Here is a 247689-nt window from a genome sequence, read left to right as displayed (position 1 = left end):
GTGCCTAAGGCAGCTAGGCACCAAACTTTAAGACACATGAAAGATCTCACCCTAGTTACATAGCTAGGCATAAGACTGAATCCAAGAGACATCAGCACTCAAGAAGTACAGGTGTCCCACGGCAAACCCTAGAGTGTATCATTGAGTTAGAAAACAGCATAATAACCTACTCGGACTCTGTAAAAAGTACCTCAAGAAGTTCCATGCTGTGTGGCTGTTGTCCTGTAATCACAAGACCATATCCTAAGTCCTTAGTTTAAATGCCCATTGAAGTCAATGGAACACTTTAAGAAATGTCCTGTAGAATAGATAGGATTCTATATAAGATATTAGACCTATAGCAAGAATAACCTTTCCATAAATTTTTATGATATCATTCTTAATCAAAAGAATGAGCCTTCAGAGAGAACATGGTTTGTTCTGGAAATTCAAACCTTTTGTCTGCAAGAGGCTCCTAAAGGAGAGACTTCCTCACCATCCAGCTATAGGCCAGCATTCTCTTGCAGCAGTGGTGGGGTACTGAGGGCGCTCTAGCCCAGTGTTTCCCAACCCGTGTTGGGTGTGTTGTCAGGCCTGAACAGTGTGCTGTGGAATTTTTTGGAAAAACTCCATGTGAGCACAAAAACCCTTCCTTTGTATTTTAATTAGTATTTTAATTAGAGCTGGATCACAGTCTGTACTTTTGCTTTTCTGGACGAGGCTCCTTTCAGGTATTATACATGTGTCACATTCCATTCCCTAAAGTGAGGTTCAGAGAGCAAATCTGAGTTCTGCAGAATGGGGACGGGGAAGAGGAAGCTGCATTCTGATTGGTCATCTGTCTCACAGCTCCGCCTCCTCCAGGGCAGAGCAACCAATCAGAGCTCAATCTCCTTCTCCCCCTTCCCTTCTGTGAGCAACAAGTTGGCTCCTCTCTGCTCCAGCTCACCCGCAGCCACTGGCCAGAGCAGGAGGAAGAGCACCTGGAGGTCATCTCTCCCCCTCCCCCCCCCAAGCCTGGAAAGGAGCAGGGACCCTGCTGCAGTATGCCCAGAGTTGGGGAAAACCCCAGGAGAAGCAGAGGTGAGGAAGGGAGTTGGGGGGACAGAATTGGTGTGACACTGGACTGGTGGATGGTGAGGACAGAACTGATGGGGGCTGGGAACAGAACCGATTTGGAGACTAGAGGCACAGATTTGATTTGGAGGTCGGGGGCAGAATTCATTGCTGTGCAGGGGATGGGCAGATGTGAGGGTGAGAACTCCTGCAGCAGGGGGTCAGAATCCTCATACCCAGTACATCTGGGAGCATGGACAGCACTAACCCTCTCTCTCTGGGCAGAGGCACTTCACCAATCAGACAGACTGAAAAAACCCCCCCGATATCTTTGAAAATAACCACATATTTTGGGACCTAAGCTCCTGATCTGTTGGGTCTGACTCATTTGTTGATCTTTTGAGGTTGGCAAGACTGTGTGGGACAATTATATTGCATTTAAAAAAAAAAGAGAGAGAGAGGAAGTTACACACATTTGGGCAGAATATTTTGGGAATGAGAAGAAATGATTTATTAATATTATTCTCAGGTGCATCACTTTCTCCACTGAGCATGCTCTTGTCCAGAATTCTTATATTTAGCTTTAATGTTAGTTTCCACTGTTGAAAATGTTAATTCTGGCACAAAAGACAGATTGCAATCCAATATTCGCCTCCACAGTTGTTGTGATTTTAGCCCTATTAGCCTTATTCTGGAGTGGCTCATGAATATTCATGACCACATTTGGAGACAATATTGTGGCATTCCTTGAAATAATTAAAGGTATCAAGGGTGTACTGTGGCAGAGAAAAGATTGGGAACCACTGCTCTAGCCCCCGGAGTGTGCCCCCACCTTATTCTTAAAGGGGCAGGTCCATTTCTATGGTATGACTTGTATACAATAACAAACCACTCTTCAAAATTATTACTAAATAGAAACAATATGAAGCTACTTCTAAAACTTCTATTCTAGGGACCTCACACTATCCCATGGAATTTCATTGAGAAGTATCTGCTATAGAAAGATTAGTATTCTCTATTAAGTGTGTGTGGGGAGCTAAGTCACAATATTGATGCAAAAATGATTAATAAATGATATATTGTGGTAATTTTAGATAAGTAAAAGCAAAGGTGATTTTTACAAATTTTATAAGAATTACTGTCATACATGTGGAACTTGGAGAACAATACCACCTATGCTAATTTTTTGGTTACTTCTTTTATTAGATGAAATATTCAAGCCAATAAAAAACTTCTAGATTTCTGCTGTCTCCCAATAAGTGACTTGTATAATGCTTCAAAGAGACTTCTATCTCCTCCTTGTCCATAAATCTGCACCAAATTACATCCAGTTTTAATTGCAGACCCTGGAATAGACTTTTATCACTTCTATTTTGTTATATTCTATATAGGTTATTTTATGTGATATGTGACAAAGTTCCTGCTTTACCTTGGTGGGTCTTGCGCTTATTGGCGGATTTGCTCGCCTTGGAGCTTCACGGCAGCCCTCAGCTTGGCCGTTTTTCTGAACCCACAGTCCAGGTCGACTCCTCCTGTGTCTGACCGGGAGTTGGGAGGATTTGAGGGGAACCCAGGCCCGCCCTCTACTCCGGGTTCCAGACCAGGGCCCTGTGGAATGCAGCTGTCTACAGTGCCTCCTGGAACAGCTGTGCGACACCTACAACTCCCTGGGCTACTTCCCCATGGCCTCCTCCCAACACCTTCTTTATCCTCACCACAGGACCTTCCTCCTGGTGTCTGATAATGCTTGTACTCCTCAGTCCTCCAACAGTCCGCGTTCTCACTCTCAGCTCCTGGTGCCTCTTGCTCCCAGCTCCTTACACACCACCACAAACTGAAGTGAGCTCCTTTTTAAAACCCAGGTGCCCTGATTAGCCTGCCTAAATTGATTCTAGCAGCTTCTTGATTGGCTGCAGGTGTTCTAATCTGCCTGTCTTAATTGTCTCCAGAAGGTTCCTGATTGTTCTGGAATTCTGGATTGTTCCCTGTTGGGAAACGGAACGTCCTTTGCTTGCTCCTCAGCTATCTGCTTTCTATTCTTTCCTAAAGCCCCCTGGCCTGGATTTTTCTTACTTTTTGAGCCTGCCTTAGTTTTCCCCTCCGACCGGGCCAGACGCTTTTTGTTTTGGTTTGATTTTTGTTATTTTTTTTCTTCTTGCCGTTTACGTGCTGGTCGGCCTCCAGCTTGCCGCCAGCACCCGCCCTCCCCCTCCCCCACGCCTGCTTTCGCGCACAGCTATTTGCCTCAGCTGAATCCCCCGGAGGAGGGGGGGGGGGAAGATTGCCGATTTTGCTGTCCGGAGGGGGGAGTGGAAACCCCCAGACCCAGCCGTTTTGCTAGCAGCTCGGATCTCACTTCTTACCTTTACAACATTCTCAGCATGCCTGAAGCCTTGGAACACAGCCAACACAGCTGGAGAAGAAGATTTCAGAAGACAGGAGAAATAACACAGGGAAGCTACAAATCATCGTGAAGGGGGCCATAAGACTGAGTAATTTTCTGAATTATACTCTCATGGGGGGGGAGTTTGACTGTGGTTTACTTGCGTTTGTGGCGGCACAGGGGGTGTGGCGCGGAGCCCCCCCCCCAATCCATCGGTGCCCCTAACCCCCCCCCCCACCATTACTGCAACTGTCACGGCCCCCTTGCCGTCCGTCCCTGCTGGCAACCTGCCATCTACCTTCGGATCCAGCTGTTCGCTTTGAACTTTGCCTTTCGGACCGGACATAACAGCCGACCAACCGAGACTCTTTGGACAAACGTGTGTGGGTCCCCTCCCCCCCCGGATTGCTTATCCCACAGCTTGCCCCTATTACCAGACCCCGATTTTGTTTCCCCCCCCCACCCAGTCCAACCCCCTCGGCATTCCCCCCCCCGCCTGCAGCCCAGTGGGGAGGAGCGGTTACTCTGCTTCCCCCTCCCTCCTCCTTCTTTCGGTGTTTCCCCATCTCTCCAAGCTCACAATGGTGGGGAATGAGAAGGGCGAGGCCCCTTTAACAAAATTAGTTGTCCCTCCCCCACCACCTCCCCTGCCAGACCCCCAAGGCCCCCCCCACTATTGTTAAGATACTTGCCACCCCCCCCCCCCCCCCGATGGGGAACCGGCAGCAGGGAGCACCGGGGTGATTACTGCTGCTGCTGTGCCCACCGCCCCCCCCCCAGATTCTAGGGAACCCCCCCAAGCTGGCCGGAAAGGCCAGGGCGGGAAGAAAGGAAAGGGACCCGCTAAAACCACTAGGCCCTCCATGGCAGGGGCTGCCCCCACCGCTGTGGCCTTGTCATCGACCATGGCGCCCCTCCCTGCGTTTCCCTCCACCAGCTCTGCGATTGTCCCTCCCCCGGCCCCCAGGACATATGCCCGGGCGGTGACGGGCTCCCCCCTGCCTGCCACCTCGTCATCTCGCCCCCCCGCCTCCACTACCATCACCAGCGGCCGGGGCCCTTTCCCCGCCTTGACCAGGAGCACGGTGTCCGTTGCCTCCTGGTGCCTGCCTCGCCCCATGTGGAGACATACGTGCAGGTGTTGGCGAAGGTGGTAGGACCCATGGCTATTGTGGCGGCCTCCAAGATGTATGGAAAGGTCATTTTTTTCTTAGCTTTGGAGGCTGCCGCCCAGGAGGTGGTGGAGAGGGGCCTGGCGGTGGGGGGGGGCGTTTGTCCCCCTAGAGCCGCTAGAAGACCTGGGCGTTCGCCTCGTCCTCACCTCCGTTCCTCCCTTCTTACCCAATGTTGCCCTGTTACCCGCTCTCTGCACCCTGGGGAAACTTGTCTCTGTCATCAGCCCTCTCCCGTTGGGCTGCAAGGACCCCACCCTCCGTCACGTCCTTTCATTCCGCCGGCAAGTGCAGCTTCTACCGCCGGCGGGGGCACATGACGGAGAGGCGCTCAAGGGGTCTTTCCTAGTCCCCTACCAGGGAGCCCGCTATCGGGTCTTTTGCTCCACCGGAGAGGCCCGGTGCTACCTCTGCTGCTCAGCGGGGCATGTCCGCAGAGACTGCCCTTTGGCCCGGGGGGGAGGGGCACCCGAGGCCCCCGAGACCCGGCAGGACATCGGCCCCGTCGCTGCCGACGCCCCTGGCTGCCCGGCCCCTGAAACCAACCCTCCTCCTACTCGACCCATCGCTGCTCCCGTCCGGGCCCAAGAGATACCTTCCCTACAATGCCCAGGCGAGCAAGGGAGTCCCACCCTTGCTATTACCAATCCGGCAGAGCCTATGGAGGAGGGTGTGGCACGGATATTACCGGGTACAGAAGAGGGCCCAGCCCAAGGAGAACCCTCCGCCCCTCATGCTGCCTCACCGCTACCCCCCCGAACCCCTGAACCATTGCCTCCGCCCCCCGACACGACCCCTGCGAACCAACCCCCAGACGACGCTATGGAGGGCTGGACCCTAGTCCAGGGGAAGCGAGGCAAGCGGAAGGCTCGAGCTCCGCTGCATCCATCCGACGCAGAAGCCCCCCGGAAGACCAGGAAAGGAGGCACTGATATTGAGCCTCCCGCCATGGCCACGAGTAAGATCCATCCGCTGGTGTCGGGAGAGGAAGGCGGACTGGCATTGGAGGGCAGAATCCCCCCTCTACGGGAGACCCTCCCCTCCGAGACTCCTGAGGACGCCCCTTCTGCCTGGATACCACCCGAACCCCCCGCGGACCCCGAGGCGACCGTTGAAGCGGGCCCTAGAGGAGAGGCCCCTGGGGTGGCAGGAGCTGGCCTCTCCTCCCTGTATGCGGAGATTGAGGCCCTAGATTTGACCCCAGTCACCCAGGGAGAGGATGATCTACTGCCAGCTGGCCTCGAGCTGGGCAACCTTACCCCAGCCCCCCTTTCCCCATGCTCCCTACCCCTAATTGCCTTCCTGGGCGAGCACCCTGCAGAAGGTGGTCCACCACCTGATGCCATGGCCGCCAAGACCACCATGGAGCCAGCGCCTAGCATTGTTGGGAGGCCCCTCCCTTACCCCTTGACTCTGCTCAGGAGGCACTTTCCTTTAGCTGCTTGCCTCCTGAACCCCAGAACCTTACCCCTGCCCCTGCCCCCACCCCTGTCCCTGCCCAAGTCCCCTCCTCCTGCAATGCTAATGCCGCCCCTGGGGTTATTTCCTTTCTGCCTTTTGCAGATGCCCCCCAGGGAGCAGTCTTTGCACTTTCTAGCCGTGACCCATTAGGAGTTGTAATTTTTTCCCTGCCATCCCCCTCCACCCCCAAGGCGTGAAATGAATTTAATAACCCCAGCCTGTCAGATGCCCCGTCGGTGGTCCGCACCCTGTCTACCCGCCTTAGCGGACCATGAGGCTGTATTAAGAGCCCCACCAGGGAATACCCCAGAAATCGTAATCCCACCCCCCCATGAGCTGCGGCATGCACTACGGAAGTTCTTAGAACACACCCATGGCGCCCGCAATAGGGTACAGCTGGCTCTTCAGCTATGGGGGGACTTTGACCAAATCCTCCAGGCCACAAGGGCCCTTATACAGGAGGGCAGGGGGCAAGGAAGGCGCGGTGCTGCGGCCTACGAGCGAGCCCGCGGCTTCCGACACGATCTACTCATCCACGGGATGGGTCACGGGTTGCTGCACAACCCGCCGGGGGCCCTGAAAACCCCCACCACCAAGAAACCCCCACCCCCCCAGCCCTCCGCATGACACCTCTTACTATTGCAACCCTGAATACCAGGGGCTGTAGGATGGCTCTCCGCAGGTCCCAGGTGCTCTCTTACCTTCGGGAAGGGGGGTACTCTGTAGTTTTCCTGCAGGAGACCTATACGGACCAGACCGCCGAGGACAGGTGGCGGCTGGAGTGGGGGGACGGGGTATACTTTAGCCACTCCACGACTTGGCAAGCTGGAGTGGCGACCCTGTTCTCCCCCAACCTACAGCCCGAGGTGCTAGGGGTCACTGAGGCCGTGCCGGGCCACCTGCTGCACCTTTGAGTCCGTATGGAGGGGCTCGTGGTCAATCTTGTTAACATCTATGCCCTGCAAATGAGCTCAAAGCGACCACAATTCTATCAGCGGGGTGTCCGACTTTCTCGGCACCCTAGATTCGCACGAGTGCCTGGTCCTGGGAGGGGACTTTAATACCACCCTCGAGGAACGGGACCGCGCAGGGGCCGAGCTGAGCCCAGCCGCCGCGAACATTCTCCGAGAAATAGTTGAACATCACTCCCTAGTGGATGTCTGGCGTGACTACCACCCAGATGACACTTCCACGTTCACCTTTGTCCGGGTGGAGGCCCATCGGTCACACCACTCTCGGTTGGTCCGTATTTACTTATCCCGTTTCCATCTTTCACAAGCCCACTCCAACATTTGGCTGGCCCCATTTTCCGACCATCATCTAGCCACCATAACGGCCTCCCTCCGTGCCGAGAGGCCAGGGCTGGCCTATTGGCATTTTAACAACAGCCTGTTGGAGGATGAGGGCTTCGTAACGTCCTTCCGGGAGTTTTGGCTGACCTGGCGAGAGCAGTGGCGTGCCTTTCCCTCGGTGCAGCGATGGTGGGATCTAGGGAAGGTGCGCGCCCGGGGCACCAGCCGACGGAGAAATGCAGCGATAGAGCAGTTGGAACGGGAGGTTTTAGAGTTGGAGAGGCGTCTGGCCGCCAGCCCTGAGGACCCGTTCCTCTGAGGAGCATGCCAGGAGAAGCGGGAGGAGCTCCGGGCCCTCGAGGACCATTGGGCCCGAGGTGCCTTCGTTTGATCTCGCATCCGCCCCCTTCGGGAGATGGATCGCGGCTCCCATTTCTTTTACACCCTGGAGAAAATGAGGGGGGCCAAGAAACACACCACCTGCCTTCTAGCAGAAGACGGCACCCCCCTCACGGATCCGGTGGAGATGTGTGGGAGGGCTCGTGACTTCTACACAAGCCTTTTCTCCCTGGATCCGACCGATCCTGGTGCTTGCATGGTGCTCTGGGAGGAACTCCCCATGGTCAGCATGGGTGACAGAGACCGACTAGAGCTGCCTCTCACCCTGGCCGAGTTCTCAGAAGCCTGGGAAGAAAGGTAAGCAGCAGGATACGGACCCTGGACTTCAGGAAAGCAGACTTCAACTCCCTCAGGGAACGGATGGCCAGGATCCCCTGGGGGACTAACATGAAGGGGAAAGGAGTCCAGGAGAGCTGGCTGTATTTCAAGGAATCCCTGTTGAGGTTACAGAGACAAACCATCCCGCTGTGTCGAAAGAATAGTAAATATGGCAGGCGACCAGCTTGGCTTAACGGTGAAATCCTAGCGGATCTTAAACATAAAAAAGAAGCTTACAAGAAGTGGAAGGTTGGACATATGACCAGGGAAGAGTATAAAAATATTGCTCGGGCATGTAGGAATGAAATCAGGAGGGCCAAATCGCACCTGGAGCTGCAGCTAGCAAGAGATGTCAAGAGTAACAAGAAGGGTTTCTTCAGGTATGTTGGCAACAAGAAGAAAGCCAAGGAAAGTGTGGGCCCCTTACTGAATGAAGGAGGAAACCTAGTGACAGAGGATGTGGAAAAAGCTAATGTACTCAATGCTTTTTTTGCCTCTGTCTTCACTAACAAGGTCAGCTCCCAGACTGCTGCGCTGGGCATCACAGCATGGGGAAGAGATGGCCAACCCTCTGTGGAGATAGAGGTGATTAGGGACTATTTAGAAAAGCTGGACGTGCACAAGTCCCTGGGGCCGGACGAGTTGCATCAGAGAGTGCTGAAGGAATTGGCGGCTGTGATTGCAGAGCCATTGGCCATTATCTTTGAAAACTCATGGCAAATGGGGGAAGTCCCAGATGACTGGAAAAAGGCTAATGTAGTGCCAATCTTTAAAAAAGGGAAGAAGGAGGATCCTGGGAACTACAGGCCAGTCAGCCTCACCTCAGTTCCCAGAAAAATCATGGAGCAGGTCCTCAAAGAATCAATCCTGAAGCACTTACATGAGAAGGAAAGTGATCAGGAACAGTCAGCATGGATTCACCAAGGGAAGGTCATGCCTGACTAATCTAATTGCCTTCTATGATGAGATTACTGGTTCTGTGGATGAAGGGAAAGCAGTGGATGTATTGTTTCTTGACTTTAGCAAAGCTTTTGACAAAGTGTCCCACGGTATTCTTGTCAGCAAGTTAAAGAAGTACGGGCTGGATGAATGCACTATAAGGTGGGTAGAAAGTTGGCTAGATTGTCGGGCTCAACGGGTAGTGATCAATGGCTCCATGTCTAGTTGGCAGCCGGTGTCAAGTGGAGTGCCCCAGGGGTCGGTCCTGGGGCCGGTTTTGTTCAATATCTTCATAAATGATCTGGAGGATGGTGTGGATTGCACTCTCAGCAAATTTGCGGATGATACTAAACTGGGAGGAGTGGTAGATACGCTGGAGGGCAGGGATAGGATACAGAGGGACCTAGACAAATTGGAGGATTGGGCCAAAAGAAATCTGATGAGGTTCAATAAGGATAAGTGCAGGGTCCTGCACTTAGGATGGAAGAACCCAATGCACAGCTACAGACTAGGGACCGAATGGCTAGGCAGCAGTTCTGCGGAAAAGGACCTAGGGGTGACAGTGGATGAGAAGCTGGATATGAGTCAGCAGTGTGCCCTTGTTGCCAAGAAGTCCAATGGCATTTTGGGATGTATAAGTAGGGGCATAGTGAGCAGATCGAGGGACGTGATCATCCCCCTCTATTTGACATTGGTGAGGCCTCATCTGGAGTACTGTGTCCAGTTTTGGGCCCCACACTACAAGAAGGATGTGGATAAATTGGAGAGAGTCCAGCAAAGGGCAACAAAAATGATTAGGGGTCTGGAACACATGACTTATGAGGAGAAGCTGAGGGAACTGGGATTGTTTAGTCTGAAGAAGAGAAGAATGAGGGGGGATTTGATAGCTGCTTTCAACTACCTGAGAGGTGGTTCCAGAGAGGATGGTTCTAGACTATTCTCAGTGGTAGAAGAGGACAGGACAAGGAGTAATGGTCTCAAGTTGCAGTGGGGGAGGTTTAGGTTGGATATTAGGAAAAACTTTTTCACTAGGAGGGTGGTGAAACACTGGAATGCGTTGCCTAGGGAGGTGGTGGAATCTCCTTCCTTAGAAGTTTTTAAGGTCAGGCTTGACAAAGCCATGGCTGGGATGATTTAATTGGGGATTGGTCTTGCTTTGAGCAGGGGGTTGGACTAGATGACCTCCTGAGGTCCCTTCCAACCCTGATATTCTATGATTCTGATTCTAAGCCCTCCATCGCATGCCCACCAATAAATCTACGGGCACGGATGGGCTGACTGGAGTTCTACCGCGTGTTCTGGGACATCCTCGGCCCAGACCTAGCCACTGTCTGGGCCGAGTCTTTGCAGGGAGGGGTCCTCCCTCTTTCGTGCAGGCGAGCAGTGCTCGCCCTGTTGCTGAAGAAGGGGGACCTCCGTGATTTACGAAATTGGCATCCCGTCTTGCTCCTTAGCACGGACTACAAAATTGTAGCAAAAGCAATCTCGCTGCAGCTAGGGTCAGTGATGGCGGACGTGATCCACCCAGACCAAACCTACACTGTCCCGGTATGCAGCATTTTTGACAACTTATTTCTAGTCCGAGATCTTTTGGAACTCGGGCGTAGAGACGGTCTGTCGTTCACCCTCCTGTCTCTTGATTAGGAGAAGGCGTTTGATAGAGTGGACCATGGGTACCTCCTGGGCACTCTGCAGGCGTTTGGATTCGGTCCTCCGTTTGTGAGTTTTCTCCGGGTGCTGTACGCCTCTGCGGAGCGTCTGGTTAGGCTCAACTGGACCCTGACCGAACCGGTCAGCTTCAGGCGAGGAGTACAACAGGGGTGCCCCCTCTTTACCATTAGCAGGTTATATTTGTATATTTCTGTTAAGTCTGCAGGTAATACAGTGCTTACCAACACATTTGATAATAGATAGAAGTTGCTTTGCAAAAAAGCTAAGAAACCAAGTCCAAGATTACCGTCTTCTTAAACTGGTATTCTCTCTTTGCCTTAGCATGACTGCAGAGGATTATGGGGAATTTGTTCATGAAACCAGTTCAAAGGCCTTATGAAAATATGGGTTATAGGTCACCTCAGATGTGGGAGACCCAAGTCCCTACTCCAATGACTTATGTATAAAAAAAAAGAAAAGAAAAGAAAAGCTTCAACAGGAGAGATCCAGATCAGCATAGCCCAGTGTACTCATTTGCAATGTGGGAACCTCAAGTTGAAATCCTCTCTCCACATCAGGAGGAAATGAATCTGGGGCTCCCACATCCCAGTTGAGTGCCCTAGCCATCAGGCCAGAAGCTTTATAAGCATAGCAGCAGCACCGGTTCATTTCCACATTTTTGAAACATTTTGATTTTTGCAGTTCAGTCAAAGCTATTCAGCAAACTTGACACAAATTAGTGAATATATAGTTTTGGTTGACTTCTCTTCAGCCCATCTGGTCAGATAAAAGCTACAATTTTCTTCTTAGATTTGCACACAGAAGTGAGTTTCAAACTGAAGATAGTCTGAATGCCTTAGCTTCCAAGAAAATGCAAATAGTGACATGTACATAGCTATCAAAATTTCGCAAGGTTTTTTGTTTTAAGTACAACTTCTTGGAAATAAATTTTTACAGTGTCAGTATTCTACTAAGATTTGACTAGAGCAGTTACACAATTATTCAAAATCTTGAAACTTTCATAACTCCAAATGTAAGTAGTGTGAGGTCAGTTTACTGAAAGAACATTGAAAATTGACTTGTAACAGATGAAGCTGAATAATCAGTCAATCAGGACTGAAACCGGAACCATGCACCTGAAGTATAGGTTGAAGTCAGTTCAGAAATTGGCTGCGCAAACCGAGACCTAACAAAACATCAGCTGTTTGCCAAAGTGGTGAAAGACAGGATTTGGGTAGTACCAGAAACTAATGCTGTGAGTGAGTGCAGTTTAAGTGCTACATCAGTGCTACTCAAAGTGGTGGTCCGCAGACCGCTGCTGGTCTGCACACACATTGGAAAAAAAAAGGTGCCAGTCCCCCAGATCAGATGGTACTAGAACATGGCTTTGATCCACAATGGGATGGTCACAGCTAAACTGGTGTATGATTTCATATGTACACAAGGACAAAAGTGACGACTTACAGGTGTAGCAGGAGAATTCAGTTAAAAAAACAGGGTGAAGATCATTGTATGGAACTTTTTCAAGATTTGTAAGTCATTCCATTTACTCAGGTTTAAAAAGTAATGCTCTAGTGAGTAGTTCTGTACCATGACTGAATTTGTACACATTTAATAAAGTGAGAAACAAGCTTCTGTTCCAAACTCAGTGTTTCCTTTATTAAGGCAACCCTTCATATTTTTGGTGTGAGGCCCTAAAGGCCCCCACAACCTCTCCAATTTTCTAGACCCATGTTTTTTGTGCAGTTGCAACTTCATTTCAACTTCTAGCTCCACTCTCCCTTTCCTCATCTGAGGGGTCATTGAGACACTAACCTTCTGGTCCATCGCCTCTCGAGGGGTTCCCTCTGCCTTCCACTACAGCAGCACTGTCCTGCAAGCAGCTTTTCAGGAGCCTCAAAGGCAAGCTATATCATGCTGCCATAAGCCACTAACCCTTGCTGTGCCGGGGTGTTGGGTTTTGAGTTGGACAGGCACGTAGCGTTACACTCTCCTGCCTCCTTAAAGCTGCAATTCCACATGGAAAAAAACAACACTCAATCAAGAGCATGAGAATTCCCAAGGAGATGAGAACCCTTTACAACCTTCCTGTTCAGGGATAAGACTGGTGAACTCCAGAGGTTCGGGGTCCCAAACAGATAAAAGCAGACAGTCCCTTCTCAAGGGAGTAATTCATACCATTCAGGAGCAGGTGGTGGTAAACAACGACAAGGTTTTGAGTAGAGGCAGGTGAATTTTTTTGAATAGTTTGTCAAAAAGCAGTTTCAGTTGACTTAGCTATACAAATTGGACACTAGTAGTTTAGGTCATTTACAAAACAGTGAGCAGGAGCATCACCACCAGTTCCCTCTCTAGCACCACCATCCTGCTTATCACCCTTAGCCCAGTAGTTAAGGCACACACCTCTGCTGTGGGAGACCCAGGTTTGACTCCTGACCCAAAGCAGACTTTCAAGTCATGAAAAATTTCAACCCGAATGTCTTTTTAAAACTGCCACTGAACTGCAAAAATCAGTTAGTTATTCTCCCAGCTCTCATTTTGAACCCTTTCTCCTTTGCCTTCCTGCCTTAGAGTATTAGAGGTGTAGCTGTGTTAGTCTGTATCCACAAAAAACAACGGGAAGTCCGATGGCACCTTAAAGACTAAGATTTCTCTAGGCATAAGCTTTCATGGGTAAAACCCACACTTCTTATTCACTTACCCCCCATTTTTTACCCACAAAAGCTTATGCCCAAATAAATCTGTTAGTCTTTAAGGTGTCACCGGACTCCTGGTTGCTTTAGAATGTGTGTTTCCTGGGCCTTTGTTCCTCCCAGATTCTCTCTCTGTGCCAGGCTTGCTGCCCTACCCCCACCTTACACAGAAATCCTGTTACTCCTGTGAAGCCCTGCCTCAGACTGCAGGGTAACGGGAATTGTACCCATCAGGGTCCTGCCCATGGATCATCCACTCTACCAGAGAAAGGGGCTTAGTTTGAAAGACAAGGAGTGTCTCTCTCCACCCTTCCACCTCTATAGGCTGTATCCCCATTAGGGGCACTTCATGCAGTCTATGTCCAGAATGGAGGCATGTGAGGATGCCATTCCTCATGCAGCTGCACCATTGTGGGATTACAAGCAGGTAAATGAGAAAACCCCTCGTGTTCAAAATGACTCCTGTTTTACTGAGTAAAGCCCTGAGTGGTACAAGGTCTCCTAAAGTACTTACATGGGTGTGGGGCGGGAGGGGAAGAGCAAGGAGGTGTCCGTTCAGGTTCCCATGGACATTCAACAGGCTATTCCCACCATCAGGGTATTTGTTCCAGTACGCTTCTTGGTTAAGTGGTCCCCAGACCAGGATGAACAGCATAACCTCCCTCTTGTAAATAGCCAGAGTAAGTACCACATACACACTACTTGGTGGCAAGCCAGTGGTTTGTCATCTCACACTATGATCCTTGCTTTGAGTTCCACAGCATTCTGGTTAAATCCCTGCAGTGGTGTATAAAATATTCATTCTGAGGCAATTTTTTCCTGGGACTTGATGTGACCGGTGGCAAGAGCCAGGACTCCTAACTCTGGCTACAAAGAAACTGTGTTTACACCTGCCAATCCTCCTAAACAGATTTCCTATACCTCCAAATTTAGATGTGTAAATTAATCTGGGTATTCATTAGAGAAGTTAGTAGCTGAGAATGCAGAGCTGCCTCAGCCCTCACTACTATGCTTTTTCTTATCTTTTACTTGAACCATCTTGTAAAGAGGCAGAGAGAGCTGACGTCCTCCACTGGCCCAGAAGGCAAATGCTTGAACTTAGACGACCAAGGAACCTCCACTGCAATTGTAGAAGGGACCAGACTTTTTGTAGAAGGGACCCCTTCTTCATTTGATTCTGAACCACCTATAGTTAACAGCCTGGATATCAAAAAAAGAAGTGTAGTTCAGCAGGAGTCCTCTGCTAGCCTAACTGAGGCATTTTGGTACCCTGAAGAACTCAGTTAGGAAACTTCAATCTTTGATCCAGTCGAAAGATTAATTTCTGGTATGAGTGGAACAGCAAGCTCTTCTGAGCAGGCACTGCCTGTATGTTTGTATAAAGCCTAGCACAATGGGGGCTTGGCCTCTAGATGCTACCATAATGCAGAGCTCTGGCAATCTCAGCTATGCTAGAGTTTCTCCTGGACAGTTGTTTGGGGTTCTACAATGAAGCGCCACAGAGGAGAGGGTATCAGCCTTACCATCGTTCTCTAGGCAGGCACCTTGGTCTCCACATCCGAGTATTATCAGATGTCAATTCATCAGAATGACCATATTAGACATTCCTAGGGCTGACTTTTCTAACTACCATTATCTCTGAAAGACAGGTTTTGTAATTAGTACCTCTGTGTATATACAAGAGCCATGCTGCTCTGCTTGGGAGGAAAAAGTTATCCTTTTAGGTCCAGAGATCCTTAGCACTCTTTTGTATGGTTGTGGCATAAACAGGCATTCCTAATACTCTAAAGAAACGCGCACACACACACTCTCATTCTATGAGAAATGCCAGAACCTTATGGCTTTAAAGCTGCTGTAGGCAAGATGTTAAAATCCTGTACCAGTTGGCGTGTTAGTCATTTGGAAAATATTTATGAAGGAGGCAATGCTCCCTCTGCAAGGTCCCTAGTGGTATTGTGGGCAAAAGCGTATTAGCCTCATCTAAGGAAGACTTATAAAATAAACTTAAAAATTCATGCTGGAATAAGACGCGTATTTGAAATATGAAACCTTGGTAAGTTACATTTGGGGACATATGTGGGAGTATGTAAATGCAGAAGTTATGCCAATTTAAAAAAAACCCAAACTATTTAAAAGCCACTTTAGGTAAACTAATCCAACCCCTGTGTAAATACTCTGAGGTTTAAACCCATAAAAGTTTACCTTTAGTTTAACCCATGCAAGAATGTGTGTAGACCAGGCCTATGCCAATGGGATCATGTGAGCCCAAGTTTAGATATTCATCCAAATATGATTAGGGCCAGTGAACTCGTGAAGCACCTTTCTCTGGAAGTAAGTGAACAATTACAACTAGAGCCAAAGCACTGTAACCAGGCTCTGCTGACCGAAAGAGAACAAGTTAAATATTCTGGATTAAAAAGAAATGTGGAAACAAACAAGTCACATATTCCTGGATTAAGAGGCATGTCACTAAATAACGGGTCATTAAAATTAATGGGATATGTATAATTTAACTTTAATGAGGCCAGAATGGAGGGAATAGCACTACACAGTTCGGGGGTGGGAGGGGTTCAACACGGCAGGCTGATGGACCCATGTGTGTTTTCTGGCCTTTGTTTCAGTATCTGGCTGCATAATCCAAGTTTGTCAAAAAAATTTAATGACAAAGGAACCCTGCTCATCCAAATGTTACTCCAAGGGTGAAATTCAACCCATGCACCAGGTCTAGGCATCATTTAAGCCTTATTTTGAGTGGTGCATAGATCTCATGCTCTTCCTCTGCACTGGAGTGAATTGTTGATACATTGGGCTGGCTGAAAATGAAAAGTAGCCAAGAAAAGTTCACATTTGAATAGGAGAGGTTAGGTCTTACTTAAAAAAATAAAATAAAATTCATTACCTAAATATTTTGCTACGGAGATCAAACAGATGCTGTAGTCAGAAGCGAGTGGACTGGCAACGATCGTGGCTTGTCTATACTGTCTGCCGCTTGGACTATGGAGGCATGAGTAGTGGTGCACACCAGACTGCCGTGCTGGAACTCCCCCATGCGGACACCGCGGGCCCGAACTAAATGGTTGCTAGTTCATGTTAACTTAGTCCTCTTCAATTTGCATTTTCCTTCAACCTGATGACTTATGATTCTTTTCCTGCTGCCACTTTGATAGCCTTGAAGGGTGCTACACTTAATAAACCAGAGGAGAGCCTCATATCAAGAAATGAGCCAAAACTGGACTTCAAGACTGGCACTGGTTGCCTGTTTTCGGGATTGAATTTAAGGTGTTAATGTTGGCCTATAAACCCCTCAAAGGCTTGAGACCTTCCTATTTGGAAGACAGCCTCTCATTATGCCACACGGTCACAGTTGTGCACAGAGGAGACACTTCAGCTGTATCCCAAGCACTTTAAAGGAGAGGCGGCTGGTGATAGAGCAATCTCCTTTCAGAGCCCTCTGCTCTGAAACAAGCTTTCACCACTTAGCCTCAAATAGCCCTGAGCTGTTGGCCTTCAGGGCTTGCTGCAAGGTTAGGTGTATCTATTTAAGTGAGTTGCCACATTCGGTGGGGTTCAATCTGTATGGGGAAGGGGAGTATCTTGGTTTGGGTTTTGAAGGAGATACAGTTCTGTTGGGGTAAGATGCTGTTTAATTTTTGGGTTTTATAATTTGTCAGAGTGCGGAGAGCTATCTCCCTTCAGAATCTTTTCTCTTATATTTTGCTTTGTGTGTGTTTCAAGTCACTAGAAACTTGGAGGTAGTCAAAATTAGTTTATAAATCTACAATCCAAAGTTTGAGAGACAGAGGGAACACCACAGACTTACAGGATAAATTCTCCCTATGCAAGTTGCATTGATTTTAGAATGTGATCCTTTATCTCCTGTACAGGGGGCCAATATAAGGTCTACTATCTAAGCCCTTTAAATAGGGCTACATTCATATAAGAGTCCAAGATGAAAGATGTAAAGCTACATGAAGTGTGCTTGAACAAGGTAGTTGAATGAAGTGTCATCCAGACTAGAACAAACTGTTTAGACTCCTAAAGCACACTGAGCACTTGGATGGAGTTGTTTTTTCAGAATGAATATAAACTTGGCACCATTTGCCCTATTTAGGACAACAAAGCCTCAAACCTCACTTTTCAACAGGTTTTGTCTGTTCCTTACAGTTTATCCTTCCCAGGGCAAATTATGCTCTTGGTTAAACCATTATAATTCCACTATTGGAAGTGGGATTAGTGTTTCCCCCAGGAATAGAAATGGGGGCGGGGAGGGGGAAGGTGTTGGAATATTCAGGGGAGGGTGAGGGCTGACAAGGATTAAGACAGTGAGGGCAAAAGGTGGGCTGTATGGCACCATAGTAAAAACTGAAAAATGTTTTATAATCATCACAAAAATTAAAAGTTGGCTACTCAAGCCTACTATGAAGTACTACATCTACATCCTTCTTGGTTTCTTGTAATTTTACTCTCTTTGGTGTTTTCTTTTGTGTCCGTTACTTCCAGTCCTTCATGATATGCTCCTGATCAGGCAGAAGGGGACTTTTCAGCTCACAAAATTCTATTAAATGAGGAAAAAAATGCTCAACTGTAGCTGTTGTGACTGGGAGTAGCAAGAGACGAATTCCTACTTCTTTCATCCCAGGAAACATAGCACGAAGATTGGGTCGAACCACCTGTGACGATTAAGAAGTTGAAGTTAAATCTTCATTCGTTCATCATCTGATATTCCACTCTGTATTCAAAATTCTTTATTCTATCCTGATCACATAGCAGCCCTATTGCTGGTAGTGCCTCACTCCACTCTCTCTTTGTGGAAGCTGCAATTTTTTAAATCCACCCACTATATACACAGTTTGGCTTGAGTCTGTTTTCTTTCAAGAACCATGGCCTTGTTTCTAATCATCTGGAGAAATGCTATTTTCAGACTCAGTGCAAAAATATTACCAGAAATCTTGGCTTCACTGACTTACAGAAACATCCTACTTATATTTGTCCTTTCCACAAAAAGTAATGCAGCTTTGTTCATACCCTTGCTTGAAAAACAAAAATTGTGTGTGAAAGATAGCCAGAAATCAAACATGAATATCAGTTACTAAAGAATGAGAGAAGAGAAATAAATTAGTCGGGGATCGATCCTGCTTTGAGCAGGGGGTTGGACTAGATGACCTCCTGAGGTCCCTTCCAACCCTGATATTCTATGATTCTATACCCATCTCACATATATGGTGATGATACATATATGATAAATTGCAATTAACATGCACGTTTGACTTCCTCACTGCTCATGAATCCAGGACTGCTTATAACAACATTTCAGACAGGTTAACAATTTTCAAACAACAAATAATCTTTCTTCTCTCCCTACAAATGTGGAATTTCCTATCACAATTACACTAATCCAAAGGGCTGATCATGCAATAAGTCCTTTAATCACAGACAAGTTTAATGTCAAATATTTCACAACTCATTATGGCTGGAAATGAGGACATTATACTGTTACAATGCCAGAGAACCTCCACTAAGCAGGGGTGCTGTCACAGATTACAATGGAAGTGGGGGGCAACTTTCAGTGAGAATCCAGCTTTTGTATTTTTTTTAAGAATAAAATCAGTTTATGTGGGGAGCATTTGTGATAATTATTTCCTATTCTCTCTCACATAGGTTCACTACAACAAAATTACCAACCCACGAGAAACAGGCAACTTTTAAAACTAAACAATCTGCATCTGTGCAGACATAGTACCAAATAAAACATAAATTTTCAAACTTGTAAAACAACCAAGTTCAGACCACACAGGAAACAGAATAAAATATTACTGATCCCACATGTCCTGGGGTGTTCAACTCACAGCTGGGCTGGCACCTCTTCCTGATTGCTCTCTCTCTTTCTGGTCTGCAACTCCTCTTGCTCCAGGACCTGCAGCATCCTCTTCATAACTTAGCACGCTGGCTAAATCACTCACTGTTCCCCCTTCCAGGGTTCAGTCCATCATCAACCCTAGACAGTTTTCCCATTGCTACCCCAGTGCCCAGCAGGAGAACCCAGGCCTGCCCTCTACTCCAGGTTCCAGTCCAGGTAGGGTGACCAGATGTCCCAATTTTATAGGGACAGTCCCAATTTGGGGTCTTTTTCTTATATAGGCTCCTATTACCCCCCCATCCCCTGTCCCAATTTTTCACACTTGCTGTCTGGCCACCCTAAGTCCAGGGACCCTGATCTCAGCAGTTCTAGATTTCCTCTCTCTGCCTTCATTACTCGTTCCCTTCTCTCTCTGGTTATACCAACTCCTTCCTCCTAGGGAGTAGCTATCTCCCTGCAGCCCCCAAACACTCCTCCCTCTTCCTAGAGGATGACTACTGCTGCTGCCTGCCTTCCTGCAGCCTCTCCTAGTAGCCCCAGTCTGTAGCCAACTTGCCCCACCTGTTCTTGCACAGGTGAGCCTCCCTGGAGGTAACTGCCTCCGTCCAAAAGCTCCTCTGTTTGCAGCCTAATTAGCTGAGTGGGCCCACCTGGCCCAATTCTCCTCTTGCAAGGCTAGTCCTGTTGGGATCTTACCTCATCACACCACAGTTTTGATGTATCTGTGTTTTAGCCTTTCCATAGGTAGCAGTGCAGTCTTACAGGATGACACATCGCTACTATTTCTCGTAGAGAAAAATCAAATAATTTACCCCCATATATGTAATTCCCATTTATCAGGCCTGAAGGACATTCACTGCAGTCTGTGATGTGGTCCCCAAAAATAATTCCAGGTGATTTCATGGCTTTCCTCATTCCAATTTAAAACATTAATTATGTACAGCACAGTATCAACCTACAGTATCTTCTGATGTGGTCCCATTACATTGTTTATAAATGAAAGTTTTAGTAGCTAGTTAATCATGTTGCAAATTGTTGAAAGGAGAATGAAACAACTCATTTATCTCTGGCATAAGATTAAGGTGGAAGTGCTGGGAAGCAGAGGTATATTTTTACCTGTGGGAGCTGGAGCATTTTTCCATAGGAGACAAGTAAGTTGGAATACTGGAGTTATGTAGGGATAAATCAGGCCCAACATTTAGAAAGCATTCCAGGACAGAGGTGGTGCTGTAATGTATACCCCACCATAGAACTTCTTTCAAATGGCCATTTCCTGAGTGCTTTGGCAGGAAACTCGTTTCTTTTCTCTGACTAGTGGTAGCATACGTAGTAAGTTTGGCCATTGGTTTCCAAGAAATTAGATTTGCATAAGGAAAAGGAATGAAAGAGCAAGAAAGTCCAAGAATGATGGGCACCAGGGCTAGAAAAAAAATCACTTTGTTAATAATGCAATCTGAGCCCCTGCATCTCTGCACCATCAAACAAACAGCCCATTTACTTCCCCAAATCAGCTTCAAAGTCTTTGCCATTGGGCCACCTAATCGATCTGATACTCAGAACAGCACTGAAAAAACTGATGATTAGAAGCAAGTGAAGGAATTAATACAGACAAGAGAGAAAAACATCAGCACCTTTCCTGAAAGCCATTGAGAGCAAAACCTTGCCAGGGATTGCTACCCAGCTATAAACTGCAGAGTTTGTGCGATACTAATTTTTCTCTGAAGTCTACTGGACTGGTTTGGTTTTTATCTTTCTCTCTGTGCATTATGCATACATGTACACAAGTGTAACTGAGAACAACCACACACAAATATATGTATACACAGACATATATACTACCCATTCAGAATATCAAAAGGTGATGGTTTGCAAATGAAGGTGTTATGTCCTTTGTGCTATAATATATAGACACATATACAAAGACTTAATCTGCCTGATATTTCACAACCTCCAGCATTTAGAATTTATTTTTTTAACAAATTGACTTAACATAGGAGATGAAAAATATCCATTAAGACTGTTTTATTTTTTATATTCTGTGCTTTTTAATATTTATGCTTACTACTTGAGACCTGGTGGTAATGAAAACTTAGGCAACTATTTCACTAAAATATAGAAATATGTGAAACAAATGTAATGGAAGGTTATTTCAACCTCTTGTGATAAACAGATATGTTTTAGCTTTGTGACTGTGAAAAACAGGGATTACTTGCCTTCTTAACTGCAGTAGGACCTGATAGGCAGTGACAAGTGCTTCAGTTTTCAGGATGCTTGGAGTAGCCCTAAGTAAATACATATCGTGAGCCTAAAAATAGAAAAATGTTGTATGAAAGCAATTAATTTAGATCAACCACATTCAGTGGAATATATTTACTGTAATATGCAGATAAAAGAATGTGCTTACTGTGGCAAGTTGGGTGAGATATCTTTTACTGGTCCAACTTCTGTTGGTGAGAGAGACAAGCTTTTGAGCTACACAGAGCTCTTCTTCAGGTCTGGGAAAGGTACTAAGAGTGTTACAGTGTATAAGGTGGAATAGATTGTTTAGCATAAGTAGCTAACACATATATTTCAAGGGACCAGTCAAGCTGAAGTGGCCTGTTAACACCCCCTCCAGTCATAGGGAGGAAAGGATAGCTGGGGGTGGGTAGTTAGTGGGATATAGATTGTTGTAATAAGCCATAAATCCAGTGTCTCTAGTCAGTCCATAGAATATAATCCACAAAAGCCAGCATGCTAGGAGACTCCCTGCATAAAGTAGTCAATAGAAGATGCTGATAAAAGGGCTGTGTCATAAGTCCTGCTCCCTTCTGCAGAGCTAGGCACCTATCTGTGCTTGTGATCCATGAACCAAGTGAAGATAAGTGTTCGCTTGCCTGTAGGGCCCGATTCAGTAGATGTGCACAGAGCTGGACACAGTATTCTAGTAGCAATCTTACCAAAGATAAGATCATTTCCTTACATTTGCTTGATATTCCCCTTTTGTATATCCAAGGAGCGCATTAGCCCTTCTTGCCACTGCATTGCACTGAGAGCTCTTGTTGAGGCGGTTCTCCATGATGACTCCTAAGTTCTTTCCTGAGTTATTGTTTTCCAAGACAGAGGCTCCCATCCTGTAGAGTCTAGCCTGCATTGTTCCCCCATGTACTACCTTGCATGTGGCTGTATTAAATTGTATTTTATTGCATTGTGACCATTTAAACAGGTGATTCAGATAATTCTATAACAGTAACCTGTCCTCCTTTTTACTTACTGCCCCACTAATCTTTGTGTCAGCTGCAAATTGTGCCAGCAAAGAATGTATATTATCATCGAGATCACTGATAAAAATATTAAATAACATTGGCTCACAGCTGTGACTAACGTAATGCTGTATTGCATCTATTTATTCTTCCTGGTCTTCTTATAGGCATGGGGCCTGGCCAATTGCTGCCTGACTCCTGCCTGTGTGGGAAGCAGAGAAACAGTATGGCAGGATTAGCATTTGTAAGATGATGGGTTCCCCTTTCTGTGGGAGTCACCAGAATCTGTAAATTGGTAGGTTGCACCCCTGCCTCCACCAGAGCCTTTCTAATCCCTGCAGGAGGAAGTAGTAGGGGACAATTTGAACATAAATCCCAGAGGAGAAGTGTGTAAAGTTTACTGGTCCTCTATCCTGTTTGTGAGAATTCAAGAGTACCTGTGGCTCACAGACTCATAAGTCCAGTGAAGAAAAGAGCAGAAAGTAAGAATTCCATTAATATATAGAAAAACGTTAAGGTCCCATAGGAAGCATGTTAGTTTAAACTGCAGAATTCCAATAAGCTTTATTTCCCTTACAAGTCTCCTCATTAAGGGCAGGAAGGCTTCTGACTGCTGTGCTGATTATTTACCCACTCTCAAGACTGGAGTAAGGGCTTTACCTAGAGCAAAGCTTCCAGGCTGGAGTGAGCATCTGAACTACACTGTGCCCCCGGGTTTCCAATATAGGCCCCCTGAGCTATATTAAACTCCCAACTTGGAATAAGTTCATCAAGGCTGAAGCAAGCCTGAGCTCCCAGAATGGAGGAAACCCCCCTAAGCTGAGCCAAACCTCTACCACTGAGTCAGGTGTGAAGCCCTCACTCCACAAATCAGCAGAAGTGAAGGCTGGCCCTGCGCCCAGAGCCCTGATTGGCTGGGGATGGGCAGGCAGGAGAGGCAGGTCTCTCCCTCCTCCCCTGAGAGCTGGTTGGCCAAAGGAGGAAAACCTGATCCTGCTGCCTACTTTCCTTCCATTTGAGAAGGGACTGCATGGGATGCAAGAGCACAGCCAGCCCAAATGGGTCTCTGGGTTAGGCCCAGAGAGTAGCCGGAGCATGCAACTCCTATGAGCCTGCAACACATGTAAGAACCAGCCACTGTCCAAAACATTGTTTGTGACCAATGGGGGTAGAGTTTCTTTTAGGCATCTGGAATTTATCAAACTCCCATTGACTATACTTTGCCATGATGCTGGCGTTCTGCACATGGCACTGAAGGTGCTGTGAGAGATCTGTGTTGGAGTGATTCCTCACTGAAACCTCCCCCGGCAAAACAATAGGGTGCCCCTACCCACAGGATTTATAGTTCCTTATCCCCACCCCTTAATAGTTACTGGCCAATCAGCCTCCTCCAGTGACTCAAAATGGAGTTTTGTAGCTAACAGCCTGTTCCAGCTCTAAGAATGCTCCACCCATATTTCTTCAAGATAAAAATATTTAAATATTTGTGGTTTCAAAAGAAAGATAGTTGGGAAGAAGAAACCTTTCTTGCAAGTTCACACCCTGCTGTTGATTTCTACTTTTCCACTTCTTTAGACTTAGCAGAGAATGTTCAAGCAAATAACTAGCTACCCATTTAAGTTTTTCATAAACCAGCTCCCTTAGACTCCATGTTGTCTGTGATGGACTGCTCTATTGCAGTTTCACAGGGGTACTTTGGGGGAAGGGTACAGCTTGACCTTCTGAATGTGGATATTCTGATATTACATGTACAAGTAAAGTACTGTTCTTGTGGCAAAATCATGGGGTCTTTATTTTGCCAGTGGATCTCATTTCATACCCCCATTCACTGTGGAGTCCCCAGCACCTAGCTGAGTTATGCTGTGGAAAGGATTTGCCCCAGTGAGCAGAGTTTGGTGGCCTGTCTATAAGGTTACTGTTGTACCTCAGTTACTCGCCTGAAAGGGTAGAATATCCCTTCAACTTGGCCTTAATTTCCTGACATTTCACGTTTCTTTTGAACTGTAAGTGGGGATGCAAGGAATTAAAAATGTTCCTTTGAAGTTCTGTTGGGCATAGAATATCTGCAGAAGCCCACATTTCACATCTGATGGGAAGACTTCAGCCTTGTTAAATTATTGACAGTGGAGAAGGATGTACACTAGTATACTGTGCATTTACAGGAACAGACAGCATGAATCTTAGTGTTTTGGGGGGTGACATTTAAAAGAAAAGTTACTCAAAATTTGTTTTCTAGAAATTGGCTTTAGTAATTTACTTTCTTTTCAAATAAATCTGCTGCTTGGCAAGTGAACTTGAATTCAATCATTCTCTACATCTGTCACTGTTATACTGTTTCTAGTACGGTGACATCTGGAATTAAGAGCAGCTGTATAAGAAATCAAGATGTAACATACAAAAACTGGGTCTGAATGTGATCCAGCTGTTACTTCATGATTTCTAAAACAAGAAAATGATAAGCTATGAAGCGAACACTGAGCAGCAGATTCAGGAAAATAGAATTTAGTTCAGTGAAAACCATTCTGAAATTAAAAAACAGTTCACAAATAATAAGACTGAAAAAAACCCTTCTGTGGCTTGCTTTGTCTCCTTTCTCTTCTTTTAAGTCCAATGTGGAAGTATTTGCATATGCTGTTGATAAAACCTCTGTGGTCCAAATCCTATTCTTGAAGCTATTCATTCATTGTGAATGAATTTACCCCAGTGAAACACAGCAGCATTTGATCCGTTATAAGGGAGAAGGAGAATGCTAAAGCACTACAGATAACAAGAAAAATGAAAAGTGGATTTTCATTTAAAAAATAGTTACCACACAGTAATGTATGAGATGCCAAACTTATTTCCTGTTCCTACTCTCACAGATACCACTGTGGGAGAACTGTCGATTTTTAAACAAAAACGTGAGGGCAATCACTTATCCTCTCAGATGAGATACAGTTTGAAATTTTCTTCAGGCTATTACATTTGCAATACGTTATCGAACTTCCAAGTGTTTTGTGAAAACTTGAAAACACTCTGTGAGGGTGGAATGCATATTTCAATCTGGTTCTGATTTTCCCAGGGCATTTGCTGTAAACTACTAATTAGCAGCATTCTACAGAAAGCTGGAACCCTGGTACTGAATCCTTCAGTCCTGTACCCCAAAGAATCTAAATAAATCCAGTTTCTTTAATCTGTACCTTTCTATGGTCTAGGCCATGCAGTGAGTTCTAGTTTTTCAGCCTCTGTGGAGGACAGCCCCTGGGTGAGACAGTTTGGCATGAGTATTGATCAATCAGGTAGAATTAGCTAACTCTAAATGAGAGAAGAACATCAGAAGAACATATAGTAGACAATGTGTGGGCTCGGTGTAGCAAAAGAAATTAAACAGGGACAAGAGGAACAGATATTGAAAATCTCAAAGTCTAGAAAGCAATATGAAAGGCCGTACTTCCAGAGAGAGTTATCTGAATACTGAATTCAGATTTGTGCTGTTTAAGAGTATGCGGCATCCCAGCTGAGAGTGAAGGCATCAACCCCACTGAATTTATGAAGAAGGTGATTCTGAAAGCGATCTGTCTAAAGCAGGAGATGCTCTCTTGTACAAGAGTATTATTAGCATCATCACTGTTCAGGGTGAAAACACTTAAAAAAGGCGGGGGGGAGAAAGGGGGCGGGAAAGAACAAGGGCTCCAAAACAAAAATATTTTTCTTACTGGATTTCAGCCCCACCAAAAAGGGTTTAAAAGAGAGCTGCTCGCAGTAAAACTGTTATCCAGTGTGCTATGTTTTATCCTGTAAATATGACCAGCAAACCAGCACCGTTTGTTTTGGGATTAAGAATCAGTTGAGGAACATTGACAGGAAATACAGGAGAACAGCGAAAATAATGTAGAGGAAAAAGATTCACACTACCAGTTCTATTCAGACTTTTTCTTCAGCACTTGTTAAAAATAATAGCCTTTTTCTTTCCAGTTCATTGGTGTTGACTGCACCCTGCTTAGTTTATTTGATCATGTAAATATTACCCTCAAAGTGGAATGTATACTTGGGGCGGCTGCGGCTTACAAATCTACAGGGCATCCAGTCAAATGTGCTATGTAAGAAGCTGCCCTCACAGCAAAATCTTTGAGCCAGATTCTCCTCTCATCCAAGTGTAAATGAGAAATAGCTCCACTGAAGCCAGTGTTGTTTCACTTGCAGGAAAGCCGTGTTAGCAACGTCAGAATAGACCCTCTGAGCCAAGCTCTTCCTGTCGCATATGACCTGCATCCATTCAGTGACTTTGTAACAGGGCAAATTTTCATGAAGGGCCTTTTTGGTTTAGGAGATGTTTGTCAGGAAAAGGCCATACATATACCTAATGTCCTGTCATGGGCATGAGATGTAGTATGTCACATAGAAAATGAGAGGGTTACACCTACATCAACAGCACAATAATTGTGCCTCAGTGCTGTATCCAGTGGCACCAATTTAGATTTTTTGGGGGTGGACTAACTTTTCCGATTGGAATTAAAGTATACAACAAAAAACAATTTAGCCAGGCTCTGCTCCTCCTCCCACTCCCCAGCCACAGCATACCTCTGCCATCCCCTGAGGGGACACTGGAAGATCTCCCAAAGGAGGCAGTGACTGATAGAGATGTCCTTGCTGACAATGTCTCGGAGAGAGCAGGTGTAAACCTCAGGGAAGGAAAGGCACTTCATGCACCCACCAAGCTCAGGTGGGGACAGGACATTTTGAGGTCCCTGTCCCCCTGCCCTCCAATGTCACTGCCTGGGCCTGTTGGCAGAACTCATTGGGAGGGGGACAGGGCTCCCTGTAGTATTATCTGCCTAGATGGGAGACATTGCTGCTGTCAGAGATGGGACTGCAGTGCTCCCACCTGCCACGCACTTGCTGTCTGTGTGGACCCTGTTGCTAAGTGCTAAAAGTCCCTGAGTGCACTTTGACGTACTGTTGTTTGAAACACGGAAGTGTTTCAGGCTCCCTCTGTGAGGACATTGGCTATCGGTGTGTGTCACTAGTCTGGGGGGGACGCTGCACTTGCAAGAGGGACCAGTTTCATACAGACAATGGGCCTAAGTGGGACTTTAGTGATGCATAGACCTTTCCCCAAGCCTCTGCGCTGGGGTGTGAATGTCACTGTTATATGACATCTCTTACATGTGCCTTTGTGTCACTTGGGCCTTGTCCTCACGAGAAGAAAGGATGTGTTCTTACCATGTGTTAGCTAAGACATGGTAACTAACAGGAGGTGAAATCTTAGTGAAGCTGAGACAGTTCCTACCTTTCACCTAAGTTAGCAGGTTGAGGTGAAGTCTATGGGAGGACCTAGCGTTTACGTTGATTTAACTCATTTTAAACTATAAACTGCCTTGTTTTCACTGAGATTTCAGAGACAGTTAGGAGACTAAATAGGATTTGGATATTGCAAACCAAAGGGGGTAGGGAAAGCCAAAGTCAAAGGGCCATCGTGCAGAACACCCTAAGGCAGCCCCTTACCCTTTCTACTGAAAGGACTCCAGCCTGAGCACCTCTGCTGACTGCAGTTGTGGCAATATTGCACTAGAAGCGAGGCTACAAGACAGCTTGATTTAAGTGAGCGTGTTGGATGTGAGAGAGGGAGCACCTTTCCCCCAACAGTGTATTCTCAGAGAAGATGGCCATAAAGCTGCTGCAATGTCCTTCCTTCCTGAGCCCCAGCCCCAGGCAGGGCTGTGGAGATTGCACCATATACCTTGTATGCAAGTGTGTAAGTGTATAAAACTCTTGCTGCTGTGCATGCTTCTCCCAGATCCCATGAGACACTATGCCTTCCACAGGTACAATGCTTTTCTCCACACTGCACAGGCACTGAAGGAGTTTCCTCCCTTGCATTTCACTTGCTCTCTGAGCCATAATCTGGGACTTGGTGCCTGTATGTATTCCTGAGTAGATATTTAGCTATTTAACCACTTTGCTCCTCTGCTTAACACAACAGGGGTGGCTTACAGAAAAGTTGGCTTCAGTGGTGCCTGTTGGAGCCAGAAGGAAAGCACAGCTGCACAATAACAGTGGGAGACAGCACCTCAACTGCTGAAAAAATGGTAGATGTAATGATTGGGTTTTGGATCACTTGGTCATTTGGGTTTGGGAATTTAAAATTACTTTTGAGGGGTAGCTACATTTAGCTACTAAAAACTTGCTCTTTGTCTCTGTGTGCAGTGAATTGTACTTTTCCCACTGTATATCACAGCTACATTCATAGAACAAAGGGGAAGTTGATAGTGAAATACATGCACCTAGAAGAACCCACTCAGCAAGCCAAGGAAAAGTCACGTAAAAGCTTGTGAGCAATGGACTCGGCCTGCTTTCCAAAAGCTTCATAATCATTTCACGTAATATTTTTTCTACAGCCGACCATAGTTTACAAGTTTTTGATAGTGTCTAATTGGGCTACATTTATTTTCAAATGGTGATTACTTAAAGAAAAAAAAACATAATCAGAAAACAAAGGCAAGCTTTTAAAATACACTGGATAGTGTCTTTTGATTGACTTGAATAAAAATAGTCTTTTGCTCAGTTTTCTAAGCTTTCACTATTTTTATACTCTGTTGTTATGGGATTTCTTTAGTGATATCCAAGCACTTTTGAAAGACAGAGAATCCTTATGAAAAAGAAAAACAAACAAACTTGTACACCTTTTTAGAGAGCAGAGTGTGTCTGGCCTTGAATTATTTGTCTCCTATGCCTCATGTCTTCCACAATGAAAATCCCTGATCAGGTGGAATAAACAAACCTTCCGACTAAGGAAGGATGAACTGTACTCCCTCCAGAGCCACTGATGCTGTCTCAGGAAGTCTCTCAAGAATAAAGAAAGATGTTCCCCACTATGGCGGCTGAGCATGACACAAAAGTTTAATATATGTTGTGTTTTCAAAGCTCCAGGGCTTATTAGAGCAATATGAATATTGATAAACTTTTTAAAATGTAGATTCTGAATGGTGTTTAGTAATTTGTCTGATCATTCAACTGGCTGCTTGTTTTAGTAGAGTTATCCTGGTGTTTAACAAATTGATGGATCTTTCTGATTTTCTTAGCTGTTGGCAAGGAGAAAAATAGCAGAGATGGGAAAACAAAGCCAATAAAACAAATCTCATGAATGCCAGCTACTCCGTGAACAACCTCTGTTTCAGCTCACTTTCCATCAACTGCTGAGGTAGCAGTCAATGCAAATTCAAGGCAAAGAGGTAGAGAGGGTTATGAGAGTAAATGGACTATATTGATACAGTAGCATTGTTTTTAATAATTTATATAAAAGTGGAGAACTGAACATATCAGATGATACATGATGATGCTATGAACACACCTCATTCATATGGGCATCTTATCTATATCATCACAACATCTAAATAATTATATGGCCAAAAGGACAGGTTGAGACCAACACGTTTGTTTTCTTTGTGAACTGCTTCAAATTTGACTTTGCTTCTTCAGCGATGAGGGGGTGGTATGTTTAGTCACTATGTAATAATTTGACATCTCAGTAACTTCCAGTAAATTTTATCCTAGGTAGTCATTGGGGGAAGAGAAAACTAATCTCTCTCTATTAGAAATAGTATAAAGTATAATTTGCCTATGTAATGATCACATCCATTGCTCAAAACCTTGTTAATTATATTCCTGCTGTAAATGATAGTCAGTGAACAGATGGTGAAAGTGGATCATGACTGTATGATTGAACTTTCTTCAAAGACTTTTGTATAAACACTGTAAATGATTGAATAGCTATGAAATTTTGCACATGAAGACATATGTTTGCAATTACCCTGGTGAACATTTACATAATCACAATGTTTTCTTTTTTCTGAAAGGATGATCTATGTATTGTAAAGTTCTTCCTTTCCTTTGACAATTAAAGTATTTGATTAAGGATAAAAGGAGTACTTGTGGCACCTTAGAGACTAACAAATTTATTTGAGCATAAGCTTTCGTGAGGTACAGCTCACTTCTTCGGATGCATTCAGTGGAAAATACAGTGGGGAGATTTATATACATAGAGAACATGAAACAATGGGTGTTACCATACACACTGTAACCAGAGTGATCACTTAAGGTGAGCTATTACCAGCAGGAGAGCGGGGTGGGGGGTGGGGAAACCTTTTGTAGTGATAATCAAGGTGGGCCATTTCCAGCGATTGACAAGAACGTCTGAGGAACAGTGGGGGGTGAGGGTGGGGATAAACATGGGGAAACAGTTTTACTTTGTGTAATGACCCATCCACTCCCAGTCTCTATTCAATAATTATTCAATATCAAAATATTCAAGCCTAAGTTAATTGTATCCAGTTTGCAAATTAATTCCAATTCAGCAGTCTCTCGTTGGAGTCTGTTTTTGAAGTTTTTTTGTTGTACTATTGCCACTTTTAGGTCAGAAATAGTGACCAGAGAGATTGAAGTGTTCTCCAACTGGTTTTTGAATGTTATAATTCTTGACGTCTGATTTGTGTCCATTTATTCTTTTACGTAGAAACTGTCCAGTTTGACCAATGTACATGGCAGAGGGGCATTGCTGGCACATGATGGCATATATCCCATTGGTAGATGTGCAGGTGAATGAGCCTCTGATAGTGTGGCTGATGTGATTAGGCCCTATGATGGTGTCCCCTGAATAGATATGTGGACACAGTTGGCAATGGGCTTTGTTGCAAGGATAGGTTCCTGGGTTAGTGGTTCTGTTGTGTGGCGTGTGGTTGCTGGTGAGTATTTGCTTCAGGTTGGGGGGCTGTCTGTAAGCAAGGACTGGCCTGTCTCCCAAGATCCTGAGAGTGATGGATCATCCTTCGGGATACGTTGTAGATCCTTGATGATGCGTTGGAGAGGTTTTAGTTGAGGGCTGAAGGTGATGGCTAGTGGTGTTCTATTATTTTCTTTTTTGGGCCTGTCCTGTAGTAGGTGACTTCTGGGTACTCTTCTGGCTCTGTCAATCTGTTTCTTCACTTCAGCAGCTGGGTATTGTAGTTGTAAGAATGCTTGATAGAGATCTTGTAGGTGTTTGTCTCTGTCTGAGGGGTTGGAGCAAATGCAGTTGTATTGTAGAGCTTGGCTGTAGACAATGGATCATGTGGTGTGGTCTGGATGAAAGCTGGAGGCATGTAGGTAGGAATAGCGGTCAGTAGGTTTCTGGTATAGGGTGGTGTTTATGTGACCATTGCTTATTAGCACCGTAGTGTTCAGGAAGTGGATCTCTTGTGTGGACTGGTCCAGGCTAAAGTTGATGGTGGGATAGAAATTGTTGAAATCATGGTGGAATTCCTCAAGGGCTTCTTTTCCATGGGTCCAGACGATGAAGATGTCATCAATGTAGCACAAATAGAGTAGGGGCATTAGGGGATGAGAGCTGAGGAAGCGTTGTTCTAAGTCAGCCATAAAAATGTTGGCATACTGTGGGGCCATGCGGGTACCCATAGCAGTGCTGCTGATTTGAAGATATACATTGTCCCCAAATGTGAAATAGTTATGGACAAAGTTCAGCCACCAGGTTAGCCGTGACATTATCGGGGATAGTGTTCTTGATGGCTTGTAGTCCATTTTTGTGTGGAATGTTGGTGTAGAGGGCTTCTACATCCATAGTGGCCAGGATGGTGTTTTCAGGAAGATCACCGATGGATTGTAGTTTCCTCAGGAAGTCAGTGGTGTCTCGAAGATAGTTGGGAGTGCTGGTAGCGTAGGGCCTGAGGAGGGAGTCTACATAGCCAGACAATCCTGCTGTCAGGGTGCCAATGCCTGAGATGATGGGGCATCCAGGATTTCCAGTTTATGGATCTTGGGTAGCAGATAGAATAGCCCAGGTCGGGGTTCCAGGGGTTTGTCTGTGCGGATTGTTCTTGTGCTTTTTCAGGGAGTTTCTTGAGCAAATGCTGTAGTTTCTTTTGGTAACCCTCAGTGGGATCAGAGGGTAATGGCTTGTAGAAAGTGGTGTTGGAGAGCTGCCTAGCAGCCTCTTGTTCATATTCTGACCTATTCATGATGACGACAGTACCTCCTTTGTCAGCCTTTTTGATTATGATGTCAGAGTTGTTTCTGAGGCTGTGGATGGCATTGTGCTCTGCACGGCTGAGGTTATGGGGCAAGTGATGCTTTTCCACAATTTCAGCCCGTGCACGTCAGCAGAAGCACTCTATGTAGAAGTCCGTCTGTTGTTTTGACCTTCAGGAGGAGTCCACCCAGAGTCCTTCTTTTTGTAGTCTTGGTAGGAAGCTCTCTGTGGGTTAGTATGTTTTCAGAGGTGTGTTGGAAATATTCCTTGAGTCGGAGGCATCGAAAATAGGATTCTAGGTCACCAGAGAACTGTATCATGTTCGTGGGGGTGGAGGGGCAGAAGGAGAGGCCCCGAGATAGGACAGACTCTTCTGCTGGGCTAAGAGTATAGTTGGATAGATTAACAATATTGCTGGGTGGGTTAAGGGAACCACTGTTGTGGCCCCTTGGGGCATGTAGTAGTTTAGATAGTTTAGTGTCCTTTTTCTTTTGTAGAGAAGCAAAGTGTGTGTTGTAAATGGCTTATCTAGTTTTTGTAAAGTCCAGCCACGAGGAAGTTTGTTTGGAAGGTTGGTTTTTTATGAGAGTATCCAGTTTTGAGAGCTCATCCTTAATCTTTCCCTGTTTACTGTAGAGGATGTTGATCAGGTGGTTCCACAGTTTCTTCGAGAGTGTGTGGCACAAGCTGTCAGCATAGTCCGTGTGGTATGTAGATTGTAATGGATTTTTTACCTTCAGTCCGTTTGGTACGATGTCCATCTGTTTGCATTTGGAAAGGAAGATGATGTCTGTCTGTATCTGTATGAGTTTTTTCATGAAGTTGATAGATTTCCACTCCATATGGCTAAATTCAGTGCCTTGCATAATGACAGGTTTCAGAGTAGCAGCCGTGTTAGTCTGTATTCGCAGAAAGAAAAGGAGTACTTGTGGCACCTTAGAGACTAACAAATTTATTTGCTGTCTACATTCTTGGTGTTTACATTTATATTTGTATTGTTTTGACAAATATTCAAAAGTGCCTCACACAGACAAAGTAATACAGAATAAGACTGTGTGCATCACTTCAATCCAGGTTATTTTATCTGTTTTATAGAGTACGATTATAACTGGGTCTATTACGTGAGCTTTTCAAACATGTTCTCAGTATTTGTTTACTTGCTTAGCATTTGTTTAGGCAATAATACCGTATATTTAATCTGGGTCTCTTTGCTAGCTGCACTCAAATGCCCTGATCCTGCACACACTTCAGTATGCATGGAGTTTTATTCATGTGAATGAAGTTACACATGTGCTTCTGTGTTTGCAGGATCAGAGCCAAAATGCCGACCACTTAAATCACAGAGTAGTCTTTGACCTCGAGAGACTATGGGCCATTGTAACAAAAAGGTTGCTTTTCTGTTTTGATTACCTAATTCATCCATTTTTAACATCAACAGGTCTTCAATGAGAAAGTTAATGTAATCTGAGTAAAAAAACTATTGTGATAGTCCAATCCTCCTGTGTTACCTGTATTCTATAATTCAGACAGAAACCTGACTTTCACACTGACTAGGAAACAGTGAAATGTGTCTGGCTCTAAAGAGAAAGTAAGTTGATCTCTGACATCGAAGCTTTCTATAAAGTTAGTATTTTAAAAGAAACTAGTCAAGATGATTATTTCAAGTGAAGTGCCACAAAAGTCTTTTTATGGCTCTTTTTTGCACCCTCTCCAATTTTTCAACATGCTTTTTAAAATGTGGACACCAGAACTGTATGCAGTATTTTAGTATTTTTCTCACCAATGCCATCTACAGAAGTCTTACTCACTACTCTGCTGTTTATTCGTTCAAGGATCATATTAGCCCTTTTTGCCACAGCATTACACTGGCTGCTCATGTTCACTTTTTGTCCACTGTGACCCCTAAATCCTTTTCAGCATCACTGCTTTCCAGGATACAGTCTGTCCCCCTGCATTCTGTAGGTATGGTCTGTATTCTTTATTCCTTGATATGTAACTTTGCATTTGATTGTATAACTACATTTTATTTGACTGGGCCCAGTTTACCAAGTGATCCAGATTGCTCTGTCTGACTGCCCTCTCCTCCTCATTATTTACCATCCCACCAATCTTTGTATCACCCACAAATTTTATCAGCTGCAGTGTGCATTTTATCAGATTAGGATCTACACTTTTCCACTTTCTAAGGATCAGTGAATCCAGAGTTTTGGTTTGGACCCATCTGTAGTGATCACATTGCCAGTAATGACGTGCCTAACCTGGAGATATACTGTGGGCAATGGACTGTCCAATATGTGTGTACAATCTCAAATTGCTGTCTATGCCTCTGTCATCTCTAGTGCTAAGGATCCTTGCTTCCAATAAGTTTGCAGCTGAAAATATTATCAACTAAATACATTTAACTTTCTGGGATGACACAGTTTAGAATGATCCAAATTTTAAAAAATTACTCTGTTGTAGTGATTGTAAGCATTGTGGAATGGATTTATTGTCTTGGCTATGCAGTTTACATTTAACACTTTGAGTAGGAGAATAACCATTAGCAAAGAGTGAATGATGAATAACAATTAACAAATAGTAAATTGTCCCATCAGAATTTTCAGGCAAATAGCTATTTGTGCTTAAATTCAGGAAAATCAAACTCATGATTCACAAACACATTTTCAAAAGTTTAATGAATTTTAGCACAAAAGACTATTAGTCTGAAAATTCATACTGGAAGCATGTACTCATTATTTGCTGTTGGTTAATAATTGTAGGTGGAAACCAAGAAGTGTCGAGTATCCCAACAGATAGGACTTTTGGCAGCTACAGAATACCTTTCTGAATAGAACTGGCCTTCCAGATTCAAATTTTTCTGCTGTCTGTGTGAACCTTATCCAACACCTGCTGATGTTAATCAGATCAGTGGATTTGTGTACCAATCCATTTTCATTACCTCCTTAAAGGAGAAACACTTCTCCATATAGCAAAAGGGATTATAGTTCTCATGTCTACTTGGGCAATGATATGTGCATTTGTGTTATGCTATTTCAATTTGTTCTGTAGATATATACTAGCCATGGCATAAAAAAAAAAAAAGACACACACACACATTCCAGCAGAAGAACCACATATTATAATAGCAAAAACTTCTCTCACATTTTTAGCATTAATTTAGTGCTTGTACAAGGTTTTCTGAAGATGGAAAACTTCTATCCATGGAACAGGAAGAGAAAAGATGACTTCCCGCACACTACCTCCCTGAGATACCTCCTTCTTGTTCTGGAAGGTTTGCCTTAAGGGTTGAGAAGGATCATTCAGTCTCCAAGCTCACTTCATGCCTCTCTGATAAAAGTGTTGTCCTGTTAGTGCCATTTGCACTGGTGATTTTTTGGGAAACTGTGACATACTGGGGCACAGTCCAGACCAGTGGGGGACTGTGTCACCCTGGATCTCTAACCTAGAGTGCCTGTGTCATAAATATAAAGGGAAGGCTAACCACTAACTGGTCACCTAGCCATCCTCCTTAGTCCTTTGTTCTCCAGCTGGTCGCAACTGGCTGGCTTCCTGTAGGGGGTGGACCATCCATGGTTGTTTGTTAGTTGCTAGCTACGAAATGTCTGGGTAATTGGTGTGGCCCTTATCTTCTTGGACGCTCCATGGGCATGGGGCCCCAGGCCCAGGACAGCTAGGCATCAGTCACCCCTGGATCTCTGGGTCTCTGCAAAGAGTAAGCAATCTCCCCCCTCCCCACACACCCCACCTACTTAACTATGCACCACATAAGGGAAACGGAGACACACACAATTTTCATCCAAAATATAAAAAATTCCCACTCTGTCACAGGGGACACTCTAATCCCCTCCACTTTTCTATGGAGAAGACACACTCCTTGCTGAGTTGCTTAATCCCTCAATTTCTACTGAGTTGTGCATGCTCAGCACTCAGCAACTTACAGAGCTGTGTCATGGGCAGGAATGAGAACAGCTGCAACAGCAAGAGAGAGCAGTTGAAGTTGCCTGAAGACACTGGTTTCAGTAGGAGAAACGGTAGTCCTAAAAAGATTTGCAGTGGAGGGATACACAGGTTAACAGATAGATAGCTGGCATGACTGACTGGCCCAATGTGGTTCACAGGGAGGGCTGCTGGCAGCCCCAAAATGCGAGAAAACTGAACCAACTGGACTTAAAACCCATCCCATTTTACCTTCTAGTGAGCAGAGCAGAGAAGGGGACATACTGCATTCAATGTCCCACCACTCCCCACCACCTACTTTGTGCACGCACATACAAACTCTACTAGGGTTAAAAATTAAAAATGGTGTGTATTTATGTATATAGCTACATCTACTTATGTGAAAATGAGAGGGACAGTGCTCCATTCCCTTTTCCACCCTTTCATGCCATACAGTTGAAACCATCCTATTCACCAAGGGCATTAGCAATGACCTGGAGAGCACTAGTTCATTTCCATGAGCCATCACTATTAGAATGTCCTGAAAATGAGGCTGTTTTCCAGACCCTTAAACATTCCCACTTTCCTGCAGGTATAGGACCCAGCATTTCATCTGGTAGTGATGCTTTCAGTTGCATAGTATATTGTTCAAAAGAGACTTGTTTTCCCTTTTGCCATGAATAGCACATCAAATGGCTGCTTAAATAAACTAAGAGCCCAGACTTATGTCCACTGAAGTGAATGAGACTTTTGCCATTCACAGCAATAACCACTCCCCGCTCCCATTCACATGCATTTCCATGAATTAATTTAATTTAAAAAACCTTCCTAGAAGCCAATAAGATTTCACGGTAGCATGTCTGACCTTGCTGATTTCACAGCAGCCTCCATTTATTGAGGTTTAATAACCATGCAAACGATACCATGATAAATGATTGATTGTCTTAGTAATCACTGGCATTTAAGTAACATTCAGTAACTGCTATTACAATTGCAATATATATATAGCTAAATTGAAGTTAACATTAAATAAATAGCGTTTATGCCCTCTGTATATCAATTTACCTGCAAATAGAAGGTGCACTCTCTCCAGCAGACTCAGTCCTGCTCTTAAAGATGATGCAAGTTTACATATCACTCTGATTGGCCATTTGGAGCACATCCTTCCCCCTCTTCTGATGAGGAGGGTTTTGAAGGCAGCAGAACCAGTGTGATTCTAGTGTGTGTGGAGAGGGGATGGAAAATGCAGATACCTCGTACTTGGGATCTGGACCAACTGCATATCATATGGTGCACACAGAACCTTCCTGCCTCCCAGCATGGAGAGATTTTAGGGGTTGGGAGGGGAAAGAGGAGGGCTGGTCTCAAATGAAGCAGATACACTGGACATCGCATTGACATAGTGGATAAACACGGATGCAGCAGGTGCAGGGGTCAGTGTAAAATCTTTGAGGAGCCAGCACCTGTGGGCCAGATCCTCAAATGGTATAAATCAGTGTTGCCAGTTTACACGAGATGAGGATTTGACTCCATTCCTCTTATGTTAAAGCTGCTATGCAGAGCAGTATGCAGTCAGAAGGAATGGTGGAGTATTAAATTGTCTTTGCCCACTGAAGAGAGCTTCATAAGTAATGACACAGTAAGTTAGTGCATGAATTCATGGCTGAAGAAGGCAACATACCCTTTATAGATTTCCTGCATTTTTTCTAAAGCACGTTCCAATGTCCTTCTTACACTTGATATATGGAATTTTTCCCTCCCCCAGAACTGAAGCTTGGAACTTTGCTGCTGACTTTGTCTGTCATCATTATTGGGATCCACAGTTCGGTGACTCAGAACCCAGGTATTTCTGTATCTTTTTTATACACTATAATATTATGAAAAGAAATTTGGTTATCACCCATTTTGCCTTTAAAGATTCATCAGAAGCTTGAGAGTCTAGAGTCAGCACTCGTATGCATTCATGCCTCGATGTGCTGTAGGCAGAAGTTGAGTTTGGACTATGGTTATAGACACTAGATACTACAGTGATGGGCTCTATAGCAAACCCTAAGAAGTGAGGCCAAGTTCAGAAGTGGAGATGCAAGTTAGTTGTTGTTAAGGGTGCAGTTCCAAACTGGGGTTTAGTGGTGAAAAACGTAACAAAGAAGGGCTCAGCCCTGCAGCCCTTCCCCTCATGTGTAGTCCCAGCGAAGACTCGGGGGGATCTGGAACTCCACTACTTGCCTCACAACCTATTCACATCCACCTAGGCAAGGTGAGTGCAAAAAAGCCACCAAGTCAAAATTAATACAATGCAAAGGGACCCTAAAAAGGGTCACACACATGAGCCCAGGGGAATTCACAGTTACGTATCTATTATAGAGTTTTATACTGCCACCCATCACCATAGCATCTGAGACCCAGATTTTCAAAGGTGTTTAGGCGTTACTCTGCTCAGGGTTGCAACACCTAATTGATTTAGGATCCTAAGTCTCAGTTTCAAAACTGACTTAGGCTCTTAGAAGCCAAAATCCTCAATGACTTGGCCAGATTGAGAAGGGTGAGTGTATGTGTGTAAATATATATATGCACATCCTCAGCCAGATAGCATACATTGATGAATGAGCATACGAGGCTTTGATGACTCTATTTATGTTAAAACCAGGATGGTGTGACCGGACAGAGAGCACTTCTGCTCTTCAATCCGTGTGTGTACGTGTGCGTGCACACAATCCAAGGGGATAATTGACTGGTTTCCAGAATATAAACTGAAATCCCTCAATTATTTTGCCTGTATGTTTTGTCTATACTGCTGGAGATTCTGGTGGAGGTACAGTTGCCACATGCACACCCTATTTCTTATTGGATGAGCACACTAATTCATAAGCACAATCAATATGGTCATTTATAGTGATTTGTGTAGGTCCGTAGTCTTCCCAGTGCTTTCTGCAGGTTGGATATTCCATAAGTGCTCTCTCAGGCAACGATTTTGTGCTGGCTCCCAAACCACAACTGAAATCTCCCTGTTATTTCTGTTTGTGGGGATAAAGGATAATCCTGGGGTGGCTAAATCACAGGGAATTAGGAGATCTGAATTTTATTTCCAGCCCAGTGACATGACAAGGCCCCAGAGGGTTCTAGTGCAAGAATAGGTTAGGGGATTCCTAATTCCTTTCCTGATTCTTAAATCCAGTCTCCCCCCGCACCCCCCCCCAACTCCCAGAGGACACTGAAAGCAATCTATTGCCCTAGGCAACACTTCAGTGTGCCAACCCCACACCACTCAAATATGGCCCAGCTGCTCCTCTGTCAGGACTGGTGGATGGCCAGGTCAAATCTGCTGGCCAGAAATCTACTTCCCTAGGCATCTGCCTAGCTTCCCTGTAGCTAGAGTGGCCTCAGCCCACCCTCTCGCCAGCTCCCCCACAGCTCCAATCCAGCTCCAGCCTAGTTTCCCTCCAGCTCCCTCACAGCCCTTCTACAGCCCATCTCATTTGGCCAGTCTCTTTAGCATATCCCATTGTATTTCTAGGGCAAAGTTATTCCATGTTAACGCCTTCTGTGATTGTCCTGTAGCTCTGTGGTTCTCAAACTTTCTTTTTTGTAGACCACTTGAAACTTGCTGAGGGTCTCGGCAGACCACTTAATGATCTTTCCAAATGTTGCTTGAACCGTTAGCTAACTATTGTAAAGCGTTTTTTGGATAAAAGCACTATATAAAAAAACCCTTAATAATAATAAATGTTTTTTTGTTCTACAAATAAAAGCATACAACTCGTATTTTAATATCAGCAGACTTACCTTTCTAATGCAATGGATGTGCCTTCTCTTCCCTGCCGCAGCAGCCCCCAAGGTGGGGCTGGGAAGGACGGGGGTCTCTCTCCCGCCGTGCCAGGCCCCGAGATGGGGAAAGTCGCCTCTTTCTCAGGCCACCACAGACCTGCACGTCCCAAATTTCTCCCACCCCCTCATGTCACCCCACTGCTTCCTCCCACCTACCCCCAATTCCCCACAATGCCACCACCTCACCTTACATGTGTGTCTTCTCCAGCGTCCAGGCACCTAATCAGTGAAGCCACGCCTGCGCGGCTCCACTAGTTAGGTGGATGGCCCTTCATTCTGTCATGCGTGGCAGCCCAGGAGCACACCTTAGAGGGAACTATCTGCGGACTACCTGAATGGAGCTCACAGACCACTGGTCGTCCATGGACCACAGTTTGAGAACCTCTGCTGTAGCAAACAATGGCTGACTTAATACACACTGAGGGTTAGCGCTATACACATAGTTCATAAAATCAATCAGAATTCATAAATTGTTGTAGATATGTTTGTCCCAGGATATTTGAGAACAAGGTGGGTGAGGTAGTATCTTCTATTGGACCAACTTCTGTTGATGAAAGAGGCAACTTTTGAGCTCTTCTGTAAGCTCAAAAGCTTGCCTCTTTTACCAACAGAAGTTGGTCCAGTAAAAGATACTACCTCAGTCACCTTGTCTCTAAGTTGTACATAGACAGATTTCCCCAAACAGTCATATCAATCAATGAGGTTACACGGGTGTAAGTGGGAATAAATCAGGGCCTCTATTTTGACTTTTCAACAAGACCATGATAGGGGTTCTTACTTATTTTGTTACTCAAAAAAACAAACATCTTAAATGTGCATCATTGTAGAACCTTTTTCTGAATTGAAGACTGCAGCTTTACTTCTAAATCCCATTTTAAAAAAATGCTTTCCTAAAAGATGAGAGTGAGACCAGATATCCCTGTGTAGATCTTTAACAACCTCTGACTTTGCCTTCTGTTAGGCTATAGTTTTCAATATTCCATTGACTTCACTGGAGTTGCTCCTGACTTACATTGGTGTACAGATTAGAATTGGGGCCCAATTGTCCCTTCTGAGGAAACAATAAACAACTATTGGCTTCAACGAAAGTCACTCATATTTAGTGGCTGCTAAGGGTCTGGCTTGACACAAGCTGAGGATCTGGCTCATTATATAAAAAAGATTATTGTATTTATTATCTCTAGATACAGTTATTAGGAAAAGAAATACACTCCAAGAAAACTCTTTCTCTCACACATGCACATAATCCTCCTCCCCAAATATGTATTCATTTCTTAGATCAAATTTTTTCACATTATCTGGCCTGCTGAAATCACCAATATGGTATCACAAAAAAAAAATCTAAATAGAGAGTTTCCACCACAATTATTTTAAGTATATTGTACATATTCTCTGACAGTTTGGTCATGTATTTTAATGTGTATTATTCTGCTTGTCCTTTATAAGTTGCCAACATTTTTTGTTTTTAAAGTAAAAGATGTGTCGCAACTGGCTTTCAATCAATCTGTTCTTAAAACTGAATAGCTAATTCACCATGGATATGGCCAAGGAGAAAACAATTAATATTGCATTCTTCTTCCCTTCATTCCCACTGCAATGTGTGAGGTGATTCAGTTGCTGAAATTGTGTTCGTAGGGGATGAGAGTTTTTCAAAAGCAAACTTTGACAACATTTAAACATTCCTGCAAGACACAGTCTCCTCTCTTGCTATGAAAGTAAACTGCATAAGGACTGGCCTGGTGATGTATAGCAGTCAGTCAAAAGTGATATCTTTCCTGAACACAGAAACAAATAAAATTGATATTCTGCAGAAAATAGAGAGTCTTTCTCCCAGGGACAGAAAGGCCAACACTGTGCTACCATTAATGCTACAAGGAAAAGAGTCTTCTCTGAAAGCACTGGAAATAGAAAGACCCAAGGGGTAGAACAAATAGCCATTCTGATCACCCACCGGTCCTCTGAAGACAACCTGCGTGATGTAGCTAGTCTTCTTAGGAGAGCTGGTGTGACTGTGTTCACAATAAGCATTGAAGGTGCTAATAACAACCAGTTAACACAGGTAGCATCCTATCCTCAACAATAGTATGTTACTAATCTACAGGCATTTTCCGGCCTGCTAAATCAAAACAAGATTTTTCAAAAGAAACTCTTGAAGCAAATACAGACCAAACTCTTTGTCCAGATTGGAAGAAGAGAACTTCCAAAACAGGTAAACTTTCCACGGTAACTGCATTTCTATTCTCCTTTAGGGGAAGGGTTTTAATTAGCAGTAGTCTGAATCAGAACTCAGTATCTCAGATCCGGTGAACTTTGAATCCATACTCAGATCCACACTTTACACTTGGCCCTTTCTCTACAATGGACATTGGGGAAGTTCAGCTGTGGAGTGGGACCTGAACCCAGACTTTATTTTTCACATATTACCCACTTCATATTATTTAACTGAGATGATGCAAAAATGTATATCCCCATTCTGCACTGGGATCTGTTAGCGCAGGTCCTTTGTGGAGTCTCGCTGACTTCAGTGGGACCCTGTGTGGATGTAAGAGTCCAAGCTAGGAGATACCAATACAGGATCAGTGCCTACATTATTTGATTTAGTTGGCTTAGTAGGTGGTTTTGAGTTGTTGCATTTTTTTACCTTTTCTTTTGTATAATTATTTGTATATCCCCATAAATGGGCGGTGGATACACAGAATCTATCTGGGAGCAGTTCAATTTATTTTTACATTACTGAAACATTTTACAGTGGCAGCTTCCAAAGCCAAATCGTCCATTTACTGGCGCAGGCCCCAATCCTGCAAACAACTATGGACATGCTTAACTTCAAACATGTGGGCAGTCCCACTGACTAAATCTATAATGAAATGGGAATCTGGATTATAAAACTGGGTGAAACAATACAATAACAGTTTTGGGATGTGAGAGGAGTTAGGCTTTAAATCTTGTTTCATTTAGAATGTACACTTTCTTTAAAAAACAACATGACAGGGAGGTGAGTGGGTCCATTGTTAACTCAATGCTGATGAGTGACGAAGCATCTCTTTTATCACTGTGGCGGCAGTGGCATTAGATCCTCAATGTGGAGTCTTTTGTTTGCAAGACAGCACTGAAAATCTGAGCCATTGGCCATCATCTAATTGACGAGCATGAAAGGTCAGCAGATGGCTTGGGTAAGATGGATGGCATAAGAAGGATTTTTAAAAAATCATGGGGTTTTTTTTCTGCCTCAACCCTCATCTTGAGATGTGGAATTTGAGTGGGAGAATCAAAATTTGTAATTTGTCTCTGTCAAGGTTCCTTCCCCACTCTGAACTCTAGGGTACAGATGTGGGGACCTGCATGAAAACCTCCTAAGCTTATTTTTACTAGCTTAGGTTAAAACTTCCCCAAGGTACAAACTATTTTCCTTTTTCCCTTGGACTTTATTGCTGCCACCACCAAGCCTCTAACAAATATATAACAGGGAAAGAGCCCACTTGGAAATATCTTTCCCCCAAAAATCCCCACAAACCCTCCACCCCTTTTCCTGGGGAAGGCTTGATAAAAATCCTCACCAATTTGCATAAGTGAACACAGACCCAAACCCTTGGATCTTAAGAACAATGAAAAAGCAATCAGGTTCTTAAAAGAAGAATTTTAATTGAAGAAAAAGTAAAAGAATCACCTCTGTAAAATCAGGATGGTAAATACCTTACACGGTAAGTAGATTCAAAACACAGAGAATCCCTCTAGGCAAAACCTTAAGTTACAAAAAGACACAAAAACAGGAATATCCATTCCATTCAGCACAGCTATTTTATCAGCCATTTAAACAAAACAGAATCTAATGCATATCTAGCTAGATTACTTACTAAGTTCTAAGACTCCATTCCTTTTCTGGTCCCATCAGAAGCATCACACAGACAGGCAGAGCCTTTGTTCCCCCCCCCCCATCCAGCTTTGAAAGTATCTTGTCTCCTCATTGGTCATTTTGGTCAGGTGCCAGCGAGGTTATCTTAGCTTCTTAATCCTTTACAGGTGAAAGGGTTTTTCCTCTGGCCAGGAAGGATTTTAAAGGTGTTTACCCTTCCCTTTATATTTATGACATGCCCCCCAAATCACAGATAGGGTGAAACACGGGCTGTGATTTCTTCCTGGAGCTCTAGGAGAAAACAGAGTTAATAAGACACATACACCTCTAAATATATTACCAACTATATAAAGACAAACAATATTTTCCACATCTCAAGGACGATTTTAACCAGTTGATTCTGGGAAACTTTTACGGGAGAGTGCATCAGCCACTTTGTTAGAAGCTCCTGAGATGTGTTGGATGTCGAAATCAAAATCTTGGAAAGCTAAACTCCACCGAATAAGTTTTTTGTTATTTCCTGTGGTGGTATGAAGCAACTGTAGTGCAGCATGGTCGGTTTGCAGGTGGAAACACCGTGCCCAAACATATGGGCATAGCTTTTCCAGAGCATAGACAATGGCGTAACATTCTTTTTCACTGACTGACCAGTTGCTTTCCCTCTCAGACAGCTTCTTGCTGAGAAACACTACAGGGTGGAATTCTTGATCCGGTCCTTCCTGCATTAAAACTGCTCCCACACCATGCTCGGATGCATGTGTGGTTACTAGGAACAGTTTGTCAAAGTCTGGGGCCTTTAGCACAGGGTCAGACATGAGTGTCGCTTTAAACCGGTTAAAGGCCTTCTGACACTCTGGGCAAGTTACGATTTTGCGTGGACTACCATATGCTGTATCTCCCCATCTGATTTGGGAACTAGAACCAATGGAGATGCCCATGCACTGCCAGAGGGGCAGATTACCCCCATCTGTAGCATATCCTGGATCTCCCGTTCTATAGCAGTTTTAGCTTGAGGAGACACCCGATAAGATTGGACTTTAATTGGGTGAGCATTACCTGGGTCAATGGAGTGGTATGCCCGTTCAGTCAGTCCTGGGGTGGCTGAGAACGTCGGCGCGTAGCTAGTGCACCACTCCCTGATCAGCTGTTGCTGCATACGCCCAAGGGTCATGGAGCGGTTCATCTCTTCTACGCCACCAGCACTTTTCCCTTCATAGTAGACAGCTTCAGTCCACTCAGCATCATCTCCTCCCTGGGCTGTAAACTGACAAACCTTTAATTTTCTGGAATAAAAGGGCTTTAGAGAATTAATATGGTACACCTTAGGCTTTCGGTTGGAGGTGGGGAATGCTATGAGAGAATTAACAGCTCCCAGGAGCTCCTGGTCCGTGAATGGCCTTTCCCACGACACTTCCATTTTATGGGCCTGAAGCGCCATGACCTGGTCCCCTACTTTGAAGGAACGCTCTCTGGCATGTTTATCATATCAGGCTTTTTGCTGTTTTTGAGCATCCTGTAGATTTTCTTTAGCAAGGGCTAGAGAGGTTCAGAGGGTGTTTTGTAGGTTGGTGACAAAGTCCAGAATGTTAGTTCCTGGAGAAGGTGTAAATCCCTCCCATTGCTGCTTCACCAACTATAATGGCCCCTTAACCTCGTGGCCATATACAAGTTCAAATGGTGAAAACCCTAAACTGGGATGTGGTACAGCTCTGTAGGCAAAGAGCAACTGCTGCAACACTAGGTCCTAATCATTGGAGTGTTCATTTACGAATTTACGTATCATGGCCCCCAAAGTTCCATTACATTTCTCCACCAGGCCATTTGTTTGATGATGATAAGGAGTGGCAACCAAGTGATTTACCCCATGAGCTTCCCAAGGGCTTTCCATAGTTCTTGCCAGGAAATAAGTTCCTGCATCTGTGAGGATGTCGGAGGGCGAACCTACCCTGGCAAAAATGTCTGCTAGTGCCTGGCATACACTTTTAGCCCTGGTGTTGCTTAGAGCTACTCCTTCCAGCCATCGGGTGGCAAAATCCATGAAAGTCAGGATGTACTACTTTCCTTTGGGTGTCTTGTTTGGAAAAGGACCCAGAATATCCACAGCTACTGGCTGAAATGGAACTTCAATGATAGGGAGTGGCTGGAGAGGGTCTTTAACCTGGTCTTGGGGTTTTCCCACTCTTTGGCATATCTCACAAGACTGGACATAGGTAGAAACATCCTTGCCCATTCCCTCCCAGTGGAATGACCTCCCCAAATGGTCTTTGGTCCCATTCACCCCAGCATGGTCACTAGGATGATCATAGGCTAAGCTCAAGAGCTTGAGCCGGTACTTAGTTGGAACCACCAACTGTCTCTGAGGATGCCAGTCTTCCTGATGTCCACCAGAAAGAGTTTCCTTGTATAAAAGTCCTCTTTCTACAACAAACCTGGATCAATTAGAAGAGATGAGAGGCGGTGGGTTGCTCCAGGCTGCCATCCAAGCTCTCTGGAGGCTTTCATCTGCTTCCTGTTTGGTCTGGAATTGTTTCCTTGATGCTGGAGACATCAGTTCCTCATTGGATTGTGGACCTAGGCTTGGTCCCTCTGGAAGCAATGTAGGGGATGGGGCTGTTTCCGTTGACTGTGAACCGCTCTCCGCTGGTGCACTATATTTGGGTTCAGGCTCTGGCTGAGCCTCCTGTGTAGGGTTATCAGTTGCTGCCGGTTCAGGTTCGGTGGGCCCCTCTCGTGTTGGGGTTGTAAGTACTGGATTCAGTGCAGGCAATGGGTCTGGTGCTAGTTGTTCCTCCGGTTCTGATTCTGGGACTGGCTCTGTCTGGGTCTCTGGGACTGGATCCACTACTGCTGTTGCAGACACTGGCCTGTGGTCCGGGTCCATCACCTCTGACCGGGTTCTGGTAGAAGTTTCCGGAACAGAGCTAGGGGGGACGGCTTGTTTAGCCTGGCTGCGGGTGACCATTCCCACTCTCTTAGCTAGCTTCACATGATTGGCCAAGTCTTCCCCCAACAGCATGGGTATGGGATAATCATCATAGACTGCAAAAGTCCACGTTCCTGACTAGCCCTTGTACTGGACAGGCAACTTGGCTGTAGGCAAATTGAAAGAGTTTGACTTGAAGGGTTGAATCGTCACTTGGACCTCTGGTGTGATTCTGGTGCAATGAACTGTAATCTGTTGGGGTTCTTGGGGCAGTTAGCCTTTCCATGCCCCGGCTCGTTACATTTAAAACATCATCCAGCTGACAGGTCACTGGGGCGAGGTGGGTTGCTGGAGAACAGTGTGGCAGGACGATAAGGAGTCTGGAGGGTTCCTTTGGGGGTAGTTGCGGCCTTTGGATGCCCCCTGTAGTAGGGTGTGGTCTGAGGTTGTCCCTTCTGGTATCCGCTCCAACTGCGACCAGTTTTTTTTCTTTTCTGCCACCTCCACCCATTTGGCTCCAATCTCCCCTGCCTCGATTACAGTTTTGGGCTTCCCATGTAGGATGTATATTTCTATTTCCTCAGGGACACCCTCTAAGAACTGCTCCATTTGCATTAGGAAGGGCAAATCTTCTGGAGATTTAACATTTGCTCCCGATATCCAGGCATCCCAGTGTTTCACAATGTGGTAGGCATGTCAGGTAAATGACACATCTGGTTTCCACCTTAGGGCTCTGAACCGCCGATGGGAATGCTCGGGTGTTAGCCCCATTCTGACTCTTGCCTTGGTTTTAAACAGTTCATACTGGTTCATGTGTTCCTTAGGCATTTCAGCTGCCATCTCAGCTCAGCGTCCACTGAACTGCGGCCTCAGTTCTACCATGTATTGGTCTGTAGAGATGCTGTACCCAAGGCAGTCCCTTTCGAAGTTTTCTAAGAAGGCCTTGGTATCATTGCCTGCCTTGTAGGTGGGGAAATTTCTGGGATGGGAAGTGGTACCTGGAGAAGGATTGCTAGTGTTTGTTGGTATATTCTGCTGAGCCTTTGCCTCCTCCATCTCCAGTGCATGCTTCCTCTCTTTTTCCTTCTCCTCCAGTTCTTTGTCCTTTGCCTCCATAGCTCTCCTGTGGGCAACCTCCATTTCTTTTTCTTTGGCCGCTTGTGCATCCATCACCATCTGTCTGAGTTCTACCCGTCTTTCAGGTTCCCTTTGTCTTTCCTCAGCCTCAAATCTGGCTAATTCCAGCTTCTGTTGAACAGTGCAGTCTGTCATCCTAACCTCTCTGTTTTTAACTAACTTTACACCCGAGAGTTAGAAAGAAAAAAAAAACCTTGGCTTGTAAAATTTTGCTCTGCTGTCCGGATACCTATGTTCTCTGATAGTGATTGTCAGCCGACAGAAAAATCCTTAAAAAAAAACCCTAACACCTTTGTTTCCAGGCAAATAGGCAGAAAACCCCTCTAGTTGTTCTTAGGAAGAAAAAAAAACTTCTTCAGGTCTGTGAAGACTTATGAATTTCCCTGCAGGAGGTTAACCTCCCTGCCTTTAGGTAGAGAAAACTCCAGCTCACAAAAGACAATTCCCTTTTGTTTCTGCTCTGGCCCCCAAGCAGAGACCAAAAAACCCAAAACTCTTAACTGCTTTCAGCTTAAAACCTGCTTTTCAGCAGCCCAAAGGAAAAAAAAAATCCTTTTTGGGGGGAAAGACGTTTCCAAGCAGGCTCTTTCCTGGTTATATATCTGTTAGACACTCGGTGGTGGCAGCAATAACGTTCAAGGGAAAAAGGAAAATAGTCTGTACCTTGGGGAAACTTTAACCTAAGCTGGTAAAAATAAGCTTAGGAGGTTTTCATGCAGATCCCCACATCTGTACCCTAGAGTTCAGAGTGGGGAAGGAACCTTGACATGGTGGCAGCGAGGTTATCCTAGCTTCTTAACCCTTTACAGGTGAAATGGTTTTTCTTCTGGCCAGGAGGGATTTTAAAGGTGTTTACCCTTCCCTTTATATTTATGACAGTCTCAATCCTGCAATGAACTCCATGCAGGCAGACCCCAGTGCCTGCACAAAGCCCAGCTGATTTCTGCTGGGCTCCATGTGAGCATTGGGGTCCAGGTGTGCTGAGATCATTACAAGATTGGGGCCTTAAATACTGGCAGTATGTCACAGGCAAAAAACTCAGAGCAAAGAGACATAATGCACACCTCCCTGTGTCAGCAAAACCAACTGTACTTTACAGGGGATAATCCCCAGTGAAGGCAGCTGGGGTCTCCACTGCCACTCTTCCTCGGGATTCCTGCTGGGGGGCAACTTTTATATCCCACTGGGTGCCATTGGAATGCTGCTTGTGGAAAGCTACTTGAATCGGCACACTCCATGGCTAACATTTTAGTCAACTTGTCCTGTATTTCTCCCAAGCCCTCACAATAGGAGAGATTTGCAAAATCACATTCTCTGGCAGGCTTTTTGCCACTGTGGAACTTCACGATGGCTTATGCCATGGTAATACCTGATTGAATCTGCTCCCCTTTTCGATGGCTGGACAATCGCCTTTAGATGTAAAGTCATATTGTTTGGTACATGACTGAGAAGAAAAAAGGTCGCAAAACTAATACTTTTATGCCTAGTTTTAATCTGTCTCAAAACGAGCTTTTTAAAAAAGTGACATACTGTGGCTATACGTGGCAAAACTGCTTTGTTTTCTTGCAATAAAGAAAACTTCATTCAACTGGCTTTCAGAATATGACCTCATTCTAGATATGTCCAAAACAAATATATCCACTGGCCCAGATTTTCAAAAGTAACTAGTGATCTGGGAAGTCTCAGTTTTTGGATGCCCAGTTTGAGACACCACTGAGAAGCCTGATTTTCAGAGGATGGGTGCTGAATGCTGTCTGAAAATCAGCCCTTTTTATGGTGTCTGGCAACAAGCAAGACACCAAAAATCACTAGTCGCCTTTGAAATTCAGGCTGTCATAAGAACATAAGAATGGCCCTACTGGATCAGACCAAATGTCCATCTAGTATCCTGCCTTCTGACAGTGGCCAGTGCCAGGTGCCCCAGAGGGAATGAACAGAACAGGTAACCATCATTCATATATATACACACACACACAGATATAAATATAGCAAACCAATTATGTCAAATATATAATATGATGAGGCTAATATTCTAGTTTGAATAATTGATAATATATTCATAATATATATATGAATGATGATTAAAGTGATCCATCCCCTGTCACTCATTCCCAGCTTCTGGCAAACAGAGGTTAGGGACACCATTCCTGCCCATCCTGGCTAATAGCCATTGATGGACCTATCCTCCATGAATTTATCTAGCTCTTTTTTGAACTCTGTTATGGTCTTGGCCTTCACAACATCCTCTGGCAAGGAGTTCTACAGGTTGACTGGGCATTGTGTGAAGAAATACTTCCTTTTATTTGTTTTAAACCTGCTGCCTATTAATTTCATTTGGTGACCCCTAGGTCTTGTGTTATAAGAAGTAGTAAACACTTCCCACTGTCATTCACTTCAGTTATTCAAACTAGAATATTAGCCTCATCATATTATATATTTGACATAATTGGTTTGCTAAGCCAACAGGAAACAAAGTTTCTGAGTTCTAAAGGTAAAATCAAAATTTCTCTTACCTTCTTCAGAACAGATCTCTTGAACAACTTCATTTTTTCTGTCTTTCATGTCCATGGTGCAAAGACCACTGGGATCTACCAAAAAGCTGGTGAGTAGAGCTAGTTGAACAATGAATCAGATGATTTGTAAATATTTTTGTTAATAAACAGTGGCAAATTTGCTCCTGTATTGTGCATGGGGACATATTTGTGGTTCACAAGAATTCTGACAACTGCTGGGGAATAAATCGTTGGTAGTACCCCACCACACCCAGGAATGCCTGGACTTGCTTTTTCCGATTCAGCCGGGGCCAATTTTGGATAGCCTCTGGTTTGTTTAGTTGGGGCTTGACCATGCCCCTTCCTACAATGTAGCCAAGGTATTTAGCCCCGGCTAGCCCTATAGCACACTTGGCTGGGTTAGCTGTGAGGCCAGCCCATCTTAGCGTGTCCACAACTGCTTCCACCTTTTCTAAGTGGGTTTCCCAGTCCGGGGGGGGGGGGGGGGGGGTGAATAATCACATCATCCAGGTATACCACTGTATAACTGATGTGGGGCCGTAGGAGCTTGAAACAGACCCTCTGGTGTAGAGAATGCCGTCTTTTCTTTCGCATCTTTGGCAAGGGGAATCTGCCAATATCCCTTTGTTAAATCAAGGGTGGTCAAAAATCAGGTATTGCCCAGGCAGTCAACTAACTCATCGATATGGGGTATGCGGTATGCATCAAATTTGGATATCTCATTCAGCCGGCAAAAGTCATAACAAAACCTAGTGGTGCCATCGGGTTTGGGCACCAACACAATCGGGCTTGACCACTGACTGTGGGACTCTTCGATGACTCCCAGCTCCAACATCCTTTTTACCTTTGCTTTGATCTCCTCCCTTTTTGTTGCTGGAACCCGATAGGGCCTTAAAGTTACTTTTGCCCCAGGGTCTGTGATAATGTGGTGATATGCTTTGGTGATCCGACCTGGTTTGTTTGAAAACACATCCTGGTATCGGTTGATCATCTCAGTTACCTCCTTCTTCTGGTTTGGTGTCCAATCAGTGGATATCCTGATCTGCTCCTGCTGTTATTTCCCTGGATCGGGGTCTCTTGGGCCACTACACACGCCTGTCCTTGGTGCCAAGGCTTTAAGAGGTTAATGTGATAAATTTGTTCTTGTTTCTGGCGTCCTGGCTGCCACACCTTGTAGGTTACTTCCCCCACAGGTTCAACCACCTCATAGGGCCCCTGCCATTGGACCAAAAGCTTGCTTTCTGCTGTGGGTACCAACACCATCACCCGATCCCTTGCTTGGTACTCTCGGACTTTTGCCTGATGATTGTAATGGGTTCGCTGGGCCTCCTGCGTCTTTTCCAAATGTTCCCGTACAATAGGGGTGACCCGGGCTATCCGTTCTTGCATCTGCAACACATGGTCAATTATATTTCTCCCCTCATTGGATTCCTCTTCCCAAATTTCTTTTGTGATATCTAGTATGCCACGGGGCTGACATCCGTATAATAATTCAAAGGGGGGGGGAACCCAGTTGAGGCCTGAGGTACCTCCCAGATTGCAAACATAAGGTAGGGTAATAGGGTGTCACAATCCTTTCCATCCTGATTTACCACTTTCCTTATCATTGCCTTGAGGGTTCAGTTAAACCTTTCCACCATCCCATTGGTCTGCGGATGATAGACTGAAGTTCTCCGGGTATGTATATGGAGCAGCGTACAGAGGTCCTTCATTACCTTCGACATAAATGGGGTATCTTGGTCTGTTAATATCTCCTTTGGTGGCCCCACTTGGCAAAGATCCCCACCAATTCTTTAGCTATTGTTTTAGGGGCCGTGTTCCATAGGAGGACAGCTTCTGGATAGCGAGTAGCATAATCCAGAACTACTAGTATATATTCTCCAGGGGTCCCACCAGGTCTATGGCTATTCGCTCGAATGGGACCTCTATGATGGGAAGGGGTACTAAAGGTGCCCTCAAGTGGGGACGGGGACTGTGCAACTGACACTCCGGGCAGGACGCATAGTACCTCCACACTTCTTCATGTAGTCCAGGCTAGAAGAATCGTTGCAGGACCCATGCCAAGGTCTTCTCTACCCACAAATGCCCCCCAAAAAGATGACTATGGGCCAGACTTAATACAGCATTCTGGTGTTTTTGAGGTACTGGGATCTGCTGTACCTTCTGCCCCTGTACTGGTGCAACCCGGTATAAGAAATTCTTCTTCATTATGAAGTAGGGTCCTAGTCCCTGGGTTTTCCCTTCCACGGGGACCCCATCTATTTTGGTCACCTCTTTCCTAATGTTGTTGTACCTTGGGTCTTCAGCCTGGTCCCGTCCAAAATTTCCTCTCCCAGGGCTAATCTGCCCAAGATCTAGCGGGCCAGTCTTTGTTGCCTCTACTAGTTCAGAGGCGTTAGGGTGTGGGTCAGACTTGGGTGCTTTTCCCTCCTGGGTGGCCTCCTTTTCAGCTGCTCTGGTCCACCTACCTCTGGCTTTGGGCCAGTATTCGGGTTCCCAAGGTGTTAGCTGCCCTTCTTTCCCTTTTTGTCTTTCTACCCTGTCTGGGAGTGGAGAACAAATCTGGTGATATTTCAGAGAAGGTTGGGAGTTGACAGTCTACTGTGGATGCCTCCCTAACTTCAGGGCTTCCCCCTTTCTCCAATTCCCCTACCAGTAGTAAGTCTCCAAACCCTGGGAAGTCCCTCCCTATGAGCACCGGGTATAGGAGTTTAGGGACTACCCCTGCTGCTACCTCAGTAGTGTTCCCCTGAATCTCGATTTTTACTGGGATGGTGGGGTAATAACCAACTGTCCCATGGACGCATGCTATCCCCGTATGCTTAGCCCACAGCAGCTGACTACGCTTCCTGAGCTTCCCCGAGCTTCCCCGAGACAAGCGTGATAGCACTCCCCGAATCAACCAGTGCTGTGGTCTCTACCCCATTTAGCTTCGCTGGTCTGGTGAACATATGTGGGGTTAGTGAGACCCCCACAAGGTGGATTAGGGAGCATGGGTCTGCCCAGTTCCCCAGGTTACACTGCATAGGCTCCTCGGCACTGGGACACTGTGCAGCTATGTGTCCCCACTCCCCGCAGGCGTAACATCTGTATGGAGCCCTAGGCATTCCCCGGTCTCTTGGTTTGGGCAGTCTAACATCACGATCCTCTTCCCTCTCAGTGCTCCGACTCTTGGTGGCTTCTGGTGGGCCTTCAGCCCCTCTCTTTTTCCACCTGGGCTCTCCTGGCAGCCCAGTCACCCAAGCTCTAGGGCTTGGTGCTGCTAGTTTAACCCGGGGTGCTTCTTCCTTAACTGATCGGGTCAGCTCCCTTGCCGTCCTTCGCCTTTCTACCAGTGCGACAACTTCGTTGTAGGTGGAGGGTTCATTCTGGCTTACCCAGGCACGAAGGTCTGGCGGTAGTCCTCTCATGTACCGGTCGATGACCAGAACCTCTAGTATTTCCTCTGGACTCTGGAATTCAGTTCGTAACCACTTTCGTGTGAGATGGATGAGGTCATATAATTGGGACCGTGGGGTTTTGTTTTCCTGGTACCTCCACTTATGATATCGCTGGGCCCGCACTGCAGTTGTTACCCCAGATCTGGTCAGGATCTCTGCTTTCAGCTGGGGGTAGTCTGCCCCAGCCTCTTCAGGCAAATCATAGTCAGCCTTCTGGGCCTCCCCACACAAGAATGGAGCGAGGATGCCAGACCACTGTCCTTGGGGCCAAGCCTCCCGCAGGGCTGTCCTCTCAAAGGCCAAGAGGTATGCCTCTACATCATCCTCCCGTGTCATTTTCTGCAGCCAATTGCTGGCCCGCATGATCTGCATCCCATCATGGCCACGGTTCAGCTCTGTAAGGGCCTTTACCTGGTTTACCAGTTCCTGCAACATAGCCTGGTCTTGAGCAGCCTGGTCCATCAGTAGGCGATTAGTCTCTTGCTGCAGCCACACTCTCTCCTGTTGGGCGGCTGCCTGGACATGAGTAGCCTCCTGCTGGGCAGCCCTGGCTTGTATCAGTGCCCGCACTACCTCCTCCATTGTGGTGAAAAAAAATAAAAATAGACCCTCTCCCCTTTTTTTTTCCTCAAACACCCTCCTTCTTCCACTGCACTGTGTACACCAAATCCCACTTCTGACACCAGTTGTGACAAAGTTCCTCCTCTACCATGGTGGGTCTTGCGCTTATTGGCGGATTTGCTCACCGTGGAGCTTCACAGCAGCCCTCAGTTTGGCCATTTTCATTAGCCCACAGTCCAGGTCAACTCTTCCTGTGTCTGATCAGAAGTTGGGAGATTTGGGGGGAACCCGGGCCCGCTCTCTACTCCGGGTTCCAGCTCAGTTGCCCTGTGGAATGCAGCTGTTTAGAGTGCCTCCTGGAACAGCTGTGCAACAGCTACAACTCCCTGGGCTACTTCCCCATGGCCTCCTCCCAACACCTTCTTTATCCTCCCCATAGGGCCTTCCTCCTGGTGTCTGATAATGCTTGTAGTCCTCAGTCCTCCAACAGTATGCGTTCTCACTCTCAGTGCCTAGTGCCTCTTGCTCCCAGCGCACCACAAACTGAAGTGAGCTCCTTATTAAACCCAGGTGCCCTGATTAGCCTTCCTTAATTGATTCTAACAGCTTCTTGATTGGCTGCAGGTGTTCTAATCAGCCTGTCTTTCTTAATTGTCTCCAGAAGGTTCCTGATTGTTCTGGAACCTTCCCTGTTAAGGAGACGGAATCGTTCTTCACTCGCTCCTGAGCTATCTGCTTTCCTTTCTTTCCTAAAGCCCCCCGGCCCGGATTTTTTGCACTTTTTCTTTTGCTTAGTTCCACCCCCCGCGTTTGGGCCGGACGCTTTGTTTTTTTGGTTTCGTTTTTTCCCGTTTTTTTGAGCTGCGTCAGTGTGCTGGCCGGTTGCCAGCACCCCCCCCCCCCCCGATGCCTGCTTTTGGACTTTGCTCTTTGCTTATTTGAAACCCCCGGAGGAGGGGGGGAGGACTGCCGACCTGCTGTCCAGAGAGGGGAGTGGACCCCCCCCAGATCCAGCTGTTTTGTTTTTTGCCTGGACTTTTTCCGAGAGCCTTGGGACAGAGCCAACAGCTGTAGCAGACGCCAGAGGCCGGAGAATTCGCCCGGGCAGCTATAAATCATCGTGGAGAGAGGCCGTAAGACTGAGGGATTTCTTTTGAATTCTACCCTCGGGGGGGGGGAGTTGACTGCATTTCAGCTGCGTCTGTGGCGGCACAGGGGTGTAGCAGGGAGCTACCCCCAGATCCATCGGTGCCCCCAACCCCCCCACCACTACTACGACTATCACGGCCCCCGCTGCTTCGTCCCTGCTGGCAATCTGCCATCTGCCTTCGGATCCAGCTGTTTGCTTTGGACTTTGCCTTTTGGACCGGCATAATAACCAACCAAGCGAGACTCTTTGGACACTTGTGGTGGGTTGTCCTCCCTCCACCCCCCCCCCCGGATTGTTTACCCCATAGCCTACCCCTACTACCGGACCCCGATTTTTGCCCCCCCTCCCCCTCCCAGTGTCTCCCTGTCTCTCCCTGCTTACAATGGCAGAGAAGGAGGGACGCAAGGCCCCCCCACCGAAATTGGTTGCCCCCTCCCCATCTACCCTCCTGCCCACCCCTCAAGATTTCCCCACCGCCTCCATTGTTAGAACCCCTGCCACCGCCCCCGCTGGGGCATCGGCAGTGGGAGGCACCGGGGCGCTTACTACTGCTGCTTTGGTTCTTGCCCCACCAGATTCTAGGAACCCCCCCCCAGTTAGACGGAAAAATCGAAGCGGGCCAAAAGGGAAGGGCCCCGCTAATGCCGCTGGACCCTCCATGGCAGGGGCCGCCCCCACCACAGTGGCCTCGTCATCGATCGCGGCACCCCTCCCAGCTGTTCCCTCCACCAGCTCTGCGACCATCCCTCCCCCGGCCCCCAGGACGTATGCCCGGGTGGCGACAGGCCCCCCCTCACCTGCCGCCTCCTCATCTCGTCCACCCACTGCCTCCGCTGCCATCACTAGCAATCGGGGCCCTCTTCCCGCCCTGACCAGGAAGCACGGTGTCCGTTGCCTCCTAGTGCCCGCCTCGCCCCACGTGGAGGCGTACGTGCAGGCGTTGGCGAAAGTGGTAGGACCCATGGCCATTGTGGCGGCCTCCAAGATGTATGGGAAGGTCGTTCTTTTTCTGGCCTCGGAGACTGCCGCCCAGGAGGCGGTGGAGAAGGGCCTAGTGGTGGGGGGGGTGTTTCTCCCCCTAGAACCGCTAGAAGATCTGGGCGTTCGCTTCGTCCTCACCTCCGTTCCTCCCTTTTTGCCTAATGTTGCCCTGTTACCTGCTCTCTCCGCCCTGGGGAAGCTTGTTTCTGTTATTAGCCCTCTCCCGTTAGGCTGTAAGGACCCCGCCCTCCGTCACGTCCTTTCGTTCCGCCGGCAAGTGCAGATTTTACTGCCGGCGGGGGTGCGTGACGGAGAGGCGCTCGAGGGGTCCTTCCAAGTTCCCTACCAGGGAGCCCGCTATAGGGTCTTTTATTCCACCGGAGAGGCCCGGTGCTACCTCTGCCGCTCGGCAGGGCATGTCCGCAGGGACTGCCCTTTGGCCCGGGGGAGAGGGGCACCTGAGACCCCCGAGACCCAGCGGGATATCGGCCCCGTTGTTGCCGACACCCCTGGCCACCCGGCACCCGACACCACCCCCCCTCCCACCCGATCCGCCGCTGCCCCCGTCCGGGCCCAAGAGGCACCCCTCCAACAACGCCCGGGCGACCACGGGAGTCCCACTCTTGCCGTAACCACCTCGGCAGAGCCTATGGAGAGGGGTGTGGCAAAGCTTTTACCGGGTGCAGGAGAGGGCTCGCCCCAAGGAGAACCCCCCGCCCCTAATGCTGCCTTACCGCTACCCCCCCAAACCCCTGAACCTCTGCCTCCGCGCCCCGCTCCGTCCCCTGCTACTCAACCCCCGGACGACGCCATGGAGGGCTGGACTGTAGTCCAGGGGAAGCGAGGCAAGCGGAGGGCTCGAGCTCCGCTGCATTCATCTGACGCGGAAGCCCCCCGGAAGACCAGGAAGGGAGGTACCGACCTTGAGCCTCCCGCCTCGGCCACGAGTGAGATCCATTCGCTGGTGTCGGGAGGTGAAGATAGACCAGCATTGGAGGGTGGAATCCCCCCTCCGCGGGGGACCCTCCCCTCCGAAGCCCCGGGGGAAGCCCCTTCTAACCGGATACCACCTGAACTCCCAACGAACCCCGACGTGATCGTCGAGGCGGGCCCTAGCGGAGAGGCCCCTGGGGTGGTGGGAGTTGGCCTCTCCTCTGTGTACGCAGAGATTGAAGCCCTTGATTTGACCCCGGTCACCCAGGGAGGGGATGATTTACTGCCGGCCGGCCTTGATTTGGGCAATCTCACCCCAGGCCCCCTCTCCCCATGTTCTTTCCCCCTGACCGCCTTTCCGGGTGAGCACCCCACGGAAAGTGGTTTACCACCTGAGGCCATGGCTGCCACGACCACCCCGGAGCCAGTACCTAGCATTCCTCGGAGCCCCCTCCCTTGCCCCTTAACCCCCGACCCTGCTCGGGAGGCACCTTCTTTTCGTTGCTCGCCTCCTGAAGCCCAGGGCCTCACCTCTGCCCCTGCCCCCACCCCTATTCCGGTTCAGTATCCCTCCTCCTGCAAGGCTACCGCCGCCCCTGGGGTTATTTCTTTTCCGCCTTTTGCAGATTCCCCCCAGGGAGCAGTCTTTACGTTTTCTAGTTGCGACTCCCCAGGAGTTGCACCTTTCCCCCTGCCATCCCCGTCCACCCCAAGGCATGAGATGGAGTTAATAACCCCAGCCTGTCAGACACCCCGTCGGCGGTCCGCACCCTGCCTACCCGCCTTAGCGGACCACGAGGCTGTATCAAAAGCCCCACCAGGGACTGCTCTGGGAATTGTAACCCTACCCCCCCATGAGCTGCAGCATGCACTACGGGAGTTTTTAAAACAATGCCGTGGTGCCCGCGATAGGGCACAGCTGGCTCTCCAGCAATGGGGGGACTTTGATCGACTCCTTCGGGCCGCGAGAGCCCTTATGAGGGAGGGTAGAAGGCAAGGAAAGGGCGGTGCCGCGGCCTATGAGCGGGCCCGCAGCTTCCGGAAAGATTTACTTACTCACGGGATGGGACACGGGTTGCTACGCGACCCGCCGGGGGCCTTGAGTACCCCCACCAATGAGAACTCCCCACCCCCCCAGCCCTCCGCATGACACCTCTCATTATTGTAACCCTGAACACCAGGGGCTGTAGGATGGCTCTCCGCAGGTCCCAGGTGCTCTCCTACCTCCGGGAGGGGGGGTACTCTGTGGTTTTCCTGCAGGAGACCCACACGGACCCAACCGCCGAGGATAGGTGGCGGCTGGAGTGGGGGGACGGGGTATATTTCAGCCACTGCACGGCTTGGCAAGCTGGAGTGGCAACCCTGTTTTCCCCCACCCTGCGGCCCGAGGTGCTAGGAGTCACTGAGGCCGTGCCGGGCCACTTGTTGCACCTCCGAGTTCGTTTGGAGGGGCTCGTGGTCAATTTTGTTAATATTTATGCCCCGCAAGTGAGTTCACAGCGGCCACAATTTTACCAGCAGGTGTCCGAATTTCTCGACACCCTGGATTCACACGAGTGCCTGATCCTGGGAGGGGACTTTAACACCACCCTCGAGGAACGGGACCGCTCGGGGGCCGAGCCGAGCCCGGCCGCCGCGACCATTCTCCGAGACATAGTCGACTATCACTCCCTAGTGGACGTCTGGCGTGACCATCACCCAGATGATACTTCCACGTTTACCTTCGTTCGGGTGGAGGCCCGTCGGTCACACCGCTCTCGGTTAGACCGTATTTATTTATCCCGTCTCCATCTTTCACAGGCCCACTCCTCCACCATTCGGCCGGCCCCTTTTTCCGACCATCATTTGGTTGCCGTCACGGTCTCCCTCCGTGCAGAGGGACCGGGGCCGGCTTACTGGCATTTTAATAACAGCCTGTTGGAGGACGAGAGCTTTGTGATGTCCTTCCGGGAGTTTTGGCTGGCCTGGCGGGAGCAGTGGCGTGCCTTTCCCTCGGTGCGGCGCTGGTGGGATTTAGGGAAGGTACGCGCCAAGCTCTTCTGCCGCAACTACACTCGGGGCACCAGCCGACGGAGAAATGCGGCGATAGAGCAGTTGGAACGGGAGGTCTTAGAGCTGGAGAGGCGCCTGGCCGCCAGCCCCGGGGACCCGTCCCTCTGCGGAGCGTGCCGGGAGAAGCGGGAGGAACTTCGAACCCTCGAGGACCACCGGGCCCGAGGTGCCTTTGTCCGGTCCCGCATCCGCCTCCTTCGGGAGATGGATCGCGGCTCCCGCTTCTTCTACGCCCTGGAGAAAACGAGGGGGGCCAAAAAACACGTCACCTGCCTTCTAGCGGAAGACGGCACCCCCCTCACGGATCCGGAGGAGATGTGTGGGAGGGCCCGTGACTTCTACGCAAACCTTTTCTCCCCGGATCCGACCGATCCTGGCGCTTGCGGGGTGCTCTGGGAGGAACTCCCCACGGTCAGCGTGGGCGACCGAGACCGGCTAGAGCTGCCTCTCACCCTGGCCGAGTTCTCGGAAGCCCTCCGTCGCATGCCCACCAATAAATCTCCGGGCATGGACGGGCTGACCGTGGAGTTTTACCGCGCGTTCTGGGACATCCTTGGCCCAGACCTAGTCGCTGTCTGGGCTGAGTCCTTGCAGGGCGGGGTCCTCCCTCTCTCGTGCAGACGAGCGGTGCTCGCCTTGCTGCCGAAGAAGGGGGACCTCCGCGACTTACGAAACTGGCGTCCCCTCTCACTCCTCAGCACGGATTACAAAATCGTAGCGAAAGCAATCTCGCTGCGGCTAGGGTCCGTGATGGCGGACGTGATTCACCCAGACCAGACCTATACTGTCCCGGGTCGCAGCATTTTTGACAACCTCTTTTTAGTCCGAGACCTTTTAGAACTCGGGCGGAGAGACGGTCTGTCGTTCGCCCTCCTGTCTCTCGATCAGGAGAAGGCGTTCGATAGGGTAGATCATGGGTACCTCCTGAGCACCCTGCGAGCGTTTGGATTCGGACCTCAGTTTGTGAGTTTTCTCCGGGTGCTGTACGCCTCCGCGGAGTGTCTGGTTAGGCTCAACTGGACCCTGACCGAACCGGTCAGCTTCGGGCGAGGGGTGCGGCAGGGGTGCCCCCTCTCAGGCCAGCTGTACGCTCTGGCGATCGAGCCTTTCCTCTGTCTCCTCCGCAGGAGGTTGACGGGGTTGGTGCTGCGGGAGCCGGAGCTGCGGCTGGTCCTGTCGGCGTACGCCGATGACGTCCTCCTCGTGGTCCAGGACCCGGGCGACTTGGCGCGAGTGGAGGCATGCCAAACCATCTTTTCGGCAGCCTCCTCCGCCCGAGTCAACTGGGTCAAGAGCTCTGGCTTGGCGGTGGGGGGCTGGCGGCAGGTAAGCTCCCTCCCACCCGCGCTTCAGACCATCCGGTGGAGTGCCGGCCCTCTGCTCTATCTCGGCGTTTACCTTTCTGCCACGCACCCTTCTCCGCCGGAGAACTGGCAAAGTTTGGAAGGCGGCGTGATTGAGCGGATCAGGAAATGGACGAGGCTACTCCGATGTCTCTCCCTTCGGGGGAGAGCACTGGTGCTTAACCAACTAGTCCTGTCCACGCTCTGGTACCGGCTCAACACCCTAGCCCCGGCCCCGGGTTTCCTGTCCCACCTCCGGAGATTGATTCTGGAGTTCTTTTGGTCAGGATTGCACTGGGCCCCTGTTGGAGTTCTCCACTTGCCCCTGAAGGAAGGAGGGCAGGGCCTGAAGTGTCTGTACACTCAGGTCCGCGTTTTCCGCCTCCAGGCCCTGCAGAGGCTCCTTTATAGTGCAGGTAGTTCGACGTGGAGCATATTGGCGCATGCCTTTTTACGCCGCTTCCATGGACTCCGATATGACCGACAGCTCTTTTATCTTTGTCCGAGAGGTTTTCCGCGAGACCTCTCCGGGCTGCCGGATTTCTACCAGGACCTCCTCCGGGCCTGGAAACTGTTTTCAACGACCAGGTCCGTGGCGGCCATCGTGGGGGCAGATCTCCTCACGGAGCCCCTGCTACACAACCCCCACCTTTGTGTGCAGGCGGCGGAGTCCCGCACGGTGCGCCAGAGGTTGGTCCTGGCGGGAGTTACGAGGGTCGGGGACCTCCTGGACTACGACCGGGGGGACTGGCTGGATCCCCTGACGCTCGCTCGACGCATGGGGCTCTCCAGCCTTCGCACCCCCCGGCGCGTGCTTCAGGAGGTGGAGGCCGCTCTGACCCCCGCCGCTCGGGCTTATGTTAGCCGAGCCTTGCGCGAGGGCGCACCCCGCCCATCCCTTACCCCAGGCCCGCCGGACCTTTCCATCGGGCCCCTACCCTGCCGATCCCAACACACCCCTCATCCTTTCACTGCAAGCCGGCTGCATGAACTGCAACCGGTCGGTTTTCAAGTTGCATCACGGCAATATTTATATACACTCACGCTCCATACCCTTCATGCCCGCACCCTGGTGTCCCGCCCCGATACAAAGTGGCGAGATCTCTTACCACCTTTGGAGGGTGAGCAACCTCGGTGGGCCAGCCTGTACTCCACCTTGGTCCCGAGGCCCGTCGGGGACATCAGTTGGCGGCTCCTTCACGGGGCTGTGAGCACGGGCGTGTTTTTGACACGTTTTACCTCCCTTCCGGAGACTTGCCCTTTTTGCAACGTGAGGGAAACCCTGGCGCACGTCTATTTAGAGTGTGCCAGATTGCAGCCTCTTTTTCGGCTCCTCACAAATATTCTTTTGCGCTTTTGGCTTCATTTCTCCCCCCACCTCTTTATCTATACACTCCCCATCCGTGGCCCCACCAAGTCGCGGGATCTCCTGGTTAGCCTCCTCCTAGCCTTGGCTAAAACAGCCATTTATAAGACCAGAGAGCGGAGGTTGGCTCATGAGGCGTCCTGCGATTGTGAGGCCGTTTTCCGACTCTCAGTGCATTCACGTATCCGGGCGGAGTTCCTCTGGGCAGCGTCCACCGACTCCCTTGACACCTTTGAGGAGCGGTGGGCGCTGTCCGGGGTTCTCTGCTCGGTGACCCCGTCCGGTTCCCTCCGTCTGACCCTCTGATTGAGGGAAAGAGCGAGAGCCGCCAGTCACAGCCGTTAGTTGCTGTGAATACCATCATTACTGTCCTCTAGGAGGGGTCCTATAACACATGGGTGTACCCCCCTCCCTCCCAACCACCCACCCCGCAGCCGTGCCCATCTTGTCGGGCACTCTCAGGAGAGGGAGGGTCGGTGACCCTGGGCGTGGCACTAGGTAACTCGAGAGGGTGGAAGACCACGAGTGTCGAGGAAGCCCCCCCGCTCTAGGCCACCAGGTAACTCAGGAGGGTGGAAGACCACGAGTGTCGAGGAAGCCCCCCCGCTCTGGGCCTGGGCTAACCTGAACACCTCTCCCTCCTGAAAGCTGTTGTGTTATACCTTCTGATTGCGTTGTTTTGTTGCTAAGTTTTTCTTTATCCTTTTGTACCCTCTGTAATTGTTACAAATAAATTTCTTTTCTGTTTCAATAAAAAAAAAAAAAAAAAAAACCTTCCCTGTTGCCTTACCCAGGGAAAAGGGACCTACTTAACCTGGGGCTAATATATCTGCCTTCTGTTACTCTCCTGTAGCCATCTGGCCCGACCCTGTCACATTACATGAACAAATTTCTGCATGTGGATTGTTCACGAACTGTTCACTGAGACTACTTTTTATTGTTAAACAGGCTGCATGATGGGCCACTTAAATCACATAGTCTACTTCATGCCTGGATAAATGAAAGTATTTAACAGAAGAAAAATGGATGACAAATAGTAAATAACAAGTATCTCATTTCTGGTATCAATTCTCAGGTCAATGGTCATTTGTGTTACCATTCATAAAACTTTGGGGATTCACAAACTTTTTCAAAATTACCCAGCAGTTGTCAGAATTCTTGTGAACCACAAATAATATGTCCCCTTGCACAATACAGGAGCAAATTTGCCATTGTTTATTAACAAAAATATTTGCAAATCACCTGATTCATTATTCAACTAGCTCTACTCACCAGCTTTTTGGTAGATCCCAGTGGTCTTTGCACCATGGACATGATAAACAGAAGTGAGTTCAATGGCTTCTGGGAAGTACACGCTATGAGGCTAGTGTGCCATGAATCAACCATAGCCTTCACAACTGTTTCATCATGTTGGTGGATCCCAGACCATGTGCATCAATTATCTTAACTGAAATCAAAGATAGGTAGTTGTCACAGAATCCTGCTACCTTGCATACCTGTCCACTTTTGTGCCAGTTTTTCCCCTAACCTCTGAAGTGAGAGCCCCTCAGTATTTTAAATAAATTATATATGTTATAACTATAGGATAGACATAGATGATCGATAGCTGCTATTATCAGTAGGTTTTAAACTCCAACCACCCCTTCTGCTCCTGCTGTATGGCCTGACCTTAATTTAGACTTATATGATGTGTTAAGTACATTTAATTTTGTGTTCTTTCTACTGCCAACTCTTCCCAACCCACTACAACCTAGGGGTGTTGCAGGTCCGTGGAGTATTGGGTGCATCAGGTGGTGAGAGATTTGGATTGGATAGAGCCCTGTGACACCTTATATAGTAAGGGGAAAAGAGAGAAGAATCAGAACTCTATTTCTGTATAACACATTAAAAAATGAACCAACAAGACATGTGCCAAACCATCAAAGGAGACTCATGATCTTGTAACTGTAACCCTTGTCCTATACTTGCCCACCCTGCTTCCTTGTGCTTGTTTTGTCCTGTCTTTAGTGAGACTGTAAGGTCTCTTGTTACCTGCATACATTAGGGCACCCCATCTTTTCCCAGTCCGTAGGGGTCCAGGCGTAACCCGGTTAATTTAGGCACCTCCACCTTTTCCCAATTCGTAGCGGTCCAGGCAAAAAGCACCTACTCTTACCCAATCTGTAGGTCTCAGGGCCACCCATACCCAATTCATAGGGCTCAGGGTGTAACTAACCTGGTCAATTTAAGTATCCACACCCTTTCCCAATACGTAGGGCTCTGGGTGTATACTACTTCTGCAGGTTTGCAGGACCTTTTAGTGGTGAAAGAGCCTTACACAGTAATATACTACATAACCTCTATTTATTAACAATCACCAAAAACAGACTGCACATGCTACACATACAGTGCTTACCACTCCCAATAAGACAGATGAACTTTTCTTGATGGCCAATCAGGATCAGATCCATCTTGGGGACTCCAGTTTCTGCACGGTGTCATTGGCAGAGTGTTAAGGTCTGGCAGCTCTGATCTTGGGGCTGTGTCCTGGAGTTAGTTCCCAAAGAACTTCCTTTTTGGACCCCAGTTTATATAGTGAAATTTGAGTTCTTTTTAGCTGAACCTTAACCAATCATTATACTAAATTTTACTAACCAATCCTAACATAGTGTAACAAAATTCTTTAACCAATCCTACCCCACCACCTTAATTAATTTACACCTAGCAAAATTAATTATGTAATGGACAGAAACAATTAAAGAACCAGACAGAGACCATACAGATAAACAATAGGGAAATGAGGATCATAATGATAGAACAATAAAGAAATGAGGATTTCACAACTACAACTATTGATAAATGATTTCTTGACAGAGAGGATGCTATCAAACTAAGTTGTTTTCTTAAAACAATTGTCAAAGTTTGACTCAGACTCACAATTTATCAGACCACTCTGTTTTATTAGCAAAGCTGCTCTGCTAATACATTTAGAAGTGAGCCCCCCGAGTGGGGCTTGTCTCTCTTAATTTATACAGCTTGCTGGAGAACAAGTTACAGAGAAGTTACAGACAAAAGAAGAAAAAGATTTTAGTCACCACCCTTCAAGATCCCTGAGACCAGTCACGTATATTCAATTACCTGCCACCCTTAACAATCTCCTTTAACAGCTTCCAGTTAACTTAACTAATTGCCCTTCACACCTTCCATTCTGATGCCTGCTTCTTAGACGTGCTGGCTCTATCTTAATTGCTTCTCCATTCAAAAGCTAACTGTCCCTAGTTAGCTCCCTCAGATACTTTGTAACATGTTTTGGTATGCCCTCTCATATACAATGTATCCAGCATGTCCCCTTATACAATAAAAAGGAGTACTTGTGGCACCTTAGAGACTAACCAATTTATTTGAGCATGAGCTTTCGTGAGCCACAGCTCATGCTCAAATAAATTGGTTCGTCTCTAAGGTGCCACAAGTACTCCTTTTCTTTTTGCGAATACAGACTAACACGGCTGTTCCTCTGAAACCCTTATACAATGTTATACTTCCACACCATCTTAAAATCTGTTTCTTTATCTGGTGATAGTGGGTGTCATTAGGAGGGGATCTCCTCCTTAACAGCTTGATATTACACTATTTTAATGTAATTTAAATAGAATTTGAGGATGTGACTTCCTGCTACTCAGCTCATGGCTGCTGCTCTTTCAATCTGGCTGCAGATGAAGGCTTTAAGCTTTAGGGCTTACAATATGGCTACAGGCCTTATTCTTACACTTTTGGGTAAGAACGGTCTTTTAGTTGTCTGTAATATGCTTAGCACACTTTGGGTGCTAGGACCCTGATTCTGCACTGTGGAGACAATGGGAGCAGAATTGGGTGCTATCAGTAATGTCATTTTCCTTTTATTCTCAGCAGAATGTGAGTGGTTGGAATAGTAAAAGCTCATTTCATTTCCCGCAAATCTCAGCGCTTCACCTAAGACCCATTTTCTTCTCTGGATCATCAACCTTTTCTCTTAGATTTTAAACTTGGCTTTTTTTCCCTCTTTTTCTGAGCTGTTTGTCTTGATGACCACATCCTCTAGCTCAGGACTCCCCTGAGTTGTTCATTGACAAGATGAATTTCTTGCATATGTCCATAAAAATTTCTAAATGGCAGCACTAAAGCTCTCATTACAGCCTCTGTTATCGACCATGAGAAGTTGGCCTCATAGACTAAAAGCATGTTATTTGGGACTTTAGCAACGCCAGTCTGCAAACTCTCTTGCAAGCTAGAATTTTTAAACACAGAGTGGATCCAAATTAATTGAAGGGAGATTCTAATTTGTATCGAGCTGATGAGCTGACTTTGATTTCATTTTCCGTAAATTCTGTGTTCTTTGAGGTTTTCAGGTTAACTGAGCCAGGCTGTTGCTAAAGATCCAAAGTTTGTGCTAATGTGTGATTTTGGTTGCTAAATCCACTATATAGAGTCACATACAAAGCTATAGAGGAAATAAAACTTCTCAGCACTGCAACAATCAGACATTGATAGCTCTTCTGTCTTTTGTAGGAACTTTGTCAAGGAACAATATCTACTCTCTCCTGTTCTTGTCCTCCAAGTTTATCCTCTCCCCCTTTTTTCTGATCTGTATAATGCTGTATATTGTTCCTTTATGGCATTCAGCTTCTCAGGTGGACTATAAGTATTTCCCAGGAATGTCAGGAGGTTTTATCACTTCTTTCCCTTTCTTTATCACCTCTCCCCTACTGTTTTCTCATTTAGCTTTTTTTATTGAATCTCATTACATCCTCAGGTCCTCTCCAACATAGTGTGGTTGCTTAGGTTTCTCAAATGTGTCTCTAACAGTTACTTCACTATTTTGTATGCATTCTTCTGAACCATTATGAAGCTGAATCATCTCCTATAGCGCATATAAGGAAATTATTTGGTATTCTCCACTCTCGTTGATGAATCCTGATGCAACACAAAACTTCTTTAAATGATCTTTCTGTCTTCCCCACCCCCCCACCGACTGATGTATCACAAAATTAAAACTTTATAGGGTCACAGAATCATAAAATATTAGGGTTGGAAGAGACCTCAGGAGGTCATCTAGTCCAATCCCCTGCTCAAAGCAGGACCAACACCAACTAAATCATCCCAGCCAAGGTTTTGTAAAGCCAGGCCTTAAAAACCTCTAAGGATGGAGATTCCACCACCTCCCTCGGTAACACATTCCAGTGCTTCACCACCCTCCTAGTGAAACAGTGTTTCCTAATATTCAATTCATCCCATCATCCAGGTCATAAATAAAGATGTTGAACAAAACCGGCCCATGACCGACTCCTGGGGCACTCCTCTTGATACCGGCTGCCAACTAGACATCGAGCCGTTGATCACTACCCATTGAGCCCAACAATCTAGCCAGCTTTCTGTCCACCGTATAGTCCATTCATCCAATCCATACTTCTTTAACCTGCTGGCAAGAATACTGTGGGAGACTGTATCAAAAGCTTTGCTAAAGTCAAGATATATCATATCCACTCTAAGAAGTCAAACTACAGGAGAAGGGTAGAGGAAATTGCTACAACAATTATTATATACACTTTGATATTAAGTAAAAAAAAGGCCTGCTATGCCTGACTGCCCGTCAGTGTTTACAAATCCCCATTTGCAAAGAGGAAAGTACTTTTCTGCCTCATTGAAGTGGATAGAATAATTACTTATTCAGAACATGCTTTTAATATTTCCATGTGCTAGTGTCTGTCCTCTGTTGCTCCCAGCACACTGGCAGTCGCACTGTTTTTATTGGGTTCTGTGATTCAGAAAAACCAAAAATAAATAGGGTCAATAAGCTGAAGAGAAACACCAGAACGATATTTGTGAATACAGCTGTATCTGTTCTTCTGTAAATTACAGGGACAAGAAGGATACCAGGGAGATTTTGGACTGAAAAGTATCTGACTTCACATTAATGTTGTTACTTTCAAATGAATGGGCTTGAGTCTCCCACTCTGTTACATGCTCATGTAACTGCAGTTCACAAAATTGCACTAGTGTAGTGTAAATCTGGTTCAATAGCTCTTTAAAGATGGAAACACATTTCCAGGGCAGATTTTGGGCAACAGACCCCTTCCTTATATTGTATGAGAAGAATACAAAGAGCTATTGTAAAAATAGGAATCATCCATCTTTTTGTTCATGTTAGCAGAGCAAAAGGGGAAGCTTTTGAGCATGATACACAGATTGCCTGTCATTCTAAAGGGAGCTGGCATCCTTGCCCTCCCCCATCCTGTCCTCCAACACTGGAGACAGAGGGACTAGAAGTGGAACATGGTTTTGCCAGGGGGAATCGTGTGATGATGGCTGTTGGGGGAAAGAACAGGACATAGAATGGAGGACAAGCCATGGGATACCATACTGAAATTATCTGTGGGGGACTATTCATTAATTGTTAAATCCAACATCTCCGCCAACATACTCACCTTAATGACCTTACCCCTTATCCAGTAACGTAAGGGAGTTTTGAACTTCAAAGTCCATGTTGGCCATGTAAACGCTATCATCATCATCATCAACACCAGGCAGTGTCTTACCCTTCCCCCTATATCCTGATGGCTGGCGCATAGGTGGGCAGAGCCATGACTCCTCCCATTTCCCAGCCTTCTAACCAATGTGCAGCCTCTGCTCCCCCTTGCAGCCCAGTGCCTGGAGCCACAGTCCAAGCAGCATTAACATGGTGTGGCCATGTTAAACTAGTGGCATAATCTAGTCTTGTATTGTTATAATACAGACCTTTAGAGAGAAGAGAATTTATCATGTAAAAAGTCCAAAATACTCAGATTTTTGGAAGTCAGGAAACAAAACTCTGACCGAGTGCTTAACTCTGCAACCACAATAATCTGTTAACATCGTATTTTAGTAGGAAAATATGTAAAACCAGAATCAATCAATAGAAGAACTGTGATTGGTAATTATAATATAAAATATCACAAGTTGTTGTTCCTTTTTGTTTTCTCTGCCGTATTTGATTCTGTTGCCACTTTATATTCAAGTGGGTGAATCAAATTCCAGCCTAAATCTGGGTGTCTTAATCAAGTAAATAGTTGTTTGTCATACAACAGCAATTTTGCCAGAATTACTGTAATACAACATTCTATTCAGTATTCTGTAATTCATAGATTTTTCTGGCATGTAAATGCAAAAATCTAGCCAGGAGAATTCTTTGCTGACTTTTTCAATTTTTTAGCAATACAAATAAAATCATTTTGATGGAAAATGTCCAACTAGCTCTAAAAGTAATGACGATGCTGGTTCAACATTCAAAGAAATGAATGGAGGATTTGAGCTACAAAATTCAGACCAGAAACTGGGGTTAGCCCAGAGCAGAGATAGAGACCAGCTGTAAAATGTGGATTGCTATCTGGGATTTAGTTCTGAACCTGCCCCCTTCAAAGTTCAGAGATATTCAGTAGCTCAATAGGCCACAAACAGTAGATATAAAAATCAAATCTTGTCCCTTAGCTAGAAAGCCACCCAGGGACAGTAAAAGTGTAGGAGTTTCTGCTAGCAGAAAAGAAGTTATAGGGTAAGAAATTTCTCAATTTGCAGCCCAGTGTCTCCCACAACTCTGATGCATATATGAAATAGTGAGCAATCAACAGAAGTAGGGAGGGATAAAGCAGCAGAATGAGATAAGGAAAATTTCCCATCCCAAAACTAACTGCCAAAATGGCAAGCTATTTCTGGATCACTACATACTGCACCTTCCTGCCAACAGGGGCCTCTCTAATCCACCAGGTATTTAATAAATGTGTTAATAGAGGACCCTGTTGCTGCCCTACGGATCTCTTAAATGGAAAAGAGACAAACAAGGAGCCCTATCTTCTTGTTCATTAGTTGTGCTTGATAGATAGATATTTAGTGCTCTATGAACATCAAGATTATGACACCTCTTTTCTGTAGGATGCTGTGGCTTTGGACATAATGACAGGATGATGACCTCCTGTGGGGAATGGAGACATGAGTTCGCCTTTGAGAAGAAAGATTCTGGAGTTAGTAACACCACCTTGTCTTCATGAAACACACAATGAAGTTCTTGCATGGACAAAGCTGCCAACCGTCACACTCATCTAGCAGACGTGATAGCTATCAAGAAACAGGTTTTGATGATATGTAGAATGGGACTGACCGATGTCAGTGCTTCAATGGGGCAGGGTGGTTCAGGGCTTTCAGCCCCAGTGGTAGGTCCCATTGAGAAAAGATTGGTCTGACCACAGGTCTAGCCAGTCTGAGTGCTCTGAGAAATCTAGATACATGAGGATGATCTGCCAAGGAGCCCACAGACTCCGCATGAACCCCTCATATTGCTTCTATTTCCCCTTTATTATTCTTTTTCCATTGGGGAGGGGCTCTTTTCACCTATTTTTGCAGGCTGTGCTGGGTGGTTGCTCTTGAGGCTTTATCTCCCTCTGTGTCCTCCCCATCATGGTTCCCTACATCCAGCCTGGGGGAATGTGGTCTTATTGCCAGAGTCCCTGAACTTGTGCTGGGAAGAAGGAGAAGCTGTGCCAACATGATCTGAAGACAGTGGGATTGCACAATGTATCTTAGGACACTGCTCTTTGGTTTGCTGAACCTCTGTATGGGGGATGGCGTGTGAGGCTGAAAGGACCCAGCTTGACTGCTAGAGCCGAGGATGAATTTGCAGAGCTGATAGTTACAAAAATATTTGAAAACTGAGGAAAATCTGATATGGAAGTCAGTAAGACATACTGAGTATGTGACCCCACAGTATTTTTTGCAAAGTCACTTTTTGCGGTTGAGTTACTGCCTAAGTACAGTTGGTCAAAATTTGGAAGTTCTGTTCCATGGGAAATTTTGACACTAAAAAACTTTTAAAAATAAATAAAATCTTTCTGAATCACAATAAAGTCAAAAAATTGCAATTTCCTGCAAAATGACATTAAAATAATTAATTTCAGGTGAATCAAAATATTTCATTTTGATTTTGACTTTTTTATTTTTGTTTTTTATATTTCACATTTAATTTTACATTAAAATTAAGGTTTAATCATTTAAATTGTACTATAAAATGTATTAGAAATTGAATTACCAATTTTATATTTAAAATGTTTCATTAATGGGTTTGGTAATTGGTATTTTAATTGATATGATATAAAGATTATTTTTAAAATAAAGTACTATTGAAATGAAAAATTGAAATATTCTGTTCCAATAAGGTCAAAACACTACTTTTCATTTTTTTTAACTTAATGAAAATATCATTGAAATCAACATTTCCCACATAATGTTTTGATTAGACTGATGAATATTTTCAGAGAGAAAAACATTCTACCAGAATATAATTTTTGACTACCACTAATTCTGTTCTATGCACTTAATAATAATAAAGTTAGAAACTATATATACATTGTAACTGACCACAGGCTGAATTGCTGGAGGAACAATACATTTTAAATTTCCTAATATTTGCCCCTTATTTTTACTGTGCCACCTTAAAGCTTAATGAACATAGTTTTTGTAGTTAATATTAAACACAGTTCCTGTCTAGTTACCTACTTTGTTCTGTGGTGTTGCATCCAGTTATTTTACATCTCTAGTGTGATAATGGGATAACTTTTCTTGAGCTTAAAATTTCTGGCTTCATTCATGTAATTAGTCATAATCAGCGTCGGTGAGTTATATGGGTCCATAGTGCCCGGGCTCCAGCAATATTCAGGGCCCGGGGGCTCGGCTCCACCAGTGTTCGGGGCTGGGTCTCTCCCCCAGCCTCCACCTGCCTCCCCCACATGCCTCCCCCGAGTGTCCCCCAGCCTGCACCTGCTGCCCTCGCACTCCTCCCCCAGGCCCGGAGCATCCCAGCCTCAAGCAGGCGGCTGCCCCCTGCAGCTCCATGCTGCACTCCGCTCTGCTGGCTCCTGGCGTCAACTGCCACCTCAGGCCTCCCCCCCCCCCCAATCACTAGTGCCAGGGCAGGCTGACCCTGCTCTTCTGCCTCGGACCCTTCCCTTTTCTGGCAGGACCCTCCACCAGCACGGAGGCCCCCCTGCCTGTAGTCACTGCTCCTGCCCCATGCTGGGGAGGCGAGGGGGCTTCCTGGACCTGAGAGGGGCTCTAGGAGTATGTGGAGTGACAGTGGTGCAAGGTGAGTGAGCTGCCAGTGGGGAGAAGGCTGGGGGGAGTCCTCCTCTCTGGCCCCAGCCCCAGGGCAGCCTGCCTGCACCCCAAACTCCTCAGCCCCCCGTGCCCCAACCCGTGCCCTAGCCCTGAGCCCCTCCCACACCACAAACCCCTCCTCCCCAGCCCCAGCCAGAGTCCTCATCCCCCACCCACACCCTAACTCTCTGCCCCAGCCCTGAGCCCCCTCCTGCACCGTGAACCCCTCATCCCCGGCCCCACCCCACAGCCCTCACCCCTGCACCTAAACCCTGTGCCTGAGTCCCTCCCACATCCCAAAACCCTCATCACCAGCCCCATCCCAGAGCCCTCACGTTATTTTAAAAAATATATATCTGCTTACAAGGCAGGTGCATAGGGGCTTGGACCTGTTCTGGGCACCACCAAAAATTATACAAACCTGCCACCCCTGGTCAGAATGACATAGATGGGGCTACTTGCCTGAGTTAAGTAAGCAGGCTGTGATTCCCTTATATCCCTTATATTACATAATGTTCTAAAAATTAACTTTCATTTTAGTTATTCTGTAGTACAGTTTCTGAAGAAATAGTTCTTTTTGGCCTCATTTGCTGGAAAGGAGAAATGTCAGTGGGGATTTCATAGCTTTAACATTCTGACTTTTTATATCTCTATAAAAATAGATCTACAATAACATGATTTCTGTATCCAGTTATGAATTTCTTAGGAAATTATGTAAACTTGTAAACAGAAGGGCTAGAATCCAATTACACAAAGATAATGAAGAAACTCTTAGGAAACAATAGTTTTTGACAAATGCATTCAGAAAAAAACAAGCAATAACTGCAGCATTTGGTTTTAGAGTAAATCAGGAGATAGGCAGTTGAGTGATCGTGGAAGGTTCTACATTAAATATATCCAAATGCAGGTTTCTTCTATATCAGTGTTGGCCTAAAATAAAAATAGACTGTAGGAATAATAATAGTACCCCCAAGTTTTTTTGTAGCACTTAAGGAAGTATGCTTGAAGTTCTAAAGTATGACTCCTTTTCCCTTTCCACCCCTATTACAATTAAAAACTAGTTTGTGTTATTCTGAATTTTTGGAAGCAATGTCTCCAGATTTTTTGGCCAGCAATATTTCTGTCCATTACCTTCAGATCTTTATGTAAATATGTACAACCCTCATATACCACCATTCTCTCTCAGCACCAAATTGCTCCTCACCCAACCCTAATTATCCTCTTAAATTGTTACTGACTCTGGTGACACTCACAGAACAAATTCAGACTTGCTTTACTCTCACTCTGTATCATAAACCTTTTGTGTATCCATAACGTAAACCTTTGTGTTTCTTTTCTACTGTTTCTACAAATAGGAGCTATTTTGTTATGTTGTCAAACAGGTGGAAGGGGTCTCAGGCTAAAAATGTCATCTCTAAATGTAGTGGGCCATATTTATCCAGGACATAACTGAAGTACATGGAGGTATGTCCGGATGAATTTGACCTGCTATATTTTGGTTCTGGCTTGTATTTGTAATACACAGCTTGTAAGACAATTAGATAACAAATGTGTCTGGGACAGAGATTATCAAACCAAATTCAGACTGAGCATGAGACTGTATCAGGTGTAGTGTGTTTTCCTGTGAAAACACTCGAGTGTGTTTCCCCACTAGCAATGAATTATTCCATCCTACTCATGCTATCCCCTGCTATGGCCTCTGCTGCAGCTGTTATAGAAACCTAGTTACAGCGTAAGCCTCTTGTGGCCGTGAGATAGAATCCAGCAGTGTCTCACTTGCAGTCTCTTGAAGAATTTATTCTCCTCTAAAAAATCTTTGTCCAGTTGGACTTAATAAAGATACTGATTAATTCAGCAAATCCCCTATGTAACCCTTCTGTTAGTCGAGTAGCAGCAACAAGGGCTGGGTTCAGTGTCTAGGGGTTCCTTTTCAACAGTACAACACAAACTGGCTTGAGTCCCACCCAATGACCTGGGACAATTACATACCACTCCCTGGGTGCCTCTAAGAGCCAATACTTCCCCTCTCGCAACCACAGAGTCTGAGTGTAGCAGAAAAACTTTTAATAAGAGGAGGGAAATAAAGCAGCATTAATTTCGGGAAACACTGCAAACAGGGTATATAAACATTTAAACAATGAGCAAAGGACCCACCGCCAAGTAAGTTGGGCAGTGTCCTTTTCCCCTCAGGTTCTTAAGTCCAGTAACCCAAAAGCCCCTTTAATGTGCCTGTCCCTTCTCTGCACCCCACTCACAGTTGCTGTCCTTGCACAGTGCAGAACCAGAGTTCAAAGGTGCATCTGCAGAGTTCACCCTGGGTGGAGGGGGAAGGGGATAAGGACAGGCACCTTACTCGTTCTGCTGCGGTACTCATTCGCCGCCACTCTCTGTGGGGCTCTGCTCCTGCACTCTTGGCCAGCTTCCCTGCTGGCCACTCACCATCCCTCTCCGCCAGCTGCCCTGCTGGCTGCTTGCCGCACCTCTCTGCCAGCCACCCTGTTGGCTGTGCCTCTCCACCAGCTGCCCTGCCACCCTGCTGGCCACGCCTCTCCACCAGCCACACTGCTGGCCTCACCAAGATGTCTTCAGGGCTCCCCACTTAACACAGCTCTCAGTGATTTCAGCTGTTAGTGGGGGAGCCTCACTGCTGGTGCACACTGAGCAGTCTCTTACATCAGAGACACTGTACCAAAGCAGATCTAATACTTAGACCTAGGTATCAGTGATTTCAGCTCTGCAGCATGTAAGAAGACTCCCAGTGAGTCTAAATTAGCTCTATTACACAGTGGAGAGAGACAGGGTCAAATGATGTCTGGGGCCCTTGGGAAAGTCCCGCACCACCAGGTACAAGTATATGTCCCGATCCTCTCTCTACTCACCAGGCTTTGGAACCCATGTCCCCTGCCTAATGAGTGCTGTTTAGTTGAGAATCAGTCCCTCAATCAGGAAATGCCAAGTAAAGTTCTGCTACCCTTGATTCACATAGCAAGGATAACAATGCTTTATTACTCCTACCCCAATAACAAGGAGACTGCGGATCCCACACCAGCCAAAAGTAACCATTTGGGCAAGCAATCCCATCATGCTGAGCACCAAGGCCGGGTAGGGTACCCATGCAAACGAGAACTCCTGAAGTCCTTTTCCACAGCTCACCACTAGATGTCAGGGGAGAGCTCATTCAGACTATTCAGCTATTACCAGCAGGACAGTGGGGTGGGAGGAGGTATTGTTTCATGATCTCTGTGTGTATATAAAGTCTGCTGCAGTTTCCACGGTATACATCTGATGAAGTGAGCTGTAGCTCACGAAAGCTCATGCTCAAATAAATTGGTTAGTCTCTAAGGTGCTACAAGTACTCCTTTTCTTTTTGCGAATACAGACTAACACGGCTGTTACTCTGAAATCTATATAGTGGAGTCTGCTGCTTCATGCCAACTGCCATGTCTAATGGTGGACTTTAAACCATCCAGATTTAAACCTTGTCCATCTTGTGACAGACTCATCCCCTGCAGATGGGCAAAGCAGACAGAAGAGACAGCTGAATGAGAGTCACATTCCACATGGATGCTCAGTTTCTTGTTGCTTTTCCTTCAGGAACTGTAAGTGCAGAGACTCATCTCAAGCTGCATCTATGAGACCAGTCTGTGAGGGTCACCTGAGACCTGGAGGAACTGGCACCTGCCAAACTGGAGAGACCCCTCAAGCAGGCATCCCACACGTGGGTCCAGCCACAAGAAGTCAAAAAGGGCACTGAAGACATTGACAGTGGCAGCCCCAGCATCCATAGCCTTGGCACTGGCAACCTCAGCTTTGACCCCAAGAACGAGGGTCTGAAGAGAGAGCACAAGCAAAAACTTGGCTCCAGGCACCACTGCAGATCATATGGTAACGAAGGACCTAAGCACCAGTTTACCAGAGACAAACCCTCCAAATTGTCTGTGTCAACTGCTAGAGATAGAAGTGTAACTGCCAGTGTAGCACAGAGAAAGGGTGGCCAGGTATCAACCTTAACAATGACACTGTCAGCCTTACATGTGCCAATGCAGGCATAGATGTTTGAACCCACCATGGTCCCACGATATATACTGGCTAAAAAAGTCTGTATCCCCACCAGAGACATTCTCCACACCAAGACCGCAGCTGGCACCAGCTCCCTCAGCACTGAGGTCATGCTACCCTAGAGAATCACCATTTGAAGAAATATACTTTTCATTGCCCTCACCAAGACACTTGTTGTCACCAACATCAAGCCAAGATTCATCCACCTGTGGTGGGGAGGGAACACCACTGGAGGCTTCCTGTTCAGGGTCTCATCACAGGCAAGGCTCAAGTGACAGTGGACTGGCCAATACCCATACAACATGTCACTGTTGGCCCTATTGGCCATACTGGGGACCACCATCACACATGCCTCAGTACAAATTCCCCTCCCACTTCTCATGGAAGAGGAAGAAATTTCGCTCCCTAGTAGCATCGCTAGCCAGGCCTCCCATGCCAGACCCAAGATCAGGTCTCTGCAAATATATTGAGGCAACACTGGAGGAACCTCAGCAACCTCCTCGTCTGCTGACAGTCTTCATCTTCATCAGATTAAGCAGTGGCACTGGTACCTGATAACTTAAAAGCATTCCAGGACCTTTTGACCCAGCTCACTGAGACCATGGATATTGGTGAACCAGAAGAAGTCCCATGAGCTCATCAATATCCTGAGCTCATCAACCCTAGATAGGGCTGCCCAAACAGGCAATCTAGGACTGCATCAAAAAGGTTATACTCAAGCCAGTTAAGGGACTTTAGCAAACCACAGCCACTCTTCCTCATCCTCAGCTCTCATCCAAGAGATTTGGAAAGAGGCCCCGTTTGCAAAAATATAATTTTTTTCATATGGGAGAGAGAGTGGCTGCCTTTCTACCAAAACTCCCACAGGATAGTAGAGAGGAACTGAGAGATGTCATAAAGGTGGGCCAGATGGTCAGAAAAACTCCTTTTAAAAGTGGCCATAGATGCACTCGATGTGGTTGCCATGTGGCTGGCCACAGCCATCATCATGAGACAGGCCTTCTGGCTTCAAGCGCTGGAATCCCTAGAAAAGAGCAACACGCTATAGAGGACCTGCCATTGGGAGAGCTTGAGCTCTTCAGCAGCCCAACAGATGAAGCGCTCCTCTCTCAAAGATTCAAAGGTCACACAGCAATCACTGAGGATTTACGCACCATTGCCCTACCCATACAAATACCAGCCTCAACAGAGGAAGAGAACTCCCTTCTAGCACCAGATTCAACAATGGGAGTACTCTCTCAGAAAAAGACCCAGAAAAAGTGACAATCATCCTCCTCTGTTGCAAAAACGGTACCCTCTCAGAGGCAGCAGGTTTGATGGGAACGTTGGGAGCCACACTAGAGCAAACCTAGGGCTTCCCAACATCTTTTGGAAGCTTCAGTGCACTATTTCATTGGGCTTGGTCTTCAATCACAGCCAACAAACGGGCACTGTATAGACCCCAAGGCTACCCCATCCATTTCCGCTCCTTTCCCCGTATCCAGCTCGCCCCTTTCCCATCCCTCTTCATGGACCCTTCTTACAAGAGCTACTGCCAACATAAGTGGCCTCATTGCTTTATCTAGGTGCCATAGAAAATTACTGGAGGAGTACAAGAGAAGAGGCTTCCATTTCCAATATTTCCTTATTCTGAAGAAAAAGGGGGTCTCTCTTCTATCCTAGACCTGAGGAGAGTGAATTACATAGGCTGCCTTAGAATCAGGATGGTAATGCTTGCTCCATCATTCAGGTCCACTGACAGCAATTCCAGACCACAGGGCCAGGGCCATCCCTATGTGGCTGCAGGGCCTGGGATGGAAATGACAAATTCATCACTTCCAGGACCAACTGCGCTGGCCAATCACGCCTCCCAAAATGCAGGGCCCAGAGCGGTCATGTGTGCTTAGGAGTCCTGCGGCCTACCCGGGCAATTTAAAAGAGGTTCAACAGCCTCATTTGACACGCAGACTTGCCTTATTCACTGTCCATCCTGTGTAGTGAATGGTTCTGTGGAAAATATGGCATATGCTGATATAATCAGTAGTTTCACTCAATTCAATAAATTCACTAGAAACAACATATCCAGCATGTACAGAGGCTCATTTTGTAATATAACACCTGTTAAATAGAGTTGATTATATTACAGGGTAAAGTTTCCAAAAGCAAAAACAAAAAAGTTTTATCTCTGATATTTAAATGGTAATGATTTGCAAACTGGTTAAAACTTCCTAAATAAAAAAGAGTGAGTTATTTAAAAAGTATAAAAGTACTACTTTATTTAAAAATAAAGTAGTACTGGACTGAATCCTAGGTTCATTGAAGTCAACCTTTGAAATCAAGTCTCTCATTGACTGCTTTGGGGCCAGGACATACTGGAAGGAACAATGCTGCAAGTGACAGGAAGTCAGGCAGCTTGATCCTTGTGTTTTTTCTGGCTCTGACTATTGTATTTGGCTCTGTAACCCAAATTTACATAAAATCTCTAAAGGTAAAGGAACTCGATTCATCAAAATGTTAGACTACTGAGTATCATTTCCTTTTTGCATCTCTTCTGGTTATTCAGTTTGCCAGATATATTCGCCAGCTTTAATACACACATGTAGATTTCTCTTATAAGAAAAAAAGACAGTTATGCAAGTTAACTTGGCTCTTAGAATCAGCTTCTTAACTCATCACTCCCCACTTCCTTTCTGTTTTACCACATGAAGTTCATGCTTCTTGCCTTCGCTCTTAAGGTATCTCACAGCTCTACCTCTCCCTACCTATCCTGCTCTTTTTCTCTCTTATCTTGTCGTCTCCTGCCTCTCCCACTCTGCCAACAATGCAAACCTCATTGTTCTGTTTGTCAGCTTTTCCACAGCCATCCCTGTACCTTCTTCCATGGCACCACTAGCAAAGTGAACCCCTTCCTGAATTAATTCCTACTGCCACTACTCTCCCCTCCTTCAAATTCTTCTCACAACCTATCCCTGCTATGATGCCTACAAAAAAAATCAGCCAGTGAATGATGGTTTGTGCACCAGTTGCGGATATAGGATTTTATTTAGTTAAAATAAATTAAGAATAAAAAACTAACAAAATACTTGTTATGCAACAGCTCACTTAAATACCTGTGATAGTTACCCTTGTCCGTCTTCTCTTGCTTTTGGTTGTCATACTTGCTGTTACATCTTGTCTCAAACTGTGTGCTCTGTGCCTAGTATAATGGGGTTATTTGGGGCCTGGAGAAAATATTTCAATAGAGATAACAACAAAGAACTCACTACTAATATAGAGATTAGATGGTTGCTTCCAGTGCCAATGAACTTTTAGAGGCCTTAATGCTGTTAGCCAAAAGGAGATGTTTTCACAGTCTCAGATAGCCATGTTGTTCACATTTGAACAGCAAAGTAGGGAGGGTCTTTCTACAAAATAAACTCACTAGTAAATATTTTGCTGTGGAGATAGAACAGCTGCTGTGGTCAGAAACTTAAAAGCCTGGAAGTGATTGTACTCTAAGCGTTAAATTGAGAACTTCTGCCTGTGCAGGGGAGTCAGGGAACACTGTTTCCTTCAACATCATAGCTTATGGGAAGCTTATCCCCCAGTTCCTATTCCTGAAGTTGATACTTCATTGGCTGCCCTAGCAAAAGCTGCTGCATATAAATGAGAAAAGTGTTGTTTCACATCCGGAAAAGAAAGCTCAGTATCAGGTAACAAAAAGCAGAACTACTGGTGCAATGGGTCACTTGTCACTGTAAGTCCATAGCTCTTGAGGCTTCAAAGGCTATTTTAAATTGGTTCTTCTATTGTGCTCACTGCTATAGTGGCTAAGTGCCTTCCAGTAGTGTATAGCACAACTTGACTAACATCTGTGCCATGTTGTTTGTTTTCTCATTCTCTCCTCAGGGGTAGAAGTGTGTGCAGGGAGTGTTTTTTTTTGGTAGGGTTTGGTTTGTTTGTTTTAACATACATGTTGCTATGTGATTGTTAGAGAAGGCAAGGGCAAAGATAAGGGTCTCATGCTTGGAGCAGAAGTGGTGAGACCTGTGAGGTCCTTAGTCCCTGTGATAGTTTATTCCACAGTCTCAGCCCAGCCACTGAGAAAGTTCTGTCTCCTGCATAGATGAGCTTTACCCACAATCCACTTTAGTTATCTAAAGTGGAAGAGAGGTGGTTTTTCAGAATGAAAGTTAAATTTTGTCCTGTTTTATCTGTGTAGTTCAAATTTGTTTGAAATTTGGTGGTTTAGCTAAAGCTAAACCATTATCTGCATAAAAACTAAGAAAACATGGGAAAGTATATACAACATGCACAAACAAGGTAGATGAACAAAATGTCATCCAAAAAACCCTCAAGTCTGTTTAGCCTTATTTATAAAGCAAATTGAGCATTTGTGTTGAGTTGTGCAATTCTTAGCATTAATATAAACATCAAGATATTTTCTTTAGTTCAAGTAATTTTGGGTGGTCTGAGCTATTGGACCAATGGTGGTCACCATTAAACTCATGCATTCCCATTCCAATCAGTACAATTGCATGGGTGTAAATGAGGACAGAATTTTAACTGTGTGTGTTGGCTTTCCAATACTGGAACAGTGGGAGTGAACTTTTCTCCACAATCATGAGGGCTAGAAACTCAGCTTCATTTTTTAAAGTGAGATTCTTGTGCAATCATTTGATTACTTGATTAAAGCAGCTAGGACTTTAAGTCAAACAATAAATATTGTGAGACACACATTAATACAGCATTGCCAACTCTTGTGATTTCACCATCAGTAACATGATTTTTGGCTGTTGCTGGAGCCAGTCTCAATATGATAGGAGAAGGAGCAGCTCTCATGGAGTTTCCAGCTGGCTCAGGGGCAAAATCGCCTCTGATTGGCTGCCCTCCCCCAATCAGGGCTAGCACAGGAGTCTGGCAGAGCTGTCTTCCCTACCCTGGAGAGTAGATAGGAGATTTTTGGGGAGGGAAGCAGAAGAGGGAGCAGCTGATGATATTCTCATTGGGGTGGCCTGGGAGGAGGAGGGAACTGCTGGAGGTGCCCACCCTCCCCCCAGGATTGGGAAGCAGAGACGGGGACTCTGCAGCAGCTGGGGGGACCCTGCAGCAGCAGCACCCTTCTGACTTGGAGAGAGACACGATGAACCAGGTACACTGGGCGGGGCAAGGGGCAGATGTGGAGTTGGGGACCTAAAGTTGATGTAGGGGTTGCGGGGAGTATAATTAGTTGAAGGATGGACAGATGTGGGGCAGGGAACAGAGAAAAAAATCAATGAGAACATTGGTTTTGGGGGAAGAAACTAGAATCTCCACACCATCAGGCAGCAGCCAAAGCTTCGCATCAGAGGCCAAAATCACCTTATGTGCTAAGTTTGGGAGAGTTGGGATCACTAACCGTCTCACACAGTGATTCACAAGTCAAAAGACAGACCAAACAACACAACTTAACCTTTAAAAGAAGTCATGATTTTGGGCCTTGTTTAGAATTGCCAACCCTCCAAGACTATCCTGGAGTCTCCCAGAATTAAAGATTAATCATGTGATGAAACCTCCAGGAATACATCCAGCCAAAACTGGCAACCCTAGCCTTGTTGGAAATAATTTTCCTAATAATTTTATTAAGATTTACCATGACATCAGATTCCACACACGCATTCTTTTGTTAGTCAAAGGCCACATGGTGTTGGTTACATCCAAAATATCAGCTTAAGTATTTACACCCTTATATTCTATATCCGTAGCAACAATACAGTTATAAGCATTGGCCAACATACTTACAACAGGATCGGAAGGTACCTTTCCATCATGGCATGACTCTAGAGCAGGTAAGAAAAGACCTGACAAAGAATGGCTAGGATACCTTCCATTTAACACACTATAACAAACAAGTGATGTCACTGCTGGTTATTGGACCTTATTTAAAGCCAGCTGAATCACTTTAGGGCTGCACTCTGCTCTCTTCAAGGTTTGTTTTTTTTTCCTTATCTCTCTTTGCCATATTTTACCCTAACTACTAGGCTAAGCATTTCTCTATAATAAATTAAACAAACATATAACCACTTATTTATTGCACTTGGTACCCAATTAACCATGTTTTCTTTATTTGTATTACTTCAGCTCAAACCTTAAATAAGCTAATACTGAGTTTCCAAAGAGTCACTATATGTTTAACACAAATAACCCTCCTTTCTCATGATTTTCTTTTTGCTCACATACTTTGGGCCTATTGCTCATGCTAATATTCAAACTCAATTTTAAAACATCGTTCACTCAGGCCTAACATAGGTCTATATTCCTACAGGCCCAGCTGATGCTATTTTGGAGTCTAATTCCTGACTTTTTGACTTCTTTTGCGGTTGGCAATACTGATAACATCATTCAAGTTAGCAACAGTGGATTTCTTCCTTCAGATCAGTGACATTTTGTCCTAACTCAAAATGGCCACCAACTCCAATTGCTATCAGTAGGACTGACTGCCCTCAGCATGGTGGCTGCCACTTCCCTACAGCCTTTACACATCAAAGCGATGCTGCCCCCATTAAAGATGGCCACCATCTCTGATTGTTTCCAAGGGGATTGAAGCCAGGTTTCCCTCAGGGAAGTCATGGTGACTCCTTAGTCACCATGTGAGGACCAGGCAGGGGACAAGAGAACATGAAGGATCTGGGTGAGTGAGTGAGTGTTAGGAAACTGTACAGGAAACTGAGGAGTCTGAGGGAGCAAGAGTAAGGCTAAGGAGATGCAGGAATATGTGGAGACTGAGGGAGTGCAGAGGAGTGTAGAGAGCAGGCAGCAGATTGTAAGTGGGTTCAAGGCAGTGGGGAGGCAGGAGGCAGATTGTGGGGGACCCAGCAGAGGCAGCATGGGGTCAGACTAAGAGGTGCAGAGGTATGTGGGGACAGGAGGAGCCTGAAGTGGGTGCAGGGGAAAGTGGCATGGTGGAGAAGGAGAATATGATGGGTAGGAGACTGAGAGGGGGAAGAGAAGGAATTAGTGGGTGTAGGTGGTGGACAGGAGCCTGGAGGATGCATGAAGGGGGAGTGTGAGTGATGTGGCTGGCTATCCTGTCTAGTTAAGGAGTGAGACTGGCCTCCCAACTGTATCATATTTCATTGTAGTTTTCGCCATGGGGCATTTAAGGCTCATGGTTGTGCTGTTACATGCAGGCTAATGGTGTTCTTCGGTCTGCAGCAGCTGGGGCTGGTACACCAGTCAGCAGAAGCCAGTGAGAGAACAAGAGGAGACACCACCAAGCAGCACACGTCCTTGGATGTGTGTGTGGTGACATCACCACAAAGAGGACACAGGCACGTGCTGGCAGCACCTCTTCTCCTTGGGCGTGTGAGAGGAGCCGCTGCGAGCCATTATCTGCTGCCAACCTGTAGCCGGAGGAACAGCAGAGCTGGGGAGCACTCTGTGGAGCTACCCTCCACAACCACTGTCACTGCCTGATGCAAGCCCACAGGCTGAGAGGAGGAGCGAGGAAGCCTGAAGAGGAACTGAGCTACCACTGACTTTACTGTTGCTGCTGCTCCCTGAAGAATTTGCAGATAGTTTCCTGGCCCTTTTGGGGTCGGATATGGAGAGCAAAAGTAAGGGAGTGGGGGAGAACAGGAGGCAACAACAGGCAGCAAGAGGAACAAAGGGGAAAATGGGACTGGGGAGAGGAGGTAGGAGGGCAAAGGATACTGTTTGTGAGAAGGACATGGGTAGTGCAAAGGGGCTCTTTGGTTGTGAATTGTGCCGTAACTGATGGATTACAATGGTTCTTAAGTATAAAACCTGTTTGGGGGGGGGTGTATTTTCACTGTTTGAGTCCAAATAAGCCAGTTTTGCAATTTAGTTCAGCAATGAGAAAAGATCCCTAAAATCAGGTTTTATGGCTAAAAGCCATTATAATCCTTCACTTGCTGCACAGTGGCTAAAAAAGCCCAGGTGTTCCATACGTTGGTCATTTGACATGTATTTTGATGGCTTGTGCCACATATTGGTGGGTTGAGAGGTTTGTTTGCAGCCCTGGCCCTCGCTTTCTTGCATGACAGGGAAAAGCTCCTCCAGGAGGAGCTCAGAGGTAATAGCAGGGAACAACCTGCGCTCTGAGGCAGCTCCCAAGAGTGGCTGACACAGGGCTGCTTCAGGCTGCACTGCTCCCTGTGGCCTCCAAGCAGCCCTTGAGAGAGATGCACTGGATTTACCTCAGAGCAGCAAACAATACTGTTGGGAGATTAGCAATGAGAACCCTTCCCACACCAACCTCAGTGAACACAGAGAGCAGTCAGCTCTGAAGGACCAAAAGAATTTCTTGACCCAAAATAGTTTCATCAAAAAACAAAACAAAACATTTTTTGTGGGAAAATGTAATTTAAATGACTGTATGGGAAGTTTCTAAACAAAAGCACACTTTCCATGTAATTTTGAATTGAAATTTTTGTTGTATTCAAAGATGTGTTGGTTATTATTTGTGTTTTCCCCTCTTTGCCCCATTTACATTTTTGCCACTGAATGCAACAGAATGAATAATTTCCAGCAAGTGTATTTCCCAATTTTCCCCCTCCATTCTGTAATTCAGTGATTCTCAAACTTTTTTGTACTGGTGACCCCTTTCACATAGCAAGCCTCTGAGTGCGACCCCCACTTATAAATTAAAAACACTTTTTGATATATTTAACACCATTATAAATGCTGGAGGCAAAGCGGAGCTTGGGATGGAGGCTGACAGTTCACGACCCCCCATATAATAACCTCACAACCCCCAGTTTGAGAACCCCTGCTGTAATTTTTCAAAATTTCTCCTAGCTTTGAAAAAGTTAAGAGTGGCAAAAGGAAAAATAAAACACTGTAAATCTGCCCCTCTGCAACATCTCCAAATGTCCTTAAGTTTTAGTGGAAAAAGGAAAAAAAAAAAAAAAGAGAGGGAAAAAATTAATAAAGCAAAACAAACCTGTAGACAACATTCATTCATTTTATTGCATGCAGTGGCAAAAAAGAAGTAGGGCTGGAAAAGTCGGGGGGGGGGGGGAGAAAGAGAGATAAACATTTAAAATTTCCATATAAAAAAGTAAATCAAAACAAAATTTCTGAAGTGAATCAAAACAAAAAAATTCAATTTGAATCTAAACAAAACAAAAATTTTGATCTGAACTATTTTGAAAATTTCTCACAAAAGGTTTAAAATAATAAGTTTGTGTGAATTTTTTTTTTCCACAGGAAGAAAAGGGGTTTCTATCAGTTCTAGCTCAGTCTCCTTCCATCCAAGTGCTGGTTAGCTCTTCACCAGCATCATGTCCCTGCAAAGTGACAATTTCAAGTTATGGCAGCACAATTTGTTATTAACAAATATAAAATAATCAAAAGAAAAATATCCAGAAAGTCCTACAATCCCATGACAGACTGCCTTAGCAGTAGGCTTGGCAGTATTTGATTTTCATTTTTTTTATAATATTGACTTATATCAGTGTTTATTTTTAAGTATTTTTCTTTATTTATTTAAATGTTCACAGTTGCACAAATACAGTAAAAGCTTTGTTATCTGGCATGTTGGGGGAATAGGGGGTGCCAGTTAGTCAAAAATTCCAGTTAACTAAGAGTTATACTTACCAATGGAATACCAATTTTCAAAGAATCAGAATAGAATAAAATGAATCAAGTATAAAATAGTATACAGGGACTCACCAATCCAGTAGTAGTACTGCACTGCAGAGTGGTTGGTTTCTTGAAGCACTTAGGTGTATACAGGTAACCTACTGTATAGAAAACTTTATCTTGTGACACTACATATCGCTATGGGCAGCACATGGCATACACCCAGATCACTAAAAATACACTTAACACTAAAACTATACTGAGCATAATTTAATGTTTCTTTGGTGATTCAGAAGGCACTTCAGGATCTTGCAGTGCCTCAGGATCATCATTATCAACATCAATTTTCATTGTAGATGTAGAAGGTGTAGGAGATTGGGATGAATCTGTAAGGACCCTCTGACACACCCTGGAAACTGCTTTTTTGAATAAATCCCTGATATCAGCTTGCTTACTTGTCTTCTGCCTCTTTTGCATAAAAGTAGAGTGCAGAATGGGCAATTGCATAACCTTTTGGGCAGCATACTAGTCCCAGTTACTAGATTGAAGATTTGTATCAGGCAATATCAGAAATGCCGGTTAATAGAGTTTTCTGGTTGATAAAGTGCCAGTTAACACAGGTTTTACTGTATATGGCTTTTAAGCATTTTTTTCAATGTGTATTGATTTAAGTTTTCACAGTTGCAGAAAATTAGGGGTCAGACAATTATTTAATGACAGTACATGCTGAAAAAATTAAAGCTTTATAACCATTAAAATGCAATTTTTCAACACCATATGTCAAAATATACAAAGTAAATAACCTTAAATCAAACTCTACAAAGTTCTCAAGCAGCATTTTTCTTATTTTGCCTGTCTGTGCATTTTGATTATCAGTGGAAATATTTTTTGTGGGTTGTGTGTGTGTGTGCGCACGTGAGAAACTCAATGTTGAACAACAGTTACCGATTAAAAAAATCTCCTCTTTCCAAGCCTACTTATCAGCTTAGGGCACATTCACTTTCAAATAAATTTTAGTATTGGCTTTTGTTATCCACTGTTGTCAACTAGTGTGTCATTCTCTTCCTCATAGATCTTCTCCTCCTCCTAAATTCCAGCTTAGGTTTGGGGCACCAGAGGTATGTTGTAGCAGGGCAGCGAAGCTTACACTGCTGCTTCCCTTAGTGAATTTGCTCTGTGAATAAATGACTTCAGTCTCCCAGGGCTGCCAATTTCATACCTTTCAATAGCACTCAATTTAAAAATGCCATGTATGGCATGCAACTGTAAAGTATACTGCATTATCTATCTTTTTAAATGGCCATTTCCTCACTCTATATGTGGGAAACTTTCTCTTTAAAATTATTATTACTAGAATATACAATAGATCATGGCTGTCAGAATTTCTGTGGTCCAGCAGGATGCATTGTTGTTTATATATGTTACAAATAAAAGTTGGAAGAAAGCAGGAAAGTGCTTTCCAGCTAATTATCCCTTTGTGAGCAGTCCAAAAAAAATGAGTGAGTCAGCTGGGGCAGAAAATTCACTTGGTTCATCATTAAGCCTGCGTTTCTGCATCTTGGCAGCATTACTCCCTAAAGAGGGATGAGGGTCACCTCATTATCCTGGCAGTAAACAGAATTTGTGATAAGAAGCATGGGAAGGGATAAATATAGATAAATTAAGAAAACATCAGCACCCTTTCTAAAAGCTGCTGAGAAAAAACCCCCAAGGCTGCTACCCAGCCCTCAGCTGCAGAATTTACAGGAATAACTGATGCTCAAAGTGAAAATCAGGTTAGTAAGAAACCCAAGAAAGTGATGAAGCCCTGAGCTTCACCCTCACAGCTGCTGCTGCTGCTGGCAGTGAACTCAGCACTGAAGACCAACCTTCTTCACTGTGTGAGGAGACGGGGAGAGATTATTTCTGGTGGTTTGGAAGCCTTTGAAAGATACATATTTTAATTGTCATCACGGGAGGGCTTTTTTGGCAAACTACTGATAGAGTTGCTTTTAAAAGGGGTTCAATCTTTCCTGAGCCACTTTGGAGGGTCTAAAGTTTTGAGCTGATAAACATCTTCCCTTTATGTGGTAAGTATCACAAGCTGTCTTCTGCATTACCAAGGAAAGCTACAAAATTACATTTCACTCTGTGGCAAGTTTTGCATTTAAATATACTGTTCGTCTGAAATTTTCACTCTGAAGTTTTGGTAATATACAGATTTTTCTCTCAAATCTCTTGAACTTTGATTTGTATATAGATCTATCAGTATAATCTTTTTCTCTCTCCCCCCTTATTTATATCATTATATATAGCCAATGTGTGTACACATATTTAAGTTTAACTTTTTAATTCTGAATTTCCTGAGTATGCAATGCTTGTTTTTAAGATAATTACGATGTTCTTGTAATGTTTTAGACTCTTAAATTACTGATACATTTGCGCAACCCTAATGCCAGATAAAGGTTTTACTTTTTTTTTTTGTCCACAACTATAGTAAAGGGGAAGGATGGTCCAGTGGCTAGGGCACTAGCTTAGGATGTAGGAGACCCTGCTTCAATTCCTTTCTATGGCATGGACCTCCTGTGTGACCTTGGGCAAGTCACTTAGCCCCTCTGTGTCTCATATCCCCATCTGTAAAACTGGGATGATAACACTTTCTTACAGGGGTGTCGTGAGGATATATACATTCAAGATGGTAACGTGCTTTGAGCTTCACAGATAAGAAGTGCTATAAGGCATCCACTTCTTTTTCCATCAGATACCTGACAAGCCATATGTACCCCCTTAGTCATACTCGCACTCTTAACACAAAATCAATCTCTGTGATGGTAAGGTGGAATGATGTTACATGTATACGGACTGTATGAAAGTCAGATGTGCCAGTTTCTTGAGTATGTTGTGTCCTATTGCAATCTTAACTATGACGAAAGTTTCTGCTTGTGTTAATGTATTGTATATAAATCTATACTTATACACGTACTTTTTGTATATTAAAAGATGCTGGTTTGCAAATGAAGGTGTTCCATCCTTTGAAAATCTAATATCCCCAAGATAATTTCATTCTTATTCTGACCTGGATATTTCACAAAACTCCAGCATTTATTTTTTAATATTTTACTTTTACAAATCAACTTAACATACAGATTATGAAGAATTCCCTAGGTTTGTCTTATTTATAATCACTTTTTTTTCTATTTATGCTCTCACTTGAAGATATTGAGGCATGGTAGTAATTTATATTTGAGAAATTATTCCACTAGAACAGTGGTGGGCATCCTGCAGCCCACATGCAGCCCGTCAGGGTAATCCACTGGCGGGCCACGAGACAGTTTCTTTACATTGACCGTCCGCAGGCACGGCTTCCCACAGCTCCCAGTAGCCACGGTTCGCCATTCCAGGGTAATGGGAACTGCGGGCAGCAGTGCCTGCGGATGGTCGATGTAAATAGATTGTCTTGCGGCCCACCAGTGGATTACCCTGATGGGCCACATGAGGGCTGCAGGTTGCCCACCACTGCACTAGAAATATATGCATCTAAAGGAAGGTTTTTTTTAACCTCATCTAGTAAATGGATATTTTAGCCTGATGACTTTAAAGGCAAGGATTATTAGGTTCCTCAAAACTGCAATAAGACTTGAGGAGTGACTAAAAAGTGACAAGTTGTTTCACTTTCCAGACTACCGTACCCCTTTCAGGAGTCTGATTTGTTTTGCATACTCCACGTTTCACTTCACTTTAAAACTACTTGCTTACAAAATCAGACATAAAAATACAAAGGTGCCTTAGCACACTATTACTGAAATTTTAGTTTGTATTGACTTTGCTAGTGTTTATGTAGCCTGTTGTAAAACTAGGCAAATATCTAGACGAGTTGATGTACCCCCTGGAAGACCTCTGTGTACCCCCAGGGGTTGATAACCACTGTGCTTGGTGATCCCAAAATTGCCATGATTACAAAGAGCTAGACTTTGTCCAGAACTGCATAACCACTCAGGGGAACATGATCTCCCTTATGCCTCTGTCTAGATCTGGGCATGGAAGGGGAAAGTGATAATGTGCCTGGCTTGTTCTGCCAGAGTAAGATGTGTGTAGAGAGCAGAAAGAAAAACAGCCATGTTGGTATGCCAGGCCAGGAGTATAATTTACCAGTGAATGTAGCTGAGTAGTAAAAAGCAGAATCCCCAATAATATTGTTCCAGCGTTTTGAAATAGTATTGAATGTTTGCTATAACATTACATTGCCATCAGTTTAGTATAAAATGTAATATTAGAAATTAATGATCAGCCCCCTTTCCTCCACTGCATTTCCCCCCCCCCCCTTCCCACTACCCGCCAGAAGCTTCTCCTTGGGTCTATTGCAAAGAATAGGCTCTGCAGGGACTCACGGAGAGGGAGGTCCCATTCAGAAGAAGGAGGGGCCCATATTAGTGGAGGCATTGCATACTTTTAAAGATAATGCAAGAGTTTCCCAGAGGGCCAATTTCCTTCCATCACCTTCCTTGTCTCCTCCATCCAGAGGCTTTTACTGCTCCAACTCCCCTTCCTGGAAACTTTTTCTAACCCTGCCCTTCCATTGTCTTCCTGTTGAAAAAGCCTGCCATTACATCTGCCCCCAAAACCTAGGTCACCAAAGGCAGGCCCCATGCAAGGTGTACTATGACTATGACACTGCATTGTTTGCACATTCCTAGGAGGAGCAGTTCTGCTCTCCTCCTGTGCAACTGCCTTCCCAGTGGGTATCTGTGATTATAGTAACAGTTGCCTGAAACAGCATTTACTTCCACTTCCTGCTTGAACCCCTGTGGCCCTCATGGGTTTGTTGGTTAGTTGGCATGTTTAGGTTTTGTTTCTTGTAGAGATGGGCATGCCTGGCCAATGACAGCCTGGTTCCTGCAGAAGGAATGTTGCCACGGGGGCTAGAGGGCTGCCAGAGGAGCAGCACCAAGAAAACACCCTTTAGTGGGATGGGAAGCTTACTCTTCCCTGTAGTTCAGCAGACTCTATGGGGCTGAGAGGCAGCACCCTTCCCTTCTTGATGGCGCTACCAATCCCTCCAGCTGAGGGGACAACTCAAAGGTAATCCCCTGAGTTGAAATTTATTGGCCCCCTCTCTCCTGTTACATGAGCATTTCTGGGGAGTGTACACTTCGGCTCTTTGAGTGTAGATTTTCTGATGCGACAGATTGTCAAGGTTCCTTCCCCACTCTGAACTCTAGGGTACAGATGTGGGGACCCGCATGAAAGACCCCCTAAGCTTATTTCTACCAGTTTAGGTTAAAACTTCCCCAAGGCACAAAGTCTTTGCCCTTGGATTAGGAAAATGCTGCCACCACCAAGTGATTTAGACAAAGAACAGGGAAAGGACCACTTGGAGTTCCTATTTCCCCAAAATATCCCCATTTCCTGGTGTAAGCCATTACACCCCATTTCCTGGGGAGGCTTGAGAATAAACAAGATGAGCACAAACCCCTTGGATTTTTAAGACCCAAAAAACCCAATCAGATTCTTAAAAATCAGAACTTTATTAGAAGAACAAAAAAAAAAAAAGATAAGAGAACAACTCTGTAAGATCAGAATGGAAGATAATCTTACAGGCAGTCATTCAAAACAGAGAATCCCTCTAGGCAAAACCTTAAATTACAAAAAGACACAAAAACAGGAATACACATTTCCTCCAGCACAGCGAATTTACAAGCCAAAACAAAGAAAACCTAACGCATTTTCTAGCTAGATTACTTACTAACTTTACAGGAGTTGAAGGGCTTGCATCCTTGATCTGTTCCCTGCAAAGGTATCACACAGACAGACAGAAAAACCTTTTCCCCCCCACTCCATATTTGAAAGTATCTTGTCCCCTCATTGGTCATTTTGGGTCAGGTGCCAGCAAGGTTACCTTAGCTTCTTAACCCTTTACAGGTGAAAGGATTTTGCCTCTGGCCAGGAGGGATTTTATAGCACTATGTACAGAAAGGTGGTTACCCTTCCTCTTATATTTATGACACAGATACAAGTACAGCCCTTGTCCTTACGGCATTATCATTCTGTCGGTTGACTCTCCCTTTTACTTGTGAATTTTGCTTAATTTCTCCTGTTTCTCCTTGTGGAAACCATCAACAACCAGCAGAGTTATGTTGTGGGGTGCGGAGCTTAATGGGGGCATGGAGATCTTGCTGAACCAACTCTACGACTGTCAGAGAGCTCCTTGAACACAGGATATTCTTTAATGGTCATTATAGATGTTTTGCTTAGAGGTGTGGCCACAGGAGCAACTGTTCATTCTGTCATTGCCTCAGCCTGTTGGCCACTTGGCAGGGCTCCTTCTGCTTGTACTGCCCTGCTCCTCATCTTGAGGCTGCCTGCTGGGTCCCATTCTCCACTGGGCCGGAAGGACGAGGATTTGTGTTAAGGCTGTTAAGTGTATGGCAGTTGCAGGTATAGATCAGAGTGGAGTTTTTTGAGTGTGCATACACCCATAATGCAATTTCCCTTTACAGATCAGTTTATTTTATGGACTCAGTTCTGATTTTAAAGATGAAAGGTCACACATCACTGACAGTAGGGTCAGCCTTATGCAGCTTGTCCCGCTCCCTCCACTATCCTCCACCGGAGTGGAGGACCTTGAAGGGTGCAGACTGATGTTAGAGTCCAGTGTTTGTGGAAAGGAGGTGGGGGATGCAGATCGTCCATGCAAGGAATCTGCACCAACTGCATGCCCCAGCACCCCAGGAGCTCCCTGCATCACAAGGCAGAGAGCGTCTTTGCTAGGGATGGTGGTTCCAAAATAAAGCAGATTCATTGGGTAATATTCCCTGTGAGAGTGGCTACAACTGGTATACAAGTGATATAGCTTTTAGTCTGTGGTAGTTGCTGCAAAGTGGTTCATAACCAATCTCTCATATGCTTCCTCTAGAGGGTAGTCCATTTACTCCCAACTGTGCAGTGGATCCAGGATTTGGACTTATGTGCACATTGTCATAGTAAGTGTAGCCACAGCTCTTACAAAGCAGACATTGATTAATAAAGGAATAAGCTATAACCAAAACAAGTTGGCTTCCATCTGTTGTGGGACCAGAGATTGCACCTTTGCTGGGACTTTCAGTATAACACAGACATCTAGTGGCCAAATAACATAAAGAGCTCCAACCTTGTCCCCGTGGGTCCTGCGCTTCCAGGCGGTTTATGCTAGTTTCAGAGACTTACTGCAACCCTCCACATAGCCCTTCTCTCTCTAGGGACAGGGATACAGTTTACTGAGCCCTTTTCATCATAAGCCAGCAAGGAGGTTGGTGAGAGAATTCCCACAGTCTCTGTTGCTCCTACAGCCTTATACCAAAACAGTTTAGCCTCCTGTCCTGATAGGGGCCTGTTTTCCCCTCCCAGGAGATGTTTCTGTAGTGGCAGGTCGTGGGGGGAACCCAGGCCCGCCCTCTACTCCAGGCTCTGGCCCAGGGACCCTAATGATAGTAGCTGTTAGCAACCAATCCTTCACTGCCAGAGTTGCTACATTTCCCTTGGCCACTTCTCCACAGCTCTCCTACTTCTCCCTTATCTTAGAGCTCCCTTACTAAGGACTTGAGGGTGTCTTCATTAACCAGCCATACTTGCTGTCCTCTGCCTGACTGGAGTGAGCCCTTTTATAGTATCAGAGGGGCCTTAATTAGAGTCAGGTGGTCACATTAGCTTAATGGCCTCACCTGACTCTTTGCAGGTTAATTGGAATCAGGTGTTTTTATTAGCTTGGAGCAGCCCCTGCCCTGGTCAGTCAGGGAACAGAAACATATTCATCCAGTAGCCAGTAGACCTGCCTTCTGTTCCTCTGCTGAACCCGACTGGCCTGGAGAGAGGAGGAGACTGCTGCTGGGCCTTGGGCTCTTGCTACTGCTGCTGCCGCCACTGCTCACCTGGCTGGGCTGGACACCGCCCACCCCCCTTCTCTCCTACCTGGTTGCTGGCTAGCGGCTGGACTCCCCCCCGACACACACACACCCTTGGGAGCTGCTTCTACTCCAACTACAGCCCCTTTGGGGGGATGGCTGCTGGCCCGCTCCCCAGAGCGGGAGAGTGAGTGACCCTGCCACAGCTGTTGCTACTGCTGTGGACACCACCACCACCTGTGAGGGGTCCTTTCTGCCTGCCTGGACCACCACCTGGAATTGCTGGAGCTGCGGAGCTTGCTGCTTGGAGCTGCTGGAGCCCCGAGGAGGAGGAGAAGAGGACTATCTACCAGTGGGGGAGCACCTAGAGACTTTGCAGACCACTGTGGAGGGGGTCTTTCAGACTGAATAACTTCTGAACCGTACTCTTGTGGTGGGGGTTTTGACTGTGTTTGTAGGGACACAAGGGGTGTGGTGTGGAGCCTTTCCCCTGATCCGTCTGTGTGAAGGGTAAGGGCCCTGCAAAAAAGGCCAAGCCCTCCATGGCAGGAGCTGCCCCCACTACTGCGGCCCCGCCATCGGCCACGGTGTCCCTCCCTGCTGTTCCCTCCACCAGCTTTGTGGGTTCCCCTCCCCCGACCCCCAGGGCGTACGCCCAGGTGTCGGCAGCCCCCCCACCTGCCGCTACGTCATCTCTCCCACCCACCACCTCTGCTACCATCTATAGTGGCCAGGGCCCCTTCCCGACCTTGACCAGGAAGCACGGCGTCTGTTGCCTCCTGGTGCCTGCCTCGCCCCATGTAGAGACCTATGTGTGGGCGTTGTCAAGGGTGGAGGGGCCCATGGCCATTGTGGTGACCTCCAAAATGTACAGAAAGGTCGTCTTCTTTTTGGCATCGGAGACCGCCACCCAGGAGGTGGTGGAGAAGGGCCTGATGGTGGGGGGGGGGGTGTTCGTCCCCGTAGAGCCACTACAGGACCTGGGCGTCCGTCTGATCCTGACCTCCATCCCTCCCTTCCTTCCCAATACCGCCCTGTTACCCGCCCTCTCTACCCTAGGGAAGCCCATTTCCGTTTGCGGCCCAACGGGAGAGGGCTGACAAGACCCTGCCCACTGTCACGTCCTCTTGTTCTGCTGCCAGGTGCAGCTTCAACTGCCACCGGCAGCGCGTGACGGGGAGGCGCTCAAGGGGTCATTCCTGGTCCCCTATCAGGGGGCCCATTACCAGGTGCATTATTCTACTGGGGAGGCCCGGTGCTACCTCTGCCGGGCGATGGGGCACGTCCGGAGGGACTGCCCCTTGGCCCAGCAAGGAGGGGCATCCGGGAGCCCTGGCAGGGCGCCGGCCCCGTCATCGCCGGTGCCCCTGGCTGCCCAGCGCCTGAAGCCAGCCCTCCTCCTTCCCAGTCCGCCACTGCTCCCACTTGGGCCCAAGGGGCACCTCCCCCACTATGCCTAGATGAGCAGGAGAGCCCCGCCTCCGCTGCATGCAATCTCGTGGGGCCTGTGGAGGAGGGTGCGGCAGGGTTACCGCTGGGCATGCTCCCTCCCATTAACCATTGCTTCTGCTCCCACCTCTGAGGAGCCCCTGGACTCTTCCACCAACCCGGCTGCAGATGGAACCCCGCTGACAGCCACCGAGCCTGCTGAGGCGATGGCCAGTGCCACGCGGCCAGGACCCGAGCCACCAGGGGCACCCCTCGATGCGCTCCTCGTGGTCCAGTACCTGGGCGACTTGGCGCGGGTGGAGGCTTGCAAGGCCATCTATTCGGCAGCCTCTTCCGCCCGGGTCAACTGGGTCAAGCACTCTGGCCTGGTGGTAGGGGACTGGTGGCAGGCGAGCTCCCTCCCACCCGCACTTCAGGCCATCCGGTGGAGCGAGGGTCCGCTGCTCTACCTTGGCGTCTACCTTTCTGCCACACATTCCTCTCCGCTGGAGAACTGGCATGGTTTAGAGGGCAGGGTGATAGGACTACTCCAGTGCTTCTCCCTTTGAGGGAGAGCACTGTTGCTTAATCAACTAGTCATGTCCATACTTTGGTACCAGTTCAACACCCTGGTCCTGGCCCTAGGTTTCCTGGCCAACCTCTGGATATCAATTCTGGAGTTCTTCTGCCCAGGACTGCACTGGGTCTCTGCAGGTGTTCTCCATCTACCCCTGGAGGAGGGAGGGCAGGGCCTGAAGTGTCTCCACACTCAGGTCCATGTCTTCCGCCTCCAAGCACTGCAGAGGCTCCTTTATGGTGCAGGTAGTCCGGCATGGAGCATACTGGTGCATGCCTTCCTCCGCCGCTTCCGAGGGCTCCAATATGACTTGCAGCTCCTTTATCTCCATCCGAGAGGTCTTCCGCAACACACCTCCCAGCTGCTGGTCTTCTACCAGGAACTCCTCCGGACATGGAAACTGTTCTCAGCGACCAGGTCCATGGTGGCCACCGTGGGGGCAGATCTCCTCGTGGAGCCCCTGCTACACAACCCCCAGCTCCGTGTGCAGGTGGCGGAGTCCCCCTTGGTGTGCCAGAGGTTGATCCTGGCAGAAGTCACCAGGGTCAGAGACCTCCTGGACTACGACCGGGGAGACTGGCTGGATCCCCTGATGCTCGCTCAGCTCATGGGGCTCTACAGGCCTTGTACTCCCCGGCGCGTACTTCAGGAGGTGAGGGCTGCTTTGCCGCCCGCTGCTCGGGTTTACCTCAACTGGGTCCTAGGAGAGGGCAGACCCTCCGGAACTTTTCATCGTGCCCCTACCCCATAGAGCCAACCAACTCCACCCCCTCACCCCCTGTCCCTTCACCGTGAGCCAGTGGCATGATTTGCAGTCGGTTTGTTTCCAGACTGTGCCAAGGAAACATCTATACACGCTCGTGCTCCACACCCTTCACATCTCACCCTCGCGCCCCACCCTGACACGAAGTGGCGGGACCTCCTGCCACCTCTAGAGGGTGAGGAACCCTGGTGGGCCAGCCTATATTCCACCCTGGTCCCGAGGCCTGCCGGGGAAATCAGTTGGCGGCTCCTTCACAGGGCCATGAGCATGGGCGTTTGCACAGTTCACCCCTATCCAGACACCTGCCCCTTTTGCGGCATGAGGAAAATCCTGGCGCACATATACTTAGAGTGCACCAGGCTGCAGCCCCTATTCTGGCTCCTCACAAATATTTTGTTAAGATTCTGGTTGCATTTTTCCCCTCACCTCCTTACCTATGCACTCCCTATCCGTGCCCCTCTAAGTCACGGGACCGCCTGGTCAATCTCCTCCTGACCCTGGCTAAAGTGTCCATCTATAAAACCAGGGTGAGGAGGTTGGCCGATGGAGTCTCCCCTGACTGTGGGGCCTATTTCTGACCCTCCGTCCATTCACGTATCCGGGCAGAGTTCCTCCGGGTGGCGTCCACTGACTCCCTTGATGCCTTTGAGGAGCAGTAGGCACTGTCCGGGGTTCTCTGCTCGGTGTCCCCATCTGGTTCCCTTTGTTTGACCCTTTAACCGCACTCCTGTACCTGCTATTTCATTAGTTGTCCCCTGTAATTATTTGGTTTCCAGATCCTATGGACCCCTCTTAGGCTGGGGGGGGGATCCTTTAGCAGTGGGCGGGCAAAGCCCGCCCTCTTTCTAGATCCCAATAAGGCTACTCTGCTGTACCCAACTGGCCTGTGTCTATCACATAACCTATAAGTAAATATCATGACACAGAAGTTAGTACTTCCATAGACAAGTAACTTAGCAACAAGTTTTTACAGACTCACAGGACTCATGCTCTTTCTTTGCTCCGAACGGTCCCTGGGAGGAACCCCCTTCATTGTGACAGTCCTTCTCAGGAGTCCACTCTCTCGGGGCTTAAGCTGTATGCTCCACCGCCTCCTGGAACTGCACCTCTCTGAGCGGTCAGCCTGGGGCCTCCACATCCAGAGGGAATAACGGAACCCTGATCTCTAGACTGCAGTGACTCAGCCAGTGTAAAACAGACGGGTTTATTGAGCGTCTGTAAAAAGCATAAGAGGCTCTCAGGGCTCTTGGGCCTAACATCCCTCAGCAAAGTACGTCTAGGTCTTGTGTCACAATGGAATGCAGAGAGCCATTTCATTGTACAGCTACCACTATAAATCCCTATTCTCATTTAGCTGTTTTTTATTTGTTTAAATATTATGTTTTAATAGCTATACAGAAGGGACACAGGAAAACACCCGTAAAACATGAACTCTTAGGAGTTTCTTTATATTAAACCTGAATTGCAGAGAAATATGTAGTTGGAAGGGACAGTGGTAGCATTTAAGCTGCCTTTCATCATTGCAGAGAGCCTCATGTGCAATAATAGTCATTATTATTTGTAGTGATCTTTAGTAGTATAATGGTATGCAATTACATTGTAAGGCAATATCTAAATCTTGGCAGGCCAACAGGTTCTCTCCAGGGCCAAAGGGCTCTTCAGGGTTTGCTCTCTAGTAAAAGCACAGCAATTACTGATTCCGTATGAGGAGAGATTAATAAGACTGGGACTTTTCAGCTTCGAATGGGGAGATATGACTGAAGTCTATAAAACCATGACTGGTGTAGAGAAAGTAGATAAGGAAGTGTTGTTTACTACGTCTCATAACACAAGAACTAATCACTTCGGGATCACCAAATGAAATTAATAGGCAGCAGATTTAAAACAAATAAAAGGAAGTATTTCTTCACACAACGCACAGTCAACCTGTGGAAGTCCTTGCCAGAGGATGCTGTGAAGGCCAAGACAATAACAGGGTTCAAAAAAGAACTAGATAAATTCATGGAGGATAGGTCCATCAATGGCTATTAGCCAGGATGAGCAGGAATGGTGTCCCTAACCTTTGTTTGCCAGAAGCTGGGAATGAGCAACAGGGGATGGATCACTTGATGATTACCTGTTCTGTTCATTCCCTCTGGGGCACCTGGCACTGGCCACTGTCAGAAGACAGGATGCTGGGCAAGATGGACCTTTGGTCTAACCCAATAGGGCTGTTCTTATGTTCTTATGCTTTATGTTGCATAGGCACCTGATTAAGCGGCTGATTGAAAGTGTACCCCTTTAAATTGAAATGTATCCACACAGCCTAGCTCCAGTGTGTTTAAATGTAAATGAAAAAGATTCTAAATGAAATACACGTGAAGTTCATTTATCCAAATGACTTGGGGGAATGTCTGATACCTTTGGGCATTGGGATTAAGGGAAATGATATTTTTAGCTGTAGTTTCACAGTGAAATTTCATGCAGTCACTGTCCATGATGACAGACTGCATTGAGAGTCGAAGTTCTGTACACAGCTGAAGTGGAAGTGTTTGTTACTCACCCAAATAACTAAAAATCCTGATGATCTGAATCAGCGGTGTGTTGCCCCATGCTCATTTGGGTAATTACGATTTTCAGTTTCCAAGGGTGTGGGGGAGAGAGACAGGGAGTAGTTGCAGGAGACAGGAGCCTACTTAGTACTCCTTGAGTGTGGGGAGCTGGGAGGAAGATGGGGGCAGTAGAGGCCCAGGGAAGCAGCATATGATTCCCCCCAAGAGCCTGTCTTGTCCCTGCCTCCTTCTGCCTGTGCTCAGCTCCTGCTCCCAGCTGGGGGGCTCTGCTGTAAGGTTGGCCCCATGACTCATCGCTGACTCTGTCTCTGGGTCTACCCTGTGGTCCTGGGCGCTCCGAATCCTGTGCTTCCCTGCTCAGCCCTGGCTTCAGTGTGCCTATGCTGAGCCATCTCTGAGTGCCCCCGGTCTCCCCCGCCAGGGCCTGGCACTTGCCGACTCAGAGGATGCTCTGGAGCTGGGGAGGGAAAGGGGCCAGAGTCATGAATGAGGGACTTCTGTTTGGCCCACCAGGCACCAACTGTTCCTTCCTGCTCCCCACTGGTGGCTCTGCTCTAAGGGCAGCTCCACGACCTGGCTTAAGTGCGCCCTGGACTTCCAGCAGCTCTGGCCTTTGCATTCCCCTGCCAGGCGGCCCCTTTCCCTCCCAGGCTGCAGAGTGTCTTCCAAACCAGCAGGTGCTGGGCCCAGGCAGGGCACTTGGAGGCAGGTCAGCATGGGGATGCTGCAGCTGGACTGGGCAGCGGCTGGAGCTGCTGGGAGCCCGCTGTCCAGGGCAGAGCTGGAGCCAGGTAGTCGGGGTGTCCCTACAGTAGAGCTACCAGCAGGGAGCAGGATGGAACAGCTGATGCCCAGTGGGCCAGACGGAAGGCCCTCATGGGCCAGACCTGGGCCCAGGCACGCCACCGATTGAAGAACACTGCAGTATTTCCTAATGACCCTTCTCAAGGGTTAAGGCCCCATTGTACTGTGCACTGTCCCTCCCCCAGACAGGTTGCAATCTAGCAGTTAGAAAGTACGGGACAGGAGAATAAACTGACAAATGGGAGGGGCAGTGAGAGAAGGAAAAACTAACAGTAGAGCCAGGGGCAATGGGAGTTGTGGAGTTGACGCTCGAGGTGGGGGCAGCGAGCGGAACTTCCCTGATTGCCCCTGAGCAGAGCGGCCACGGGGACATGCTGGCCACTTTCAGGAGCTGCGTGGAGCAGGGCAGGCAAGGAGCCTGCCTTAGTCCTGCAGCACCACCGACCAGACTATTACGCCCACCAAAGCTGCCATGGTCCCCTTTCGACTGGGTGTTCTAGTCGAAAACTAGTTGCCTAGCAACCCTAAGCCAGGCACATTTGCATAACTCAGCATGGTCTTAGTAACAGCTGGCTGCCAGCCTAATCAGTCCCAGGTGGCAACGGTTTGTAGGCTTGTATCTTTTAAAAGTAGGTTTCAAGGAGGAATCTCAGTGAGAATAAGGTGATGGCTTGTGAATGTTGTCAGAAGGTTCTTCCCCAGCATGTGGGGTGGCATGGGAAAAAGCAGGAAGGTGCTTCTGTGACAAGCAGATAAATGGATGCTCAAGGGTGTCACTGGCAGAGCGAAGGTGAGGGTCAGGGCCATAATAAGAAACTAGATTTGAAAGGTAAGGTGCCGCTGCTTCAGTGGAGAAGGGGAAGCCAGTGGAGAGGTACAAAGGGGAAATAATGTCATTAAAATCACCTTGGAAACATTTTAAATAGCTATGAAGCGGGAAGGTTGGAGGCATCGGTGCCACACAGCTGAGATTACAATAATTAATGTCTGATTTTATGGTGTAGCAGGGCAGTCACCCCGCTCTGGTTCAGAAAGGGTTAAAAGCCGGCCCTTGGAGAGGGCTGGGGCTGGGAACCAATCAGGAAAAGGCTGGGAGGCAGCCAATCAGGGCCAGCCTGGGCCCTATAAAAGGGCTGCAGCCTTGGAAAGAGATGGACCTGGCAGCTGGATAGAGAAAAAGGTACCTTGGACAGCACAGTGCTGGGAAAGGGCAGGAGGAGGAGCTGGGGGAGCTCCAGCCTGGCAAACCCTCAGGCAGAGGCCTTGATGTCAGGGCCAGAGGTTGTATTAGGGCTATGGGGAGGCATCAGGTCCAACCCCCTGGCCGATGATGAGTGGCCAGTTCAGACTTCAGTTTGCCCCTGAGGGAAGGGGCTAGATGAAGACGGGCAGTGGGTCATTGAGGTGAGGTGGGCTTAGGGGATTGGAGTTCCCTGGGGAGAGGAGGACCCCATGTGTGTGGGCGCTGCTGAGGGAAAGTATCCAGGAGAAGGGGCAGGGAGGGGACACGGTGCCTAAATTACAGTGGTGGAAATTATAATGATAAGACAAAAAGCAACAGGAGGAGGCGCACCGACACTGAGATGAGCTAATTCCCGAGGTAACTAGCAGGAGGTGCCGTGGCGGTGAGTGCACGCCGTGTTACACATGGATAAAGAAGACAGTGTATCCTTTACTGTTTTCCTGTTTCTTTATCTATATTGCTTTCGGTTCTTATAACAGCATATTGGGATTGGACTACATCTTTCCCAACCCTATAAGTTTCCTTATACTAATGCATTATGCAGTTATGTTCCAGGGTCTTTGTGGTATATGGGATTTTTATTTTATTTTTTCCAGAATTAAAGCTTGGAACGTTCATTCATAATATGAAGATGTTGCTGACTTTGTTCCTCTTCCTTATTGGGAGTCAAACTTCAGTAACTCAGACACCTGGTATTTCAGTATCCTTTGTATTCTGTTGTATTATGTGATTTTTTTTTAATACAATATTTAGTCCTCAATTTTCCCAATTGTGAAGCCTGAGACTCTTGTATCAGGATCTCTATATCTTATGAGACTTTGTATAATAGACTGAAACTGTGTTTGGATAATGGAGATGGACATTAGATTTACATATTAGGTTGATCAGTGCTATCATAAACCTTGACAGACTTATATAGATTAGGGCCAAATTCAGAGGTGAAAATGCAGATAGTGTATAAATGAAGCCCACACATGTAATTAAGTTATTTTCAAGGGAGTACCTGGGATTTAATTACTCAGCATGTGCAAAAGGAGGATCCAGGCCTGCACCCTACTCACATGGATTCTGTTGGGGTCACTAGGATTCTACATGTAATGTTCTGCAGAACTGGGTCCTTAGTATAAATCCCAGGCACAGCAAGACCTAAATTGTGGCATTGCATGTAGTGTAAGTTAGGGCAGAATTTGGCCGTGGAGGGGGCCAGATCAATGTGATTGATAGGGTGGGCATGTTGCACAATTTAGGAAAGTTGCTCAGGAGGAAAGTGGGGCTCAATGCTGCAAGGTGATCTTCTGAGAAAAACTGAGGGCTTTCAACTCCTATTGACTTCAGTGGAGGTTAAGGATGATTAGCCACTTGCTGGAGGCAATCAGCACTTGTGACAGGCACGTAACTAAGCACAGAGGAATCAAGGCAAAAAGAAAAAGCAACTTTTGCCACTTTGTGGCATACAACACAATGAGATTCTGAAGAGGGTTGCACACTTAGTCCACAGTTGCCATAGGATTCCATATGGGAGAGAATATACGTTCTCAGGAATGTGACAGATGTCATCTACTGTGGTGTAAGTTAAAGTAGGAGGAAGGGTGCTTTATTTTAACCCTTCTGTTTGTCACTTAAGGCTGTCTGGATCACTGACATACCCTTGAAATCTACTGTATTAAGGTAAACTATGACTGTGCCAGTGAAGAGTATGGGGATGACAGGAAGAGGTGAAATTTTCCCCATCCAAACTGGTGTGACCATGTAAAGCTGCAGCTCCTCTTCTCTCACCCCAATACCTTGACTCCTCCATAAGAGGTGGAGTAGTTGTCTCAGCCCTTCTTAGCTACTAGCACTGGGAATTGGGGCCAAAGGATAAGGTTCTGCCTAAATGTGGATTTTGGGCGCCACCTCCATCCCAGCCCTCTGCAGTAGAGTTAGTATGGAGATTCTTTTTGCGGTGCACAATTCCTTGCAATTCCTGAGCCTAAGTGGTTCAGGGGACTTTTCATGGGTCCTCCACACTAAGGGTGAACTACACTGTGCCATGTGCTGAACTGAATGTTAGCAAAAATAACCCAGAGTGCATTGTTTGTGGCTATGGGGTGGTGACTACAGGCAGATGTGAAAGCAGTTAGCGCTTAGAGATATTTCTCTAACTGGAAACACTAGATAATGTAAAAGCGGCAAAGAGTCCTGTGGCACCTTATAGACTAACAGATGTATTGGACCATAAGCTTTTGTGGGTGAATACCCACTTCGTCAGATCCCATTCAGTAGAAATACCAAAAAAAAATAAAAAAAATTAAATCTCAAAAAGGAAGCAGAATTGCTGAATAGCTACATCTCCTGGGAAGTCCTAGATACCAAACAGATAGTAAATTCCCATCTTTGTAATCTTTCATGATATTAAAATAAGCTTAAAATATGAGAGAGAGAGAGAGAGAGAGAGAGAATTCTTGGGCTTAGAAGGATATTTTTCAGCTTTTGGACATTATGTTTCTGGATATCTTTGGATAAATTCTTCTGTGAAGCATTGCTTTTATCATCTGAGTATTGTAGAGTTAAAGGGTAAGAAGTATGTAATAACATTTAATTTTCTGGGGTTTTTTTGCAGCCCCTACATCTGCAGATATTGTCCTTTTGGTTGACAGCTCTAATAGCCTGGGAAAAAAGGCGTTCCCCTCTATGAAGGCTTTTATTAGCAAAATGATCAGTCATCTAACAGCAACTCCTAACCAATACCGTATTGCACTTGCCCAGTACAGTGATGATTTGCACACTGAATTTCTGTTGGACACCTATAAAGCAAAGAACCCAATGCTGAACCATGTCAAAAAGAACGTTGTATTCAAGGGTGGTTCAGTAAAAACTGGCAATGCCCTTCGAAAAGTTCACAGAACCTATTTCAAAGGACCAGCTAGCGGAAGAGACAAAGAACAAATTTTGGTAGTCTTGACTTCAGGGGCATCAGAGGATGCTGTAGTAGAGCCTGCCAAGATCTTGAAAAGCAATGGGGTAAAAATCATAGCCATGGGGATTCAGGATGTTTCTCCTCAAGAACTGCAGTCAATGGCTACACCTCAATTTTCTTATAAATTTCGCACAGTGAGGGATCTCAGTATGTCTTCTCAAAACATGACCAAGATCATTGAGGATGTTATTCAAACAGATATTAATGGCATAATACCAACAGATATAATTGAGAGTGTTCCTGAGAAAGAAGGTAAGGAATGCAAGGCTATGAAAAAATTGTGATCATATTGGTTGGAAGAAGTAATTCAGTGTTAGAAAGAAAGACACCTTGAACATTTTGGGCTAAATTTTCAAAATATTAAATGACATGCATATTTTAAAATAAGGAAGAGAACAGACATGTACATGACCAGGTACCTGTGTATACAGAGAGGCATGTAACACTGACATTTTGAAAACCAGTGCCTATCTGTTCATGACTTTTTGCATGACTAACTCCGGGCTCCACAAAAGTGAATGGAGAGTGGGTGGAGTGAAGCTGTAACTATTCTTGCAGATTTGGTAATTTTCAAGAGAAAATAGCTCTTGTTGTTGGTTTATGCCCTGAAACAACTAATTAATGGGCATTTTCCTTTGGGCTTCCTCTGACGTGGCTGGTATTGACCACTGCTGGAGACAGGATGCTGGAGTTAGGTAGACTACTAATTTGATCAGTATGGCAATTCCTGTGTTTCTAGATAAATCTGGATGAGGGAAACTATTTTAGAAGACTGTTCCATGGATTGGCCAAGAAGTAGACAATTAATATTGTGTCATTTTCCCCCTCTCTTCCCACTGCAGTTTGTAATTCTGTTGCTGACGTTGTGTTCATAGTAGATGAGGGTGTTTCAAAACCAAAATCTGAAGATATTAAAAATTTCCTGCAAAATACAATCTCCATTCTTGATGTGAAGAAGAACTGTACAAAGATTGGCCTAGTGACATATAGCAGTGAGCCACACCTGTTATCTTTATTGAGCAAAGAAACAAACAAAACTGCTATTCTGCAGAAAATAAAGGGCTTTTCTCCGAGGGAAGGAAAGGCCAACACCGGTGCTGCCATTAATGCTACAAGGAAAAATGTCTTCAGTGTAAAATTTGGAAGCAGAAAGGCCCAAGGAGTAGAGCAAATAGCCATTCTGATCACCCACAGACGCTCTGAAGACAACGTAAGTGAGGCAGCTCGTGATCTTCGGAGAGCTGGTGTGACTGTATTCACCATAGGCATTGAAAATGCTGACGACACCCAGCTAACCCAGATAGCATCATATCCTCAACAGCAATATGTTACTAAGCTGACGGCATTTTCTGACCTGCCAGAACAAGCCGGAACTTTACAAAAGAAACTCTTGAATCAAATTCAGGACAAGCTGTATGTCCAGACTGAAAGAAGAGAACTACTTAAAACAGGTAAACCTTTCCCAGTAATTGTATTTCTATCTTTTCTCTAGGTGGAAGATTTTTAAGTAGAGATGGTCCTGAACCAAAAACTGGATCCAAAACCCCCTGAACTTTTGATCTAGTTCCAAACTTTAGCCTTTGAGGAAGTGCAGTTCTGTAGCTGAAACTGGATCCAAACTGTAGCTCAGACCCATCTTCTTAACATATTGACTGGTTCATGTTGTTTTATTGAATTCATGCAAAGATTCTGCATCACGGTCTCCTAGTGGAGCAATTTATGTCTTGGTGTCAGTGGGACTCTGCATAGGTGTAAAGGAGGGTCCATGCTAACAGAACCCAGTATGGGATTGGTGCCTAAATTATTTTATTTTCATTGGGTTAGCAAGTGTGGTGTGGGTTTTTTTTGTTTTTTTGGTTTTTTTAAGGTAAATAGCTTTTTTTTTTTTTCAGACAGCATCATTAATGTGCATAAATGTTTAGGTTGCATTTCTGGTGTCTGCTGGCATGGTTGTGGACAGTTTTTTATAGTCCAAGCAAACACAGCCTGGACAAGCAAGTTTTTACAGCTCCAGCCCCAGAGTTTTGTCATCACACTGGTTGAAAAACAGAGGCTGTGTGCCTGGCGGGGTTCCCTTCATCCCCTCATCACCCAAGAAGATAATTACAGATGCCTCTGAATGGGGTTAGGGAGCTCACTTGGATAGGCTCCAGGCTCTTGTACCCAGGAAGAATCCAAGCTAAACATCAACCTCCTGACACTCTGGGCAGTGCATGAAGGCTGAAAAGGATTCCTGCCACTCATCCATATCCTACATTGTCAAGTCACATCTAACATGACTACAGTACACTATATCAAAAAACAGGAATAGGGAGGTCCACTCGCCTTTGCACAGAAGCAGTCAGTCTCTGCAGTTGTTGGCCAGAAGAGTGGGTGAACTTGGGACCCTTAAGGTGGACCCTCCTACACAGTCTTCCATAAGGATAAGATTTCTTCGAGGTTACACCCTATATTCATTCCAAATGTTCCCTCTGAATACCATTTAAATCAGGTCATATAGCTAGCTATTTTCCGCCCCAAATATTATGCCACCAGAAAAGACAGGGAGCACCATTCTGGATTGTCTGAGCCTGAGCATTCTACCTGCAGACGACAGAACACTTCAGGGAATCTCCTAATCTAGTTGTCTCCTTTGCTTCCCCTTTCATACGTTTGAGATTTTCTAAATGGATTTCAAGTTGCATCAAGCTGTGAGTTGATGGTGACCCCTCCCACACAAGGTGTACAGGTTACATCAGTGGCTTTGCTTCATGGAGTTCCCCTTCTGGAGATCTGTAGAATGGCAACATGGAGCTCTATGCATACTTTTACTAGGCATTATGCCCTAGAATGAGTTTCGTCAGCAGATGTATCCTTTCAGATTGCAGGATCACGCTGCCAAACACATCAGGGTTCCCTGCACCATTGAGTACTGCTTGTGAGCCACCTTGAATGGAATACGCATAGGGACCGTCATTTGAAGAAGAAATTCTGGTTACTTACCTTACAGTAACTGGCGGTCTTCAAGATTTGTGGTCCCAAGGTTTGTGGTCTCCACTACCCACCCTCCTTCCACTCTGCTTCTGATCCCTTCCTTGGATTATTCATGGTAGAAAATGAACTGGAGAGGTGGTCAGTCCATGTGGTCCCTTATGCCCTCGACTTGGAGCACAAGGAGATGATGGGCACTGATGTGGACCAAGAGACACTGCTGTTGAAAAATCTTCTGGTCTTAGGCACATGGAGTGCATACACACCTCGAGTGGCGTACAGATAGGGATCACATAACCTGAAGAACTCCAGGTATCATAAGATAAATAACCAGCATTTCTAAGCCATTGTTACTTTACATTGAGGTTGCAGCCACGTTGCGCCATGATCACCTCACTCTCTGGCAGATTTTCTGCCGCTGTGGAACTCCACCTGGGTTTGTGTCATTGTATAAATACTGGTTAACTCTGGGCCCTAATTACATGTCTATCTGCTTTGGTGCTTCTCTCAATGCTTCTCTCTTTAAATTTTGTTCTCGCACTAATGCTGTATACAATTTCTTTTTCCATGTAGGATGTATGGACACAGAGGAAGCTGATATTTATGTGCTCATTGATGGCTCAACAAGCATTCATCCTAATGACTTCGGAGACATCAAAAAATTTTTGAAGGAAGTGGTTAAGATGTTTAACATAGGGCCGAATAAAGTTCGCTTTGGAGCTGTGCAGTACTCACATGTCAAAAGACTGGAGTTTGAACTTCATGAATACAGCAAAACAAACGATTTAGAGACTGCCATTGACAACATTAGGCAAATATATGGGAATACCTATATTGGAGAAGCTTTGACTTTCATGCAGCCACTGTTTAAAAACGCAAGGGAGCAGAGAGCCGGCAGGGTGCCTTGTCACCTCATTGTCCTAACCGATGGGGAGTCACATGACAGTGTGAAGGAGCCTGCTGAGAGCCTGAGGAATGAGAAGGTTAATATTTATGCCATTGGTGTAAAAGAAGCAAATGAAGGACAGCTACATGAGATTGCAGGGTCAGAGAGCAGGACTTTCTTTGTGCATGAGTTTGACTCTTTGAAAAACATAAAAAATGAAATTGTTCAAGGGATCTGTTCTGGAGAAGGTAAGGAAAATTTTGATTTTGCCCTTTGAACTCAGAGTGCTAATTGAACACAGCGCTTCTCTTCTATAACAAGCAATTTCAAGTTCAAAACATAAGCATATTAGTCCAGCCTGAATAACTGAAATGTAGAAATATACTTTGGGCACATTTTGAACTGAGATGGCTGTCCGCAAGCCAATTATAAATAATGCAGTTTTCTTTCTTTCTTAAATCCATTATGTGTATGTTCATCATATGCTATAAAAAAGCAAGGGTATTTTTATTTGGTTTCAATCAGAGCATCAAAGCACTCCTTCTCCTTCCTCCTTTTTTCCCTCAGCTTTGTAACAAACAAGATGGCTTTTCAACTGAAGAGGGTAGTCCTACATCAAGTAGTGTGTTTTCCAACTTGTCATGTTGTGTTGCTATTGTCCCAGTGTAAATACCTGTGTCATGAATTGTTCAGGTGCCCACAGAGCACTAACCCTACCATCAGTCTGCAGTCAGGCAAGATGACATTTAAGATCATTGTCTTTGTAAGTCTGTAATGCTCAATAGCCTTCAACCCCACCACCACCACCACACACACAAAGAGTAAGAGGAACACAAATGCAAGCTAAATTCTCTAGCAGTGAGCTATGTCAAGTTGGTGTTTGTGATTAACAGGTACATTATTAGAATGCTAGTGCCATATGCTTATACACAGCTGTAAACACCTGAATCTTTTGTGCCTCTATTGATTTGTGAACCACAGAATCTTTTTCTGTTCGGAAATGGAAGTGGCTCAGGCAACAAACCACAAGCTATAACTCTCCTGTGTGTGTAAATGCATGTACCTAGCAAACCTCTCCTTAGCAACCCTACTAAACTTATAGCAGTGCTGTCCAGTGTCATGCAACTCGGGTGGCACTCACACAAGCAGCAGCCCTGTCACACCTGTGCTCAGCCCATCCGGATCCTCATGCACCCAGTCAGGCTGCAGGGACAGCTCTGCAGTTGATTCTCCTGGAAGCTACTGTGACACTTGGGTGACCTCTCTGCCTCACTTCTAGCTGCTCCTTAGTAGATTCTAATGCATGGCAGCAACCGGAGAAGGGGGCAGTAACAGCATGTGAGAGAGGGCCCCAGGCTCCCCGACCCAGCTATTCTCCAGACAGCACCCACCCATCCATTCACCTACCTCATTATTCCCCCATTTACCCAGCACAGCCAGAAATCTTAGCACCCACCCATCTATCCCAGACCATCCTGCCCCAGTTAAGCCTATTTACTTATTTTTAATGTACAGCCTGGGTTATACTAATATAAATGTTTTCTTCTGTAGCCTGCAGAGAAATGACAGCTGACATCATGTTTCTAGTGGACAGTTCTGGAAGCATAGGACCAGAGAACTTTTTGAAAATGAAAAACTTTATGAGAGAACTGGTGAACAAATCTGACATCAGCGCAGACCGAGTGCAGGTTGGGGCCGTCCAGTTCAGTGGCACAAACAAGGAAGAGTTCCAGCTTGACCGATACTCTTCAAAAAGTGACATTTTCAGTGCTATTGATAGAATGTCTCTTATAGGGGAAAATACACTAACAGGAAGCGCATTGACATTTGTGGCTGATTATTTCAAGCCTGCCAAAGGTGCGCGTCCCGCTGTCAAAAAGATTCTTATCCTCATAACAGATGGGGAAGCGCAGGATGAAGTAAAAAGTCCAGCAAGAGGCCTACGTGATCAAGGTGTTGTTATCTATTCTATTGGGGTGTTTAATGCAAATAAAACTCAGCTGGAAGAGATTAGTGGGAAGCCTGAGCTGGTTTTTTACGTTGAGAAGTTTGATATTCTGAAGCACATAGAAGATGAGATCATCTTTGGAATATGCAGGCCTCATGAGGGTAAGTACTGCTGTTTTCAATAACTCATGTCAGTCTGTGTAGGAATTTTGTTCTGTCCAGATAGTTGAGTATTGTAATAAAGTAAATAAACAGGCATGCTTTCTCCTTGCAATGCCATCTTCTCTTGGAGATGCCTACAGGGATGAGAAGCATGCAAGAAAATGAAGGTAGAATTTGGATCACAGTACCAGGAGGTCTGTCCTACTAGCTTTCAAAGATGCTACATTCTCTCAAACAAATAATATAAATTTCATAATATTTTAAAAGTACATGTATGCTAATGTGTGTAAGAAAAGACTAAGAATCTGATTCTCCCTTATACTAAGGCTTTTTTGTGGTGTTCTGGCAGTGTAAAACATCCTTGGGGACTGATTCTTGTTTACACTAATGGCCTAGTTCTGCCCTCATTTACAAGGGAGCAACTTCTATTGAAGTCACAGAAATTGTACACATGTAAATGAGGGCAGAAATGGGCTCTATAGGTTGTATTTACCTGATAGACACAGACACACACAGAGAGTCTGGCCCCTATCCATGTTGCCAGCAATACAGCACCGGAAACTAGTTTTCTTGGAACCATATTTACAAGTTTCAATGTGGGTTCCAGATGCGGTTCAAACCCAATGTAGCCAAGGCTTTTAAGAAAATGTGTTGATGGAAGCATTTAAATAGGTGCAAAAGAGGCATAAAACAGTGTAAAGATAGATGAAAATGGTAGTGAGTACCACATGCTACTAATTTTGGGGGGGCATTGCACAGCTTGCTGGTGCATAAGAACCTGAAAAATGGAATAGCCCAGGGCCAGGTTATGCCTGGCCCCATACATGGGTGTGCAATGGGGCTGGGGAGAGCACAAGGAATCTCCCTCCTCTTTGCACATTGCATGTTCCATCTCAGGGGCTTACAGGACTGAGATCTGGTTATCTTTTTCACTCACTTATCCAATTGCAAAAAACACATTTTTGCTGTCGCAAAGTGAGAACAGATCAAACCTGCCACTGTGTTATGCCCTGAAAGGTATAAATTCTGTTCCATGTTTAGGAGCTACAATGTCCTCCTTACGAAACTGTTAATCAGGTATTGACTTCCCATCTCCTCGTCATAAATGCTGATCTTTAGTTTAGGAGTAGTTTTAATGGGTTTCACAAAAGTCCCGTTCAGCCCTTTTTGGTCACTGCAACACAGGGCCTTGGGGGCTGTGCAGGGGTGGCAGGGCTTCAGTCTCCAAACTGAACATTTTTCTTACACACAGAAAAAAAATTGCAATAGATCCAAAGCACAAAATAAATTCTGCTATCATTGATGCTGGTGGGTCTCCATGCATTTCAGTGTGGTTGCATAGATGCAAATGGCAGCAGAATTTGGCTCATTTCCATTAGTAAATAGTACATAAAACTGTGTGTGATGACTCTGTAGAACAAGGGTCACAGAAATTTGACTTAACTCCAAAAATGAAAAACTTAAAATATGTTTTTGGGGGGAAAACACAAGCTTTTAGTTGGTGCTTGTATTCTAATAGAATACAGATTCATAGTTTTTTTTTGTTTTTTTTTTAAGGCCGGAAGAGACCATTACGATCATCTAGCTTGATCCCATTCTGTTGTGTTACCATTCATTTCTTCCCCCCGTCTCTCTGGATTTTAGATTAAGTTGAAACTATCAGTTATTTTAGGATTAGTGGTTAGGCTCTTCTGTTGTGCACTGATGGATTTTCCCAAAACATGCCTAACATAGGATGTTCAGTTGTGTTGCTGCCTCCAAAAAGTGATCCAAATTCACAAGCTTTGCTTGAATACAAAGGGACTAATAAGAGAGATTCAGTAAGAGTCCGTATGTACTTATCTGTTTGGGTTTTTTTGTTTTGTCATTTGTTCTTTTACAGAATGCAAAAGGATAGAAAGATTAGATGTTGTGTTTGTGATAGATGGATCTGGGAGCATAAGTCCCTTGCAATACCAAACCATGAAAGACTTCATGATTGCCTTGGTGAAGAAATCTGATGTCGCTCCAGATAGAGTTCAGTTTGGAGCTGTAAAATATTCTGATGAACCGGAAACGTTTTTCTACCTTAATAAGTACACAGCAAAATCCGAGATTGTTGAGGCTATCCAGAATGACTTAACTAAAGGAGGTTCAACGTATACGGCCAAGGCAATTGACTATTCGGAAGCTCTGTTTGCTCAGGAGCACGGCAGCCGCAAAAGCAAGGGAGTTCCACAGATTCTTATAGTGATAACAGACGGTGAGTCGCATGATAAAGCACAGCTTGGTGACACAGCCAAGAGATTAAGAGACAATGGAATTATTATCTATGCTGTTGGGATAGAAGGAGCAAAACCTGATGAGCTTTTGGCCATGGCCGGATCAGAAGACAAATATTACTATGTGGATACATTTGAAGGACTCAAAAACACATCTATAGCAATATCAGAAAAAATATGTGATGATTCAAAACCAGGTAAGTGTTTGTTTTTACTACTCTATACAGTTTAAACTTTCCTTATCAATTTATTTAAAAATTGGCGAAGATGGGGAGACACATCTCTAAAATTTCAAAGCAATGTGTATAGCTTCATTTGTTTATCTAGCTTCCTTATGGTATTCTTTTCTCTTTAGAAAGCCACCCTATAGGGAAAAAGGGAAGTTTCTTAAAGTTTATCCTTACTTGATCCTACAACTGAGGATTTTCATTGGTTAAATAGTTGATGATATTGTTAGTCTGTGCAGGTTCAGAACTTTCATTAAGGGTAAAATTAGGGCACTAACCTTTCACTTTGAAAGGCCTGAGGTCAGGTTTCAGTTTGCTTATCCCCACAACAACTAGTCTAATCAATTACATACATCACAAAAGCACCACATGATTTGGCCTGGTTGATGAGCTCTGCTGAGGAAATAGGCAAGAACAGGCAGATGGGGACAATTGCAAGTGGCAATCAAAATGCAGTGGCAATTATGAGGAAACTTACACCATGCAAACTGCACAGTGGCATCCTCTTGTCCAGTGGTGGGCAACTTGCAGCCTCTCAGGGTAATCCACTGGTGGGCCGTGAGACAGTTTTACATTGACCGTCCGCAGGATGAACCACACCTGGGTTGAATCAGGAGCTGGCAGATTAAAAAAAGCAGGAAGCTTCAGAGGGGTGGGAGAGAAAGTTGTAATTAGGTTTATAGACTGCAGGGAGGGAGCAAGAAGGTTCCTGTAAAGGCACTGGGTCAGTAGGGAAAAAAGCTGAAGTTGGAGGAAGGTCTCTAGGCAGTGAGACCTGGGAGAGACCTTGGACAAGCAGGAGAGAGACTGTAAAGGCCAGCTGCGATGAAGACTGTGTGAGTTTGTGTTTTGTGTGTTAATCTGGAGAGGGACCTTGAACTGCCTGGGGCCTACAGGACCAGTATGTGTCAGAGGACTCAATAAATGGGATGTCTTTGGTGGGATTCTTGGAACCACTTCTGAACTATGAGATCTAAAGGGCCATGGAAGGTGGATAACAGAGTGAGGGTGCTGCAGAATGATCTCTGGCTGTAAGGGATTGCCCAGGGGGCAGTGAGCAGGCCTGTGCTACAGTGACCCTATGGGCTTTTTGCTAACTGTTCACTTATTTTCTGTTCATTATTTGCACTGTTAGTGGGCCAACATAAGTCACATGATGTTTCTGCTCCCCGATTGGATGATTGTAATTTTTTTTTACAGGTGAATAAAGAATAACAAGTAACAATGTATTTCTAGTATAGATTTTCAGATGAGCATTCAAATTAAAATTCATGGCACTCCTGTGACTCCCACAGCTTTCTCACTCGTCTGGCAGCTGTTGGAATATTTGCAAGTGATGAATAACATGATTCCATGGATACCATCAGTGTGAATGTATTTAGTCACAAGAATATTTACAAATTGCTGTTTGTATTATTTGACCGGTGCCCTGGGTCAGAGTGGACTGTAATCAACCTCTCCTCCTGGGGCTACTGGAGTGCTGCTGTCCACCAAACTTCTTTAGATAGTCAGTAGTGTGACAGCTTTACTGCGCCTCAGAGGCAAGCACCATAGGGGCTAGGTCCTGTAGGGCTCCCAGGAAGCACTCGGAGGCACGCCTGTGTGAACGAATAGTTGACTACGGCTGGGAGGAAAGGTCCATGCATACTCTTATTACAACACCTTAGCCTAGATCTACGCTGACAGTGGGGTGCAGAGTACATACACTACATGCCTCTCTACCACAGGTATAAAGAGCACAAGACAGAGAGGCTCTGCTTAGGAAAATAAAGACATGCCAGAATCTTAGGGCATATATCCTATTCTCTCTATGTGCCCAAGTTGTGCCTCCCCTGTCGACACTATTTTTAGCAGTATAGTGTCCCTCTTGCGAGGAAAGGCTCTAGCAAGCATCAGGCAGTGAGGAAAGGCTCTGGCAGCTCCCTGTTGCCTGAGCCTTTTCCCTGAGGTGTAGTTACCCAGTACAGTGTTGATGCAGCCTGCTTTTCACCGTGGTGTGTAGCTACACATATCCTACACACCGCCACCAGTGTAGACAAGGCTTTTGTCAGTTACAACAATGACCATTGTTAACTTGGCCATAAGGGGAAAGTCCAGTAAAGGGTTGGGTCTCCTGAAGCCTAGTAGTTGAGGTTCTTCTAATTCATTCTGTTATCTGAGGACAATAGCAGAACACCTGCTGGAATGTGTAAGGTCTGCAGTTCACTGGCTTGTTTGGGGGGCCCTTCCATGCTAGCATCCAGTTGTTGCACAGACTGCTTTCCCTGTTCCCTACATGCCCTGTTTTTATGTATGCTTGTACACCTGTCCCTTTACAAATACTTCGGAGGGTTTCTGCTTCTGGAACCTCCTCCAAGCTCTCCTGTATTCAGCAGTGTCCTTCTCCTGAATCTCTGCTCCTCCCCACAGGTTCTGTGTGAGCCTGTAACAGTGCACTGTTGCTCCAGTCTCAAAAACCTCACCCCATGGAGCTCTGCTCCCATCAGTGAGGAACAGAAATCCCCATCTCATGCCAGATCCAACCAGGAGATGCCTGGGAATATGGGCTCACAGCCACATCTCCCTGACCACTTAGAAAAACAGCAGGAGGAGCTTTGGAGTGTTCTTAAAGCCCCAGCTCCAGAAACTTTTCTCATTCTGCCAGCAGCAGAGCAGGGAACAGGTGGGAAGTACCTTCACTCACCCCCAATCCATGTCCTCATGTTATCAGAATTTTTGTCCTCTAAAATACAAACTCTGATCTGCCTTTACACTTGCTGATTGCCCAACTGATTTGTTGTTTGTCCTAATCTCCTTCCATCTCTCTTCAACTACCACACTCATCCTGCTGTAGGATGTCAGCCAGCCTCTATCCCTCTTTCCTTCTCTTTTTTTTTTTTTGAGCTTTCCTCCTCCTCTTCCCCTCAGTCTTCCTCTCTACACTCCCTCATGCTCATTCTCTCCCCAAAGTGATCTTTAAAAAAACCCGAATAGGATTCAGAGTATGATTGTGATTATTTCCATGTAATAAAAATACACATAAAGTGAATCAACAAGATGTGTGCAGAACCACTGAAGTAATCACACAGTCTTGTACTTGTAAGCCTTGTCCTGCTCTCACCTTCCCCACTTCCTTTGTGTTTGTCTGCACTTGTTTTGTCTTGTCTCTGTTTAGACTGAAAACTCTTTTGAGGGCAGGGATCCTGTCGTTTATTTATCTGTGAAGAGCCCAGCACATTATGAGCACTATATAAATAATAAGCTAATTTTCCCTTTTTTTTTTTCCATTTCAGAGTGTGAAATTCAAGCAGACCTTGTTTTCTTGATTGATGGTTCCAATAGTATACAACCAAATGACTTCACCAGGATGAAGAATTTCTTGAAAGATATAATAGATCAGATTGATTATGAGCACAATGTTGAAATTGGCATTGCCCAGTACAGTGATGGGTATAAAAGAGAATTCAGCCTGGGTGCTTTTCAGAGCAAATCAGAACTGAACATTCAAATTCAGAACATTAAACAGATGACAGGAACTCGCACTTTAATTGGAGCTGCACTTAGGAAGGTGAAGGAATTCTTTGCACCAGCACGCAGCAGAAGAGTAACAAGAAATGTCCAGCCAGTTTTGCTGGTAGTCACTGACGGGAAGTCGTTTGATGATGTTGCTGAACCAGCAGAATATCTGAGAAGGGAAGGTGTTCATGTATATGCTATAGGAGTTGGGGATATTGATCACTCACAGCTCATGCAAATAGCTGGCGTCTCAGAAAGGAAGTACACTGTTCATGATTTCAAAGAGCTGAAGATTATTAAAAAACGACTAGTTGATGACCTATGTAAACCTGTTGTTCCTACAAGTAAGTATAAATGAATAAGGGGGAAATTCAGATTTCAATCCTGACTTCTTATATCTGTCCCACTTCTAGAGCTATTTTTCTTCAAACTTGTATTATTTTTGACCATCACTGAGGACTAATAAAAGCCAGGATTGAGTTTTCTAGCTACAGCATTTATAAATTACTCTGGCCCAAAATTACTGGTTGGAACATGCAGGGAAAATGCTTTGTTTACATACTCCTGTTTTGCTCCTACTTTCAAAATAAACTAGGGGGTCGCACACTTTATAGCTTCCGTAGGTCAAGCTCCTTGCTTCTCTCCCATCCCCCTTTATTTCAGGGATTCACTGCAACCCGATCCTCCTGGCAGGATCCCGCCCCCCCAGCTTCCTCTTCTCCCCTCACCATTCTTTTTTCTTTGTCTGAGAGATAAGTAATTACAGACTTGGTTGAAGCTGCCTTCTTAGCAGATGCCTCTTCAAAAGTTATTGTATTTCATCCAAACAGACAGAGGAATGCCATCAAGTTGACTGCAGGCTCCTTGCTATGCCCAGCCAATAGAAATCCACCTTTGGGCTGAGTCAAAGCATGCTGGGACAGAGCCATGCTAATAAGTCGTAACAAACTCCCTGGTGGCCAGTCCTCCTTTCTTGTACTAAGCAGATCTTGGCAGAAGGCAGAATCTGGCCAACTAACCTCCACTGCCTTGAAAACAGAGCTTCTGATCCTTTACAATCACTTTCCTTCAGCTTATATGCCTTTATGTCAACGTGTCCCCCCCTCCCCCCCTCCAACCCCTGTGCGTCTTCCCTTTGCTTCTAGGGTATCTGGATCTCCTTGCTACAGCTATTCTGATTTTCAGCCTGCAATTCATTGGCTCAGAGGAGCCTCCTTTTTACTTTCCCATTGAAGAAAGGAGTTTATTTTTCTTTGCCTTGCCTGATATTTTACTCTTCACCTCCTCTTTGGGCTGGCACTTTCTCTGCCCTCACAGCCATTGACCGAGCACTGAGCTGCTCTCTCCTTTTCTTTCACTAGAGCCTGGTCCTAGAGCTTGAGACTAATGAAAACAAATCTCCAGATTGGGAAAGAGTATCACTTGCTTCCTTTTCCCTGTATGCCTTTGCCCTCTTTCTCTGGTGTGGGGGTGCAGCTGCTCTAACCCTGTCATGTAGTAGCATTGGCAGTAGCAAGAACATAGAAAGATGTAATTGGTGGCAAAAGAAATAAGTGATTTGTTCATAAGGTGCAGGCATACCATATTGTATTATTAAAGAATCTAAATTTGAATATTTGATTTTAACCTTTTAGACTGAATCATATATTTTATTTACACATTGCAAATTCTTTACTTTCTTCCTACTTCATAGGTTTAAATTGCTAAAGTGGATGTTTTATACTTATTTCTCCAATTAGTTTCCTAACTGTTGGAATTTGAGGTTTTACACAGACTTTTTTTCAATTGAGAGATTTCACTCTTAAAATACTCATTTATGCAGAAAATAATTCCAGTTCTCCATTAACCCTTACTGTGAGAACAACACAAACTCGACACAAAATAGGTGAGCTATATTTACAACCAACACAATCTTGGATATACTGAACTTCCATAAGTCAAGAAACTGAAATGCTTTGACCAGGCTGTACTCCTCCATCAGCAGTTGCAGTTGGGAGCCCCTAGGACTTGTGGTCTTTATGTGGTCTTGAAAATTTCTTTGATCCTTAAGCTCATATTTAGGTAATTAACTTTAAGATATATTTTTTTAAAAAATTGCCCATTTGTATAAATAAAAGTTCATAATAACTGTTAATGTACTGAAAGTCTAAATAACTTCTTAGTGTTAACACAGAAGCTGTTTTGCTCTGAAGTGATACTGTCACTAAGACATGTTTCATAAAAATACAAGCGCTCATGCATCTATTTAAATTTAAAAGCATAGCCTCATTGTCTATTCATATGAGTAAAGTTAGATACTTCTTAAATGCCTGCACAATCAGGGTTTTAATTTTTAGTACTTTTCTTTTGCCTATAGCAGTTTTGTAAAACTCAAATAAGATACCCCACCACCACTGGCATTTAAAAAAGCAGCACTTACAATCAAGTACATTATAAATTTTATTCTAAAGATGCAATAGCACAAAATTTCAAATTAATTTTATAAAGGCTTAACCTAACTTAAATCAATTTTTTTTAAGTTGTCATTTTAAATCATCTTGATTTAAGGTGTTCCACCCTTTGTGTTAGTATTGACCTACATGTGAGACAGAATTGTCAGTATGACTTCTAGGTGTATTGAACAGACTATTAGTACAGCATCGTTAACTCTTAAAGCATCTTCCAACACAGTGCACTATTAAAAAAAAAAAAAAAGTTTCAGTCTGTTTAACTATTGTTGGGGATGGGGACTAACATGAAATTGGACTAGTTCTGCTCCCATTGAAGTAAACAACAAAATTCACATTGACCTCAATAAGAGTAAAATTTGTTAAATGGTTCAGATGAAAAAATAATTGAACTTAAAAATACTTTTTAAGTTAATTACAATTGCTATGTTTGAAAGTGTCTCCCTTTTCTTTTCAGCAGAAGTACATATATCGAGGCAAGTTCATCCCTGAAATAATTCTGCTGGTGTAAAAGATGAATTCAGGGTGAATTTGGCTCTGATCTGGATTAAAGACATTAAGGACCTCTCTATACATATTCTATCCACCAACTGTTGTCTTGTTTTCCTGTCCGTATCTGACTGAATTCTACAATTACCATGATTCTTTAGCTTAAACTCTGTCCCCCTCTTTTTCTCTATTCCTCCACCTAAATTTGTTTGTGCATTAAATTGTGATATTTTGTTTTCTTCTCCACTATAGCTTGTTTTGTGGATATTGTTATGGGATTTGACATCTCCTCACAAAAGAGAGGTGACCATTTATTCCATGGACAGTACCAGCTGAAAGCATATCTTCCTGACATTCTAAAAGCTCTCACATCCCTAAGCAGTCTGAGTTGCAATGTAGGGACAAAGACACAGAGCAGTGTGGCTGTTTACCTGAACAACACAGTTACACCCGTGTCTTCAAAGTTCCAATTTGACAGTGAGAAAATACTGAACAACCTGAGAAATATCATGATTGACCAACCATCTCATCTCAATGGCAACTTCCTGGAGTCACTCTGGAAAACATTTCCAAGCAAAGCTGATGATCAAAATAGAAAGAAGGTAACCTAGTCCCTTACACCAAGACTTTGGACCAAAAATAAGTTCTTTTGTTTTAATTCTGCTTTTGACTTCCTGTGATTTTCTCTCTCTCTTTAGGTTTTACTTGTGTTTTCAGATGGTTTGGATGAAGATGTAGAAGAACTTGAACAAAAGTCAGAAGAACTCAGAAAAAAAGGTATCTTAAAGCGGACAAATATTTAAATTAAATTACTTTGAGAGGGTCTGTAAGAGTGTTACTCAACCCAAAGCTCTTTAGCTGAAGAAAGGCAGGTGAAAAAGGGACAGAAGAAAAAATAATGCCTTCCCTTTTAGCAGCCAGGATATGGAGATAGGACATAGCACTCTGAATTAGTGGCTCTCTCTAACATTGCTTTTTGTTTGCTTTGTCATGAAGCTTCCATGCATGATGATGTGGTGTGATAACCCACAATCATCAACAAGTGGTACAAGGTCATGAAATAAATATAGGAAAAGCACCAGATTTGCTCAGCACCTTTCACTGGGAACAGATTTTCAAAAGGGCTGAGCATGCAGTGCCTCGGACTGTGGTGCTGATGGCTTGATTCTCGAAAGTGCTCACATGTACCCAATGTGCTGAGCTTTAGTGAAAATCTGGCCTCTTATTTTGGTGTGTATATATGGGAGCTGAAGTGGTGGGTTTTTTTGTTTTTTTGTTTTTTAAATCTAGTCCTAAATGTGGGAGCTGAGCTCTTTTGAAAATTCTGGCCATGATACTAGGATATTTTTCAATCTATTTTATTCCATTTTTGGATTTACCTCAGCTGATGATCTAGCCCAGTGTGTGTTTTTTCTCTTCAGCTTTAAACTCAATTTTAGTACAAGGCAGTATTATTTTGAAAATTAAAAACTTGGTTTCAGGTGAAAGGACAAAATATTCTGGAAATAATTGTGCTGACAGCCACAGTGGTCACATGTTCTTTGATGCTCAAACTTCACACACAGAATTCATTCCATGGTTGCTAGTGATTCCAGATTGCCACTGGCCCATTTATTTTTTATAAATTAATTATGGACTCTTAAAAATAAAATGTGAAGATAAATCATGACTTTCATTCTCTAATCTATAATCTTTGTTTTACCCTTATAATAATAATAATAATAATCTGAATTCATACACGCAAGGATCCTATCAACTAAATAATTGTCTACAATATTCATTTGGATAAATGTTTTGTTTGTTTTTGCTCATTTATGGTCAATGTTTTAAATAGGATTGGATGCACTGATAACTGTTGTTCTGGAAGGAGCCTCTAAATTTGATGAGCTTCAGTACATTGAGTTTGGAAAAGGATTTGAATACATGACTCAATTAACTATTGGCATGAGAAATATTGCCAAAGCAGTGTCCAAGTATGTGGTAAGTCATTCAGAGAAGCTCCAGTGTGTCTAGTTAGAGTTTTGATTAAGGCCCTAGTCATTTTCTTAAAGAACTAAATAAGGCTCACAACTGAATACAATTAGTAATAGTCAGAGGGCAAGATTCTCTGGTATGCTCGGGCTGCTTTGTGCCAACGCTGACAGGCCTAGAGTCAACTTGCTCAGCCAGCTGACTTTTCCCACTGTGTAAGAGAATCTTCTCATGGTACTGGAGCAGCCCACTTAGCTTGGCAGCTGTTGGTGCAAGGAGTGCGGCTGGGGGGGGGAGGAAGGGGAAGAGTAGAGGCTGCTCTAATTTAGCCTGGAACCAGCCCTGGTTGCCAGATAGGATCAGGGTGCTGCAAAGGCCTGCTGCCCGGAGTGCTGCTTAGCCACAGCTGAGAATCTAGCCTGTAGAATGTAAGGCACAATCATGCTCCTCCTGAATTAAATGCAAAACTCTCAATGTCTTAAATGTGCTCAGGATCAAGGACGTATGAATGAAAAATTAAGTTTCACATGTAGTTTCTTCCTCTTTTCTGAGACTAACGTTGCTGAAAGGACGTGCTGCGCTGTTTTTTGCAAGTGCATTGGGGAGGAAGGTGGAATGGGACTCCGAGGGAAACAAGGAAATAAAGTAAGAAAATTTTTGTGACCTTTCATTTGGATTGTAATTATACGGGGGCCAGCCAAGTCCAGGAAAATTCAAGGGTTGGAGCTTTATAGGAAGACTTTTATTGCCTTTGCCTGTATCTATTCTCAGGGCTTGTCTACACTTAAAATCCTGCAGCTGTGCCGCTGTAGTGCTCCAGTATAGACGCTCCCTACTCTGACGAGGGATTGTCCCGTCGGTGTAGGCAGCCTACCTCCCTGAGAGGCAGTAGCTAGGTAGGCCAAACAACATGAGATCTATTTTTAAAAAAATAATTCCAAAGTTGAATTGGCTCCTGGGGGGGGGGGGGGGGAATCTGCAATGAACAAACACAAAATACTCACAGCATAAATAGACCGGATATACTACTGACTGGCAAAACCATGCTGAAAAAATATACTCTAGTACAGGGGTGGGCAAACTATGGCCTGCGGGCTGGATCCAGCCTGCCAGCCATTTTAATCTGGTCTGTGAGCCGCACCATGCGGCTCAGCCCCACTCCAGCCAGGGCGCTGGGGTGGGGGCCACACCATGTGGCTCCCGGAAGCCGCAACATGGCCCCGCTCCGACCCTTACATGCTCCAATGGGAGATGCAGAGATGGTGCCTGCGGCTAGGGCAGCCTGCAGAGCAGCTTGGTCGCACCTCCGCATAGGAGCCGGAAAAGGGACATGCCGCTGCTTCTGGGAGCCACTTGAGCCTCTCATCACACCCCTGCCCCAGCCATGATCCCCTTCTCGCTCTCCAAACCCCTCAGTCCCAGCCCAGAGCACCCTCCTACATCCCGAACCTCTCATCCCCAGCCCCACCCCAGAGCCCGCCCCCAACCACAATTTTGTGAACATTTGTGGCCCGCCATACAATTTCTATTTCCCAATGTGGCCCTTGGGTCAAGTTTGCCCACCCCTGCTCTGGTAAGTCTAGCTGTATAAAATCAACCCAGTTGTAAAGCCTAAAGAAGATAGTGATTTTTCAACTGTTGCTTTATTTGAATTTTTAAAAATTTGTCATTTTAAAAAAAAAAAGTCCAGTTTCCACACTTTGTTAATGTTTAATATTCTTTTAGGTGACTTAGATGCTGCTTTTATTATTCCAAAAACAGTGGTTCTCAAATTTTTTTTTGTGTGGACCACTTGAAAATTGCTGGGGGTCTCAGCGGACCATTTAATGATCTTCCCAAATGTTGTTTGTTAGCTAACTATTGTAAAGCACTTTGGATAAAAGCTCTATATTTAAAAAAATCTTAATTATAGTTTTTTGTTCTACAAATGCACACAACTCATATTTTAATATCAGTAGTCTTACCTTTCTAATGCAATTGATGTGCCCTCTCTCCTTCGCCATGGCAGCCCCCAAGTTGGGGCTGGGAAGGTGGTGGGGTCTTCCCTTGCTGCGACAGCCCCCAAGTTGGGGCTGGGAAGGGGGGGGGTCTTCCCTTGCTGCGACAGCCCCCAAGTTGGGGCTGGGAAGGGGGGGGTCTTCCCTTGCTGCGACAGCCCCTGAGTTGGAGAAAGTCGCCTTTCTCTGGCCACCACAGATCTGCACATCCCAAATTCCCCCTACCCCTCTTCTCACCCTACTGCCTCCTCCCACCTACCTGCTATTCCCCCCTCACCCCCCCCAGGCACCTAATTAGTGGAGCCACACTTGCGCAGTGCCACTAATTAGGTGGGTGGCCCTTCATTCTCTTGTGTGTGGCCGCCCAGGCGCGCACCTTAGAGGGAATTATCCGCAGATCACCTGAATGGAGCTCGCGGACAACTGGTGGTCTGCGGACCACAGTTTGAGAACCTATGTCCTAAAAAGCTGATATTAAGAAATTAAAATGATTTCTCCCTGCAGGTTATCCATTTATCCTGCTTTGCTGAACCCATTTCTCCAGTATTTGGTTTTTGTTTTTTTTTTTTAAAGAGTGCTTTGAAGACACAATCAACAAAGGAATGAAGTTTGCAATGTACAGAATAAAACTGCCTTTTGCAAACTTTTAGCCGTTCCTAAATAAAGTAACCCATCAGGACAATCCTTAATAGTTTCACCTTTTAAAGTAAAGAGAATTTTAGTATTAATCTTCACTTTTACTGTCTGAATTTCAGGGATCTAAAGGTATAGAAGGCAGTCGAGGACACTTAGGAGAAGAGGGAGAGCCGGTAAGTTATAACATTTGACTACATTTTACTAAGAAAAAATACTTCAAAACTAAGTGCCCATAAAGACTTTTTTTGGGGTCCGTATTTTAAAAAAATGTAATAACCTGATGGGGAAGGGGGGATTTCCTAATCTTGATACCAAAGAAATCATTCTGATTAAAATAAAATTGGCATATCTTTTTTAAAAAACTGTCAAGATTCAGCACTTTGTCAATATTTAATACTCTAGAATTGTAGGTAATGTATAGTTCCTTCTCTTTCAAATTTCTAAAAACTTGGGGATCTCTTGGAGAAACTTTTATATAAATTCTTGATTAAAATCCTGTTGGTCTACATGAGAATTCAAGGCTTATATTTTTTCAGAATATTTAGAAATTAAAATAATTCCTCCCTCCCTTGGTTCCTGCCTCAGTGCAGGGGCTGGACTTCATGACTTCTCAAGGTACCTTCCAGACCTATTTTTCAAAGATTCAGTAAGCAAAGGGAAAAGAGAAAAACCTAATTTTCAGCAAGTAAGTAGGCAAGTATTTGCATGTGAACTAAATACTTACATGCAAAGTATGTGTACAAACTGGTGCACATGCATTCATAGAATCATAGAATATCAGGGTTGGAAGGGACCCCAGAAGGTCATCTAGTCCAACCCCCTGCTCGAAGCAGGACCAATTCCCAGTTAAATCATCCCAGCCAGGGCTTTGTCAAGCCTGACCTTAAAAACCTCTAAGGAAGGAGATTCTACCACCTCCCTAGGTAACGCATTCCTTTATAGGTGCCTATTTAGTTAGGAACTTATCTAGCTGTGTGTGAAAATAATATCCCCAATAGTATGCAAAGTAGGTAAGCAAGTGGATGCTGATGCAGTCACTATTGGACCCATAGTATGCAGTTATGTAATCTTTGATGTCTGCAAGCTGCTGAGACAGAGCACATGGCACAAGAAAGACACTAGGAAACATTTTCTTCTAATGGGCACCACTCCATTTCTAATTGGGTTTCATGCCTTCTGTTTTTCTATATACATGGCTTGATTCATTATTGGATTACTCCAGTGTGTAACCCATGGAGTTACATGGGCATAAAACTGAGTAACGTAGTGGTGATTCAGGCCCAATAAAAAGAAACAGTATTTTCAATTTTAACTATTTGTTTCAGATTAAGAAACACAACAGATAAGCACAAATATAATCCGTCCTATTTTCCACTCCCTTAAACCATACCTGTTAATGGTGTGGCTCCTGGGTTACTGCTTGTAGCGGAAAGTGCATGGGTGCACTAAGATGGAAAATACCAGCACAGTGCATGAATGTGGTCTGACAAGTAGAACTGCATGAGAAGTACACCAGAGAAACTATTGTAGCACGTGATAAGAGGCGAGTTAGAATGTATTTAATGTCTAATTTGGGGTCACGATACTATGGAGCAGATTCACCGCCCCACTTGCTTTGCACTGCTCAGGTGGTGCAAAGGGAGTATACTCTGCCCTCTTCTCCCATTCTGGGGGAGTGTGGGAGAGTCCCACGAGGGTGTAGAGCCAGCATGGCTTCCGCACCGCACCACACTTCTGTGTAACTGAGAGCAGAATTTGGCCTTTGGACTGTGCTCACTGAAGAAAAATGATCACTCCATGCTTTTTTGCCCACTGGGCCTAGGTCTTCATTGCAGCAACACCCTCTTCCTCCTCTGGCCCTCTTCCCCTCCCCCGCAAGCAGGAACTCTCTAAGTAGAGTAGTATTAAGAGCAGAATGAAGGAAAGTGCCCCACCGCTATCTATAGTGGAGGTGAGCAACATTAATTGTCAATTTGCTTTTTCAATTCAGTACTTTCTTTTTCATTATGTAAGTGATTATATTACAGTTTCATACCAAGTGTAAATACATGTATATCTATATCAGAAGCTTGTAATGTTTTTCGTAAGCACTCCAGAGAGAAACTACAGCGGTTTTAACTGCACAAGCACTTAGCTCAATCTAAGTCTGCTCAGGCTTCTGAAACATCTAGCTTATGCGGGGCTTTCTCAGAGATTTACCATATTCCTTAACATACATGCTCCCTTTCTAGTATTACATCATCTCATGAATATAGTCGCCCCTGGTCAAACACATGATCACTCTCCTTACAAACTTCATATTTCATTTCCTAGGCAGGATATACTAAGATGTGTTTTTCATTTTCTCTCTTTCAGGGTTCAAGAGGACTGCCTGGACCAATGGGAGAGCAAGGGAATAAGGGATGTGATGGTAGTAAAGGTCCTAAAGTAAGAATCTACTGATAACATTATTTTAACTCCGCAAAATGTCTTTGCATTTATTTTTTGTTTACCTCATTCAAACAAATATTTGTTGTCATTCTTTTCAGGGATACCAAGGAATACCTGGTAAAAAGGTACAGTACTAATGCACTTATTTTCTGAAAAACTTTTGTGTTGATTTGACTACAAATCAGGTGAGATAAAAGTGCATTAAAGGAGGAGGGAGAAGAGAAAAGGTACGCCCTGACCTTCATATAGACACGTTGTCTTAATTCATCTTTCAGTGTAAGTATCCTTAAGTTTGAAGATCTTTGGTATGAGTCTGATGCTGTTTAAAGGCTCGATCCTGTGGTCTTTACCCAGAAGTAGTTTTGTTGACTCCCAAGAGAATAAAATCCAATGCTAAGTGATTCTTGGATTCATCACACTGCAAATTATCTTTGTGTTTAATTCAGGGCTTAGGGATTTGCGTTTGCTTTCTGCAGTAAGATTGTAAAAACTTACTGTGACCCATGGTGCCTAAGGCAGCCCTCACTGGAAATGCCAAGGTCAGGGCAGGCTGCAAAAAGGAGAGCAGGTTCTCCCAAAGACTGGTGGTTAACACTGAAGTAAACTCACCAACCAGTCACAAACTGTGCTTCTGATCCTCCCCCACCGGTTATCAAGAAGCAAAAAAAAAAGAAATCACACAGCCCCCTTTATTGCATTCCAGTTCTCTGGCTCCCAGTCAGCACCTAGGTCCAGTCCAGTGAGTTATTTTAAAACTCTGCTCACCTATACAAAATGTTCCTCTGACCCCAAAGGACCAGCCACGTTACCAGATGAGTATAGGTTTGGATCTTACCCAAAATGGCTGGCAGCATGGTAGTCTTTTTAGTGTGTCAAACTAAAGGTTTATTCTGAAGAAAAAAGAGAGAACAAGAAGAATTGTTGTAAAATGGTGAAGCAATCAAATACATACAGAGACTTCAAAGTCCAAATATCAGGTTCTTAGCAGTATTAGTAAGTTTGCTGCCTCGAAATTCCCTCTGGAACACATCAACAGCTTGGATGGGTCATTCGGTCCTTTGTTCAGAGCCTCAGTTTTAGAAAAGTTACTGCAGAGGCCAGAAGTAGGATTGAAGACAAAATGGAGGAGATGATGATGCAGCCAGCTGCCTTTTAAATTTCTTTTGCCATGTGGCTTGTACTAGTTTTGTTTCAAACACAAGCTGTCCAGCACATGGCATGGAAAAACGTTAGAGTTCTGTCCATAGGCATGCCCTTATATGCCTTGCTGAGTCATAAGGTGTCATCCCTGGTTCCTTTCAGTGGGTTCATTGTATAGTCAAACGGCCATCCAACAGGCTAGGACGTGCTGATGCCAATCTGTCTGGAGGTGGCACCCATAAAAACAGCACAAGTTTGGAAATAGAGATATGCCTTCATATCTATAACTCACGATACAAAGGTGATACAAACATATAAATAAGATTATCGTACTTGGCAAATTGTAACACATTTGCCAAAACTGCACACGTCATATCTAGTCAGATTCCTTGCAATTTAATAATATTGGCGTCAACAATATCAGTGTCCCACATAATCCATACAGCAGCACGCTTACATTGAATTATAGAAATATTCACGTTACTGAAAATATAATTTGATGTGACCATTGCCACATGGTGCCAGCGCCCTGTTAGCAATTATGCAGGGCAACTATGTATTGCGTGTGTTTTAAGACACCAGTTTTACAGTCAAGAAAAAACAAGAGTCGTTAAAAACAAAATACATGTCCCTGTTAAAGCTTCCATGTGACATAAAGGAAAAAAATGTACTGGAATGACATAAAAGTTGGGTATCATTTTGACTTTCAGCTTACTGGTCTTTTTATTGGCAAATACTCTTAACGTTGGTCTCTTCCACCCTCAGTCCTTTTAGTGGTCACTTTAGCTCTGGAAGTCTATCTGGACCCTTAAAGTTGACTAATAGCCTGGAGCATCAAAGGAAAATAAATGTGCAGATGAACTATTTTTGGGCCTTATTCTGATCCTGTTAAAGTCCATGAGAGCCAGGGACTTCAGTGGGTGTACTATTAGGGTTTTAATCCTTTTTAGCCTGTTTTGAGGGTTGGCCATAGTGTCTATTCTACTGTTGTACTTAGGGCAGATGGAAGAAATGAGATAGATTAAGCATTAATTTGTATATTTTAAAATCTGTCAATGACTTTGGCTTCTATGGTCAGCTACAGGAGTTCACATGGACACCATTTTTGCTGGACTGAGAGCACATACTGGTTATTTAGATCAGTAGGTCTTATATAATCCCTATCACTTTTGCTACCTCAGGGAGATGATGGGGACAACGGGATTGATGGAATTACTGGAGAGCAGGTAAGTAGTTTTGCTTCTCATTTTCCATTGACATCAACAAATGTTTTTTAAATGAGAAAACATTACTTTTTCTTTTCATTAAGGGATCACTTGGGTATCCAGGAAAGGCAGGAGAAAAGGGAGACCAAGGCTACATGGTAATGATTTTTATTATCTTATTTGGTCAGGGTTTGAATTTGAGAGCAATCAGATAGGTATCTCATGAGGCTGTCCCAGTGGAGAAAAAAAACTTAACTAAATGCCTGGAGAGGGGAAATGGTTTGATACCACAAATTTACTGATGTATTTCAACTTATTAGAACTGGCATCAGAACACTGTAGTCATAATTCGTGTTGCATTAGAAATGGGGTGATCCGTCTCTAAATAATCTCTAAGGTATTATTTTTTTTGCTTGAAAATGTCCATTGTAAAGTTGTTCCATACAAAGTGTTTGTATTCAGTGTTGTTAGAACAAATGTAGAATTTGAAAATATCATTTCTTGACACAAAAAAACTCCCCTTTAGGGCCAGAATTGATCTATATTTAGTGGCAAAAACTACATTAATGCAGAGTTAAGGTTATTTGGTGGTATGTCGCCCCTTGCAGAGAGCTGTGCTGAGCTGAGCAAAACTCAAATGTCTGAAAAGAAGGAAATGCAGAGTTGAAATGCATGCGCAACCTTATTCAGCAATGTGCCCCTTTAACACACAGAGCTCCATTCTGCCAGCCTGATAGTCCACCTCCTTTTACAACCCATTCACTCTCATTACCTCTGAATTAATGTAGTTTTTTGCAATTTAATTTCCTAGTTTTTTGATCAGGAAAAGAGATTGTTAGTAGTCATTTTGGCAGTTGTACATACCAGGTCCTGCAATCAGCCATCCTCATGTTGTAATGCACTCTTTGCTCTACAACAAACTCCTGCAAGCTCATGATCCAGGTATCGCCCAGAGCCCAGTGTTGGCAACCATGGCAGTGCACGTATATTTCTTTTCCCTCCGTGGTCAAAGTACCTGTGCTGTGAGTTCCAAACCTCTGCACTGTGTGTCTTTTGAAAACACCACAGTATTCTGCCCTAAGATCAGGAAGTGGCCACTGGCACCCCCACTGGCTAGTGAAATACACATTTCCCCCCACCCCCAAACAACCAATCCAAGGTTTGGCTACCACCCATCATCATTACCCAACCTATCTGCAAATGCAACCTCTTCATCTCTCCCTCTCACTCCACCTACATGCAGTCCTCTGCTTCCATTTTCTCCCCATCCAATATAACAAACATTTTGGTTAGACTGACTGCTGATTATTCTGTTTATGTTCACAGTAAGCCTTCCCATAAAATAAAATCATGTATTATAACAGACAACTTGTAGCAAGCAACATGAGGAGTTCTTTCTTTATTGCACAGCTGTACAAATATTGGTGACGGGGTGCTCCCCAGGGCAATGGCATTGGCACATTCCCTCAAACTATCCAGGCAACCATAAAATGGCTGCATAGAAATCCTCTCACAGTTTTTTTCGTTATTGTCTGTAATCCTTCCACGCTGCATGTCTGCGCAAGCAAAGTGAACGTGTTCTTAAATACCATTCACAATTTGGGTCCCCAAAGACTTAGTGGGGGCCATGCACTACCTTGGGTAAAAAATGACCAGTGGAGACTATTTTGACCTGAATCACAACCATAGTTTGATCTCTAGCTCTGCATAAAAATGATCCACCTAGAAACTTTGGAAAAATGGCTGTTTTCTTCAGGGCATATACCTCCAGAACCCCAGACTCAAATGGCCTCAAACGTGGGTCACTCCCACAAGTCATAGCAAATTGCAAGAAAATCCACGCAAACATGCAGACTTTAGAGCTCTGAAAGCCTCAGCCTTTAAACAAGGGTAGCGGGACGATGGCGGGAAAGGGCTCCCCTGCACATCCATCTGCAGCATAGGAGGCACTGAAAGGTGTAAAGTGGCCCAGTCATCTCAGTGTGACGTTCTCGACTAAATGAGAACGCCCCATGGAGGTGAGCACCACCTGAAACAACAGGGGTGTGTGTGTGAGTGGCTCCATTCATCTTAGTGGGTGTTCCTATCCCCCTCCTGAGTGCTTTCTAGCCTGTGATATGCATAAAGTAGACTTGTTTTCAGCTCCCCAATCAAAGGGGCAGGACTTCCCCAGATACTGGTTCATATGGGGTGCAGGAAAGAGGACTCATTCACTTCTAAAAGGGCAGCACCCCCCCCCCCCCCAGAACCTGGCTTTGATGTGGGGGGGAGGTTAGATAGTACAGGGCCCTCAGATCCTGGCACACAATTGGGGGGGGGCAGCAAGAGGGGCTCAGGCACCCCAGAGGGGCATGGCCTCCATATCCCAGATCATAGGAGTGGGACAGGGAGGGGGCTTAGATCTCCCCTTTGGGGGTAAGAGCCCTTCAGATCTGGGCACAAACCTGGGAGGAGAATGTGGGGCTGACAAGTGCCACTGCTCCTATTGTCCCCTAGTTCCCTGCCACTCACCCTCACATCCCTCTTCGTAGTGTCTGATCCCTTCACTCCCCCAAGCCTCCCTCACCTGAGACCCCAGCCTTGCTCCCCTTGCTGCAGCCCCAAACTCCTCATCTCCCTAATCTCCCACTGTTCTGTCCCTTACTTTCCCCCTCACTGCCTAGGAAGCATTCACATGCCTGATTTTTCACCCAAAGACTTTGGGCGGGGGAGTGTGGGGGGATGGTGTGCGCTGGCAGAGCTGGGGCTCCAGGGGTTGGGTGCATTGGGTGAGCTGTGGAGTACACAGGGGTTGGGTGCCCTGGTAAAGCTGGGGCTGAGGGAGAGTTGGGGTGCTCTGGCATAGTTGGGGCGTGCCATGCCTCCCTCACCTGAGTTCCCCAACATTGCCTGCTGCCCTACCATCCACCACTCATTGCAGCCCTAAACCCCTATTCCTCCCCTTCTCCACTCCTAATACACCTCCACACCCAGGACCAGATGACTGGAGGGGAGCTAATGCAACACTGATTTTATTTATTTATTTATTAAAAAATCAATTACGGGCCAGTAAACCTAACTTCAGTACCAGGCAATGGTTGAAACTATAGTAAAGAACAGAATTATCAGGCACCTAGATGAAAGTAATTTGTTGCGGAAGAGTCAATGTGGCTTTTTTTCAGAGTAGCAGCCGTGTTAGTCTGTATCCGCAAAAAGAAAAGGAGTACTTGTGGCACCTTAGAGACTAACCAATTTATTTGAGCATAAGCTTTCATGAGCTACAGCTCCCTTCATCGGATGAAGTAAGCTGTAGCTCACGAAAGCTTATGCTCAAATAAATGTGGCTTTTGTAAAGGGAAATAAAAAATAAGTTTTGAACCAGACAAAACATGTCACAGGGCTGAGAAATAGAACCCTCTGCTGCAACTGTCTCCGCTGCCTACACAGCTGGGCTGCACCTGCTACTACAGAGCGTGCACTGATTAATGTGGTCAGCTTTCTATTTCTCACTATGCAGGATTTGGGCTAATGGAGCTATGTACACTTTTATAAACCAATAGCTGTGCCCCCCACTTCAATCCCTTCTTACGTGGGGTTCTTTACAAGCAGGTCCCTCTGGAATTGACTGTTAGTCTGCTGAAAGCAGTGTCAAGATTTGATCAGTTCAATATAGTTTCACCTGAGGCTGGTTCTGAACATTCACTATGATTAACTGAAGAGGGTACTCTCTGTTTTTAGGGAAACTGATAACATGCAGAGCATATATCTAGAAGTTATTCATTGTAACCGCCTTGCAAAGGGCTGATTTTTACAGTTTTGGTTTTTTTATTTCTTTATTGAGCACCTCGGTGTGTGTGACATTGTGCTAAACATAGGCTTGATAAATCTTCCACTGGCTGGAGTGCCTCTCGCACTTAGACTGAACCAACTAAATCTTTTAACTGAAAAGCAAAAGCATTTGATGATATAAAATGTTGAGGGGCTTGTGTAACTCAGTGAACATAACCTGTTACTTTGCTTTTATAATTATGGGTTAAAAAAAGAAGATTCTGGACTGTGCTTGTTGAGGAACAGATTCTGCTACTCTTAAATTAATTACTTTACTCTGCAAGTGAATCCAGTGGGACTAATTGTGGATTTAGGTACAACTCAAGGTGAATAAAGATGGCAGTATCTGGTCCATGACATATAGATTGAGGAAGGCATTACTTACTCTGAAGGCACTTGCAAAAAATTAGAGTTACTACAAAGGGATCTCACAATACTGGGTGTTTGGGCAACAAAATGGCAGATGAAATTCAGGACTGATATGCAAAGTAATACACACTGGAAAAAATAATTGCAACTACACGTTTACAATGATGGGTTCCAAATTAACTGTTACTACTCAAGAAAGATCTTGGAGCCACCCTAGGTAGTTCTCTGAAAACTTCAGCTCATTATGCAGCAATGGTCAAAAAGGCTAATAATTTTAGGAGCTATCAGGAAAGGTAAAAAAAATAAGTCTGAAAATATCGTAATGCCACTATATAAATCTGTGGTGCACCCCCCTCCCTTGAAACCGGAATCCAGTTCTGGTCACCCCTTTTCAAAAAGGATAAAGTGGAGCTGGAAAAGATTCAGAGAAGGGCAACCAAGATGATTAAGGGTATGGAATGGCCTTCATATGAGGAGAGACTGAAGAGACTAGCGCTGCTCAGCTTAGAAAAGAAACAACTAAGGGGGATGTAATAGAGGTCTATAAAAGCATGAATTGTGTGGAAAACGTGAATAGAGAAGTATTATTTACTCTTTCATACAATATAAAAATCAGGAATCGTAAGATGAAATTAACAGGCAACAGGTTTAATATAAACAAGAGGCAATACTTTTTCTCACAATGCACAATTAACCTGTGAAACTCATTGCTGTGGGAAGTTGTGATGGCCAAAAGTATAACTGGGTTCAAAGAAGAAATGGATAAGTTCATGGAGGATAGGTCAATCAATGGCTATTAGCCAAGATAGTCAGGGATGCAACCCCATGCTCAGGGTGACCCTAAACCTCTGACTAGTGAAAGACTGGGTGGATCACTCCAACTACCTTGTTCTGTACACTCCCCCTGAATCACTGGTCCTAGCCACTGTCAGAGACGGGATATAAGGCTAGATGGACCATTGGTCTGACCATATGGTAGTTCTTATGTTCTTAAATAAACATTAGCAAGTGGTAACTTTTTTTTTTCATTTTGAATAAGAGTTTCAAGCTCTTGATTGAAAAACAAAACCTACATTTCAATTTTATTTTCTCATGCAAACATTAATGCTGGGGAATCTGGCAGCTGAAGATCATCCTGTTTTAGAATGTATTTACTGAACATGGTTAATTACAATTGTAGTAATTGCTTTAAGTTTAATAAATTGCAGTTAGCTTTTTTCCTTTGTGTCAAAAGAAAATTCAGAGAACTTGTTGCTGTTTTGTTTACATATGAGCGGGAACCAACATTAAGAGCCAAGCTCGTCCAAAATTTGGAGGTGTTCCAAATCAAATCCACCTTCTGGAACTGTATTTTGTGAAGGCCTGTGACTTAACAGATTAAACAAAATCCTGGATGCAAACAGCCCTGAACCTGGGGAGTTTCTAATTCTGTATTAAAATGTTGGCGCTTGTTCCTGTCTCTTGTTTTGTTAACATCAGCAGGAAAATGATTGTTTAGATTCTCACTCAGCCATTTTATGATTTCAGGGCAGTCCAGGGTCAAGAGGACTCCCTGGTGAGCGTGGTGAGAGGGGCTTACAAGGAGATCCTGTAAGTTTTTTCCTAGGTGCAAATCTATTCTATGTTATACATCTATGACTCTATGGGGTTCCCCCAGAGCAGTAAGGGAGGGAGGGATTGTGTCACCCTGGGTGCTTCTTTGCTGTGCAGCTTTGGCTCAGAGCCCTGGCACCAGCAGCCTGGTCACAAGACAATGGCCTCACCCTGGCTTCCACCAGCCTGGTTGCTCCTTGCAGTGTGACACCAACAGCCCTTCCAGTCCTGCATCTCCCCAAAACCATCTCTCCTGCAGTGTCCAGACCCTCTCACGGGATCCTCACACAAGTATCAAGTTGGCTGCCTCCAAAGAGCAGAACACATACCAGCCTGGTAGTTTGGCTAAGGGATTTTATCCTTCAGTTTAATACAGAGCGCTGAGATGGTTTTGTAATAAAACAAGAATAAGTTGATTAACAAAGAACAGAGATTTAAATGATAAGTAAGACTAGAGGAGACAAGCTTGGTGACAAGTCAAACAAAACAAAACCTGCTTTCTAATGACTACAACTTAATTTCAGAAAGTTGTAATCATTGTCTAAGCACGTTTCTCCCCTGTAGTCCGTTTCCAGCTACTCTTGCCTCCTGGGCCAAGAGGATCCACTTTTCATGAACTCAAAGGGTGCTGCTCCCCTTTTTTCCCCTATGTGATGGATACCCCAAAGTCTTTAGTAGTTGCTTATGTCCTCAGTTTATCTTTGTTTTCAAAGTCTGGAAGCCCAAATGATCTTCCTGTGATACTTCATGCAAACAATTAGCCCATTGTTCTTAGCCACACCTGTCTTGATTGCAATTGAGCCCAAGAGGAATTGGCTATTCTTCTTTGTCTGGAAAACTGTTTTGCCTTGTTGGTCTGTTGACCGATTCTAAAACATAATATCAGAGAGTATCTATAATTTCACATACAGCTTTATTACTTACATTTCACAGTGATATTAATCATCAGAGTGTTTTCAAATGATATGCTCCAAGACACTTTTTAGATAAATATTATGTGTGAGGTGTAGAGAGTTGGCCAGGCCAGCTGACTTAGTTCTATACCACGGGGCCCCTTGGCATTGGGGTGCTCTTAGGATCACAATATTAAGGATGTGAATCTGATCTCAGAACCTCACTTATGGTGCACTAGAAAATGAATAAACTTGCAGGGAGCATAAGCCTCTGTTCAGATCTGCATGGGGATATGATATTCTTTCAAAGGTATGTTAGGACAGACGTGCATGACTATTGCACTGTAATCCCAACGATGAGGATAATAGATCAGATAAACCTAGCACATCTTAGCCTTTCATGTCTCAAGATGACAAATTTGTCTACATGTGGCTATGCAGATCTGTCAGTTGCCTCAGAGACCTACAAGAAAAATCCAGTATTATGGGACATCCTGTGGATTTATGACACTTTCTGGGGACTTTGTATCCATTCACTAGTAAATGAATTATGCTTATTCCTATGCCAATATGTAATTGTATTGCCTGAGGCAAAGATACCCTGATGATAAGCACTGTATAAAGGCTGATATTAATCTTTGTCAGATATGACATAGGGCTAAATCCTGCAGTCTTTTCCATTCTTCTTTCAGGGCCCAGTGCTGAAAGGTGCTGAGCATCCACTGTGAGATGAAGTGCCATCAATTCCCACTGAAAGTAAATGGGGGTGGGGAGCACTTACCAACACATGGGAGGAATAGTGATATCTTTTTGAATCCAGACCATAGTAGGATTTAGCCTCTGGATGGTGATCTTGTACTGTTGAATGATTACTTATAAAACAGAAGAAAAAAGTACAGCTCAGGATGAGGTTTTTTTGTTTGTTTGTTTTTTAAATAAAACAAAGAATATTCCTCTGTTTAGAACATAATATTTAAAACATTGATGAATGGAAATTACATAATGTGTGAAAAGGGACTGCAGTGTTTTCTTATGTTTATGGTAGCATGTCTCTCAGGGAATTGAAAGCTCTCACCCTGCTTCTTGAGTGGCATACCGAGGGCGTGGCCTGTCACAATCAACAGGCCAGCTTGTGAGAGTCTGACTTCAGTGAAAGGTGTGTCATATGTCATGAAATGCTGCAGCCCTAGCTGCTAATCGTTGTAGTACTTATTGGTCAGGTATAGCATTGCTGGGCTAGGTGTAAATTATGAATGCAACCATCACAAATAGAATATGAGAAATGGAGGGAAAATATTACAAATACATTTGCAAAAAGAAAAGGAGTACTTGTGGCACCTTAGAGACTAACAAATGTATTTGAGCATAAGGTTTTGTGAGCTACAGCTCATTCATTCATTCATATCTTGAATTAGCTCCCCGGACTCTGTGGATTCAGCTGAAGATAATGTATTTCTCATATAATTCCAATCAGTTGTTTGTCATTGTTATTATTAGTTTATAGTAGCACCCACAATTTGCTAAGAACTTCTCAGACATTCTGATAGGAGTGGTCCCTGCTCCAAGAAGCTCACAGTCAAAGGATAGAGGCAGACTGGCAGGCAGAAGTTAGGGGGAATGGGAAAGGAAACAATGAATAGGGATTTCTTTAAATTCAAGTCAGTTAGATGCACTGTAAACAGCTTGGCAAAAATGGAACTTTAAGGGGGAAAGAGGAACAAGGTAGAAGGCTTGCCAGTGATCTCATGGAGGCTGCATAGGGGCTTCATGGAAAAAGGCACTGAGGTGATTGTGTGAGAAGCTGACAGATGAGCAAACAAGGTTGAGAACATTAGTGGGATAGGGGTGGGGGCAGGACACACTGACAAGCTTGAATAAATAAGGAGGCGCAGAATTCTATGATGCCAAAGTGGATGGGGAGCCAGTGAGGGGAGTAACATCAAATCAGTAGGGATGAAGATGCATTCTGTCTGGTGTGACAAGGACCTGACAGAGCAACATGGCTGTGGAAATCACTATAAAAGGACAGATGTTGTAGTTGGTGAGGAGGAGAAAACACCAGGAAAAGGAGGCAGGGCTGCACTGTATTTCCAGTGTGTTCAAAGAGTGCAGTATCACCTGCAAAATTGCTAATACTTGGGTTTTTTCATGGTGGTTAAAGTTTGCCCCGCTGCCAAGACTTAGTGCCATGTACTCCCTTTGAGCTGCAGTGCCCACACAGGACTTCCACTGATTCGAGTGGGAATTCTGTCTAGTACTGAAAATAGAATGACTCTTAATGTCCCTTTTGTCTGCCCACCGTATCATAGATTCTGTGAAGTCTCGCAACACTGATTTCATAAAAACAAAAACTACAAATATTTTATCAATATGGTGTAAAGGCTGATAGGCTATTAATCTTTGTTAGACATAACAAATGGTCAACTCCTGCTCTGTTTTCCCTTTTTTTTTTTTTTCAGGGCCCCCTGCTGAAAGGTGCTGAGCATCTACCGTGAAATATTAAGTGACATCAGCTCCCATGGGAAATAAATGTACTTAACTTTGTGTCTTTGTTTAGGGTAACCCTGGATTGGACAATGACATAGTAGGGTTCAAAGGTTCAAAAGGAGAACAGGGAAGACAGGTAACTAGAAATATGTGACTTTGTTTACAGTACATTGTTTTAAATACTAACCTACAATCCTTTAAAATATAGCTATTTACAGCAAATTAAAATTAATCCATTGATAACCAAGACTGTTAAAAATAGTATGACAATTCTATCGTTCCTAATTTTATACCACAAAATACATCTGAAATCAACAAGGTGACATTCAATAAAGACATGTGCAAAATACCATATTTAGGAAGGAAAAGTCAAATGCACCACTATAAAATAGGAAATAACTGGCTAGGTAATAGTACTGCTGAAAAGGGTCTGGGGTAATAGTGGATCATAAATTGAATATGAATCAACAATGTGATGCAATTGCAAAAAAGGCTAATATTCTGGAAGGAGACTTGTATGTAAGACACCAGATGTAATTGTTCCTTTCTACTCGGCCTTGGTGGGGCCTCAGCTCAAGTACTGTGTCCAGTTCTAGGTACCACAATTTAAGAAAGATGTGAATGAATTGGAGAGAGTCCAGATGAGAGCAACCAAAATGATGAAAGGTTCCGAAAACCTGACCTGCAAGGAAAGGTTAAACAACCTGGGCATATTTAGTCTTGAGAAAAGAAGACTGAGGGAGGGAGGGACCTGATAACTCTTCCTATAGGTTTACTTGTCCTGCCTCAGCACAGGGGGCTGGATTTGATGATCTCCTGAAGTCCCTTCCAGTCCTACATTCTATGGTTCTCTGATTCTATCCTTATGGGTGATTTTGCACTCAGTGGTCCAGCTTCAGAAGTGGTCTTACATTTTTTTAAAGAGATGAAAAATAACTAAGGTGTGGATGTATGATGATTAATCATACCTACTGTCATCTGTCACCACTTATTATTATTATTATTTTTTAAAACATTTATTTTAGTACATTAATGAACTTCCACAGAAAATCTTCCAAAGTGTGTGTGGGGGGGAAGTACTTAGAGCTATTTATGGGCCCAATACTACACAGCGCCTAGCCCCCCTGAACTTCCATTGATTTCACTGTAGAGCAGTTATGGAGCATCAGTACAAGACTTGGATTATCGGCATAGTACGCATGAGATCAATGTTGATACACAACAGAATGGTAACTGTAATGACAAACATGCAGCACTTTCCAGACAAATATAGTTTGAGGGCAACATCAGTGATTATTTTGATGTTACTACTTTATGAAATGTACCGTAACACAATGGCATTTCTTTGATGTTGTTTGATGATGTTGCATAGATTAAGTCGTGCACTTAAAATACTATGTTTCTGTTCTTAATTCTGACAGATGGGTGAGTGGTTACAGATGTTGTGTGCCCAAGTGTTATGAAAAGAATTTTTTCCCATTGGTTTGCATGTCCACTGTTCATGACTAGATGGCTTAATAATCTGGAAAAATATAAAAAGTTTGGAATTTGAGTGACAATTGAGATATAACATGAAATTAAATTTCTCATTTCCAGGGTGAAAGAGGACCAAAGGGCTCACCAGGGTCACCAGGCTCTCAGAGAACCACAGTAAGAACCCATATAGACAAGGAGACTAAATATGCAAAGGAAATACTTTATATTAATCCAAGGTAGAAAGAATGATCTCAGAGTCCATAAATTTAACCTTGATCAATCACTCCGTCAGCCTCCATTCACTGCAGGAAGTTGAGATGAATAAATCTCTGATAGACTGCCCTGAAAAAATTAACACTAGCAGTAGCCTCTGATTCCAGGCAAACTCTTTCCTCTTGAATAGGGCTACCCTACACAACTGACTGACTATCAGAGACAAAATAGCTTCCTCGTTTCTTTCAGATTTGGACCCTACTGCAATACTACCCAGTTTCTGTCCCCCAACTCTTGTTGGTGACTTCGCTTCTCTGCTGCTTTTTTCTCCTTCCAAAGAAAGAGAAATTCTGCAAAGATAGAGTATGCAAATTCTTTTCTTCTGGTGTGGCAATGTAGCAGGGTGACCAGGCTCCTGCCTCTGTCCCAGTCTACAAACTACTCAGAGATCCTTGTGCTGGTCCAACACCTTGTGCAGTTTATTTACAAATGGATTCATAATACATACAGCTCTTGTAACAAGAAGGGGAGCGCAATCTCTCTCTCTGCCTGCTTCCCCCTTTCCACTTCCTTCCTGTGCCTATTTGTGGGCTCTGCCTAAGGGCTTAATTAGCCTTTCTGCCCTTCCCCACCCACAAATTAGGCACAGCTCTGCTTAATCAGCTCCATTCTGCCTTGCTTCATTGGAGCTACTGTGAACAGAGTGCTGACTCAGCCTTTCTTGCCTAGCGCTCTGTCATAGGCAGTTATCAATAAGAACAGACTAATGAGGTGGGAACCTTTCCTACTGCTTGATGGGAAATGTCTTTAAACTCTACAGCCACAACCAATTTTATAAACACATCTGTTTTGCTAGGGCGGACAGGGCATGAATGTTTTAGTCCTCTTGGCACAGCAGGACTGAAGCGTGTGAGCAAAGTGATAGCAAAGTATATCCCGACACATCTATAATAACTTTCCCTTTGCTCTCAATCACTGCTCTAACATGTACAGTAACTTGAGCATGTACTAAAGCATTATGTGAATATCAAATTATCTGAAAAAAATTGACCTAGTTGCTACAACTTCTCTACTGTTTGTCATTTAATTGAGAGATAGAACTGGGGTCTAACAAACATCTATCTTGTTTTGTCAGGGAGCAAAGGGTCGAAGAGGAACACCAGGTCCGCAGGTAGGTTTCATTAATTTCCCATATCTACAGTAGGACTAACGTGGGAGCTTTCCTGCCTTCTAAAATATTTGCAGAGTTGAATATTTATTTTAGATTTGTTATAGCATATAGGATAAAGGACAAATCCTGCTTGTCTTACTTATGCAATTAATCTCAGTGACTTCAGTAGTATTACTTGTGGGTCCTAGTTCAGCAATGCATATGCTGCACAAGTCCCATTGAAGAACTAGTCCCATTCATGAGAACTAGTAGCTGAAAGCCCATGCTGTTGCCTCGGTGTAATCCATAAAGTCGTGTTTTTGTTTTTTTTTAAAAAAGGCCAAAAATGGCTGAATTTATAAATTGAATGGTTTTAGAGTAGCAGCTGTGTTAGTCTGTATGCATCTGATGAAGTGGGCTGTAGCCCACAAAAGCTTACGCTCAAATAAATTTTAGTCTCTAAGGTGCCACAAGTACTCCTGTTCTTTTTATAAATTGAATGATAGGCTGCCAATCCCAGTGATGATTGAACCTCGTGCTAGTATAAACAAAAGGAGCTTTCAGCCATGCCTGTAGTTGTTTTCATCTCTTCACACTGAGTATACAGGCATTCTAGGCTTCAGAGTAACACATGAGTGACAATCGTGGAATGTCATTGTACTGAGTAAGCATGTGCTGAGACTTTGCTGAATAGACTTGGACTACTGAATCTGGGCTTGAGTGTATGAGATGAGCAGGATCGGGCCCTCATACTATAACCAGCACCATAAAAATCCAAATTGTACAAAATATGGCACTGTAGAGCATTAATAGTGAAAGATTATGGATGCATAATAATTTATTTGAAGGACATTGTCAAGTCAAACTTGAATCTAAATGAGATCTTGTGACAAGAAGTTTTTACAAAACCTGAGAGCAAAAAAAAAAGTTTCTGTAACGTTCCAGTGCAACAAAAATAATCATTTCCCTGCAGTGTTTTCAGTTCAAACAGCACTGAGACACTAAAAGTGAAACTGAGATTTTTGTTGTCAAAGACAGAGAAATGAAAAACTGAAAATAAACCAGAATAAATATTTTCAGTTTTAATCATCTGAGATATTAGAAGTGTGTTTTGTTTCGAGACGATTTTTAACCTGGTAACACTCCTTTACAAAATACTTTTTGCTCTTTAAACAAAATAAAGATACATTATGTTGCACAGTACATAGTACTGGATTGCATTGTATAGGCACTGCCCCATGTTAGGTGTAGTATGGGATGGAATCCAGAAGACATGCACATTCTGCTTGCCTCTTTGAGGTCTATAGGGGTGCTAGTCTTACAAAGTTCTTGGGCTGAGGTGAGTGCAGAGTTGTAATTGTGATGTGCCCCTAAAGAGGGGTAAAACATGGGCAGGAGGCTCCTTGCACTCTCCCTCAATTATGCACAATTGTATGGAAAAATATTGTCCAACTGCTAAACTGGAAAAACATGTCTCAAAAACCACGTTTCAGGCATTTTGTCTTATAACAGCTGCCTTGGTTATAAGCTCAGCCTGCTTTGTGGCAATAAATAAGCTTCACTTAATTTCTGGATTTTAAAAACAATTTTTTAAATCCATGCGTTGCAATGACCAGCTTTATTAAAAATATGGTAGGTTATGCTGATAGTCTGTGAAGCCACTATGCTAAGAAATGTAATTTGATCTAAATGCTGACTCTTTAGAGAAACGTCTCTTAATGAAAAGAAAAGAGGTGTTCAAATGCCAAATAAATGGTATTAGAAATTGAAAATATCATACTGTTCTCCTGGCAGATCAGTCGCTGTTATGATCACTTGAGAAAATTGTTACAATACTGTCTCTTAATACAGGGGGAGGAAGGAGCTCCTGGCTCACAGGGCTTTCCAGGAAAACCAGGATTTCAAGGATCCCAGGTGAATATTAACATTCATCTAGGTCAGGGGTTCTCAAACTTCATTGCACCGTGACCCCCTTCTGACAACAAAAATTAGTACACGACCCTAGGAGTGGGGACTGAAGCCTGAGCCCACACGAGCCCCACTGCTCAGGGCATGGGGGCCAATGCCAAAGCCTGGTGGGGCCAAAACTGAAGCCCAAGGGCTTCTGCCCTAGGCGGGAGGCCTGTAACCTGAGCCCCACCAGCCAGGATTGAAGCCCTCAGGCTTTGGCTTTGACCCCGGGTGGTGGGATTTGGGCTTTGGCCCTGGACGATGGGGCTTGAGCTTTGGCCCCAGGCCCCAGCAAGTCTAATTCCAGCCCTGCTGACCCCATTAAAACAGGGTCGCAACCCACTTTGAGGTCCCGACCCACAGTTTGAGAACCGCTAATCTAGGTATTTTCGGGGAGAAGGAGGACTTGAAATACAAAGGAGAAATGAAATAGTCTATGTCCAAAAATCATAGGGTCCAGTGTCCATACTCACACAAAGCTTAGTCCTGCCTTGAGTGCAGGGGACTGGGCTAGATGACCTCTTAAGGTCCCTTCCAGTTCTATGATTCTATAAAGCTAACATGTGAGTGAATATATTGTTGGTGGCTAGCAACTAGCAGCATTAGTTTGAGTTGGGCATAGCATAGTAAGGCAGGCACAGTGCAAACTTCCCTACACAGCTCTGGCTTTCCTGGCTTGCAATATCTCTGATGTTCCAGTACTGCCCTTCTGTTGAGCAAATAATGCCTCCTATCTAGATCTGGACTTCTGACCACAGTTTTCTGTGGCCCAGATTGGAAGCCTCTTCCTCATGTTGATGAGTAATCCAGTGAAATAGCTTGTGTAACCATAGGCGCTGACTCCGTGGGTGCTCCAGGGCTGGAGCACCCCGGAGAAAAATTGGTTGGTGCTCTGCACCCACCAGCAGCTCCCTGCCCCACCCCCTCGACTCTAGCTCACCTCCCCTTCCGTCTCCTACGCGAATGACGCCACGTGCTCACTTTTTCCCCCCAGCTCCCAGCACTTGCGCCATGAAACAGCTGTTTCACACAGCGAGCGCTGGGAGAGAGGGGAAATGCGGCGTGCTTGGGGAAGAAACCAGGGCGGGGATTTGGGGAAGGGGTCCAATAGGGGCAAGGAGGGGGCGGAGTTGGGGCGGGGACTTCGGGGAAGGGGTTGGAATGGGGGTGGAGTTGGGGCGGGGCCAGGGAGGGGGGGGCGAGAGCACCCACCGGCACCGGGGAACGTTGGTACCTATGTCTGTAACCAATGTGAGTAAGGGATTCACAATCTGGCCCTGTGTGATTTTAGACGTATGTTAGATCCCTGCATTGTAAATATGGATATAGATTCACTCTTGCAGGTACAAAGGCTGCAAATTGAAGAAACTGTATTGGGGATTTCCTTGAAGCTAACACCTGGGGAGGCAGCTGCACCAGAGTGCCATCCCATGGGTGCAAATCCGCATCCTTCTCAGCAAGTCTATCTCATCCCCTCCAAATTGCCCCATCTTCTGACTGCCAGATGCTGGGACTGGACATCAGGGGATGGATCACTTGATAATTGCCTTGTTCTGTTCATTCCCTTCGGGGCATCTGGTATTGGCCACTGTCAGAAGACCGAATAGTGGGCTGGATAGACCATTGGTCTGACCCAGCATGGCCGTTTTCTTATGTTCTTGCATGCACCTGGACCTCTTCAGCAGAAAGGGACTTAGGGGCAGCTGAACTCCTGTTCTTGGCTGACTGTCTGCTATGGGAACCCAGTGTCTGTAGCTGTGTGCTAGAACTCACTGATTATTTTTTCTTTACATTTTTAATGCATTGTATTTTTCTTTGGCGGGGGGACCTTTGCTGACATTTTAGTGGGGAGCTGTTGGGAGTTGGTGTAATTCTCCTCCCCTCCCCCCCCCCGGGAGGATGGAGAATGCTTGTGTGGGTAAGAGCAGAATAATGGATCTTATCAAAAGTCAGCTGTGAGTTTAGGAGAAACCCTACTACCGCAGCCCCACAGGCGCAGAGGACCCCTTGGCAGCAGATCCTGGGCAATTCCACTGTGAAGGATCGCATGATATGGGGGCTGTTCCACAGCTCCAGAAAGACGCCCAGAGCACAGCAGGTCATTGCCATGGGGTAGGAGCTAGCTGGGAGCATGACCAGGGGATCCACAGTAATGCAGGTGATCCCAGGTCGTTCCTCCTCCTCACAGAGGGACGTTTATAAACTATTCCATCTTTAGCAGCCTCCCTTGAGGGTATCTTGCCAGTCTATCTGGACAGGATTCCTCCCATCCTTCCCCCTACAGATCTCCCTAGTCCTTCCCAGCTTCTCCCCACCCCCACCTGCTCCCCCCCACACACCTATTCAGCTGGAGAGTAGCTGTGCCCCTGAATCTTTGTTTCCCCATATGTAAAATGGGGAGAATATCTATCACACAGTGATGATATAAGGATGAATCAGGTGTTTTAAGAGCACTTTCAAGACATAAAGCCTATATAACGGGCTAAGTGGTGTTATTTCATAAGACAGGGTATTTAATATTTCTGTTTGTAATATATGCATTTGTGTGTTAACTGGATTTTCTGTCCTATAACATACCTTCTAGGGACAAAGAGGAATTGTAGGTGTGAATGGAGAGAAAGGAAGTGAAGGAAGTAAAGGTCTTCAGGTAAAAATACTGTGTGAAGTTCACTCAGTGTTCTACTCACTGTGTGTGTAACCAGTGGGAGACTTCCATTTTTACTGCTGTTTTACTGCATTCTTTGTTTCAAAATTCCTGTGCAGTGTATCATGATATTCTGTCAGAGAGAAATGTATTCGTAAGGGGCTAAAGGAATTTTAAACATCTCAGAGCAATGATAAACTGTTTTATATTATAAGAAAAAAATCTGCAATAGCTATATAGCAATTCATTTCTATTCTATCATGACCCACCAGTTTATTTAAGGGTACAGGAGAATGTATGTGTGTGTGTGTGTGTGTGTGTGTGTGTGTGTGTGTGCATAAATATTGCAAAACATAGATTTAAAATGTTTTTAAGGTTGTAAAATGAACTACTCAAGAGTTAGAAAATAACAGAACTTTCGTTTTATGATAGTGTTTAATTAAATGACATACAACTATGAGACTTAGGAAGCTGTAACTGGTACCTTGACAGTCACAGAAACTGGACCATTGAGTCTGAACCATGGTACAGCCACTGAATCTGGACCTATCCACTAGACAATTTAACGAGAAAGCTATCCAAATCTTCTTCCTGTTCTCCATTTGGCAGACGGGGCAATTATCAGTTTGATTTTTCTAGGCTGGGTTTTTCAAATGTTGAGGCAGGGGGAAATTCCCATTGAAATCAATGGGATGAGAGGTAGGCCAGTGTGGAGTACTTTTGAAATCTCACCTAACGTTTATATTTGCTTCGTTGCCATACTTTCCTTTCTCTTGGCAGTACTGTCTAAAATAAATGTCTGATGATTCCATTGCTGCTTTGCTTTTTTGTATTTGGCAGTTTGCATCTTAACTGAGCAGCTATTATTTACCTGTTTCCAAAGTATTTACCGTCAATTTACCACGCAGAGAGGCTAGATTCCTAATTTCTTCCAGGATTTTCTTTATTTCTGACAAGTTGTCACCTTTATTGTGACTGGAGTCTCTGGAAAACCATTGCACTCAAACAGCTAGACACATCAAGTTTCAATAATGGAAGAAACTGTATTAGGGAGTTCCCTGAAGCTAACAATGGGTCTTCTCCAGATTCTCTCTTGTAAACTTCCTTAAAGCCATATATGTCATTTGGGTATATTTGTGTTCGAAAGATGTGGCCACTGTGACAAAATAAAAAATTGTGACAAAATTCTGCTTCTGTTTTCAATGGGACAAAATTCTGCTTATGTCCCATTGAAATCAATATGATCCATACAAACCTGCTACAAAGCAGTGGAGATTGCATCCACTAAAGGCAGAATTAGGTCTTTCTGGTTTATATATGACTAATATAGAGACTGTGTGGATGAGAAGCCAGTAGTAACTTTGTCTGGATTTTTTTTTAAATGAATGAAGAATAGGTTTTAAGTCGACAGTATAATCACTTTATAGACACATCTCTATTTGTCTGGAATTGAGCAAACAATGTTTGATGGATACTGAAAAAATGTTCTGTACCAGTCAAACTAGTGAATGGCCTTCATCTTATACAAATTTGCTGCCATCCTGGTAGGAAAATAAATGTTTGGTCTAGACTTGAAGCAATGAATCTAAGCGTTATTTGTGTTGACTGCTTTTGCTGCCTGCCAGATGTCTGCAGGAAAAGCACACGTGGCACAGCTGAGACTAGATTCTTGTCATTCTACATGAAGTGCTAATGAAGCAAAGTGATTTGTTTGGGGTTGTTTTTTTTTTCCCCCAAATTCTCACTAGGTATCATATGTTCATTTAATTTCAGGGTAAATGGGGAGCTGCGGGTCCAAAAGGGAGTCCTGGCAGTCCTGGAATGAGAGGAAATAAAGTAGGTTTCATTCCTTTAACTACTTTTGTTGTTGTTTTAAAGTTAATTTGTTTGTTCCCACCTGAAGATCTTGCCTTTGAGCCTGCTCCTGAAACAATCATTCAGGCAAAAGTCAATGGAAGTAGGGTTGTGGTTTTTTGTTTGTTTGTGTTTGAATAAGGACTACAGGTCTTTGACCTCAGTGGCAGCTCTATGCACAGTTCAAGGGCAGTGCATAATCATAAGTAAGGCTAGATTTCAGTCACAGGTATTTTTAGTAAAAGTCATAGACAGGTCACGGGTCACGAATTTTTGTTTACTGCCCGTGACCTGTCTGACTTTTACTATATACTCCTAACTAAAACTTGGTCTGGGGGGGCCACAGGTGCTCTGGGGGGTGAGCTCAGGGGGGGCACAGATGCTGGGGCAGGGGGTGGCCCAGCTACCCCATTGGTGCTGAGGGGGACACGGGCCGTGACGGTGGCACATGGCCCGGGACCTTCACTGGTGTTTTGTGGGAGAGGGTTGGCCAGGCTTCAGGCTCCCTACCCGGCTCTGACCGGCATGTCCCTGCAGCTCCAAGGGGGAGGGGCATCCAGGTGGGCTCCGTGCGCTGCTCCCACCACAAGCGCTGGCTCCACAGCTCCCATTGGCTGGGAACCGCAGCCAATGGGAGCTGCTGGGGCAGTGCCTGTGGGCACGGGCAGTGTGCGGAGCCCCCTGGTCCCTCTGCCTAGAAGTTGCAGGGACATGCCAGTGCGAGCCAGGGAGCCCCCTGCCCCCACACTGAGGTAAGCGCCGCCCCGCACCGCAAACCTCTGCCCCAGCTCTGAGCCCCTTCCCACAAGCCAAGATGCTGCTGCTGGCTCAGGGGCTGCCTGGCTTGGGTAGCCCCTGAGCCAGCCACACGGTCTACTGCAGAAATCACAGTGGTCACGGAAAGTCGTGGTATCTGTGACTTCCATGACAGACATGCAGCCTTAATCATAAGTAATTTAAGTGAGATTTACTGTTTATATTTATTAAACCTTTTGATTGTAGCTTCTCCAGTATTCTTAAAATCAGTTGGCTAGAAAGATTAATCAGGCTCTGTGGGTTTAAAAGATGTTACTTACAAGTCTGAGATCGCATTAATTGCATTTAACAGGGAGAATATGGTGATCCTGGAGAGAGAGGACAGAGAGGGCCGCCAGGTCAACGGGGAATGCAGGTTTGTGTTTTATTCTCTCCATGTGCCGTGTGTGGCCAAAATCTAGTCCTTCATTTATAAATTGCCAATCCTGTCACTTCTCTCTGTCCTCCTGACATTTGGGTTGCTACACAAACACTTAGAATTAATATAGACATTAATAGCCGGAGTAAAGCACAGACAGGAAAAGCAGATGATTTAATAATAATTGTCTATTCACAGGGAGAAGATGGTGCTACGGGATATGGTGGACCAGGAAAGAAAGGAGAGAAGGTAAACATGAAAAAGGAAAAATAAATGGAAACTCTTAACTTGTTTTTACATTATTTTAGTGAGAGTGAAAACTGCAGGGGAAAAAAGTCCTTTCATTATCATCTCTGACTGTAAACCCTGCAAGCTGATCGAGACAGGCAGACTCCTGCACCTATTGACTTCGCAGAGGGGCTGCATAAAGATCCACCAGATGGATCACATTGCAAGATTAGGGCCGTAAGTTGTAATGTCATTGTGGGAGGGGGGATTGTTGTTTTTATTTGTCCATCAATTGCCCTGTGTACCTGTGGCAACATATAAACATTAGAAAATAAGTTATAAACTCTCTTAAATTAGAGTAAAAGATAAAAATATAACAGTAGTAATAACCCTAATTATTTACTGGAGCATTATTTTAATGTTGTTGTGTTGTTGTAACAATATTTTAATGCTGTCCACACTCAGGAAGATATTGTTCCTGCCCTGAAGGGCTTCCAGTCTAAAAAGACAAGCAACACATGAAGAGTGCAGGAGAAGGATAGAATCAGATTTATATACCCTTCTGTAGACACATTTTATATAGTTTAGATGCATTTTACGGTTAAATAAGTTCACATTTACATTTACTATCATTATTTAGAAAACCTCTTTTGAAATGAGAGAAAAAATTCTGCCGCACTAAAACTAATCAGAGAATAGTTCTAATTTACTCCAAAAAATGCTTCCAGTATTGATTCCCCTCTACTTTGAACTGTGAGGTCTAATATTTTGATATATCAAATCTTTCTGTCAGTCACAGGTGCCTGACAGCTTAGCCAGTGCCTGTTCACTGTACAGTTCCTGTCTGTATTTAGGAAAGACTAGTAAAGCTATCCTGGAGTATTTCATCTTTACATAGTCACTTCCTTTTAATTTATCAATGCAATTAGGAGCACATGAATAGCCCAGTAAAGTACAGTGCTGCTTTATTTAAATTTTAAATGATATATGTCTGAGTATAATAAGGGAGAACAGAACGCTTTTCAAAAACTTTTTGTCTTTGTCCTGGGTAACTACTGCCAGACTCCCTGAACTTCTTCATCCATTTCTGTTAACCCTATTAATGCAAACCTCACCTTTTTAAACTCCTTCTGGCAAGCCCATCCCACTTTAGTAACATGCTGTCACACCCCTACTGTACCTCTTGCTTCCCCCCCGCCTGCCCCAATACTTCATATGTTCTAAGGACTTAATCCAGAAAGGTGCTTCCATTGGGAATTTAGGGTAACAAGCACATTGCAGGATTGGGCTCTAAACTTCCTGGTCTGCAGATGTATTTTGGGTGCAATCCAACCCCCATTAAAATCAATGGCAGTCTTTTCATTGACTCTAACAGGAGTTGGATCTGGCCCTTTATGCATCAGTTGTATCATTCAGCTTAAACTATAAGATTCTTGCATCGGGCTGTGCCGTCTTCTGCATTTTGTACAATCCATGTTAGCACCTCAAAAAATAATAGATAGCAATAATAATACTGTTTTCCAGCACATTGCTAGTTTCACTGTTTATTATTGAGTTGTGTCTGATTCTGAAAAGTCAAATATAGAAAAAACTGAGTAGAAATATCAATGTGGTGATAATTTTACCTTATTTACTGTAAATAACAGGGACAAGAAGGATTCACCGGAGATATTGGACTGAAGGTATTGTGCTTCACCTTTATGTTGTAGCTTTCTGATCAGCAGACTTGAGTCTCCGTTCCATTACACTACTTTTGCACCAACACAACTCTGCTGCAGTTAACAGTTATGTTGGCATAAACTCAAGATAAGAGTGGAGACTTTAAGGATGGAAATAAGTTTCAGTGGTAGAATAAAAAAAAACATTCTTGATGTTTCATGGGAAGAAAGTCCTGATTTATATGTCAACATCTGAAATTCCTTATGATACTAAAGGACTAAAAAAAAAATTCTTGTCTGATCACCTTATTGCCTGGAAATTTTTAACAGTTTTTTAATTTATCACTTTTTAATTATTGTGTGTCATTTCTGAGGTTGTTGGTGGAGTCAAATCTTACGTTTAGAGATATGCTGAAACAGCCTCTAAATATAGGAATAGCTATGTGTTGTGCCTGCCAGTTTAGGAGTATGTGTCCCACTTCTTCCTGTCAGTAACGTGGAGCAGGTAGCCGATAGTGTCAGCAGTTACAAAGCACAGTTATCCAAACAAAGTGCCAGGAAAAAATCCCCAGATAACATCTTGCACAGCCTTAGATGCACTTTTGCGTTTTGTCTTGTAGTGTTGTGTATGAATCTGTGTGTGATATACATAGTCTACTGAAGCTATGTGTATGAAAAATACACTATTAACTAGACTTTTGTGCTGTGCATTACATATGAAGTGTGACATCAATGTGTTGCGTAAGTGATGGTGAAAATATGCTGGTGTGTACGTATAGACCAACTAAATTCATTGCCTCATCTCCTGAATTACACACAAATTACAGGTTGAAAAAATAATGTATAGTAGTACACGACTGATTATATTATCAAAATTACCCATTTTGGGGAGAAATTACCCATTTTGACACATTAACAGGCTCCAGTTTTTTTTAAATGTCAGCCCTAAAAGCAAGTCTGACATGCTCATCCTTAACTATTAGCAATGCTTTACAACTGTAAAACCAAACACCCAAAAGTCATGTACTGCTGACGCAGCTTCTTTGAGGGAGAATATATAAAACCAGGCCTACAGTTTCCCCATGTACTCTTTCTAACTAGTCACTTTAAGGTAAAAAGACAAGTTGTTTCTTCCATTCTTTTGTTTTCACTGCAGAATGTGTTTCTGTTGATATTTTATTTGCTCTAGAGTTGAATCAGGGTGAGGAAAGACTCTATGCCACCTTCGTACTCTTCTGATCAGTTGTACCTGAAAGTAACTAGGAGCAGGCTAAGAGCTACTCTAAAATCTCAATCCTGCTCCCGTTGACTTCAGTGGTGCCAGATTGTTTCCTCCTCTGCTGCACTTACAGGAATAATCTCCTCAGACAGAGATCACCAGAACATGACCATAATCCACTTTACATCTAGCTCTCCCCTGACAAACACTCTATCCTGAGGGAAGTAGCTGATACATTGCCAGTTACTTCCACTTTATACCACCAGGGGATTCTCCTGCACTAGGGTTATCGTCCACCAGCCCTATTAGGTTTCAGAGTAGCAGCCGTGTTAGTCTGTATCCGCAAAAAGAACAGGAGTACTTGTGGCACCTTAGAGACTAACCAATTTATTTGAGCATAAGCTTTTGTGAGCTACAGCTCACTTCATCGGATGCATGCAGTGGAAAATACAGTAGGAAGGTAGATAGATATACACACAGAGAGAACATGAAACAGTGGGTGCTATCATACACACTATAACGAGAGTGATCAGTTAAGGTGAGCTATTACCAGCAGGAGAGAGGGAAAAAAAACCTTTTGTAGATAATCAAGATGGGCCATTTCCAGTTTGGCCAATGTACGTGACAGAGGGGCATTGCTAGCGCATGATCACATTGGTACATGTGCAGGTGAAAGAGCCTCTGATCGTGTGGCTGATGTTATTAGGTCCTATGATGGTGTCCCCTGAATAGATATGTGGATGCAGTTGGCAACGGGCTTTGTTGCAAGGACAGGTTCCTGGGTTAGTGTTTTTGTTGTGTGCCGTGTGGTTGCTGGTGAGTATTTGCTTCCGGTTGGGGGGCTGTCTGTAAGCAAGGACTGGCCTGTCTCCCAAGATTTGTGAGAGTGATGGATCATCCTTCAGGATAGGTTGTAGATCCCTGATGATGTGCTGAAGAGGTTTTAGTTGGGGGCTGAAAGTGACTGCTAGTGGCGTTCTACCAATGTGATATATGCCATCATGTGCCAACAGTGCCCCTCTGCCATGTACATTGGCCAAACCAGACAGTCTCTACGTAAAAGAATAAATGGACACAAATCAGATGTCAAGAATTATAACATTCAAAAACCAGTTGGAGAATACTTCAATCTCCCTGGTCACTCGATTACAGACCTAAAAGTCGCAATATTACAACAACAAAAAATCAAAAAAACACTCCAACGACAGACTGCTGAATTGGAATTAATTTGCAAACTGGACACTATTAAATTAGGCTTGAATAAAGACTGGGAGTGGATGTGTTATTGCACAAAGTGAAACTATTTCCCCATGTTTATTTTCCCCCCCTACTGTTCCTCACACGTTCTTGTCAACTGCTAGAAATGGCCCACCGTGATTATCACTACAAAAGGTGGTTTTTTTTTCCTCTTCCCCCACCCCCTCCTGCTGGTCACCTTAACTGATCACTCTCGTTATAGTGTGTATGATAAAACCCATTGTTTCATGTTCTCTGTGTGTGTGTATATATGTATATAATCTTCCTACTGTATTTTCCACTGCATGCATCCGATGAAGTGGGTTTTAGCCCACGAAAGCTTATGCTCAAATAAATTTGTTAGTCTCTAAGGTGCCACAAGTACTCCTATTCTTTTTGCAGCCCTATTAGGATAGCTCTCCAGCTAGTAGGCTCTCTTTTGAGCTGCTCAAAGTAGCCAGGAGAGGGCTGAGTGCCTGGTGCTGGGAGTCTAAATATAGTAAGGAGATACTTGGTCTACACCAATAATCTTGCACAACTGGGAATTAACACAGTAAAATATTCAGCATGGTATGTTGTACTTTTTAAACTTTCTCACAGGTAGATGCCAACCTGGCACAAAGAGCATTTTGATATCTTCTTTTTAGTTTTAGCAGTGCAAAATAGAGTTTCAGGGGAAGTACCAATGAAAAATAATGTTAAAAAAGATAAAGTTCTTACATCTCCTCTATGACTCTTATACAGTAAAAATATGCAATATGGATCAGTTGCTTCATTTAATTAAAACTTAACTAAAATAAAGATGGTATTGGGCCAACATCCAATTAAGTTATAGAAGGGCCTGAGCTGAAAAATTCAAAACAGGATCTCAGGTTTTGGTTCAGCCCATAGTAGAGATACAGACCAGCTGTGAAATTTTGGATCCTTATCTGGGTTTGGATTGTGAACTTGTCTCCTCAAAGTTCAGACACGTTTCAGATTCAGACTTTTAGTTTGGGTCAATCTCTAAAAATCAATATATTTCCAAAGCAAATAAGTTAGAGGCAAATCACCCCTTGCTTTTCTGCCGGCACAGAGGCTTTGACCACAACCAGACCAATAAGGTTTCACTGCACAGGGGCTATGATAGGATATGGGGAATGTGTGCAGAGGTCTGCATCCCAATACTGAGAAGTCCCTAATAAGTTCTTAAGCAGCATTTTTCTTTCTTTGCCTATCTGTACATTTCTGTTATTGTTGATGGAAATATTCTTTAAATCAGTTTATGTATGTACAGAGAAATTGACATTTACATATAAAAATCTAATCCTTCCAAGTTATGGAGCTGGTATTTGGGGTGGAAGGTAGGGCAGGGGTTGGGTGTGGAGGGTCAGTGTTTAGGACCATTATATGTTAACAAAAATAATCAGCGGTAGAGTGTTAGCATACTAAATAGACTAGCACTTCACATGGAAAGAATAAGAACTTAAATATTCCCCACTGACTCAGCAAAATGTGCATTTTCTGAAAAAAGAAAAGGAGTACTTGTGGCACCTTAGAGACTAACCAATTTATTTGAGCATGAGCTTTCGTGAGCTACAGCTCACTTCATCGGATGCATACCGTGGAAACTGCAGCAGACTTTATATACACACAGAGATCATAAAACAATACCTCCTCCCATCCCACTGTCCTGCTGGTAATAGCTTATTTAAAGTGATCATCAAGTTGGGCCATTTCCAGCACAAATCCAGGTTTTCTCACCCTCCACCCCCCCCACACACAAACTCACTCTCCTGCTGGTAATAGCCCATCCAAAGTGACAACTCTCTACACAATGTGCATGATAATCAAGGTGGGCCATTTCCTGCACAAATCCAGGTTCTCTCACCCCCCTCCAAAAAACACACACACAAACTCACTCTCCTGCTGGTAATAGCTCATCCAAAGTGACCACTCTCCCTACAATGTGCATGGTAATCAAAGTGGGCCATGTCCAGCACAAATCCAGGCTTTCTCACCCCACCCCACCCCCCTTTTTTTTTTTTCTTTTTTTTCCCAGGGACGGACACACACACACACACACACACACACACAAACTCACTCTCCTGCTGGCAATAGCTCATCCAAACTGACCACTCTCCAAGTTTAAATCCAAGTTTAACCAGAACGTCTGGGGGGGGGGGGTAGGAAAAAACAAGGGGAAATAGGCTACCTTGCATAATGACTTAGCCACTCCCAGTCTCTATTTAAGCCTAAATTAATAGTATCCAATTTGCAAATGAATTCCAATTCAGCAGTTTCTCGCTGGAGTCTGGATTTGAAGTTTTTTTGTTTTAAGATAGCGACCTTCATGTCTGTGATTGCGTGACCAGAGAGATTGAAGTGTTCTCCGACTGGTTTATGAATGTTCTAATTCTTGACATCTGATTTGTGTCCATTTATTCTTTTACGTAGAGACTGTCCAGTTTGACCAATGTACATGGCAGAGGGGCATTGCTGGCACATGATGGCATATATCACATTTGGGGGATGGGGGTGAGACACCACACACAACACTACTTGTATATATTTTTGTATATACCTATTTCATATCAGTCTTTGTGCTCTTAAAAGCGAGATGTATGAATGGAAGAATAAACAGCAAGAACCATTTCTTGAGTTATTCACATTTTTGTTTTACTGAATAGCCATTTTCAGTTTTGCTGTATCCAATTAATTAGGGTGAAATTGGAGAAAAGGGAGTTCCAGGAGAACTTGGACCAAAAGGAATCAGAGGAAAAATGGCAAGTACCCTTTTATGAATATTGATTTGTCTTGAGATTGGCTTGTTGTGAATGCAGAAATCACATGTCATTTTACCTACCCAGCTGACAGAAATCTGTTTTAAATGGATATCTTTTAACCTGCTGAATGTATGTATATCACATCTATTGTAAGCACAATAGTCCAGATCCCGCACTCTGTTGCAGTTGCTTTGTACACCACTAGCACGTCTAAAACTGGTGTAGCCAGCTATGGAAGATCAACCTAGTGCAAGAGGTGGCCTCCAGTGGCCTATAGCTGGATACCATGTCTGTCTCTTCAGACCAGTGCAATGGGCCACTACCTTGAATGGTCCCTTACAATATATGCTAACTACTTATGCTGAACAATCTGTTCCACCTTGCCTTTTGCTGTGACACTGGGAGTACCTTTCCCAGACCTGAAGAAGAGCTCTGTGTGGCTTGAAAGCTTGTCTCTCTCCAAGAGAAGTTGGTTCAATAAAAGATATTACCTCGCCCACCTTGTCTGTCTTTGGACCTAGAACTAGACAAGTTCATAGAGGATAGGTCCATCAATGGCTATTAGCGAGGATGGGCAGGAATGGTGTCCCTAGCCCCTATTTGCCAAAAACTGGGAATGGGTGACAGGATGAATCACTTGATGATTACCTGTTCTGTTCATTCCCTCTGGGACACCTGGCATTGGCCACTGCCAGAAGACCCAGTACTGGCTAGATGGACCACTGGACTGACCCAGTGTGGCCATTCTTTTGTTCTTATGACCAATGGCAACCTGAATAATTTACACTGGAAGACTGGTGTAGCACAGAGCAGGCTCCAAATCAGGGAAACACAACGTCTAATTCTTTTATAGAAATCCTGTAGAGGGCTGATGTTATGGGGAAGGTGGCGGAGTGGGCTGGGGCATATTTTGTTGCTGTTTTTACTGGATGAGACATTAACATTTCTTATTATATTATGCTCCTTATGAATAGTAAGTTTAATTTTTTCAGAGTTGCTAGAGCTCATAAAAGTGATTTTTATATTTTAAATTGTAATTATAAATGAGTTACTTCAGAGTTACTAGTTTGAAAGAGTCTGATAGACGGCCAAGTCTTCTTCATTTAATAGGCCAACATAAACAAAACACTTCTTTTGCGGTAATTGTTTCCTGTTTAACTCTTTTTAGCTCCTCTGACAAAGGAAGGGCAAAGTCATAGTAGTAGTTTGTATTATAAGTTAGCCATGCAAACTACTCACCTTTTTCAACTCTTGTTTTTGTAGTTATCACACTCTGACCTGTTTCTCCCACCCCCACTTCAGCCTGATCTTGCTCCCTCTGAAATCAGAGACTTTTGCCTTTAACTTCAATGGGAGCCGAATTTTTTTTTTTTTTGGTACATGTAAAATGTTATTGATTAGATATTATACGTGGTATGGTGCCCATTATCCATTAATTTCTAACACAGGGTAAAATTTTAAAAGCATCTGAGTGATTTAGGAACCTCAGGCCCATGGAAAGTCAGTGAAACCTTTATACTCCCGAAGAACTTAGAGCCTTATGAAAATTTTTCCAACAGACATTAATGAACCAGGAGAGGCAGCATGCCATTGGGGTTATAAATGTATACGTTGTGCTAAGGTAGTTTAATTGGTAGCACCCTCACGTCTGGGCCAGAAGAAGCTTTTCTGAGGTAGTCAGGTCCCTTGCCAAGGGCCAGGTCCTTGGTCATGCTAAGGTCACTGTCCACTGCTGGAGCTGTGCAATATGACCTTAAAATGGTGTTCAAATGGTGTGCCAGCATGGGAGGAGAACCTTGGACCAGCATAGCTGGCTTTACTTCCGCTGCACTCGCCCCCCTGGTGCAGAGGTTGTGTCAGGGATGGCTGAAATTGGTTAGGGGTGCATAACTAGGGATCGAAGGAGTGGGACACTTATGTAGCACCTCCTATCCAAAAATATCAAAGCACTTTACCAATCTGAATGAATTTAGCCTCAGTGACTTTGTGAGGTGTAGGCAGGCAGGCAAGTGGTGTTGTTCCCATTTTACCATGAGGAAACTGAGTCACAGAGAAGTTAAGTGACTTTCCCAAGGTTACACACAGAGTCCATAGTAGAGGTGGGAGCAGAATCCCCATCTCCTGAGTCACTGTACAGTAAACGTTGCTAGCATTCAGCTGAACCACCCAAAGAAAAGTAATAGTATGCTGCCGTCCTATTTTTCTTCTTTTAAGGATTGTTATATGTGAAAATATACAGGGCCTGATTCTCTTCTCACCAAGCTATAAATCAGGTTTTATTCTATATCCATGGAATAGAGTATATCCATGGAATAGAATGGAGTTAAACTCATGTAAAACTGGCATTAATAAAATGGAGATCTGGGCCCTAGAGTAGAGAAGTAAGCAATAGTATCGTAACTGCTGTATATACCATTTGTAGATTGTCTGTCTGTCTAATTTATGCCAATGTTTCCAGGGTGTTGCAGGTTATCCTGGTGAGAAGGGAATTCCAGGAGACAGGGGACCTCTGGGACCCAGGGTATGAATTGACCACATTAAGTGCATGTAATTTTATTTGCATGAAAAGGTACTCCCTTTAAATTTGAAGGTGAGGATAGGTGATTTTTTCTCCCTGTCTCAGGCTACAGTATGCGTTCAATAGTCTAAATCATTAATACACTCACATTTTGGGGTGCTGGAGGTAGGTATCTTGTAAGCTGCTTGGTTATGTCACTTTGAAAATGCTAATTCTGTATTTTCACCAGCAATATGACAATAAGTTTGTGTGTTTGTTTGTATATCAAATTATGTTACAATACTTTGAACTAAAATTCTAGGGTCAGATTTTCAAAAAAGAGACCCAAAGTCTATGCATGTAATTGTGTGTCTAAATTTTCACTCTACTACAACTGAGAGCACAAATCAGGTATTTGCATGTGCAAATGATTATTTAGATGCCCAAATCTAATTTTGCATGCAAATCTAGACAAGTATTTAAATGCCTAATTGAACTTAAAATGTAGTTGCAACCTTTTTTTCATTTGGACCTTGGGCCTCTCCTGAAAACTGGCAATTAAAGAACAACACGTGTGTTGCAATATTTTTTTAAAATTAGGAACATATATCTGGTTTTTGGAATCTTTTCTAGCCATGTCTGAAGTTTTCAGAGAGTTTTTTGTAATCACAGGCTGGAATTAAAAGATCCCAATAAAAGTGAGCTGAGATTTCACTCATCTCAGAAATTGAACCTGGACTCCACTCAAATCTAATTTTTGTTAGTAATCATTACTGCTGCTTATACCCAAGTAATGTCACACAAAGATATATTGGACTGATGCTTAAGGGCAACAACGTTACACCTGATTTTCAAAGGTGCTGAACACTTGGATTCCCATATATATTAACTATTTATTCATTCTTCTCTCTCTCCCCAAACCCAATTAAAATAAAATTAACTCGTTCTGTTTCTGTTTGGGTATCATGATCCCACCATTCTGGAACTTAAATTGCCAGCATACCACAATACATATTAAATGAATAGAGAGAAAATATACAGTACAGTCAAGTTCTGGTATGATTGTCCTGTTGTACAAGACATTTTCGCAGTTGAATTATTTTAATTATCCAGGCAGTTGAAAGCTTTAAATTATCTAGTAATCTACAATCTTGTTCTTATAGGGCGCTAAAGGAACAATGGGACTGCACCCTTTTCCCGTATGTATCTCTGGCATGTTCTACATTCAGTATACATTAAGAAATAAAGCACTTCATCAGCTAAGAATTCCTTTCTTTCTCTTCGTTTTGTTTGTGTTCTGCAGCCATGTGAACTCATTGACTACGTGCGCAGACACAGCCGTAAGTACTGTATCTTGCTTTATAAAATTGCCTCACCCAAAGGGTCAGCACTAGAAGTGATATTTTAGGGAAAGAAAATAAAGTTCTACCGACCACTTATTTTTCAATTTACACACAACGGCCATTTACGTGCAAAAGAGAGTAACTGCTTGACAAGTAAACAACCTTCATTTCAGAGAGTATTTTTAGCTCACAGTAGATCCTTTTTATGAGGCTGTTTTAGCTATGTTTGTACCGTGTACTAAGTGAATTGGAAAACATCTATTGATTCTAGTAATCAGTCGGTAACTCTGCATGAACATTTCTAACATGCTTCTCTGATTTCCTTTGAAAGTTCAAAAATTACGAAACAAACAAAAAACCCTCTTTTGAAATATAAGACTTTGTTTTAAATGGCAGTAGCTGTTAGAGGGATCTGTGTTCCCTTTGTTGTGTATAAAATAGCCTTCATGGAAATTAGGTGCTTGGGGCACTTGGAAAGGGCTAGTGTCTGTAGGAATAATGAAGGTGCCCCGAGTGCCCTGAAAGGAAGATAAGTAAGTGATTTACATAAAATAATGTAATTTAATCTTAAATACAGATTATGGACCCTTACTCATGTGACTAATCTTGATCTTCAGTGAAAGTTCAGCTGAGCTGAGCTAGGCTAAGCAAAGAATATTTGGGAACACATTAGAATGTTTCAGTCAAGTGTCTTGAACGTGGAATTTGCCGAAACAAAGTCAGGAGTTTGGATCATTTGCCGAGTTACATCTATTTCTCTAAACGCTGTTAGAAACCAGGGACCGTAGAAATCTACAATAAGAACATGCAATGCAAATTCAGGGACAGAAGCTGAACTCCCTGTGCACCTAACAACTTCCACTGAAACCAGTGAGTGTTTTGCATGCACAGGGAATGCTGTGAAATTATAGATGTGCAATCCATGACTGTACACATTTTCTTTTTTTAAAGAGATTTTAGGATTGTTTTAAAAACATGCTATATAATTTTTTCCCTTTTTTGTTTAGCTTGTTGGCGGGGTGAGTACTGTTTGTTTATTATTACATTATTTTAACTAAAATCTTAATGTATCAATGTGTCTGGGAAGGTGGTTTAGGTAAAGACCTCACTTTTGATCTGGAGTACCAGTTTTGGTCTGGACTTTCACTTCTTTAAGCTCCCCACCTGCTGATAGATCAGCCACTGTTTGTCTCTGGCTAACTAAGCGGAACAATTGTAGTTCTGCAATTCTGTAAAGAGAGCATGCCTCTCATTCCCTGCCCATCATATCACTACTTCTTAATTTGTCAGACTTTTCTTCCAATAGGCATACCCTTTCTGCTTTATTTCCTCATTGATAGCTTGTCTCTGAGCATGCTGTACTGATGCAGATTTTAAAATATTCACCCTGCTTTACCTCTGTTTTTGAGAACTTCAGTTCAGCTAGTGCTGGCTGTGTGAATCCCCATTACCTAATATTGTATCAGCAGAGTTCAGTGACTAGATAAGACAACATAAACTAGAGTTCAGTTGATCCCTGTCTATCTTGATATCTTGCTTTCCAGCTACAGCTAGAAAAAAACAACAAAATAACACTTAGCTCCTGGCCCTGTGTCCTTCTGAGTTATTCTAGTTCCTTTGTTACCTGATTTTGAGAGGTTCTGAACATCTGCATTTCCATTCAATGCAGTGGGAGATGTGGATGATCTGAAATTTAGGCCATTATTGTAAAGATACTTATGGTGCATCTCTCTGGATTACTTGCCTTTTAACCACTAAAACTGCAAATTATGTCACTTACCCTGCAGCCCTCACATGAGTAACTTTATAGTCAATTGGATAGCTCACATGACATAAGGTTTTACTTCTATGGCTCTTTGAGGTTTACTCACGTTTGTGGGAATTGTAGGATGATTTTGCCTTAAAACTTCATTCGTCTTCCTCGATATCTGATGAAGTACCTAGCATCTGAGGCAACTTTGCAAATAAATATACTTTTCAGAGGAAATCCCTTGGGAAAACCTACCCCATTGTTTTCTTCTCCTCTCACTCCCAGAAGTTCTCATTGGCCTTCTCAGAGTGCTACTTTTATACTCACAATTTTCAAGGCCCTGAATTGAGTCCTCCACTGTGGGATGAAGAGGATTGGACATGTGATCAGAAAGGGGCCATCAGTGCTTCTCTTTAACTGGTCAGAGTGATTGTTGTGTGTTGTGATTGCTGCTTCCACAGCAGGAATGAGAAACCAGTATTCTTCCTTTAATCAAGAATTTCTTCACATTGAGTGTCACCCTTGACAACAATTCACACTTATGAGTTTGCTGTCCTCACAGTCTGCATATATTTGCAGTTTCAGATGTACTGAAGTTGGTAAGATCATGCACTGAACTAAAAAGAAGGATATATTTTTAGTTCCACAAATCTTTTAAGTTTACGGTCCAGTCAATCACTGATTCCCATTGTATGAATATTTTCAGCTTATATTCTCGTGGCGTTTTCTTGTATGTTTCTGATTTGCTTCTTGGTGTATTAGCATCCTCAATCCTTTGCATCATTTGTCTTCGATAGTGGTAAAGCCTCCATATAGCTAATATCCTGGAATTTTACTTTTACCAGTTCCAAAGCAGTATATAGTCCTCTTTTGTATTTTTTATTTCTCTTATATCTTTGTCTTGTTGCTTTTCCTGTGTTGTTCTTGCTCCTTTTTTTTTTGTTTTTCTGGTCTCTCTTAAGGAGGCAGACAGGGTCCACTCTCTAAACATTCCAGTGTTGCCTCACTTCTTCAAACTGGTGATGAATTTTGTTCTCTGACTCTGACATATCCAGGGTACAATCCAGACTAACGAATAGCTGTGTCACCATGCCCTCTAACCTGGGATGCCCTTTACAATGTTTGACTGCTCACAAACAGCCTCCAGCATGGAAGCTTGGGGCGTTTGTTCCTCTTTTTTATAGTTTTCAGAGTAGCAGCCATGTTAGTCTGTATTCACAAAAAGAAAAGGAGTACTTGTGGCACCTTAGAGGCTAACAAATTTATTTGAGCATAAGCTTTCGTGACATCCGATGAAGTGAGCTGTAGCTCACGAAAGCTTATGCTCAAATAAATTTGTTAGTCTCTAAGGTGCCACAAGTACTCCTTTTCTTTTTTATAGTGTTAATCTCATTCTTGAATACATTTCCAACTGAGATTCAGGAGACAGAGTCTATGGAGAAGGACGTTCCCTGCTGTGTTTTCCTCACCTTTCTGATCGCTCAATGACTCTGACTGCTTAAACGCAAATGAAGCAGAGCACATATTCCTTTGTTTGAGACAGACCTGTATGCCAACCTCAGTTTGGAAAGTGTTAATAACGCCATACAGTGGAATCTTATATCTTCATATACAATGTTGCCACACATATTTTATCAGGATAATAATGACCAGCGAATTGTGAGTTTTCAAATGATACCTCACAAGGCATACTTCATACAAAGATAATTACAATACAGTATAGGGTGTGGACAAAGGACTATATTCTGTCACATTCCCCTTCTCCAGCCCTCCATATGTGTTCTTATCTTCACCCCCTTCCACTCCTCCTTGCTGCTTTACATCCCACTCCCCAAAAAAATCCAACCTTATCAAACCATAGTTTCTCTGTCAGTGTTCTGATCTTGATTTGCTTTTCTGCTTTTGCCTTCCCTCAAGATCTGTTTCAGTTCCATGACTTTATGGCCTAACCTCCGAGTCTCTGACACACTCCATTCCTGATCCACACCCCATTAAAGAGCTAGCTTGGTTTCTACAGTTAATTGACTCACCATTTCAGCCAAGTTACCTCATCACTCATTGGTGATAGATTAATCATAGAAATGTAGTGCTGGAGGGGATCTTGAAAGGTCATCTAGTCCAGCCTCCTGCACTGAGGCAAGACCATCCCTGACAGGTGTTTGTCTAATCTGTTCTGAAAATCCTTCAATGATGGAGATTCCACAACCTCAACAATCCTTATACTGTAGTTAGAAAGTTTTTTCTAATACCTAACCTAAATCTCCCTTACTGCAGATTAAGCCTATTATTTATTGTCCTACCTTCAGTGGACATGGAGAATAATCGATCACCATCCTCTTTATAACAACCCTTAATATATTTTAAGACTTTTACCAGGTCCCCCATCAGCCTTCTTTTCTCAAGACGAAACCTGTCCAGTTTTTAACCTTTCCTCATAGGTCAGCTTTTCTAAATCTTTTATCAGTTTTGTTGCTCTTCTCTGGACACACACTCTAATTTGTCCACATCTTTCTTAAAGCATGGTGCCTAGAACTGGATGCAGTACTCCTGCTGAGGCTTCACCAGTGTCAAGTAGAGCAGGACAATTACCTTGTGTGCCTTACATATGACACTCCTGTTAATATATCCCAGAATATTAGCCTTTTTTGCAACTGCATCACATTGTTAACTCATTCAATTTGTGATCCAATATCACCCCCATATCCCTTTCAGTAGTACCACGACCTAGCCAGCTATTTCTCATTTTGTAACTGTGCATTTTATTTATCCTAAGTGTAGTACTTTGCACATGTCTTTATTGTATTTCATCTTGTTGATTTTAGACCAATTCTCCAATTTATCATGGTCATTTTGAATTCTAATCCTGTCCTCCAAAGTGCTTTCAACCCCTCCCAGCTTGGTGTCATCTGCAAATTTTATAAGTATAACCTAAGCTTCACTACATTGTCCAAGTCATTTAATGAAAACGTTGAATAGTGCTGGATCTATGTCAGACCTCTGCATGACTCCACTAGATAAGTCTCCCCACTTTGACAGTGGACCATAGACTCTATTCAGAGAATAGTTATCAATCAACTAGTTGTGTACCCACTTTTTAATAATTTATTTAAACCATATTTCCCTAGCTTGCTTATGAGACTGTCATGTGGGACTGTGTCAAAAGCCCTACTAAAATCAAGATATATCTTGTCTACTGCTTTCCACCTATCCACTAGGCCAGTAACCCTGTCAAAGAAGAAAATTGTTTTTTAGGTATGATTTGTTCTTGACATGTCTACGTTGGCTATGATTTATAATCCTGTTATCCTCTAGGTGCTTACAAATTAATTGTTTAATAATTTGTTCCAGTATCTTTCCAGATATTGAAATTTAGGTCTTTAATTCCCTGGATCCTCTTTGTTCCGCTTTTTAAAGATAAGTGCTATGTTTGCCCTTCTCTAGCCCTCTGGGACCTCGCCCAACTTCCATGAGTTCTAAAAGATAATCACTAATGGTTCCAAGATTCCTTCAGCCTAGTTCCTTAAGTACAATAGGGTGAATTTCATCAGGCCCTGCTGACTAGAATACATATTCCTTATCTAAATATTCTTTAACTTGTTCTTCCCCTATTTTGGCTTGTGTTCCTTCCCCTTTGTTGTTAATATTAATTGTGTTAAGCAGCTGGTCACAGTTTACCTTTTTAGAGAAGACTGAAGCAAAACAGGCATTAAACATCTCAGCCTTCTTGATGCCATCCAGTTATTAGCTCTTTTTCATAGCTAAGTAAAGGACCTATACTTTCCTTCATCTTTCTCTTCTCCTAATGTATTGTTAGAACCTCTTGTTGTTGCCTTTTTATGTCCCTTGTACATTTTGTGCCTTAGCCTTTCTGATTTTGTCCCTACTTGCTTGCGCTATTCTTTTGTATTAATCCTTAGTAATTTGTCCATGTGTCCACTCTTTGTAGGATTCCTTTTTGATTGTCAGACTATTAAAGAGCTCCTCATGGAGCCATATTGTCCTCTTATTATTCTTCCTATCTTTCCTTTGCATGAGGATAGTTTGCTGTTGCTCAATGCCGTCTCTTTGAGAAACTTCTGTTTCACAGCTCTCCTGTGAACTCCTTTAGCCCTTAAATTTTCTTCCCACGGGACCTTACCTACCAATTCTTTTCATTTGTTAGTCATTTTGGTGTTTCTCTTTTCTCTGAGTTTTCTCTTATGTTATAACAACCTTTGGGTACCATCATGGTCCTCTTTATGGCCCATACCATGAGCTTAGATTACCATTTCCTTTCTGTTCACTAGCTTTATTTTCAGCTGTCTTTCCGAACATCATGTGCTTCTACTACCATTTGGAGCCACTAAACTGTGGCACTGAAATGTATTTAATCATAGATGCAACCCATGCTTTTCCAAGACTTAGTGTTGCATTTAAGTAAAGTACAATAGACATGGTAGGACCCATTGTGCCTGATGAGCATGGAGCTGGGGGCAGTACAGAACCACGTTACCACCGGGAGTGCTCCAGGAGTGATTGTGCCTCAGGAAAGGCAATCCCTTCTGGACCTTCCAGACAGGAAGGGAAGTGCTCCATAATCCCCCCTCTGCACTCCGCCAGTTTCGCTAACCTGTATGTGGTATGGGAGGGGGCAAGACTATGACTTTGGATTCTCCCTGCCCCTCCCTTCCTCCCTGTTCGAAGGAGTACAGGGATTGCAATTGTGTCCAGCACACGCACTCCTCAGTCTCATTGCATTCCTGAACTGTGCCCCAGCACGACTTGCCCTTGTATCATTTTCTGTGGAGTGAGTCCCTAGATGGCATGCAACATATCAGGCTATCTAGGGAAAGTAAAATGAAATAGTTATTAATCACTTTAAAATAGCTTGCATTTTTTATCTTGTGTGATTTGTATAACAACTGTTTTTTATCTTCTAGAAAAACCGGAATGCCCAGTATATCCAACGGAACTAGTGTTTGCTTTGGAAATATCCCAGGACGTCACATCCCAGTTATTTGAAAGAATGAGAGAGATTGTAATATCAGTAGTGAATGCCACCAAAATTAGAGACAGCAACTGCCCAGTGGGAGCTAGAGTTGCTGTTGTGTCCTACAATTCCAATACTCGTTATCTAATCCGCTTCTCTGAGTTCTACAACAAGAATCAGCTCCTCAACAAACTTAATAATGTGGCTTATGAGAGATCCTCAGGTGAACGGGATATTGCCGGAGCGATGAGATTCGTTGCCAAGAATGTTTTCAAACGAACTCGCCAAGGTCCTAATGTGAGAAAAGTAGCAGTGTTTTTTAGCAATGGGCCATCTGCAGATGAATTTTCTATTAACACAGCAGTTCTGGAGTATGTTGCATTTGATATTGTTCCAGTAGTTCTCGCTTTTAATGATGTTCCCCTCCTCAGTCGTGCTTTTGCGGTAAGAACTCCACAAACGTTTTCTTTTTGATGTTCAGTAACTAGACTTTGTATTTCACCGCCTTCAAAACATAGTGGGTCACATTCGTCCTTTGGTGTAACTCCATTATCTTCAGTGGAGTTACACCAAGGACAGATCTTGCTCATTGTATTGGTTATTTGTGATCATATATTGGGTCAAATCCTGCAGCACTTACATGAATAGTCCTTATTAATGCTAGTGATCCCATTCAAGTCAGTAGAACTACTTCTATAAGGACTATGCATTTTGTAAAAATTGTAGGACTTGGTGTTTAATCAGAGTATTTAATAAATTCAAGAAAACCTGGCCTGATTCTCCACTGCCTTACACCTGACATTGTCTGTCATTTTACCCCTGTGCAAAGTGAGTGCAGAATGGCAGCAAAACGGTACCTAACCAGAATAGTGGTGTGTTCCACCCACTCTGCTTGGGGGGTAAATGACGACTACACAAGGGGCAAGGCAGTGGAGAATCAGACCCAGTGTGCTTGAAAGCTGTAAAGTTCACTACCGAAGCAATGTGTTTGTGGAACTATTAGCATTTGTGACAAGGAAATCTTTCAAATAACAGTGGTAGAGAGAGCAGGGCATCTTATGAAGAAAAACACTTTAATTCTTAATTATGCGGTGGCTTGCAGAGGTATCACTGGTTACATAATCTAACGATAACAGGGTTGCATACTTGTAGCTGAGGGAATAATTCAGCCTGCAGAATCCGTATTAGCATTGATGGTGTGTGAAATGGAAAGAACCCAAGTTGACTGTCAACAGCTTAGCTGAGTTGGTGGGGGGTCAGACAGAAAAAATATCTTCTTGCAAACTGTGCAGATTTGGTATGGAAATCACTGAGGCACACTGAATATGGAGACCCACACTTCAGTCATTGTCTTAGGGTAGCAGAGCAATTTCAGCTCTGGATTTAGCAGCAGGAACAGATCAAAGAGCAGATCTGTGCAATGTGGCTAAGTTTGCATAGCTGTAGGAAATATAAGTTTGGATTTCTATATATTTTTTTTCCTTATTTTAACAGTCAGTACAACTTTAATGTTTCTCTAACACAGTTTGGGGCATCTAATGTTACATATAGTTCCTGTTCAGCTAACTTGTTCTGTGATGACATTTCCTGTTACCACAGTACCATTATAGGAGAACGCTGTCTTGGGCCAAATGCTGATCACATGAGCAAGATGAGCAGGACTCGAGCACTTACAGCACTCATTACTCGGTGTCTAAAAGTGTGTTCAGAGAACGTACTGCAGCACAACTAAGCACAGAAGAGAGAGTTCTTTTTGCAGCATTTTTTGCTGGAAAGGAGAAAAATCAGTTGGAATTTTACAGCTTCAACATTCTGTGCTTTGATGTTGTAAAAATTGCTTTACGATAAAGCATGTCATGGATTTCCTTGGAAACCCTGTAATCTCTTTCAAGGAGAAAGACTAGAAGCTAAACCAATATATAGTTGAAGACACCATTAAGAGAAATCAGTTTAACAAAGGGATGTGGAGTAGGACGGCCCCTACACAAGGAGCCCTTCTGCAGCAGGGTGCTGTATCTACCTCAGTTTCCCCTTGGAATCCACCTGTGGATAGGAACATTGTCTCTCTCAGCAGAAAATTCAAACCCTTTATATTAGTAAAAGGGTCACAGTCCACAGATGACTCTTAGTAAAACAGTTCTTCTCAAACCCCCAAAGTTAAACATGGTTACAACGCAGCAGCTCATCAATCCCGTGCAAAGGTCACCCGAGAGTCACTAATCACTCTGTCCCGGTTGCTTTAGCCCCTGTTCTAGGGCCCCACTCTCCAGGGCATCTACCTGGGTGTTCCAAGACCTACAACTCTTCTCCCATATCCCCAAGAGAGGTCTCCTGGGACAGAACTCTCCACAGTGTTCCTCTGAGCCAGGCTTCCCTCCCTAAGAGTCCTACCCCTGCTCAGGGAATATCCCTCCAGAACAACCCCCTTGTTTTGGGCTCTGGTTCCTGCAGCCCTCCACTCAGGCTTGCTGCAAGGGGGCTTCCCCTAGTGTTCTACTCTCACAGGCCTCTCTGCCTGTGACCCCTATCCCAGGTTCCCCCTCCAGCATCAATCCTTCTTGCTTTGGGCTCAGCTTCTCCCAAACGGCCAGGTTTTTCCCCTTCTTCATAGGGGCTTCTGCATGAGCTCTCTTTTAGCTCCTCAGGGTTCCCCAGCTCTGGCCAGGTCCCACCACTGACCTCTTGCTCTTTCCAGTGGCTCTCTGTACAGCTCTCCATTGCTGCTGTTTCTCCCTGTCTCTCTCCTCTTCTCCTTGGACAGCTCACAACTGCCCTTCTCTGTCCTTTTCAGACATTGCTCTTGAGCAGCTCTGACTCACTGGGTCTCTCTCTCCCCTCTAAGGCCAAACTGAGGTGCCCTCTTTTAAGCCTAATTGGGGGTCAACTGACCAGTCATAGGTGTACTGGCCTCTTCTCTCTTAAAGGGCCAGTGTCAACCTGTGACAGTATTTTTTTTTAAAGGCTACAGGTTTGGGCTTTACAGTAATTTAAAGGCCTGTTTAAAGGGTGAGAGATGGAAGCATGGAGTAAGAAATCTAGAAATAGGTAGTTGAGGGATACATGGCATGTTTCTTAAATATATCAGACCCAATAGTCTGCCAAATCATTGTTGGCTAAGAATAAAAATTCCTAAGCAAGCCCAGAAGGTGGGCATAGAATTTTTCTGCATCATTCACTTCTGCCCCTTTTCCCCTCTCCCTTTACATAATAACTCATAGCTTGTGTTACATTACATCAGTGGAAAGAGAACCATTTCAGAATAGAATAAGATGCCTGGTATCACTGATTCCCAGTTTCAGCAAACGGTCCTTTTAGCCCCTACATTGAAGTCAATGGGAATTCTGTACAAGGAGACACTGAAGGACAGGGGTCATCACTTTGTAAGGAGTAGCTAGTGTTTGGAAACACTCAATGTAGCATTTTTGTTTTGAGAATTATTCTCAATCCATACTTCTGCTTGGAAAACTAGAGTATGCAGTGCCTTATTTTTGGACACTCATCTAAAGTCACACCAGTTTTCTACTGAATTAGCTGTGTGTCAGATGAAACACTCCAAATCACACAAGTTGGCTGACTCTGAGATTTGGAACACTCCAGCTCCTATAGAGGGCAAAACTTTAGTGTGGAGGTGCCAAGCTGGATCCCAGTGCAAAGACCGACAGAACCCAAGTTCATCACTGAAGGGTAGTTGGGAAATTGAAGGTTTCTCTAGAGGTTTTCAGGGTCACTGAAGTTTGTCATGCTGGAGAATATACAAAATTGCTGTTGGTTATAGGTGGCTTAGGGGTTGAATGCCTGACACCTAGGAATGAATGTAATTCTCTATGAATGCCTGATGTGAACACAGTTGTACAGCATTCAAATAAACTGTTTTAAGGTAAAACTCACCACTTGCCTTCTGCACTAAATCCTTTTATTATTGTTCTGTCTAGATGGATGATACTGGATTCTTCCAGGTAATAAATATTAATCAAGAGAACAGCTATGAGCCATTGTTGGAAACATTTCAGCGCTGCACTCTTTGTTATGGTAAGATCCAGGGTGGATAAAAATCAATGTTTTAAAAAAGATAAAATAAAATAAAATCTGATTTTTTTTTTATTTAAATCTGATTTTTTTCTTATAAAATGCTTAAGGAAAAAAACCTATATAAAGATAGTTTTAATTAAGATACATTATAGCTCAAAGATACCTCCTCATGGAATAAGGATTATAAATTCTAATTCTATAGTATGAGACAATATATTCATGTAAAGTCTAAGGAAAGTTTTTTAAATGAGTTCCAATAGTCCATGGATTAGGGACCCAATCTTATGGGATTCCAGGGGCTTCTGTATAGATTATTTAGGTTAATCTTTCTATCTACCCAATGGGACTCAGTGCTCAGTCTGGAAGATACCATCAGAGATGCTTAGTTTTGCAGTTCTCAAACTGTGGCTTTGTGTCTCCAGAGATAACATGCTTGTTAACAGCAAAAATGTTTTTAGATAAATTATATAGAGGGGTGAGAAATAACAAACCTCAACCCTATTGTCCCTGTGCAAATTTATGTACACAGAGTCAATCCTTTACCTCTCTCTAAAAGTGCAAAGTTTCAAATACTTCAATGAATAGAAGACTGTTGGGGGCGGAATAGATCTGGACAAGGAGTGAAAGTGAAACTGTTTGAGCAGCATATTCCAGAAGTCTTGAGGTCTTTCTGAGTGTAGTCTTCATTGATTTGAGGTCTACCATACCATTCTGTCACTAGAAGGGAAAACCTGTAATGGCAGCAGGCCATAAAAGAGACCCAGTTTGGGAATATTTTAAAGAAGTTCCTCTACCTGTGGGTAAGACAGGCATGCGTGCAAAATGCAAACAGTGCAACAAAGAAATGCAAGGCCTGGTTGCCTGAATGAAACAACATCATGAGAAGCATTCCTTCTCAGGAGGAAGCAGAGTTGAAGGTGATGAAAGGAACATGTCTGAACATGCAGAATCTTCAGGTTGGTAAACATTTTTTTTTTTTTTAAATTTCGTACTCCTTTCTTAAGGGCTGCCTGTCTTCCTTCTGGACTATTCTTGAATTTTCATGTTTGAGCAAAAAATATAGTTGTTACTCTATGATACTATCATTTTAGATGCAGTTGTGTTAAAAAATAAATAGCTGAAATAGGCGATCTTCCTTTTACAATTTCACCTTTAAAGTAGTACTGAGTGTCAGTGAATGCAATGAGTAATACTAAATGAGTGGTATGGTGGTAATAATTAAATAACTGCACTGACTTATTTTGTTTAGGAGAATCCATCCTCAACCTACAGGATTCTGAAGACTATCCACCTTCTAGATCACCATCATTTTCTATAGTTTCAGAGTTATCTGCCAATGACAGTGTTTCAGTCACATCATGTATGTCACATAGCCACAGTAGATCACCTGTAGCAAAAAAAGAAAAAATCTCCGTCATCCAGAAACAACCATAGATAAGTTTGTGATAAGAACCAGCAGATTACAAAAAGAGGTAACTGATGAAAAAATTGCTTGGTTTGTTTATGCAACAAATTCTCCTTTCCGTATGATTGAGAACCCACACTTCATTAACATGGTTCAGTCATTAAGACCAGGATACAGTCCACCCAACAGAGCAGAGGTCGCAGGCAAATTGCTGGATAAAGTGTATGAAAGAGAAATTGAGCAGTGTGCAAAAGGTCTAGCACAGGGGTCTCAAACTCCCGGCCCACGGGCCATCTGCGGCCCGAGAACCTCCCCAATGTGTCCTGCAGGGCTCCAGCAATTTTCGGGCCAGGTCTCTCCCTTGGCCCCGTTGCCACCCCCCACCCGCGCATCACCTGAGGCCCTGCCCACCACCGGCAGCACAGCGGAGCTCAGCGGCTTCCTGTGCGCTCGCTCCAGTGACTGCGGGTCCCTCCCTGGGGCAGGGCTGTGCCTCTGCGCGCTGCCCCCGCCCTGAGCGCCCCTGCAGACAGTGGGAAGCTGTGGGGGTGGTGCCTGGGGGAGCCCCAGGTAAGTGCTGCACCTCCCTCCCAGAGCCTGCATCCCCTTCCCACACACCCCCTGCCGCCCCCAAACTCCCTCCAAGAGCCTGCAGCCCTTCCCCCTCCTCCTGCACCAGCACCCAAACTCCATCCCCGAGTCTGCACCCCAGACCCTCTCTCCTGCCCAAACTCCCTCCCAGAGCCTGCACACCAATCCCCTACCCCAGACCACCTCCCACACCCAAACTCCCTCCCAGAGCCTTAGGCGGGTAGGGGGGGCGGAGTTAGGGGGGCAGAGTTTGAGAGGCGGGTTCTGGGAGGCATGAGTGACATTATTGGCCCGCTGGGAGAACTGAGGACTGGCACTGGCCCTAAGGTAAGTTGGGTTTGAGACCCCTGGTCTAGAGGGTGACATTGTTAACCTGAGTCTTGATGGGTGGAGCAATGTCCACAATCATCCTGTTGTATATGCTTGTGTGACAACAGAAGAAGGGAATGTCTTCCTTACAGAAATAATTGATGCATCAGGAAATGCACACACAGCAGAATACTTACAAGACGTAGCAGTAAAAGCTATAACAAACTGTGTGTGGGGGGGAATTCAAATGTCTTGTACGCAGCTTGGTCACAGGCAATGCTGCAAATGTATCCAAGATGAGAAGAAATTTAGAAGACAGTGAAGAGAGTCCCAAGCTAATAACATATGGTTGCAGTGCTCATTTGATGCACCTTCTAGCTAAAGACTTCAGTGTTCCAAAAATAAAGGCTAATGTTGAAATTGCAAAATTCTTCTGTAACAACCACTTTGCAGCAGCTGCTCTGAAAAAAGGTGGAAGGAGCCAAGCTAACCCTCCCACAAGACGTGCAATGGAACTCAGTAGTGGACTGTTTTGAGCACTATATCAAGCACTGGCCGAATCTGATGACCATTTGTGAACAAAATCGTGAAAAAATAGATGGCACTGTCAGAGCCAAAGTTCTCAACATTGGGCTTAAGAGAAATGTTGAACAGATGCTGAGTAGCCTGAAGCCTATTTCTGGAGCCTTGAACAAAATGCAGGGAAATAGCAGCTTTATTGCTGACGCTGTTGAAATTTGGAAGGAACCGAGTGAGATCTTAAAAAGAGAAAAATGCAATGACAGAGTTAAATTACAAGCATTAAAAAAACGAATGGAACAAGCACTATCTCCAGCTCATTTTCTTGCAAATATTCTCAATACTCGGTAGCAGGGTCAAACCTTAACTGCTGAAGAAGATGAGCTGGCTCTGACATGGACATCATCATCCCTCCATAATGCCAACTATAATAAACCTCAGAGCTGAGGGTGAACCATTCAAGAAATCTGTTTGCTGATGATGTTTTAAAGAAAGTCACACCAGTGAACTGGTGGAAGTCACTTAAGCACTTGGATACAGAGACTGTTGAAGTGATAATCTCACTTTTAACAGCAGTCACTTCTTCTGCCCGTGTAGAAAGAATATTGTCTTCCTCTGGACTAATTCATTCCTAATTGAGAAATCATTTGGGACCTGGAAAAGCAGGCAAGCTTGTTTTTCTTTTCCAGATTATGAACAAACTGGAAAACGAAGGTGAAGATGACTGAGTTAGCTGCAGAAGCCAACATTTTAAGTTTCTCATGTTGACCTTGCTGACATAGTCTATTTAATTTTTGCTTTTTGTTTTTTAAATATTTCATTTAACTATTTTAGTTAAAAACAATTTTTTAACAAAAACAAACCTGATGTTTTAAAAACTTGAATGTTTAACTAAATTCAAAAATTCATATGCTTGTTTTGTTAAAATATTGTGTGCTGTTGAAGAAAAAATCCAGTTATTTTAGTTAAATAAAACAATTTAAATATCTGTCTGGTGAGGTTCTCCTCCTAATACAGCATGGCAAGAAAATCCTCCAAATATTAATGATTAACCTGTTGAATTGGAGATAGTTCACCTTCCAATGACTTCATAAATATCTGCTTCAATTACCTTTGGTAAATGAAATAACCAAACAATCATTCATTTTCTGATACAGCTGTAAAACTAATCTGAAAAGTTTTCAAAATAAATCACTTTAAAAATGTAACGTGTATACCTTCTAAAAATGAAACCTACATCCATCTCTGAGTTGTGAAGAATATGTATTAAGGTTATAACAACCAACAAGAATGCACTTTTATGTAGAAATCCATAATTAAATCGAGTCTGCCTGACTAGTGATTTAAATCAATTTAATTTAAATCAAATCCACCCTGGTAAGATCCATATGTATTAGAGAACAAACACTATTATTTAGTGCTGCCTCGCAAAAAGCCTGAGAGAGACTGGCAAAAGCATTTAGGCAAAGACATTGGTGTTTCAAATAACCACAGCTGAATTTTCTGGCTCTCTTTCTTCTTCACAAGTTAATCCCTAAAAGGGGGGAACTTTTCAAGGAGTAGCATGTTGATCATGATTTACAAGCAACTGCTTACCTCAACTATCTGTGTTGCCAAGTTTTTCTTAGGAGGAAATATACTCAAATACCTAAAAATTAGGGCTGTCGATTAATGGCACTTAACTCACGCAATTAACTCAAAAAATAATTGTGATTTAATCACAGTTTTAATCACACTGTTAAACAATAGAATACCAATTGAAATTTATTAAATATTTTGGATGTTTTTCAACATTTTCAAATATTTTATTTCAGTTTACAACACAGAAGGCAAAGGGTATAGTGTTCACTTTATATTATTATTACAAATATTTGCACTGTAAAAATGATAAAAGAAATAGTAATTTTCAGTTAACCTCATACAAGTACTATAGTGCAATCTCTATAGTGAAAGTGCAACTTACAAATGTAGATTTTTTTGTTATATAACTGCACTAAAAAACAAAACAATGTAATAAAACTTTAGAGCCTACAAGTCCATTCAGTCCTACTTCTTGTTCAGCCAATCACCAAGACAAACAAATTTGTTTACTTTTACGGGACATAATGCTTCCTGCTTTTTATTTACAATGTCACCTGAAAATGAGAACAGGTGTTCTCATGGCACTGTTCAAGATATTTATGTGCCAGATATGCTAACCATTCATATGTACCTTCATGCTTTCGCCACCATTCCAGAGGACCTGTTTCAATGGCAATGATGCTTGTTAAAAAAATAATGCATTAAATTTGTGACTGAACTCCTTGAGGGAGAATTGTATGTCTCCTGCTCTGTTTTACCTGCATTCTGCCATATATTTCATATTATAGCAGTCTCAGATGATGACCCAGCACACATTCATTTTAAGAACACTTTCACTGCAGATTTCACAAAACGCAAAGAAAGTACCTATGTGAGATTTCTAAAGATAGCTAAAGCACTTGACCCAAGGTTTAAGAATCTGAAGTACCTTCCAAAATCTGAGAGGAACAAGGTATGGAGCATGTTTTCAGAAGTCTTAAAAGAGCAACACTCTGATGCGGAAACTACAGAACCCAAACCACCAAAAAAGAAAATCAATCTTTTGTTGGTGGCATCGGACTCAGATGATGAAAATGAACGTGCGTCAGTCCACACTGCTTTGGATTGTTATTGAGCAGAACTGTTCATTAGCATGGAAGCATGTATTCTGGAATGGTGGGCGAAGTATGAAGGGACATATGAATCTTTACCACCTCTGGCACATAAATACCTTGCGACACTGGCTACAACAGTGCCATGAGAACACCTATTCTCACTTCCAGGTGACATTGTAAACAAGAAGCAGTTTAGGTTGGACATTAGGAAAAACTTCCTAGCTGTCAGAGTTGTTAAGCACTGGAATAAATTGCCTAGGGAGGTTGTGGAATCTCCATCATTGGGGATTTTTAAGAGCAGGTTGGACAAACACCTGTCAGGGATGGTCTACTGGTCCTGCCTTGAGTGTAGGGGACTGAACTAGATGACCTCTCGAGGTCCCTTGCAGTTTGATGATTCTATGATTATCTCCTGAAAATGTAAACAGACTTGTTTGTCTGAGCAATTGGCTGAAGAAGTAGGACTGAGTGGACTTGTAGGCTCTAAAGTTTTACATTGTTTTGTTTTTGAGTGCAGTTATTTTTTGTACATAATTCTACATTTGTAAGTTTAACTTTCATGATCGAGATTGCACTACAATACTTGTATTAGATGAATTGAAAAATACTTTTTTTACAGTGCAAATATTTTTAATAAAAAATAAATATAAAGTGAGCACTGTACACTTTGTAATCTGTGTTGTAATTGAAATCAATATATTTGAAAATGTAGAAAACATCCAAAAATATTTAAATAAATGGTATTCTATTCTTAACAGAGCAATTAATCACATGATTAATTTTTTTAATCGCTTGACTGCCCTAATAAAAATGTTTAAATCCTTCAAATGCTTCATCTGTTGTATTGCTAAACTGCAAAATTACTTTCAGTTTAATAACCTAGTAAATATTTCTGTCCATGTAAGAAGTTCTTCTGCTATTTGGAATCCAGGGTCAATGTCTAGTTTGGTAAATAAAAATAAAATGTAGTTGATTTTAATTTTCCTGTCAACTCGGGTCCGTTAATTTAATTGAAACAAGCAATGTTTCCAGCTTCCAGAGGAAGCATCCAGGCTGGGCAGCTCTTCCAGTGCCCCAGACTGTGTAGTACAACTTCCTCTAGGTCAGAGGTTCCAAAGTTGTGCCCACAGAACTTCAAGGGAAGGGGCCTGCATTGAATTGAAAAGCCTGCGAGCTATGCTGAAAGGCTGAGCAGCACTTTTAAAAATTACCCTTAATGAGAGTGCATGAGCAACTAAGGAAGGTTGCAGCATTTGCTAAAATTCTAATAAAGTTGCCATGTGCTTGGATCCTCACAGGGGGCAATGCATATCCTCCCAGAGGAAGCTCAGGGTGGTTTTGTACTCAGGAGCTAGAGTACTGCATTGCTGGAGGCCACTTACACCCTTGATCGACTGAGCTCCCTAGCCAGAAGGGCAAGTGTCCAAATTGTACCATCCCTTGGAATCAGGCAGCCTGTCCAGTCAGGCATGGATAGGAAGTGGGCCCATGGCCCTGATTCCTCCTTACCCCTCTCACCACTTTTGGGCTGATTTGCAACTTTGGGGATGCAGGGAGAGAGCAATCCCTGCATTCCCTGAATGCAGCGATCATGATGGGCCCTGGCCCTTGCATAGGATGTTCCCTGTGCCTTCCACAATCTGTGCATTCACATTAGGGCTAAGGACAATCTGGTCCTAGAATGGTCCTTGGAAAAAGTAAAGTGCATGAAATAGCAGAGCATACACACACGACTCAGTGTGACTCAAGCAACACCCCTGCCCTTCATACATAGTATGGTATTTTATAATGCTTTTCTATAATGAATAAAGACGTTGTAGGAGGTGTGTTACAGCAGTTTTCAATGTGCATGTCTTGTCAGTGGAATGACTTACTATTCCATTGGAAAGAAGACAGATTAAGGAGCACGCAGATTTCTTAGTGGTTTGGAATTTGGTATATAATTCTGGAAGAGCACCTTTAAGCCTTTAGGGGTGGTGTGCAGCATCCAGCATGATTGAAATGTGGAAATCTACATAGAACATTGCACCCAGAGTGCTGATTGAAGCACCCAGAGTGCTCATTGGAACACTCAGGGTACGTCTTCACTACCCGCCCATCCAGCAGGTAGTGATCGATCTATGGGGATCGATTTATCACGTCTCGTCTAGACGCGATAAATCGATCCCTGAATCGACGCCTGTACTCCACCTTGGCAGGAGGAGTAAGCAGAGTCTACGGGGGAGCCACTGTGGTCAACTTGCTGCCGTGAGGACGGCCAGGTAAGTCGAACTAAGGTACTTCAACTTCAGCTAGGCGAATAACGTAGCTGAAGTTGTGTATCTTAGTTCGAACACCCCCCACCTAGTGTAGCCCAGGCCTTAGAGTGGTATTCTTTCAACAAAGAAATTTCTCCTTTTAGTTATTTCTCATTCAATGCCAGTAAATATACATGTTTTCCCAAATAAGAATTCAGTGATAATTGCTAATAGAATACCAATATATATTTGGTCATTGTAACATCTGAACAGTTCCTTACATATTTCTCAGTACTGTGATAAATGTTTTTAGAATATTGTGTTTTAGGGCTATTTATATGTATTGCAAAGTTGCTTCTGGCTCTAAATTTGCATCAAAGTAAATAATGCCACAAATGTCACCAGTCTCCTAAAACAAGTGAATGGGAGGGAATTTTAATGTAATAAGTAGGGCTGTCAAGCGATTAAAAAAATTATTCATGATTAATCGCACCGTTGAACAATAGAATACCATTTACTTAAATATTTTTGGATGTTTTCTACATTTTCAAATATATCAATTTCAATTACAACACAGAATACAAAGCTCACTTTATATTAATTTTTTGATTACAAGTATTTGTACTGTAAAAAAGCCCAAAAGAAATAGTATTTTTCAATTCACAAGTACTGTAGTGCAATCTCTTTATCATGAAAGTTGAACTTACAAATGTAGAATTATGTAAAAAAATAACTGCATTCAAAAATAAAATAATGAAAATTTTAGAACCTGCAAGTCCACTCAGTCCTACTTCTTGTTCAGCCAGTTACTCAGACAAACAAGTTTGTTTACATTTGCAGGAGATAATGCTGCCCGCTTCTTGTTTACAATGTCACCTGAAAATGAGAACAAGCGTTATCGTGGCACTGTTGTAGCTGGTGTTGCAAGATATTTACATGCCAGATGCACTAACGATTCATATATCCCTTCATTCTTCAAACACCATTCCAGGGGACATGCGTCCATGCTGATGATGGGTTCTGCTTGATAACAATCCAAAGCAGTGCAGACCGACACGTGTTCATTTTCATTATCTGAGTCAGATGCCACCAGCAGAAGGCTGATTTTCTTTTTTGATGGTTCAAGTTCTGTAGCTTCCGCATCGGTGTGTTGCTCTTTTAAGACACATGAAAGCATGCTCCATACCTTGTTCCTCTCAGGTTTTGGAAGGCACTTCAGATTCTTAAACCCTGAGTCGAATGCTGTAGCTATCTTTAGTAATCTCACATTAGTACCTTCTTTGTGTTTTGTGAAATCTGCAGTGAAAGTGTTCTTAAAATGAACAACATGTGCTGGGTCATCATCCGAGACTGCTATAATATGAAATATATGGCAGAATGCAGGTAAAACAGAGCAGGAGACATGCAGTTCAGTCACAAATTTAATTAATGCATTGTTTGTTTTTTTAATGAGCGTCATCAGCATGGAAGCATGTCCTCTGGAATGGTGGCCAAAGCATGAAGGGACATACGAATGTTTAGCATATCTGGCAGGTAAATACCTTGCCGTGCCAGGTACAAACATACCATGCAAATGCCTGTTCTCACTTTCTGGTGACATTATAAATAAGAAGAGGGAATCATTCTTTCATGTAAATAAGCGATTGGCTGAACAAGAAGTAGGACTGTGTGGACTTGTAGGCTCTGAAGTTTTACATTGTTTTTGAGTGCAGTTATGTAACAAAAAAAATCTACATTAACAACAAAGAGATTATACTACAGTACTTGAATGAGGTAAACTGAAAAATACTATTTCATTTATCATTTTTACAGTGCAAATCTTTGTAATCAAAAATAATATACACTGATTTCAATTATAACACAATACAATATCTATGAAAATGTAGAAAAACATCCAACATATTTAATAAATTTCAACTGATATTCTACTGTTTAACAGTGTGATTAAAACTGCGATTAATCGTGATTAATTTCTTTAATCGCAATTAATTTTTTTTGTTAATCGCATGAGTTTACTGTGATTACTTGACAGCCCTAGTAATAAGGCTGAATCTTGTGTGGAGAAGATTATTTCAAAGGATCCATCCCTTAGCTTTCTGATTTTAATTATACATAACTTTCACAAAGGTAGAAGACTGTTGTTAATACTTTAAGCTTAGGCTCTTTAATCCTCTCCAGAACTGAGAGCTCAGACGCCGTTTCTCTTGTCACACTTTCAGTTTCTTAAAAAGATAAGTACAAACTAATTTTTTGTTTATTTTCAGACAAATGTAAACCAGATGAGCTTTGTGAACGCCGCAGATACCGATCACCACCGGCATATGTGGATGCTGCTTTCATTTTGGATAGCTCACAGAAAATGAGTGGTGCCGAATTTGAGAACGTGAAAAACTTCTTGAGCAGAGTACTTGATAACTTTAACATTTCCTCTGAGCCAGAGACTTCTTCCACAGGTGATAGGGTGGCTGTGGTGAGCCATGCTCCTCCAGGTTTCAAACCCCGCCCAGGGAGGAGCCCTGTAAAGAAAGAGTTTGACTTTGTTGCCTACAGCAGTAGACCGTTAATGAAAAGACATATCCGACAATCTGTTCAACAGTTGAATGGAGCAGCTGCTCTTGGCCATGCCATACAGTGGACAATTGATAATGTTTTCTTAACTGCACCCCACTCCAGACAACACAAGGCTATCATTGTTATATCTGCTGGAGAAACAAGTCAGTGGGATAAAGAAATATTAAAGAAGGCATCTCTGAGAGCCAAGTGCCAAGGATATGCTCTGTTTGTAATTTCATTAGGACATGTATATAACGACAAAGAATTGGAAGAGCTGGCTAGTATTCCCCTGGAACATCATTTGGTTCAGCTGGGCAGAGTTCACAAGCCTGAACTTGAATATGTAGTGAGGTTTATGAAACCGTTTGTGCATCTCCTCAGGCGTAAGTTATTATGTTAATGCTGTTTCATTGTTCTTCAGTGAATGTCCAACAACTCATGAAAAAGGTTAGGTTGATAACCTTGGACATTAGTCTTCCATAGATTCACAAATGTGTTTAGCATGGAGACTTCAATGGAAGTTTCCCATTCCAAAGTCCCTCAGTTCTGTCCTCAGTGGATCAACTTGAATACTTAAGGGGTGAAAGAGTGGTTCAATTCCATGCTTGTTCATTCCTAGGGCTGTCTAATAAGACTATCAACACTGGTGATCTCAATAGGTTTTATGATGGGGAAATCTCTCTACTAGGAATTGAACTAAGGCCACCAACCTTATTTCACATAGACCACCTAACAACTGTCAGATGGCAGTGACTTTAGGTCACTTCTAGCTTCTGCCACAGTTTGGACCAGTGATCTAGGCTGAGGGCTTGATATCCTATTATCGGTTCCCTGGGCCTTCCATTTATTCAATAAACAGGAAAAAACGCTGACCTAGTAGTAGATCAACACAGTGATATGTCAGAAGGTTGGTTGTGTTCTTGGATCACTTGACTAAACATCAGAAGAACCTGCAGATGGGGGATGTATGTAGTACAATCTATGCTGCTTACACATCACAGCAGCCCTTGTAGACTCATTGATGGAATGATACTGGAGGAGAATTCAAAGCATAATTGGACAATTATCCTGAAGTCCTTACCTTAACATAGACAAATTTTGAATTATTTTTAGATCCCTAGGCAAAAGTAAGCCTTTGAGAAAGACTGAATTGCAAGGGTGAGAGAACAAATATACTATAAACTAATCATAGCTTGTAATAGCATTATGGTGTGAATGTGTCTAAACAATGGTGCCTATGAATAAAGAAACAGAAGGTATTTAAACTGAGTTTGCCAATAGGCCTGTTCTCATTCTCGTATTGAACCAGTGAACTATAAGAAATGTTGTAATTAATGTATCAAGATTACTTTTAAAGGTTAAGCATACTAGAGAGTTGCACACTTGTTACTTCTGTAGGCCAAGCACATTACCCACACCAGGAGCATCTTGCATTCCTCCACCCTTCACACAGGATCCCTGTGTACCACCATCCTATTTCAGAAACTCCCTGCAATCCCCCTCCTTCATACCAGGAGCTCTCATGTCAGGGGCTGCATGTGCCCCCATGCCACAGTTCTGATTCTCTCTCTCTCTCTCTCGTCAGTATTTTAAAACTGAATTGGGAGGATGGGCAGACCTGAGATGGGGGTGGGTGTTATGATAGAAAGCGTTAATGGCAGCCATCAAGTAGTTCTTTGATTTGTAGACAATTACAGAGATGCTTGAAGCTTCTAGGTCTACAATCAGATGCCAGGGGCTATGTGTCATTCCCCCCCCCTTCTGATTTTCACCAAAATCAATAGAATTCTTCCCACTGATGCCTAGATAAATCCATGGAGGATAGGTCCATCAATGGCTATTAGCCAGGATGGATAGGGATGGTGTCCCTAGGCTCTGCTTGCCAGAGGCTGGGAGTGGGTGGCAGGGAATGGATCACTTGGTGATCGTCTGCTCTGTTCATTCCCTCTGGGGCACCTGGCATTGGCCACTGTCAGAAGACAGGATATTGGGCTAGATGGACCTTTTGTCTGACCCACTATGGCCGTTCTTACGTCTCGACCATTCCCTGAGATTTTGGAATCGCTTGGCTGTGACATCCAAAAGTTATTGTGTTACATCAAACAGAAATACCATCAAGCTGAGAATAAGCCCTTGCAAGCTCTGACAGTAATTTGTCTTACTGCTTTCAGTATTTAGTACAACCGTGCTGGGTGAATGAAGATACGTGGGGGCAGAAGAGGAAAAATTGAGTGAAAACTGTTTCAAATTGCATTGAGTTGGTACATTTTGTTACTATGTCTTGTTTTCTTGACAGGTGCAATCAACAAATATCCACCAGTACAGCTCAGGAGAAGTTGTACCAGAGCTGCCTCTCAGAAACCAGAATATGCACGAAGGGGCCAAGAACATGTGTGAGTCCAGACACTTATTTTATGATGACTTGTTATATATGGGCAAATTGATGAGAGCACCTAGTTCTCCTGGGTAGGGATTCCTACCAAAGGTCCTGAACCTGCAAACGCTCACAGATGTGCTTCACTTTATGCATGTGAGTAGTTGTGCTGGGCAGTAATTTCATGTTCTGCCATCAAAATTATCAGTCATTTAAAAAAAAATTGAAAACTACAGAATTGTAACAAAGATTTTAAAACTTATCATTAAAACGAGATACAAAATTCTCCTCCTGCCTGATTGCTGTTTGTCTTGCAGAGCTCATTTGTGCAAAGCACCATCTGCCCCAACACCAATGGTTGGTTGATTTGGGGATACATATGGTTTCAGCTCTTAGGGCTTGTCCACCTGAACATTTAGTTTGCAGCAGGCTGTGGTGTAAATCTGACTTTCACTAGCCTGCTGCAGCACACTAACAGTTCCTTAGTGTGCTTTCAGCTACTCTCTAAGTGCACTTGTGCATAGCAGCAGGGTCTACACAGATACCTACTGCAGGACAGGATAGATTCATACCCCAGCTTGCTACAAATCGTGAAGACGAGCCCTTATTGAAATCTGAATACCTCTGTTCCTGGGAGGTTGAGTTAAGACTGGAACATAAGGAAAAGGGCAGACATTGAAATAGAGGAAGTTAGCAAATACCAGCTATTTTTGAGTCCTCCTGCCAGGGCAAAATGTTTCCTGTTCTTTTATTCCCAGTGCTATCATAGATGACAGTTGGTCAGGAGGTGATGCCATAGCTGATGCTGAATACGCTGTTTCTGGGCATGCAACACTAATGTTCCAGGATGACAAAAGTGATGGTTCTCTAAACACCAACAGTTTTGCCAGCAGTACACATCAGTCCGTGGTAACTACAGACATAATGGAGAATGCTGCCAAAACAAACGGAAGGAAAGATAACGTGAGTTATGTCTGAGGTAAGGAAAGGAAGGGGGATGTCTGCATAAACCTCACGGAGCAGGATGGACAGTTTAACCTTTGGAACCCTATGGATGACTTCGCACCTCCTTAGACAATTCAGCTGAGGGAAAGGAGCCAAATATACCAGCTCTTCTCTGTCGCCTCCTCCTCTTCCTGCCATCAAACTAACCTCTTTTCTGCCCTCTGTAGACTCACTGAGTCCGCACCAGCATGACAGGAAGAGGACCCCTACACAAGCAGGCAGAATTTCCTGTTGCCACTCGCTTTCTCCGTCAGGTAGCCTCAAAGCACAGAGCTGTTTCATGGCTTCAGGCCCATTCTAAGCTAACTTCAGCTACACATGATCCTCTTAGTCGCCCTCCTGTGGCTCTTTCCCAACATGAGCCTCTTATGTGGCTCACCCATGGCCTCCAATTACCCCAAGCCCCGATATTCTCACTGAAACAAGCACCCTCCGTAAAATCTTAAGACCTGGTCCATCTGAACTGTTTTGATTAATATTAATCACGATCGTGTTCAAATAATACAAAGCAAGAATTCCTAGGCTCCTGTATTATAAACCCAACGAGGATTTTGGTTGGATCTGCAGCCACTACAGAGTTTATCGGTCATCAGCACATTCTGTTCTCAGAATGCTGTGAAGAGAGCTGCATATAAAGGCTCATGGATAAATATTATGGCAGTTAGAAGAAGTGGAAATAAAAATATTCTTGTAAAATATCTAGCAAATTGAAAAGCAAATGGCTAGCATTCACTACTGCTTTCAAGCTCCCTTAACTACAGTGCTTAGCACTTACACAGCACGTTTCATCTGCGGGTCTAAAATGCTCTACAGGAGCAAAGACTGTGATCTCCTATTAATGGATGGGGAAACAGAAGCCCACAGAGGTTAAGGCTCACATTTTCTAAGTTGGCTGCCTGAAGTTAAGCACCTAAATAAGTGACCTAATTTTCAGAGGTACTACACATCCACCGCTCTGAGTGATGTGTTTCTGAAATATTTTTGTTTCCTTTATGGCCCTTGCATAGCTTTTGAAAATAGCTGTAGAGATTTCCCTGGAATGCAGTGTCAGGTACAGTTGTGATGGGGATTGAATGGATGCACATTTGCAACTGCGTCTCTACTATGCAGCACACGTGCATCAGCTTTCTCTGCTCTTATTAGTTTTAGATGCTCTTTTGCTGTGTAGCGCTTATTCACATCCTCAGACATCTCCCCTATCCCCATGATGGATCTAGTCCATTGGTTTTGTTCTCAGAGGTGGAAAGCCTACCCATAATTCCACACTTCTGGCAACTGCAGAAGCAGCATATGTCGTTTGGGGGGATTGGGCTCAGTCTGAGGGAGAGTGAGGGCACTAACAGAGCCACTGCATTGGGCCATCTTGCCGCTCCTCCTGGCTGAGGCAAGACTGGCTCCGTCAGCTGGCTCGAGATTTGTTCCCATCCTGGCCTTCTGGAGAGGCACCACAGCACGTGCTCAGGCTGTGGCAAGAGGCCAAGAGTTGGCCATCAGTCCCTGGTTTGAAAAGATACACTCTACCTTAATACAATGCTTAGGGGGGGAAAAGAAAAGCAATGGTATTGAAAACAAGTCTTTTTTCAGTCCTCTGTATGGACAGTCTCATCCTAAAGAAAGGGCACTTTGGGTTTTTGTTTTATAGATGGCTGGAACCAAAGCGTTTTAAACAATGAAATGGTTAAATATGGCACTGGGCTGAAGAAACTAACTGCTGCATGGTTCTGACCTGTAAAAATTCCCATCTCTGCCTCCTACAATGGTTTATTGGTGGAAATCATGGAAGAAATGTGGACATGATCTGTCAGATACAGAATCATTTTATTCCTTGAAAAATGGACAAGAGTATGTTAAACTTGAATATATCTATCCATATGCACGTAGGGTCTGCTCCTGTATAGTACTGAATGTGCTCAACTCCCAATCACTTGAGTGGAAGGTGAGGGCACTTGAAAATTAACAGGGTCAGGCCCTTGAGGAACTGTCTAGTCTCCAGGTCAGTTGTGCTTTGTTGGAGTTGGCTGGCAAGAATTGAGGTATGAACGTGTGTAACACTCTCCTCTTTCAATGCAGTGCAAATTCTTCTCAGTGAAACTTTATTTTCCATACTCCTTTTACAGGTGCAAGTTGCATTTTGTAAAGATAGGAAGGCGGCTTATTAGTCACTGCTGTGCTTTTCCAGGTAGAGTAACTGTGCAATTGGTGACTGAATTACTTCCTTTAGACCAAGGGGCACTCTAAAAGAACAGTGTCTCTTTAACATGGAGCATCTAGTCTGCCTTAAAACAAAACAAAAAAAAACCAAGGTCATAAGCATAGGGCTTGTAAAAAAATACTTCCCCATGTAAGTTTTTTCCATCAGAAAATTTCAATTCCATGGAATGTCTCTATTCCATCATAAGTTTTGATGGAAACCAAGCAGAGTGGCTGCTGATGGTCCTTTTACAGGTGTTAAGTTGCTAAATGAAATTTAGTTTCATATGCCACAATATACCAAGTTTCAGACTGATGTGATGTCAAATAGTCACCAAAAACATTGCAACATCCAGGTTTGTTGTACATTTACAAAGCTTCATTTCAGTGTTAGTACACAGACATCTAAAAATAGACAGCATACATATACAGTAGCTCATTGCATTTTAACTGGGACGTTAAGTACTTTAAGCAGGTAGTGAGCCCATCAAACTATCCTCCCCATATTACTGAAGCGTTGCTAGTTACTCTTGGAGTAAACTCTTGAACCTAGAATTATGTTGTGCCAATTGTGGAAGAGAAGAGATATTGGTTAAATGTATTTTTTTCTGTGTATCTTATTCCAAAAAGGAAAATTTTAAAATTTAAACAAAACTACTCAAATCCCTGGGGATATACGCTACTGGCTTTAGTGGGATCAGGCTTTGAATATCCGTGCACTCCAAGGAATAAAAGTCCCATTTCTCAAACTCTTATGACCAGGCATAGGTGACTCTTCACAGTAATAAGCATGCCTGATAGTCATTGTTCAAAGCTACAGATCCCAAATTCTTTGCAATTTAGACCAGTTTTTGGTCCAGAGATTAGCATAAAAAATATTTTACATTCTTCTGACTTAAGACTACACCTGAGAATTACCTTTTTTAGGAAAAAGAGGTACTGCTGAGTGAGTGAGTGTGCAAAAAACAGTACTTTGACATTAGGAATTGAAGAGAGATTTGCTGAAACTGTCACTGTTGTCTGGCAACACAAATCTGTTAGTGGTGAGCCAAAATTCAGATCCTCATGTCCCTCCAACTAGCACAGCTGAAGTCAACAAGACTTCTCATAAGAGTATGAAACACATAATTTGGGGCTACAGTACAAAATACTATGCATTATTTCTAAGAGTCACATGCACATATTGCATTGTATACAGAGTTCAGATCTGGTTAGTGGTTTCACCCTTCTAGTTTTAAAGTTGCCATGCTTGCCTCGGGTTTTTTTTTTTTTGTTTGTTTTTTCAAAAAATATATCCGTTACCTCTAATTGGTGAAAGACATTTAAAAACTGTATGGGGACAGTTTGTAAAATGTACCTTCTGTCACTATGGTGGGCTTTAATACTGAGCTTTAATGCATGTTATGCAACATGTCATGGTACCAATTAAACTATCTACCTGAAACTTCAGATGGTGTCTTGTTTCATGTGATCATAATAGCTAAAAATAATACTCAGTGCTATTCCCATCAAGCCTTCTGTGTTAAGAATAAGACACGATGCAGTGATCATGATGGGAGATTCTTGTATGTAAGTAATGACTTGTAAAGGAACAAGAGACTAAATTGCTTGCTCATGATGTACCTAAAAACTTCCTGCTGCCTGGATATAACAATCGTATCTGTTTTGTGCAAGAAAAAGTGTATAATGGAATAAGAAAACATTATGCATCACTCATTCTGTGGCTTATGCATTCATTTACAGCGGGGGGGAAGGTAGCAAGAAGTGCTTAAATATTTTTTTCCCTGCACAATACCATTGGGCTTTCAGTCCTCTTTTATATAACATGCTCAAATAAATGACATTTGCCTGCAAGCAGAAGCCTGGCAGGTTTCAAGGTTCAACACACCATAGACGTAAAGGGACACTAGATATTGCAGACAAACTACTGTACAAGTAAGCTCAAATGGAGTTTATTCTCTAACTGTATATTTATCAGAGTATACATGGACATTAGTGCAACAAATTCTTTCACTCTTCTTCCAGATCCAACGTAAAAAAAGTCAGACTTCATAAATACTGTTTATGTAGGAGTCAGCAGCTTTCATTATGTTTATAATCTGCAACATGAGATTTCATAAACTATTTTCTCATAGTTCCTGAAGAATAGTATGGTTACCACAAGGCTAAATACAATTTCTTCATAAACAGCTTCTGCTTGTTACTTTCAGAAAGTGCTGCAGAAACCAAGCAGCTGTAATATGATAACTCAAAGGGCCTTTAAACAAGCTTTAATAACCATAGTGATTGATGTATGGTCACCTTCGTATTCTTCAAAATCAGTATAGTACTATTCTTTGTTACAAATATTTACATACTATATACTAGTGCAACTTTTACTTCCATACTTTAACAATTCCATCTCTTGATGCAGTTACTATAAACCCTTGAGTAGTCTGGAAAGTAGCAATATCTGTGATGATATCATGGTGTCCAACTGGTAGAGACTCTGGTCCGCGACGAGGGGTCTCATCTGTGGGGCCCATCTTCTGCTTGTTTTGAATTTCCTGTTTGAGAGTAGAAGTATTAAAATAAAACAAGTATGCAAAATTACATACATTTAAAAGATGATGTTTCATACTCTGGCAAAGTAGAAAGACTATTAAAAAAATCAACATAAGTTGTCTTTTGCCAGAAGTTCTCCTCCTATTACTGAAGAGGGTGGGGGTAAGAGCCCTCTTCATTCACCATCTAGCTTCTTGATTCTGCACTGAAGTCATAATTCTGTACTAGTGATTAGGGAAACACTGGTGTGCCAAACTCATTACAACTTCAGTAAAGGAAAAGCTAAAAAGAGAAAATGTATGCTTAGTCGTCCTCATGGAAAAATCCTAGTTCAGATCTGTTCATTTAAACATTCTAGATGTAGCAGGGATATCATTTATGTTTAACTTTATAGAAAGGATATATTCAAAATCTACAGATTTTTATAGTAATCTCTAGAGAATTCAACCAGTTTTGTCCTAATTGTATAGGACTTTTCCATAAGGGAAAATTCTCTCAAAATTGGCATACAGAGATGAAATTCTATTTAAAAAAAAAAAAACCCTTGGCAACTGATTTTACATATTAAGGAAATATGTAAAAATGCCTCCTTAGAAGAAGATTCTAAAATAGCATTTATTCAATTAAATAATCAATACAAAACATTACAATGCCACATTTAAATTAGTAAAGCTGCAAGTACCAAAGGTCACTTTGAGGGACACAATCGCAGCAGAATTCTGAAATGAAAACATTCTTGTACTTTTCTGATATGGTTTAAGTTGTGCTCCATTTATTTGTTCCTTATGGCATAATTAAAGTGTACTTACAGCATTGCATAAATAACTAATACAGTACTCAACTTCTAACTGCAGGACAAATTCCACACTAACTGGGTAACAGCCGGCAGTGGAAATGCCTCAGTGACGGGCAAGCCAAAATATTAAATTGTTAAATCACTGAGTTTCAGGATCACAAAAGTCATCCCAAGATATCAGGCTTCCCCCACTGAATACTATCTGGTGGTATTGTTTGTCAAAAGCAAGTTCTGCCTCTAAAATGTAACTCACTGACTGAAATCCTCGATCCAGAGAAGAGGTAAAGCACAGGTGCTAGCAATGAGAGCATCCCTACCATCATACTGGTGTAACTTGAACTCTGGCCTGGACAGGCAATAAAAACAAAAACCAAACAGGATACCTGAACCACCTCTGTGCCTTCAATTATCTTCCTGTAGTAGGATACAGATGGGCAAGTAGCACTTCCTGCAACAATGTACGATCTCTCAGGATAAGCCATTTCCCAAAACCTAAGAGAGGAAAAAACAAAAAAAAACAAAACACACAACCCAAAAAACAAACAAACATACATGATAAATGCTTAATGCTGCTTAAACCTCACTACGATTGTGTAAGAGCCTTCTTGCCCTTAAGGTAAAATTCAGTTAGCCCAGACTTTACAGAAACATTGAATGGAAGATTTCAGAGTAGCAGCCGTGTTAGTCTGTATCCGTAAAAAGAGAAGGAGGACTTGTGGCACCTTTAGTCTAAGGTGCCACAAGTCCTCCTTTTCTTTTTATTGAAGGGAAGAGTTATAGGTTATAAATATGGAAAATCAAAGTTAATATCACATTTACTCACAAGGCATCACTAACTGCTGCTTCCAGCATAGCATATCAAGCACTTTACAAAAGGTGGGTATTATTTCAGTTTTGCAGACGGGAAAAGTGAGATGCGGGAAGTTAAAAGCCCTGGCCTGATATAACAGGCAGCAGCAATGAGGAATAGAACAGAGAGCACAGCTCTCTTGACTGTGGAAAAAGCGAACATTCAATTTCACAAACTTCTAAGCTTGCACTGTGAGGGGGTGGGTTAGTAAAGATGTGATGGGTTTTAAAAAATCTAAAAAGAGATTCCTCAGACTATTTTTACCTTATTTTCATGTCTGAACCTGCAGTCAGTAAGATGGGATTTCCATCTGCAGGACTACAGTATATTCCATGAACACTGTGAGGCGAAGGCTAATGGGGGAAAATGCAAACATGTTACTATCTCCAAAAACATTTTTGTACTAAATTACTAATTTATGTTGTCATGCTTCACAAAACAAGACCGGCATCAAATCATAGAATATCAGGGTTGGCAGGGACCTCAGGAGGCCATCTAGTCCAACCCCGTGCTCAAAGCAGGACCAATCCCCAACTAAATCATCCCAGCCAGGGCTTTGTCAAGCCTGACCTTAAAAACTTCTAAGGAAGGAGATTCCACCACCTCCCTAGGTAATGCATTCCAGTGTTTCACCACCCTCCTAGTGAAAAAGTTTTTCCTAATATCCAACCTAAACTTCCCCCACTGCAACTTGAGACCATTACTTCTTGTTCTGTCATCTGCTATCACTGAGAACAGTCTAGATCCATCCTTTTTGGAACCCACTTTCAGGTAGTTGAAAGCAGCTATCAAATCCCCCCTCATTCTTCTCCTCTGCAGATTAAACAACCCCAGTTCCCTCAGCCTCTCCTCATAAGTCATGTGTTCCAGCCCCCTAATCATTTTTGTTGCCCTCCGCTGGACGCTTTCCAATTTTTCCACATCCTTCTTGTAGTGTGGGGCCCAAAACTGGACACAGTACTCCAGATGAGACCTCACCAATGTCGAATAGAGGGGAACGATCACGTCCCTCGATCTGCTGGCAATGCCCCTACTTATACAGCCCAAAATGCCATTGGCCTTCTTGGCAACAAGGGCACACTGTTGACTCATATCCAGCTTCTCGTCCTCTGTAACCCCTAGGTCCTTTTCTGCAGAACTGCTGCTTAGGCATCTTGTACAATAGTGACTCAATTACAGACAGGCAACTTATTTGTAAAAAGTTGCCTTTTGTTTCATGACAAACATGAAGTGTGGTGTTTTGGTGTCTTGGTAAATGGTCAGATCTTAAATATATAGAGGTAAACATCATTTCTTTTTTTTGTTCCTGTTCACAAAGCAACGCAAGAGAAACTAACTCTTCCTACACTTCAAATGAGAGATGACAAAAAATTCTCTGACATTTCCATAGAGATGTTCTCAGCTGAGTAAAATTAGGGTAATTATCTCTTACAGAATTGGGTAAAATGAGTAAGTTGAAAAGCACATTGATACACATAAAGTCTTGATGTCCTGGCAGTTCCAAGATTATAGGAACCAGCATAACAGGTTGCCAGTTAACTGAATCACAAAAATCTCAGTTATGAAAAGCTATCATTACACAGGAGACACAAGGTGGATGAGGTAATATCTTTTATTGGACCACCTTGTCGCTTGAATTATCCTGGGATCAACATGGCTACAACCACCCTGCGAACTATTTAAGATCCCAACAGTGAAGGGAACCTAGGGCTTTTATTTAGGAGAGAGAGAGGTCATTTAACCAAGTACAGCATATACTGCAATCTGAATGTTTAACATTTATTAAAAAGGGGGGGTTAGTGATATTTTTTTGCTTGAAGGTTTTTATTTTATTTTATTTGGTTTTGCACTCACTGCTAGATATGGAGGTGCCTCTGACTTATGAGCAACAGTGAAAAAAGCATGTGCGTATTGCTCCGTATGAAGGTATATTTTCTCTATTTAATGCTAACTGCTAAACACAGTGGTGCGTTTACTCTCTAAAGGGAAAGTGCAACAGAACAGAGGTACTGTGATCACAGGAACAACATTTAAAAGTCATTATGTTATGAACAGACCCAAACACAATACTATGAATTTGCCATTTTGGGAAAGATCTTTACAGTTAACATCACAGCACAGATGGTTGCTTAGTTTGTTTTGTGAGAAAAATAGGGTGACCAAACATACCAGTCAGTGAGTTAAATATCATTAACTCCTCTACAGTAGATGAAGCTGCAAGGGGAATAGACAACATACCCTACCCCAAACTACCTGGTCCAATTCCCTGGTGCCAAGGTCACTTTGCAAACACACTACACAAAGGGGTCCAACCCCAGCTATTGAATCTAAGAAGTTTAATAAGGAAGAAATATCTAAACCCTTAACTAAAAAATCCAGACAATTGACATCAATTAATTCTCTGGAGCCCACAGTTGCCTTATATTGTATCTTTCATTTCTGCAGGATCCTAGACTTCTTTGGAAAGTCGATTTCATTTGGACAGCAAAACATGATTAAGTTGCCCAAGGTGAGCACATGCTGAGAAACTACAGAAACAAAAGGCAGGAATCAAACACACAGGCAAAAATACTGAAGTGCTGTTTGGAGGCTGAGGAAATTCTAAAGAAAACTATAAAGCACAGTAATGGGAAAGGAAAAAGGAAGTCAGACCTGTAATTCTGAAAGAGGAGGTGCACTGCTGGCCCACAAAGTGAAGCGCCTGTCGCCGGTTTCCATATCCCACATGGAGACTTCATTATTGCCTTGAACAGCTACAGGAAAGACATTGCCAACACAGTTACAACTAAACCAGGTGGCTTGACTTTCTATTGACAGAGGCTAAGTGTACAACACATTTGGCTTGTTCTCCTTGGGGAACATGTCAGCCTCACTCCATTAGTAGGTTCTGAACGTATTTTGTTGCTTTCATCTCTACAGTGGCAGCTGCACTACGGTTAAAAAGGACCCTAAACCTCACTTTAAGGTAGTTTTGATAGTTTTGTTTTAAAAACTCTCTGTTACAGGTGAGTCGCATCATACGCGCATTTAACTTATGCAAATTCAACTATTCGACAAAAAACAGAACAAAAACAAACAAACAAGGTACCTGTAAATAGTGCGGGCGATTCCGCCCACCATTCCACTCAATGAGCGTGAGTGAGCGCGAGATGGGAGACGTGACTCTGCTGTTCCCTCAGTCGGTCTCAGTTCCTGCGTGCCTCTCATAGTGTGAGCATCTCGCCGTGCTGAGTGTGATTCTAGCGTTTAAAGACACGTATTTTTCGTACAAGATGGCCCCAAAACGCAAGCCAACTACTTCATCTGGTGCTCAACTGAAGAAACAGAGATCTGTTCCAACGCTGGAGGAAAAAGTGGCTGTGTTGGACTTATTGAGAGACGGTATGTCGGTCTCCAACGTGGTGCATAAATATGGCCGCAACGAATCTAGCATCTGTGCCATCAAGATTCGAGAGAGAGAAATTCGTCAAGCTGTGGCATCAAGTGCTCCAATAACTGCTAAGGTGACGAGCCAGGTGCGTGATAAAACTTTAGTGAAGACTGAAAAGGCATTAAACTTATGGCTGGAAGACACGAACCATAAACGTTTGCCTATAGATGGCAACACGTTGCAAGAAAAGGCTCTTAGCCTCTATGCGCTGTTCAAACCTCCCGCCGAAGAGGGACAGCCTTCTGATGAGAAGGAATTCAAAGCCAGCCAAGGTTTGCTTAACAGTTTTAGGAACCGCTTCAACCTCAAAAACATGCAGACTACTGGTGAAGCTGCATCTGCCAATGAAGAGGCAGCAAGAGCCTACCCCGAACAATTAAAGAAAATCATAGAAGAAAAGGGCTATCTTCCGGAACAAGTTTTTAATGCTGATAAGACTGGGCTCTTCTGGAAAAAAAAATGACCAACCGCACTTACAATTCGAAATCAGAAAGACAAGCCCCTGGCTTTAAAGCAGCTAAAGACCATGTGACTGTGTTGTTTTGTGGCAATGCGGCTGAGCATTTAATAAAGCCGGGTTTGCTCTGCAAATCCCCAAGCCCTAAAAGGCAAGAACAAAAATCTCCTGCCTGTGTTCTGGCAATCAAATAAAAAGGCTTGGGTGATGGCAGCATTATTTCTGGACTGGTTCCACAAGTGTTTCATTCCGGAGGTCAAATGGTACCTCGAAGAGAAAGGACTTGACTTTAAAAAGTGTTGTTGATTGTAGACAATGCTCCTGGCCACCCTGAGGCACTCCGGTTCGCACACAATGACGCTGAAGTCATCTTTCTCTCCCACAATACCACCTCCATCCTCCAACCTCTCGACCAAGGCATGATTCGCTGTTTCAAGGCCACATACACAAGGCTTACATTCTCACGGATACGTAGTGCTATGGATGCTGATCCCAATCTTAATATGATGGAGTGTTGGAAGTCCTTCAACATTGCTGATTGCATCACTTATATTAAACAGGCAATGGATGCAATCAAGCCTGAAACAGTCAATGCATGTAGGAGAAACCTATGGAAAGAATGTGTGAATGATTTTAAGGGTTTCCTGACCATTGACAAAGAAGTAAAACGCATTGTTCAGGTGGCCAGGCAAGTGGGTGGTGATGGCTTCGTCGACATCCTTGAGGAAGAAACCGAAGAATTAACTGAGAGCCATAGAGAAACATTGACTAACGAAGAGTTAGAGGCACTGATACAATCGTCTGCAAAAGACGACGACGACGACCAGGAAGAGCCAGCAAGTTGGAATCTTCATAAATTTGCTGAAGTGTTCCAAGCAACGAAACACTTGAATGATTTAATTTCTGAATACGATCCCTCTATGGAACAAAGCCTCAAAAATCACACATAGTATTACGGACGAGTTGAGACCGTATCAAGAAATGTTTGAGCAGCTCAAGAGACAACAGTGACAGTTGCCGATCACCATGTTTTTCAAGGAAAACAACCAGCAGCAGATGAGCCTACACAATCAACTTCTCGAGCTGAACCAGAGCCAACCACTTCGTCTACGACTCGCTCTCCATCACCCAAGCTCACAGTCACCTCCGTCTCCTGGATCAACACCAAGCCCTGACGACCCCCTGTAATTACCCCCGTAATTAAAAATACAGTACTGTAAATTTATATTTTGCATATGTACTCTTTATTATATACTGTACACATACATATTACTGTACAGGGTTGTACAGTATACTGTACTTTATGGGCAATTTAAGGGATTTTCAAGGGAAATTTTGACTATACGCGATTTTCGCTTTACGTGCTGACTTTAGAACCTAACCCCCGCATAAGATGCGACTCCACTGTTTTCCAATATCCTCTTGAAAACATATAATTGTATCACTTACTTCCTGGGAACTTCTGCCCCCAGCTTGTGAATGGTAAATGGTGGTTTGCCTGTATAGGTATAAGAGGCAGTTCAGCACTCTGGCTAGGAAACTCAGAGCACATCCTTCCCTTCCACGTGTTAGAAGAATTTCTAAGTCTATAGAAATTCTTGTAGACTATTATGGTCCTGATCCAGCAAAGCACTCATGATGTACTTTACTATAAGCATGTAAATACTTCTGTTTAAATTCAAGGGATCTACTCCCATACTTAAAGGCAAGCACATAAGTGAATCCTTTGCTGGATCAGAGTCCAACCGGACAAACTTAGCTATTTATGTACCTCACCAGCAGGGGAGGACTTGCACTGTTTGTGCAGGTTTCATACAAGTGAAAGGCTTTTCAAAGAGATGTTTAGAATCTGGATGTCATCACCCATTAAAATAAAACAGGTGACATTTAAGGAGTAAGTTTACTTAAACTCTGAACCCCAAATTTAAAAATATTTTAATTTGCACTGGGTGAAAGAAACTTTAAATTTTATTCTTACTATACTGCAACTTTGTATGCTCTGTTACTGCACAATATTTTAAGCATAAGAAAAATATCTCATTACAGGAATGGGCTGCTGCACCATTACTTAATAAAATATTTGCAGTATTATGGCAGAGTACTACAATTCTGTGTATATAAGAAAAAAACAACTGCAAGTGTTTGTGGTAAGAATCTTGGGAGATTTTCAAAGGCACAAATGAGTTGAGTTCAATGGGATTTGGACACTGAACTATCCTTCATACTGCTGAAAATCTTCCCTAATCTGGGAGAACTCCTGACCCCAACGAAGCCAACAACAAAACTCCCACTAACTTTACTGGGGTCAGGATTTCACCTCCTGTCTTTTAAGCAAATTCCCCCTAAGCAGCAATATGTGGCAAGCAGTGTGCTGGGCTCGTAACCTCTTGAGAGTTGGAATATCCAGGAACACAAACTCTAGAGATTATAGTTTTCATCTGGGGATAACACTGTACCCCCTTTTTTTTTTAAAAAAAAGTCATTATAAGGCACAGAGGCAGAATCCAACTGTGACCCTCACCTGCTGAGCAGAAGCAAGTCTGCAGAATCAAGTATTCAGTGCACCAGAAAGCGAAGAACAAGCCTTAATCACGATCCTCAACAATAAAGTGGTAAGAAAGATATCTGTTTTACCTGCAATTACCCATGACTGAGACAGTGGATGCATCAGCAGGCGTCTGATACGAGCCCTGGAAGGATGGCAATGGCTGGAGATGGGTAACTGGAACCTCATGTCCCAGCATGCCATGGTACCATTGCTTGTACCTGGTGAGAGATTTATTTGTTGTCAAAGGGACTGTTGCACCAGTTGTTTATCTATATCCTTTCTTTCTGTTCCAAAGGTAAAGGGACTGCACTCTTGATTAGGTATACAATAGAATACCGACTGCAAAAAAATCTGCTCTTTAAAAGTTCTCTTTCCCCTTTTGGAGGCAAGAGTATCTGGAGCCATTATAAAACATGCACTCTATAAGGGACAGCTTTAATTACATAGTTATTTTAGAGGAACTTCACTAAGTCTAACCAATAAAATGAGAATGAATAATAATTAAGCTTACCAATACATAGCCAGCACTGGTGTATGTCCACAGCAAATGAGGTTATGAGACCTAGCCTCAAATCATGTTTTAATGTCCAAGCATTACTAGTGGATCGCAGGTCCCATCCAACTAGGGAACCATTCACAGTGGCATAAGCCAGCACTGACTGTGCTCCCGAATTGAAGTGATGCATATCTACCACACATCCATCATCCTTCTGGTCTAGCAACCTGGATAAATAAAGCAAATCAGAAACAAGACAGATATTATCCCTTTAAATGTTTCTTTAACACTCCCCCAGACTGAAGATGCTTTACTGCCATTCTCATCCACACTGCCGCCTGACCTTTCTGCAATGAACATCTTCCCTATTTCTCCAGCAAATTCACTTCTCCTGCAAGGCCTACATATCTTAATCAGCCCAGTAAAATGTGGTCAGCTCATCTTTAAAATCCACAACTACAGCACTGACTTCTTGGTCTCCCAACATGTCTGATATTTGTCCAGATTGTGAGGGCAGGAACTGTACATTTCTTTGTTTCTTGTAGAGTGTTATTACAGTGCTGACAGCATACCCGATAGTCATCTAAAGCGTATGCAAATAAGCAACTATTTCATACAGAGATGCAATATACACAAGGATGAAAATTAATCTCTAGTTTATAAAAAATGGAACATTGACCACATTTGGGTTATTTATTACATTAATCCCAATTCAGAGGTTGACATTTGAGACACAACCTTGAGTTTACGGATCAGACAAAAAACTGCATTCAAACAGTGAATTTTTAACCTGGATTGCTAGAATTTAGGAGATACAACCTAATGTGGAACTTATAGTCACACCTCATCTAAGTATCAGAAGTAACAGAATCATAAACAATACAAAGCAATACTAAATATTTAAGACAATAAAATCTTTCATATGGCAGAGATGACCAAAGACCAAAATCACCTCCCACAGTTTACACACCCATCTATTCATCCCTTAAAAAAACCTGGAAGAATCACCTGTATGTCTGCAGCAAAATCACATGGCATATATTTGTAAACATGATGTAAAAAACTTTAAAAGCTTTATAAATAGCAATATTTTCCATTTATTTAATGCCTTCCATGAAGACCTCAAACAACTTTATGAGAAAAGTAGATGTCATTCCCATTTTGCACAGAGGAATAGGAAATAGGAATAGAAAGTTTGGTGAATAATTCAAGATCAAAAGCATGTCAGTGACAGTGCTGGGTATATAACCCATATCTCCCAATTTTCTCCTATGCTAGACCCATAGAACTGTGCAGCCTTTCAAGCATTCTTTACCCAAGAGGGAGGGAATTACTGTTAAGTGCATGCTAGTACCTTATAGTACATGAATTGTCCAGTATGAAATAGACACTGTTGACATGTACCTGCTTTGTATTGGATGAATTTTAGGAGATTTCGGAAGCTTTGATGCTTCAATCCCAAGAAGCTGGATCCCACCATTATCTGAAGCTACAGCCAGGTAGTGTGAGCCTTGGCAAAAAGTGAGTGTCTTGACACTTCCTCCAATCCGAGAATATGTCAAAATTGATCTAAAAAGGGGGAGGGGAAGAGACAGGAAACAGTTTCAAGTAGTGGCCCAGTGTCTTAGCAGGCTCAAAAAAACAATTTAATCTCTCCCACCACCTTAAAACAACAACTCTGCATTAAGACAATATTAAGGTTGCACAGTTAAGTGCTCCAAAGTCACGAAATGTCAAAGTCTAAGTTGCCCACGTAACCTTAATTCTCCCCCTTTGTGATATGTATTATGATACTCTTCAATTTCATGACCATTCTGTGCTACGGATACAGAATAATAAAACCCCTACAATCTTACATACATATATGTAGCTTTTTTACAATATCTTAATCTGTCTATGAACATACATACTCTAATTTCATTATCATAATGGCCCTGTGCGTCTTTACTGACTTCATTTCTTTTTAATGTATTAACAGGACTTCTCTTCTCTGTAAGGTATGCATTTCAATAAATTATGTACCATGCATTTTCTCTTCAACCAACAGTACAAACTTCCTGAAGTGCATTTCAGGGAATGAGGCAGTTAACTACGAAGCTCATTTAGCTGCAAACGTAGGTGATCTTAAGGTATCAGTACCAGTATATATTTCACCTGTACATCAAAAGGATTTGCAATTGCTTTGCCTATGTAATATTCCCCTTGTAGTTTCAATTAGATAGAAGAGAACAAAGATTCCTAGAAAATGAAGCATAAAATGTTATAGTTGCACACTTACGTGTTCCATTTGAACATTTAAGATCTTCAGTATACTGTAGGAGTGGTTCAAGCTTAACTCTGAGAGTGTATTTAAATATTTTTGGTTTAAAAAAACAACAACAAACAAACAAACAAAAAACCTACATATTCCAAGAAATTTTAAGTTACCTGGTCGTAGTGGTTTTTCCTTCCATTTTTTGGCTGTTCCAGATTTTCACCGTGCCATCATTAGAGCATGTGGCAAAAATGGAATGTTCATCCGAGACTCGAATACGGTTCACTGCAGACTTGTGTTCATGAAGGTGAGCAACTAACAGCCCTTTAGGACGCCACCCTATGGAAACAGCAATAGGAAATCAACCCCCAAAACCGACCACAAAGGAAATATGAAAATTCCCATCCAAGTGATAAATTGTGATAGCTTGCAGGCACATTCAACACTAAAAAGATAGTAGGCAGACTGCACATCAGCACACCAGATTTAGGCACTGTTTATTGGTGCCAAAGAGAATGTTTTTAGGAGACCCAAAAGCAAGAGCAGTATTATTTTATTTATTTATTTTACACACATTCAAATATATAGTCATTGGGACTGGTCTGTGATGCTGGACCCAAAGGATCCTAGTGTGGGATTCCATACAATAGAAGCACATAGATGGGATTTAAAATATTTTGTGGGTCAACAACCTCTTTTCTCAAACCACTGCCTCCCTCCCCATTTAATTCATGAGAGCTATGTTTAAAACCGATGAATGACTATGGGCTTTCAGACCTTGAAGATCTAAACTGATGTTACTCCACTGGCATTTAGAACAGCAGCAATGTGGAGTGCTATTCTCACATTGTCATTACTTGGCACAGTGGAATAGAGGAAATGGCAGCAACTTCTGACAACAATGCTCTTAAGCTGTTCTGCTGAGAGCCTGCTCCAATAAAGCAAAGTGAAATACTCCCAAGCCCACTGGGGAGGGGATGCTTTGCAAGGAAGCAAAGAGACAAAAGACAGCTGCTTACAGGCAACTCTAAAATTGATAGTGGGGCTGCTGCCAGCAGGAAGCTTGAAGAAGGAATAACTCACTGTTAGCACCAGTAGCTTAAAGCACATTAAAGGGACTAACCCAACCCTGTTTCTATCAGAGGTTAATGCATCCTTCCTGCCTCTGATCTTAGAAACAGCAGGACCCTGCCCTCTTGCTTCCAGTCATGTGTGGGCTGGATTCCTGCTGCCTGGACTCAGCAGGATGGAGGGTTGATAGAATCACACACAGCCCGCCCCTTATCATTGCTAGAACCTAGCAGGAGGGATTTAACTGGAATCCTTATCAGCAACAGCATCTCTGTATGAGTAGTTATTGCTATTTCCTCTTGCCTACCTACCATTATTAGCCCTTCCCAAATGTGGCTGGCAATCAGGAAGCGAGAGCAGGTTCCATAAAACTGAGAAGTACTGTAGATCTAAAAACTAAACTGGGACTTTTTAAAAACAAAACACAGATTCAGAGTTATTACTAATAGGTTTTAGCAATATGCCAAATTACAGGGGAAGGGTATATTAAAGTAACCCAGATTCTAAAATAAAGCAAATCTACCAGAGTTTGGAGGACTGGAAGGGGAGTATTTTCTTTCAGAGATGTGACCTATGCATTTAATAACGTTACACAGAGGCAGTCAAAGCTTAAGAATATTGTAAAGTTATTGACCCACAACTGTTACACAAATCCTCTGTTCTCCTGTTGGCAGCGAGGAGTTGATTTGCATAACGATATTATTCCTCAATAACTATAGAGTATGCAAATTACAATACTGCAATTGGCAACTGTCCTCAGAATGCCATAAAAGAGATTGGGCCATGTTGCACATCCTATTAATTTAGCCTGAGCAACCTGAACTTCTGGGACTATCTGACTTAAGAGCATTTGATCTTGCAGCCTTCATGTTGTATTAACACTAGGTTTTCTGCACTATTTAGGTATTTGATAAAACGCATGACAACTCTTCTAAAGCCATCTGAAACCCAGTAAAATCCTTCAAAAAACAGGGGGGAGGGGGGCGATATCAGAGCTTCAATTCAAGCACTCTTTTCCTGAATGAATGCAATTTATCATGTAAATATTAATTTCTTCTCCAAAACGGCTAACCAAAAGTATCTGGATCAACCTCTTACATACTTTTGTTGTGAATCTTTCCTTGAAACAAACAACGTTGTTTGGTGCGCTTGATCACTCTGAGGGTATGTCTACACTACAAAATTAGGTCGAATTTATAGAAGTCGGTTTTTTAGAAATCGGTTTTATATATTCGAGCGTGTGTGTCCCCACAGAAAATGCTCTAAGTGCATTAAGTGCATTAACTCAGCGGAGTGCTTCCACAGTACCGAGGCTAGAGTCGACTTCCGGAGCGTTGCACTATGGGTAGCTATCCCACAGTTCCCGCAGTCTCCGCTGCCCATTGGAATTCTGGGTTGAGATCCCAATGCCTGATGGGGCTAAAACATTGTCGCGGGTGGTTCTGAGTACATATCGTCAGGCCCACGTTCCCTCCCTCCCTCCGTGAAAGCAAGGGCAGACAATCGTTTCGCGCCTTTTTTCCTGGGTTACCCGTGCAGACGCCATACCACAGCAAGCATGGAGCCCGCTCAGCTCAGTGTCACCGTATGTCTCCTGGGTGCTGGCAGATGCGGTACTGCATTGCTACACAGCAGCAGCAACCCATTGCCTTCTGGCAGCAGACGGTACAGTACGACTGGTAGCCGTCATCATCATGTCCGAGGTGCTCCTGGTCGCCTGTGTGAGGTCGATCAGGAGCGCCTGGGCAGACATGGGCGCAGGGACTAAATTTGGAGTGACTTGATCAGGTCATTCTCTTTAGTCCTGCAGTCAGTCCTATTGAACCATCTTATGGTGAGCAGGCAGGTGATACGGATTGCTAGCAGTCCTATTGCATCATCTTCTGCCGGGCAGGCAAGAGATGAGGATGGCTAGCAGTCCTATTGTACCATTTCTGCCGAGCAGCAATGAGATGTGGATGGCATGCAGTCCTTCTGCACCGTCTGCTGCTAGCCAAAGATGTAAAAGATAGATGGAGTGGATCAAAACAAGAAATAGACCAGATTTGTTTTGTACTCATTTGTAACCCCCCCACCCCCGCCCCCCGTCTAGGGGACTCATTCCTCTAGGTCACACTGCAGTCACTCACAGAGAAGGTGCAGCAAGGTAAATCTAGCCATGTATCAATCAGAGGCCAGACCAACCTGCTTGTTCCAATAAGAACAATAACTTAGGTGCACCATTTCTTATTGGAACCCTCTGTGAAGTCCTGCCTGAAATACTCCTTGATGTAAAGCCACCCCCTTTGTTGATTTTAACTCCCTGTAAGCCAACCCTGTAAGCCGTGTCGTCAGTCGCCCCTCCCTGTGTCAGAGCAACGGCAAACAATCGTGCATCTAAGTTGAGAGTGCTGTCCAGAGCAGTCACAATGGAGCACTCTGGGATAGCTCCCGGAGGCCAATACCGTCGAATTGTGTCCACAGTACCCCAAGTTTGACCCAGCAAGGCCGATTTAAGCGCTAATCCACTTGTCAGGGGTGGAGTAAGGAAATTGATTTTAAGAGCCCTTTAAGTCGAAATAAAGGGCTTCATCGTGTGGACGGGTGCAGGTTTACATCGATTTAATGCTGCTAAATTTGACCTGAAGTCCTAGTGTAGACCAGGGCTGAGAGGAACAGCTCAGCTGTGTCCTGGGATGCATTATGCATTTCCCAGGTCGCACAATTCTCTTCAAATGAAAAATGTATGGCTGCGCAGACAATATTTCTCTCAAAGGAGAAATCAATATATATCAGTCAAGATCACCAAGATTTAAATATAATTTGGCGGCTCATACCTTGGTAAAATACCATTGCAGTTACCATTTTATATAGCAATATAAGAACAGTGGACAGACGTTAAATCTTTTACTTACAAGGCACAAGAGGAAAAAAATCAAAATACCCCTATCCAAACTTGAGTATAATATTTAAATTGGTGTAAAATTTTAGCTCTATTGTTTAGGTTTCTGAAGGTTTAACACATAAAAGCTTTCCAAAAGTAGAGTGAAATTGTTAAAATTACCTAATCAACACCCTGGACAACTGTACCTTTCTATACATTTATATACTGCCTAGAACAATGGAGCCCTAGTCTGGATTGAGGCCTTTGGTCACTAACACCACACAAATAAATAAAATGTTATCGCTAATATGGCAATGGACATATCCAAATGATGCTAAAATAGTAGAGTCATTAGGGAGACTAACAGAGTCAGGAAGGCCACTTATTTTATAAATTCAGTCAACTGGCCAAGGTTTCTCCAGCAGAGAGATTACCACTGTAACCATGCTTTGAAAAAAAATCATGTTTTGTCCTGTGAACCTCACCACAGCACAGGGTCTAACCTGAGACAAAACTAAAATTTTAGTAATTCCAAGACGGTGTTGAACTGTAGATTTAGAAATTAAAATCACTGTTTATCTCCTTATGCAACAGGATGTCCTTTAAAAATAAAAATCACATACCGCAATAAAATTAACTGCATCCTCGGTACAGATAGCTTAGCATTTTGAGTGAGGCTAACCCTGTCTCCATGTTAAAGGTGAACTGAAAAGCTTGCTGATCAGAGTTCAATCTCTTTCCCGGCAAAAGTTACTGACAAATCAACTACACTGATGGACAACTGCATTCTCTGTACTGCCTGAAGTATTAGCAAGGTCATCTGTGATTACAAGAGAACAACTGAAGACTAAGTCTTGGCAGGTAGATGAAGAAACTGATTTTAAATTACCATTTATAATTTGCATGTCTACAGGTTCAGTAACATGGAATATAAAAATGGTTTCCCTTTTTAAAATTTTTAAAAATAAGGCTTTTTAGGTGACCTTTAGGGAAAAGGTTCTGTTTTGACAGTGGAAATATTAGAAGGAACCAGTCCAGATCAGCTTCTTAAAACTGCAACATTTCCTAACCCGGTAATTTCCTGTGTTCCTAGCATTTCAAAATTTTCCCTTATTATGAATCTAATTTGATCCAAGAGATTTTATCTGTGGTCTAATGACACCTTGGTCCTGATCTTTACCTGTAGGAGGTGGTTTGCTCTCCCATTCAGCATTTTCCATCATCTGTTTGGCCATTCTTTCTGCATTGCACTGTTCTCGCTTCTGTTGGACTAACTGCTGAAGTTCAGTTTTGCAAGTAGTGATGCGTAATTGGTACGTGGAAGGTGAAGCTGTACTGCTTAAAACCTGTATGGTTGGTTTCCTGGTTTGGACAACTGTTCCATCAGTTGCCTGTATGCCATAAACAATTTAAAAAAATGTTCACAGCTAAATCAGTCATGTGATTAGCATGTCACACTGACGAGAGCATGGAAGAATCATTTAGCCTTTAATTTGTTAGTGATGAGTAAAGACACACATTCAAAATTAAGAATTCAATACTTGTACAAGTGAGCAACCTGAACGCAGACACACAATTCGCCACAAGCCAAACTGCAACCACATTAAATGAAAGGGTTCCAAAGCCACCATAGAGAGTGGAGTCAATGTCCTGATTGCATAACAACTTTAAATACAAATTACTATTCAAAACACAGTACACAATTGTCTATTCACTGTACACATTTTCGTGAAGAAAATATTTACTAATATTTCTTCAAGCAACTGTTGTAGGAGCAGTTACTGCAAATATACCTGTAGTTAGTACTGCCAACAAAGTGACAAATTAGCTAACAATTATTTGTTTACATAAAACCAAAAATGTTGACAAACTCCCATCAGAGTTCCAGAATTAATGTCACAGCTAGTTAGTAAGGCCCTAATCCTGCAAGGTGATCCATCCAGGCCGCCCCTAACACCCATACCAATTTTGGAAATTCTACAAACACATGCTCCAGAATACAAATCAATCTAATGAGGGATGGGAAAAATTTTCCCTATGAACAAGTTATTCCATCCATGTTTACAGCAGGATTTCTTGCACCTTCCTCTGCATCTGGTACTGACCACTACTGGATACAGTATTCTGTACTGTAGACAGACCGCTGCTACGATCTGGTATGGTAACTGCTGCGTTCCACTGAAGTCACAGACAAAAACGGGTTCACCCAAAGGGAGATTACAGGGCCTAAATTCTTGAATTCTCAAAGAGCTTCCAAGACCTTTATTGCCAGCATAACTTACTTAATGCATTGGTTAGTCTTCCCCCAGCACATCCCTTAGAGAAAGATATATATTCACTTGTAGGATCATGCTGTTCATAGAACTAACCCTTATTTTCCCCATTTTTTTGAACTTTAAGCCCCAATATTCTGTTGAACAAAAGAGCCAAAAGAACAAAGAAACACTACATAAAATGGCTAAAAAAAAAATCCCTTTTTACCCTGGTTTCAGTGAGTAGATATTAGTGTTTGCTGCTATTTAAATATTCAGATTAGATAAAAAAAATGCAAAAAAGTGAGGTCTTCAGAAATACCTGTGGAGAGGATGACAAATTGGCACAGATGCCAGCAGTGGACTCGGAACGAAGAGGTTTTCCAGTCTGAGCTGCTTCTTGATCAGTACTTTGCCCTTTAGGTATTGGCTGGGAGATGTTAGAAGGTTCCAAAGACCCAAACATACTTTTCCATTCTTCATTTACATTTGCTTCTTGTTTTACATTTTTTCTAGCTATAAGGAACAGATCAAAAGAGAAAGGATTAACATAAGATTTAATTCATTACAACAATCATTCAAATTGGTCATGACATTAGCACTAAGTGTAACCCAATAAATGCCATAATAAATCTGCATGTATTACATTTATCAAAGAAAAAATGCATTACCGGGTTATTTAAATCAGCTGGTAGGGATGTTAGAAGAAAGAAACAGTTTTAGACGCCTAATAATTGGAAAATTCCAATTTAGCATTAGAAGAGCTTTATTAAATAAACATAATATTCTATTTACATATTCTTAATCCTAAAGCTGCCCCATTCAGATAACTCATACAAATCACAGGGAATTTTTTTTAACGTAGAAGGGATGTGGATCAAGCCATAAATAATGATGTTCTTCCTATGAAAGTTAATCCAGTATTGGCAGAGGAGAGAGACTAGTTCAGTGATTCTTAACCTGAGGTACGTGTATGCCTGGGGGTACACAGGAGTCTTCCAGGGAGTACATCATCTAGTTTTACAAGAAGCTACATAAAAAGCACCAGCGAAGTCAGTACAAACTAAAATTTCATACAATGACTTGTTTATACTGCTCTATATACTCTAAACTGAAATTTAAATACATTATTTATAATTATATGGTAAAAATGAGAAAATAAGCAATTTTTCAATAATAGTGTGCTGTGATACTTTTGTAATCTTATGTCTGATTTTGTAAGCAAGTACTGTAATTTTTAAGTGAGGGAGTATGCAAGACAGATCAGACTCCTGAAAGGGGTTCAGTAGTCTGGAAAGGTTGAGAGCCACTGGACTAGTTTATCATATGACACTAGGCAGATTACTGCTGGCATCAAATACTATCACTTTTCCAGCAAGGTAGCAACCACCTTCTGATGGCTCAAGAATGCCTATTGTAATTAAGAAATTTACTTTGAAAATTCCTTTTTGGGTCACTTAAAACTAAAAAAAGTAGAAACATGGGGCAAATTAAACCAATGCATAAAGACTAAAGGCAAGATGCCTAATATTAATCAGTTTAAGGGAGAGAATTTATTAAAAGCATTCACTCCGCATATTAACTTGTAAACCCTCTCTACGACTGACTTCCCAGTATCCAAAATTTGTGCTTATGCTCCCCCCCACCCAAATTTATGAGTATATTATACATTTTTTATAATATACCACAGGGAGTTGACAGGCATTGTGCTTTTAAATGTGAAAGTCAGAAATCTTGAGATTCCCAAGGTGCAATAAAAATGCAGGCATGTGTGAGAGAGAGGGGAGCTGAAGTGTTTGCTGCAGGGCAAGTTGGAGCAGTGAGCTTGGGGGATTTGTAGCAAGCAGAGTTCCAGGTGAAAAACAGACACAAGTAAGAGGAGTGGCGGAAAGCCTGCAGCATCAGGGAGGAGTTGCCCACAGATGGGGGCATGATAGAGTCAGAAGAATGGGAAAGAAATGGAAGCAATTGAAGGCAGCAAGGTATTGGGGTAGGTGTTTGGATGGGGGAGATGAACAGTGTTGATGCAGAGAGTGATTGATGAGACATACCAAAAAACACTCCTAGAAACAACTCCTTGCCCCAGAGTTCCACCCTTTAAAATACCTCAGAGAAGTGGCCAAGATATTCAGAGTGAAAAAAACAGGTCATCCCACTAAGGGGGAACAGGGGGAAGAAAAGTGGTGAAAACAAGGTCATCTGAGACACTGAAAACCTCACCATTTATTTTTAATACAAACACTACTTATAGTCCATCTCACTTCACACAATCTTTGCTCATTGCTGCCCCAAACAGAGTTCTACAGAGTTAAGTCCAGTTCGTTAGAAGTGAAAGACTCCACAGCCTATTACTAATCCAGTGGAGCCTGCCAGTTCCCCAGTTTCTGATATTTCAAGTGACACTCTTGTTTAGTGAAGTTGTGCTTTCTTTATTACTTCTATCACTACGAGTCCAGTGTTATTGCCAAAAACTGTTAAAGCTGAAATACTCAGAATGTTTACTGAATATGTTCAAGAATCAACTGTACGACCCTCCTGAAAATAAAACAAAGAGAGAGAAAACGTGAGATATACCAACCACGTTTGTCATCAGGCTCCTGCTTTGTTTTAACAAGATCAACTTGTCTTCCAGTTATTCCCAGCGCTGCCAAGTCAATAACCCCTTTTTGAGTGCTGTCATGCAGGTGGCTCTGGTCCACTATATTGGCCTTGGCTTTATTGGATTTTAACATAAAGTCTTTTAGTGCTAACAGTTTGTCTTCTTCCTCCTCAGTCATACCCTACAACAGAACATATGGAGACAATTTTAAACAGAACTTTCATCAAGATATGTAGATACAGAAGTGGGATACATTATCGGTCCTTAATGAAGGGAGTGAGCTCAAGAACTCAAGACAGACTTCTATCATTTCAAACACATTTTGGGGAATTTGCTACATTGTAAGGACAGTATTTTGCGTCCCACTACCACCACAAGTTTGGGAGTTAGGGAGAAGGGATAGAAAACTGCTAAAGGACGAAACTACTAACTGATATATCTGGCTTGTTTGCCTAGCACCAGGGATTTGAAATCAGTGCACACTAGGAAAGAACTGACATAGGCTGACTCTTCTTTACAGTTTCCATCTCTGCAGATGGGAGGTTCTCAAGGCCAGCCATTTCCATAAGGAGGATTACAGTGCTCCATCATTAGCAAGTCTCCCCCCAGTTATCTGCCTGGAGACACAAGAAAGGGAATGGGCTGTATCCCACAGCTCAGCTGCTTTAGCGGCTGGGAGGAAAGGGTTTTAAAAAGGGACTTTATGCTCCTCCTCCATTCAGTACTGTAGAGCCAGCCTACTTTATCCCATGTCTTCTCTCTGGTCAGGTGGAGCAGCACATCTCTGGGGCCTTGGAGTGATTATGTCCTCTTTGTAAAGCGCTTTCCCTCCTCCTTTTACACATGCAAGCCTCTAAACACCATGGCTCCCTCTTACTCTAGCCTGGTTGTCTCTCTATGGCAGACCTTTTTTAAATGCCTCATTACCTTCTCAAGGCCCTCATTCTGCAAACTCATGTACTGAAATCAATGGGACTGTTTGAGTAGTTTTTTGTAAGATCAGAACTTTGGATTGTGAGCTCCTTGGGACAGGGACTGTATCTACCTGTGTGTTTGTACAAAACTTATCACACCAGGGCCTCACGCCTAACTGGCATGTACTACTGCAGTACAAATAAAGAATAATAATTACTTGGGAAAGTAGCTTCTTTAGCAGCTGTGCTATGGCTGGGTCCTCAGGGGGAGGACAATCAGGGAGAGCACCATTCCTTTTCTTCTGACGCATATGAAGATGTCTGAAAAGGCTTGCGATGTCCTTTGATCTTAAAGCATAATCAAATATGGAACGGCTTACTGGTTCTTTAAGAACACTCAACAGGACTATTTCTTTATCTATCTGCAATTCAGAAAAAGGGAACAATCAACAAGGAAGGTATCATATCTGTAGAAATACAAGACTAGTCCAATAGCTTTTGGCTATCAGCTCACCTTTTCAATAGTTCACCCTGTTAAAGGTCCAATAACAGATATTTGGGCCACTTAGAGGAAAGAGAAGCATCATTCCCTAAAAATGCTAACAATCCTTCAGAGGAAGAGATTTGTTTTATTTTTAAGAACATGTTTTCAGTTCTTCCTGATGGGCTTACTTTCAAACTAGTACTGTAAAAATTTTACCCTAGTATTTCCTAATCATTACATACACCCGTACTAAGCAAGAGAAGTTAAATCTCAATCCTGCTCAGAGGCGATGCACTGGGGGTGGGGGGAATGCGAGGTCACATAAATTGGAATACTTTTTCCTCAAAATCCAGAAAAGAATCTATCACAGGATGCAAGATGCGATAATGTCTGTCTGGTTTTAAGAAAAACTACTTTTAAAAAGAAATAAGTGTTTTTATATATTTAAATCTTACTTAATATCATAAATTTTTGTAGTTACCCTTCATGAGTCGTAGATGTCTATTACATTATAATACATAGAAATCATTTTATGCTGTAACAGGAAGTGAAAGATTATAAATCAGAGTACTTCTCATTTGAAGATGTACACAATATAAAAACTTCTTTAAAAAGGCATTGCTTAAAATAATATTTTAGCAATGAGTTTCTTTACAGTGTTAACACCACCATAGTTTATTAAAACAAAGCATGTTAAGAATTAAATGTACTTTCAGAATATATGTTGTGATTACATTTGGATTTCTCTTTGCTCCGACAATTGGGGCACACATTCAAAAAGAAACCTACAGTATTGTGCAAAAAGGCGTGCCACTGCACACCATTTGCGCAGAAAATAATTGCAAACAGGATGATCTGCAATTGCTTTGTCCTGCAAGGTGCTGACTACACTGGCCCTGATCTAGCACAGCACTTAAGCATGTGAGTAGTCCCACTGAACTCAGAAGTGCATTGATGACTAGCTAGCTGAAGTCAACAGGACTACTACTGTACTTAAAGTTAAGCATGTACTTTAGTGCTTTTCTGGATCAGGGCCAGAATGCTCAGCGTCTTACCGGACTGAGACCCAAGTGCGCGTAGCTATATGCACACAACAGACCTTGCTTGCACTTTTGCACATGAATCATTGGTCTCAAAAAAATTACCATAGCAGTTTTTATGGCCAGTTTATGATCACTTTCAGGTTCCTATGAACGAGCACAATGCTACAGTATCTTGGTTGCAAACACTGCAGGGAAATGCTTTGTTCAAAAATTATTCTATCGATTTTAGCTGCTGTAAAAACTTCTATTATTCGGATGAAATTTGAAGTGGTGTTGCCCTTTAAAAAAAAGAAGTTTCATGTATACTGCATTGCCAGTCTATCAACAGCTGCTACAAGAGGTCAGAAAAACTGAACTGCTCCTAACTGAGCATCTGATTAGTTTCCTAATCTGAAAATTGAATTGAAGCTTTTAAAATTTTTAAACCAGACATTATTGCAAAAATGATCTAAATTTATGAAGATACAGTACGTAGTCATGTCAGTATGCGAACGATTACCTGTATTATCGGCTGAGTGATAAAAGGATGGAGATAAGGCATTAGCTTGCAGTAGACATCAGCAATATTTAAGTGTTGTGCTACCACAGTGATAAATCCTACTGCACCATAACGTATCCAAAGGTTTGGATGACATAGGAAAGGCGCTGGAAAAAAAATTAATGTTAAAACGTATCATTTCAAATCTGTTGTTCCAATTGAGGAGACAGGACTGTCCTGTATTTGCCAGTCAAGGGATCCTCATTTTCCCTCCCCAAGTTCAGTCTCTGCTCCTCCAAAGTACCAGAGATTTCACAGATGGGGCCTGAAGTCAATGAGCTTCAGAACAGGCACTTGGGGCCAAATCCTCAAAGGTATTTAGGCACCTAACTGATTTCAACTGGAAGAGCACTGGTGACAGACTCGAGAAGGGAGCCAGCTCCAGAATAATTGAGGGGAAATAAATGAAAAAAATTGGGGGAAATTCTGCATGCACTCTTAAAAATAAGATGGGGGAACATCATCACAATCATTTGGGAAGTATGAGCCTGTGAGTTGTGTAACCTAGTCCCCCGGATAATGGCAGGGCAGACAGTCATCGCTAAAGTTTCCCCAAATATTTCAGTTACAGCCTTAAACATTTCTAATGATTGTGCAAATCTAACAATTCTAAATTTCAAATTATTCTATAACCTTCTTTGGCAGTTTATTCTCTTGTATAATCCAGTTTTTACTAAATATTTCACATAAAGTGTTCTTTGCCGTAACCAGCACATGTTATTTCTTATTTAATCATCTCACATTTCTGAAACTGACAGGTAAAGTTTCAGGCTGGTAAATTTATGTAAGCAGAAAGTGAGCCTTGACCTTAATTTTGGCAGCGCTTCTACTGGAAGTATTGATTAAAAACAGAAAGTCCTAATCCAAGTGAATCTGAATTTTAATAGAAATTTTACGCCCCAATATCCACTTCAGATTATTTGTTATATCAAAATAGTTATTTTACAATTCTAAGCAACATGTTATTGCATTAGCAACAGCTTAGTAAAAGTTAGGAAAATAATTCCCACCAGAACCTAAAGAAATTTGAAGTAGGGTCATATAATGGATAACTAAGGTAACAGTTGCATCCGATGAAGTGAGCTGTAGCTCATGAAAGCTTATGCTCAAATAAATTTGTTAGTCTCTAAGGTGCCACAAGTACTCCTTTTCTTTCTGAGAATACAGACTAACACGGCTGCTACTCTGAAACCTAAGATAACAGTGAAACTTTACAGAATAAAGATTTTCCATAGAAAAACCAAGATATTTTCAGCAGTTTTTTAACTTACCTATATCACAAGCAAATTCATAGATGTGTGGTTTCTGCAACAGCCCTAACTGGCACATACAGGTAAGGGCATTGAGAGCCTTAAAAATGACAAATTCTTCAGCATCACTGAGACCTTGCTGGAGTAGAGGTTTTAAAATTGATGAGCTTTGCCAGCCAACGTAAGCAGCAACACCTAAAACCCATAAAGAAAAAAAGTGTTATTGTAATCGGCAAGGTAACACCCCCAAAAAGCTAAGACAGCAGGGTAACAAACACTATATATAAAAGCAGTCCACATCTTCCTGAAAGTGATTACATCATTTGGAGGAGGGGGGAGAAGGGGTGGGGGAGACCACCACAGATTCAAACACAAAACTGATAAGCCAATAGCCCATGCTATATTTGCAAAAGGCAAAGGCAAAACTCACAATAACTTCAATGGTGCATCATCAGGGCCATACTGAACCTCCACAAATGAAGAAAGCTGAAATGATTCATACTTCAGGCTACTCTCCTCCATCAGTGTTTGCAGTTGGAAGCCCAAGAGACTTGTGCCCTTAAAATTATTTAGGCTCTTAAACACATACCTAGGCACCTAACTTCAGTTACTATTTTTGAACATTGGGCCTGTGTGTATAACAAAGTTGGCAATAACTTTGTTAATGTATGGAAAGACTAAATAACTGTTAATAAAGAACCAATTTTGTTTTGAAATGAGAGATTTTATGCCACTCAGAAAAGTTTAATAAAAATATAATTTTAGCCCCCTGGTGCTGCAAACGCTTATGCACATGCTTAAATTTAAGCACATGAATAATCCAATTGAAGTGAATGGAATTATTCATGCAAATAAAGTTCTGTATCTGCTTTGGGGGAGGGAGCTAACAGTTTTGTGTAATTCAAATACAATACTTTTTAAAAAGAAAAAAAACAGCATTTACAGTTAAATTCATTATAAATTTGAATCTAAAGTTGCAACTGCACAAATTTTCAAATTAGTTTTACAGAGCCTCAACTTCACCTAAATCAATTTTTTTTAATCAAGAGATTTAAAAGGTCTTGATTTAACTCACTCCATCCTGCTACCAAGAAGGGGAGGAGGGGAAAAAAAAAAAAGACATGCATGAGCATTAAATTGCTTGCCTCTATGTCAGAGTTACTAAACTCTCCACAAACGAAGCCCTCTTCTATGACTGTAAAAATTTCTAAGAACCTGCAGCAGTGTATTCAATTAATTGATTACATCTAAGCATGTTTCAGCCAAGAAACCGAGTACCTACCAACTATGCTGTCAAAGAAAGCTCCCCGAAGATGCCAGTCATTCTTATCATTCAGGAAAGTGATCATATGAGATAGGAGGACATCATTGGCTTTTTGACGTCCAAAGAAGACACAGAGACGTGTTATTCCATTTTCCATTAGTGTCTGTTTCACAATGTTTTCTGGGTCACTCAGCAGAGTAACAACTTTCTGCTGGACCATTTCATGCAAAGCCTGAAGCTCTGCAAGACAGACACAATAGAAAATTGAGTCAACATAAAACAAAACATATGCATTTGTCAGCCACCATTAAATGAATTAAAATAATATGCAATTCTGAAGTACAGCAGACTCAGTAAGCCAGTAATACAACAGAATGACTAGGATTCCGACGCCATGCTTACAAATGGATTCATACTCAGGCTCTGAATTGATAGAACTGGGGAAGCCATAGAAGCGTATATCACTGATATGAATAAAAACATACCCCAAACAGTCTAGTCTGTGCTTCTGTCATAAATATAAAGGGAAGGGTAAACCCCTTTGAAATCCCTCCTGGCCAGGGGAAAGCTCCTCTCACCTGTAAAGGGTTAAGAAGCTAAAGGTAACCTCACTGGCACCTGACCAAAATGACCAATGAGGAGACAAGATACTTTCAAAAGCTGGGAGGAGGGAGAGAAACAAAGGGTCTGTGTGTCTGTCTATATGCTGGTTTCTGCTGGGGACAGACCAGGAATGGAGTCTTAGAACTTTTAGTAAGTAATCTAGCTAGGTATGTGTTAGATTATGATTTCTTTAAATGGCTGAGAAAAGAATTGTGCTGAATAGAATAACTATTTCTGTCTTTGTATCTTTTTTGTAACTTAAGGTTTTGCCTAGAGGGGTTCTCTATGTTTTGAATCTAATTACCCTGTAAGATATCTACCATACTGATTTTACAGGGGGGATTTCTTTATTTCTATTTACTTCTATTTTTATTAAAAGTCTTCTTGTAAGAAAACTGAATGCTTTTTCATTGTTCTCAGATCCAAGGGTTTGGGTCTGTGGTCACCTATGCAAATCGGTGAGGCTTTTTATCCAACATTTCCCTGGAAAGGGGGGGTGCAAGTGTTGGGAGGATTGTTCATTGTTCTTAAGATCCAAGGGTCTGGGTCTGTAGTCACCGAGGCAAATTGGTGAGGCTTTTTACCAAACCTTGTCCAGGAAGTGGGGTGCAAGGTTTTGGGAAGTATTTTGGGGGGAAAGACGCGTCCAAACAGCTCTTCCCCAGTAACCAGTATTAGTTTGGTGGTGGTAGCGGCCAATCGAAGGACAACAGGTGGAATATTTTGTACCTTGGGGAAGTTTTGACCTAAGCTGGTAAAGATAAGCTTAGGAGGTTTTTCATGCAGGTCCCCACATCTGTACCCTAGAGTTCAGAGTGGGGGAGGAACCTTGACAGCTTCCATTGAGGTGACCCACTCATCGCACTTATAGCTGAAGTAAGGATGCAGAGAAGCATTAAAATGAGTCAATTAGAATATGTCTACACAGACCAAAAAAAACCCGCAGCTGGCCTGTGCCAGCCGACTCAGGCTCGCGGGGTCTCGGGTTGCGGGCTGTTTCATTGCTCTGTGTTTTTCCAGACTCAAGCTGAAGCCCAGGCTCTAGGACTATGACAGGTGGAAGAGTCTCAGAGCTTGGGCTCCAGGCCAAGCCCAGAAGTCTACACAGCAATTGAAACAGCCCTGCGAGCCCGAGTCGGCTGGCATGGGCCAGCCATGGGTTTTTCTTTGCTGTGTGGACATACCCTTAGACATAATGGTTCAACAGTGAACAAAAAATGCTTTGTGGCAACAGAGTAATTGAAAATTCACTTGCTCGTTAGTAGCTTCATTTCCTAAACTGATGGCAGAGTTGAGGTTGTATTTTAAAAAAATCTAGACAGATTATCCCTATTAGGAATATAGAGATAAATAATCAGCATCGAAAAAAATCAGAGATTTCCAGTTTCATTAAATAAGTGAGCAATTATCCCCAAGCTACTAAGTGTGCTCCAAAATGGTAAACCACGATAAACATTCATTGCCAAGTCACGTGCTTGGATATTTCTAGTCCATGGTTTAAATAAAAGTGTAATTTTACAAAGAATTTCTTAACTATTAGATGGAACTTGTTAGTACAGGGCCAAGCCCCAAGAGATAACGAGTAAGGCCTGGTCTACACTGGGGGGGGATCGATCTAAGATACGCAACTTCAGCTAGGAGAATAGCATAGCTGAAGTCGACCTATCTTAGATCAAATTAGAATCACTTACTTCGCATCCTCGCGGTGCGGGATCGACGGTCACCGCTCCCCCGTCGACTCCGCTTCCGCCTCTCGCTCTGGTGGAGTTCAGGAGTCGACAGCAGAGCGATTACACTAGATGCGATAAATCGATCCCCGATAGAGCGATCACTACCCACCGGGCCTTAGACTATGATTTGGTTGCAGAAGTCACGGAATCCATTACTTCCAGTGACCTACGTGACTTCAGCCTGTGGTGGTCAGGAGCTGCAGGGTCCCCCACCACCCCGGGTGAACACTGCAACTCGGGAGGCGGCAGGTCTGTATAATTTTTAGTGGTGCCCAGAACGAGTCCAAGTCCTGCTCCCCCCCACACCTGCCTTGTAAGCTGATATATATATTTTTAAATAATGTAAAAATGTGAGGGCTCTGGGGTGGGATGAGGGGTTTGGAAGGGGCTCGGGCAGAGGGGTGGGGTGAGGGGTTTGGGCTGCAGGGTGGGGCCAGGGATGAGAGGTTCAGGGTGCAGGAGGGGGCTCAGGGCTGGGGCTGCGTGCTCTGGAGTGGGGTGAGGCCAGGAATGAGAAGTTTGGGGTGCAGGCAGGCTGCCGCTGGCTGGGGCCAGAGAGGAGGACTCCTGCAGCCCTCTCCCCCCGGGAGCACACTCACCTTGCACCACTGTCACTCCACGTGCTCCTAGGGCCCCTCTCAGGTCCAGGAAGCCTCCTCGCCTCCCCTGTGGTGGGTGCGGCGGCGCGGCTGCCATCACGTGTGTGCGTCTTCCTACTGCTGCCCCTCACTGTAGCCTCACTGGGGAATGGGGCTGCCTCTTGCCCAGCGTGGGGCAGGGGCGGTGACTGTGGGCAGGGGGGCCACCTGAGCTGGTGCAGGGTCCCGCCGGAAAAGGGAAGGGTCCGAGGCGGAAGGGCAGGGTCAGGGTCAGCCTGCCCCAGCACTAGTGGTTGGGGGGGCGCTAGGACCCAGCAGCAGCAGTTGATGCCAGGAGCCAGCAGGGGGCACCCGCCTGCTGCCCAGGGCGCAGGGACGGACGCTCGGGGGAGGCGTGCGGGGGCGGCACGCAGGGCCGGGGGAGAGAGCTGGCCTCAAAAATTGGTTGAGTGGGCCCCGGTGCCCTGAATATTGCTGGAGCACGGGCCCATACAACTTGCCACCCCTGCCTGCAGCTCCTGGATGCCGGGGAACCCCCTCAGCTCCTGGCTGACATGGGAGGCGGGGGCACCCCACAGCTCCCAGCCCCACAGGCTGTGGGGGACCCCCAGAGCTGCAGGAGGCAGGGGTATCCTGCAGCCCCCAGCTGCTGCAGGCAGCTCCTAGCCCCTGCACAACTGCCCTGCTTGTGGCGGTGTGGGGACCCCACAGATCTCCATTTCGTCACTGATATTTTTTTACTAAAAGTCATGGCTTCTGTGAATTTTTGTTTTTTGCCCGTGACCTGTCTGAGTTTTACTAAAAATATCTGTGACAAAATCTTGGCCTTAATAATGAGCACCCAGAATTGAAATCAACAGAAAATGTAAGAACTCAGCACATCAGGCTTTGACCCATAAGTAAGCAACCCATGCATAAGTTACATTACCTGTGTCATAGTTTTCACTGGGATGCGACACTTCATCCATTTCTTCACTGGTCGGCTCATTTTCCATGTTCAGATTTTTCAGCTGTACTAATTCCAGAAATCTCAGAGCCGTTTCTGCTAACAGTGCTATGTTTTCTGTAATGATAAACATTTACCGCCATAACTTTTTTTCATTTTAAACTGTGTAAACCTGGTGCTTGCGGATGGAAAGAATTATTACTACTGACAAGAACCAGACTGTGAGCAAACGCAGTACTACATGCTCGGTCAACACCAGTGCTCTCAAACGTTTTTACTGGTGACCCCTTCCACATAGCAAGCCTCTTGTGTGCGACCCCCCCTTTTAAATTAAAAGCTTTTTTACATATTTAACACCATTATAAATGCTGGAGGCAAAGTGGGGTTTGGGGTGGAGGCTGACAGCTCACAACTCCCCATTTAATAACCTCGTGACCCTCTGAGGGGTCCCGACCCCCAGTTTGAGAACCCCTGGGCAACACAAGGTGACCTGGCACATTCCTGCAATTATGGCTCCAGTAAAACTGTCAGGTGGTACTTTGGTGATCTGAGAAGTTGGAGAAGAAGTGGAGAAGTTAAAATGAAACCAGGTTCATTGATAACATAAGCGGAACTATTTTTACAGAAGCAACAAGCTAATGGACTAGCCCAACAGGTCACCTAACCTCAGGCTCATGATTTATAACCTGATAGAATTAAATGCCATTAAATTCAAATTAACCAACAGGATAGTAAGAGCTTGCATCACAACAAATTTGTTCAGAACATGAATGTTTGTGGTTACCCCAGGGCAAAACACAAACCTTTGTAGAACGTCTAGACTAGCATTTACTATCAGGTTGGTTAACTCAAGTTAATTGACAATCAGTTAACTCACCTTTAAAAACAAGACCAACAAAGCCTGGGTGTAGCGGAAGAGTGAAACAGGCCCTGCTCACCCACCCAGATTCAGCCTGACTGTAGGGGTAACTACTGAGAACTTCCCCTGTTACCATTCCTGCCTCTCTGGGGAAAGAGGAGCTCCCTGTTGCTGCCTCTAGTGCTTCCAAAGGTCGTTGTTGCCACTCTGGGGTTGGGGGGGGGGGGGCCTTGCCTCTCCTGCTACAGGGAGCCCTGTGCCGTAGTGCTCCTAGGGCCTCAGTCCAGCTCTTTCAAAGGAATACTGACTTTACCAATATGCAACATTCTACAAGCTGCTTTATTAGAAAACATTATATGGTTTTGCATGTACAACTGAAATAAAAGTAGTTTCTACCAAAACATTACTTCATCTGCAGTAGTGAGCACTGATAATGCTGCTGACAAACTTTTACACTTAAAAGCATGAAACTCCCACTAAAATCAATAGCAGCTTCATTTATAAACATAAGAACGGCCCTACTGGATCAGACCAAAGATCCATCTTGCCCAGGATCCTGTCTTTTGGCAGTGGCCAATGCCAGGTGCCCCAGAAGAAATTAACAGAACAGGTAATCATCAAGTGATCCATCCCATCACCCATTCCCAGCTTCTGGCAAACAGAAGTTAGGGACACCATCTCTGCCCATCCTAATAGCCATTGATGGACCTATCCTCCATGAATTTATCTAGTTCTTTTTTGAACCCTGTTATAGTCTTGGCCTTCACAACATCCTCTAGCACAGTTCCACAGGTTGACTTTGCGTTGTGTGAAGAAATACTTCCTTTTGTTTGTTTTAAACTTGCTGCCTATTAATTTAATTTGGTGACTCCTAGTTCTTGTGTTAAGAGAAGGAGTAAATAACACTTCCTTATTTACTTTCTCCACACCAGTCATTATTTTATAGATTGCTATCATATCCCCCCTTAGTTGTCTCATTTACAAGCTGAAAAGTCCCAATCTTATTAATCTCTCCTCACGTGGAAGCTGTTCTATACCCCTAATCATTTTGTTGCCCTTTTCTGAACCTTTTCGAATTCCAACATAATCTTTTTTGAGATGGGGCAACCACATCTGCACGCAGTATTCAAGATGTGGGCGTACTATGGATTTGTATAGATGCAATATGATATTTTCTGTCTTATTGTCTACCCCTTTCTTAATAATTCCCAACATTAGCTTTTTTGACCGTCTCTGCACATTGAGTGGATGTTTTCAGAGAACTATCCATAATGATGCCAAGATCTCTCGCCTGAGCAGTAACAGCTAATTTAGATCCCATCATTTTATATGTACAGTTGGGATTAGTTTTCAATGTGCATTACTTTGCATTTATCAACACTGAACAGCCATTTTGTTGCCTAGTCACCCAGTTTTCTGAGATCCCTTTGTAGCTCTTCACAGTCTGTTTTGGACTTAACTATCTAGAGTAGTTCTGTATCATCTGCAAATTTTGCCACCTCACTGTTTATCCCCTTTTCCAGATCATTTATGAATATATTGAAAAGTACTGGTCCCATTACAGACCCCTGGGGGACACCACTATTTACCACTCTCCATTCTGAAAACTGACCATTTATTCCTACCCTTTGTTTCCTATCTTTTAACCAGTTATCAATCCATGAGAGGACCTTCCCTTTTATCCCATGACAGCTTATTGCTTAAGAGCCTTTGGTGAAGGACCTTGTCAAAGGCTCTCTCAAAATCTAAGTATACTATATCCACTGGATCCCCCTTGTCCATGTTTGTTGATCCCCCTCAAAGAATTTTAGTAGTTTGGTAAGGCATGATTTCCCTTTAAGAAAACTATGGTGACTCTTCCCCAATAAATTATGTTCATCTATGTGTCTGACAATTCTGTTCTTTACTAGAGTTTCAAACAGCTTGCCTGGTACTGAAGTCAGGCTTACTGGCCTGTAATTACCAGGCTCACCTCTGGAGCCCTTTTTAAAAATTGGCATCACAATAGCTATCCTCCAGGCATTTGATACAGAAGCTGATTTAAATGATAGGTTACAAACCACAGTTAGTAGTTCTGAAGGAACTCAAATGTGAAATTGCAGAACTCTTGGGTGAATACCATCTGGTCCTGGTGACTTATTACTGTTTAATTTATCAATTTGTTCCAAAACCTCCTCTAATGAATGTGGGCCAGTTCCTCAGATTTGTCACCTAAAAAGAACAGCTCAGGTTTGAGAATCTCCCTCACATCAGCCATGAAGACTGAAGCAAAGAATTCATTTAGTTTCTCCACAATGGCCTTCTCATCCTTGAATACTCCTTTAGTATCGCCATCATCCAGTGGCCCCACTGGTTGTTTAGCAGGCTTCCTGCTTCTGATACACTTAAAGAATTTTTTGCTATTATTTTTTGAGTCTTTGGCTAGTTGTTCTTCAAATTCTTTTTTGGCCTTCCTAATTATATTTTTACACTTCACTAGCCAGAGTTTATACTCCTTTCTATTTTCCTCACTAGGATTTAACTTATTTTTTAAAGGATGCCTTTTTGCCTCTCACTGCTTTTTTTACTTTGTTGGTTAGCCACAGTGGCACTTTTTTGGTTCTCTTACTATGTTTTTTAATTTGGGGGTATACATTTAAAGTTGAGCCTCTATTATGGTATCTTTTAAAAGTTTCCATGCAGCTTGCAGGGATTTCAATTTTGGCACTGTACTTTTTTGTGTACTCATTTTTGTGTAGCTCCCCTTTCTGAAATTAAATGCTACCGCGTTAGGATGCTGTGGTGTTTTCCCCGCCACAGGGATGTTAAATTTAATTATATTATGGTCACTATTACCAAGCAGTTCAGATATAGTCAAGTCTTGGACCAGATCCTGTGCTCCACTTAGGACTAAATCAAGAATTGCCTCCCCTCTTGTGGGTTCCAGGACTAGCTGCTCCATGAAGCAGTCATTTAAGGTGTCAAGAAACTTTATCTCTGCATCCCGTCCTGAGGTGACATGTACCCAGTCAATATGGAGTTAATAATAATGGAGGATTTCAACTGAGTTTTTTAAATTTATAGCCTCTGTAATCTCCCTGAGCATTTCACATGACAGCATGTGGCCTAAAGCTTTCAAGACAATGAAAAATATATGAGTGAGGATCAAGAAAAACTGAAGGTGTTTCCCTCTTACCAGCATATGCCAGTCTGACAATAGTGGCTTCATCTTGGGCTAAATGTGCTATGCCTGGCAAAATATATTCTGGGTAAATATTGATATCATTGCGTGGCACCTCCTTGACAAGAGCAAGAACTTTAGTCAGCGTCCTCACAGCTTCTGCCCTCACCCTGGGCACAGAGTCATTGCTGAAATGTAATAGATAAGGCATAATACGATCCAGCAGAATCTCCACACTTAATCTTGGTGCTAAATGCAGAATCAGTTCCAAAGCAGCCAGTTTGGAATCACAGTATTTGAGAGTCTGTAAACAGGACGTTATCACAGACACTAGAACAACTAGCCCATTCTCTTTTGTCTCTCCCTCTGCTTTCTCTGTTCGGTCATGTCCACAGAGATTGTGAATAATGTTGTCCAGATCTTTACGTATGACAAGTATACGCTCATCTGCTGATAGGAATGTTTCCTTGGCAAACTGTGCCATGTAAGGCTGGAGAAAGGTGTAAAATATTTCAGGAAATGCATTGTTACGTTGTTGTTTTAAGTAATCGTCTGCTCCTAAACGTTTATCTGGCTCACAGTGGATCATCTGAGTGACCTGCAGGGAGGCAGGGGTGGAGGGGAGTGGGAGAAAAGATTATAAGGTTTAGAAATGAATGACAAGTTATCCCCAAAGCAGTCAAAACCAAAAGCAGAATAAATAAGATGGCTCTACAGAATGCAGTGTTATTTACCAGTTCTCTGATACTGCGATCTTCAATTTTGTTCAGGACTTGGTCAGGGGAGAAAAGACCATTTCTATAGGCCAAAAGCTGAGATAAGTCAAACAGTGGTACACCTTCTGTGAAGAGCTCTGCTATTACACAGCCTGGAAAATATCAAATATGGTGTCTGAGCATTACAAAATAGCTACTGCTCCTTTGCTGTCAATGCAAAAACAAAAATAAGTTTTACACAATTCAACTGAATACAAAAATCTAAAGGGATAAAAGGTTGTGTCCAAAGAGCTATTTTAAGTTTAATTTCTCTGTATCAAGAAAAACCCCAAAATTGCTTTCAAACTTGATCCCTACATTCTAAGTCTTAGAAGTATATTTCAACAGCCACAGGGTGGTAGCATTAGGCAACATAAGGCACTTGCATTTTTCAGCTGGCAGGTGCTTGAAGCAAAACCAGAAAAGGAAACCACATCACTGTCATGTGGCAGAGTAACTAAGTAACCAACCAACCAAGAAAGCACAGAGTAACCAGCCCTCCTCAGGAAGTGACTGAAGGACCTTTGCTTCTGTGATGATGCTCAGTGATGGTGTTTGTCAACTACGGGTATGTCTACACTGCAATTAGACACCAGTGGCTGGCCTGTGCCAGCAGACTTGGGCTCACCAGGCTCGGGCTGTTTAATTGTGGTGTAGACGTCCAGGCTCAGGCTGGGGCCAGGCTCTAAGATCCTCTGAGACAGGTGGCTCTCCCAGCTCGAGCTGCAGCCAGAGCTGGAATGCCTACACCAGTGTTAAATAATCCCGCAGCCTGAACCCTGTGAGCCCAAATCAGCTGGCACAGGCCAGACACTGGTGCCTAATTGCAAGGTAGACCTACAGCTTTACTTGTTTTAGATATTTTGAGCAGTAACATTAAGATTGGGGCAGAAACCACCCAGAATTGCCAAATAAACACAATTATTAGGTCACGTTGAGTACACAGAACTACAAAAGTATTCTTTTCCAAGACTTGAATACCAATCCTGAAATCTGATCCACTTGGGCAGAATCCCACTAGAGCAGAGGTAGGCAAATTACAGCCCAGGGGCCACATCCAGCCCATGGGACTCTCCTGCCTGGCCCCTGAGCTCCTGGCCCGGAAGGCTAGCCCCCCGGCCCCTCCCCTGCTGTTCCCTCTCCCCCACTGCGCAGCCGGCGCAATGCTCTGGGCAGCAGGGCTGCAAGCCAAAAAGTTTGCTCGTCCCTACACTAGAGTCAATAAGGCTTGGCAGATGTCTGCCCATGTGGATCACACTGCAGGATTAGGGCCACAGATTTTAAATTCAGATCCCTAGTTACGCAAAAAAAGAAAAATGAACAGAGACCAAACCTTTCCAGGTGGCCTCTCTAGACCATAGTTGAAGCACATTAGCATGGCAGTTTGCAGTTCCACAGATACATCACCATGGTATCAGAGTGCCTTTGTAAGGTTTTATATCACACAAAAATATATAGATTTTGTACAGTACTTATCCTGTGAATAGAAGGCTCTGGGGTCAACACTAAGAAGTTGGGGTGGGGGGGTTTGTTTCCCCCCAAATCTCCCTAAGTTCTTTAAGCTTCTTATTATAAAAAAAATCTCTACCCAGTTGATGCAAAACTATAAATCATGTATAGTTCTCGGATAATCACCCCAAATACCTGCAGAAAAGATATCCATTGCACGTTTCAATTCTCCTCTGGTTCGCTGATTGCTGTTTGCCAAGTCTACCAGTGGCATTGAAGGATCTTTCATATTCTCCAACTCTGTAGAAAACATACTGCCATCAACAAAGCGCTCAGGGGCAATATAACAAGTCCTTCTACGCGATGTGTCAAAGAAATAATTGAAGTCAGCAGGATTGTCCTCAGGAAGATAAGTTGGTTTAAAACTGGCAAAGTCAGTTAGAAGCACCCAGTTCCAGCTAGTCACCATAATGTTTTCAGTTTTGATGTCCCCATGACGGACTCCAGACTTGTGTGCTTGGTCCACAGCAGTCAAGATCTGGAAGGCTATCCACCTCTTTTCAATGTTATTTAGGAATGGCCTAGTACTAATTCGATCATAAAGGTTGTCCCGCACATACTGTCGGAAGAGCATAGCTGCTTTTTCAGACAAAGTGGCCTTCTGAAAGGGAAGACAGTTCTGGGCAGAGTGTAGCCTTATTTTTAACTCCTCTAGCTCTTGTTTGTAGCTAGTTAGTGGTAAAGTTGGATCCTGAATTGCAAACACCTTCACAACCACCAGGCCTTCCCTGTGCTTGGCCCGAGCAACTTTAAAAAATCGAGTACTCCCCAGACTTTTGTCATATTCAAAGTCATGGATGTCTGAGAAATAGCTGTCAACAGACAGGATCTGAGACGGGGCAATGCCGGCCAGCTGATTCCCCATGATGGCACCTCTTGTTGTAGAAGTCAGCACTTCACAACTGCACCTAGAAAACAATTAAAATACTATCTCATATTTTTATAGTGTCCTTCATCTCAAAGTATCCAAATATTATATACAAAAAGATAGAGACATGCAGAAATCATTTCAAATGACACACAAATGCAGCCATTTCTGCTCTGGAGTGGAATGTGGCAACTACTTAATAACTCCTAGGACTGAAAGCTCTTCCTTGCTTTTTTATTAATAGTTCATACTCCTGCAGTACTGTACTTGTTTAAAAATATGTTTTCTTTATGAGTTTCTCATGATTTCTGAGAAACACTTAATACAACAGCTCCAACCTCATTGCTCCCATCGATGAGCTCAGAATTTGGCCTTTCCTTGTGCAATGAAACCACAGTTTGGTTGACAGCTATGCAGGACCAAGTTCTGCCCTGGCATAAGCAAGTTGCATCTCCCACTGAAGTAAAAAAACACTTATTCCAGGAGCAAATTTGGTCCAGACTCTCCAGGAACAGTACTGGCAACTGCACTGATGTGTCTGGAAAGCCCTAGGGTCTCAAGGGATCAGCATTCCTACCCACATCCTACTGCTACTCCCTCAGTCAGTGAATTAGAGATTAATCTACAAAAGGAAACTTCAGCATTTGGGACATTTGCAACAAGCCAGGCACAAAGAATGAGAGAACAAAGGGAGCCCACTGAAACATTCATGGCCAATCCTGCCTGAAGAAGCAGGGCTGGAATGTGTGGCAGACTAGGACTAGTCTACACTGGCAATGTTAAAGCACTGCCACAGCAGCGCTTTAAAATGGCTTGTATAGTCGCGGCAGAGCGCTGGGAGAGAGCTCTCCCAGTGCTCTAAAAAAAACCCACCTCCACAAGGGGCATGGCTCCCAGTGCCGGTGCACTGTCTACACTGGCACTTTACAACGCTGCAACTTCCGCGCTCAGAGGTGTGAAAAAAACCCAAGGTTTAGTGGGCCTATTAGATTTGATTTCCAGAGTCCCCTCCCGCCCCTCACCCTGTGCTCATATCAGGCATGACCTGCACTCCTCTCCCATGCGACACCTGCCACACACCCCACCCAACTTTCACCTGATCCCCTCCCCAATACTCTCTTTGGGCAGCGACCCTCTCTCTCCCCCCCACATCTCAGCCAGCGCCTACCTGACCCCGCTCTGGCAGCATCCCCACCCAGCTCCCACCTAACCCCCTCCCCAATGCCACCCCCTGTGGCAACATCCCCACAAAGCTCCTCATCACCCTGCTCTCATCTGATCTCCCTGCCCCCCCCCCCCCCCCCGTGGCAGCATCCCCACCCACACTGTTGCCTTCATTGCTGCTGCTCCCCCCGCCCGACACACATCCCCCCCCCCGCGGTACCTGGAGCAGAAACCCGCGGAAACACCAAGCGACCCCTCCCCGTCACTCACCCGGGGGCCGCCCCCCGCCGGGCCTGCGGGGACCCGGGAGCCCCCGGCTGCGGGGTGGAAGGGGCCGGGGCGCCTCTGAGGAAACTCTCTGCTCCGCGGAACCGGCAACCATGACACGGGGCGGCGCTGTGAGCTCACATCCGGCTGGGCTGGGCCCCGTCACCGCCCCTCGGGCCTGCGGGGGCTCCGGCTACAGGGACCGCGTCAGGCTGCAGCCCCCAGCCAGAGCCCCGCCCCCGGCCAGCCTGAGCAAACACCGCCCCCCCCCCCCGGCTTAGGTGGCGGGATTCGCCCCTTCCCCGACCCCCTGGGAAAGCCGGGGGGCGTTGGCAGCTCGCCCGCCCTGGACCCGGCCCCGCTGTGGCGGTGGTTCTGAAAGCCCCTGCTCCTGGAGTCCTGTGATGAGGGGAGGCTCTCCGCTTTCATTGCAAAAAGGGGTCTGGCCCTGGGGCGGCTGAGACAAGCTGGGGCAGGTGACCCTTGAAGGCTCAAAAGGGAGACACCAAGTTACTTGTTTCACTTATAGCTTGTTTCTTGTTTTAAATCTCATTATTTTGGAGCCTAAAGTAAGTGTGAAGAGCGGGGAGATAAGGTCATGCTAAAGTGTATGATACTGTTCGGCCCCTAGGTTTCACATACTGTACCTGATTTCAGCTCGCCTCAGCCCATAGCTGCCAGAGCAGTAAAACAGTGAACTCATCTGGTGTCCAGCTCTCTGTGAGAGAAAAGCCCTGTAGGTTTCAGAGTGGCAGCCCTGTTCGTCTGTCTCAGCAAAAACAAGGAGGAGTCCTTGTGGTACCTTAGAGACTAACTATAGCTGGTACAGGAGCTTGGCTTGCTAGTAGCAACCCCATCACCAACACCTGCCATGTGGAAGTGTATGACCCGGAGCATGACTAGTGATTTTTGAACAGCTGGGGTTGGCAACGTTGCTGTACTCAGTGACTGTAAAGCACCCTTCAAAGTCCTTGTCCCTCTTTCTCCCAGGGGGAGAGGCTGGATCAGAGAGATTACAACGCACCTAACAACGTTCTTCCGCCAGCCTTGGGAGAGACGGTAACACACTAACAATACCTCTCCCTGGTCCCCAGCAAGAGAGGATGAAAAGATTGTAACAGTGAGCAAAATGTCGCTTCTCCCTAGGGAGGGGGGATTCTGTAACACTCCTTTGCTCCTTTTTTTTCCTGTCAGAGTGCCCCTTCTGCTTCTGCCAGTCTTTGCAATGAGGAGCAAAAAGCAGCAGCGACTGGTCTCCACAGCACCATTTACAAGTAAGGGCTGGTCAAAATGTCTTGAATGCAAAGCTTCTTCAGCAAAAAAAAAAAAGGCCTTTTTATTTTCTTTTTCAAAATAGAAATATTTTGGGAAAGCATGTCAATATTTTGAAATGTTTGTTTTATCAAAAAATCAGTTTTTCAAAACGTTTCCCAGTATTGTTTTCCAGATTAGTTGTGAAATGTCAAAATATTTTTAATTCGCCACACTGTAACTTTTGATTGGAGCGTTTAGTCACATGTGGGTATCTTGTTTTCTTGATTGGATGGTATAGTCATAAATACTTTGACAGCATGTAATTGAGTCATCTGATCTATGCCTTCCAGAAGACAAGCTGATTATTCTGGCTTCTTTGTGTGGGAATCAACTAGGCCAGGCTATATGGTGAGACTGACCTTCTGTTAGTGGTTACAGGGCTGTCGGTCCTGTCCTTCTTCACCCCCCACCCCTCCAAAAAAAATCTTTATAGGAATAGGCAGTGGTGGTACATTTCCTGTAGGAAAATTTCACAATTTTTGTTGGGTTTTTTGTGTTTGTTTGTTTTAACTACTCTACTTTCAATTTAAGAGGAAGGGCAGCAGCAATGAGGTGCTATACAGCACATTCTCCTCTCCTGCAGTTGATGCTGTAGTTACTGGGATCAAGATGACGTAATAGGCATTAAGGGATGCTGAAGATGCCTGTCATGGGTGTATCTGTGCTCTTCTAGGCCAACCAAATGGGGAATTAGCTAGCCCATTTCTTTCTCCCTGTGCCCAGGTTTAGATGTTAGTGAATAAATGATCTAGCAGAGGCCTGTGCTTTTACTTGAGTCCTGATGGCTTTGCAGTAGGTTTGTCCCACTTACTCCTCTCTGAGGCTTAGAAGGGAATTTGTTTTCATACGTTTGAGTTATAAGGAAGAGTCTTTTCAGGTGGCTTTTGGTTGTTTGGGGGGGATTGTCCTGAGACTTGTTTCTTTTTAAGAATTCTTATGAAGGTAAAAATCTCCATTCTGTATTTTTAAAACTGAGAAATAGGATTAATTCCTTCCTTGATACTTTTCTTCTTTCATGACATGGCTCTTCTTGATGAATTTTCTCAAACCTAGAATGAAGTAGAAAGGGATCTTGGTTACCATTTTAGTTTGAAAACAAATGTGACAGCAAGAAGCGGGGGATAGAATTAGGGAAACTGTTTTCTGTTTTTGTTGGATTCTTCCTTCAGCTGCCTGTTGCTTTCATGGTATAGTGCTCAGTCCTCTGGACTACCGTCTATAGTCCAGGTTTTGGTATGGTCTAATAGGTAGAGCAGGGAATGTGGAGCCAGGTCTCTTGGGTTGTATTTTCAGCTTTGAGATCAAGTGTGATCCAATAGATCTAAACTTCCTGCTCTGATCTCTCTTGCCTTTAATGCAGAGGTGGGCAAACTAGGGCCTGCAGGCCGGATCTGGCTCACAAGCCATTTTAATCCAGTCCTCGAGCTCCTACTGGGGAGTAGAGTCTGGGGCTTGCCCCGCTCTAGAGCTCCAGTCTGGGAGCAGGGTCAGGGGCCACTCCACACAGCTCCCATAAGCAGTGGCATGGCCCTGCTCCGGCGCTCCAGCCAGGGAGCAGGGTGGGGGCCATTCCACGTGGCTCCCGGAAGCAGCAGCATGGCCCCCTCCGGCCTGGTGGCTCTGCGCGCTGCCCCCACAGCTCCCATTGGGCAGGAACCACAGCCAATGGGACCTGCAGGGGTGGTGCCTGCGGATGGGACACCGTGCAGAGCCGCCTGTCTGCACCTCCATATAGGAGCCGGAGAAGGGACATGCTGCCGCTTCTGGGAGCCACTTGAGGTAAGCGTTGCCCGGAGCCTGCACCCCTGAGCTACGCCCCTTCCCCAGCCCTGATCCCCCTCCCGCCTTCCAAACCCCTCGATCCCAGCCCAGAACACACTCCTGCACCCCAAACCCCTCATCCCAGCCCCACCCTAGAGCCTGCACCCCCAGTTGGAAGCTGCACCCTCTTCCCACACCCCAATCCCCTGCCCCAGCACTGATTCCCCCCCCGCCCCCGAACCTCTCGGTCCCAGCCCAGAGCACCCTCCTACACCCCAAACTCCTCATCCTCTGCCCCACCCCAGAGCCTGTACCCCCAGCTGGAGCCCACACCCCCTCCCACACCAAACCCCAACTTTGTGAGCATTCATGGTCCACCATATAATTTCTATTCCCAGATGTGGCCCTTGGGCCAAAAAGTTTGCCCACCCCTGCTCTAATGTCACAAATCTGTTTACTCCTTTAGGTCACTATTCCTACTCATATGGCTTAACATGTTGCATTTGAAATGGAAACAACTGAATTGGGATAGTACTATGTAGGGAATGATGATGGACATGGGCCTGCCTGGCAAATCTTCAGTTTTTGTTCCTTCCCTGCCCCTTAAAACATTTTAACATAACTGGTAATGATGATGCTTGTGCTTGTTGTGAAGTTAGAGGGTGGCAAATCCAGTGGTTTAATAATCTTTGTTTTAAAACAAAGTGTCAAATGGCCTAGAAATAAAATAGATATAGGTAAATAATGTTAAGTGACATGGATATTATTCGGTAGCCTGAATGACCTTCGTGTCTTCATTTTTAATGTTAGTAGCTGAAGAGTAGCTTACAGGATTTTGTTTGTCCCATTGTATTATCTTAAAAAAAGAGAGAGAGCATTTAATGCTTGTTTAGAAAATCTCCATTATCTTGTTTCTATATAACTAACGTATTTAATTGATACATTAAATTAAATGTCCCATCTACAGAGAAGTTATTGGCATTTGAGAACAAAGATTCTTATCAATTAAGTCAGATGCATGAAGCCTATTTGAAAATGCAAATTTGTACATGTAGGCTATCAGAAGAAAATAAGGCTGTTTAGAACACTGAAATCACCATGATAACTATTTAATCATCTTTTAGTATTTAATATCCCTAGGTCATTCTTTTCCCAAACCAATTAAATTATGATAATCTGAAAGAAATATCCTTTTGTAGTTAAAGAACTGGATTAGGATCCTGGATTCCCAAATTCTGTTCCCTGCTCTGATCCTGACTTCTTGTCTGGCCTTGGGCAAGTCATTTCTCCTCTTAACCTCAGTTTCCCCAACTGTGAAATAGAGTTAATGATACTCACCTACCTGGTGCCTTGGGAGGACTAATTCAGTAAAGTTTGTAGCTTGCTTTTAAGGTCTTTGGATGGAAAGTGCCGGATAAAGGGGTAAAGTATTTAATAAAGAAGCTTGGTAAGCAATTGGGAGCAAAATGTTGGATGCTGGAACCTGCTTTGAAATCACCATCTTTATGCCATTGTTTCAAGTCTGAGCTTTCTATCCCAGAGTGTTCCTGTCTCCTCAGGAGGCCCAGCAGATGCTGCATGACAGGGAATATTGTGAAGCCCAAAACTATAAATGGGTTCAAAAAAATAGATACGTTCATGGAGGATAGGTCCATCAATGGCTATTAGCCAAGATGGTCGGGGATGCAACCCCATGCTCTGGGTGTCCCTAGCCTCTGTTTGCCAGAAGGTGGGAGTGGATGATGGGATGGATCACTTGATTATTGCCTGTTCTGTTCATTCCCTCTGAAGCACCTGGTATTGGCCACTTTCGGAAGAGAGGATACTGGGCTAGATGGACCATTGGTGTGACTCAGTATAGCCATTCTTATGATTTCTGTCCTTTTCATCCTTGAACAGCTCTTGTACAACCTACATAGTCTGACATCTGAATGAAAATAAGATCTACAGTTTCAGAATGTGGAGAAGGGTGCAGTTTCCCTGGCATGAAATATCTGATAAATTTTCAGAGAGACAAGGTGGGTGAGTTAATGTCATTTATTGGACCAACTTCTAATATTACTTCTTTAGTATCCTGGGACCAACACAGCTCCAGCAAATTTTCAGCAGGTCATTTTGCCCCTTTCTCCCTTATTTTAACTGTTTAACATAATAGTGAAAGACATATTTTTCATCCTAGTTCTCTTTCTGGCTTTATTTGATATTTATTAATCTGTTCTTCCTGGGTGTTGTAGGTGTGAAACATGTTTTCAGCCACAATAGAGATGAGGTAATAGTCATAGTATTATCAATATAACAACTAAAGTCATACAAGGACACTGGACACTACACACTATAGGATATAAATACTGGGGAACCCCAGAGAGTTGCAGCCTTGTCCAGCAAGTAATTCTAGGACTCACTTTCTTTGGGAAATATTTCTTGGATGCATATCAACGGCACAGTTCTTTGCTCTTTAGAAGTACCATGACAAGGCAGGAAAAGCCCTCTTGAGTCAGGAAGCCTCCTCACTCAGCACTGCTATATCCCCATCTTTCCTTTGCTTCTAATGATGCTTAAGTGTTTAGAAGAAAGACATTCACTGCAGTCTCTCAAGCTTTTGCAGTTTGCTAGAAATTCATTTAGACATATTCCTTTTTCTCATTTAGCTCAAGTGATTGAGATCGTGGATTTCTGAACAGTAGATCTAAGTTCTGTCCTCAATGAACTTTATATTGTCTCATCATTGATCATGATAAACCTCTTTTTCTGTTTCAGCAGAATGGGAGACTCAGACCACGTCTACAGTATACATTTTTGTTAGTATAGCTGTGTTGGTCAGTGTGTGCAGAGGCGTGATTCCTGACCCTCTTAGTTGAAAACTCTCTTTAGCCTCCAAGATTAAGCTGTATTTCATCCCTCCCATCCTATCATCTCTTCACTAGAGATCATGAGAAGTGATCATTATGCCGGTGACTGGCTGACAGACTCCAGAGAACTGACTTCAGGCTTGCGTATCATGCAGAATCAGCTGAGCATTTTATGTTTGAATTGTTTTATACAATATTGTTATTTAGACTCCCAGCCTAAACTCTAGGCACAAAAACAAAATAGTTCTCTTCAAGGATGCATCACCTGATCTGCGAGTGAATATCACAGGATAGCATGGAAACATTTTGGCTGTGTTTTTATCTAAAAACAGCACTTCTGTGCTAAATGAACTAGGACTGATAAGCTTCACTTAGGGAGAAGGAGCTAGTGGTGACCTGAAACTTGGCTTAAAAAGACTGGCTGTCTTTGGTAAGGCCACGCTCTGAAGCAGAGTCACAGTCAATTTATTCCATTCATTACAGGAGAAAATGGCACTTCATAGCCTCTAGGTGGCAGTGATTCTTTACCGCTACTAATCTTTACCAGGAACAGCATATCCATATCCCCCTACCCCCAAGTCACAAGACTGGGAGCCAGGGGAGCAGAGCGGAACTGGCTGAGGTCAGGTCACTCCACTGCCCGCCGCCCCATGAGTGCAGGGTCGGACCCGCCCTGCAATCACCGGGCAGCAGGAAGTGGAGCGACCCGGCCCCAACCCACTCTACCGGCTCGTTCTGGGGGATCTTGGGGGATCGGGGGCTGAATAGGGCACCACAATGTCTAGGGACGGCCTAGTGCTACCAGACAGCTATATCTGGAAATAATCCATGCCTCACAGCTCCCCAGAAGGCCAAAATCTGGCTAAAATTTTAAGTTCCATGCTTGTTTGAAGAGATGCAGCAGTAGCATGAAATGTATTACTATGAACAGAGAGCCAAACAGTCAATTCCTGTATTCCTAATTAGCATTTGGAAAGGATTAATTCAGTTACTGGCATCTCCTCAAAATTTGATTAGAGAATGCTTTCCACAAGCTCTATAACCTTCCAAAACATGCATAATTCACCAGTTCCTGTGGTTTTGGCTCAGTTTTCATCACTGGGATGGAATGAGTCGCTTCCTCAGTAAGTAATCACTTCTACTGTCAGTACTACTGGCAGGTGGTATAAACTGTCCTAGTGCCTAACTATGAAAGTCGTATTGGAAAAAGGATGAAAAAATACCTTATAAAATGCATGAGTGCATGCTGATTCAATGAATTACCCAGCATTGAAATTGTATGGGAGAGAAAAAGAGATTAATTAGTTACCAAGTAACCTGAGGTAGCAGGTGTTGCTAAATATGAGTCAATGCTGGTAGATAAGCATTGGGTGGTGGCTGTAAAGTTTGAGCCAAAGTAATGGTAATGCCTTGGACAGAAGATCGGTGTATGAGCTGTTTAGAGATAAGTACAGGTTGGAGAAGGGCTACTGAGATAGCAGCAAGGTAGCCAAGTTTAACTGATTTACTGCCTCAAATCCTATGCATCAAAGCAAACAATATGGCAGACTTAGAACAGCAACATTTGAATACAAACTTCAAACACCATCCTCTTTCTCCCCCCCAAAAAAGAGTGTGTATCCAAATCTGGAGTCTTGGTTCAGGCTATCATAGAGGCTAACCACAAAATTTGGCTCCAAACCCAAGTCTGAATTCCAAACCCAACACCACCAAAGTTTATGGATGTTCAGGTTTGGGAGGACGGGTTGGTTCAGGCCCATCTCTAGGATAACTGTTGGTGGTCTGCCTTTGGATCCCTGGGAGACCCAGTGCAAGAGAGAGCTAGTCACCTGGGATGCCTGTTTGCCTTGGGGATGGTGGTTCTTGACTTGTTATATTGAAATAGAAGCCCATATTTTGATCATAGTCTCCATAACCTTATGCCAATAAACAGGGATTTTTTAAAGCAGAAATTTATATGCAATTTCATCTCCCACCAGTCCAGTCACCCAACCTGCTTCATCTTGTGCAGTAACTAATAAAAGAACAGCTTGCATGGCTACTGTAGCTATATAAACTCAGGGAAAAGCTCTTCAGATTTTAAGGAGTGCCTAGAGCAGGGGATTAAACAACATTTAATTTATTACATAAATTAGAGCAGAAAGATACCATGCCTCTGTGTGGGTTTTAGGTTTACAAGTATGTACTTTAAAAATAATTGCAATATGGGTAAAACAGCAAAGGAGTGAGAGAATAAGCAGGGTAGAACTCTGGATAGAACCCTCATTATTAAATCTAGTTATAATTAATCTAGTAACGACAGTGCAAACCAGCATGTAGTTTTATATGTAATAGTACATTGGTCAGAAATGAGATGTTTAGAGAACCTTTTCAACCAATTTCCAGGCCTTCTCATTCACAGTAGTCTCACCAGCGTTCCAAGAAAATATCCTCTAGAAAGGTAGATTTGCAATAGTGGTGATGGTGTTTGCTGTAGCAGCCAAACATCTAGGTCATCCAAAAGATTCTACAGACTTACTAAAGTGTTGACCTTTTGTCTTGAAAACTGTTGACTTTTAGAATTGTTATGGTGTATATCTCTTGGAATTCTTTATGCATCTGAAAAATACATTTTTATTGTTCTGCAGAGCTCCCAGTCACATATGATTTGTTTTTTTAAATGCTGAGTAAATTGCATTCCTTTGCTTTTGCATTATTCTCCTCCTACTGCTTTCTGCCCTCACCACCTTCCGTAAAATGCCTGATCCACTGCTCTCTAAATTCAGTGGAAATATGCTGGTTGGCTTTAATGGCAGACAGGCTAGGTCCAAGGTAAGCATTTAGGATTTCACCTCTCGGTAATTATTGCTTCTCCAGTCTAGGGAAGTGTCACCAGGATTTCATTCATACCATTTCCACTTGCTAAAAAAGCAATAAAATTCTTGTATCGTCTATTGAGACAGAGCAACATAATAGCTTCCAAGACTTTTAAGTCCAGAATCCCCTGTGATCATGTAGTCTGGCCTCCTGTATAGAACTTCACCTAGTAACTCCTGCAGCAAGCCCATAACTTCTACAGCACGTCTCTTACTGGGATCATGGAAATCTTGGATACTGTCAGTAGGAAAGCTGTTGGCATTGGCTAGCTAGTACAGTTACATCTACATCAGGGATGGGCAAACTACGTCCTGAGGGCCGCATCTAGCCCTCCAGATGTTTTAATCTGGCCCTCGCGCTCCCGCCAGGGAGTGGGGTCAGGGGTTTGTGGTTTCAGGCTTCAGGTGACTCTGAAGTTTGAGTTGTTTCTGATTGCTCTGAGAGGCCTATCCTTTCTTTAAGTTGCTATGAAATTAGTCCTGGGACTGCAGCTGCACTTTCCTTGTGCTTGTGCTATTATTCTTATGTTTTAAATTTCTAGGACTTCAGGCTAAGCCTTGCATTAAATCAGAATAAATATCTGGCTGAGTTACTTGGGTTTCTTTCTTTGGCATTCTGTTTCTGAATCCCTGTTTGGCCTTTGTTGAGGATGGGATACCTTTCGTTGTTGGTTTGTTTTTCCTTACCAGGTTTCATAGTGGCTTTTTCTTTCTTGTTATCTTTTTGCTTTCATTATAAATAGTGGAAGCCAGAAATGACTTGGTTCCTCTAGTCCAGCCTCTTGCCTTGTATGACTCCTGAATACTTCATTTCCAGGTCTGGTGCCTTAAACCTCCCTTATTTCTTTGAGTTTTGGTTTGGTTTGGGTTTTTTTGTTCCTGCCTCCCTTAATCCATTTGTTTAAAAACTGGTTTTTTTCTCCAGCCTACAATTCCCTAGCTTCAGCTATTATTACATGATGATTTTTTTAAACAAATAAAGGGTATGACCCTGCAAACTCTTAGTCACAAGGTTGTCTGTACCCACGTCAGATGTCCTGTTGACTTCAATAGTCCTATTACCATAAAGATTGGTTGTCTGAGAGGGTGTGCAGGATCAGGCCCTAATGCCCTTCCATTAAAGTCTTTACAGGGCATGGTTCAACTCTGTTCTGTTCTCCCACTCCAGCCACCAGACTTGCCCCTGCCCTCCCGCCAGACTACATACATTCTGGGCCTGATCTTAAAATATGCCTAAGCCTTGCTTAGGCCAAAACCCAAGAAGGGGAGGTGGTAAAGGTGGCTGATTCCCTCAGGTAGCCAGAAACTGAGGTGGTGCATGTCGTAATTTAGAGCAGGGATCTAACACATATCAAGTTCTGTCCCATGACATATCCTGTGTGCAAGCTCTGTAAGTGATGGAGACCCTGGTTGCCTGTTTAGGATAGCTTTACAGGGCCTTTGCACCATGGGAGTGGTGCAAAGAGGCCTCCTTGTGGGGCAACATCTGGCCTTCTGCTTCCATCCTCAAATGTATAATCTCAAATTCATGTATCCACTTTAGTGCCATTCTTTGTAGTCCCTTCCATTCATCTCTGCTGAATGCTCGGGGAGGGAAGCCAGAACTTATCCACAATATTTCAGGTGCTCAGATAGCAACGAATGTGAAATAATAATCGTCCGATCTTTAGCAAGTAAAATTATGAAGTTAAAAACGTTCCCCACAGTAGTTTAGCCAGGCTCTGGGAAGGGTTAGCTAGTATGATGCAGCTCTGTGTTTTGTTAGATGGGTTGCTGTTACAAACACTGGAGGGCAGCAGAACAAATGCAGCTAAGGATTTAACCAATGAACAATAGTAATGAGCTGGATTCTGAATTACCGTAGCATCCTCCCACAGTCAAGTCAATACAGTGACTTAGAAAGAGGTACTTTGAAATGTGATTTTTTTCTGTAAAAAGCCAGAACTAGGGGTACTGGCTTGAAGTAGCAATAACAACCTAAATACATGGTTTCTGCCTTCAGCACCCCCACTATGAAAATTGTTCCATCACCACTGGTAAAAAAATAAATTCAGTGAGTAAGAATTGCTTTCCCAACCTGTAGTAAACCTTTAAAAAGAACTGACCACTTCTCTCCTCTTGCAAGAGAGTTCATTCAATTCACAATGTCCTATTGTTTTCTTCCCCCGTTTTTTTTTTTATAGGATTGATGGTGAAAATACACCAGAAATAACCACTTTGCGTTATCTCAGATTTGAAAAATTAACAAAGGTACCTTTGTAATGAAGAGTTACAGCCCCAGCCAGGTGCAAGGAGGATGAAAGTGAGTCTGTCTCTGGGTTCTTCATGTCTAGCTGTTTGCAAAAGGGGGAAAGATTGCAAAAATCTCTCCTCTGTTGTGCCACAGACACAATCACGCATACAGACTCACACAGTCCTTGTGCTCCTAGAGTGCAAGGATAGCTTCTTCCAAGTAGGCAGGGAGGAGCAGTTGAGGCAAAGCCATCGCTCCACCAGTTTCCCTCTTTGTCCCAGCTGGGCTCCATGAGGAGAGCACATGCTGCCCCTTGCCAACATATGCCAGAGATTTTGCTCTAGCATCCATTGCACTGGGAGCCCAGGAGGACTTTTTACTGTAAATATACATATATAAACACAATGAGTTCATGGAAGATAGGTCCAGCAATGACTGTTAGCCAGGATGGACAGTGATGGTGTCCCTAACCTCTGTTTACCAGAAGCTGGGAATGGGCAACAGGGGATGGGTCACTTGATGATTACCTGTTCTGTTCATTCCCTCTGGGGCACCTGGCACTGGCCACTGTCGGAAGACAGGATACTGGGCTAGATGGACCTTTGGTCTGACCCAGTATGGCTGTTCTTATGTTCAGTATACTTTTAAAGCTGGATTCCTCTTTGCAGGCAGGCAGAGGCACCCAGTGTCCAACTACTGGAAAACATCCTAAGCCAGCATTGCAGTGAACCCATTTATATAAAAATTGCCTCATTACTGAGACTACTACTCATTACTTGAGACTACTAATAGTCTCAAGCATGGAAAGGATGGAGACTAAGTTATCTTTTCAGTCTTAGAGGTGGCCCTTCCAGAACATGATACACACAAATGTGGAGAAACTTGTACTGCTGTTCTCCATGCCGTATGTGTGCTATGAATAAATAGAGACATGCAATTTACTAAGGCTGCTGAGCTAGAACTTTCACAAGAAATGAATTCACTGTAGAAAATATTGGTTATAAATTGTATAACTTCCCAAGAATTGGGAAATTAGCATGTGCAATACAGTATATGTAATCAGATATTGCTATAGAGGACTAAGTGTACATACAGTATCGTTTATAAATCATGCCCAAAAAATGTGGGGAGAGTGGGAGGAACGATGACATAGCTGACCTTTTATCATTTTCAATGGAAAATTGTTTGGCAACTTTCATTGTCCAGGCAAATTCAGACAGATGAAAGGGTCGACTAAGCAATGATTATATATGTACATAAATTAAAATAAATTACTGAAAGCTTTCATGTTTTATCTGTTAAAATGCTTCTGTGACTTTGGCTTAAAAGAAGGAAGAGCTTTAGAAGGATCAGAAGAGAGTGTCCCATGGGAATAAAATTACCCGTGGAAATAACAATTTGTTTTTTGAACTTCACAGAGAAACAAAGGTTTGATACAGATGCAATAACCATATCTCTGCAGCGGGATTTTTTAATAACCAAAGGCAGAGGAGTTGTGACTTTGCATGTAATGGCAACTTTTGGATCATTCATAACTTTTTCCCACAAGCAGCTTATTTCAAACAACAGTAACCTACCAATGCTATTCTAAGCAGAACTAGTTAATAGTTTCCTGTTAGCAAAACACGAGTGGTGGTGTGTGAGGGTTGATTTCTTTATATTCTAGAAAAAAGCTAAACTGTGTTATCTGTATTCTGATTTGTGAGGGTCCCTCCTCCCCTAATATCCATTTAAACCAAGCAGTGTTGTTAGGAATCTCTTTCTTTTTCTAGTGTTTGGCCAAATATCACTTCATTGCCCTCAGGAAGTGTGAAATTAGTCCAGTGCATTTCATCAGGTAGGCCCTGATCAGTAGGGACTCCAGAATGTTGAGGGGCAGTCTGTATACACCCATCTCAAAGATAAAGTAGAAGACTTGCACAGAATTCAGCCACCTCGGGGCATTCCCATCAGATATGAAGGGAAAATGCTGCTGCTTTTACATTCCTTCCAGAAAGCATGTAAATAATCAACAGAATTTTTTTAAGCAAGAGGAAATAATGTATCAGCGGATCATCATGTAGCTGAGTTCCATTACATTAAGTACCTGGACAAAAAGCTTGCCTACACGCTTTTGAAAACTTAACCCACAGGGAGCATGTATGTGTAGTTCTAAAGTACTATTTATACTGTCAGCTCTCTCATCAGAAACACACTTTGAAGTTAGAGGACATCTTTCACAAGCATTAAATTCAGTCCCATGTTTGGGAGCTAGTAAGTGCTGGCTGTGGGCTCTCCCCACACACATTCCCAAATTGTGTTTAAATTGGAATTTCAGTACAAATATAAAATAAACATGTTATTGGCAAATGCAGATGTCAATTAAAATGAGAGTTTATCCATATAAATCTGAGTGGGAGAACGGTCTGGGCATTTGGGAATGCATAAGTGTCCATGACCTCCAAAAGGGGACACCAAGTACCTGGCCTTGTCAGAGTTAATAGATTATTTTTTCCATTTAGGTTATAAACACCATGTTTCTTGTTCAATCCAATAATTAAGAGTCATCTTATTAACTACCAGCATAACAACTCAGCACGTTTATACATTTAGTGTAACCAATATTTTAAGGATTTCTTTTAAGGATTCCGTAACTGATAAATTGTACTTTTCTCTTATGATTCTGCTAATATGTTTCCATATTTTCTGTATTGCAGGTAATTCTCACATTGCAGGGCAAGCTGATGTTTCTACTGTATAGCATTTGGGACATTTAAACGTAGCTATTCTGGGGTATAATTTAGGACAAATCAATCCTTTGTTTCCACATGCAGTTGTTATGGGGCTTATTTTGTTACAAGTGGCTGCTTTATATATGTTGGATGTGCCCTGGTTCTATTCTTCAGCAGTGTTTTCAATTTACTTTTCATTTTGCAGTTTCCCCATACCACTGAGGCAATATGTTGGATAATCATCTCTTAGTAGTTTATATAATATCTGCTAGTCAATTTAGAAGTGATGGAGCCGCACAGCATCGTTTCTTCAAAGAGTGAGAAGTGGTTATTTTTCCTTTTTTGGTAAAGATGCAGTGACGGGAAGGCAATGCAAACTGCCCTGATGGAGAGGCATTGCAATGATTCAATCTCTAGTGCTCCCTTCCAGGAAGATGTGTAGAGCAGAGAAGATAAGCTCTGTCTGTCTTGTATCAGTTTAGATGGGATTCAGGCTTGACATGAGGGCCTTGCAGGTGGGGTCTAGGGCATGGTTAAAATGGAGATATTTATGTGCACTATGTACTCTACAGACATAAATAAGATTCAGTCCCTGCCCCCGAAGATCTTACAGTCTAAGGGGTTGATACTCGGGTGATTAAGTTTATGCATGTCAGTAGTCCCACTAAACATGGGGCCTAATGAAGACATGACAGAACACGGAAAGACAATCAAAAAGTAAGGCACAGAGGTTACTCATACAAGCCCACAGACTAGATCCTATATGTACCCCAGCTGTTTTGGAGCTCTGGAACAAAGTAACCTCATTCTCTCCCCTGAAAGAAGCACCTCCTTTAGCTGCTTCTAAAAATTCCTGCTGTGATTTAACAGACAATAAAAAGCCATTCTCTGGTTGAATAAGGACTCTGCTAGGAATACTACTAGGTGAGGTGCAATGGGGCTGCAGGCCCCTCCAGGGCACACCAAAGACCTGTACTCCCCATCACAAGGTGGGAAAATAAAGTTGTGTACCCCCATGAGAAGAAAGTGATTGCACATCATCATAAGAATGGCTTAGCCTCTAAGAACTGAAAAATGCAGTCTCTGGTGAGAGAAGAAAGGTCAAAGATCTGTCAACTTAAACAGGCACAAAATGATCTACTGGGTGACATTTCTTTTTTCCTTTCCCTCACGGCCATGTGGCTCTTTTCTCATTCTCAATGAGTGTCACAGCCTGACATCTGCCCCCCACAAATCAAAAGCTGCACATCTTTTCAGCTGGCAAGTTCGATACACATAAAAATCATTAATAATGGTAAATGGTTTCCATCTCAGTTACTTTGTCATTACAGGTTCGTTAGATGTATCCAGAATAGAAATGGCAGCACAGTTTCGCTACTTTAAGAGTGAAAAGAACTACAAGAGTAGTGGTTTTTAACCCTTGAGAATCTGAGTTACATTGGGAAATGCGGAGGACTTCTGAGGCAGGCAAAATACCTCCACTGGCACCAGCAGGGAGAGCTATGGTCAGGAGCAACTCCTCTGCCTCCTTTTTAGATCTGCAGAATGTACTCCTCCATTCCCAGCTTCAGACTGCCTCAAGGGGCTGGGACTTGGACGTACACCCTCCCCTACGCAACCATTTGGGATTGTAATCTTCTGGTCACACAAACAGTCCCTCCTCTCCCCTTACATTCATTGGTGCAAGAGCTAGAATGTTGGCTGTCCTTGCCCAAGTGCCTAAGGGAGGTTAAGCAGCTTCCTGTGCTTTCTCATTCCTTGGAAATGTGCATAGAAGCTGCCAGAATCTGGCCTTATGCACTGATATTTACGCATATGGCAGCTGTTTTCCTACAGTTAATTTATTGCTCTCTTCATTTTTTCCCCATAGACGTCTTTTCCTGTGTTTTTGCAACTTCAAGGTGCCCTGTGTAGGTAAATGGAATTAGGGTTTGTGCCCTATTTATGTTTTGATTTTGAGTGGCACTGTATCACCAAAAAGAGGATCAGTCCCTGGTTCTAGGCACCTGGCTTCTTTACTGAAAGGTTCTGGGTTTTTTAATTTCTTTTCCTGTATATGTTTGACCTTAGAAAGTGTATTTACCTCCTTCTTGTAAACTTGCTTAATGTAATTATTAAAGAGTTAATGCATTTGGACAAACCACAGAGCAAGAGAGAGTTCTTTTTCTGTGATCTCGTAAGTTTGATTGAAATTTGAAAGAAGACAAAGTGTACGATCAACTACAGTAGGGAAGGCATAAAGTCTACAATGTTCTCTAACCTTTTGCTTTAGCTTACGCTCTTCAACACATAAATGTCTCTTTTCTAATGGACAGAACTGCAGAAATGCCACACCAGGGCCATCTAATTAACTAAACCTAGGTAAACTGAATGTTAATTCAGTCGAATCTTCTTAGCAGGTGGACAGCCAATTCACTCAGTTAAACAGCTATTCTGATAGAGAACGACTTATAATGACAGAAAATACTGAACAGAGTAAAAATGCAACAATAAAAATTATATTTGTTGCAGTTCATCTTTATTTGATCTTTATTTCTTATGGTTTTTTATTTGGAAATTTCTTTATGGAAAAAACTGGAGTTTGGCATTTCAGATTTATTTAATCTCTTGTTAAACTTGTTAACTTGTTGTGTCTCTGGATGAATATACCCCTATTAAGCAGTTTCATTATCATTAAGTACAATTATGCTAAACTAGCACCATGGAAGATGTCCTGCTTAAGAATATCCTGGTTAAGTGGCGTGTACAGTACCTGTAATTCTTTGTCTCAGGTCTCACATTTGCACTTGGTTAGCATTTTCCTTCCATATATTTTGAGTTGCTTGCTTGAGTTTTCATCACATATGTTCCTAATTACAAGATGTGAAGGTTAAACAATAAACACACCAGAACGCAGTAATGCTGTGGGATACTACCACACCCTACTGTGCTAATTATGCAAAAGTCCATTAATATAGGTCTAATACTTGGTGTGGCTATACTATAAAATGACTCATTTGGGTATTAATTATTCATAAATATGGTCTTTAAATAAAAAATGAGTTTTTTGTCCCTTTTATATTGTGTATAAAGAAGGCATGTTTTTTAAAGGAGTGGGGATTGTTTCTGCTTGTATTTTACCTTAGAAATTCGGGTCTTACCTATTGAGGTTTTTCATATGGACTCTATGGACAACTGGATAACTTTTATGGTTATAATATCAAAAGGGTCAAGGTGAAATTTGAGCAACTGAGAGAGGAAGGATTTTTTTAGTCAAACTGCTAAACTATTTTCTATTGTGTTTTTCTGAACACCTGTTTAATACAAGAGCCTAATAAACAGTTTGCTGAAAAGATGTCTTTATTAAAGATTCACCACCCTGTTCTTTCATTTAAAGGCTGTGGGAACTCTTACTCCTGTTCTCTGGTCCTTCAGAGAGACCTCCAGCAAAATCAGGGAAGACTTGATAATCCCATCTCTGGTTATGGTACAGAACAAAGAATCTTTAAATATTGTATTTCCGAATCTGGAATTGTGCATGGTTTTGTTTAGAAGGGTATTTTAGGTAGCACTGTATCTCTGGAGTTAAAAGCTAATATTCAGGGTGACAGGTTTCAGAGTAACAGCCGTGTTAGTCTGTATTCGCAAAAAGAAAAGGAGTACTTGTGGCACCTTAGAGACTAACCAATTTATTCAGGGTGAAAGATCTATAAGATGTGTCATCATTAACAAGGTACTAATTGGGTAACTGGGTGAGACTGAAAAGTTAGTTGTTCGGAAATATAGCTCTGAACCCTCCAAGACCCAAATGCAATAGCAAATACACAAAGGTGCCAGTCCTACCAGGTGCTGAGCACTTCCTTCCAGAACTGAGCACTCCCACTTCCAGTCAAGTGTCTGTCAGTTGTATGCCACTGTAAAGTACCCCTGCACAAGGAGGCTCCTCAGCTGGTTACTTAAGCAGCCATAATGAGGCCAAGAATCCAGCCCTATGTCTGTCTGCTCTATTCTTTGCTAAATATTTGTTTATTCTATGACATTACAAGAGTTTCACTCACTGGTAAAATTTGTGCCTTTTTTCTAATTTGAATTTGTCTGGCTTCAGCTTCCAGTCACTGGTCCTGGTAATACCTTTTTCCAGGAGATTAAAGAGCCCTTTAATAGCTGGTATTTTCTCCCTGGGAAGTTACTTATCCACTATAATCAATTCATGTCTCAGTTTTCTTTCTGATAAACTAAATAGATTGAGTTCTCTAAGTCTCTCATGGTGAGGCAATTTCTCCAGCTCTAGACTAATTTTTGTGTTTCATGTCTGCACCCTCCCCAATTTTTCAACATCTGTTTAAAAATGTGGATACCAGAACTGTGTGCAGTATTCCAGTACTGGTCTCACCAATGCTCTGTAGAGAGGTAAAATCATTTCCCTACTCCTGCTTCCCTAAGTATATATCCAAGGATTGCTTTAGCCCTGTTTGTGACAGCATGGCACTGGGCGCTCATGTTGTTGCTATTATTTTATTTATTATATTATTGTAGCAGAGTTGCTTATCCACTTTGACCCCAAGATCATTTACAGAATTGCTCTTTTCCATGATAGAGCCCTTCCCCTCCTGCCCCATTCTGTAGGTATGGCTTGCATTCCTTGTTCCTAGATATGTAACTTTGCATTTGGCTGTATTCAAATGTATTTTGTTTGAATGGGACCAGCATACCAAGCGATCCAGAACACTCTGTATGACTGCCCTGTCATCCTTATTTATCATGCCACCAAGCTTTGTGTCATCCACAAATTTTAGCAGCAGTGATTTTATATTTATTTCCAGACAAGTGAAGAAAATTTTTCCCTGACACCATGTCAATATCCCAAACAGCTATCTAATGGTGAAGGGATCACAATATGGAATTAACTTCTCAGGGGGAAGTTTCACACATTAACAGTTCTTGCAAGAGAGAACATTGTACTGTTGTTTTTTTCTTTCAAGCATTTAAAACTGAGTGAGTAAACCTGTTTAGCTTGCCCCATATTGCTTTGACTACAGCCTTTTGCCTAATATAGATGTGGGTGTCTTAGCCTGTGGCTTGGCAAACATCCTAAGTTTTTGTATGATAGGCTTTCTTCCTGGATGGAAATCGCATGTGATGTGCTTTTTCTTCTGCTTCCCGTGAGCACTGTGCTCAAGAACGATGTTTGCTGTACAAATCCTACCCCAAAGTGCTCTTGTAGGCATTAGTGTTGGACAAGGAGCCTTATGAGTTGTCATACTTAATTTCTAATTAGCCCAAGGCATGAAAGCTGGCATCATTGTTTAGCCCAGACCATCTCATGAGGAGAGAGGAATGATTTAAAGCAGGGGTTCTCAAACTTCATTACACCGTGACCCTCTTCTGACAACAAAAATTACTACACGACCCTAGGAGAGGGGACCGAAGCCTGAGCCCATATGAGCACCCCTGCCCGGGTCGGGGCAATTCCAAAGCCTGGTGGGGCCAAAACTGAAGCCCAAGGGCTTCTGCCCCAGATGGGGGGCCTGTACCATGAGCCCTGTCACCCAAAGCTGAAGCCCTTGGGCTTTGGTTTCGACCCCGGGTGGTGGAACTTGGGCTTTCGCCCCAGGGCCTAGCAAGTCTGATGCCAGCACTGGTGACGCCATTAAAACGGGCTCACGACCCACTGTGGGGTCCTGATCCACCGTTGAGAACCGCTGATTTAAAGTAATCATTAGGAGCTGCTTGGTCCTGAAAACAGAACTCTCTCTTTATTCATAACCCAGACAATTGCATTACATTTAGGGCTCGTTCCTGCAGTTATTATACAGACGAAACACAAGTTGATTTAAAAGCTGTGCAATACACACTATCACCTTGATTATCAGAATATAATGCCAGCCAATGAACAATTTCAGGTAACCGATGTTTTGGTAATTGAGGGAATTTTAGGTCTAATTAATAGACATTGGGAGACAAGAACCCATTTTGGATAAGAGGAAGTTTTAGTTAACTGAATTTCAGAAAATCATGGTTACACTGTATGCATATCTCTTTAACTCAGTCTTTCACTTTATGGAGGACTTGTGGAACCTTAGAGACTAACAAATGTATTTGAGCATAAGCTTTCGTGAGCCAGAGCTCACTTCATCTGTAGCTCATGAAAGCTTATGCTCAAATACATTTGTTAGTTTCTAAGGTGCCACAAGTCCTCCTGTTCTTTTTGTGCATACAGACTAACAGGGCTGCTACTCTGAAACCTGTCTTTCACTTTATGAAACGTTATTGAAATTCAAAGGATTATTTGGAAATAATTTTTCGTTTCTTACAGTATGACTCTTAACTGTCCTTGACTGCTAATCGTTTGATCGTTTCTCATTTCATTTCCAGAAAGTCATGTTGACAGCACATTTTCTTGCTTATGTATGCAAAGGGAAAGAAGAGGGGATAAGAGCTGTGTCTTATCACCTAAAACTACCCAGACACTGGAAACTTCACATGACAAATCATCACTTAGACTGACAGAGAAAATGTTTTTAGGTGTATTGTGGGGTGGTGGTGATTGCAAGGTTTGGTTTGGTTTGGTTTTCTTCCCCGACATGATTTTGAAGTGTTTCAATATGGATTATAAAGTATATAAAAAAACCTTTTTGAGACCACTCTGCCATTGTCTGTCTTCAGCATTTCATACTCTTTTTATTTATTCTATTGCAATGTTTCCTAAAGGCTGATCGACACACAAACTTTCACTAAATATCTAAATTAGTTGTAAGTGAGACCTCTTGTTATTTTGGTGCCATCCTGTGAGTGGACATTCTTATTTTGGTATAAGAGTGCCTATATTGATTTAGTTTATATTGGTGTTTTACTGACTTCAGCTAAATTGAAGTAGGACACCTTAATTCTGAAATACACAGACTTCCACCAAAGCAACAAAATGTGTCAATTACAACTACTTGAGGCTATGTCCACATTATTATTTATGTTGGTATCACTTATATCATGGGGGGGTAGTTAAGCCAACGGGAGAGCTACGCTAGAAAGCTTACAGCGGCATCACTCACTGTACGTTCTCCAGTGTAGCCATAGCCCGAGGCCATGTCTACATGTACAATGCTGCAGCGGCCCAGCTGCACCCATACAGCTGTGCCACTGCAGCACATCTGGTGAAGTTGCTCTATGCGGATGAGCGAGAACTGTCCTGTTGGCATAAAAAAACCACCTCTGTGAGAGGCGGTAACTATGTCAGCAGGAGAAGCTCTCCCACTTACGTAGTGCTGTCCACACTGGCACTTAGATTGGTGTAACTTATGTCACTCGGGGGTGGTTTATTCACACCCTTGAGAGACCTAAATTATGTCAAGATAGGCTGTAGTGTAGACATAGCCTGAGTTATTTTGGTGCAAATTTATATGAGAATGAGGCTTACATTTTCTCTAGCCGTATTAGAATCTTTGGCCTACCTGCACCATAAAATACCTTCTACATGAATTTTGTTTTCTTTTACTTGTTTTATAGAATGGAATTTTCCTTCCAGGGGCAGACTTTTCATTTTGTTTTTAAATTTGTGAATAAACTGGTGAGACTAATACCAGCAGTGTGAGCCAGGCATGGCCCAGGAATGTGCTATGCAAATTTCTACACAGAGACAATGCAGGATGCATTTCCTTAAGTAGTGAGAAAGGGCAGCGACAGCAAAGATTCTCAACAATCTAACATATAACTATGCTGGAGCAAGTGAACAGCGAGTCATCAGGAAAAAATCTAGTAACCAACAGTGGCCATTAAAGATTACTAAATACTGGTAGACTTGTTTGGGAATGATGAGGAGCAGTGCGCTGCTGTAAATGGGGCAGCATCTAGAGCAGGAGCTAGTGGTGCCCAGCCCCTGTGCAGCAAGCTTTGCCAAGCCTTTCGCAATCGGAAATGAAGTCATCTATGTCATTATTTCTAGGTAGCCCCTCAGAGCTTAGAAATCCAGAGAAGCGAGAGTGCAGGTAGTGAAGTTCCATGGCAAAGCTATTTTGACTGCAGTATCAAGATATTTTTAAGCTCTTAGACCAGAGGCATGCAGCAGTCTGCCACCACATCC

The 247689-nt window shown here is 43.6% G+C and overlaps 2 protein-coding genes and 1 long non-coding RNA gene across 5 annotated transcripts; 2 read left to right on the top strand and 1 right to left on the bottom strand.

The window, feature by feature from the left end:
• Positions 1-100839: 100839 nt before the first annotated feature.
• Positions 100840-187246, top strand: COL6A6 (collagen type VI alpha 6 chain). Its single transcript, XM_075125707.1, has 38 exons — positions 100840-100960; positions 102010-102105; positions 104016-104624; positions 105215-105823; positions 107916-108476; positions 109780-110337; positions 112220-112795; positions 116098-116664; positions 119509-119858; positions 119955-120033; positions 121091-121236; positions 121780-121872; positions 123980-124033; positions 126216-126287; positions 126389-126415; positions 128612-128656; positions 128740-128793; positions 134339-134401; positions 137855-137920; positions 139381-139434; positions 140609-140644; positions 142475-142537; positions 145158-145220; positions 146991-147053; positions 148180-148242; positions 148444-148494; positions 150120-150155; positions 155289-155351; positions 157810-157872; positions 159012-159047; positions 159152-159188; positions 160199-160210; positions 165861-166354; positions 169843-169939; positions 179940-180611; positions 182525-182621; positions 183361-183565; positions 185250-187246. The coding sequence occupies exons 1-38, from the start codon at positions 100927-100929 to the stop codon at positions 185271-185273; spliced, it is 6888 nt and encodes a 2295-aa protein (XP_074981808.1). The 5' UTR covers positions 100840-100926; the 3' UTR covers positions 185274-187246.
• Positions 187247-187733: 487 nt separating this feature from the next.
• On the bottom strand, positions 187734-226061 carry PIK3R4 (phosphoinositide-3-kinase regulatory subunit 4). 2 transcript variants are annotated; one of them, XM_048838731.2, is made up of 20 exons: positions 225914-226061; positions 223747-224519; positions 222082-222215; positions 221363-221945; positions 217311-217445; positions 213469-213690; positions 212208-212381; positions 210898-211043; positions 209090-209293; positions 207937-208138; positions 205681-205874; positions 204287-204497; positions 199346-199511; positions 198323-198487; positions 196934-197145; positions 196509-196640; positions 192640-192740; positions 190252-190340; positions 189521-189629; positions 187734-188343 (listed from the first exon to the last, which is right to left on the bottom strand). In XM_048838731.2, the coding sequence occupies exons 2-20, from the start codon at positions 224474-224476 to the stop codon at positions 188173-188175; spliced, it is 4080 nt and encodes a 1359-aa protein (XP_048694688.1). In that variant the 5' UTR covers positions 224477-224519; positions 225914-226061; the 3' UTR covers positions 187734-188172. The 2 variants fall into 2 exon arrangements, with proteins under 2 accessions (XP_048694688.1, XP_048694687.1); XM_048838730.2 differs by having other exon boundaries at positions 225864-226049.
• Positions 226062-226076: 15 nt separating this feature from the next.
• On the top strand, positions 226077-246216 carry LOC125631688 (uncharacterized). Of its 2 annotated transcripts, XR_012667181.1 has the most exons (6): positions 226077-226969; positions 227105-227184; positions 230885-231003; positions 231746-236991; positions 239619-243099; positions 245988-246216. It is a non-coding gene; the product is annotated as an uncharacterized LOC125631688 (long non-coding RNA). The 2 variants fall into 2 exon arrangements; XR_012667182.1 differs by having other exon boundaries at positions 226077-226479; positions 231746-243099.
• The last annotated feature ends 1473 nt before the right edge of the window (positions 246217-247689 follow it).

The sequence above is a fragment of the Caretta caretta genome, chromosome 2 (assembly GCF_965140235.1).
Source record: "Caretta caretta isolate rCarCar2 chromosome 2, rCarCar1.hap1, whole genome shotgun sequence".
NCBI classification, from domain to species: Eukaryota; Metazoa; Chordata; order Testudines; family Cheloniidae; genus Caretta; species Caretta caretta.
This window is presented reverse-complemented; position numbering and strand designations above follow the sequence as displayed.

Excerpts from the sequence above, each read along its gene's own strand:
- COL6A6 (XM_075125707.1), top strand. The coding sequence starts at position 100,927 with ATGGATGCTCAAGGGTGTCACTGGCAGAGCGAAG. Across the intron at positions 100,961-102,009 it reads GTGTCACTGGCAGAGCGAAG|AATTAAAGCTTGGAACGTTC; the intron begins GTGAGGGTCAGG and ends TATTTTTTCCAG. Across the intron at positions 155,352-157,809 it reads AAGGAATCAGAGGAAAAATG|GGTGTTGCAGGTTATCCTGG; the intron begins GCAAGTACCCTT and ends CAATGTTTCCAG.
- PIK3R4 (XM_048838731.2), bottom strand. The coding sequence starts at position 224,476 with ATGGGGAATCAGCTGGCCGGCATTGCCCCGTCTCAGATCCTGTCTGTT. Across the intron at positions 209,294-210,897 it reads TCACTCAGCCGATAATACAG|ATAGATAAAGAAATAGTCCT; the intron begins GTAATCGTTCGC and ends TCTGAATTGCAG. Across the intron at positions 192,741-196,508 it reads TCAGTCATGGGTAATTGCAG|CTGTTCAAGGCAATAATGAA; the intron begins GTAAAACAGATA and ends TCTTTCCTGTAG.